Raw genomic sequence first — 288358 nt, 5'->3', positions numbered from 1 at the left:
CAGATGATGAGATGGCGTCATCCTCCGGTGTACAGACCCCTGGTGGACCTGTCAACAATGGAAGACAGACACATCATTATCACCTATAGACTTGATCGTGCCACAATCTAAGACCTGTGTGCCCAACTGGAGCCAGACCTGATGTCAGCTATTTGCCATCCCACAGGAATCCCCCCTCTAGTGCAGATCCTGTCAGTGCTCCATTACCTGGCAAGTGGCTGCTTCAAACTGCAGTGGCCATGGCATCAGGGATGTCTCAGCCAATGTTTTCTAACGTGTTGACCAGAGTGTTGTCTGCCCTGCTGAAACACATGTCCAGCTATGTCATGTTTCCACAGGTGGAGGATTTGGCCACAGTGAAAGCTGGCTTTTATGCCCGAGACATATCCCCAACATCATTGGTGCCATTGATGGTACACATGTGGCATTTGTCCCCCCCCCCACAGAAATGAACAAGTGTACAGAAATCGAAAAAGCTATCATTCGAAGAATGTGCAGATGATGTGTTTGGCAGACCAGTACATCTCTCATGTGAATGCCAAGTATCCTGGCTCTGTGCATGACGCCTACATTTTGAGGAATAGCAGTATCCCTTTTGTGATGGGCCAACTCCAGCGGCACCGGGTGTGGCTAATAGGTGAGCCCAAGGTCCCAACACAGTATGAGTAGGTGTCTAGGTATGGGGTAGTCCCTAAGGGTTAGTGTGTGTCTAACAGGTATCCCTCAACATTTGCAGGTAACTCTGGTTACCCCAGCCTCTCATGGCTACTGACCCCAGTGAAGAATGCCAGGACAAGGGCAAAGGAATGCTCCAAAGAGGCACATGGGTGAACTAGGCGTATTATTGAGAGGACGTTCGGCCTCCTGAAAGCCAGATTCTGGTGCCTCCATCTAACAGGTGGCTCCCTATACTACTCACTGAAGAAGGTGTGCCAGGTAATCGTGGCATGTTGCGTGTTGCACAACCTGGCATTGCGACGCCAAGTGCCTTTTTTGCAGGAGGATGGGCCTGATGATGGTCTTGTGGCAGCAGTGGAGCCCGTGGACATTGAGGAAGAGGAGGCAGAGGAAGAAGATATTAACAACCGAATGAACATCATCATGCAGTACTTCCAGTGACACACAGGTAAGAGACTGTCACTGCTCCTCACATTTATGAATACTGTAGGACATTGTATAGATCAGCCTCTTCATCTCTGTCTATGGACACTGACAGTTCACTTTGGATTTCCATTTTACAGATCTTGGTGTCTCATTCTGCCTTCTGCTATATGTACTGCTGCCCAACAACTGTCATACATTGGTATGAGCAAATGAACATTTACATTGATATTTGTCAGTGATGTGGTAATAATACATTTGTGAAAGAACAGACTCCAGATTGGTTTATGATTCAAAGGTGTTTATTTAGGGGCTAATGTGTATAGTGGTATGTGCAAGGGGCTGGGTTGATGGTGGAGGAAGGTCCATAGTAGAGTCCAGTCTCTTGGTATCACAGGTGCATTGTCCAATGGGGCATAGGAAGGGGAGTAATGGCAGTTCAAGGTGGACAAGGTGACATAGTGGGACAGAAGGGTGACAATCAGGAGGGTCCTATTTCCTGGCGGGGTCTTGGCAATGTTCTCTGTTTTCTGCCTGGATCGCAGAAACTGTTTGCAGGGTGGTTCTCCTTCTGCAGGGGGTGGGGTGCTGGTGGGCTGTTGTTCCTGTGGCAGGGCCTCCTGTCCACGAGCGCAGGCGGAGGTGGAGGGCTCTTCCTCGATTTGGCTAGTGTCAGGGGCCCTTTGTTGTGCCACTGCCTCCCTCATGGTCTTGCCTATGTCAGCCAGCACCCCTGCAATGGTGGCCAGGATGGTGTATATGTTGGTGAGGTCCTCCCTGATCCCCATGCATTGTCCCTCCTTCAGCTGCTGGGTCTCCTGAAACTTGGCCAGTACCGTGCCCATGGTCTCCTGGGAATGGTGGCATGCTCCCATGATGTTTGATAGTGCCTTGTTGTGGGTCGGTTCCCTGGGCCTGTCCTCCCCCTGTCACACAGCAGTCCTCCCAGCTTCCATGTTGTCTTGTACCTCCGTCCCCTGAACCGTGTGCCCACTGCTACTGACCCCAGGTCCCTGATCATCCTGGGTTAGTGGGTTTGCCTGGGGTCCCTGTAGTGGTGGACACACTGCTGATTGACGTACCCTGGGGACAGTGGCATGGACCCGCTGGGTGGGTGCTGTGGTGGTGTTTCCTCAGGGGGGAGGTTCTGTGGTGGCTTGGGACTGTGGCAGGGGAACTGACTATCCAGAGGTCCCTGATGAGCCAGGCAGGTCATCTTGATCCAGGCGTGCAGAGCTGCTGTTGTCACTATGGGCCTCTTCTGGGGGGGAACTGGATATGGCTGGTACCTCCTGTCCGGTGACGTTGGGTAGGGGTCCTGTTGGGGTGTAATGCATTGTTATTTTATCTGTGTGTGCCATCTTGTGCAATGGGTGTGTTTCCCTCTGTTATTGTGCTTGCACTATCGCCTTGGCCCTTGTGTGAGTGGTGATTATGTGCCCTGGGTGAGTCTCTATATTGGACATGCTTTGGTGATGGGTGTCCATGCATTCCTGTTATGGGTGTCCATGCATTGTTGTTGCATGCAGGGGTTGGTTGTGGGAGTGGTGGGGCATTATGGAGGGGTCTGTGGGAGATGGTGGAGTCATGGGAGTGAGGGTGGGGGGATATAGGAGTTCAGATTTGACTTACCAGAGTCCAGTCCTTCTGCAACTCCTGCAAGGCCCTCAGGATGCATTATTGCCAAGACTTGATCCTCCCATGTTGTTAGTTGTGGGGGAGGAAATGGGGATCAACCGCTAGTCCTCTGTATGGCTACCTGGTGTCTGGATATCACGGAACACACCTTCCCCGTAGGTCGTTCCACCTCTTCCTGATGTCATCCCTTGTTCTTAGATGCTGTGCCAATGCATTGAACCTTTTGACAAATCTCTGCAATAGCTCTATCTTCCTAGCAATGGATGTCTGCTGCACCTGTGATCCGAATAGCTGTGGCTCTACCCGGATGATTTCCTCCACCATGCCCTGAGCTCTTCCTCAGAAAACCTGGGGTGTCTTTGAGGTGCCATGATGTGGTGTGAGTGATGTGTGAGGTGATCGTTGATGTGATGTGTGGGGTGATGTGTTTGGGTGTGTGGTGTGTTGTGCATGGATGATGTATGAGTGATGGTGTTGTGTGCCTCTAGATACTGATGTGGTCTTTGCTTTTCTTTCTCTCTGCTTCTTCAAAAATGTTCGGTGTAAGGGGTTGTGGGTATTGTGGGTGTTTGCTTTATATTGGATTGGGTGTGTGGTGTGTGTATGTGTGTCAGGAGTGTGTAGTTTGAATTGTCCAATGTGGTGTAGTTTTGATTGTGTGTGTGTATTTTGAGCGCAGCGGTGTATACCGCCAATGGTTTACTGCACTTGAAAGACTGCTGCGTTGAATCGTGGGTTGTGATACTGTGGGCGTATTCCTGTTGGTGTAACGGTGTGGGTTTTGCTATCACCAGTTTATCACTGACTTTTGGTGTGGCGGACTTGTGTGGGTGTCTATGTAGTGGCAGAATTCTCAGTGTGGGTCATAATACCCGTAGCGGATTTCCGCCGTGGACACGGTATGTTGCTGGCCGTCGGTACAGCGGTCAGCGGGATTTACTGCCAGGGTTGCAATGAGGGCCATAATCTCCTCTCTTGCTGTGGATAACAGTCAAAACACTGACCTGCCTTTATTAGGTCACAAGCCTTTCCTGCCTTTGTAAGATCAAAGTTCTTCCCCAAATATCCCTTCTTCTTGAAAGAGGCATGGATCGGGGTCCCTCCCTCCTGTGCAGTTTTATTGGGAATTGTGAGGACTTGTTCAGTTTTTTATCTTCTTTCCCCTGGGTTTTCCCCTGGGAGGGGACCTGTCTTCCTTTCGTTTGGTTTCATTTGGCCACCTCCCTGGTGTTGATTAGAAACCTGGGTTCTCATCCACTCTTCAGCTGTCTACCACAGTTCCCTGGGACTAAACAACATTGAGTCTACTAGATTCTGATGTAACGTCTCTTGTACAAAATGAGCCAGAATGTGGTCTTTAAGAATTAAATTATACCGCCCCTCAGAAGTACTCACTTGGTTACTCTTAATCCAGACCTCTAGTGCCTTAACTGAGACATCTACAAAATCCACTCAGGAATGTGTACTCATCTTCTGGGAGTCCCTGAACTTCACCCTGTACTGTTTTGTGGTAAGACTATATTTCTTGACTAAACGTTGCTTCATGTGGATGTAAGATTTTGCCTCATCTCCCTGTAGAGTCAGGAGCCTATCCCTCCAAGCTTTCAGATCAGTTCCCACAGGAGTGAACCCGACACTTAGAGTGAACCTCTCTCATCTCAAGGGCCCTCTCAAATGCAGGTAATCCTTTGTCAATATCATCCCCCTCAATGTACAAAGGAACTATTCCCTTGGGAATCTTGGCATTATGCCTACCCTCCTTCTGCATCCATCTCAACACCCTTCTTCATTTTTGTTGTCACCATTTCTCTTCTTCTTTATTACTGCCCACTTCTTGTTCCCCAGCTCTAGCTTTTCCTTATCTAAAGTTAGGGCTTCCAACTTAGTCCAAAGCTTTCTCTCTTCAAGGACAGTTTTAGACCATGTGGAGGAGCCTTCCCTCTCTCCCCTTCCCTTGGCTGGGAAGGTGAATCTATTACTGGAAGTGGTGGACAGGGTCTCATCCTCCTCCTCCTGGTGGAGGTTGTTCGAGTTGTTACCCTCCCCCTCCCTTTAATTTTCTAGAGAAGTCTGAGCCCAGGCCTTAAGGAACCTAATCAACCATGCCTTCCTGAACTTGTTGCTATTAGCTAACTTCCTGTACTTACACTGAACCCTAAGCTCAGCCACTTTGAGTTTGTTCAGTTTAACTAGATCCAGCTCCATGGTATCCCTAGCTTTGGATCACACAAACTTTACAATCAGAAATAGAACACATTTGGAAAAAACAAAATAATGCACTAAAATAATATTTAGTCATAATTTCAAAAATTCATAATAGAAAGTTTGTTTTCAATAAATTTAGCATATTTTTACTGACCTTAACTCACTTTACTGTATGGTGCAATTCAAACACAAGCCCACATTCACACCGCTGAATACCAAATGTTGGAAGGCAGATTATTAGTAGGGGTAAGTACACACCTACAACTAGCAGTAAGGTCTCCAATTCAATGTTTGGTTCAGTCAAGGTCTCAAGACATCAGCCACTGGCTCAATCCCTGGTAGCTTGGCAATGAGCAGGCAGGCTTAACCTCTCAGCTGCTGGGCCTTTCCTCCCAGTGCTGAGCCCTTTATTGGCTATTTGGGGTAATTCACTGTAGGAAAGAACCATCTTTCCTGGCATGTTACCCATATTTTTACCTGTATGTCAGTATTTTATTGACTTTCTCACTGGGATCATACTGGTCAGGACCTCAGAGCTCATAGTTTATGGCCTAATGTGTATGTCTGTATAGTGCTTAACTGTGTCACTGAGTCTCTGCTAATCAGAACCGCAGTGCATATGCTCTCTCTACTTTTACATTTGTCACTATAGGCTAGTGACTTCATTTACCAATTTCAATTGGGACACTGGACCCCCCCTTACAAGTCCCTAGTATATGGTACCTAGGTACCCAGGGCATTGGGGTTCCAGGAGATCCTTATGGGCTGCAGCATTTCTTTTGCCACCCATAAGGAGCTCAGACTAACCTTTTCACAGGACTGCCACTACAGCCTACGTGAAATAACGCACACGTTATTTCACAGCCATTTTCACTGCACTTAAGTAACTTACAAGTCACTTATATGTCTTACCTTCACTTGCTGAAGGTTAGGTGCAAAGTTACTAAGTGTGAGGGCACCCTTGCACTAGCAAAGGTGCCCCCACATAGTTCAGGGCCATTTCCCGGGACCTTGTGAGTGCGGGGAAGCCATTACACGTGTGCACTACATATAGGTCAATACCTATATGTAGCTTCACAATGGTAGCTCCGAATATGGCCATGTAAGGTGTCTAAGATCATGGAATTGTCCCCCCATTCCAAATCTGGCATTGGGGAGCCAATTCCATGCATCCTGGGGGCTCCACTATGGACCCCCAGTACTGCCAAACCAGTTCTCTGAGGCTTGCACTGCAGCTGCTGACACCTCACAGACAGGGTTCTGCCCTCCTGGGGTCTGAGCAGCTCAGTCCCAGGAAGGCAGAACAAAGCATTTCCTTTGGGAGCAGGGTGTTACAGGCTGGGGAGGGGTAGCCTCCCCCAACTTCTGGAAATACTTTGAAGGGCATAGATGGTGACCCCCTTGTAAAAGCCAGTCTACACCGGTTAAGGGACCCCTTGGCTCCCGCTCTGGCGTGAAACTGGACAAAGGAAAGGGGAGTGACTACTCCCCTGTCCATCTCCACCCTAGGGGTGGTGCCCAGAGCTCCTCCAGTGTGTTCCTGGCTTCAGCCATCTTGCTTTGCAAGGTGTGGGGGCACTCTGGAGGGCTCTGAGTGTCCAGTACCAACAGGTGATGTCAGAGACACCTCCTGATTGGTCCTTACCTGATAAGATAGCCAATCCCCCTCTCTGGGCTAATTAGGGTCTCTCCTGTGGGTTCTCTTCAGATTCTACTTGCATATTTCCATCAGGAATCCTCTGCAACTACTACTTCATCCTCTAACCTCGGATCAACCGCAGCCTGCTCCAGGACCGCTGTAACAGCAACAAAGTATCCACAAGGGATACTTTTTTTCTGCAACTTCAGCTTCAGCCAGCAACTGCAACAGTTTCCACGGTGTGCACGCTCTGAGGACTCCCTGTCTTCACCCTGCACCAGAAAGACCGAAGAAATCTCCCGTGGGGTGACGGAGTCACTCCCCGGCTCACACAGGCAACTTCTAAGTCGATGACCGGTTCTCTTGGACTCCTAACCTGGCAACAAGCGTGCTCCTTGGAACACAAAGGGTGGCCCCATCGACACAGACTGTCCTGAGGTCCCGCTGTCGCAATTTGGAGGGGGTAGGGCCTTGCCTTCCCCCAGAACGACAGTACCCCTGTGCACCACGTCTTTCTCACCTCCTGTGGCCTCTGTGCACTATTTGCAAAATTCCTGCATGCACAGCCTGGCCCAGGTCCCCAGCACTCTATCCTGCGAAGCTCAACTTGCTGAGTTGATCACCGGTGGGTGGGTCCTTCCTTTGTAGTACAGCACCAACCGCATTTTGCACCTCCTTTGTCCCCATGTCCTGGGACACCAGTGGGTGCTATCTGGTGCTCTGAGGGCTCTCCGAAGTACTGAGAGACCCCTCTTCCTCCTCACACAGAGTTGAGGCCCCCAGGAACCTCCTGGGTCTAGATAGCGCCTAGTTGACACAAAATGCAACTTTGCCAAAACCAAGGCTTGTTGGAGGAATCCAGCACCAAAACTCGCCTGCATCCAACTTCATGATGTTGGACATCCTTTGCATCATACAGGAACCCGCTGGTTTCTTCTTAGGGTGCATTTCTGTAGTCTTCGTCCAGCTAGGGACTCTTCTTTTGCACCCTCTTCTGGGTTGGCAGGGGCTCCTGTCCTTCCTGGAACTTCTTTCGACTTCTGGACTTGTTCCCCTTCTTTTGCAGGTATTCAGGTCCAGGAATCCACTGTTTGTTGTTTGCAGACTTGGTTGGTTCTTGCGATAATTCCACTCATGATTTGAAGTGTGTGTTAAGGAAACCTGCAGTACTTTACTCCTGCTTTTCTGGGATCTGGGGTGGGATAATTTATTTACCTTTGCTGTATTCTTACTCTCCCAGCGATTCTGCACACACTACACTTGTCGAGGGGGGAATTTGTGATTCACATTTCACTTTCTAAGTATATGGTCTGTGTTGCCCCTAAACCTATTTTCTCCCACTGCATTCTATAGCATTTCCTATTGTTTGCACTATCCTATGTCTAATCACTTGCCTTATTTTGGTGTCTAATGTATATATTGTGTATAATACTTACCTCCAGAAGGATTATTGTCTCTAAGATATTTTTGGTACTGTGTCACCCAAATAAATACCTTTATTTTTTATAACACTGAGTATTGTCTTTACTTGTGTATAAGTACTGTGTAACTATAAGTGGTGTTGCATGAGCTTTGCATGTGTCCTAGTTCAGCCTAAGATGCTCTGCTATAGCTACCTCTATCAGCCTAAGCTGCTAGAACACTACTACATTTCACTAATAAGGGATAACTGGACCTGGTATAAGGTGTAAGTACCTAAGTTACCCACTACAAACCAGGCCAGCCTCCTACATTCACGCTTAGGGCTCTATAACTTTTTTTACATGTAAGGTATCCTTGCAATATTTGTGTCTTTTTTTACAACATTGAGGGGTTTGTAAAGGTTCTCAGGGTTTGTGGATTCCCCTGGAGGAGACCGAGAAAATAGTCAAAATATAGCAACATTTTGAGATTTTTTTAGAAAAACATGCCCAAGTTAAAAAGTGGCTGTTTTTCCCCGAAATACGACATCCACAAACAGTTTGCTGTACTAAAGTCACCATCTTCCCAGCTTTCAGGAACATGCAGAGCTGAATCCAAACACTTAATTTTGTACCACAGTTTTGGTATTTTTGTAGGAGGTAGCCTAGTTTGCCTATTTTTGGGCTCTCAAACTAATTCTAGTTTGTGGTAGGAACCAGTGTGAAACCCATGGGTGATCCAGAAAAGATTTTGGAAAAGTAGACAAAATTCTGAATTCAGCAGAGGGTCATATGTGTAGATCCCTCAAGGTTTTACCAAGGAAAATAGCTGTTGAAGTAAAGCAATATTAAAAATGAGTAGGAAAAAATGGGCCTTGTGGAAACATTTGCATCTGTAACGTTTTGTCACAATGGCCGACTGACAAAAGCAATATGCCATTACATCCGCTAGACCCCTCTGATTGCAAGGATATATAAGGTTTGTAGGTTCTCCAAGAACGCAAGGTACCCATAGCCAACAACTGAGGTGCATGGTACAATGGTTTATCATTGAGTTCCGAGAATAGGCCAGTTCTTACAATAAAATAGACAGAGTGAGAAATGGATATCAAGGAAACTTATATGTTTCTCAAACAGGCACAAAATATAGAGTTTAGGAGAATTTGTGGCTACCGATACTGGGATATGATTTAAAGAGTATGCTTCAAAATGACATCTTTCTTATTCATTGGCTTACATTTGAAAAGCACAAATGCAGCAAAATCCAATAGGTTATAACAAATGCTATACTATTATATGCTCCCACAAGTCTCTCTATCCAAATGGTACTTCATTTGTGTCATTTGTGTCAGTAGTCCTAGTGCCTTCGACAGGAAAAGATTAAAAGCGCAACATGGATGCTTTCCACAGAAAACTGGCAACTTTTCCAATGTAAGTAGCACAAGGTTTTGTACCCTAGCTCAGCTGGAACCTTGGGAAACCTAGATAAGTTGTACATTTCTCAAAACTAGAGACAGCAGGGCATGTAGGATGAGCTGACTTGCATGGCTTTCACCATGGTTTTTACCCAGAATCCCTTGCAAACCTCACACTTTAACAAAAAAAAAACACTTTTCTCACATTTGATGAACATTTCTGGCATCTGCAGGACGGCACAAACTTCCTTCCACCCGGCATTTCCCCAGGTTTCCCAATAACCTTTTTTCCCAAAGCGGGTAGCTCGAGATTTTGGACCTTAGTTCAGCTGGCACCAAGGAAAACCTAGCCAATCTGTACATTTTTTTAAACTAGACACATAGGGGTATGCAGGGCGGGCTGACATGTGTGGCTTTCACAATGTGTTTTTACCCAGAATCCGTTACAGACCTTAAACTCTGACTAAACAAATAAGTTTTCTTCAAATTTCTGTGATGGAAAGTTCGGGAATCTGAAGGGAGCCACAACTTTTATCCACCAGGAATTTCCCCAAGTCTCTTGATAAAAATGGCACATCACTTTTGTGGGTAGGCCAGTGCCTGCTACAGGAAATGGCCCAAAATGTATTGTGTCAATAATGGTAACTAAGGTGTGTGTATTAATCAGCCCTGGGATTTGGAACCATTTAGGGAAACCTATCAAAAAGTAGACATCAAGGGGAGTCCACAGAGGTATAGCTTGTGTGGATTCCCCATTTCTTTTACCCGGTAAACCCTGCAAATGTAAAACATTGAATAAAAACACTATTTTTCCTTGCATTTCTGTGGCGCAACTTACATGAATTTGCAGGGACCCACAAACTAACATTGGGTGTGGATTCCTGTAGTTTATGTGACAGAAATGCAAGGAAAAATTGTGAGTTTTATTCACCAGTTCGCATTGACAGGGTATACTGGGTAAGACATTTTCGGGGAATTCACATTATCCACACCTCCATGAACTCCCCTGGGTGTCTAGTTTTCAGAAATGTCTAGGTTTGGTGGGGTTTCCCTATTTTGGAGCTGAGTCCAGGACAAAAACACAAGTGCCCTCCTTACAAAATGTGGTTGTGTTGCAAGAGAAAATGTTGGTGTCTCCACAATACATTTTGGGCCCTTCCCTGTCACAGCCACTTGCCCACCCACACAATTGAGGAAATGTTTCCCTGGAGACTTAGGGGAAAGCTGAGTGGTAGGAAATGTGTGCCTGCCTGCAGATTCCCGAACTTTCCCTCACTGAAATGCATGGAAAGTGTGTATTTTAAGCAAAGTGTGTTATTTGCAGGACACACTGGTTGGTTTTAGCACCTCCAGTAATTCTGGTTTCAAAGCATAAATACTTATATATTGAAACAAAGCCTTCTGAAGGTGAGCCATAAAGCCTCTGCATGGCACCAACCACTTTATGATCCATTCACACGCCATTCATGCACAACACACAACACTTCCACACTGCTAGCCACGGGCCCAATCCAACCAATCATTGCACTCACATCAACTTTCCGCCACCAGACAAGGGCCCATCACATTCATATGCCACACGACGGAATATGTTTGACTACATTTTACCACCTGTCAAGTAACCACCTCCTTTTTCCTGAACATGACCACATTTTTGTGAAGATACCTAAAGAGAACATCATAAACTATGAAGAAGGGTATTTTTGGCACACAGGAAAGCCCTTAAGAACGTAGCCTACATCCTATCCACCATTATGTGCAGTGCTGTGACTGTAATGCACTTACCATGCAGCAAACTGAACATCTGCTAAGTTCTGACAGAAGATGAACATGGCAAGCAGGTCAAACCTTGACCCATACCTGATATAGTAATTAAGGATGAGAGCAGCACCAATGTGTTTGAATCCACAGGTGTAGATGATGTTGTGGCATGCGTATCTGTACTATCATTACTATCTGCATCTAACTATGCAATATCCCTGGGTAAGCTTTTCTTACTTGTTCATGTCCCTGTTTGCATCAGAGTCCTGACTAATCCTGTATAATTGCCAAGTGAACCTAAGCTAATGCCTTCTGTCCCTAGCTACTTAAAGCTCAAGAAAAAGTGTCCTTCATGCACCATCAGGGCACTTCCTGTTCTCAATCCAATTCCTTCCAGTTTGTGGATGCCAGTTGGGAGTGTCCGAGTATGCCTTGCAAGGCATATTCCTTGAAGTGAGCAAGTGTGTCTACCACTGAAACTAAGGCAGACATGCCGCCTAATACTGCCTAAATTCTCTAAAGTAAAAAGCCAAACCAATATCCTGTGCGACTCATTTGCTGACACTTCTACTTTTGCTTTGAAAGTAAAGCTACAAATGGAGTTTGCACACTTTCAAAGCAAGAAGAAATGTTGGTGAAAATTTCATACAGGATATTTGTTTGACTTATTACACTTACTATGGTTCTCATTGGCAATCAGGCTGGTCCTTGTGTAGCATACATAAGTTTCCTAACAAGCACTTTAAAATTCAGTCACACCTTTAACAGTTTTCCACAGAGAGCACTCTATGACAAAGTGACACATGTTCTGTCCACTAGTATGTGCAGTATGGGGTCTATAATGCAGGTTAATTGTTGAACAGAACACCTACCAGAATCTGATGGTGGATAAAGGTGTCGAGCAGGCCATAAGAAATTCCATGATTTCCTTAAGTAGATGAACTAAAATTCTGTGGCTGCTTGCCTAACGATGTAGTGGCCCATGGACATTAGGTATCCATGCACATGCACACCTATACAGTAAATACAAAAGGCACAACACACAATAAAAATCCCACACCAATTTATAAAAATAGGAAATATTTTTATGTGTAAAATGACACCAAAATGACAAAAACCAAATATAGAGATATGATTTTTTTCAAGATTAATTAAAAAAAGTGTGGTGATTTTGGTGCTTAGAATTCAATAGCGACAACTAGGGCATCTGGTCACACTAGACCGGGACCAAGTCACAATTTGAGGCTGATAGCGATGGAGTCCTGCTCGGATACATTGAGCGTGAGGCCTTGGTCTAAATTCTACCTTTGTACTTAGAAACGTTTCTGGAGCAGTTCTCTCTCAATGTTGTGCGTTTCTCTCCAGCTAGCCAATTCCCATGCTACATCACTGGATTGCTTTTCAGTGAGGCCTCGGTCAAATCCTGGAAGTCTGGAGCTTCGGAGTTCTGTGGAAGAAACCTACAATTAAGGTTGGGTTGCGGTTCACGGTAGTCAGCTTGACTCACGACATAGGGTTGTCTAATTATGAAGCTTTTTCCCAAAGCTGCTCCAAACATCCCCAAATTTCTGGAACTTCTTCCTGAAGTTCCTCATGACGGTTCAAGTGTCAAAAATACAAATCAAAGGGACTATAAGCTAGATCTGAGATGGTCCTTGTAAATTTAGGACTACAATTCCTCCCATGACACCTGGCCAAATCCTTAAATATCCACTAAATGTACTCAAGGCTGGGGACTTTTGTGGCAGTTGGTGCAGGCAAGCTCTGTTAACCTGTTGCTTTCAGGAAGTCCACTCCTTAGTCCTTTCTGAAGCAAGGCAAAGACCTTAGGGCTGTTGGTCCAGTGTGCAACAGGTGCAGTCCTTCAGAGTGCAGTCCTTTAGGTTGCAGGCCAGAGTTCCGGCAGGGCAGTCCTTCTTCTTCTTGTAGTTTCAGGCAGCAGATCTGAGTTGCAATGCAGCTCCTAAATATTTATTCAATCATTTTGGGGAACAAGAGGGGGCACCCCTGTCTAATAAGATACAGAGTGCCACCCAAAAGCCTGACAGCTTCCTACAAAGTGTGGCATTTTCTTGTCACTCAAAGCAGTGCGCTTTAAAATCCAAGATGGATGATTTCTTTCCAGAGGAGCAAGACCTAGCTAGACTAACCTACTGGTGTGGCTCATTTCCATTAACACTCCCCCTCCAGACCATCTGCAAATTCCATTCCTGGGCCTGCTATCTATCTGTGGAGTACAGGGTGAGAGGTTAGACCCGACTGGCATTCTTTCTGTCCTGTTCCTTTTGAAGTCCAGGTGGATTTACCTACCCCCCTCTCCTGGCCTGGCCTCTGCAGCTGCAGACCTCCCCCTCAGATAACCTCTGTTCAGTGTAGGCCAGATATCACCCAATCAAAGCAGCCTGGCTAATCCTGTTAAGGCTAACCAATCAGGAAAGGCCACTAGCAGGCTGGATTTAGGGTTGCAGAAAAGAAAGTCCTATAACTTAATTTCTATATTAGTAATGATAAATTCAACAGTGGCAAGTTGTTGCATTGATCATTATCAATCTTTTGAGTCTTTTCTTGATACATTTAGCTCGTTCTTAGCAATATTTATGCTTATATGAAATATTACAATGTTATCCTATGGAGCTAAATATCCACAATGGGGAAAATGAAATAAGTGGTTTTGTCATCACCAGGGTATATAAAACACCATTTATAATGTTCCTGCTTATAGCTACATGGTACCCCACTCCTGGGGCACCTAAAGGGGACCTTGGGGTTACTTATATGTTAAATAAGGTAGATTATCACTTTGGAAGTACCTTGAATTCCAAAGTCAAATTTGCACACATTTTACTTGTTGAAGACAGTCTGCAAGGCAGGGCTGCTCTTAAAAATGACAGCAGGCAACACAGCACTGCACACTCCAGTGCACATAATCTACTGGCCCTTTAAACCTCCCTGACATATTATATACTAGGGACTTATAGGTGGTTTGAATACCTCTTGCCCTCTTATTTACTAGGGACTTACAGGAGCTTGTCATTGGCAATTGTAACTGCACCACATTACCACATACATTTTAGTCAGAGCACTGGCCCTGGTTAGCAGAGCCTAGGGCACAGTGAGGGTCGGTTACCACCAGTATCAGTCAGACAAAATGATGGTGAACATGTGAAAAGGATGACTTTCTCACACAGTCCTAACAATAGTCGCTAACACATTGGGATGTCTGGGCCATGGGTTGCAGCTACCTCGCAGATTTGTGTTCCACCAGGAGGGTCACCTTGATATACAGCCCCAAGAAGAGGCACTGCTTTGTTTAGAGTCCGTTGAGGTGCACTATGACTATGGGTCCTGCTGGCCACTTACCAAGAAGATGCCATGTCGGCATGCATCGATTTCCTCAACCTGGTTTTAGTGTGCAGGAGGTAACTGATGAACAACCGATTATCCAAGAGCCTCTGAGATCGTCTTTGCTATTCGGTTAAAGTTAGAGTGGAGCTTCAAAACAAGGATCTATTACCCATGGTGGTACTGACAACAGGACAGGAGCAAAACGTGTCTGTAATTCCACTGTATCTATGGTCAAGGGCTCATCAACTTTGCCGAGCCGGTTAGGATAGAGCTGAGAAAAGGGTTTATCCAACCCTAGGTGCATCAGTACCTTTTCTTCAAAGAATCTGATGAGGGAATAGCACCCGTGATACAGGCCCTAATTACCAAGGGGTCCTCCACGTGGGGGTCACCCCTGCAATACGCCAATATTATCCATCAAGCAGCATAAGGGAGGGACCCTCATTAATGCCCTGATCCTGCCTAGGCCTGTGGCCATGATAAAATGTGGAGCCAAAACAGAGGGAAAGGATTTTGTGTCCCAGGGAAATGCTTTAGGTGGCAGGTGGTGAAAAATATCTCACATTGTATGGTTGAGAACCCTCTCAAGACAAGCCCTGTATGGAAATGCCAGGATTGTACTTCAGGGGTTGCATGAAACTGCAGTACCAGAGAAAAAGGAGTGATGGGTAGCCAGGGACTGCACACAGACAGCACACAACCTCATATACAGAATCACACCCACATAGAAACCCCTTATGCCACAGAGCTTACTCTACATATTTCTGCCCTACCAACACACACAGCCAAGGACAACATGATGGCACTACTTCAAAGCAACTGGTTAATTCCCAACTTCTCTGAAATAGTAACAATGTGAATGAATGTTCCATCTGTCAACTGTACTCCCCCAAACCTACTCTCAAGGTCATGTCTTTGGCTATTCACAGATCAACGGGGTCTTTCAGGGCATTACACATTGACTTTATCGACATGATTGATTGATATGCTTAGTATCGTACCTGCTTGTAGTGGTCTGTCATATCCTAGGTTGATCGAATCCGGTCCTTGTGTGCACTGCGACACCAATACAGCAGCAACATTACTTATCAAGGAGGTAATACCTAGATGGGGGTGCCAGACATCTTCCGGTCGGACAACGGAAAGCATTTTGTTTACTCTGTGTTTGACCATGTCAGTACCCTACTGGGGATTACCCATAAATTAGATTCAGTATACTACCCCCCAAAGCAATGGTATTGTTGAGAGACTCAACAGCCTTATAAAAAACAAAATAAGTACAACTTGTGCCAGCTACAACAATAAGTAGCTCCCCTGCTTGCCCCTAGCCTTGTTCACACTGAGACACACACCAAGCAGCCATCACCATCGCACACCACACCAGATAGTAACAGGTAGACTGATGAGGACATTCATACCCAGTACTCTGATGAAATTAAGTGCTGAGAGTACTTCTCAAGCATTGGGGGATGAATTGCATGTGTATCTCTCAGAGCTAACCAAAACCACTAAGTTCTTATGTAAACAGGTTATCCTTCGGAGCTTCAAATGCACCACTGCCAAGCTACCATTTCAACTACCTCAACTTGGTCAAGAAGGTTACATTCAGAACTTTGTAAGAACGTGGAAGCAAACCAAATTTGAAGGACCCTACCAAGTAAATTTTGCCAGGCCTGATGCCCTCAAGGTGGAGGGAAGAGATGCATAGGTCCCACTTTCCGGCGTCTGGCTAAAACCTTCATAGCAACCTCCTCATGAATTGCACAGTAAACGTTCCTTTAACTGTCGAAGCCATCAAGCTGAAACTACCAAAGGGCTACAGACACCCTCCCCCCCACCTTTGGATGCATCCTAAGATGTTCAAAAGATATGTTTTATCACACTTTTACATTCTCTGGTTGCTGGGGATGATACCACATTGATCTATTTCCAAAGAAAAGTCTGATCTAGTGGAGTCCATTCATGAACGGTCACGCTTGAGTAGGGACCTCACTCACATTACCTTTAATTACACTGCACCCAACACTAGCATTTCACTTGCACTACACAGTGCTCTTTTAGACAACCCGTGGTATTAGCACATGACCATTGTGGGCTCTAAGACGTCAGCCGGATCACGTTATGTCTGTTTGCTGATACAACATGAAGTAGGTGCAAATAGATTGGACTTATCCCAGGTAGCCCCTGAAAATGCAAAATGTCTCCTCTCTCTGTACCTGAGTAGAATTAGGGCTACAACCTACTATAGAATAGTAGTAAATATGACCCATTATGAGACCAACCCTACAGCACTATACCTTCTCACCGAGCCTAACAACATCCAAATTGAGCAAGATAAGATGTGCAGGAAAATGGCAATGGTGGAGGACACCATTTGGTCCCGGGATTTTACAGAGAAGAGATTCTTGGAGATAGCTTAAACTCCTAACTGGTGCACAAACATGTCCGCTCCTGCTTCCATCTGTTGTACCAGGGTTACCCTTAGAATGTCTGGGGATGTCTTCATTAATAAAAAGTTGACCCCAGACATGGAGTTTCAGTGCAGGGCCATCCACCTCGATGACAGAAAGGGAAATGTGTCTATAGGGGAGGTTTAAACGATAGCGTAGATGCCTCATGGCAGAAGACCTGTAACACAGAGGTAAACAGGTACACGTGGATGGAAGAGAAGGGGCAACACCCAATTTTACGGAAACTCACAATGCAAATGTTGTAGGAAATGTAAAAAAAACTTCTATAAAGCAAACTAAAATAGGAGATCAACAATTTTCAGGTCAATTAGAGGCACAGTTCATACTGCATGTAAACCCTACTTTTCCCCAAATGAGAAGAGCAAAGAGCAGAGTTCTGGGGAGCGATGACCAATAGCATATTTCATCAGCAACATAACAGTTTCTCATTGACTTAAACAGCACAAGGGGTACGTGGAGAATGCCTAACCCAATTGATGCAAGTGGAAGAGAGCAATATGTGATCCCTAGAAGCAAGAAATCCGTGCTATAGAGCTTGAGCGGTTACAAGTCCAAAGCATGCATGGCCAGCCTAACCCTGGACTGGGATCAAGCGAGGTTAGGGGACGGATAAATCTCCACAACAGACCTGCCCAGAAAATGAGTGCCCAAGCAAATATGCACAGCACAGGCCTCACCCCCAGTAAGACAGTCTCTGAAGGAGACGATATCTGGCATTTCATTGTGCCATTTGTAAAAAACTTAGCAGACTAGACTGAGCAATTAGCTCCACAAATGAGCCCATGGCCACAAGAGGGATCCTTTGACCCACAAGACATGGCAAATACTGAAGACTGCATTCTGTATGGTGAGGTTGATCCAGATTGAGATTACCCAAATCAAAAAAGAGTACACTGTTCCTATAAAAAGGTGTACAGGTTCAAAGAGAGACATTTCTTTGGTTAGAAGCAAAAGCCCTCACACATCCAGTGGATGTCATGCTTCATCATAGGGCCAACTCCTCATCAGGCCAGTGCTGCAATGCCTGATGGGTCCCACAGGGGGGCACTTTGCAGGAGATCTTTTAGTCAAGAGTGTGTGCCGTTGCAGCAGTAGGAATCTATTCTAACCTACCATTGAGGAAAAAAAGCAGGAGAAGAAGAAAATTAAAATTGGCTCTAGGGCCTCCGGACTACTAATTTTAATTTCTGTGGAAGCAGTAGGTCAATATTAAAAACAGTGGGTAGCGGAGCAAGAATGAGGTTCCACCACTCTATAAACAACACCAGACTAAACAAGGAAATCTTCCCTTTAGCTTCAAAATGTGGTCAACATGTTTTGCACCCTAAATGTCTTACCAATGAGACTTCAGAAGGTGTCACTCTTTCTGCATGCATGTAAGTGGTCTCAGGCTGGATGACCCAGAGCAAATTGCAACTAAATGAGGAGAAGATGGAAGTGGTGATTTTGGGTCCAGAACCAAGGCCTGGAATCCTTCGTACATGTCCTTGGGCACTTAGGCGGTCATTCTGACCGCCGCCCGCCATGCGGTTACCGCCGAATGACCGCACCGCGGTCAAAAGACCGCAGCGGTCATTCCAACTTTCCCGCTGGGCCGGCGGGCGACCGCCAAAAGGCCGTCCGCCGGCCCAGCGGGAAAGCCCCTGCAACGAGGAAGCCGGCTCCGAATGGAGCCGGCGGAGTTGCAGGGGTGCGACAGATGCAGTGGCACCCATTGCGATTTTCACTGTCTGCAAAGCAGACAGTAAAAATCTTTGTTGGGCCCTGTTAGGGGGCCCCTGCACTGCCCATGCCAGTGGCATGGGCAGTGCAGGGGCCCCCAGGGGCCCCACGGCACCCGTTCCCGCCATCCTGGTTCTGGCGGTGTCCAGGCTGGCGGGAAGGGGGTCGGAATCCCCATGGCGGTGCTGCAAGCAGCGCCGCCATGGCGGATTCCCTGGGCCAGGGGAAAACCGGCGGGAAACCGCTGGTTCCCCTTTTCTGACCGCGGCTTTACCGCCGCGGTCAGAATAGCCCAGGAAGCACCGCCAGCCTGTTGGCGGTGCTTCCGCCGCCCTCCGCCATGGCGGTCATGGACCGCCAGGGTCAGAATGACCCCCTTAGTGAGTTTCCACCTCCCAAAAAGCAAGTTCAGAGTTTGGGGGTCAGTCTGGACCCCCTTTTGAAGTTAGACCTTCATGCTAGGCATATATCTACAACTTGCTTTGCCCTACTGAGACTTCTCAGGTAGGTCTTTGTTATCCTTCCGGCATTGGCTATAAGAATTATTGTGCTGCCCGTTATTCTCTCAAGACTAGACTATGGGAATGGCCTCCTCTTAGGTTCCCCAGTCTATGTGAAAAAGAAATTACAAAGAGTTCAAAATGCAGCAGCTCGGCTACTACTCAATATTCCGAGAAGGTTATATGTGCAAGCTGGGCTAGCGTCCTTGCACTGGTTACCGGTTGAACAACGGATTAAATTTAAGGCCCTATGTCACATCCACAGGGCTTTGCATGACAGAGAACCTCCGTTCCTTAAGAATTTGGCTACTTTTTATAAGCCGAACAGAGATTTGAGATCCGGTACAGTAGCTTTAGCAACCGTAGAGAAAATAAAGAAAGCCAGATGGGGTGGGTCCTCTTTGACATTTTTAGGTGCCAAACTTTGGAACTCGTTGCCGCTCAAAATTCGGCTGATGGGTCAAGAAATGGAGTTCCGAAAGGCCCTGAAAACATAGTTATTTTAGGTCTCTTTCTCACTTTATCTTCTTCATCCCTTTATGTGGTTATGGTCCATTAGCGCTGGGAAACCCGAGGCTATCCATGCGTTCTATAGACTGTGTAACATAACATGACATAACATAACATAGCATAGTATGCTCCACTATCTTACAGTCTACATAGATGAACCCTCCCATATTAGAGATCAGGTTCCTCGGGACTGAATGGCCCTTTTGACTAACGTTGCATGTACTAACGTTGTCCCGCACCGAAGACCTACCCGGCAGCCGATGTCCCAGATTGAGATTACCCTTACTAGGAAATGTCTGCATATATGGTAGAAGTACCCCAGACAGCACATCCTCTGCACATACCAGTCCTTTACATCAGATGCCCCTGATATGTAAGGACCCAGGGGCACCACATTCTGTTCCTTGGCCACAAATGAACAAGGAAAACCTCAGAAAACAGTTGCCACTGCTTACAGAGGGAGCAAGGGAGTGGATCAGAGCATTTGAGAAGCAAACTGCAGGCAGGTATCACCACGGCAGAAGGGTATGTAAAAAGCCAGCTTAGTTCCCTCATGGGTGACAAAACAGACATTGCATTTCAAAAGGCTGAAGTTAGAAATATGACCCTCATTGAGACCAGGTGTGATGGATTGCCATTTAATCTGGTCACATCCGGAGTGTGGGATCAGCTGAAGAAAATATACCTCAATAGACCAGACATCGGACCTCTCATGACTCTTTCTATGCATCCAAATGAAGATCCTGCACAATACGTCAATAAAATGAATTCAAAATGGACCCAGGAAGTGGGTCAAAGCTGGGAAGTGACAGTAGGTAATGCTGTATTGTTCTATAACATAGTAAACAAAGTATTTACTCCTGATGTACATGACAGCTTAAATAATATAGTGGCACTGTAAGCCAAGCCATGGACTGAAATTCAGGCACACGTCATCTATTTCGCAAAAAGAAGCTGGAAACGGAGAAGAGTAAACAGGAAGTAGCAGCGAATGTATCAGCCAAGTTGATGCAGCAGAAGTAATCATAGAAGGGAGCAATGGAAGGTGGTGTAGTGGCAGCTGCCACTCACATGACTGCAATATCTGGAGGGACGGTCTCAAGGGGTCACCCAATGACAGTACCAACAGCAGCAGGACAATATAAGGACACAAAGAAATAGTAGAGAGGGACAAGGAGGAGTAGGAAAAGTAACAATGGGTCCTCTAAGAAGGGATCAGGCATGTTATTATAGTCAGAGGTTTGGGTATCTTATTAGAGAGTGTAGAGGTGGGATGAGCTGTCACTTTGAATGCCTCAAGCGCAGCAAGGACTGCCTCAGCAGAACTATCAAGTATCCTCCACAGAAATCCAACCCAAAAATGGACAAGAAGGGGTAGTTGTGGGGGGGATTCTTTCCAGGTGCACCCTGCAGTAGGATACACATAATGAGTTTGCCCACAGAGTATTTCTATGTCCAGTCTTGTCAGTGACGCACAGGCCAGATGAGGAACCCACTGTTATGGGGTCCATCAATGACAACAGATATACCTTCCCCACAGATACAGGAGCAACAAAATCCTATATTAAAGAGTGAGGCCTTCTGATTTCCAACAGATCCATGAACATGCAGGGATTCTCTGGGTAAATATAAGGGTTCCTTTTACCAAGCCAGTAGAGATACAAGTAGGGAGGAGACATATTGACAGTTGCTTACTGTTCCCACCAGTTGCCCTAGCAGACACACGGGGCAGCGGTAGTCAGGCCACAGTGACATGGTTCCTTGTATACACTACAGGTAATAGAACAATTGACATTGTCCGCACATTACTCGACACAGCCAACAGAGCTCAAAGCATTATTAGCGGCCCTCAAGGTAGGAACAAGAGAGATGATTACAATATACTGAGATTCAGCATATGTAACAACCACTGTGCACTCCAGTATCATGAGATGGCGAAGGCAAGGGTGGTGGTCCAGTGATGCATAGAAAGCTCTTAGAGGCTCTAATAGAGGCACTTGCACTACCACTCACAGTGGTGGTTGTGAAATAGTCAGTGCACAAAAATGGACAGGTTTTTCTGGCCTGGGGTAATGCACTGGCAGGTCAAGCAGCTAAGGATGCAGCCAGACATACACCCCCTAAGGGACCCATCCCAAGGGACCTATCAGACCCACAACCTGCCCCGGTCCTGGTGGCTCAGACTGCCTCACCAACAGCAAAGATTACCATAGACAAGAACACACCTAATTACACTGAGACAACAAGGTTACCCCTGAGGGAACTACAGGAAGCTGCTTCATTACAAAAAAAACAGATATGGGAAAATAGAGGATGCATCCAGTCAGGACATTTCCTAGTCTATAGACAGCTATCTACAGGAAAGCCAGTAATACCACACACTTTGCTTGCAATAGCCCTGGTTCAGGTTCATTTACCAGCTCACATTTCCAGGGATCCTTTGGCAACACAAATCTTGCAAGACCGGTTCGTCCCCTATTTGCATGACACAGTAACACAATAACCATGTCTCTACATTGCTGCATGATTTGTCAGCAGTATTCCCCTATTCCCACTCTAAAAGTGATAAGCCCCACCATTCTATGACCACAAGGTAGCTATAAAGCCCTTCATTTGGACTTTGTGGATATGATTGGCAGGTGCAACAACTACAGGTACTGCATAGTGGTGGTCTGCCAATTCTCTGGATGGAGCGAGGCAGTGCCATGCATCCATTGTGATGTCAAGTCAGCAGCCACATTCCTAGTTTGGGAAGTGATTCCCCAAATTGTGTCCATAGTCCATGGATAAGAGTACGAGGGTAAGTATTTGCTCAAAGTCAGCAGCATTCCCACATTGAATTTTCTTGTAGGGCTATGTCTTTATGGAATGGCACTGATGTTAACCAGGATGCAATAAGGAATGTGTACCCATCTGGAATGAAAATATTGCACTCTATAACTGAGTAGGTAGCATTGTAAGTCCTCAGACTGTTATGAAACTGACTTCTGTCTCCTTATGTTTCAGGAGAAATGGGACAATTGACGTAGGTTGGAATATTGGTTGCAAGGCCACAGTCTTCCATGCTGGCATGCAGGGGGGCACCTCAAGTCTTATAGATTTCTTCTGGCAGTATGGACAGCTGCTGTATGATCAGCTACAAGCTAACTGGAGAGGAATTTGTTCCATAGTAACTTTGACCACTCCAGTTTTAGTAATACCTGGAATAAACATTTCTGCTTTGCATAAGCACACCATGAGCTGTCAATGACTTTGCTACATCACAGCTGAGCTGAAGGAAGAGAATTCCAAAATACTATGGCATAAGCACCTGGAATGAAATCCTTCAAGAGTTTTGCTTGTTCATTGATGCTGAACTTTTCTTTGGGAGCATCTTGCCATTTGTCCAAGCGAAGGCAACAGCTCTTTGGTTCCAGATCATAAGGTGGGAACTCTTTAAGGTTATTACCACCACAAATGAGAGCTTAAATGCTATAAAGGAAGACCTGTGAGCCCTAAGCCTAATGGTGCTGCAAAACCGTTGTGTACTAGACCTTCAATGGCCATGCAAGGTGGTGCTTGTAAGAAGATAGGTACTGCGTGCTGCGTGTTTAATCCAGCAAATGACGCAGAGCATGGAACTTTGTCGTAAGCAATAGAAACACTCCATAATTTACAAACTAAAGTTATAGATGAAGAAGTTGCCCCAGATAGCTGGTTCAGTGGTTGTGATCTTACTACTTATATACTGTGTAATGCAGACAATACTAGCATGCATTAGGAGAATAGGCACTGAGGTGGGAGGGATGTTTTCAACTCAAGTAGTGGATTCCCAAGGCAACATGTGTCAGTCGGTACCAAAGGCAGACCAAATTCTAGGTAACGTAGTTGAAATATTGACAAGGGGGGGATGTTGTTGGAAATAAAAAAAAATAAGTGTACTACTGTAAATATGAAAGGTGAAAACATCATGCAACATCAACCACAAGTAGGAACTACACTGTTGTGCACAATCCAAAACCAGTTTAGGCCTAACCCTCAAACTTACACACGCAAGATGACAGGTTTATTTAAGGATGTGGTGGAATAAGGTACATAAAAAGGTCATCTGTTAAAGGCCACATCATGGCTAACCAACCTGCAAGTATTTACAACATCGGCACACAAGTACCCGGCTCACTGTCCATACTTACAAACAGACTGCAGACTGATTAGACAATGGGTACATAATTGAATTAGCCTAAAGCTCACAGGTGCATGACCTACAGTGGGTGCAGGGAATAACCCAAATGCTGAACGCTCAGAAGTCCAGGACACACAGTGCTGTCAGCAAACACTTCAGATAAATTGCACTTACAAAAGAGCACATATGCATTCATTGGTCACAGAATGCTCAGTCATAAACCTTTATTGAACATATAATAAGGAGTGAGTAATGACTAAGAATTTGGGGTTATGGGGTCACATGTTTTCGAGTGTTTTACCATTTTAATCTGTAAACTTGTAAGTTATCTATTATTGATAATTTGTAATAAAGTATTGTACTGGTGTGTATAAAAAGGCCTGTCTGGGAACACCATAGAGGCAGGTCATGCAGCGCTGAGGTGCAGTCCACAGTGTTTTTCTCTCTGTGGTGACAGTTAGTTAATACTGTCTTTGGATTGCCAAGAAGAGTCTGCATGCTAATCTTTCAGTCTCAAGAGCGTTTTCGTTCACCCCTAACATATTCCCTATGTTTCATAGGTGAGGAAGCCATTCCACTGTGCAAGAATGAAAATTGTGGCATGACATTGCACATTCAGGATTTGCAATGGTACACCTCATTGCTGAAGGACACCTAATGGCAAGTTCGCTTATACCCAGCTTGTCCCTGGATGGTGGGGGTTCCGCTCCCTCATCACCGTACACACCCCAGGCAAGGTAGTCCCCGAAGATCTGTCCGAACTGTACCAATATCCACTGAGGAAAGGAACAACACTGTTGCTTCAGGCTCGAAGGAGAAGAGCTGGTGATTATTTTGGTTGGGCTCAGTACAAGGACATTCCTGAGGAGTTTAGACAGGTCATTGATACTCAAGTATCGGTGGGAGGGTTTATACCCTTCTTCACCTTGCAGACAAAAGCAAATGCCTGCTGGCTGAAGCAATGCGGTGAGAGATGCTCAAAATGATGAACAGTACTGAGCTCCACCTCAATGCCATTAAAGAAGAACTAAAAGCCATTTTCCTCATGGTGATGAAACATTGGTCTGTTTTGGACTTGATAACCATAATGAGGGGTGGGGTGTGTGCCGGATTGGTGCATCCTGCTGCACCTACAAACCTGGCAATGATACAGACAATGGAACTTAGACACTTGCCATTCAAGAATTACGACTGCAGACAGATGTGCCTGAGGAGGGAGGTCACACTGAGCAGGAGTGGTTTACAAACTGGTTCTTCTGGCTCCCACAGGGGTTGACCAGTTTGTGTATGTCATTGTTGCCCATTTTTGTCATGTTACTGTTTTTGTGTTGTTTCCTACAATTGGGGGTTACCTGCTGTAAATAATTAGTCCTCAAATTGGGTAGAGTACAGGTAGCAAGAGAGGTGGAACAAGAAAGTGTCAACACTGTGACTGACGAGCTTGATGGTGTCATTGAAAATTCAACTAGATGGAGGAATGTTAACAACTATGTTGAGATCAGACCAATCAATGCAGATGACAAAAAAACACCTTTATACACAAAGATAAATTTTCATACAAGAACAAAGTCACATCACCCCTGTTGGATTTCCCCCTTCATGAACTCTCCATCAACCCCAGCATGTAGGTACGTGGTCAGGCAGGCTCTGCGCCCCTTGCCTGAAGGTTAATGATTGACAGACCACAGGTGGGGTAACGCTTAGTTGACACCCAAACACACAAGCTTAGATCAGATCCCACAGATAGGCAGCAACACTATAATGGTCCCGGGAGATTAGCCCCAATAGAGCACAAATGGCCACAGGGACACATGCATTACCAAAACACTATAAAGTCAGAAGCCACATGTAGTTAGGTACACTCAGCCATTCAGGACACATCACACCTGACATACTCACTGGCTCACATAGTGTCCACACCAGGTCAAGGCGCACCTGCATTCCCTATCTGGAAACTGTATCTTTGGTTCCCTTTCAACTGTTCGCATATTTCACCAGAGAAAGAATGTTTTATGTGTTTATTGTCCCCCAAGAAATGCATGAAACATGGATCATTTCAAAGTACTATTGAGAGATAATCCTCAGGCATGGTGCTATAACTGCTCTTCTGGCCGTAATATTTAATTAAATGAACCATTTTCTGTTTTGCCAGACACCTCTTTTGTTTTTTAAGATAAATTCTCATTCAAAAAATAACCCCATTGGAAATAAAATAAATGTAATTTAATGGTAAATAATTGATAATAAAACATATTTAATATTTAATTGTAAAATATTTGAACAACCCCGATTATGTAACTTGAATTAACAGGATTTTTGTAGTAAAATTTTATTAAAATATTTAAATGAATGATATCCATCACTTTTAAAAATGCATTAAGTCATAATAAAGTTTTTTGACTTTACATTGAATTTCATTTTTAAATTCAAGCTTCTGTAAAACAATTTGAATCATTTTAAAATGTAAACATGGATCATTTCAAAGTACTATTGAGAGATAATCCTCAGGCCCTGGTGCTATAACTGCTCTTCTGGCCGTAATATTTAATTAAATGAACCATTTTCTGTTTTGCCAGACACCTCTTTTGTTTTTTAAGATAAATTCTCATTCAAAAAATAACCCCATTGGAAATAAAATAAATGTAATTTAATGGTAAATAATTGATAATAAAACATATTTAATATTTAATTGTAAAATATTTGAACAACCCCGATTATGTAACTTGAATTAACAGGATTTTTGTAGTAAAATGTTATTAAATTATTTAAATGAATTATATCCATCACTTTTAAAAATGCATTAAGTCATAATAAAGTTTTTTGACTTTACATTGAATTTCATTTTTAAATTCAAGCTTCTGTAAAACAATTTGAATCATTTTAAAATGTAAATTAATTAAAGCTTTATTCCAAAATGAACTTAACGGTGCCTTAGTGTGTTGTTTTTCTTTGTTTTACATTAAAAATAAATGCATACAATTAACTTGCAATACAAATTAACATAGAGACAAAAATATGTGTACACTTTTCTTATTACTTTTTTTTTAAAATTTTCCCTATAAGCAATAATATCTCGGGTCATTTTTGATTTTTTTTCATTATTTTTGATTCTCAAATATTGCACCTTAAGTCTAAGAAAACATGGAGTTGGCTCTTTGACTAGTTTATAGTACTGGAGATGAAGGCCCTTTCTAGAGAAAGAAAGCTGAAGATGTGCCTGAATGGCAGGAAGTAAGACTACAGAAAGCCCAAGTACAGATCCCCTCAGAAGAGATTGATGAAGGGATTAAGGAAACCTAAAGCAAGGAGAAGACAGATGATGTTCTGTCTTAAGGAAGCTTCTCATGTGCACCTTCTAGGGCAGGAGGTGAAGCCACCCATAGCCATGTGCACCTTCTAGGGCAGAAGGTGAAGCCACCCATAGCCTGGACAACTCACAGGGTGCAGCCCAACAGATGGAGTTCCATGAAAAACAGTCAGATAGGGATCATCTGGTGAAGCTGACTACTCTAGGCTTGGGGGAGAAAGGGGATTGAACTAGAAGAGAAGAACTGACCCTATAAGAGAAGGAGACCAGACTATGATTGATGTTTATTGAGGATGATGGCAGCAAAAGTGAGATATCGACAGGAAGGTCATACACCCTTCACTTGCCTGAAAAGTGGTGCCTGTCTTTGAGATAGAAAGAGTCCCAACCCAACCCTGAAAAGCAAGAAAGTGGGAAAGAAGTAGGTACCTTGACTTCCTGGGCAACGAGAAAAGTTAGCACTAGTGGATACTTCACAGGGGTGACTACTGTAGCTGTGGCAGAGGATTACCCAGAGGAAACCCTCTCTAGCTGGAATGTGGACCCAGAAAGCAAGCTGAAAGTTCTAAGATGTACTTCACAGGGTAACGATGAATGAGGTATCTGTCACTGCCCTGCTATTTCCTGCATGCGTACCTATGCCAGCTGCACCATTATAATAAAAAGGTTGGTTTTCCCAGACAAGTATCTGACTAGACAGGTCTGTGGAGTCAAGAATGTCCATTGATGGGAATTGGTCTATCCCTTGGGAATAGTTGTAGAATGGGAGAGTGTCTTTGCTCAAAGAGGGTAATTGTACACCCCCCTACCCCCATGTTCATAGACTATATACTAGGCAGTCAGCTCCGACAGGAGAGAAAAGAGCCAGAGGGGATGGCCTCCCAGAGTGCCCCAATGATACATATTTTAGGGGGGAATGTCCCTAAGTATAGAGTGTAGATGCCATGGAGAAGGGTTGGGAGAAGGGGCTTGATTCCATCCATAGTGGGAAGACCAGAGAGCCAAGGGCTACCTGATCTCACAGGAAAAGTACCCAAGACTGACACTGATAAGGCCACTTCTGGCCTGGAAGTACTGCCTAAGTGTCACAGAGACAGAAGACAGGGGACCTAGGCCAGATAGACTCCTACAAAACACAGATATATTATGTCACCTTTGAGGGGGACTGTGTGTGAAACCGTGGAAGTACTGGACTGGCAGGTACATGCTCAATCTCAGGGTATAGACCCTGAGATGGCTGGAGTGGCAGTGGAAGGAAGATGTCAGCAACCTGAGGTTGTTGCTCCTTACCCTGAAAAAGCTAAGAGGACAAAAGGATTTCAAGAGCATTTAGGTGACTCCTTGCCTGCACAACGGCAGGAAGTGAGGCCTACTCAGGCAGATTATAGCATCCACCTGTCATTGGATCGCTAACGACATGCTTCTTAAAACTGATAGTTGTTAGTGGCCTCCGTTAGTTGCTTGCCTTTGTGGCGGAGCTGGCCCTCACTTGAGGGCAGAAGCTTGGACTAGGAGGCAGAATAAACCACAACACCTTGTGTGGCATTTTGGTCCTATTCACTTGCTGGGAGGCCTCTGTAAGTAGGCAAGGGTTAACCCTAACCCAGGTGGGGCATGCAAATGGATGGGAATTGCCCGTAGACCACCTTAGTTGTTGGTGCTGAACTTAACAGTGTAGCAGTACTGTCAAAGGTAGAGGTTGAGGGTAGTCCCAAAACTGTTGAGGTAGTTCAACTCTTCACAGTAGGTGGATGTGGCAGCAAGATGGAACACACACTTCAACATAAATTGCTTTTCTACACCATTTCTCCTTGCCCTTTAATCTGGGAAGTGCCTGTGTCAGAAAATGCCCCTTTTGCAGTGTCACCCCCACTTTCTTGTTGAACGTTCTTGCTGTTTTTAGACTCCACACACTATGTGCTCTTGCCCTCTTAGAAATGTAGAAAATGGTGAATCCCGGATTGGCATTTTTTGGCTCCTATAAGGCCATTGTATACACCTTTTAAACTGCACACAGCATGGAAATTTAAATATCACCTGTGGACTGCAACACATTTTATCATCCACTAGAGTGACAAGGAAAACATGACTTTTGGCCTACCATTGTAGACTGACTGCTATAGTTCAAACCTGCGACCTGTTAAAAGTACCCTTTTTTACAGACAAACAATATCCCTTTTAAAAACTAGTGTCACTCTTATGTAGGTCTTGTAGCCCACAAGAAAGGGTGCATGGTGTTTAAAGGGGGGGAAATGTGAACATGTTCCTACAGTGACAGTCCTAAAAAGCTATTTTTACCATGACAGGCTTAGCAGTCCTATGTATAAAATCAGTGTGTTGACTACAATACTCAGGGGCTGATTCTTACACTGCACTTAGTCGTATATTGTGTAGCACTAAAAATGAACTGTAAACTGCAATTCACAAAATACATACAGAGTTTTATGGCTCCCCACTGTGGAGTTCTGCTTCACAACTTTGAAGTCTTCATATATTCAAGCATAGATTTTAGTAGTAAATGTGGGAGGGACTAGAAAGAGTGGGTGGGAAAAGGAGAAGACTTACTACCAAAGGGTATGGGATTCAGGAGTGTTGAGATGGGTTTAAGGAGGGCCAGGGAGGGATTTAAGGAGGGGTGTCACTAACCCACAGAAGAGTAATACAATTGCATTGCATGTAACTTACACTTTTATTATAAGTTTATACTTTGTGTTGTGAATACCAAAAATAGTAAACTTACTACGAAATGGACACTGACTCAAAAGTGTAACTTTTGTGAATGAGGCCCTCGTACTGGAATGGAACCAACTAAAAAATATTTAAACCACTTTCTTTTAAAGTTATTAAAAATCCAATTCAATTGCACAGTTTGATTTGTTTAATAAAAAATAAGGGAAAGTAACATTTTAAAAGTGACCTTTTCCCTGCTTAACATTCTTGGAGGCTAGTTTGCACTAACTCTCCTGCATTTCCCAGACTGAAATTCTCCTGAATAATCTGTGAGTGAAGAGGGAAAGTCCTCCTAGGAGCTACACAATATGTTAATGTGTTTGTCTTGTTTACCTGAATGCGCATGAATGACTTCTTTGAGAAAACAGTGGAACCACAATGTCAAATACCTGACATGTCTGTTTGAGCCACATCTATTGTTTGGCACACTTGTAAGGGAGTAAGTGGGATGCTGTAACAGTTCTTGTGCATACCCTGTCCAGTTGCTGAAGTACCGTACCAGACTTCTTTCTCCTGGTTTGTTATTGGTACAGGACCTGCATCAAACTGGAATTTAGTGTTAGTTGTAGGGGACACACTATTTCCATATCCTGCTCCCCTTCAAACCTTCAGCCCTCAGAACTGACATTTAGAGAAGCTGAAGACTTTCACCATTGCAAAAATGCTGTGGCCCTGGCACAACGCATTTTTGGTCTTTTTGTAGTAAAGTAAACATGACAACTAAACTACTAAAAAAGTGGGTAGGGTTACTGCTGGGAACCTTTACCCCATTAGTTAGGGAGTGCCCAGATGTTCCTACCACCCACTAACTTTGCAAACTATATATATGGCACCACAAGGTACCATCCTTAGAACACTGCTAGACATGTGAAAGGATGCTAGAGGCATTGAACCTGCTGCACTTGGCATCTGTGACCTTTGAAAAGGAACTGAGGAGATTGAACGCCCTTCCACTAAAAATCGAAGGACAGAAAGATCTCCAGAGAGCATAAGGCTGGTGCAGTGGAGGGCTTCAGGAACATAACAAAGCTGAAGACAAAGCTGAAGATTACATTCCAGTGAAGAATTCCAGATGTTGCTTTCTACCGGAGACTCTGAGAGTGTTTAAGTACTCCCATAGAGGTCACGGAGGCCTTGGAATTATACTCTTTTTGTTGTTCAGGCACCAGAAGAAGTTTGGGAAGCTTTTAATTTTTTTGCTCCATAGCTTCAAGAGGACTGAAAGCAAAAAGTATCCAACTGGCAGTTCCACATCATCAGACTGAATTTCAGGTGTGTTCCACGTGGAAAACAGTTTCCCCTCCACAAAAATGAAAAATGCTCTTTTCAGATGAAGGATTAGAAATGTTTATTAACTTCCCAACTTCCAGTCCATAGTGGGACCAATATACTTGTTGTATATGACCTGCACTTCATTATCGTAGGCCTCAAATCGCTCCTAGGTCCTGACCTATGGTGACCATTGTCCACAATTGTGCTTTGAGTTTCTTGGTGGTATTTTCACTTCAGTCTTTTAAAAAATCACATTTCCAGTTCCCCTTATTTGATTTTTGACCATTTGATGTCATTTTGTTTTTCAAATGTTAGTTTGTTTTTCTAAACTTTAGTGACATGTTTATTGTGCTGACATTTAATGCTTCACACATTTTCCTCAAGTTAAACCTGTCTTCTCTGTGCAAAAGCTACCATGGGTTGAACTTAGATTTAAATTACTAAAACCTTCAACCAGATTAAACAAGATAGTGACCTGATTAGTTGGTGTGGGCACCATTCTCACATGCTGCATATAATTGGTCTGTGCAGTTTGAAACTGTGCTCATAAATTTTACAAACCTAGAAATTAAAAACAATCAGTGCTGCTTAAAACACAGAGAAATAGCTCATGGATTGTTCCTTATGCTAATTAAGACACATTTGGTGAATAAGATGCTTTCTTTTGATTTTGACAGCAGGACAAATGCAAAGGATATTTGCAAATGATTCTTTCTGATTGGAGCAAAAACAACAGGCTGTATGTACTTTCTTAAATTACTATCTTTGTGCTACCTCTCCTACGTCATAGAGTACAACATGTCACCAAAAATGCTGGACTTTTGTTTTCTGTGACTGTTTACAGTGTGCTTCCAACTTTTAAGGGATCCACAAAAATTCGAATAAATGAGCATCAAACTCTCTGCCTATTGTAAATGTCTATTTATTCTCTTGCTGCACCTCACTTACCCTACATAACCCCTTTCATAACCCTGCCATGGGTTGTTGCTCAGGGTTTATTGCACCAGAAATACTGAGTGGTGATTGTTATGAACAATGCACAATACTACAGTGCACAATTCTGATGTTTTGAGTCTGTTTGTCAGTGTTATTTTCTCTTGATGGCCTCAGTACAGAGAAGAAATAAAGGAGTGTTCTTCAAGCAGCAGAAGACTTTCCCTAAACATGCTGTGTGTAGTACTCTCTTGAATCTGTAGTTGGTTGATTGGATTCTTAATGCTTATTCCATCTAGTTCCATAGTAGAGGTCCATAGATTCATAGAAGTCTTCCACCATGTTTTGTATGACACATTTTATGTTAGTGGGCTGTGAAAGATAGGCTACTTCATTGTGCTTTAACCCAGTGTAGTGCAACCTTCTCTATGTAGGTTGTCCATTTATCTGAGAGGGCCATGTGCTTGTGTATTTTATTTTACAAAGGGATACTACATTCATTTCTGAATAAATTAAATCTACAACAACCATCTTTCTGTAAGTTTATAAGATGGGACTTGGTTGCTCACTGCAATATTTCTACCTCTTGTTTTCACTGTGGTCTGAAGACAATGGGATCTGTTTAGCGCATGGCAGATAGTCAAGCAGTCATCCCATAGGCAAAATAGACTAGACTTCTAGGAGATTCATGCATTAAGTGCTGTCTGGTCAAACCAAATATCAATATTAACCTAATCAGGGTCGGAGTGGGATGGAAAATAGGACCAGGCACCAAAGTAAAAGTGGTCCAATTAGTAAATTAGATAGATAAAAAGTGTCCCATTTTTGTGAAGTGCCCAGTTTTTAACTTTGAATGATATGATGTATTGTTATTTTGCAGGATATGGAAGACTGTGTCGTTTTGAGACTGTGCTGCAGGCAATGTTTGTTTCAGTATTAGGAAAATCGACAATAAACACACACCTAGAGGCCTCAAAGACCATAAAACAGGCCCACAAACAGCCAAATAACACACTGACCTGTCACATAAGCCCTCCAAGCACTATCTGAATGCCCTACAGTCCAGCCCTAGCCTGAATCCAATATTAAAACTGATTTACAATTCTTCTACATGAAAAGGTACTGTTTCTTAGCTGGTCATTGTAATCTGAGATTACTTTCTTATTCTCTGGAAAACATATTTGCATTCCATGTCCCCATACTGCCAGCTACTTTTCTCCTCACTCACCTGTTTATAATTTCAACAATGTACATTCATCCGTCCTTCTGCACACATCCATTAACACCTGTGCTTGCAGCCACCCTCATCCAAGAACAAGAACATCTGTGTATAACCAACCAGTCATCCATCAATCCACAACCGAGCATTACAATTCCATTTGCATTCACGTAACTATACACCATATGCTCCATGCACCTGTAGACATCCAGCCATTTATTCATCCTTGTACGCAGCCACACAGCTATCAATCCATCAGGCAACCAATCAACATCCACCTGCATTTGCATGTATCCCTATGTATTTCTTCCTGCAAACATGTCTGTATGTGTAATAATGTGTGAATGTGTCTGTGTGAGACAAACCCCACATGATAGATATTATATGGAATACAAACTCCTAAAACAAGACAGATCTAATACCTTTGCCCATGCTTGTTTAGTATGCAAACTATAGCTTTGTATACCACCTTTAGCTTCGGTAAAAGTCCCCTCCGTTTTCTTGAATTAATCTGATCCTGTCAGAAATAGGGTCTTCGGTTGGCAGTCAGGTTACCCCCTGTTCAATCAAGGGCCTTCACCCTAGTCAGGGTAAGTCACACACAATCCAAATTTTCCTATGCCCACCCTCTGGTAGCTTGGCACTGAGCAGTCAGGCATAAATTAGAAGGCAATGTGTAAAGTATTTGGGTAATAAAACATATAATAACACAATATAGCACCACAAAAATATACCATACAGTGATTAGAAAAATATATAATTTGTATCTGGATAAATGCAGGGAAAAACGATTAAAGATGAAATAAGCAAATGTAGGAATATGACTGAAAAGCAATTTCTTAGAATTGAAATATGCAAAAATGTCTTAAGTGCTCTTAGAAACAACAAGTGTCTTTTGCGGGGCAAAGTACCTGGCTTGCGCTGAGAAATCCGCACAAGGGACCACAGAGGAGGAGGTGCGTGGAAAACGGTAGGTGTGCGTCGGTTTCGGCTCTTCACACACAGACTTTCTTTGTTATTTTTCACATGGGGAAGCCGTTGCATAATTTTCTGGCGTGCGGACATGGATCCTCTTCGGGTTGCGGAGTTTTCAGATGCCCTGGGGATGATGCATGGAATCCTGGGCTTGTGGAGCGAGGTCACAGGTACTGCGTCGATTCCGGTAGGTGATGCGTGGAATTTTTCTCCCACACGGTAGGCGCTGCGTCAATTCCTCTCAGGGAGTCGGGCTGCGTCATTCTGAGTCGGCATGCGTCGATCCAGTAGGGCTGTACGTCAAACTTCCAGTTGCGTCACTGCCGCTGCGTCGATCTTCTGTCGCAAAGTCGGGCTGCGTCGTTCCGATCTCGGCGTGCAGTGAATTTTTCACCGCAGGCAGGCTGTGCATCATTTTTGGCAGACAGTGCGTCAAATGTTCACCGCACGGGGATTTCAGCTGCAGGAGAAAAGTCTTTTTGGTCCTGAGACTTCAGGGAACAGGAAGCAAGCTCTATCCAAGCCCTACTGCAGCACAGCAAGAGAGCAGCAAGACAGCAGGGCAACAGAAAGGCAGCAGTCCTTCTCAGAAAACAGTCAGGTGAGTCCTCTGGGCAGCCAGGCAGTTCTTCTTGACAGGATGCAGGTTCAGGTTCAGGTTCGGGTTTCTTCTCCAGCAAGTGTCTGAGTTGGTAGGGGCAGAGGCCCTGTTTTTATACCCAAATGTGCCTTTGAAGTGGGGAAGACCTCACAGAGTGGCTTAGAAGTGCACCAGGTCCCCTTTCAGTTCAATCATGTCTGCCAGGGTCCCAGTAGGGGGTGTGGCAGTCCTTTGTGTGAGGGCAGGCCCTCCACCCTCCCAGCCGAGGAAGACCCATTCAAAATGCAGATGTATGCAAGTGAGACTGAGTATCCTGTGTTTGGGGTGTGTCTGAGTGAATGTACAAGGAGCTGTCAACTAAACCCAGCCACACGTGGATTGTAAGGCACAGAAAGATTTAAGTGCAGAGAAATGCTCACTTTCTAAAAGTGGCATTTCTAAGATAGTAATATTAAATCCAACTTCACCAGTCAGCAGGATTTTATATCACCATTCTGGCCATTCTAAATATGATCTTCCTACTCCTTTCAGATCACCAGCTACCACTCAAACAATGTATGAGGGCAGCCCTAATGTTAGCTTATGAAGGAAGCAGGCCTCACAGCAGTGTAAAAACGAATTTAGGAGGTTTACACTACCAGGACATGTAAAGTACACAGGTACATGTTCTGCCTTTTACCTACACAGCACCCTGCCCTAGGGGTTACCTAGGGCACACCTTAGGGGCAAATTATATGTAGAAAAAGGGGAGTTTTAGGCTTGGCAAGTACTTTTAAATGCCAAGTTGAATTGGCAGTGAAACTGCACACACAGGCCTTGCAATGGCAGGCTTGAGACAAGGTTAAGGGGCTACTTAAGTGGGTGGCACGATCAGTGCTGCAGGCCCACTAGTAGCTTTTAATCTACAGGCCCTGGGCACATATAGTGCACTCTACTAGGGACTTATAAGTAAATTAAATAGCCCAATTGGGTATGATCCAAGGTTACCATGTTTAAAGGGAGAGAGCATATGCACTTTAGCACTGATTAGCAGTGGTAAAGTGCGCAGAGTTTAAAAACCAGCAAAAACAATATCTCAAAAGTGGAGGGAGGCAGGCAAAAAGTTTGGGGTGACCACCCTAAGGCTGTCAGGTCTAACAGATCCTAATTACTCATTGTTGTTGAAAGTGGTGAAAGTTACCTTTTTTTTCAAATGCATAGTTAATAACATACATATGAAGCAAGCATTTACAGATCTCACAGTACATTGGGCTTCCTTTGTTCACTTTGCCTGACATAAAGAGGGCTAGTAACAAAGGTAACTTACATTTCTGAGTAATTTAAATGTCAAATTTACTCTGACACTTTTAAGTAATTTTACTACTTTTGATTATTCACAAATTCCAAGTGTAAAGTAACTCAGTAATTTAGACATATGTCTCCACCACCCTCGGTTTAGGAGGTGGAGTCAGAATAATTTTATTTTGCAACCTTATAGTTACTACATGTAACTTATGACCGTATTTTACATTTGGGGGAGCATCTGCACTCAGGGCAGACACTCTGCATGATAGTGAATAGGACACTCCCATACATGAGGCGGAATCTCCATACATAGGGTGGAGACCTCTGTACGGCAGTGAATTGGAGACCTCTGTATAAGAGACATTCCCTTCTAACCACATAAATACTGTCCACATCATAGGATCTGTTTCTTTTCTTTTCAGCTTTTGAGTCCTATAGCCACCACTGCCTGTTTCAGCCTCAAGTATGCTGCCGGCAGGAAGAGAAATTTCAATGAGGAGGATCAGCTTTTGTAATAAAATTTGTGGTTAAATACTACAAGTCAATGGGGGTCCGTAGTTGCGTCAGGAAGGGGATTAGCAGGTGGGCCACACATGCACACATACACACATACACATTACCCCAGTCAGACCCATTCATTCATAGACACACACATACACACTCCAATTCACAACACTCACAACAAATTCATACATTTATACATACATGCATGCAAGCACCAAAAGAATGCTGCCTTCCCTCATTCATCACAGAGCAGGATTGTGTCAATGAGACTGCTGACCCCATCCCACTTTGTGACGAGGTGTCACTGATTGACACTCAGCTCTAGGCACTTCAGGGCTTTGGAACTGAAACAACCAGGTCTGGGGGGAAATCAGAGACCTTCCTCCTCATCATGAGGGGGAGAGGGCCTTAAGATGCTTTGTCAGTCTGAAGAGGTCATGCTCACAGGAGCTGTGACTTCTTCATCCTGGCAAAGCTCAGCTTAGGCAGCCAGGGGCCTTAGCATTTAGCGCATGTCTAACTGCATGCTGCCTGACCTGAATAAAAGGGTCTGTCAGGCTGACATTTCCTCAGCATGGCAGACACCCTTCTTCTCTGAAAAAGGTGTGGGGGCAAGGCCCCTTCGCTCATATGGATGGGCTGCTGCTGATACAAGTAAGTAAATGGGCTGCCTCTATTGTCCCTTTCAGAATCTGCAAGGGCAGTCTTGTGGCAAGAAACCACAGACTCTGTGAATGCATTGGGGCTGAGGTCTGGGCCATGGGGTGCATTAAGGAAAAATGGCAAGATGAGAGGAGGAGGGTGAAAGGAGAAGTTCTCCAGGATTCACCTCGCTGAAATCCTTCTTCGTGCCAACTAGAGCCCATTTTAGTCTCAACCCCTTCTCCCCTTGACAAGGCTGTCCTCTCCACAATGCAACCCCACCTGCTATATGGGCCATCACTTCGGAACATGCTAATGTGGTGCCAGGTAAGATCATAAACTTCCCTCCCCACCCCTCCCCCAATCTCTATAGCTGCCACGTTTTCCATATCCATGCAAGACTCAGTAACCCAGTCCAAATTTGTCTTTGAAATCCTTGACTTGTAGACCTGGTTTTAGTCCCAAACGTTTAAGGAAAAAGACTGGCACGGGCCTAGCTAGTCACACATGGACTGGAAAACTTGGTAGTTATGTCTCTATCTCCATAAAACCAAATATACAAGCACTTATCCATATCCATCCTTTGCTCAGACCTGCATTGTTAGTCACATCACATATATACCCGTAATAAACACCCAGTAACACAAGTCCTAAAACTATATTCATATAGTGTTAAAGTATATTATACTACTCTTCATACGGCTCGATTTTTTCCTTCAACTCGGGCAGAAGTCATTGCAGCTACAGCAAGGCAACACATAGGACAGCTACACATATGTGTATGTCCCTATCCTAGCAAGCTAGCACACTATAGAGGGTTGTTCTAACTTGCTTTTTATCCAAAACAGAGATGTCAATATGTGTTTAGCCATGTCTTTTAAATGTACTCCAATCTAATCCTGTCATGCATACTGGTACATTAAAATTTACTAATTCAGTGTTATTTTATGATTAGCACATCCCCTTTCATTCAGAAGGAATAAGTGACTTTGTGCAAAGTGCTATTGTTAGAAATGGGGTCTTTGGTTGACAGTCAGGTTACCCCCTGTTCAAGCAAGGACCCTCACTCTAGTCAGGGTAAAAGAGAATCACCCTCAGCTAACCCCTGCTTACTCCTTTGGTAGCTTGGCAGAGCAGTAGGCTTAACTTCAGAGTGCTAGGTGTAAAGTATTTGTACCAACACACACAGTAACTTAATGAAAACACTACAAAATGACACAACACCAGTCTAGAAAAATAGGAAATATTAATCTAAACAAAACAAGACCAAAACGACAAAAGTCCGACATACACAAGTCAAGTAATACATTTGTAAAGATTAAACTAAAAAATAGCGCTTAGAAACACAAAATGCTTCGATGAGGTGTTAACACGGCGTCCTGACGGAGTCGTTCCCAACAAGGCGACAACAGCGGCGCTGGACATGGAGTCACGTAGACCCCCAAGTACAGTACCTTTGGTGAAGAATGAAAACAAATCGATGCCGAAGTCTGTGCAAAACGTTGAATCCGCATACTTCGAGCGGCTTCGGTCACGACGTAGTGCAGCGACTTCCACGGAGTCGCAGACTTCAACGGGGCTGCAGCGGCGTCGGGCCTGCGAAGATTGTCGTGTTCCAGCGAAGGTCACGGCGTCGGGTGCAGGCGGCGTCACCGGATTCAGCAGCGGCGTCGGTCCGAAGTCGTCCAAAGTCAATTTCCCTGGATATCCACCAGCTTTCCCTTCAAGGGCCCAGGGACTGGATAGGGCACCACTTGTCAGAGCAGGAGCCTCTCTAAAGATTCCAGGTGCTGGCAGAGAGAAGTCTTTTGCTGTCCCTGAGACTTCCAACAACAGGAGGAAAGCTCTAAATCAAGCCCCTGGAGATTTCTTCCCAAGATGGAAGGCACACAAATCCAGTCTTTGCCCTCTTACTCTGGCAGAAGCAGCAACTGCAGGATAGCTCCACAAAGCACAGTCACGGGCAGGGCAGCACTTCTCAGCTCTTCAGCTCTTCTCCAGGCAGAGATTCCTCTTGTTTCCAGAAGTGTTCTAAAGTCTGTGGTTTTGGTTGCCCTTATACCCAATTTCTCCTTTGAAGTAGGCCTACTTCAAAGCAAAGTCTCTAGTGAATGTGAAATCCTGCCTTGCCCAGGCCAGGCTCCAGACACTCACCAGGGGGGTCGGAGACTGCATTGTGTGAGGACAGGCACAGCCCTTACAGGTGTAAGTGACCTCTCCTCCCCTCCCTCCTAACACATCAGGAAATGCAGACTACACCCCAGCTCCTTTTGTGTCACTGTCTAGTGTGAGGTGCAACCAGCCCAACTGTCAAACTGATCCAGACAGGGAATCCACAAACAAGCAGAGTCACAGAAATGGTATAAGCAAGAAAATGCTCACTTTCTGAAAGTGGCATTTTCAAACACACAATCTTAAAATCAACTTTACTAAAAGATGTATTTTTAAATTGTGAGCTCATAGACCCCAAACTCCACATGTCCATCCACTCCCAAAGGGAATCTACACTTTAATCAGATTTAAAGGTAGCCCCCATGTTAACCTATGAGAGGGACAGGCCTTGCAACAGTGAAAAATGAATTTAGCAATATTTCACTGTCAGGACATATAAAACACATTACTATATGTCCTACCTTAACCATACACTGCACCCTGCCCTTGGGGCTACCTAGGGCCTTCCTTAGGGGTGTCTGACATGTAGGAAAAGGGAAGGTTTAGGCCAGGTAAGTGGGTACACTTACCAAGTGGAATTTACAGTTAACACTGCACACACAGACACTGCAGTGGCAGGTCTGAGACATGATTACAGAGCTACTTATGTGGGTGGCACAACCAGTGCTGCAGGTCCACTAGTAGCATTTGATTTACAGGCCCTGGCACCTCTAGTGCACATTACTAGGGACGCACTAGTAAATCAAATATGCCAATCATGGATAAACCAATTACATACAATTTTACACATAGAGCATATGTACTTTAGCACTGGTTAGCAGTGGTAAAGTGGTCAGAGATCAAAAGCCAACAGGAACAGGTCAGACAAAAATAGGAGGCAGGAGGCAAAAGGATTAGGGATAAGCCTGCATACGCAAAAAAGTCCAACACGACCCCCTACCAGCCTAAAGCCAGGGAGGAACAATCAATACCTTGATGTACTTCCCTGATTGGGGCGATAGAACAGGGACCCAGGCCCACAACAGCAGGGGCATTTTCCAGTTCTATGCCTTTCTGGCTCCAGTTGGATCCCTCTGTCCATACTCTCAGGGCCATCTAAGCTAACCCATCAGGAACCCTTCTCCACATCTGCAGATACCATCTGTGCAGCACCTAACTTTACTTTACTCACAAAGGTATCCCAGGGAGTAGATAGCACCACCAAGGCCAACATAGTGGTGTTGCCCACTCCATCCCCGAGGTGTGACTCTCGTCCTCCCTCAAGTGGCGTCTCTGTCCACAAGGACAGCAAGCCACAGTGACCCCTGACGACTGTCAGGGGTGAGAACCTGACCTCAGGCCTCCCCGACCACTGTGACTGTAGAGAGTTGGGGGCGGTAGCCCCAGGAGCCTGACACCTTTTGACCACTCTCTCTTCCACCAGGTCAGGGATGACAACCTGACCGTGGTCCTCCCCTCTGGGACTCTGTACCCTCCCTGCAGGAGTGGCACCCCCTGAGTCCACAATTTTCAGGGTGCTTGTAGAAGCAGTCCTGCACAATTCTCCCACCAGTGCAGGGATGTTAACCTGTAGCTGGTCCTCCAACCTGGGGTCTGTACCTTCCGGTTGGATTAGGGTCAGGGGTGAGGCTTCTCTCCCCCTGCCCTCCCTTCTGGGGCCAGGCACCCCCCAACTAGGAGTGGCCCCCCCAGAAGACAACATGGAAGGGGCACTGTTAGCTGTAGCCCCTTCCTCCAGGTCAGGGAGGACACCCTGAACCTGGCCTTCCCATCCAGGGTCTGTAGCCACAGACTGGACCACTGTCTGACAACCCAGGGCTTCCTGGGAGGCATACCTACCCCCACCAGGTCAGGGTTTACCCTTTGAACCTGGTCATCCAACCCAGAGTCACCCCCCTGCGGTTGAACCACTGCCTGGCGCACCAGGACTTCCTTGGGAGCACTCCTACCCCCCATCAGGTCAGAGTTTACCCCCTGAACCTGATCATTCAACTCAGAGTCACCACCCGGCGGTTGAACCATTGCTGGCACATCAGGACTTCCAGGGGGGCACACTTACCCCCTCAGGGGACACACCGTCCCCAAGGGCCACACAAGAGTCTAACTGGTGCAGGTCTCTTGACCTCTGCCCATCTGACAGAGTCTGGATTCCCCCCAACCCAGAAATGGTCTCACCAAGGTCATTTCTGGGGGGCTCTGCTCTCAGAGCTGACCCCTGACCCTCAGGTTCTCCACTGGGGTCCGCAACCCCCTCTCAACCCTCTGTCTGGACTTCTGCACCCCCTCACTAGGAGTGGTACTGCCAGACACTAGAACTGGTGGGACGCTGGCTACAGCCGCCCCCCCAAGTTCTCCTGGCACTGTGGGGTCTCCCTCAACAGATGGCCCTACGGTTCAGGCTAGGCTTCCCTCCTGGTGTTCATTCATGGAACCCTCCAGGACCTGGGACCGGATTTGGGGCACCTTGGGCCTCAGCCCATCCCCATTCCCTCTCCTCTGAGACTGGGCATGGGGCCCCTCACCCATCCCACTACACTGGGACCTACCTGGGACACTACAATCCTTCCCGACCTCACCTGGTTGGGAAATACCTAGACCACTCCTCTCAGGAGCACCCCCAAATGCCTCTTCAGACTCTCTGGTACTCACCCAGAGGTCTGCCACCCGTGTAAGTTCACTGGGGTCCGAGAACTCACACTCTACCTGGTGTTGGCGTAGCTCTGGAAAATAAGGACTAGACATATGCTCTCCAGCAATTAAGATCACTCAGCCCCTCACATGAATTAACCAAAGTACCCTTCACCCAACCATCCAGTGACTCTGCTTTGAAAAAGCACATTACATCACGCTCCTGAGACTGGTGAGACAGTACCTGACTGTCCCTGACACTCAACCCACAGTCTTCTGGGATGTCTTCACACTCCATAACCATGACTTCTACCTGGGGGGAACCCCTCTCTCTGTCACTCTCACCTAGAGTCAGTAGAGTGTCTCTCCCACCAGTAGGAATATGACTCCCCATGCCAGTTCCCCAATCCACCTCAGGGACCCTGTGCATCACTGGAGCTACTTCATACCCCTGAACCTCCTGGCATGTGTTAACTCCCTCCTTAAAGTAGGGCACCAGATCTCTGGGCATGTGCACTTCTTCAGCAGCACTGGATATAAAATTGTTGCTGCCACCATTCCAGCTGGACTCAGCCCTTATAACTTCCAGCTCCTTTATTTTGAGATTTTGAGCTCATGAGCCCAAAACCTCTTTTTGATCTCTAAGTCCCTCCTCCATTCTTCCTACTCCTTCTCCCTTTGCATCCTCAACTCCTTGAACGTCAACCTGTAAGCCCTCTCTGCTTGTCTGTCCTGTAACTCTTCAGGAGTCAGACCCTTAGATAACACCCTGCTACCCCTGCTGGGGACCCTCCCCCCAGGCGTAACAGGTACCTCCACTACACCACTGTGTATCCTCTGCACTTCCCCACCCACATTCTCTTCTTCTGTGTGCCTTCCAGCCTCCTTGACTATCACCCAGGCCCTCTGTGCCTTTTGCAGCTCCCCCTCCCTGGTGGACCTCTCAGTGGGACAGTCAAGATCTTTAAGGAACTGTTTCAATTGAGAAACTGAGTACTCCTTCAGGTTCTCTATTTCAAAAACAGCTGTTGCATCTCCAGATTGAGACATGATGGTCACAAGTGCAAAGTTCCAAAGGCAGAAAATAAGTTCCCAATGAAGTAAAAAGAATCAGTCAAGGGATCAGCAAAATTATGGAAGTAGAATAAAAACAGTCCTTAAGAGAAAACATCAAAGATCACCAAACAAGTAGTATGTGGTCACGTAGTGGTCTGAACTCAAACAGTAGTGTACACTTAATCACTGTATGTCAAGTACAAATACAAGTCCAAATCCCAACTGCTGATCACCAATGTTAGAAATGGGGTCTTTGGTTGACAGTCTGGTTACCCCCTGTTCCAGTAAGGACCCTCACTCTAGTCAGGGTAAAAGAGAACCAGCACTCAGCTAACCCCTGCTTACCCTCTTGATAGCTTGGCAGAGCAGTAGGCTTAACTTCAGAGTGCTAGGTGTAAAGTATTTGTACCAACACACACAGTAACTTAATGAAAACACTACAAAATGACACAACTCCAGTTTAGAACAATAGGAAATATTTATCTAAACAAAACAAGACCAAAATGACAAATATCCGACATACACAAGTCAAGTTATACATTTTTAAATATTAAACAAAAAAATAGTGCTTAGGAACACAAAATGCTTCGACGAGGTGTTAACACGGCGTCATGACGAAGTCGTTCCCAACAAGCCGACACCAGCGGCACCGGACACGGAGTCGCGTAGACCCCCAAGTACAGTACCTTTGGTGAAGAGTGAAAACAAGTTGATGCCAAATTCGGGGATCGTGGCGTCTGTGCGAAACGTTGAATCCGCACACTTCGAGTGGCTTCGGTCACGATGTGGTGCAGCGACTTCCACGGAGTCGCAGACTTCAGCGGGGCTGCAGCGGCGTCGGGCCTGCAAAGATTGTTGCGTTCCAGCGAAGGTCACGGCGTCGGGTGCAGGCAGCATCACCGGATTCAGCAGCGGCATCGGTCCGAAGTCGTCCGAAGTCAATTTCCATGGATATCCACCAGCTTTCCTTTCAAGGGCCCAGGGACTGGATAGGGCACCACTTGTCAGAGCAGGAGCCTCTCCAAACACTCCAGGTGCTGGCAGAGAGAAGTCTTTGCTGTCCCTGAGACTTCAAACAACAGGAGGCAAGCTCTAAATCAAGCCCTTGGAGATTTCTTCACAAGATGGAAGGCACACAAAGTCCAGTCTTTGCCCTCTTACTCTGGCAGAAGCAGCAACTGCAGGATAGCTCCACAAAGCACAGTCACAGGCAGGGCAGCACTTCTCCTCAGCTCTTCTGCTTTTCTCCAGGCAGAGGTTCCTCTTGTTTCCAGAAGTGTTCTAAAGTCTGTGGCTTTGGGTGCCCTTCTTATACCCAATTTCTCCTTTGAAGTAGGCCTACTTCAAAGCAAAGTCTCTAGTGAATGTGAAATCCTGCCTTGCCCAGGCCAGGCCCCAGACACTCACCAGGGGGTCGGAGACTGCATTGTGTGAGATCAGGCACCGCCCTTTCAGGTTTAAGTGACCATTCCTCCCCTACCTCCTAGCACAGATGGCTCATCGGGAAATGCAGACTACACCCCAGCTCCTTTTGTGTCACTGTCTAGTGTGACGTGCAACCAGCCCAACTGTCAAACTGACCCAGACAGGGAATCAACAAACAGGCAGAGTCACAGAAATGGTATAAGCAAGAAAATGCTCACTTTCTAAAAGTGGCATTTTCAAACACACAATCTTAAAATCAACTTTACTAAAAGATGTATTTTTAAATTGTGAGCTCAGAGACCCCAAACTCCACATGTCCATCCGCTCCCAAAGGGAATCTACACTTTAATCAGATTTAAAGGTAGCCCCCATGTTAACCTATGAGAGGGACAGGCCTTGCAACAGTGAAAAACGAATTTAGCAATATTTCACTGTCAGGACATATAAAACACATTACTATATGTCCTACCTTAACCATAAACTGCACCCTGCCCTTGGGGCTACCTAGGGCCTACCTTAGGGGTGTCTGATATGTAGGAAAAGGGAAGGTTTAGGCCTGGCAAGTGGGTACACTTGCCGAGTCGAATTTACAGTTATCACTGCACACACAGACAAGACACTGCAGTGGCAGGTCTGAGACATGATTACAGAGCTACTTATGTGGGTGACACAACCAGTGCTGCAGGCCCACTAGTAGCATTTGATTTACAGGCCTTGGCACCTCTAGTGCACATTACTACGGACGTACTAGTAAATCAAATATGCCAATCATGGATAAACCAATTACATACAATTTTACACAGAGAGCATATGCACTTTAGCACTGGTTAGCAGTGGTAAAGTGCTCAGAGTTTAAAAGCCAACAGGAACAGGTCAGACAAAAATAGGAGGCAGGAGGCAAAAGGATTAGGGATGAGCCTGCATAAGCAAAAAAGTTCAACAGCTATCATAAATTCAACATACATACTGTCAATAAAAGAATGCCGAGCATGTCATCAGTACAAGTTTAAAAAACATTGAAAAAAATGTAAAACTTTTGCAATAAGCATTAACATGACTCATATACTAATTGCAAATTATAATTAAGGTACAATAAACTAGAAGTGAAAGGGCTAGTACAAGAAGAAGTAAGAGACAGTCACCAAATTAGGATCACAAATACATATACATAGAAAGTGCATACATCACAGAGTCTCTCTACTGTAAGGAAAAGTGACAATCGTGGAAAAAAAGCAATCATGTATTCCAACCTACAGAATTACACTGAACAATATCAACCAATCATCAGTAAAAAGTTAAGGAAAGTTTTTAAAAATAAAATTGAAAATGTTTTAAGCACATACCATTTCATTAGGGGGGAAACAAACATTGGCGTGCCGCTTGTGCTGATTGTACATTATGGGGCATATTTATACTCTGTTTGCGCTGAATGTGCGCCACAAATTTTTATGCACATTCGGCGCAAACCGTGCACCATATTTAAACTTTGACGCCCACGGACGTAAAAATTCCTCTGTGTGCGTCATTTTCTGGATGCGGGAAACTGCCCTGCGTTAATGACATGCAAGGTAGGCGTTCCCACCCAAAAAATTACTTTAAGGCCTGTGCGTCTTACTTATACTCCTGCGTAATTTTGATGCACAGGAGGGGGCGGGCTTTGAAAAACGGTGCACAGCCTGATGTGCGCCGTTTTTTAACGCCTGGGTCACGGCAGGCTTTAAGGGATCTGTGTTCTCACTTCCATGGTCTCTGACCATGAAGGAAGTCACGAGGTGCCCTTCCCTGCCCCGAGGGACACCCCGTGCACCCTTGCCCACCCCTGGAGGACACCCATGGATGGGGGGACCCATCCCAGGTAAGTACAGGTAAGTTGAGGTAAGTATTTTTTTTTTAAAAATTCAAGTGGCATAGGGGGCCTAATTTGGACCCCCCTACATGCTACTGTACCCAATGACCATGCCCAGGAGACAGAAGTCCCCTGGGCATGGCCATTGGGCAAGGGGGCATAACTCCTGTCTTTGCTAAGACAGGAGTCATTACAATGGAGGATGTGCGTCAAACAATGGCACAAGTCTGGTTTGAGGCATGATTTTTGCCTCAAACCTGGCTTGCACCATTTTTTGACGCACAACCCCCATTTTCCCATACGCCGGCGCTGCCTGCTGTGAGTCATTTTTTTTTACTCTGACCAGTCCGCAGCACCAGCTAACGTCATTCCTTAAATAAGGCGCCTGCATGGAGCGTAGGAACGGCGTTAGCCTGCGGTCAAATTTTTTAGGCAAGCCAGCGCTGGTTTGCGTCAAAAAGTATAAATATGGGCCTATATTTTTAAAACATTGGCCTTAAAATGTACCGACATGCAGAGTGCAAGGGAGTGCAAAAATTACATGATTTAAATCTTGTACATTACATAAAACTCAAAGTTATTCACACTTAGTAACAGTGTCCCAGATGTCTATTACAATCTGCTTAGGTAACATATTTAATCTCAGCAATAATATTGTCTTCCATATCGGTAGTCGAAGTAAGATAAGGTTAAGGTTTTACCAAAGACATCTTTCTTGTATAACCACATTTCTATCTTGGTGCTGACATGATAACATATCCAAATTCAAACGTACTTTAAAGAAAGTTTGTTTAAATTACTTTCAAAAAAAGATTTAGACATAGGGAAACTGTCCCTTTCCCTAGCTTTTAAAAATGAACAAAAGAATGCACTTTTTTTCTTTTCGCAAGGTAAAGATTTCATGCCTCAAAGTGACACTTCCCCACTAAGCAGGCAGTTCCCCCACCTCATAGGGAACTGCCATGGAGTTCAGATTACAGATGTGATGCAAAATTGGTCCTTCGATAACATCGAAGAAAATCCAATACCTCATGTCCATTACCTTACAATCATATCTTAAGGAAGGAGGAACTTTTACCCTAAAGAAAGATAATACATAGGCAAAGTTTATTTTTCTCACAAACTTTAGCACTAGCTTTCGACTATCCTTATTACTCTAACAATGTTTTGTTGGATCATGTTCTCCACAGTTACTAGAAAAAAAGTTTACCTACATAGAGCTGGACTTTCTATATCTTTTCATGTCCCAAAGAGCAATTACATCGCAGTAAATAAGAGACCTTCTTCTAGAAAATCAAAATCTTACTCTTCGAAATATAAATTTTTAGATAATGTTCCTCTGCATAATGTTCTAATGCGCCAAGGCTTCTTAGGACCCCAACAGGGGTTAAATCTATCAAAACAATGTTGTATGCATACAGCAGACAACATGCATTCATATTACCAACTTTCTGAGCATGCCCATTTATCATTCCTACCCTGCGTGGGAGTTCATTAATATATAAAGAAAGCAACAAAGACATCAACAGGCAGCCTTCTTTTAGCCCATTATGCGTCAGAACCTTTTGTGATAAACCATAATTCCCACCCATCAACACTTGACTCCAGGGTGAAGTATGAAGTACTATTGCTAGCTTCAACAAATGTGAGGGCATGCCCAACTGAAACAACTTTCTCCACAGTGTCTAATGGTCAACTCTATCAAACGCCATAGAGAAATCAATAAAGGTCGCGTACACAGACATTTCCTGTGACTGGGGGCACTTATCTATGATTGCCTGTAGTACCACAATTGTATCTGTAATACAACAACTCCTGAATCTGGCCTGTTCTAGGGAAATAAAATGATTTTGATTTACCCAGTGTTGGAAGTGTCCTAATATACTTTTGGCAAAACGTTTTTCTACTGCATCTAATAATGATATTGGCCTGTAACTGGCAGGAGAAAATGTTAGACCCTTTTTGTATAACAGGACAAAAATGTTACCTTTCCAAGACAGGGGGATATTCCCTGAAAGATAGCAGTAATCAAAGGATGGGCACAAAAAAGATGCCAAGACTGTTAAAGTCTGTTTAATGATTGAGATCAGGCTTTCATCGGGCCCACTGCACCCTATGCTCTGTCACTCTTGATAAACCCCTCAATCTCCTGGGCTGAAGTAGGGCTATTTAATTCATACAGTTCTGCATCTACTCTTAGGTCTAAAGGGTCACTGACACTATGGTTACCTTTATAAAGATTGGAGACATTATTTGTCTAGTCAGTATCAGTGAGGGGAATTGCTTGAGCAATGACTCTGGAATCACAATACAGTGCTACTAGACACCAGCACTTTCTAAGATCGCTTGACGCTGTAGCTTCTCAAAAATAAATCCATTTACTATCGGTTTCTCTTCTCTGATCTAGCACTTTGAATCTAGATCTCTATTGTTTAAGTTGACAAATTTCACTTTGTCTGGAGATTGAAAAAAGAGTAAATTGTTTCCGTACCAGCTGATTTATTTCATGATTAACTGGCTTTACATTCTGATTAACTTTTTTAAGTAACATACATTTTATATGCCTTTCGTACCAAATTATTGGATCCCTACAAGCTATCACCTTTATACCTCTATCAGTAACTTCCAAAACTTGAGAACCTAAAGCCTTTATATTGCTGAAGGCCATGAAGGTGTGCCCATTCAATTTATTAAACACTGCATCGCCCCTAAAGCAATTCCATGGCTCTGAGACCTGCATTGTTAAATCAGCATTCATACTCATAATGCACAGATCACTCAGAGCAGATAACTGCACATTTAAATTAGAACACGTCAAAATATCTTATGCCAAGCAATCATGTAATTGATCAGAGACTGGTCATGAGGAGAAAGAAAAATAAATGATGCAGGCATATCATTTGGGCTTTGCTCAGTCAAAACACAAATTTACACATTCTGAGATAGTCCAGCAATAAAACCCTGCTTGTCTGTCCTATTTGTAGAAGGAAACACTAGCTAGGAGATTGCCAAGGCTTCCTCTTTTTTCAACTTTGCAAAGGGCAAACATAGCGAGTTGGAAATTTTTACATTTAAGTCACTTACAATTACCACCTTAGGGCAGTGAAATACTATTATCATGCATAAACATGAAGATAGAGCTTACAAGATGTTCATATGCTTTTCCCGGTGGGATATATATGGTGGCTAATAGCACAAAAGAGGAACTCAATGAACTTTCATTTGTAGCCAGTTTTAGTTTTAGACACAGGCGTAAATTGGAGGAGTGAATGAGGAATTGGTGCCCCCACTAGCATGCCCTTTAGAGTCAGGATGTGCATTCACAAGCAAAAACGTAATAATTGTCATGCATGAACTTAAAACAGGCTCAGGTTTCCTGAAGACATAGAATGACTGGATTAAAGGACTCTAGCGAATTCAATTTTACATTATGTTTGCCAAAACCTGCCAGATTCCAAGATATGATTCTTTCAAGGAAGATACCTCCATGACTCCAACAGTTCAGGGTGATTGTTGTTCAAAGGTCCCGCCACCCAACTCCATTTAGCTTGCTCACCCCCCTGCTCTAATGTCTGAATTCTGTGTTGACCTGGTCAAGATTTTTATAACTCTACCCCCAGTCCCCAACCCATGGCCTATTGATAGAACAACATCCTTGGGGTTATTTTGTAGTAGGGCCTTATCTGGCTCTGGAGGCAACAGGTCCCTATTCTTATTCTGACCTGACACCTTAGACTTGTTAAAATCTAAGGGCCAGATGTATCAACCGATTTTGCATTCGCAAACGGTGCGAATTGCAAAATTCAGCCGTTTGCGAATGCAAAAATGCCTTTCAGAATGTATGAAAGGCATTTGCAGTGCAATTTTAAGGAATCGCTAAAATAGTGATAAGGAATCCTTATTTGCGATTTCTTAAGCACATGTATCAAGCATTTCCTAAATGCGAATTGGGCATTTAGGAAATGCAATTACCACCAACAAAAGTTTGGTGGTAACCATGTACAAATTTTAAAAATGCATTTTAAATGCATTTTTAAAATTGACATGTAGAGCACACGTGCCCCTAAGGCATGTGTGTGCTTCACATGTCCGTAAAGATATTTTTGGGGTGCAGCAGAGGGGGCCTTAGGCCCCCAGCACCCTGGGATTTGCATTTCCCAAATTGCTAATTCCTAACTGGAATTCGCAATTTAGGAAATGCAACACCATTTGCAGCAGGCCCATTGGTGCAAATGGAGTTGGATTCTCTATTTGCGATTCGGTAATAGCATTTGCGAATTTTAAGAAATCGCTATTACCGAATCGCAAAAATCATACATACCATTTTGCATTTCTTAAATAGCGATTTCTTAAAATTCGCTATTTAAGAAATGCAATTTGGTTTTTTGATACATCTGGCCCTCTTGAGGAAATAATCACAGTGCTGCAATACAATAATCATTGACTGAAAGGTAATTCTTATGCTGGGTACAGGGCCTGATTAATTTGTATATACATTTTCAGTATCACTACTTTTCACTAATTTCAGTGCCTCACTTTTGGAGAGAGAATGCTAAACTTCACTTCTATTAAAAGAATACATTTTGTGATCGAGGAATAAAACAAAGTCCAACTGATTCAACTTGAGATTGAAACATAGATAATCACTTGAGATACATGAAACATTTCCAGAAACTGGTCAATGCACTTTCGGGACAAACATTTTTGCCCCATGATTGAGCTGGCTGCAATGTTGTGGTGTGTAGGGTGCACCAGCACCCGTCGTGCTTTTCACTGACTGCAAAGCAGACAGTGAAAAGCACAACAGGGCTGGCCAGGGGGGCTCCTGCACTGCCCATGTCAAGGGCACAGGCCCCCATGGGGCCCCCGCACCCTGTCTCCACCAGCCTTTACATGTTGGGGAAACCATGATGTAAATACTGACGGAGAGGGCGGGTTGTAATTCCCAGGGCAATGTTGCTTGCAGCCCTGCATTCACGGATTGGGAACGCCAGCACTGCCAGGCCGTCTGGGGGCCAAAAAGTGGTGGTGCTGGCAGTCTGACCAATGGCGCAACTGCCACGGTCACAGTGTGGCTTCCAGACTGACACATTGGCGGCGGTCCGACCGCCACCGCAGCCCCACCAGGGTCGTAATGACTGGTAATATGTTCAATACATTGTCTAAATTTGCACTGATTTTTCCAAGAGTGATAAAATGGAGGATAAAACATTCTCAGTACAAAATAATGGCTCTAATGGCATCCCTTCCCCACTAGTACTAAGGGGCTTTGGCTTCCACTATACACTGGACCAGATGAAGGCTTTACAATCCATACAGTTCTTAATGGTAGGAGTGCTGCTGTATAAAATAGGCAAAGATGACCGAATTTTTCAACTTTGATGGAGAAGCCCTAGCCCTCATCTTGGAACATGTCAGAGAACTTTAGGCTAACTTCCAACTCCAATGGATTTTTCCTAGCCAGCTTTATATATCCAATAATGTAAAATCCTCTATCTTACTAAGATCAGAGGGAATCAACTTGTGATGAAAAGAGGAACTTATTGAAGCATTCACACAGGAGCGTCCCTCTAAGACTTCCCCTAGGCCGCTATCCTGAGCCAGCACCAGTGATTCCAAAGCAGGGCCAGATTCCTTCAATCCCCCCTCGTTTCCAGAAGATATTAGTTGAGAAGCAGAAAGGGGGCATCCTCACCCCATTCTTCATCATTAGCTATCGATGACATAGTCATGTCCATGCTCAAATTCAAGGGAGGATTTAACTGGCCTTAAAGACTAGCCCAAACTAAGGAGGAACCAGTAACTTCTGCAACTTCCGTGACTTCTTAATTGGACTTAGCAAGGAAATCCGAAATTGGTGGAAAATATTTAAAATGTAGCAATTGGGATCTTTTATTGCAAGTAATTGAATTTGTTTTACCGTCTGAGAATGATTTGACACAATGATACCCACAGAATGCAATTTTTCAGTATCTTCTTATCCAAAGCATAATAGGAAAGCAATTGGGACCTGGCACACGAGGGGGGCAAAACCAGAGGAGGCAACCTTGTGGTAGAAATGCATATTCCCAACTAATGAGCAACTGAGGAGCAGCTAAAGACACCCAACAGTTTCTACCAAAATGTACCTGCCCTTGATGGATCTTTTATTTGCTGTTCCTTCATACTGAACAAGATTGACTGATGAGGTCAGCTAAGAACTTCAGGTGTTTACTAGTGTGAAATTACTGACCGCTAGCGCAAGGCTGCTGTTACCAAAATCACTGCAGCTCGAGTCAAGGAGCAGAAAATCAATGCCCTTTCAGCAGCAACGTTGGGCTCCCCTCCTCTCCAACCATAATAAGGGTCTTGTCCCCAGATTGCCATGTGTCACACTGCAGTCACACTGCTATCTCTTCTGCCTCATTGATCCCACCTACTGGGTCATTGTATTGTTGTTATGTCTTTGCACACCAGACACAGCAGGGTATGAAGGGGGGAGAAGGAAGAGAGGCCGGGGGTACTGTGAAGCACAAGCCGCACTGGGACATAGCGCGGTAGTGAGTCTGGTACTCAGCTCCTTCCAGGAAACTAATACATTTAAGGCTGAGGCTTATCCACCCCAGTGCGTTCAGGTCCTGTCTAGTGCTTTCTGGTCCTCTAACTGTGGACAGGTGGCTGCTGTCCACTGCCCATGATGCCCCTCAGAGTCTGAAATAGAGAATGTGAGTGTAAGAAATTGGGTCTCTAGTTGGCAGTGATTTGCATCCAGTACAAATAGGATCCTCAAAATTTGAAGGAAAATTACACTGTGAACTCTGTCAAATGTAATAGGCAGACATTTTATATTAGGAATGCCATGACAAACACAATAGGTAAAGGCTTTACACTTTGAACTATGTAACAAATACAGAAAGATGAGTTTTATGTTGTGAACTCTCTGTAATAAGGGATTTTATCTTATAAAAGGCATGACAAGCATCACTGTAAGGGGTTTTACATTTTGAAGTATGTGATAAATCCTATATATGAAGGCTACTGTGAATTCACAGAGGTCTCTTTTTAAATCTGGTCAGTGTAAATGCTTGATGTTTGAGGTGAAGGATTTCATGTTCATATCACTGTATTCTTTGGGTCTGCCTATAATGTGTGACAGGTCTTTTTAGAATTGGGGTCTCTAGTGGGCAGTGGTTTGCACCCTGTCCAAGTACAGACCCTCACTCTAGTCAGGGGAAGAGAGACACACATCTAAGACAACCCCTGCTCACCCCTTTGGTAGCCTGGTACGAGCAGTCAGGCTTATCTCAGAGGCAATGTGCAAAATATGTGAACACCCACACACAGTAACACAGTGAAAACATCATAAAAGTATTCCACACCAGTTCAGAAACAAAGCCAATATGTATATGAGTAAAACAAGACCAAAACAACAAAAATCCAACATACACAAGTGAAGATACAACTATTAAAGGACAAACTCTCAGTAAAGTGCTTAGAAATACAATAGCGCCAACTGAGGCTATCACAATGTCTTGATGGAGTCATTCACAACAGTCTGACACCAATCGCAAGGGAGTGTGGGACGGTCAAGGAGTTGCACTGACCCCAAGTACAGTACCTTTGGAAAACGAGGAAACAGATGCTGCATGGAGTTGGGGAGGTGAGACATCGCTGAAGCCAGTGTAGTGTCATTTTCTTACTGCTCCCGGGTAGGTGAGATGTCGGTTTCTTACTGCTAGGCAGGGGAGGAGAAGCATCGGTACCTTACAATTGCAGGGGAGGTAATGCGGTGTCGGTGACGATGCAGCGGTTCCTTAAGATACAGCGGGTTTGATGAATCCAGCAGGTCAAGACTCCAGGCATTGACTTTGTGGTGTCGCAAACACACCACAGGGCCACAGGTGCTGCGACGGAGTCGGGTGTCCTGGACGTCAGAGACACAGCACTCAGGACTCAAGCTGTGGTGGGACTTAGGCGGCACTGTGGAAACATTGGGCCTGCAACGTCGGTCGGAGTTGTTGCACTCAGCAGGGACCACAGCTCCGGTGCAGGCAGCAGCAAGGAGTTGGACAATGGCCCCAGTTCCAAAGTCCCTATGGACTCAATGTACTTGGTTTCTTCTTGGTTACACCAGAACTCACTCCCAAGGGCCCAAGGACTGGATTTGGCACCACTTGGCAGGTCAGAACTCCCAGCAAGAAAGCCCAGGTGCTAGGAGATGATGTCTTAGAGTTCCCTGACACTCCTAACAGGAGGCAAGCTCAGTCCAAGCCCTTGGGGAACCTTTGGAAGCAGGTCCTAGAAAGCAAAGTCCAGTCCTTTCACTCCCAGGTCAGAAGCAGCAAAACAACAGGAAGAGTGGCATTCCCTCCTAAAGCCTCTAACTCTTCTTCTTAGCAGAATGTCCTCAGTCCAGAAGGATTCTAAAGTTCCGGTCTCAAAGGTCCAGTACATATACTATTTTCTGCCTTTGAAGTAGGCATACTTCAAAGGAAAGTCTTTGTAGTCCACAAGACCCTGCCTTTCCTGCCCTGACCCCAGACACACCTCAGGGGGTTGGAGACTGCTTTAAGTAAGGACAGGCACAGTCCTATCGATTCACATGCAAGTGTCAGCTCCTCCTACCACTCTAGCCCAGGAAGACCCATCAGGATATGCAGGGCACACCTAAGTTCCCTTTGTGTGACTGTCTAGAGTGAATTTACAAAATACCCAACTGTCATCCTGACCTAGACGCATTCCACAGCCAGGCAGAGGGACAGAAGGGTTCGGCAAGAAAATGCCCACTTTCTAAAAGTGGGATTTTCAAACTTACATTTTAAAAAACAACTTCACCAAAAGATGGATTTTTAAATCGTGAGTTCAGAGACACCAAACTCCAAATCTCTATCTGCTCCCAATGGGAAATTACACTTAAAAGATACTTCAAGGAAATCCCTGTGTTAACCTATGGGAGAGATAGTCCTTGCAATAGCGAAACCCAAATTGAGCAGTATTTCACTATCAGGACCTGTAAAACACACCAACAAATGTCCTACCTTTTAAGTACACTGCACCCTGCCCATGGGGCTGCCTCGGGCCTGTCTTAGGGGTGACTTACATCTAGTAAAAGAGAAGGTTTGGGTCCGACAAGTGGGGGCACTTGCCAGATCAAAATGGCAGTTTAAAACTGCACACACAGGCGCTGCAAAGGCAAACCTTAGACATGTTTACAGAGCTACTATTGTGGGTGGCAGAATCAGAGCTGCAGGCCCACAAGTATTATTTGATTTACAGGCCCTGGGAATAAATGGTGCATTATACTAGGGACTTACTAGTAAATCAAAAATACCACTCATGGATAAACCAATTACCAACACCATTTAGACAGAGAGCACTTGCACTTTAGCATTGGTCAGCAGTGGTAAAGTGCCCAGAATCCTGAAGCCAGCAAAAATGAAATTCAGCATAGGATCAAAAACAAGAGGCCAGAAGCCAAAAAGATAAGGGAAACCCTATAAAAAGGGCCATTTCCAACAGTGAGCTACCAGTCTTCCACGTATTCTGTGTTTTCTGCGTTTCTGCTGTTTAAAGTCCAGACCTCTGTCGCAGGTAAAGCTTAAAGTACCAAGTGCCAGGTGTTCGGCGTATCGGGGTGTAACTGGGCAGCGGCTCCTAGCAATGTGCCCCAGCAAAACAGTAATGTGCTCAAAGCGATCTCAGCTCCATCAGTGGCCGTGAGCCATACAGCAGGGTGTGGCACACCTCTATCCCTGCTAAACTGCGCAGCCAAGGTGCCGAACTGCTAAGCAACTGAACAGCGTGCCCTTGCGACCTTGCATCCTTCCGTCCTCATGCAGCATCTCAAGGCATCTTGTGTCACGTCTGAAAAAAAAGTCTATGCATTGTTGGAATGTACTAGTACTTTTATTTTTAACATTTATGATCCTTTGTTGCTGTCCAATCAACCACCTACCACAACATCAACTCTGTTCCTATCAATGCAACCTGGACTGGCACCACACAGCAGATGGATGCTACACATTGGTAAGTTCAATATCTGCTCTATTGACTAAGGATCTGATACCTTTTTTTTGTTACTGGCAGGATATCTGTATGTCTTTTCTCACACATCTATGCTGGCACCATGCTCAATATATCAGCATATACAATTACTTATTTTTATCAACTTTAAAATTGGCCCTAAATTTTGGCAATGTAACAGTAGCACTATAAGATCATGATATCAGTTTTAAGCCTCTCAAATTGAGTAGTGAAACCATGTACCTAGCATCTTCTTTGACTAGAACTTACTTATTTCGCCATATACGTCTCACTCTCTCTCTGACGGCTTCTGGATGTAACATCCCCTGGTGCCAATCTTCAAAACATCCAGAACTTGTATATCTGGGGACATCCTGCAGTAACAATTATCCCTCTAACATTTCTCCAGGAGGTAAGTATGGGAATCTATGATCTTAACTTTTACATGTTGTCCTTAACCCTTTCACTAACTCTTTTTTCTCTTTTCTGATAGTATATAAAATGTTTAAAGATTTCATTGTGGTGTATAGGGACATATATGTGTCTCTTATATAGATCCATTTGTGGTGATGGATACTTATGCAAATTGACATTATCCATTTAACCTACACCTTATCTTTGTTGCTGTGGTATCTAGATATGCTTTGGTAAAAACCACAAGGACTCAGGTTCAGCAGCTGACCTCACAGGGGATCTCCGACACAGTCATCTCTGTGGCTGGAGCTCATGAGTTCACTTTGTTAATACTTAATAATATAATCAATGGATCAACCCATAATACCATATGTTGATTTAGGCAATGTTTAACAATGTTTATTAAAGTATTGTGTTGAAAATTTGACAAAAAACTGGATGTGGTTTACTTCATCTGTTGAAATCTCCTTCCTCTCCTTTCGGAGACTGGGGAAATCCTGACCCTTTCCATGGCAGTCCTTCACGGTACTGATTCTTCCATTGGCACCACACCATGGCATACTCAATGGAGAAGGAGCTTTCTTTGCCGGTGCCAAATCTGCCATAAGCAGGTCTCAATATTGGGCAGCCAGACTCCCATATACGTGGACAGACGATCATTTCTTTTTTACGCAAGTTCTCTATTACCACTCTCCCAAAAACTACACAATTGTCTCCTGCTACCTATTTTTCACCTCACATTAAACGGGCTGAACCATGTACAAGCAAATGACAGTTGGCAAGTGGGGCAAATAATTAAATCCTCCTCCAACCAACATATCTGGCGAGCACTGCTCAAGAAGAGGATGAGGAGCAAGAGCTGGTGGTGGAGGAGGACCTGGATGAAGAGCTGTGCTGATGTGATGTTCACACTGAAAGACGGCTCCTGGTGCTTCTGTTCTTACTATTTTTTACCTGAAGTACTAATAGCCTTATTGTGCTTACCTCACTGGGGCAATAATAGCTGCTAATTACCCACGCATTTGCTCTGGAACCTTCTCAGCCACAAGGGGCTATATTCGCTGGTTGGCTGGTTGTTAATTAAACAGCTATTTTACCCACAGATGTGGGCAATAATGTTTAATAACACCAGTAGTTTCCATGATTATCTCTACCTACTGCATTAATATTTATATCCCATATACTTTCAGCATGCACGTGCCCCAGTGCAGAGTTAAGCAGCTTGAATTTAGTTTCTGACCCCTTCGACTTTGACTAAGTTCGAATTCTGATCTGTTATTAAGGGTGTTCGTAGCCCCGACAATTAAGAAGACAAATTTGAATAGCCTTTTGAGACTTTTTGTTTCATTTTGGCCCCAAAATCACACCGAAATGTGTGACATTTTTTGTAATAAGAATGCAAATTGTAGATCATTTCAACGAAAAAATAACACGTTTGTCATTTTAAGAAAGATCGCTGGCTCACTGCCTCAAAACATTAGTTACCCATTTATTATAACTAACCCGAGTGACAACGTTTGGAATTTTATCATGAAGATAAAAGGCAGCATTCCTGATGGATTCTGGACAAATGACCTCTTATGTTTACTTTTCTATATCGCTGAGCCTGCCTGACCAGAGATGCGATTCTTTTGTATTTGCCTTCTCATACCAGATTTTACTCCTGTCAGGCCTCAGTAATTTGTTATTAAATTTGTAAGTCTTTGATTTTTTTTTTTTTCATGCAGCGCTGAGATTATTGTTTCTTCCTCTTCTGCAATCTCAATGTGGTTCCACTCCAGCTCTTTGTTCCAGCTGAGGGAACTTGTGGCGTGGGACTGTTAGTTTCCCCCGTGGTATGCGCGGCATGCAGAGGGCCTTCATTAATAAGTTACCTATCCCGGTGGAGTAGATTTGGGCCTTGTGGAGTGTGACTCAGGGGCGGTAGTGGCCAGCAAACTTCAGAGCCGCGGATGAGTCACAGCGGACGAGAAACTCCCTGGGAAGCGTGTGAGCAGGTGAGCTGCTTGCGCCCCCTTCCCTGAGGTGAAACGCATTCGCACCATTAATCCCGGAAGAAGGAAAGGGAAGAACAACATCCTTGTGGCCGGAAGGTCCGCTTTTTTTTCTTAGTGTAACATTATCACCAACTCCATTAGGTATCACGTGCCAGTACAAGTTAAAGAACTACGCGAAATGATGTAAACAGCGTTTAAGGGCAACGTGGGCGCTTGATGTATGAAACACCTCTTACTGCATACAAACTTCAACGTTACCAGTACAATCGTGTTTTATTTCATATTTGCGCTACACATGTATTTTTCCAGACTGAAGTGCAGGGATGTTAGCTGTCTACTGGACACAATGTGTTATTTGGGGCTGTTGATTAAGATGGCTGCAAGGACCAGGGATAGTGCCAGCATTTACAGTGTTACTTCTAGACGCATCAATACAATTTTGTTTAACACAAGGAACTAACCGGAGGGGTTCGGAAGTTTGGCTGAAGCTTTATGAGATCCTGCATGTATGAGTTCTTGTTTCCCGAGAGAGACTCCTCATGAGGGATTGAAAAAGGGGTAACCTGGGAAAGATAAACTGCAGTTTTTTTACTGTCTCTCCTGCAATTGAAAAAATGCATTTTATTGCCCTTCACTCAATTCTCCCTATGATAAGTAGGGATATGTTATCAGGGATGAGTAGATAGTAGTAGAGGACTACATAGAGACAGAGGAGACATTTGGAACACATCATGTTACATGCAGCTTTGGTAAAACCGGATGACCCTCCCCACACACATCTTGTCAACATGTTTTTAGGGTCGAGCCTGCGTTGCATGCGCTCGCGCATGCGTTTCGCAGGGAGACCCTTATGTATTTATAAAAGGGCTCGGAGCCCTGTCAACTTCACATCAGTGTTTTTTATTGGTTGGTGGGCTTCCCTAATAAAATCTGCTTGCTTTCATTAGTTGAAGGCACGCATATGGCATGCCTTTTCTGGTGGCTAGCCCTCCTCCAGCGCAGCGACCAAGTACAGAAAACATGCGAGGCTCGCTGTTTTCCATCGGGCTCGTGGACTTTTTTTTCTCTAATTTACGAGCCCGATCTCGCTTGGCAGAAGTCGAGCGCTTTACGTACTTGATTTCACTTTTTCGGGTTATGTGCATAAATGCACTTTTGCCCAATAGGTGAAAAGTTGGGTTAGGAGTTTACAACGCGATCAGCTCTAACATGAGCAAACGCGAGACCCGATGCATTGTAAATGCTTGTATATCTTGTACCCAAATACATGGAGAAATGTGTATAGGTGAAAACGAAGGGTTTCAATGCAAATTGCTCCGAATTCAAAGAGACAAATTCACGAAACAATCATTGACAAAGCCAATAAATCTCGCCTGTGAGCTTTGTCAATGTGTTGAGCCATGTTGTACAGCTGCACTGCTGATGCACAACATAACTGCAAAAAAAAAAAAAAAGCTATGATGCGGCCAGCGTTTGCCCCGTCTGAGTGCATTTTTATTGCTGGTGGGACAGTGCAAGGCATTACAGAGGGAGAGAGGGCATGCAATACAGAGGGTGTGGGGAAAAAGCTCTTTGGCACAGCCAGCAATACTTGAGTCATAGCACTTGTTTCTATTATAGCAGGTGGGTGGGGGCAAGCAACGACAATTGGAGGGCGAGTTCATGTCTGGAAGTTTTTTTTTTTTTTTTAAAAAGCTCTGTAACATGGCCAGCACTGGCTTCATTGTAGCACTTTTGAGGGTCGAGCCTGCGTCGCATGCGCTCGCGCATGCGTATTGCTAGCGAGACGCTTTAGGTATTAGAAAATGGTTCAGAGCCCCGTCTAGGGTCGAGCCTGCCTCGCATGCGCTCGTGCATGCGTTTGGCTGGCGAGACGCTTTAGGTGTTAGAAAAGGGCTCAGAGCCCCATCGACGTCACGTCAGTGTCTTTCATTGGCAAGTTGGCTTGCCTGTTAGAATCCGCTTCTTTTGATTAGTGGAAGCCACGCATACGTCATGCCTTTTCCATGGTTAGCCCTCCTCGAGTGCAGCGACCAAGTACGGAAAACATGCGAGGCTCGCTGGGGTTGTGGACTACTTTTTCTCTATTTTTCTTCTTTGTCTCTCCTTCCCGCTCATGCGAATGGCAATTAAATAGTAAAGGTGAGCGGAAGAGATCGAATCCGTGCAGCACAATAGTTATCGTAACATACAAATGCTCCTGCAGGTCATTAAAATAACCTTTTAGTGGAAATGTGTTGCGAATGAAAGGTGAATGGGGTTTGTTTACGATACTGTAGGTCTGGTTATCATCTGTAGACAAGCAGTGTAAGTGGTGTCTCACCCTTTGTGGATATGCTGCTGTGCCTTACAGTGGGAGTCCCTGGGAGAATCACATTTCTGTTGTGCTGCCTTGTTTGCAATGCCTGCAGTCCACCTTGATCTGATTTTCTAATGCACCAGCTGATTACATCATCTTCCTGTGCAATGTGTGCCCTGATGCACGCACCAAGCCCAATGTATCTTCCATAAACAGTGAAGTAACCAGAGAAAGTGTAAACAGGAGCAATGGTGCACAGCGCTGTATGTGTCACCATATGTGCCCAGGTGCATGCACCGAGCCTGCCACGTTTATAGACAGTATAATAATGCACAGACAGTGTGAACAGGAGCAGTGGTGCGTAGCACTGCATGGGCGTCATGTGTGCCGAGGTGAATGCACCGAGTCTGCCACGTTTATAGACAGTATAATAATGCACAGACAGTGTGAACAGGAGCAGTGGTGCGTAGCACTGCATGGGCGTCATGTGTGCCGAGGTGAATGCACCGAGTCTGCCCCGTTTATAGACAGTATAATAATGCACAGACAGCGTGAACAGAAGCAGTGGTGTGCAGCACTGCATGTGCCGCCATGTGTGCCCAGGTGAATGCACCAAGCCCACCCCGTCGATAGACAGTATAATAATGCACAGACAGTGTGAACAGAAGCAGTGGTGCGCAGCACTGTATGTGCTGCCATGTGTGCCCTTGTGCATGCACCGAGCTTGTCCCTTCATCCACAAACAGTAATCCAGTGCCTTGTTCAGCTCTCACACAGGTTGTCTGTAGGTCGGGCGGGCCTTGCCTTGGTGGCGCTTCTGACAGCGGAGTTTATGGCTGATGCTGGTGCACCCCCAGTGAGAGGAGGGAGTGTGCAAAGAAGATATCTTCTTTACCCAGTCTGACACTGTGGGCACCGTTTACAACCAATCAACAATGACACAGCTAAACAGCATGCCAACAAGTGTATCCTGTACATAGAACACGTGGCTTGTGTATGTAAAGGTAGTATGGTGTAATTGACTTGAATATTCACAGACATATGGATGTATACAATAGCTCGTAAAATCTTCATGTTTAGAAAAACATCACACAACATGCTTTATTTGACATGTTACACACCTCTGATCGGAATTTAGATATTTTGGGAGGTTTATAATAAAGTAGTTAATGAAATAAAATGTGGCCATGTCTCACGTTCTCTAGCAAGATTTGACACTTTTAATATGAGGTGCTAAATGCACGTGTTGTGCAGTGGGTTGGAGAGGGCAGCTTGCATGGCAGTCTGGTCATAGGAATTTCAAGCATCAGAAATTCATCTACAGTAATGCACTCATTTAATATTATCCCATTGTGGCCCAGCTTTCATTTTTTGATGCTATTATACGTTTAAGGCCATGCAAATAACACACAAATTAAAGCTAATTTGCAGAATTTAATGGCACCCACTAACTACTTCTCAAGTCTAGTTTTCCAAATCGAATGCACGCAGTAGTATGCACGTATTAGCATTTCATTTAGTGTACACGGAATGAAAAGTATTTTCGTAGTTACCGACGGTAAAGCCACTGCACACTGCATGTGTGTGTGCTTGCTTCATTATCAGTGCCTAGAAGTGAGCGAGGGAGGCGCAAACTGCTTTGTTAATGTCAATAGATCAGGATGGGGTGTAGATGCGAGGATGTGGCTCAATGGCCTGAGCTACCGACCTTGGAGCTGCTGTCTATTTTGAGGGGGGATCCTCTCTTGTGTCTTTTTATAGGGGGTATTGTATTAGCAAGCCAGCAACTCTGATGGTGGGGTGGTGAAAGTAGTATTCTATTGGAATTAGCATGGCAGATTTAAATTAAGATGCTAAATGGCAACATTTGCATTTTTGGCTGCATATACAGGAAGAAGATAAATGGAAGCGCTTTAGCTATATGGAGGGCACTGGAATTATTTGTAGGAAAAGACCAAATTAGGAGGCAGGTATGAACAATTTATGTGGCAAGAAAAGTCCAGTTATGAATTTACAAAGCCAATAGTTCTAATTTACGCCAATGCAAGACCCATTGCATTGCAAATGCTTGTTTTTGTTATAGTGGGTGGGAGGCAACATGGGCTGTAGAAGGGAGTAATAACAACACGAAGGGTGGAAAGGAGGGGCAAGCAACAACACAGAGGGTGAGAGAGGGAGGAATGGAGCAAGCAACATCAAGGGCAGGATATCAAGGGGGCAAGCAACAGCATGACAGACAGGAGGGGGCAAATGACAACACTGAAATTAAGGTGGAGCAAGCAACAACGGGAAGGGCAGGTGGGTGCAAGCAGCAACACAGTCAGTGGGAGAGGGCAAGCAACAACATGGACAAGGGCAAAAACACACTGATAAACAATCAGCATGGAGGAGGGAGAAACTCATGAGGGAGACTTCCGGCAAACACAAGCACTCGTATGGCATGTTTCAACAAAAATGAAAATATAATTCATTAAATGCAAGGAGCGAAAGGGCATAGGTACTTTGACCATGCTCCAGCAGAGGGCCAAACAGAAGAAGAGGAAGTGAATGAGGCAGGCACCGACCAAAGAGAAGCAAGCAAAAGAGACTGACTATGAAGCCAACCAATGGTAAGTAATGGGCGGTATTAGAAGCGGGATCTAATGGTAAGTGTTAGACCTGACATGCCTTAGGGTGGTCACCCCTAACTTTTTTTGCCTGCCTCCCTCCACTTTTTGGACACTGTTTTTGCTGGCTTTTAGACTCTGCGCACTTTATCAGTGCTAAAGTGCATATGCTCTCTCCCTTTAAACATGGTAACCTTGGATCATACCTGATTGGACTATTTAATTTACTTATAAGTCCCTAGTAATGTGCACTCTATGTTCCTAGGGCCTGTAGATTAAATGCTACTAGTGGGCCTGCAGCACTGGTTGTGCCACCCACTCAAGTAGCCCCTTTACCTTGTCTCAGGTCTGCCATTGCAGGGCCTGTGTGTGCAGTTTCACTGTCACCTCGACTTGGCATTTAAAAGTACTTGCCAAGCCTAAACCTCCCCTTATCCACATATAAGTCACCCCTAATGTGCGCCCTAGGTAACCCCTAGAACAGGGTGCTGTGTGGGTGAAAGGCAGGACATGTACTGGTGTAGTTTACATGTCCCGGTAGTGTAAAACTCCTAAATTCGTTTTGCACTACTGTGAGGCCTGCTCCCTTCATAGGCTAACATTGGGGCTGCCCTCATACAGTATTGAAGCGGTAGCTGCTGATCTGAAAGGAGTAGGAAGGTCATATTTAGTATGGCCAGAATGGTAATACCAAATCCTGCTGACTGGTGAAGTTGGATTTAATATTACTATTCTAGAAATGCCACTTTTAGAAAGTGAGCATTTCTTTGCACTTAAATCTTTCTGTGCCTTACAATCCACGTCTGGCTGGGCTTAGTTGACAGCTCCTTGTGCATTCACTCAGACACACCCAAAACACAGGGTACTCAGCCTCACTTGCATACATCTGCATTTTGAAGGGGTCTTCCTAGGCTGGGAGGGTGGAGGGCCTGCTCTCACACAAAGGACTGCCACACCCCCTACTGGGACCCTGGCAGACAGGATTGAACTGAAAGGGGACCTGGTGCACTTCTTAGCCACTCTTTGAAGTCTCCCCCACTTCAAAGGCACATTTGGGTATAAAACAGGGCCTCTGCCCTACCTCATCAGACACTTGCTGGAGAAGAAACCTGAACCAGAACCTGCATCCTGCCAAGAACTGCCTGGCTGCCTAAAGGACTCACCTGACTGCTTTCTACAAAGGACTGCTGCCTTGCTGTTGCCCTGATGCCTTGCTGAACTATTGTCTGGCTGTAACAGTGCTCTCCAAGGGCTTGGATAGAGCTTCCCTCCTGTTCCCTGAAGTCTCAGGACCAAAAAGACTTCTCTTTTTCATTTGGACTCTTTGTGCGCCGAAAATTTTGATGCACAGCTTGCTCCGCGGCGAGAAAATCGCTGCACACCGACGCTGATCGACGCGACGTCTTCGGGCGACTGAAACTTCGACGCACAGCCTCGCAAGGACAACGCTGCCCGACTTCCATAGGGGAAATTGACGCAACGCCTGCTGTGAGAGCGAAACTTCGATGCACAGCCCCGCGGAACGAAGCGCAGCTGGAAAACAAGCAGGAGAATCCACGCACAGACCCCGGGACATCTGGTAATCCCACGACCAACAGAAAGAGACTGTCCGCGCGCCGGAAAACGACGCACGACTTCCCCCATGAAAAATAACGACGCAAGTCCGTGTGTGCTGGGGAGAAATCGATGCACACACCATTTTTCCACGTATCTCTTCTTCTGCGGCCCTTTGCGGAGATTTTCCACTCCAAACCAGATACTTTGTGCTTGAAAGAGAGCTTGTTTGCTTTTTAAAGACTTAAGACACTTTATATCACTTTTTAGTGATATCTCTACAATTTCACATTGCATCTTTATTCGTTTTGACCTGCAATTATCCAGATAAATATTATATATTTTTCTAAACACTGTGTGGTGTATTTTTGTGGTGTTATATGGTGTTATTGTATGATTTATTGCACAAATACTTTACACATTGCCCTCTAAGTAAAGCCTGACTGCTTGTGCCAAGCTACCAGAGGGTAGGCACAGGATAATTTTGGATTGTGTGTGACTTACCCTGACTAGAGTGAGGGTTCTTGCTTGGAAAGAGGGTAACCTAATCTAACATTGGTGATCAGCCGTGAGGATAGGACTTGTATTTGTGCAGTGACATACAGTAGCTAAGTATTTCACTACCTACCCACAGTTGAAGGTCAACTTGATTTTTATCTCTTGTTTTGCAAATTTGTTTTCCTGACAATTTTCAAAAACTAAATCCTCACTCAACATGTCTCTGACTGGGTCTCAAGTAGGAGACTTTGACCTAGCCCTGTTGGATACAGATACGGTCAAACAGCTAAGAGGGTTCTGCAGGGTGATGAGTGTACCTACCCAAGGGGCCTCCAAAATGAAGGACTTTCAAGTGGCGCTGAGGGCCTGGGCAGAAGCCCATTTAGAGGAGGATGATGAGGAAGAGGAGCCAGAAAATGACCCCTCAGAGGATTTGTTGCTATCAGTGGATGATGTTACCACTGCAATTGTGCCCCCTTCCAGACCAGGGAGCAGTGTCTCTGTGCAAAACCTGACCGCAGAGGAAAGGAGAGAAGAAAGGGAGTTCCAATTGCAAATGGCAAAACTGAAAATTGAGGCCCAAAGACAAGAGGGCAGAGACAGAAGCCAAACAAGCTGAGGCTGAGAGAGAAGCCAAACAAGATGAAGCTGAAAGAGCAGCCAAACAGGTGGAAGCTGAAAGAGCTTTGGCTGAAAAGAAACTATTGTTGGCTCATGAACTGAGTCTCAAGGGAGCTGGAGATCAAGGAGAGACAGTCTGAATCCAGCAATAATGGTGGCAGCATACAGACAGGACCTGCTGGAGAAAAGAAGGTTTGTATACCCAAAAATGTGGTGCCCAGTTTTGTGGTGGGAGATGACATAGATAAATGGTTAGCTGTTTATGAAGTTGCACTAAGGGCTCATGAGGTTCCTGAAGGGCAATGGGGGCTAGCTATGTGGGGTTAATGGAGGGGTTCTAAGCCCACTGTAATCTCACAAAATGTCTTGCAAGCGGCATCACATGCTCTGTCTCAGGAGAGACCAAATACTGGTGCAACGAAGTACAACAACCAGAATTGTGCTGTGTTGCATTACGGGGGAGAGCAGGACAGTGCCATCTCTACTAAGATATGCTCCCTACCCCAGCACTGGAGCATAAACTGATTGTATAATGTCATGCACACGTCCATGCACCGTAGTGTAAAGATGTGTCTGTGATATCTAACATTGGCTTTGTACTGGAAGGATACCTTTTCCAGTACAAAGTCCTATGCGTAGACACATGTTTAAACTTTTGTGCATTTGGTGTATACTGCACAGTGAAGCACACATGTAATTTGTGAAATGTTAGGAGAAATTAAAAAATCTCTCCCACTTAAAGCCTGACTCATACATATGTTATTTTTTGGCACAAACCCCTGCCTAACAATTTCAGTAGATAGGGCTTTGCATCAAAATCCATGGGTGGTAGTGTAGGAACACCTCATTCATGCAAACTAGCACAAAGTGCTAAGTGCTAATGGAGTTTCTGTAAGGGCTACTTTCAAGTACAAAGTTTTGCACTGGAAAGGAAATACTTTGTCATTCCGTTGCACCGCTTTGTCTTCCTTCCAGTGACTTTGCAGCAGTACAAAGTGTTGCTAAATGTACCACAGAATGTTAAATCAGACACTTTATTTCAGATTTCACATGAATACAACTTGGAATGACCCCGTACAAATGTTGCTGGTGGAATTTGCGTTTGAGCCCTCTGACACACTGGTAGTAAAAAAACAACTGCATTGGCTCTGCCATGGCTGAGGTTCCTCCATCTAAGTACATGTTTCTGCCATCGGGAAAACTGTTGATGGAAGTTCCACTAATGCAAAATAGGATGGTAGCACTTCCATCACCTCTTGTGGTGAGGAGAGTAATATTATCACTGACCACATATATTATTTGCCTAATAATCTATAAGGTTTGTTTTCCGGTGTGTTGGCACGAAACTAACTTTTTTATTATATCCTGACCCTTTCCATGGCGGTCCTTCCCGGTACTGATTCTTCCATTGGCACACCCTGGCATACTCAATGGAGAAGGAGCTTTTTTTGCCGGTGCCACATCTGCCATAAGCAAGTCTCAAAATCGGGCAGCCAGACTCCCATATACGTGGACAGGCGATAATTTGTTTTTTTTCGCTCGTTTTTCGTTACTACTCTCCCTTAAACTAAGCACACTGCCTCCAGCTACCTATTTTTCGCCTCATTTGAAATGTGCAAACTTCTCCCTCTCACATATCCACACGCTCAAGAAAAAAACAGCTAAATATATTGTAGAAAAGTTTAGGGAGTTTCTAAAAGTCACAAAACTACGTTCCTCAAACATCGTTTCTTTCCACGTTAGACGCTCCAGCACGGCCTCTTGGCGCTTCGTGGATGGCTACACTTGTGAACGCCGCACTTGTATGTGATTTGCCTTACCTACATTGTTTACAAGAGAGAGCTCGCGGGGTCGCATAATCATATTAGCCTGGTTCTCTATGTTGAACACCCCTCCCTGACACTCCCTTTCATTCCCCCCTAAAGTACCTTTCTGGGTGGCAACTAGGCAGCTCTTAAACGCCAGTTAAGGCATCAAACAAAACAGCTCCTTTCACTGCTGCGGAGCCCCGGCTTGGCTGAAAGGTTAGAAGGAATGTCAATAAAAGCCCGATCACAATAGAGGGTTTTGCTGCTGCTGCTTAAGGCGCTTCCCGTGAGCTTGGAGTTGGGCAGGACTCCAAGAAAGCAGAAGTTTCGAGCCCCTGCGCAGGCTGCTGCTCCCAGTCACTGCGGCAGGGGTTGCTCAACTGCCCACTTCTCAGCACAGCTCCCTCACGCCGCCTCAGGGAGCACGGTCTGCGGTACTTCGTCCGCGTCCCGGGACACGCGGAGAGGTAGCCAGGGCCACGGATGCCGCTGTCGTGAGCGCGCTACCCCACCGCCATGTCCCCTTTTGGGAGGAATACGTCAAAGGCACGTCGTAAACAGAGGTAAGAGACCCGCGGACGTCTTCTGTTGCACCCTGCGCCGGTTTTAAGCAGCTGGGACCAGGGGGCGCATCCCTGAGCCCACTGACACCTTGTCCACTAACTACTTTTTTCTGCCTGCCTGAGTCACACTTTTTGCTCAGTTTAATAGTTTCGAATAAATAATAATGGAGGAAAATTCTAAAAACCGCCTTACAGGTGAATAGAAAGTTTCCACCTCGCGCTGTCCCGTTACCCACTGCTTCACCCCAGCTCCTCTCGTTTCCCATAAATGTATTTTTTTTTTCTTCACGCTCCATCAAAATGCTCATGAGGCTGTGTTGGCGAACAGGAAAGAGGGTGTTAGTTTTAACGGCACGTTCCCCATCCCGAGCGTCTCACTCTAAAGGTGGTGTCTGTCGGTGTGTGAGTGGGTCGTCTTTGACACAGACAGGTTCTTTAGGGGCACAAATCTCCCACAGATGCGGTGAATGCATGCATAATTAAATACAATTACAATGCTGAAAAGTACCCGATTTTAGTTATTTTTTAAAAACGTGTGTTTGGGAGGGAAGTTAGCGAGCAGCAGTGATGCTTCCTGCGTGACGTGCACTAGAACACGGCACACTTAGATTTAGGGCAGAGGTCTTCAAACTGGGTGGCGGCCACCCGTAGGGGGGCCTCAAGTGATTGGGGGGGGGGGGGGGGTCAGGCTCTGGCCAAAAGAAACATTTTACAGATAACAGGGCTTTGTTTTAAGCAGAAGCATGTTATTGTATTGTTAAAAAGGTAACTACTTAACTGCAATGTTTAAATAGGTCTAGATATATTTAAACATTACAATCTTTATAAAATAATTGTGAAGAATTCTGAGGGGGGGGCCAAGGATTTGTATTTATCAACTGGGGGGGGCGTCATTAAAACGTTTGGAGACCTTTGATTTAGGGGTTCTTGAAGAGCTGCAGCACTCCAGACTCTCTGAGCTGAAGCGCCATTCGTGCTGATTTTCGGTTTGGGTCAAAAATCTTAATTTCACCGCCCCGATTTAAACATGGCAGTAGGGGTGTTTACATTAGATGGTTTCACATTTTGGAGACAAACAACAGTGCTCGTGTACGCTTAACGTGGTGCCCTCACTCCCTACATAACCTACGAGTCAATTTAAAAGCCACGTGTTTTACTTGCTTGAGTCCTTCTTTAGTGCTCAAGCCTTCAGAAGGCCGCGTCCAAGCACTGGTATCATGCGGGAATGTACGAGTATTGGGTCGGAGTATAATGGACAGAAACGCGCTTTACTTCATACACACATTGTTTAGTTGTTGGTCTTTAATCTAACAACTTCTATTTACTTTTCACAATAAAGGGGGTTTCACCGACCCTCCCATTATGGTCGCATAGAAACAATGAAGAAATACATTTTTAGACACCATTAAACACAAGTGGGTGCATACAGCCCATTTTTTGGGTTGGATATTTTTCTTGTGCTTTCCAGCCAACCGGTGTATTTCCTACGTATGCAGGCGTTAGCTCTGGCAGTCACATATTTCCTTCCTGAGTTTTTTAGTTTTCCTGAAGTTTCAACACTGTTTTTCATGGCACAATCAGTTTCGCGACCAGTGTGTCTCTCCTGCCTTCAGCTGTAATAGTGCGACACTAGCCAAAGAGACCGCTGTTCCTCCGTTCTAGAGTGAATAATTCATTATAATATTCCGTACAAGATTTAGGGTTGTACCTGCGTGGCTGTCTATAAGAAAGGTGTTTTTCCCATCTGAGTTCGGAGATCAACACTTTTTGTGTGTGACTTTTGTGACGTGATAACAGGCTACTTTTCACTTTTTTGGCATCAGGGCACTGAATAGCCGCACTCTGAAAAGTTGTGGTCGATAACGACCAATAATGGCACTAATAGACGTCATGTGCATTAGAGTGATTTGGGGACATTCCAACAAGTATCCCCCATAGTAGAAAATAAACCGACCAATTAAAGTAAATTTTTTAAAGTAATGCAGATCATGTGCTCAAGGCAGAACACAATCTGTGAGCTTCTGTGGTGCTGCTGAAGCTTGTATTTGTGAGTGCTGAAGTCACCGAATACCATCTAGGCATGTCATCAAACCTGGGTCAGGCACGTGATGGAGCAGGTGGCTCTGTTACTTAGGTGACCCTCTGTTCCTTTTCCTGTCATGGCGTGCTGGAAATGCAGTCCTGCTTTGCAGATGCCCCGGCAACGTTAAGGGCTTCCAACCTTCCATCCTTGCGCTGATGGCATGTTTGCGTGGGCCTCAGATTTGTCATCTTCCTACCACCCTTAGATTGAGTTGTGACTTGGACAGGGTCATTTGTTGTAACTGGGAGAAAACAAAGAGGAGCGAAACAAGAGTAATCAATCAGTCAATCAGGAATTTGTGAAGCGCACTACTCACCGGTGAGGGTCCAAAAGCGCCGGGGTTGTGGGGGGGGGGGAGTGTAGGTGGGGGGTCTGGAGGGAGGGGTGGTGCTGCTACAGTCAGGTCTGTGAGTAACGTGAAGTTACCAAAATTACCCTAACTTGGGCCAGGCCTAGATTGATAAAGTGCACTGACACCTTTGGGCCTCCTGGCACTAAATAACAAAGCCTTGCATGTACATACATACCATTAAATATAGGAAGAGTATATCGTTTTTATTTTCCTCTTGAATAAAAGATAGAGAGAAGCTATAGCTGTTGAGGAAGTTTGTTCCAAAATATATGTGTGTATACCGAAAAACGTCTGCCACCTAAGTGGACTTTGTGGAATTTAGTAGCTTGTAAAACAAGTATCTTGATGGCAGCAGTGTCCTTTCAGGAGTATATTGATTGATTCTTCGAAGCAGTAAGCTTGGAGTTGTACCATACAAGGTTCGATGGACAGTGCGGTGTGCAGTTACAGGTTATACATATGTGTACTAGAAGACCAAGAAGTGCTACCAGGTGGCAGTTTATGAAAAAGCTTGGGTCCTACGACTACAAACCTGTCTGGTCACTTTAAGCTGCATTACAGGTAATGAAAAGGAATGTTTTTATATTTAGGTAAAAACTGTCACAGTAGTCTAGTCTTGAACCAATAATTGTAGCAATATGCTTTATTTTGCCCTCTGAGGTTTAATAAAACAGAACCAGATGGAGGTGGCATGTCTAAAAAGCACAGGATGAAACAACTGCTGACAATTGAGCATCCATTACTAGGGCAGAATCTATCTTAATTTCTAAACTCTTTAGGGCTCTAGATAATGGAGGTCGTGTGACACAAGCAGTTAGTCAGAGGCAGTGGAGTAGTACATAATTGCAGGGCCAACCAACAGAATATCTGTTTTGTCTATATTTAGCTTGAGCAAATTTTGGCTCATCCAAGTATGGACCAAGGTCAAACAGTTCTGCATACACGCAGAATCTGAGGGCAATAACTTGAATTTAAATATTAGCTCGTTAACATCATCATTATCATCATATGCATGTAAATGCAGGCTGCAAGATCGAACTAGAGCTTCTAATGGCAACTAGTATTACACATTACAGAGATAAGAAGAACCCCTGGGGACATCACAGCTGAGATGTTTAGAGGATGACAGATTCTGATCAAATATTACTTGTTGGCCTCTGCCAAAAAGGTAGGAGAAAGCCATTGTAGTACTGCACTGTTAATGCCAATATTTAGAAGATTTATTTAGGATGGCATGATCAGTGGTGTTAAAGGCAGCCAAAAAGGCTAACATTATGAAGTCTAGGGATTTTTATCATCTGCTGGCAGCCGTAAAGCATCCACCACAGCCAGAAGGGCGAGTTTTCTGTGGCTGCCAGGGTGACCCATTACTAGGGAGTCATCTAAGATGTTTAGATATTCCAGAAATGAGCGAACCTAAGGTCAGAGGTTAATGGTGAAGTGCCATCCCTTAGTTCTGGTGCCATTGCGGTCTGGTAACAAATACTGTATGAGGATCTTGGGGATGGTATACGCTAATCACCAGTCTGTAGGGGCACAGCAGTGGGACGAGAGTCTAAGAGCCCAAGCACAGTTTACTGCCAGCCACTAACCAAACTGACTTGAGTTATGAGGTACACTCTGATAGGGGGCTTTTCTCCCTGCCAGTCTCCTCTGCTTGTTTCAATAATTATACGGCCTAGATATTTTATATACAAGCTAACATGTAAGCTTACTTTGTTGCCAGAATAATCACCTTTTTGCATTATCTCGATATAACATACAATGTCATGGCAACAGGGGTGGACATCCAAAGAAGTAGCCCACCCCGGCTACCACAATTACATATTCCAGCTATGGATGAACTGTGGCTGCCCCCGATCTTTCAGAATGTGGGACTGCTGTAGTACACCAGCAACCCTTATTCCACCTTTTACAGCCAATTTATATAATACTCCCTCTTTTAGGGAATGTTAATGAAAGTTTCAGAAACTCTAATTGGTTAGGCAGCTGCTGCTCTTGACCTTTGTACTTCACATCCGTTTCACATAGGAAGGTCAATGTTCAAAACTTTGTGTGAGTTTCTCTTGCTGCCCTTAAAGAAAAGGAAACAGGGTTGAAATGAAAACACCCCTCAAAGTGAAGCAATGTTTGCTCTTTCTTCTCTTTTAGGCCGCGGAATGTTAATCACACAAACTCTACAACAGCTACCGTGAGCTTAAGTATGAGTGGCAGGAGGGTAATTGTGCCGCTGCAGGTGGCACAGACAATGGTATGAGGAAACGCAGGCTGAGGCAAGTACTACAAAACAGGTGCTGTTGCCCTTTCACAAGCTTTTTCATATCAAATACTTTCTGAGTGGGCCAGGGGTGAGTGCCCATGACGAGCAGCTGTAGGGCCTGCAAGGTGCGTAGATTATAGGTCAGAAAGAATGCGTGTATTGTGTATGCTTAAGAAATGTTTCATAACATAGTCGGTGGTGCAACCGTTAGTGGCTGACTGGCGTAAACAAATGCTGTATCACAGGCTACTTCACCGAGCCTCCTCAACAAAACAGACAACAAGCAGACTTACAAAACAAGGGCCACTACCTGTCGATACAAGCCATGTTGGTGTGGGGGCTGCCAGGATTGCTTTCAGGGTGGGGGAAAAGGATGGGTGGCAACAGCTCTGCTCCCTGCAGGCTGCAACACTGAGCTGGACACTGCTTCTGGAAGAATCCAAACCTGGGAGAGGGGTGTGACATAGCGCCGGTACCCCACTGCCAACAGGCATTTACTGTCTGAAGGAAATCACATACATGCAAAGTAATAAAACGTATAAGTTTAGCCATGGAGAGGAGAAAACCAGTGTATGAAAGCCTATGCGCACTCAGTAGTGGTATGGAGGGAGGAAATTGCCTATCCTCCGTACCCCAGACATCCGGAGTCTCTCACCTGTGTATGGGGATCTGGGGGAAGAAAGGCTTGCAACCTCTCATGGTAAAACAACGATAAGCTGCTGCTCGCTAAATTGTTGTCCTGCGTGTGATGTAGGCAAATACAGATGTCTCTCTTAATTCCCTCTCTCATCATGCAGACTAGATCTAAATAATCACTCTGTACCTGCACTTTGTAAATAAACACAGCTGGATTTCAAATGAACAAAGTGATTTCGAGCTACGCAAGAGCAAAACAATTATAGAACAAGCTTTTGCAATGCAATAGGTCTTGAATATTTCAAACAAGTTAATTGTCATCGTTTGACAACAGAGCCCTCGAGCAAAAACAAAAAGAAAACATGAGAAGAAACTGGGAAAAGACTACTTGGCAAAATAAAGTTAGCTTTAAAAAATAAAGCTTTGCAATTTTGTGTCTGCTGGGCACATTTGTGCCAGTTACAAGCCTTCTGTTTGCAGGGCACTTGAAGTTAAAAACAACAAACTGTACCTCGATCACATCTGGAACAGCGGATGGGCACTAATTAGTGCTTGATCCCTGCACCACGCAAAACGGAAGTGATGCCAGGCGTGTCTTGACGAACTATAAGACGGTAAAGAAGAGTGCCAGAAAAACCAACAATTCCAGCACATATAATGAAAGCAAGCATCCAGGTAGCAAGTTTCAGCTACCTGGCCCTTTTAAAAAATAAGTAAAAAAAGATTATTTGAAACAGTGTGGGTGATGTTGAAAGGATGCAGAGTATTGGGTATTGTGGGAGGCAATCAGAAACTAAGGCCCATACTAATACTATTTTAGTGCCACATTTGCGCCATTTTTTGACTCAAAAGTGGCTCAAACTTGCAAAATACAATTGTATTTTGTAAGTTTGCATTACTTTTGCGTCAAAAAGCGACACAAATGCGGTGCAAAAAAAGTATAAATATGGGCCTAAGTGTGCCAGGGAATAGGAACACGTTGGGAGGCAGGAGAGAAAACAAGGAAAAGAATAATAAGTAAAAAAAGAGGTCCTTTACATTAGCAGTCGAAATACACTACTCATCCAATCAGAACATTGTAAAGCCAAAATGTTCCGAGGTGGAACAAACACAAGAATGGGGAGAAAAAACATTAAATCAAGAGCAGACCACTGAGACAGGAAAGGACAGGAAAGAAAGCCAACCAATCATGAGCAATGAGCTTGCTCAAAGCCCTCTCTAACCATGCATATATCTTTAGAAGTATGGGTAGTGTTACACAACGCAGTGGTGCTTAGTGTGTCTCTCTCAGAGGATGAATGCCTCAATGTACCTTCCATTATTCAAACCTGTGATGTTACAGACAGGTTTCTCCACTGATAGCATCATTCTTTTAGATAATAAGTAAGCTCTGCCCCAATCTCCATTTGTAATGTTCTATATCCAGCCTGAGTAGAGCAAAACCCCTGGCAATACCAGTACATTCCACATTGTCTTTGGTGCATCAAATCAAGGTACTGACTCGATATTCTAGTTATTATTTTGTTATTAGACAGGTGTGTTTCTTTTTCTTGGAATATAAATATTCCTGAAATATAGCAGTCTCTGCGTCATCTATGGTTTGTTATTGAAATGTCTTTTGAAAAAAGAAAATGATGCTCGATTTGCGGCTAGTTGAAATACAACAACTAAGATGATAAACTATAGCCGTCCAAAGGTTCATGTACCTCAGCTCAGTTCCACCCTCATTAGCAGCTACAAAGATAAATAATCCACATCAATTGCGCCTCCATAACCCAACATGTAGAAAGATGCATGAATACATTATAAAACTGTCAAAAGCTGCACCTGCATTTTCCACCATGGAACCAAAGGCTCAAAGACAAAGGGTCTGATTTAGATATTGGCAGACAAGTTACGCTGTCACAAACGTGATGGTTATTCCGTCCGCCATATTACAAATTCCATAGGGTATAAGGGAACTGTAATACAGCAGATAGGATATCCGTCACATTTGCGGCAGAGTAACCCCGTACTCCAAGGTCTAAATCAGATTCAAAATTTCATTGAATATATTACAATGGGGAGATCTTCGGGTTGTGACAAATCTTTTTTCATAAATCTGCAAAACTGTGGAATGAAATGCTAGTTGCTTCTCATGAGTATCTTTCGGCTTTCCAGAGATGATTAAAATGTTACTGGTTGTTAGTCTTCTACTTCCTCCACCATTCTACACTGCCCAGCACAGGGCACTGCACAAAGTGTTTCATCACCAATCAATACAAATACAAATGTTTCAGCAGCATCCTTTCGCTTTCATATTGACTATACAGAAATCCATTCACATGGAGAGGCATTGTAAAAACCATTGTGGGGCCCCTTCCTTCAAGATTAGTCAATACCCATTCTCTTTACCCAAAGGCCGACCCCAGTGTAGTTCCCAAATGATGATCCCCTCCTTTGTCACTGCACTGACATTAATCAATCAACCAATCAAATAGGATTTATAAAGTGAGGCTAATCATCTGCAAGGGTATCCAGGCACATCTTGAGGACCCTATAGAATTTTGGAAGTGAGGTGATGGTCCAGAGATGTGTGAGGATGCTGTTCCAGGTTTTGCTGCTATGCGGGAAAAGGATTGTCCTATGCCTCTGCTCAGGTGGATGCGGGAAGTGTGAGCAAGTGTAAAAGAGGCAGAGTGTAGTCTCGAGGGTTTGTGGAATTTCAGGCGGTGGTTAAGTAGACACGTCCTTGGCTGTGTAGAGCATGGTGCGCAAGGGTCAGAAGCTTGCTTTCAACCAATAGGTATTTCTAAAGCGCAGCTACTCACCCATGAGGGTATCCAGGTGTTGGGTCGTGTTTTGGCTCCTTCAAAAAGCCCGGTCTTAAGTCCCTTTCTGAAGTGCATGAGAGAGGGTGAAGTTTGAAGGGGAATGTCGTTCCAGGCTTTGGGGGCAAGGTAGGAGAAGGAACGGTCTCCACTCTGCCTTCAGCGGATGCGAGGCATGTGTGCAAGGGTGAGGCAGGTGGAGCGCAGGTGCTTGAAGGTTGGTGGAAGTTCAGGTGGTGGTTCATGTATGCTGGTACTTGGTCATGGACTGCTTTGTAGGTGTGTGTCAGTATCTTGAAACAACATCTTTTCTGGATGGGGAGCCAGTGGATGTTCCTGAGGTGGGGGGTGATATGGGTCCACTTCGGGGGGGAGACAGGAGGGGGATTGGTCAGGTCACTGAGTTCTGTATCATCTGAAGTCGCTTCAGGAGTTTGGTGGTGATACCAGCATAGAGTGTGTTTCTGTAGTCCAGGCGACTGGTGACAAGGGCTTGAGTGATGGTTTTCGTGGTGCGGATGGGGCTTCATCTAAAAATCTTTCAGAGTATGTAGAGTATGTGGAAACAGGCAGATGAGACATCATTGATCTAGTGTTTTAGAATGAGTTTGCTGTTCAGGATGATGCTGAGGTTGTGGGAGTGGTCTGTAGGAGAGGGAGTGGCTCTGAGTTCCATGGGCCACCAGGTGCTGTCCAAAGAGCGGGTGTTGTGCTAAAAAATCAGATCTCTGTCTTATCCATTTTGAGTTTCGGCAAGTTAGTCTTCATCCAGTCTGTGACATTCGTCATGACTTTGTGGAAGTTGGTTCTTGTGGTGGGAGTGATTTCCATGAGCAAGAGGATGAGTTGGGTGTCATCTGCATAGGATATGATGTTGTGGCCATGGGTTCTGCCAAATTCAGCCAGGGGTGTCATGTAGGTGTGAATAGGGGTGGGCTGAGGGATGAACTTTGAGAGACACTGCATATAATGTTCTTGGGCTCCGAGATGAACGGTGGTAGCCAGATTTTCTGGGTGCATCCTGAGAGGAAAGATATGATCTATTTGAAGGTCCCAATGTTGAAGAGAGTGTGGTGGGATATGGTGTCGGACGCAGCTGTGGTTGAAGAGGCTCAAGGTCGCTGTTTACCTTAAGTCGAGGAGGGTTCTGAGGTCATTGGTGGCAGCGATCAGGGCAGTTTCAGTGCTGTGGTTGGTGCGGAAGCCGGACTGAGAGGTGTCCAGCAGGTTGTTTCTTTCTAGATGTTCGGTGAGCTGGAGGATGATGGCCTTCTCAAGGACCTTGGCGGGTAAGGAGAGCAGAGAGATGGGGCTCCAGTTCATGCGTTCACTGTGGTCGGCAGAGGGTTTGTTGAGGAGAAACCTGACTTCTACATGTTTCCATTTGTTGGGGAAGGCTCCTGTGGCGATGGGTGTGAGTGCCCCGCTGATTTCTTTGCTCCTTAGGTTGAAGAGACAGTGTGGGCAGTGACCCGAGTGTGCCCCCAAGTGGATGGAGTTCATGATGGTTGTAGTTTCCTGTGCGGTGAGCTGTTTCCATGCAGTGAGTGGGAGGGCCGTGGATATCTTGTTGTGGAAGTAGCTTGCCTGTGTGTCACAGAGTTTCTCAGAAGGGGGTATTGGGTTTTTGGTTGCAGACAGGCAGAAACATTCTCTGATGATACTGAAGAGTTCCTTGATGTGGTTGGAGCTTGCTTCGATGCGGTCTGCCAGGATGTGTCTTCTTGTGTCCTTGGGGTGTTGGCGGTATATGTTGAGTGGATTGGTCTGTGTGGGTCTTCGCTGGTGAGCAATCTTCTTTCCGGTTGTTTGCAGTTGCATTTTCCGGTCCAGAGTTCCAGTGTGTATCAATTGGCTTACTTGGTGTCTCTGGTGGTCTTGCATTGATCACCAATTGTGCCGAGAACTCTGTCGGCGCAATTGGTGATCCAGGCAGAGAAGTTCAGGGAGGCTTGTTCCAGGTTGGTTGGGGAGTAAGGCTGGGTGGTGTTGAGGCCATCAGTGCATTGGGTCTCAGTTACTTTGTTCTAGCTGTGGTGGGCAGAGCTGGGGGGCTTAGTGGTGGCGTCAGAGAATCCTGTGATGGTGAAGTGGACAATGACATGGTCAGGTCCAGGTGAGTTCGGTGACATGACTGTGCTTGACTATGTCACTGGCGGTGAAGATCCGGTCCAGCATGTGTCCTGTTCTGTGTGTGGGGTTGGGGGCAAGCTGGATTAGACCGATTTTGCTCATGTTTTCCAGTAGGTTGGTGGCGGTGGTGTCTTTGGCGTCGTCAAGGTGGAAGTTTAGGTTTCCTAGGAAGATGTAGTGTCTAGAGTCAATTTCTAGGGGCCGATGAGATTGGAGATGGCATTGCAGAAGCAGGGGCCTGGTCCTGGGCATCTCTTCTGCACTGAGAGCCAGAGTAGTTGCATGAGGTGTGGTGTGATATGGCATTGTAGGGGAACATCGAGGATGAGTCTGGCTGTGGTGTTCTGTGTGGTCTGAAGTCCTTGTAGAATGTGTGCAGTGATTCCTACTGAGAGTGCATTGCACAGTCCAGTTAACTGGTGATTAGGGCCTGTGTCATTGTACATTTTGTGTGCAGGTATAGACACTTGAAGATTTTGCGTAGCATGTGGAGTGAAGAAGCAGTTGGAGGAGAAATCGTTGATCTGCGATTTTATGTTGAGCTTATTGTCAGTGATGATTCAGAGGTTTCTGGCATATTCGGAAGTAGTGAGTGCGGGGTCCTACTTCTGAAGGCCACCAGGAGTTGTTCCATGTGTTGCTCCTCTTGCCGAAGATTATAATTGAAGTCTTGTCTGTGTTCAGCTGAAGGCAGTTGCCTTAAATACAGTTGGCAACACTTGTCAGGGATGTTTGGAAGTTGGTTTTGGTGGTGGTGTGGTCGTCAGTGAGTGAGAGGATGAGTTGGGTGCCTTCTGCATACGTGATAATGTTGAGACCATGGGATCTGACGATGTAGGGTCATAATAATATATATTTTGTAGGAGAATTATTCTAAACATAATCCATGGACGTTAGCACAAATAGTTCTATGTCAAAGAGCCAGATAAATCTCTTTGTGGGTTTTTCCCTTAGACATTATTTTTGAGAGGCTATTTCCTTCTACGGGAAGAGCCAGCCTTCAGACCTAGAGGAGATTCATTACATTTACTAATTACATTATCAAATAAAGAACATGAATGTGGGAATATGTTGAGGATAACTTATAGCTTTTCTCTTTATTTGAGTCCTTCGATGAATTTGTATATTGAATATAACTACCATGTAAAAAAGAGGCACGGACAAGTAGCTGTTAAAAGGCAAAATACCCAGGAATGTGGAGTCAATAACTAAATTTAAGTAGTATTCCCTTAGAAACATGAACACTTTATGTTATTGAACATTTACAGGTAGTCTAACATTTATTTAAGCAAAGAATGTGACCAAACTCTGTGAAATAGACAATCTCATCATTAACAAGCAAAATATCTATAGATTCAAGTGGTCACTCTTCTTCTCATCTATTAAGACCGTTTCTCATAACATCCTCAATACTTTCTTCTAGTTCATAGAATTGATTAGTACAATACAATTTTACAAATGTTTACATGAGCTTTCATGCCATTTATCTTTTGGTCTGGCAGTGACTGTGGTTGTTGAATTATGTATGTACAAGCTCCAGAAGCAAAGGAAAGCCTTTGAGTTCAGACTGCATTTAGTTTTCCAGATAATATTCACTAGTACCTTCTACCACACCTATTTTTGTAAACCCCCTCTTATAGGCAGTGTGGGACCTCAATTATAGGGTGTTGAACTAGTACTCACTTTCCCACTGGTAAACTCCTCAACAAATTTTCCTGTTGAACCCGGCAGAAGCTACTTTGAGATGTTGGAAAACTTGCAATTTTCAATCACTCCAGAGTGAGTTTGGCATAGATGATATTTGTAGTGGACTCTGTGCATTAGATCTGTTCACTGGAAGTCACTGGTAAAGGAGGCTTGAAGTGAAGAATTTGTTCTGGTGGGAGCAGGCACAAAAATGAAACTCTAATAGGACATGGCCACTCAATCCACATAAAGGATTTTTTTGTGCTCACTTCACAGATATTTCACAGATTTATTAATTCCCCAACTTACTTTTAGCTTTATATTTTAGGAAGATCCTGACATAAGATTGCACATTTTGTCGGAAAGTATGTTTTTTTTAAATTTCTCACACAAATAGTCTCACCTGCCATTGAGTTATGAGGCTGCACATTTTAAAGAAGGCAAAATGTTTTATCATGGCCGGCAGATATAGGGCCTGATTTAGAGCTTTGTGGAGGAAATATTCCGTCACAAACGTGACAGATGCCCCGTCCGCAGTATTACGGTACCCATAGGATATAATGAGATTGTAAAATGGCGGACAGGATATCTGTCACATTTATGATGGAGTATTCCCCTCCCCCAAGATTTAAATCAGGCCCCTAGTGTTACTTCTTTGATGTTGCCACACAGTAGAAGGCCACACTATAACATTTGAAAATGTCCATGCACCTTCAGTATACCTTTAAAAGTGACATTCTTTACTGAAAAATGCGGTTCCGGCAAGCAAAGAATGCTTGAGTACCAAGGTGACTCTTGACAGAGCGAGTCACTCCAACAGGCTGGTTCAACTGCTTGTGAAGAAGAGTCACTCATCAAGCTCAGCCAGCCATTCTGTGACAAACAATCACATTTTATTGTTGACTACCTTCTCCTTTCTAGTCAATAAAAAAATATTTTACTAAGAAGAGCATTGGAGGAGGTACATGATACACCTGTTGAGCTATTGTTCATCTCGGCATGTAGTTTGTAGTTTGATTCTCTCAAGAGCCTCATGGGAAGCATGTGCCATATTATAAACTTTACATAACATGAAGTGATATAACACATTTAGTTTGCCCTATTTTTTCCAGAGCAAAGGAGACTTTTACACTGATATGATGAGGAGCAGATTGAGGAACGTGAACAACAGAAAACTACTCATCATAGGTTTATCCCTGTGATTTGAATAATGAGGATTCAGAAAAATCCCCAGGGGTAGTTACAGAACACTGTGCAGGTTATTGATTTCCATACGAAATTCTCATTAATAAAATAAAAATAATTAGAACATTGGAATGTGGGGACCTCCATTGAAGACAGTGGAGTGCCCCGGGCTTCTAATGGCTGGTAAAAGCCTGGAGCTCCAACAAAAGCTGTGAACAAAGGCTTCACTGAGCCTGAGGGGATTTTAATCCTGCCCTCTAGTGGTGGAATGTTCTAATAGCCATATAGCTTATCATAGCTGGGCTATAGCAAGGGGCCTGCTCCCTTGTTCAAGGCCTGAGCAGACGCTGGAGTGGGCCTTTAATGGCCAGTATAGCCCACTACGGCAGGCTACAAGGCTGTAATCATTGTTTTTTTTTTTTTTTCATTTTAATATTAATTTAATTATATTTATGATAATAAAAATGATTGAGAAATCCATCAAACTGATCCCATGGAATATTGTCCACGTTTCGGTGTTTTTCTCATCTAATTGGACACGCAGGACCTCATTACGAGTGTGGCGGTCTCAAGAACGCCACACTCACGATGGCAACCGGGCCGCTGCAGACAGGGAGGTGCGAACGCGCTACTATGGCCATGGCATACAGCCAACGGTCCAACCCCTGGCACCGCCAGGTTGCCTCCTGTCGACAGCCTGGCTGTCTCGATGGCCGCAATCCACCAGGACAGCAGTGCAAGCAGCACTGCCCTGTGGATTACGAGTTCCCTTTCTGCCAGCCTTTGCATGGTAGTCTGACTGCCATGCCTAGGCTGGCAGAAAGTGGATGCCGGGGGCCCCACAGGGACTCCTGCACTGCCCATGCACTTGGAATGGGCAGTGCAGGGGCCCCCATGGATAGCCCAGTCACACATTTCACTGCCTGAATTACGGGCAGTGAAAGGAGCGATGGGTGCTGTCACACCTGACGCACCACAACATTGCCACCAGCTCGATTATGAGCCGGCGTCAGTGTTGTGGTGAGTGTTCCAATGGCCAGCAGGTGGAAACGCTGTTTTTGTCAGCTGGCCCAGCTGAAAACTCCTAATAGGGAGGCCAGCATACTGCCAGCACTGGCGGTATGCTGGCTGCAGCGGCTTCGGGAGCCTTGACAAAAGACCGTTGAAGCCGCAATAAGGGCCTTAGACTGGTGTTTTACTGCTAATTGCTGAGGCACCATTCCAATGTGAAAACCACAAGGAAGTTTTGTGCTTGTTCACCCACTTCTTAATATCTACCATTTAAGGCTCTCCCAGTGCTAGCACACATATGCCACCACAAAACCTAAACATAGTACTTTTGAAAATTTGACATAAAGTATCATAGAAATGACTATGATGAAACTTTTTTTCTTAAGACTAAACTTGAAATTGATATATTTGCAGATATTCTATGGTACAAATTTTCATCTGTGTCAGTAAATGTTTGCAGATCTTAAACATGTGATTCAGCTGACATCATTTGTAACTCAAGACATATCCTGAGCTATTTTGTTAATAAAAGTTTAATTACAACATCCTGGATGCCACTCAGCAGAAAGCCACTAAGCTGTCCTTCTTTTCCTGTCACTTTCATCTTACGAAATGGTTCGCTTCTGGTTTTTTAAACTTGGAAGTTGAGTGCAGTTTGACAGTTTTTCATTTATATAACAGGGTGTTAGTCAGATGCCAAGATCGTCAACTGAATACTATACTGATGACTGTGTGTAAATAATGAGGTGACATTTCTGACACTGAAAGCACAGCACTTGTCAAGCAGAGGTAAAGTTCTGGCACTTCAAGCTGCCAGTGAGCACCCTTAGATGTGATCACTACAATCCGCCTGACAGCAGACCTTCATTAGGTTCTGGGCATTCCGACGGCAATCTGGTTTCCTGTGCTGACACATCACACTTGTAAACAAGGGGCATACATTATTTAATGTTTTATACTAGCAAGCATCTGTTCTAGTTTGTGGTCATGCCCTCCCTTTGACAGAATCCATATGTCAGTGATGGTCGCACTGCCACGTGACAATTGTTCAAAGTGATTAATGTTCTTACCAGGACTTGATCCAATTGCACCCTGCCGCTCAAAAATGAAAAATTTATAGGTCTGTGTTTACAAAGGAGTCGTTTTTCTGATAATATGTGCCTCGTGTATTGCTATTGATGTAGCATTAGTGCCAACTTTGGTCTAGGAGTGCAGGATCGATGCCACATTTTTGGTATATTAACTCCAGGTATGATTCCCCTTCAGATCACTTTTATGTAACTATATTTTATGTGGATACCTTAAAAATTTGGCTTGCATCTGACAGTCTTTGGTCATTGCTGGACACCACAATCTCTGTTTCCGTATTGGGGAATGCTTGCGATAATTGCACATTTGCACATTGGCAAGTTCATTACAGATAATGCAATATTGTGAAATCGCTTTTTACTCACTATACCATAATCAAATTGAGTTCACTGCTGGAGATGTCTGTACTGCACACAATTAGTGCTGTACACAATGTAAATCACCACACATTCCTGTTAGGGCACAACATTCCGGGGCGGCTCCTCTGTTAGGGTGGAGGACTGTCACCCTCCGGCAAGCAGCTCCAACCCTTAGAAACAAAATGACATTAAACACTGTTTATTTGCTTTTTGTTTCTAATGGGGTGACGAGCATGGAGGAGAGTGCACAGAGCAATCCCCTCAGTGTGCATTTATGTTTGGCCGGCAGTCTCGGCTGGCCAAACACACATGCGCACAAGGGCTCTCTCCAACCCGGCACTGTGGTGCCGGAGTGGAGCGAGCCTGCACAGGCTCCCAGTCTGTGCTGGAGTGCGGAGCCAGGGCGTTCCAGCCAATCATAACGCTGCTCTGAGCAGCATCATGATTGAGGCAGGGCAGACTGGGATCCTGTGCCTGGAGCGTGACGGCGGCAAAGCGGGAGCAGCGCGGCTACGAGTTAAGTAGATGTAAAATGTTTTTAATATACATGTGTATATATATATATTTGTTTGGCCTCCCCCACCCCACCACCATGCCGAGTGGCCAGCCGCTCCTGACATGTACTGACTTCTGCAAAAAAGTGCCATGCATGCATTGCTGATCCATCATATAAGACTGAATTAATCAATATAGAGAATTTTTCTAATTAGTCATAATTTTCACAGATGTATTATTTTTGTTATTAGGAATAATCATAATAGCAAATAATAAAACTATAAATAATGATAGTTATCAATAGTACTACTAATAATAACAATGTTTATTATGATTATTATGATTATTATTATTATTATTATTATTATTATTGTTATTAGTATTATTATTATTATTAGTAATATCACTACTCAAGCAGAACATTTACAATAGAAGTGTTAACTAATGATGTCTGACTACATTTTTCACTCCTGTCTTGTGAATGAACCCATAATAGAGGAAGGGGTAGTTACTGTTCCATTCTTATTTTTAACTTCAGTGGGAATGTTGGTGTTATAAGAATTCAACAATGTATTTGGGCATACCATTAGCAGCAAAAGAAAGAATAAGAAATGTAACAGTCACTTTGCTCATAGACACAATGGGTTGCTAGGAGTTGTGAGTATCATCTAGGAACTATCCTGTCTCGCTGCTCTTGGGGCCCTCAGTAAAATTTTAAGTTGAGAGGCACCGCTTGTGCCTTACTTATTGTACTAGCATTCCCGCACTTTTATTTGACCAGCATGACACTGTTTAAGATTTGCACAAGGCACCTTTGATCATGTATCAAATGTTTTAAGTCAGCATTTTTTTAAATCAAGCATTCTGTGGCACCTGCCAGCTACCACAGGGTAGGGAGGTATCTTAGATCTCCAACTATGATAGGTGCCTAGAAGCATGGGTTCATGATAATGGATGTAATAAATAGGGAACATTGGTCGTTTATTCATCATCATGTTTTAAATTGTTGAATGCATGTGTATACATTGATTTTATTAGCAGCATGTTTACGCATCCTATGTAATACTTTATGGTTTTACTTGACTAATAAACTAAACTTTGACTGACTGACTGTAAACAGTCACTTTGCTTTGGTTGGAAAGGGACCATCAACATTATTTAAATGGCAAATGAAATAGGTAGACATTTAGTGGGTCGGAGTGAAAATGAAGTAAGGTTGAGAACAAGAAGAGTTTAAATTGAAGAAGGTATAGAGGAGAGGTGGACAGAATGTGACCGGTTGAGGATTGAGGTGAAAAACATATATAGAGAGTAATATATTTTTTATTTCTATATTTCATGTATTGTGCCTTTGTTGCTTTTTCATGCAGAAAGCTTGCAATTCATAGTCCATAGAATTAAGTAATTTCTACAACCTGTGTGATTCGCCTGCTGAGTTGCGCTTTGGGCATTGGATACCGCAGTAACTTTAAATATATATTTAATTATAGTCTTATTATACTCAAAGAGACTTGATAAAGCAGTACTATAAAGAAGAGACTCCATAGACTCTTGAACAAGGAAACTCACTTTCAAGATGTAATTCCTTGTTTACAAGACAATTCACAGTCAAGCCCATTCTTCCCATACCAACCAAATGGTGCCATATCTGTCACTGAGACACCTAAACTCATCTACCAAAAGCAGACTCTCTACACAGCGTGATTTGCGGGGAAGACACTACATGTACAAGCAAATAGCTCTAGAAATTTCTTGGAAGCAATTTTATGACAGTCATGAAAATCATTGAAAAATATCCATTGCAACAGGTCTTCCAACCTCATAATACTGGTCATGGCACGTTATCACAGTGCTAACTCTCAATCTCACCTTGTTGGAGGCAGCACACCCTGGTTGGTTGAGGCGAGGCCCTAGCTAGACAGAACCTACCACTCCCATCAGGGGTAGGTGATTACACTCACTGCATAACCTGGCACTGAGCAGCCAAGCTTATCACAAGAGGCAATGTGCAAAGCCTTGGCATAGCACATTCACAAAACAAATACACTGAGCGTCACAAAAGGGACTTCACACAAGCTGTATGTAAATAAAGTTTGTATTCAACACACATTAGTTAACACAACATGAACATCATGTATCTCTGGGCATGAATCGTACTTGGAAATATCACTAGCAGTACTAGACTCAACCGAGTTAAAATGGCATCAGTAACATGTTTACTTTTTGGAAAGGTCCTTCTTTACCCCCAGTACCCTCATGCGGTGCAAAACATTGGTAGCATAAGATCCACCCGAACAATTATTCTAATTCAATCCCACACAGTTATAGGGTGAACCCCGGTTCACAACAATCGCAGTAATGTGTACACATAGGCAGTTATTACAATTTTAAATAGCCCCGTGGCCGCGCCATACGGATAAAACTACTGTCAAATGTAATACACTCTTGGCAAGAATCAACATTAAGGGCAACACTGCTGTACAGTGCTGTTCATTACAGGCAGTCACTCCCACGCATTCACTCAGCACCAATACCCGGTGCTACAGATATGAGACAGGTTTGTATGTCATGTACTCCCACACACACAAACACTCAGCACCCTAATGCAGTGCCCTGAAATCTGGCAGGTCAGGAGATATTGTTCTTGCAGACCCTGTGGCCCAAAAAGCCTCCTCCACCCTTCAGCCAGCTCTGACCCCCCATGGACTAGCGTTGAAGGAAGCCGCCCCACCCCCTGGACACTGAGCCGACTGTAGTCTTAGGGTACCAGGGAAACGGTGGAGGGGGGTAGCGAAAAGGTGATTTCAGGTGGCAGTTGACAAATGGAGGCTTGGCCACCCCTTTGGAAATTCAATCAAAGCTCTCCCCACTGTGCTGTCAGGCACTTGCCTAGTTCTACAAGGCACAAGGGGAGGGGGGAACCAGGTCTTGTGATCCACTTCTAATCACTTTCAGAAGAGTTCTGTAGCCCACTCACTTCCTCTCACCACCCAGGCCGTTCTGTCAATACGACCAGGTAAGAAGGTGTTGTTGGACCGGGTGAGAAGCTGGCAGATGTCCATGAGAACTCCACCAGAGAACAGAAGACAAGCCAACAAGCACTTGGAGAGCACACTTCGGTCTGACACACAGCAGCAGGCAATCAGCACAGGCCAGACACTATTCAGGAACAGTGCACAGTCCCTTGCACTGGCAAATGTCCCTGAGAGCTCCACCAGAGAACAGGGGGGAAGCCAACAAGCCTTTGGAGAGCACACTTTGGGGAGCCACACAGCAGGAGGCAATCAGCCCAGGCCAGCAACTATTCAGGCACAGTGCATGTCCCTTTCACTGGCACTAATTCCTCCATGTACACAACAGATTCTTCTGGCAGTGTGCACCACGCAGTCCACTATCTCCGGGTTCTGCCTCCCCACAAGTGTATCTCTACTTTGCTGCAGTGTGGCACCAGTAGTTATACTGTAGTGTGCCTTTGAAGTCGGGGTGGTTCAAAGGGTTCCCCCTAAATTTTCATCCCCCTGAACATTATTCCTGTCTGCTATGGGGCCATGGAATGCAGATCTTTATCTCAAGTGGGGTCATGATCTGGCCCCGAGAGGCCAAGTGTCAAAACCTCTCCCTCCAATCTATCCAGCCAGGCACTTAAATGGCAGAGGTCTGTCATTCCAGCTGCATGCCCAAGGTTTATAGCTGTTGCTTGAGAATGCACAGATGTGCTCCACCAGCCACCAGTGTGGACTAGGGTCAAATTAAAAGGCACACAAGGTATTTTAAAGCTTAGAAATGCTCACTTTCTAGAAGTGGCATTTCTAAGTTATTATTGACAAAGCCACCTTTACCACAGGAAGGGGTTCGTCAGGGCAAATCCAATGATAGGAAACACTATGAGGCTGCGCCCCTGCGATCCACTATGGCAGCTAGGAGTAATGGTAACTCCCTCCCCCTGCAGGTTAATGTATGGGTAGAGCAACTATCATAGGTAGTGAAAACACACACGAGTGTTCTTCACTCCCAGGGCATGTGTGTCCTTGTGCAGAACCAAGCCTGCAATGCCAGGTGGGACACATGATTCAGAACACCATAGGTGCAAGAGCACACACACACACACACACAGGTAAGCACCACTTCCTAACATATGTATGAAAAGCGCACACACTTTCACACTGTACTTACAGTGGGAAAGTGTCTGGAGCCGTAAGGCCACTAAGAGAGACTCAGCATAAACTATGAGAAAAAGCAAATAGGTTTGGGGAAACACTACATTTTCATGTCAGATCTAACATACCCCAAGAGCCACTCTAATCCACCCTTCCCTATGAAATAATCTTTAGGTCACTGTTCATGTTAAAAGAAACTAACATAAGGTAAAATAAATAATATCAGGTTCAATCATTTTCCCATCAATCTCATAGACTGATATGAAGTCAAGAGTGGCAGAATGTTCTTGAGAGTGCTACTTGTCACAGAGTGGCATGCATCGCTAGTGGCATAATGATTTGGGATTGCTATATGTCACATGTTGGGCAGCCAGTGGGAATAAAATGATATAAGAATTGCACCATGTCACAATGTTGCATGCAGTCAAGTATGGCAGAATGGAATCTCTCCATCTCACAATATGGTTTGAAACAGATGTGGGATGAATGCATTTACGTATGTTTTAGAGTAAGGCACAAACCTAGCTGGCTATAAAGGGATTGCTATTTGGGGGCAGGTTTCAGTGGTAATACAAAAGGTGGAGGTGACAGAGGGAGGAGGTAGAAGTAAAGAAAGGACTGTGAAGACAGTCTATTTGAGAAAACGTTCCATGAAGAGGTGAGCTTTCAGTTTTTTCTTGAATTGTGGGTGGGTTGCTGCTGTTCTGATGTTGGAGGTGATGTTCTAAATCTCATGGGTGCAGGCTGAGAAGACTTGTTTTCTTCTTTTTTTCTTCATGTACAGTTTGGTCTCTAATCTGGCAATGCTGGATATCCTCGCTTGGTGTTGAGATCCAAATATTGTTATATTGTTGTCTAGGTAGACAACAGTCTTGGTGTAGAGGACTTTGTAAGTGATGCAGCTGAGCTTGAAGATGAGCTGGGCTTGCAGGGAAAGTTGATTTATATCCTTTAGTGCATGTGTGAGGTGGCTGTTTTTTTCAGCTGCTTGACGAGCCATGGTGTTGTGTAAAGGGTGCCTTTCTGTCCTAAACACCAATTGAGGATGGGGGGGCCCATAATAGTTGTATAAGGTACAGGAGTATACTACTTCACATGACATATCTAGAAGCACAATAAAGTACAAAGCAAGCTATTTGACTTAAGATAAATTGCAAGTGCTTCATTGGCGTAGTTCTGTTCATCCAGAGAGGGCTTTGATGTATCTGGGTCAAGTGCTGGGGTGCCAAACGGCTATTCTCTGTCCCAGTCGTTGGTCCAGTGTTGCTCTCTGTGTCAGGGACATCGTAAAGATTTTGGGGTCAATCATATTTCTGGGGCCACTGTTCCGAAAAGCTTTGAATTTATGATACATTTTCAGCTCCTTCATACTCTCTTTGGCTAGATCACTGACAGTGCACAGATACACTCCTCCAAACTTTTAATGTATTTACATCTAATCTTCAGGGATAGGCACTTGTGTTTTTAATATTGTGGCACAGCAGGGGCTCACTAAGAATACTGCATATAGTCTCTGTGATGCCCTCCCATATCTCAAATGTAAGATCCTGTTTTGATCTAAAAGAAACTTTTTTTTATGGATGCTGTATGAAACATAAACACAACATGTCTCTGCAAAATGTCTGTAATAGATGCTAAAAAATCATCCACATTAGAAATAAATGTAAAACGCATTTAAAACAATATGTTCCACAATTATTCATATTTTGCCAGGTCAAGAGTCTCTGCAGAACAGAGCTGGCTCTGTAAGGGGGTCCGTGAAAGGCTAGGGCCCTGGACCAGAGCCCATTTTGCACATGCCTTAAAATGTCTCTGTTCTGTCTGAAGTAGATTCATCCTTGCTACCACATAAACCATGCACCTTTTTTGTGTCCTGTCTTCCACGTCTTTCAACTTGTGTGTTTTTAGAGAACTACATTTCACCCTATTTGTTTTGTCAAAATAAAACTAATAGTAGGATAAGAACAAAGCTCATCTGCTTACTATTTGCAAAGTGCAGGAGACATGTCAACATTGTAATGGAAGCACACAATGAATTACCTCACAATGTCTGCTTAAATTGGCCTGCCAATGTGCAGTTTTCCAGCAAGACAGAATGTATTTATTTTGTAATGAAATCATAAGTGTAAGAAATTGGGTTACTAGTTGAGAGGGTTGAGAGCTCCATCCATATAATAAACACAATCATTGTCAGGGTAAACCACAAAAGTCACAAAATAAACCTCTGCTTAAACCTCTGCTAGCATAAAGAACTTAGAGGCAATCTGTAAATAATTTATGCTGCACCCAAACAGTATTAAAGTGAAAACACAACACAAGAACAATCCCAAATCAATTTAGAACAATAGAGTTGATTTTTTAAAACTAAAATGACACCCAAAATACAAAAATCAAATCAGTAGAACCAGAGTTATGAGTCTTCAAATTTGAAGGAAAAAATGGCACCAAAAGGTTTGAACCATTAACTGAGTGCATCTGGTTGCGCTGAACCAGGTCAAAATCCCAAGTTCAGACTGACCATGATGGAGCTTGGGACATGTAGAGGACCAAGTATGGCTAGCTGGGAGTTGTACCTTCTGTCCTTGATGAGAAGTCTGCCTGATGCTGCTTTGGAAGGTTGTGCATCACTTGCCATCTGATCCGATTAAGCTTTCAGCTTTGCGGCAAGGCTTGCAGGGCTATGCATTGCCTGGCATTGGATCCAATAGAGCATTTGGGTATATGTTGCCTGCCTCTGCGGGGCTCAGCATTGCTATGCGGTGGATCCAGTGAAGCTTTCAGATGGGATTTACACAATTTGGCTCTTTCCTTGCCTGGAGCCAGTTCTAGAGGAGCCTTCGATTTGGAGCTGCAAGACTTTGTTGGGCCCTGCGTTGCTTTGTGACAGTTCCTATGGAGCCTTCATTTAGGCAGGAAGAAGTACACTCTGACTCCAGAATGGACCCTGAGAAGGGCACTTGGGGGGATGGTCAGTACTCACTGCCACAGAGGTCTGCAGAGGGGACCAGGTCAGGTCCAGTAGGTACTGATAAACCGGTCAACCGACAAACAGGAAATACCTCTGGAAGCTTGTTGCATTCCTGTTCCTCAAACAGGAGGTCAGCCAACTGATGCCTGGAGTCATTTCTAGGCTCTTTGGTTCAAGGCAAGCAGGTCAAGACTTCCTTTTTCAGACAACAGGGCATTCCTTCTTCTGGGCCTTCTCAGGTCCATGATTTGCCTGATGAGAGACTCTGAGGGGGTCACTTTTATACCCAGTGCCAGCCTGTGTGTGCAGAACATCTCCTTAGTCTAACTCTAATCTGGTTCTAGTTAGTTCTTCCCTTTTCCCTGGATTTGGCTCTCCACCTAAGGAAACAAAGGCCAAACAGGCACAGATGTGAGCTGCATTTGCCAGCAACAGGGCAGGCATCTGCAGAGGTCAGTAAGGGCCAGGATTCAGCCCTCAGGCTACCATTTAAAGTTCAAGAAGGGGGCGGGTACAACCCCATCACAGGGCTATTCTACTCAGGAGAGGAAAACCCTCTCCACACACAAGGCCCTATTGTTCCCTCTGTTGAATGAATACATATCACACTACATTAACAGTCACTTGACCCTGGACATTAGCAAAATGATATATTCGATTTGGGAAGAAAAGTGGCATTTTTGAAATAGCAATTTAAAATCCAACTTTACCATTAAAGTTGCAATTCAAATGAGTGGAATATGTATTTCTTTGGATGTTCCCAAATTGAAATTATCACTTAATAAATGTAACCATGAAACCAAGAGTTAATCTATGGAAATAATAGCTTTGCTGCAGTGAAAAAAAACGGTGGGGGGTTTTCACTCCCAGGACATGTAAAATTTAAATACACGTCTTACTTTGGAAATACCATGTACCCTGCCCTATGAGCCTTTAGGACCTACCTTAGGGGTGACTTATAAGTATTACAAATGAAGGCTTAAACTTTGAAAAAGGTTTATTTAACCAGTTTGAAACAACAGTTTACAACTGCACTACAGGCTGCAGAGGGAGGCCTGAGACATGCTTTACAGTGCTATGTTAGTGGCACCAGGAATGCTGAATCCCACTTGCTGCAATTACTTATAGGCCCGATACACGCAGGACTATTTACCAGGGGCTTATAAGTAAATTAAATGTGAAATCAGGTGTAGACCAATTTTGCCATGTTTGGAAGGGAAAGTATAAACACTTTACCATTGGTTACCAGGAGTAAAGTGTGCAGAGTTCTAATGCACCAAAAACGCGTTCATCAAAAATTAGGGCTGTCTAAGCAAATGTCTGGAGAAATACAATTCAAAGATGATAATTTCCAACAATAATCCTTTCACATATTCACAGTTTACTGTTAAGTATGTAAAACACATTTTTATCTCACAAAAATATTGTTCCTTATTTGGAGTGCCATCTTTAGAGTTAAGGTGAACCCTGTACTGTAATGAAGCATGCCTCAAAGTAGGAGTGCCTAATTTCTTGCTGCATTGAGACAATAGTGACAGATTACCCTTTATGGAACTTAGAATACAGCGTAAAGCTATCACTCCCTCTGAGTGCACCCCTGCCCAGCTACAGCCTGCAGTGAGTGCCTGTTTCTTTTATTCTTTGCATGCTGTCTCTTGGGCTGATCAAAAATGTAAATTATGTCTCAAGGGGGAATCACACTACAGAAAGACATTTAAAAAAAGAGTTTGTCTGAAGACCCTTTTCAGGTGAATTCACACAACTGTAGACCAGTCTCAGCTGCTGTAAACAGACCAAAATATATACATCAAGGCTTTCGCCACTGAATGTCTCCCTGTGGAATGCTCCAAAGTGTGATGAACAGACTATGACACGGCTGAAGTGTGCTTGCCAAATGACTCTCTCTGTACATTTAATGTTTTTATTTATTATTTTTAATCTGATTTGTTTACAAAGGCCCTGGAAGAAGGCATACACTGCCTGTAATCAGTCCTAAAAACATTCCTTTGAAGGCTTTTCTTCTGGGTTTCCTTTATAAAATTAAAAGGTAGGCAACATTAAAGATAACATGAGCGAACAACAAATTGACTGTGAGACGGAGGAATGAAGGATAACAAGCATTTTCAATGCAATGGGTCTGGAGTTTGCTTGATTTAGAGATATTGGCGTTGTAAATTCCTAAATGGACTTTTCTTGCCGCATAAATTGGAAATGAAAAGTAAAACAGCTGACATAAGCAAGTCGATTCAAAGCACCACGGCCGCCATGAGCATGAGCGTGAGAGTTATTGGCTCCCTGCGTGAACGTCTAAAAAGGATTGTGGCTGAGATGAAAGGCAAACTGAAACCGGAGGAGGGGCAATCACACGCTCTAACAGGAGGAAGCGTGATGTAGTGTGAAGGCCAACAAAAATGTTCATTTAGTGAATTTGCCTTGGAGGGAACTCAGCACACAAAGAAGGGACATTTCTTAAATACACCATTAAAATGAAGCATTTAAGACAAGCACAACAAAGAATGAACAGCAAGAGTCGGTGTGATTAAAAGCCCACAGAGAGATTACAACACACCAGAGCGTTTGCATGCTTGACCTTACAAAGTAGAAGTTCAGGACTTAAGGCAGCCTAAATTTAATTTAAAATGGACAACCATGCTTACACACTTGAAGGGAGCATTCTTGGCGTACTGCAGTCTTGTCATCCAAAGAGACTTTAGGGAGTAACCAGAAAAGCAGTTCAGATGCTTTGCAATTCCCTTCTGAAATCTATGTCTAATGTGCAAGTCGTTGGTTTTGTTCATTGTAGTCCAGGCTCAAGTGTTCATCCTTCTGAGGGCAACATGATAAGAAGCAATCTGCTTTACATTATCAGAGTGATATTAGCCCTCTTGCTTACATTTTTATATGCATAGTGGGTAAGGACCACTTTCCTGTTATTCTGCTAATCTCCCAAATTACGTAAATCTATGAAAATATGTGTCATAAATCTATGATACATAGTTTTAGAGACTTTCATGGATTGTCATAATTAAATTGGCCTGCAAACATTGATTTTGTGGGCTCCGTGTATATCACTTAAAATAGTACATTTAATGGAGTTGCCACAGACAGAACTGATATATTTTTTCTCCGAATTTAGTCATAGTATTTGGAAAAAGGCAACCCCCTACAGCAAAAAAGGAAAGCTTTCTAAACTAATGTCCTCATTGCTTCCAGTAGTGTACCTAAGCACCACTTCAACACACCTCAATTGGAAATGTATGATGTGTTAGCTCAAAGGAAAATAAAAAATAACTCGAATACAATGGCATATTATTACGTCTCCACAGTCATCAAAGCTTTAAGGCAGACAGGAAGCGTGCCCGGGGACATGCGTAAAATTACACCACTGACTGGAAGGCTTGGCTAAACATATTTTCAGTGTTCTATTACATAGGTCTGCAACATAATTTTATTTTTCAGTTTCCAAGGTTTACCCATATTATGTATCTAAACCGTGTTTAATGTTTAGGTTTTGTTTTGCAAAGCAGATTTGTATAAAGTGGGAATGAAAATATGCACATTAATTTTGAATTCTGGTTAGGGTCGTGTTCAACACATGGACGTTTCTCACTAAAGGGTGTCGCACTAGCGTTTCCACCTTTCCCAGACACAAATACAGGCCATTGTTCAAATCTGGGACAACATACTTAAACAGAACTCTAAACAGAGTAGTAAAGCGCTTTGCATGACTTCGACTCTGTTACATGGATAATTGCACTTTTGCCAGTTACATGGATAATTGCACCTTTGCCCATACATTTGACTGTGAGCAAACTTCTATTTCCTTTTGTATGTCTCCTTCATGATCATGGTGGTCATTGGCTCGCTTATGTGAAACTGTTTTACTTTTCATTTTCAGTTTATGTGGAAAGAAAAGTCTGGTTAGGAGTTTACAAGGCTAATAGCTCTAACTCAAACAAATGTGAGACCCATTGCATTGCAAATGCTTGTTATACCTGCTGGGACATTAAAATACTGGGTCACCAGTCTGTCTGTTTCTCAGTAGGAGAAAGTGGACATTGCCAAAGATTGCTTTCACTGCTATGATAGCACACCTACAGAGAACAACTTCTCTCCAGCAGAAAAAATGTTACAATTAGGAGCTATGACAATTGTGGCCTTTCCTACAGATTGCTATATTGACGTAGCCATACAGGATATATTTGTTTTTTCCACACCTTTTCAGTATGCTTGCCAAGTATTGGTGTGAGCATGGTTTTGGTTTAATTGAGTATCTGTGTATAAGTTACCATAAAACTGTTGGTTATGATATCACACCCTCTGGACCTGCCTTGAAAACTTCTGATCCAAACCGTGAACTGTATAGATCAAAACATCTTTATAAAACGTATACGTTTCTACCCAATGTGGTGCTACTTACACCTGGCAGAGGAAGGCCTTTGGCAAATCAAATAGTCAATATGGGCCTTTAACTGTGACAATGCAGTCTTTACATTAAAATCAGCTTGTTTTTAAGAAAAGCTGTTCTGAGTATAGTATCTTCTAGTAATTACAATACGATTGTGAGATTTTCTGTCAATATCATTAGAGATAACTACTAACAGAAGGATGAGGTGTTCTCTATCTAGTTTGCAACAATCTTCAAATGTTACCTATTTCTGATTGGCTTTATGAAATGTGTACAAACAACTTTACTGGTATCTTGTGCCGGAAAGTGAGAAAATGCCTTCATAACTTTAACTGGAGCACTTATTTATAACAAAACGTTATGGCATGTTGACTTCCTTGAGGGCAACAGATGATCTGCAAGGACAAAAATAACATTAACAACATAAAAACAGTAGAAGAAAAAAAAGCTTTAAGAGTTCTGTATAGTATCTGTTTTGTCCAAATTGTTATTAAATCAATTTCATATAGATACTCTAGAAACCAGGCTTGGATTCCAATAATTCTTCATAAGTGGTAAATTAATCTGTTGCTAGGCTACGCCACAATTTCAATTTAATGCCACCTATTGAGTTTAATCAAATTGCATTGTAGTTTAGATAAAAACAAAAACCTCCTTGAAAGAAGAATTAATTTCAAGACAGTTGGATTCTTTTTTTCCGGTCCTCTAGCGACCAAGGCACTGCTTTAAAAAAACATTGACAGTGCCAATTGTTCTGATTTTAGTATGCTGCATTCCATACTCTCACAGATGTATTAGTCACTTTGCATTGACAAGGATGAGTCATTTACCTCTGGTTTATCGGATTTGGAGGAAGAACCAACAAAGAGTGTCTGCCTGCTCTCATTTGATGAACCATTAGTGGATGAGAAGTGGTATGAATGAAGCAAGTGAGAGATCATGTACGGCTTAAGCCGAAAGCTTTTCACAACAATTGCCAGCAAGTGCATCAACACCACACAGTGTCCTAAACAAGATCTGATAATTCACTGTACCCTGTTGAGGAAGTCCAACCAGGATTTAATAGAGGTTTGCAGAGGTAAATCAAGTAAAAGATGTGAAAGTTGCATTTTGCACAATCTGAAGGTGACAGATGACATTCTTAAGTAAGCCCAGCAAGATTACACTATTACCTTCTCCCTTCAACTCACAGGCAAGGAAGAATTATCCATAAGCTCTTTGGATGTTTGTAACGTGAACCAGTGATCTTTTTAATATGTAGGCAGAAGGATAGATGAGTGTTATTAGTAACACAACATTTTTGGGGGCAGTAGCAAGGACTAAGGATGGGCCAATAGCTAGTGAGGACAAAAAAGGAGACACAGATCTAAGGATAGTGCTCTTGAACCAGCACATCTATTTTATCTTCATTCAACTTCAAAAGGTTACTATCGCTTTCTTGTATCAGAAATTGAATAGATACATGAGGTTCAAAATAATCAAAAACAAAAGAATTAGTTCAATCAGTTAAAGGGGTTAAATACAGATGAAAGGACTCTATCGCAAGTACTCAATAACAAATACAAAATAACTGGCCATAATTTTTATTTTTAAAAAGAAAGGATACATAACTCATGTGCAACTAAATACTAAACATAGAATTAAACTCACTTCCTGTTGCACTAGTCAGAGTTAAGAATGCAATATTCATTTCTATTGTAAGGGATTCCACAATGTAAAAACAATTTCTATTGATGTTGCCAGAGGATTCACATTGAAAAAAACACTTTCTGTTATATTTCCCACAGATGTCACATTATAAAACACATACCTATGATGTTTAGCAAGGAGTTTACTGTGTGCAATATATTCCTTTTGTATTTATCAGAGAGTAGACAATGCATACATCCTTCCAATTGGACTTGGGATGTCCAAGGGCAGTCAGTTATTACTAGGCACCAGTTATGTAAATGGGCGTTTCTCTCAATTCGTGTCCTGTAACGTTTGTACCTCGGTTCCTTAAACTGGGGACCAAGTATCCCTTTTAGTATTTGAATCTCAACGTAATGAAGCAATGTAGTCACACAAATAATAATACATCTCCCAACCCAGTGCTTCTTTATATAGGAAAAGTACACACAACCAAATATACACAGACATTGTAAACATTACCACGATTACAAGTGCCATTAAAAATATAAACCCCTCCTAAAAGGGTGCAAACCAAATACTCCAATTTTTTTTTTTTTTTTTGGGGGGGGGGGGTCAGCTAACCCAGTACACTTTGTCTGTTTACATTTTGTGCACACCAGCAGGCTCTATACTTGTAAACCAACAGTGCCTCTATTTCACCTCCTGCCCGATAATGGCAATTTTGTGAATTTGACTAGCTTTTTCAGCTTTCTGATATTGCGCATGTTTTGTATATTCTGCATCTTTAAAAAGAGGAGTGTTCTGCAATAGGTAGAGTTTGTTGAAAGTCTCATGGCAGAAGGTGCGAAAAGGCACTCTTGAAAATGCTGCTGTCATGTGAGACTCTTGGAAGGAGTCCTACACACTCAGTAGAGTAAGGGAGTAGAAGGGTACATTTGAATGTCAGAAGTGACCAATATTTGATCTATGTGCCAGTCAAGGTTTACTGGTACACGCTTATGACCTACACTGATAGCTGTGTATTAGATGATATTGTATCTGTAAGACGTATCACAGTATAAAAAATCTATTGTATTAAGAAATCCAGTTCAAGACGTCTAAGGGCAATTTGACATTGCTTGTCCACATTGTGTCAATCTGGGTCTTTCACCTCTGGTATCCTTGGGTCTCTGTACCCCAGACCTTTAAACTGGGGGGGGTACTTCCTTTTTTAAACCTGTTTCTAAGGTATGTAGTCAGAATAGTCCAAGGCTGACTCTGAGAAGTGCTGTGGGCTACAATCTTGGAACAAAGCAACACACAACCTAACACATAATAAATCAATGTCCAACAAATGTTTTTTCTTGAAGCGGTAATGCACACACAACTAAATACTGTAATCAAAATGACACATATTTATAAGATTTCAGGTGAAATTGTAATTTGAAATCCCCTCCTATAGTGGGAGGTTGTGCAGATTAACCATGGAGCAAATTACATACAGAAAGAAGTACCACTGAGGGCAACCACCCTCTAACTAGGCTCTAGTAGTAAAAACCAGCAGTGGTCCTATAGGGGCCTATTGGAAATCATGTTTTTTTTAACAATCCATATAAACATGACCATGTGGTTTTTACCTATAGAGACCTGTTGAACCTGGCCCTTTTTGCAGGGTTAACCCTAATCTTCTTGCTATTTTCTCTGACCTAGTTTTGTTGGCTTTAGGACTCTGGGCACTTTATCACTGCTAACTAGTGTTAAAGTGTATATGCTCCCTACTTAAACTGTATTGGTGATCAGCTAAGATAGGACTTATATTTGTACTTCACATACAGTGAGTGGTGTACACTATTTCCATATAGCAGACAATTACACCCCCATATACTTGTTTGATTTTTCTCTGTTTCCAACTTTTGAGTTTTACTAACAATCATGTCTCAGTCTGTTGGAGCTGCAGATTTGGTGTTTGAGCAGGAGAGGTTGGAGACCAATTTGGTACCTCAGCTCAAAAAGTTCTGCAAGGAGCTTAAGTGTCCTAGTAAAGACCTCAGTAGGAAGGAGGGACTTAAAAAGGTGCTGAGGGCCTGGCAGGCAGCAAAGGAGGCTTGTGAGCACACAGAGGAGGAGAATGGTATTTTGGATATAGATTTTGTGATTCAGAATCTGCCTCGGTGGAAGGCATCTTACAGGGTAAGCAGCAGTGGTTCTTTGAGAGGTCTGTCCCCAAAGAACTGGAGGACAGGCGGGAGGCCAAGGAGCTCCAGGTGGAACTAGTCAGCCTCAAAAGAGAGGCTGAGAAAGAAACAATTACCATAGAGGAGAAGATTTTAGCCCACAATGTGAACTTGATGGAGCTGGACTTGAAGAGCAGGTCCAGTATAGATGGTGGCAGCAGTGAAGGAAAGGTACATATACCTAAGGACGTATTGAAGGATTTATTGTGGGGGATGACATAGAGCAGTGGTTTAGGGGTTATGAAGTGGCTTTGAGAATGAACAGGGTCCCTGAAAGAGATTGGGAGCAGGCCTGTGGAAGTACCTCTCAGTAGAGGGGAGGGGCACCATTTTGGCTTTAGAGCAAGGAGATCAGATGAGGTACACTGCCATATACCAGGGGATATGGTCTCACCCAAGAAAGTTACAGGGTAACTATTAGGGAGAGTAGTAAACTTGGTTCTCAGTTTTGGGCTGAGTGTGTTCATTTGTTTTGCAGAGCACTGGATGGTTGGTCGAAGGGCAGATAGGTAACAGACTATCAGGGGCTGTACAGTTTGATTGCATAGGTGCACTTGTCTAGTCGTTGTTGTCCAGAGCTGCACCAGCACCTGATTGACAGCAAGCTTCCTGACCCCCGAAGCTTGCCAGGGAAGCGGACAGCTGGCTCAGCACCAGGGTCTAAAAGAAGTTAAATGTAGGAGGCTAAGCCAAGGGTGTGCAGGGTCCCCAACAGAAGAAGAAGAGGGAGATAAAGGGAAACAAAGACAGGTTCCAGGATAAGGGGGAAGAAAAAGGTTCCCATGTCCCTTCTGAGAGGAAGGAGGAAGGTTCTGGTGAGCGGTGGCCCACGGCACCCCATTTTGAACCCGTTTTGCTTTGAGTGTTCCCAGTTAAGACACAAAAAAGGGGACTCTGTCTGTCCTAAGAAAACCCTCACTGATGGCCCCTCTACAGTGGTGGCCAATGTGGCCTTAGGGGAAGTAATCCCCAGGGGCAGGTTGCAGACCATGCCCTAATCACCCTTAGTTAAGAGGTGAACTCAGTGGGTGAGTTGGTGATCCCAGATGGTAGGAGGTGTCACTTCCACCAGGTGAAAATGGAGGTGGTCCAAGTCACTGTTCCGAGTGCTAATCAGAACCATGGTTGTGGAAAGGCTAGTTTCCCCAGAGTAGTACACCAGCCAGATGTGTAGAGTCACTCCAGCCTATGGCCAGGACTTTTTCTGCCCTATGGCTCTGGTGTCCCTAAAGTGGGGTGGGGACGTGACCCAGAGAAGGCTCATAGTTAGTACCCAGATGCCCAGAGACTACATTCTGGGGAATGAGTTGCCCCTGGTGTCAAGGGAACTGACAAGGACAGCTGCCAAAGGCGCTCTAACAGTTCTGTTTTCTGGGCTTACCACTCCAAAGCGGAAGGTGCAGGACCCCAGCAAGAGGGTCAGACTGCCCTCTCCTCAGTCTGAGGGTACAGACCCTACGTTGAGTGAAAAGTCTCAGGATACCACTACTGAACTGGTGGGAGGTGAAGTGGAAAAAGGGTACAAGGCCCCCATGTTTTGAAAGCACAGAGCCTAGAGAGCTTGGAATGGCCTGGGACCTGAATCTTGACACTGATAGCTGTCTGTGGCATCTGTTGGTTGTTGTCCTGGTGGTCAGAGTTTTCCCTGAGTTGGGGACCTAAGTTAGACCCAAGGGTTGGAATGGGCCACATCACACTGTTGGCCATGGTGGTACTGTCTGCCTACTGGGGTGTATCTGTGAGTAAGGTAAAGTTAAGTGCTGCACAGATGGATTCGACAGATGAGGAGAGGGGTTCCCCTGGGTTAGTTTAGTTGGGCCTGAGTGTGTAGACAGAGGGATCTAACTGGGTTCAGAGAGGGATAGAACTGGCAAGTGCCGCTGCAGTAGTGGGCCATTGTCTAGGTTCTATCACCCTAAGCAGGGAAGTCCAGCAAGGTATTGATTGGTGTATCCGGGCTATAGACTGAGAAGGGGGTTGTGTTGGAATTGGCCCTTTTTGCAAGGTTATCCCCAAACATTTTGCCTCTGACCTCTTGTTTTTTTACTCTGTACTGCATTTCATTTTTGCTGGTTTTAAATACTATGGGCACTTTCGCACTGCTGAGTGCTCCCAAGTGTTTCCTGTGTAAATTGTATTGGCGATTGGTTTTTCCGTGATCTGCATATTTGATTTACTAGTAAGTCCTTAGTACAGTACACAGCGTATGAGCATCGCCTGTACATAAAATACTACTAGTGGGCCTGTAGCACTGATTGTCCTACCCACAGGAGTAGACCTGCAAACATGTGTCAGACCTGCCACTGCACTGTCTATATGTGCAGTTTTAAACTGCCATTTCACCCTGGCAAGAGCACTCAAATGCCAGGTCCAAACCTGTAGGACCAAGGCAGCCCCATTGGCAGGGTGCAGTGTATTTAAAAGGTAGGAGCTATGCTGGTGTGCTTTACATGTCCTGATAGTGAAATACTGTAAAATTCAGTTTTCACTATTGCAGGGCCTATCTCTGCTGTAGGGTAACATGGGGTTTGCCTTGAAATATCTTTTAAGTGTATTTTCCCATTGGGAACCGATAGACATATAGAGTTTGGGGGCTCTGAACTCACAATTTAAAAATACATCTTTTGGTGAAGTTGGTTTTTGAACTGTGAGTTTGAGAATGCACTTTTAGAAAGTTGTCATTTTCTTGCTTAATTATTCTGTGCCTCTGCTTTGGGCTGTTTGTGCATTCACTCGAGACAGACACACAATGGGAGCTGAGGTGTGCCCTGCATTTCCTGATGGGTCTTCCAGAACTAGAGTGGTTGGAGGAGCTGAAACTTTCACCTAAATAGGGCTGTGCCTGTCCTCACTCAAAACAGCTCCAACCCCCTGGAGTGTGTCTGGCGCCAGGACAGGGAAAGGTGGAAAGGTAGGGTATTGTGCTCTACAAAGACTTTTCTTTAAATTTTTCTTACTTCAGAGACAGAAATGGGTATAAGTACTGGACCTCTGACACCACATAGTTAGAAACCTCCTGGACTGAGGAAGTTCTGCCAAGAAAAAGAGCTGGATGCTGTAGGAGGGACTTCCACTCTGCGTGTTGCTTTGTTGTGCTGTACTGTTGCATGCTGCTTCTGTCCTGGGAGTGAAAGGACAGGTCTTGGCTTTCAACATCCTGCTTCCAAAGGTTCTCCGAGGGCTTGGATTGAGAGTGCATCCTGTTAAGAAAGTCTCAGATACATCAAATACTTCATCTGACAGTGCATTGGCTCTTTTGCTTAGTCCTGTCCTGCGAAGTGGAGCCAAATCCAGTTCCTGGACCTTTGGGAGTGAGTTCTGGTGCAACAAGGAAGAAACTAGTGCATAGACTCCAAAACAACTTCAGAACCGGTGACACTCTCTGACCCCACGTTGCTACATGCCCTGGAGCCATGTTTCCTACTGAGTGCAAAGACAGCGACCTACAATGCAGGCCCGATGCCACCTCAACACCTTTGACGTCCTGTCACAGCATGAGTCCAGAGTGCTGTGTCACCGACATCCATGGCACATGCCTTGAATCTTGACCTGCTGTGTTCATCACCCTGCCGTGTCATAAGGAACTAATGTCTCACTGCCAATGCCGCATCATCTCTTCTGCAACCATGAGGAACCAATGCCTCACCTCCCCTGTCTAGCAGTAAGGAACTGACGCCTCAACCTCCTTAGTGGCAGTAAAGAACCAACACAGCACTGGCTCTAGCAATGCCTCACCTCCCCGACTCCATGCCACGTCTTTGTTTCTTCATAGTTTTCCAAGGTACTGTAATTAGGGTCTATACAACTCCGTAGCCATCCGAGCTCCATCACAGTTGGTTCCAGACTGTCGGAAGCAACTCCATTAAGCCATTTTGATAGACCCAGTTGGAGCTATTGTGTTTCTAAGTGCTATACCACATTATGAGGGTCATTTTGAGAAAAGACCGCTGAGGGACCGCCGTGCGGAAGACCACCAGTGGTGGCGGTTTGCCGCTCGGCGTATTATGACTGTTGGCAGCTCTCTGTCCTTTTTCAGACGGAGAGCTGCCAACAGCCATACTGGCGGGCGGCGGAGAAGTGGAGGCAAGCCCGTCCGCGCCCATCCGCGCCTGGACCGCGCCCAGCGCCACGACCCCTGGCCCCCAGCACTCCCAAACCCCGCAGCACCGCTACGACCCCAATACCCTCCACGCCCTCAACCCAGGGCGCTCCAGCACCTGCTTCCAAGCCAACCTGAAACGTACCCACGGACCCTTCGCTTGCCACACCTGCAAACTCACCTTCCACCGCGAATCCACCTTGTACGCGAGCCCACGCTCCAACAACCACCTCAAATGCATCCTGATCAACGCACGCTCCGTCCACAAGCACGCCATTGAACTTTGGGACCTCCTGGACTCCACTGCACCGGACGTCGCCTTCATCACTGAGACCTGGATGAACGCCTCTTCGGCCCCCGACATCGCCATAGCCATCCCTGACGGCTACAAGATCTCCGGGAGAGACCGCACCAACCAAGTCGGTGGAGGAATCGCCATCGTCTTCAAGGACTCCATCAAAGTCACCACCTACACCGAAGACACCCCCCTCGCCGCCGAACACCTGCACTTCCAGATCCACACCGACCGCAGGACCACCCTCAGAGGAACTCTCATCTACAGACCCCCTGGACCACGCGCCCTCTTCAGCGACTCTATCACTGACTTCATCTCCCCGCACGCCCTTGCCTCGCCGGACTACATCCTCCTCAGTGACCTCAACTTCCACCTGGAACAGAACAACGACTCCAACACCACCGCCCTGCTCGCCAACCTCGCCAACCTCGGTCTCAAGCAACTGGTGAACACCCCCACCCACATCGCCGGACACACGCTCTACCCCATCTTCTCCGCCAGCATCCACGTATCCTTCAGCCACTCCTCCGTAATACACTGGACCAACCACAGATGTGTTCACTTCACCTTCCGACGCGAGACTCGCCACCTCCGCACACAATCCATCCCACGCCGACATTGGAACAAAATCCCCACGGAACAGCTTCTCTCCACTCTCAGCGACAACCAACCCACCTTCTCCACCGACCCCAACGACGCAGCCCTGAGCCTCATGCATTGGATCACCAACTGCGCAGACACCCTCGCTCCCCTCAGACGCCTCCCAAGACAGACCAACACCAAAAAACCTCTTGGTTCACAGACACCCTCAAGGAATCTAAAAAACCTGCCCCACCCTCGAGAAAGCCTGGCGCAAGGACCACACCGCAGATAACGTGGCCGCCCTCAAGAACGCTACCCGCGAACACCACCAACTGATCCGCACCACCAAAAGAAATTCCTTCACAGACAGACTGGACAAGAACACTCACAACAGCAAAGAACTCTTCAACATTGTCAAAGAGCTCTCCAACCCTAACGCCAACGCCATCACGCCCTCACAAGACCTCTGCAACTCCATCGCCACCTTCTTCCATCGTAAGATCACCGACCTACACAACAGCTTCGGACACCAGACCCAGCCAACCACCACAGAACCTACAACCCCAGCCATCACCCTCAACGCCTGGACTCACATCAACACGGAAGAGACCAAAGCCACCATGAACTCCATCCACTCCGGTGCCCCCTCGAACCCCTGCCCACACTTCATCTTCAACAAAGCCGATGAAATCATCCCCCCGCATCTCCAGACCATCATCAACAGCTCGTTTGCTTCTGCCACCTTCCCCGACAGCTGGAAACACGCAGAAGTCAACGCCCTACTGAAGAAACCTACGGCGGACCCCAGCGACCTGAAGAACTTCCGCCCCATCTCGCTCCTCCCCTTCCCTGCCAAAGTCATAGAGAAGACCGTCAACAAGCAACTTACCATCTTCCTTGAAGACAACAACCTACTTGACCCCTCTCAGTCCGGATTCCGAGCCAATCACAGCACAGAAACCGCCCTCATCTCAGTCACAGACCGACATCAGAACTCTGATGGACAACAGAGAAACAGTCGCCCTCATCCTCCTCGACCTCTCGGCTGCCTTCGACACCGTCTGCCACCGAACCCTAATATCCCGCCTCCGCTCCACCAGGATCCAAGGACAGGCCCTGGACTGGATCACCTCCTTCCTCTCCAACCGCTCCCAAAGAGACTACCTCCCACCTTTCAGCTCAGACCCCACCGAGATCATCTGCGGCATCCCACAAGGCTCCTCGCTCAGCCCGACTCTCTTCAATATCTACGTGAGCCCCCTCGCCGACATCGTACACAAACACAACATCAACATCACCTCCTACGCCGACCACACTCAGCTGATACTTTCCCTCACCAAGGACCCCACCAGCGTCAAGACCAACCTGCAAGATGGAATGAAAGACGTTGCAGAATGGATGAAACTCAGCCGACTGAAACTGAACTCAGACAAAACGGAAGTCCTCATCCTCGGAAACACGCCGTCCGCCTGGGACGACTCCTGGTGGCCCACGGCCCTTGGCACCGCACCAACCCCCTCAGACCACGCACGCAACTTCCGACTCATCCTGGACCCACTTCTCACCATGACCAAACAAGTCAACGCCGTATCATCCTCCTGCTTCCTCACCCTCCGCATGCTCCGAAAGATCTTCTGTTGGATCCCCATCGACACCAGAAAGACCGTGACCCATGCCCTCGTCACGAGCCGCCTGGCCTACGGCAACACCCTATACGCAGGAACCACCGCTAAACTCCAGAAACGTCTGCAGCGAATTCAAAACGCCTCCGCCTGCCTCGTCCTCGACCCCGCAAAAGCCACATCTCTGCCCACCTGAGACACCTGCACTGGCTTCCCGTCAACAAAAGGATCACCTTCCGACTCCTCACCCACGCACACAAAGCCCTCCACAACAAGGGACCCGAATACCTCAACCGTCGCCTCAGTTTCTACACTCCCACCCGTCAACTTCGCTCCGCCAACCTCGCTCTCGCCGCCGTCCCCCGCATTCGCCGCACCACGGCAGGTGGGAAATCCTTCTCCTACCTGGCGGCCAAGACATGGAATTCCCTCCCCACCAACCTCAGGACCACCCAGGACCACCTCGCATTCCGGAGGCAACTCAAGACCTGGCTCTTCGAGCAGCAGTAACCCCATCCCCCTAGCGCCTTGAGACCCTCACAGGTGAGTAGTGCGCTTTATAAATGTTTATGATTTGATTTGCTCCACCTCCACTGCCACATCAACAGAACATCGCCCATCGAATCACGTCCTGTGATTCGGCGTGGCGGTGTTCTGTTGACGGTGTGGTGTCAGCAGAGCAGCCCCCATGGCTCCTGTGCCCTCCTGGAGGATCGTCGGACCAGGTAAGTCGATCGTCCGTGAGGGGAGGGGGTTGGGGGGTGTTGTATGTTGTGTGCGTGCATGGGGCTGTGGGTGTGTGAATGTAGTGGGGATGTCTGAGTGCCTGTATGCTTGCGTGGGTGTCGTGAGTATGGGAATGAGTGCGTGTATGTCTGTAGATATGTCTGCATGGTTGTGTGCGTGTATGTTTGAATGTGGGTGTACGTGTCTGACTGTGTGTGTGGATGTTTGCATGTATGTCGGTGTGTTGGTGGTGCCTGCGTGCGTGTTGTGTGTGCATGAGTGAAGTGATGTTGAGGGTCGGGGTGGGGAGGGGGGTCCTGCCACCTTTGGAGGGTGGTGGGGGGTGTTGGGGTGGGGGTGGGGAGCGATGGTGCCCCCTATCAGTGCCAGGGAAGGAATTCCCTGGCACTGAAATAGCTTACCGCCATGGATTTCATGGCGGTTCAAACCGCAGGAAATCCATGGCGGTAAGCCAGGTCCAAATACCGCCGGCGGTATAGTGACGACTGCCGGGCGGGCGGAACGGAGAAGTGGCGGATGACCATCGCGGTAACCGCCATGGTCATAGTTTGAAAAAAAAGACCGCCAGCCTGTTGGCGTTCTTACCGCCGCTTCACCGCCTTCCGGCAGGGTCATAATGACCCCCCTAATCTTTTAAATTCGTATCTTTATTTGTGTATGTTGATTTTTTGTTGTTTTGGTCTTGTTTCACTTAGATAAATATTGACTATTTTTCGAAACGGGTGTGAAGTATTTTTGTGGTGTTTTTACTCTGGTACTCTGTGTTTGTGTGTACAGATACTTTACACGTTGCCTCTGAGATAAACCTAACTGTTTGAGCCAAGCTACCAAGAGGGTGAGCTAGATGTTTTTAGCTGTATGACTCCCTTACCTTGACTAGAGTTAGAGTCCCTACTTGGACAGGGTTCAAATCACTGCCAACTAGAGACCCGGATGATAGCAAGACCGATCACACATTTTAGGCAGACCCAAAGTATACAGTGACATGAACATGAAATCTTTCACTTCAAAAATCAAGCATTTACTGTGACCAGACCTAAAAAGAGACCTCTGTGAGTTCACAATAGCCTTCATATAGTATTTATCACATACTTTATAATGTAAAACTTCTTAAATGGTGTTTTTTATGGCTTTCATAACGTGAAATCCCTTATGGCATTTGCCATAAAATTCACAATGTAAAAACTCACCTTTCTGTATTTGTTACATAGTTTAGAGTGTAAAGCCTTTTCCTATTGCGCTTGTCATGGCATTCATAATATAAAATGCCTTCCTATTATAATTTCCCTTCTAATTGCATTTTCAGAGTTCACTTTGTAAAGTCTTTTCCTATGGTCTTTGTCATGTTCACAATGTAAAACCCCTTCCTACAGTATTTTTCAAAGAATTTGCAGTGTGAAGCTTCTCCATATTATTTTTGGCATGCTGTTCAGTGTAAAACCCCGTTAGTAATAGCAGCGAGTTCCACCATGAAAAGTGTCTCCTTTCTGTTATTTACCTGTGGTCTACACTAAAGATGTCCCTAAATATATTGCAGAGAAGAAGCCCCAGCCCCTCTTACTGAACAACTTCCTACAGCTCTTTGTGTGGTGATCGAATAGGCCATGACAGAAGCACAATTTTTCAGTGGAAGAACACGGCACCTGTCCAAATAAATCCAGTGGGGCAGAAGTTCAACATATGGGTGGAGCCAAAGCACTCCATTCAGTAATGATCATTAAAGATCTTTTTCTGTTTATCACATAAGAGTTGGTGACAGCTGTGCTGTTATGTCAGGCCAAAAAAGTGAGATCAACTTTCTGTCCAAACCTGCACGATGTTTTGTTATATATACTGGTTTTGCATGGATCCTTGCTAGGCAAAAATTGTATTGCGGTAGGAACCTGATGAATTAAAACATTCAGAAGATTCAGCTCATTTAGAACCAAATTCACAGAGGCACTGTCGAGAAAATCCGATATTTGCTTCTTTGAATTACTCTTATTTTTGGATCAAGTCTCTGACTTTTTTTGTTATTCAGGAAGATTTTAGTAGCCCGGAAAGCCGACACAGTTTCAGATCAGAAGTGCTCAAATGCTGTTCCTATTTCCACGTAGGAAAATGTATCAAATCCTTATTTCCCTATATGAGTTTTCCTGCAGTATATTTGCATTTTTTACATTTTTTTTATTTCTCTGCAGGAACAATATTTGTCCCTATGAAAAATCATCTTCTGCTCTCCTCCAATCCTGTGAGTAGGTGTTGGAACTTCTAACACAAAAGCTGACATGTTAGGAATCTATTTCACTTGGACCAAACTATTTCAAGAAGAATAGGTTATGGGAAAACAGTAATTCTGAAACGCATCCACCCCCACCATTCCCAGGTTTTTCCTAGCCTACTTCTTGATGCTTTCTTGTAACGCTTAAATACACTTTGGAATTTGTATTGCTCACAGCTCATCATCCCCTCTTTCAGTGTTGGACATGCAGAATCTAGCTCACTAATAAGTTACTCATTGTACATCCTTGCTGGAGGACTAGGAGCATGTTGAATACAGACATTTGTTTTGACCATTGTCTTCTGAATAGCTTTGCCCTTCGGTTTGAACCGCAGAAGGTGATGACTCAGATGCCTCTCCTCATTTAACTATTATGAAAAGGTGTAATCTTGCTATTCAGCTGCAGGCTTCAATCTTTTCTCACCTTATGTGTAAGGGAAAGGCAGTAAATAAACATTCGTTGATTGTCAAACATTTAAGCCAAACAGCTACTTTGTGCTGGTGACAACGTATTCATTTGGGATTTAATCACACATAACACTTAGAACTATACTTTTAATTTTAAAGTTAATCTGACAATATGCAACTGTAACATGAGTTGTGGCCTTGGAATTTTTAATCGACTCATAAAATGAGTCAGATATTCTGTTAGTTAAATGGTTTTGATGTCCATTCCACCTAAACAGAGAGGTTGTGGTACCGGGGCCAAAAAATCAGAACAAATCATGTAGTTCTTAAATAAAGCAAACCATTTTTGAGATGCAACAGGAATACTTAGTTTTTTACAATACATGTTCTTGTAGTCAGTTTTCGAAAGGGCTCGTTTAAAATAAATTTTAGTAGAAAGTTGGAAACGTATTCTTTTCATGCACTGAAAGGTTCCCTTATGAACTTTTAAGTCTCTCCAAAACGCATGTTGCTTTAGAGTTGTTTTCAGATGGTAAGCCCTGACTGTTAGGTCCCGAATTCTGAATATTTTTCCAGTTGACTGCAGAAAAGATTCTACCAGTAATATTTCGATTAAGAAGCATGCCATTTTCAAGGAGCCAAACTGCAGTCCTATCCACTTTCTTTGTAGCATTCTAATGTTGTGTAGTAGAAACAGTGGATCGTGTCCCTTTGATGTAGAGAACAATATATACTATACTGGGCTACAGTGGTAGCTGGAGTCATGTTTGTTTTGTCATACTAGTGGATAGCACAGTAATGGTGAAGTGCATAGGTGACATTTACCTTTCCATGCCAGGAGTGTATTTTGGGGCGCCACATACTATGACCTTGTAGAAAAGTTATAAAGGCCAATTAGGAGCAAGTCAATTTCAACATGTTTTAAGGATTAAAGCGCATACACTGGGGCTTGGTTATCATTGTCCCAGTACACAGAGTCAAAAACATCAAACACATCAACATCAGTCCACAAAAAGTCAATTTGTTTGGACTGATGCTGCATTGTTTTGGGCCTTTGCACAGGCACTATGATAACTAACCCCTGGTGCATTGGCTCTCACCCCTAATAAAATTCGAAATTGACTATACTCCTAATTGGCATATTTAACTTACAGATAAGTGCCTAATATATGGTATAAAGTGTACCAAGGACCTGTAAGTTAAATGTCACCTGTAGACTTTAGCACATATTTTGCCACCACTAAAGCGACCATGCAAAACATGACTGTAGGCTGCCACCTTTAACCTGGTTGTGCAGGTTTAAACTGTGAACTTGACCTGTCAAAATACCCCCTTTTGAAAGATCTAAATCCTTCTTTTAAATGTAGGCCTTTAATGTCCACAAAGCAGGGCGCATAGTATTTAAAAGCAGGACATATAAAAGCTTAAAGTTACACATGCCTTTACAGTGACAATGCCCTTAAGAGCTATGTTCAATGTTGCATGGTTACCTGTTCCATAGGAAAGCATTAGCATGCACTAATAAAGTTAATAGTATTATGTCCACCTATGAACCAGATACAAAGTTCATTCTTGAACTTTTTAAAATATTTATTACAAATCTAATTCATTTTTAAAGTCAGATTTGAAAAATAAAATGTATATTTTTTTTAAATACCTTTAGTCTACCTAAAGCCTCTCAATGTCCATATGCCTGAGCTTTCAACTGTCACCCAGGAGTTAAATAGCTCTACGATTAGGTGTGAATTGGCTCTTAGTGCTGAGACAAGGAGCTTAGGGAGGTGTTCTGTTCCTTTGAGAGGATGACCATTTGGACAGTGCTGAGGAACTAGCTTTTAAGGGGCCTGCCCTATCACAGGCAGATGTAACTCACACTTGGCCGTGCCCCTTCTATTCTCTTTCTAGCCAGGCAGACTCTAATCCCAGTGAGAAAGGAGATGCCCAAGAACTGATTTTGAGTGACCACAAGGGAGGTGTTAGAAATTGGGTCTCTAGTTGGCAGAGTTAAGCACCCTGTCCCAGTAGGAACCCCAATTTTAGTCAGGATGAGTCACAACACAACACAACCTGAATTATCCTGTGCTCACCCTCCAGTTGCATGGCACGAAGTAGGCAAACGTTACTTAGAAGGCAATGTGTAAAGTGTCTGTGCAATAACTTGTACAGTAACACAGTGAAAACACCACAAAAAGTACTTCATACCAGTTTAGAAAAATAGATGAATAAATCCAGACCAAAATGACAAAAATATAATATGCCCACTCAAGATATCACTTTTTAGAGGTTTAAGTAAGTGTTAATCAATAGGAATCAATGAATGTATCTCTTTAGCACAGAGTACCTGGGATGCATCAAAAATAAGGATGCTCTGGGCCGCAGAGGAGTTGAGGTGCCAGAAGGCAAAGCGGTGTGTTCATTTTTCTGGTGCGTTGGAAGTAATGTGTCTATTCTTTCCTCACAGGAAGGCAAAATGCCTCGATTTTCAGACACTTAGCCTTGGTTCTGTACTGCAAATTGATGTTCAGGGACAATGCATGGAAAATTCAGACACGCTGTGATGTTGGAACCATGTTGAAAATGGTGCTGCAGTGATTCTACAGGCACTGCATCAATTTTTCAGGTGCTGGATAAGCATTGAATCCATTTTTCAGCCGTGGCATGTTGAGGCATGGATTTTCTCTTTTAGACAAAGGGGCATATTTATACTCTGTTTGCGCCGAATGTGCGTCAAAACTTTTGACGCACATTCAGTGCCAACCTTGCCCCATATTTAAACTATGACGCCCGACCCGCGGACATCAAAATTCCTCCGTGTGCGTCACTTTTTGGATGCGGGAAACTGCCTTGCGTTAATGACATGCAAGGTAGGCGTTCCCGTCCAAAAAATGACTTTAAGGCCTGTGCTCCTTATTTATACTCCTGCGTCATTTTGACGCACAGGAGGGAGCGGGCCTTAAAAAATGGTGCACAGCCTGATGTGCGCTGTTTTTTAACACCTGGGTGAGGGCAGGTGTTAAGGGACATGTGGGCTCACTTCCATGGTCTCAGACCATGGAAGCAGTCCAGAGGTGCCCTTCCCTGCCCCCAGGGACACCCCCTGTCACCCTCGCCCACCCCAGGAGGACACCCATGGATGGGGGGACCCATCCCAGGTAAGTACAGATAAGTTGTGGTAAGTATTATTTTTTAATTTTTTTAAGTGGCATAGGGGGGCCTAATTTGGGCCCCCCTACATGCCACTGTGTCCAATGGCCATGCCCAGGGGACATGAGTCCTCTGGGCATGGCCACTGGGCAAGGGGGCATGACTCCTGTCTTTGCTAAGACAGGAGTAATTTATATGGGGGGTTGTGCATCAAAAAATGGCTCAAGTCCGGTTTGAGCCATGATTTTTGACTCAAACCTGACTTGCACCATTTTTTGACGCACAACCCCCATTTTCCCCTATTGCCTGGTTTGAGTCATTTTTTTTTGTCATTTTTTTTTACTCTGACCAGCCTGCAGCACCTGCTAACGTCAATCCTTAAATAAGGCGCCCGCATGGTGTGTAGGAATGGCTTTAGCCAGCTGTAAATTTTTTTACGCAAACCAGCGCCGGCGCTGGTTTGCATCAAAAAGTATAATTATGGGCCAAAGTCTTTGATGGCCCTCAGACTTCTTAACAGGAGGCAAGCTGACAATCCTTTGGAGATCCCTTTTTGTGAGAAGGCAAAGTCGTTCCAGCAGCAGGGCAACAGGCAGTCCTTCCAGAAAAGCAGTCCAGATGAGTCCTTTGGGCAGCACTACAGTCCTTCTGACAGAGTCCAGTTATAGGTCCAGAAGTGTCTGATTTTTAGGGGGGTGACGGATCTAGTATATATGTTCGATGGCATGTGTAGCTGCAGATACACATGCTGTGCATTATCCTGCCATCTAGTGTTAGGCTCGGAGTGTTACAAGTTGTTTTTCTTCGAAGAAGTCTTTTCGAGTCACGAGATCGAGGGACTCCTCCCTTTCGGCTCCATTGCGCATGGGCGTCGACTCCATCTTAGATAGTTTTTTTTCCGCCATCGGGTTCGGACGTGTTCCTCTTCGCTCCGTGTTTCGGTTCGGAAAAGTTAGTTAACAATCGGAAAATTCAACGGTATTGTTTGCGCTCGGTATCGGGTTAGTGATAGCACATCAACACCGAAGAAAAGAAGAGCTCTGGCAGCCCTTCGGGGCTTCCACTCCTCGGCGGAGCCTGGTCGGCCCGACCGCGTGCGTCTTCAAGGCTCATGGAACTGATCCCATTCCGCTTCTGCCCTAAATGCCACGCTAAGTATCCTTATACAGATCAACATTTGGTCTGTAATTTGTGTTTGTCCCCCGATCACAAAGAGGATACGTGCGAGGCCTGTCGGGCATTTCGGTCGAAGAAGACGCTGCGGGACCGGAGAGCTCGAAGGCTTCAAATGGCGTCGACACCGGCCGGACAACCCGACATCGAAGAAGAGGAGACATTCTCCATTCCAGATTTGGACTCGGACGAGCCCGAGAGTGAGCAGCCGATGAGGCAACAAACCGTGAGTAAACCAGCCCCGCCAAAAACTCACTCGAAAATAATGAAAGCCAAGGGGACGCCACCGCGGACAGGCCATGGCTTTACCCGAAAGCACGGTGACCAAGCATCAGCACCGAAAAAGGCTTCACAGCAGCCGAAGACATCCGACTCCGGTCGAGATACCGGCTCCGAATATACTCGGCACTGAGATACCGGCTCCGACCAGATCCGGCACCGAGAAATCGGTACCCCGAAAGCCAAAAAGGTTTCTTCAGAGCCGAAAAAGACTACAGAAAAGGTTTCGGTGCCGAAACACCCAGCCTCGGAGCCGAAACAGTGCTCCTATACGGAGGAACAGGGCCTTTCTTCACAATTGCAAGGCCACAGGTTTGAACAAGAACTGGGGATGGGAGAGCCAGACCATACACAGAGGAGGCTCCATATACAGAAGGACACGGGGAAGGAAAATAAGTACACTTCCCCCCATTAAAATGAAGCGGAAGCTCGCATTCCATGAGGCAGAAATGCAGCCAAAAGCAAAAGTAGCTAAAGAAAAACCAACACCACAGTTGTCTCCACAGCCGTCGCCACTGGCCTCACCACATCTGTCCCCAATAGCAACACCACCAATGGTGCAGTCACCAACACACACAGGAATGAGCCAAGATGACCCAGATGCATGGGATCTGTACGATGCACCAGTCTCTGATAATAGTCCGGATTGCTACCCGGCAAGGCCTTCACCACCGGAAGATAGTACTGCTTACATGCAGGTGGTTTCCAGGGCGGCTACTTTTCATAACGTAGCATTGCATTCAGAACCTATAGAAGATGACTTCTTGTTCAATACCCTGTCATCAACACATAACCAATACCAAAGTTTGCCAATGTTACCAGGTATGTTAAAACATGCCAAACAGGTGTTTCAAGACCCAGTCAAGAGCAGAGCCATAACACCTAGGGTGGAAAATAAATATAAACCTCCCCCTACGGACCCTGTATACATTACGCAACAGCTGACTCCTGATTCAGCGGTAGTGGGAGCAGCCCGAAAGGGCAAACTCACAAACTTCTGGGGACGCACCACCACCCGACAAAGAAAGTCGGAAATTCGATGCTGCAGGCAAAAGGGTGGCAGCACAGGCAGCCAATCAATGGCGAATTGCCAATTCACAGGCCCAATTGGCAAGATACGACCGGGCACATTGGGATGAAATACAACATTTCATTGAACACCTTCCCAAAGAATTCCAGAAGCGTGCCCAACAGGTTGTAGAGGAGGGCCAAACCATCTCCAACAATCAAATAAGGTGGGCTATGGATGCAGCAGACACGGCGGCCAGAACAGTCAACACAGCGGAGACACGCGTGGCTATGTACCTCCGGATTTAAGCCAGAGATCCAGCAGGCTGTGCTGAATATGCCATTCAACGGACAACAATTGTTTGGGCCGGAGGTGGATGCAGCAATAGACAAACTAAAGAAGGACACTGACATGGCCAAAGCCATGGGCGCGCTCTACTCCCCACAGAGCAGAGGCACTTTTAGGAAGCCACACTTTAGAGGGGGGTTTCGGGCCCAAAGCACAGAACCCTCTACCTCACAGGCCAGACCCACATACCAGGGCCAATACCAAAGAGGAGGCTTCCGGGGACAACATAGGGGTGGACAGTTCCCTAAAACAAGAGGGAAATTACAAAGCCCAAAAACCCTACAAACTAAACAGTGACTCCAACGTCACAAACCCCCAACACACAGCACCAGTGGGGGGGAGGCTCACAAATTATTACCAAAATTGGAAAGACATAACTACAGACTCGTGGATCCAACATGGTTATTGCATAGAGTTCATACAAATACCACCAAATGTGCCTCGAAGAGCACACAACATGTCCAAACAGCACTTAGATCTGTTACAACTAGAAGTCCAAGCGCTGTTACAAAAAGAAGCAATAGAACTAGTACCCAATCATCAAAAAGGAACAGGTGTTTACTCCCTGTATTTCCTAATTCCAAAAAAGGACAAAACACTGAGACCTATACTAGACCTCAGAACACTAAGGGGGTCATTCTGACCCTGGCGGTAAAAACCGTCAGGGCCAACGACCGCGGGAGCACCGCCAACAGGCTGGCGGTGCTCCCATGGGCATTCTGACCGCGGCGGTACAGCCGCGGTCAGAAACGGAAAACCGGCGGTGGACCGCCGGTTTTTCGCTGCCCTGGGGAATCCTCCATGGCGGCGCAGCTTGCTGCGCCGCCATGGGGATTCCGACCCCATTACCGCCGGAACAGGATGGCGGTAAGGGGTGTCGTGGGGCCCCTGCAGTGCCGATGCCACTGGCATGGGCACTGCAGGGGCCCCCGTAACAGGGCCCCACTAAGATTTTCAGTAGCTGCTCATATCAGGAGGCAGCACATGCACGTATTCCCTTACTTAGACGATTGGTTAATAAAAACCAGCACTCAACAACAGTGTCTTCAACACACAAAATATGTCATAGAAAGCCTTCACAAGCTAGGGTTCTCTATAAACTACCAGAAATCACATCTACAACCGTGTCAAATACAACAATACTTAGGAGCAACAATCAACACACAAAAAGGGATTGCCACTCCAAGTCCACAAAGAGTGCAAGCATCCCAAAATGTAATGCTAAACATGCACCCAAACCAACACTATCAAGTGAGGTTTGTGATGAAACTTCTAGGCATAATGTCTTTTTGCATAGCCATTGTCCCAAACGCAAGACTACACATGCGGCCCTTACAACAGTGCATAGCAACACAATGGACACAAGCACAGGGTCAACTTCAAGATCTAGTGTTGATAGACTGCCAAACACACTCCTCGCTTCAATGGTGGAATCCTATAAACTTAAACCAAGGGCGGCCATTCCAAGACCCTGTGCCTCAATACGTGATCACAACAGATGCTTCCATGGTAGGGTGGGGAGCACACCTCAACCAGCACAGCATTCAGGGACAATGGGACGCCCAACAGAGCCAACTTCATACAAATCATTTGGAACTGCTAGCAGTATTTCTAGCATTGAAAGCATTTCAACCGATGATAGCCCACAAACACATTCTTGTCAAAACAGACAACATGACAACAATGTATTACCTAAACAAACAGGGAGGGACACACTCATCACAGCTGTGTCTCTTAGCACAAAGAATTTGGCATTGTGCGATTGACAATCACATTTGCCTAATAGCACACTACATCCCAGGAATTCAAAACCAGTTAGCCGACAATCTCAGTCGAGATCACCAACAAACCCACGAATGGGAAATTCATCCCCAGATACTACAAACTTACTTTCAAAGCTGGGGAACACCACAAATAGACCTATTCGCAACAAAAGAAAACGCAAAATGCCAAAACTTCGCGTCCAGGTATCCGCACCCTCACTCCAAGGGCAATGCGTTATGGATGAGTTGGTCAGTGATATTTGCTTACGCTTTTCCCCCTTTCCAACTCCTTCCGTATGTAGTAAACAAATTGAATCAAAACAAACTCAAACTAATACTAATAGCACCAACTTGGGCACGCCAGCCATGGTACACAACACTACTAGATCTGTCAGTAGTACCTCATATCAAACTACCAAACAGACCAGATCTGTTAACTCAACACAAACAACAGATCAGACACCCAAATCCAGCATCTCTCAATCTAGCAATCTGGCTCCTGAAATCTTAGAATTTGGACATCTAGACCTTACACAAGAATGTATGGAGGTCATTAAACAAGCAAGAAAACCTACTACAAGACATTGTTACGCAAATAAATGGAAAAGATTTGTTTATTACTGCCATAATAATCAAATTCAACCACTACATGCGTCCGCAAAAGACATTGTAAGCTACCCATTACACTTACAAAAATCAAATCTTGCTTTTTCGTTCATTAAAATACATCTCACAGCAATATCTGCTTATCTGCAGAATACACATTCCACATCACTCTTTAGAATGCTAGTCATCAAAGCATTTATGGAGGGTCTAAAGAGAATCATACCCCCAAGAACACCACCAGTTCCCGCATGGAACCTTAATAGTGTATTAACACGACTCATGGGTCCACCATTTGAACCCATGCACTCTTGTGAAATTCAGTACTTAACCTGGAAAGTTGCCTTCCTAATAGCAATCACATCTCTTAGAAGAGTAAGTGAAATACAAGCATTTACTATACAAGAACCCTTTATACAAATACACAAACATAAAGTGGTTCTACACACAAATCCAACATTTTTACCAAAAGTTATTTCACCGTTCCACCTAAACCAAACAGTGGAACTCCCAGTTTTTTTTCCACAGCCAGACTCAGTAGCCGAAAGAGCCTTACATACATTAGACATTAAAAGAGCACTAATGTATTACATTGATAGAACAAAACAATTTCGCAAGACAAAACAATTGTTTGTAGCCTTCCAAAAACCTCATGCAGGAAATCCAATATCCAAACAAGGCATTGCCAGATGGATAGTGAAATGTATTCAAGCCTGCTATATTAAAGCAAAGAGAGAACTGCCTATTACCCCAAAGGCACACTCCACTAGGAAAAAAGGCGCCACAATGGCCTTTCTAGGAAATATACCTATGACAGAAATATGTAAGGCAGCCACATGGTCTACGCCTCATACATTCACAAAACACTACTGTGTAGATGTGTTAACAACACAACAAGCCACAGTAGGACAGGCAGTATTACAAACATTATTTCAAACAACTTCAACTCCTACAGGCTAAGCCACCGCTTTTGGGGAGTAACTGCTTACTAGTCTATGCACTGCATGTGTATCTGCAGCTACACATGCCATTGAACGGAAAATGTCACTTACCCAGTGTACATCTGTTCGTGGCATGAGATGCTGCAGATTCACATGCGCCTCCCCGGGAGCCTGTAGCTGTTTTAAGTTGATAAAAACTATATATTATATGTTGATAAAACTTGTAAATTTGTAAATACATATCACTTATAATCACATTATGTACATACATACTTACTCCATTGCATGGGCACCTTTACTATATACACAACTCCTACCTCACCCTCTGCGGGAAAAACAATCTAAGATGGAGTCGACGCCCATGCGCAATGGAGCCGAAAGGGAGGAGTCCCTCGGTCTCATGACTCAAAAAGACTTCTTCGAAGAAAAACAACTTGTAACACTCCGAGCCCAACACTAGATGGCAGGATAATGCACAGCATGTGAATCTGCAGCGTTTCATGCCACAAACAGATGTACACTGGGTAAGTGACATTTTCCATATATATATATATATATATATATATATATACCCAAATGTGCATTTGAAGTGGAGAAGACTTCAAAGAGTGATTTTGAAGTGCCCAGTTCCCCCCTTTCAGCCCAGTCCCATCTGCTTGAAGACCTATGGGGGTTACCAGTCCTTTGTGTGGGGTCAGGTAACTAGCCTTTGAAGTGAAGCTGAGTGTACTGTGTTTATGGCTATCTGGGTGGAATGCACAAGGGAAGCTGTCAACCAGAAACAACCAGAAGTGGATTGGAGACAGGCTGTAAGGCACAGAGAGCACTAAGTGCAGAGAAACACCTACTTTCTAAAAGTTAATAGTAATGTTAAACCTAACTTCCCTAGTAAGCAGGATTTCTCTCTCTCTACCATCCCAACCATACCAAACATGACAATGCTGCTCCTTTCAGATCAGAAATTACTACTTAAAAGAATATAATGGAATTTCCAATGCTGGCCTATGTGAAGTGCAGGCTTCACATTAGTGAAAAACATCTTTGTGTGGTTTTCACTACCTGGACATGTAAAACTTACAAGTATATATCCTGCCTTTTACTTGCATAACACCCTGCCCTATGGGCTATCTAAGGCCTAACTTAGGGGTGACATAGGCAATAAAAGGGGAGTTTAGGGCTTGGCAATTAGTTTTAAATGCCAAGGCGAAGTGGCAGGGAAACAGCATAAACAGGCATTGCAATGGCAGGCCTGAGACATGGTCAAAGGGTTACTTATGTGGGTGGTAGAATCAGTGCTGCGGGCCCACTAGTAACATTTAATTTACAAACCCTGTGCACATCTAGTAGGGACATATAAATAAATGTGAAATGTTACCATGTTTAGGGGAGAGAGCACAAGCACTTTAGCAATGGTCAGCAGTGGCAAAGTGTGCAGAGTCCTAAAACCAGCAAAAACGAGATCAGGAAAATAGAAGGAGGCAAGCACAAAGTTGGTGGAAGACCCTATGACTGTCAGGTCTAACAGAAGGGTTATTTAATTTCCTTGGCCACGCCTGTAGGGAAGAAAGGTTCTGCCATCCTTGATTCAGGTAGAGAGGGGAACTGTGAAACTGTTTGCAGTAGAGCACACAGAAATTGCTGCAAAAGTGTGCCAGTTACGTCTAGAAACATTTTTCTCATTACTCAGGGAGGGGCTAGGAGTCACACTACCAATAAATAGTACCAGACAAATGAGATGTGACTCAAAGTACATATTAGTCGTGAAGAATAATTGATGTATCCCATCCATCACTTTTTGTATACTTCAGTTTGTTGCCCAGAGTGGGACAGATATGCCCACACATGTATTCTTGTGCACACTGTATCACTGCATTCACGCTATTATTGCCTGAGGAGTACTAACTAAGGTGAACTAGTTCTGGTTTGTTTGTATGCTAGTTCAGTAAGGACTTAAGTTGGCAGTTCAGGCTGTAGCAAAACTGATTTGCATATCCCTGGGTCGAATTACGGTGGCATGGTGTTCACAATAGTGATGGACTGGTATGCGGCCCAAGTAGTTACCAGTGGCTAAGATGAATTCATGAATTCCATCATCACTTTTTTGTATACTTTAGGCATCAATGTGGTACCCCAGGACACCCTCTTCAGAGCACCACTAGGCCATTGGAAACAAGAAGAAGGGCTGCACCTGCTACTGTAGCCTGTTAGAAGAACCCTAAGAGCTGGACCTGTGCCTATTTGTACCCTGGACTAAGAATTGGACTCCAAACGTTAGTTATCTGATCTCCTTTTAAGCTATAGGGATATGAAAGCTGCAAGAAGACTTTCCTGATGATCCCAGCAGACCACATTCAACTGAACCTACCCTGGACCCTGGTAGAGGCTTCTGTTGGACTGAGTCCTGACCCTCAACTCCTGCCCGACACCCCCATTCCACCAGCCTTTCCATGGCAGTCCAAACACCATGAAAACGCTGGTGGATTGGGGAGTCGTAATCCCTAGGGCGCATTACAACCGCTGAGACCGCTAAGCTGTCGACTGGTGACAACCTGGTGGTGTCGGCAGTTGGACTGGGGCGGCTCCGCCACGGTCATATTGTGGCGGTTGGACTGCCACGACTGCGGCGGTTCGACCAACACCACAAGTCTGGCAGTCTTAAGACTGCCAGACTCGTAATGAGGGCCTAAGTCAGAAGCTAAAATTTCAACTGTGATAAACCTAATCGTTGTATCCGCCACTCTCAATTGTGCTCAGCCTTAATTCGCTCTAAGGACTGGTCAAGTACAACCAAAGGACTGCAGTTGATGCTTAATTTTGTGAAAAATTTAAAAAATACATAGCTCCGGTTCTCTTTTTTGAATTCTTGTCATTTTGTTGTCATTGTTTTTATTGGATTTTTTTTTGTTGAGATGTGTGTTTCACTTTTTAGCCATTTTGGTACTTCTAAATGATTTACACATTTTCTTAACTTATGCCTGTCTGCTCTGTGTCATAGCACCAGGGGTTGAGCTTCGGTTTAAATTACTGAAACCTTTCCTGGATTTAACAAGAATAATGACATTATTACTTGTGGAAGACTACCATCCACCCCAAATAATAATACACTTTCTCGGAAATATCTTTCAAGGTGACACTGACACACGAATACACTGGATGGGACCTTGAGTACTCATCTCTTCATATCATCGTGGTAAATGAAGACAATTTGAACTCAATCAGATTTTATCACATTTCCAACATATTTCATCAAAGAAGTTTGTGACAAGTAAGCACCATGCGTTTTGGAGAATCCAAATAGAACAATATCTCAGTGTCACACATAGTAGCCTTAGAAGAGAAACCCAAGGAAGCCTCTTTTTTCTACTTGTATTCTTTTAATTTACCTTTCATATTTTGTACAGAATGTGTGTGTATTTTATGGTGGGTGTGTCAGAGGGTGAATGCAAGAATGAGTCAGTGGGTGGATGAATGGATGCATGGCTGCAAGGATGAGTGACAGAGTGCATGTATGATGATATATTGAGTGCTTAAGCCCATCAGTGTAATAAAAGGCACTCACATGTATAGGCACTTAGTATTGGCATTGCCAGTGCTTGTTGACAGCGGCCATACCGATTACAGTTCCCAGAACAAACAGGTTCCATTTTTCTTCTTTGTCACCCTTAAAATATTTAAATATCTATTCTGCACAATACATTTCATATTAGTTTTTTGTACAGTTCTGTTTGTGTTGACCCTTAAAAACAAATGTCCAGCTTCTTTTATACATCCCATCAAAGCTGATAACGTCTTATGTACCATTTTACCAAAGCATATACCATCTCTACTTTTGCACACCACTTTTCATTCCCCCACCCATGCAGAGCAATACAGAGTCGCACGATCTTTGCTGTTCTTGACATTGTGAGTTGAACATAAGTCATAGCTTTGCTAATGAACACTAAGATTTAAAATCAGCCAGAATATGTCAGATCTCCAAATACTGTGAAAAACTATTTGCCAAAGGATCATTATGCAATTTTAACAATTTATTGGGTAAAGTACAATGCAATTATATTGATCAAATTTAAATGGAAAGACATTTATATCTGCACCTTTGCCCAAAAACAATATATGTACATTCTCATTCAAATGGCACTAAGGGTCTGATTACAATCTGGGTGGACGGGGTTTCTCCGCCACAAACAGGACACATATCCTGTTCGCCAAACTACAATTCCATTATATCCAATGGAAATCGTAATATGGCAGACGGAAAATCCGTCACATTTGTGACGGTGTATTATATCTGCGTAGGTTGTAATCAGGTCTTAATGTTTTCTCCATACCATTTTACCTGTATATTTAGCTGAATTTGAGTGGAATTACATTAACATATTTTCGAAAACAGACTTTTTTGTGAATTGTTGTGTTTCTTTGATTATTTATCAACAGCAGTTTATCTTCTATTACTGTGGTTGTTTATTAAAGCACCAATTGTAAATACTGTGCATGACAATCATTGATGCAATTGTTGCCAAACTGGAAACACTGATACCTCTAGGTGCTGCTCTCCTGAGGTTCAGAACCCATAGAACGAGATAAAAAATAATTACAATTATTTGAACAGATTTATATTATGCACATTGTAGCAAGGTGTTTTTTCTTTTTTTGTTGTTCGCTGAGTTGGGTGTTTAAGGCAGCAGTCTTGTACTAGGGCAGCCCACGGCAAATGGAAAATGTGATGGCTTTGCAGCAGACCAGCATTTTGAAGCTTCACTTTGTGCAAATCTAATGGTTTGCTCAAGACCATTTATGGTTGATCATGAACAAATATGCAAAGAGCCATCCAGTTGCCTTTTTACCCATCACCTTCGGCACAAGCCATACTGCAAATACAATGCGTGAACTTAAAAAAGTAAATCTGGCCCTATGTTCTAAAATATATTGATCAATGAATTCAGCAAATAATAACAAGGATAACATCCTACTGTAGGTACTCAAAACGTACATTTAAATGTGACAGAGCCATTATGTGTTGAATGTTTTGTTTCCTGAATTCTTCTATCTGTGATGTTCTATTATGAATGCAGACTGCTTTTGTCTTGTGAGAAAGATTGCTTTATCACCAATAAATCTATGAAAAGGTAGCATGCAACCCATCCAAGCAAACCTCAACCGAACACACTATCAGCCTTTTAGTGTTAATACTACAAACTAAAGAATGTACCCCAATGCATTAAGAGACATAGGGTCTTATTACGAGTGTGTCAGCACAAGGACCACCACACTTGCAGTGAAGGCCGGACCTCCACAACTTTGGCGGTCCGACCACCACATTATGACCTTGGTGGTGGGACTGTCAGGGGACCGCCAACTCCACTGGGACATGGTTCCCGATGGCATGACAGCCGTCTGAGTTGTACTCAGCCAGGGTGGCACTGAACTCCGTGCCTCCTGGCTGATTACAACTCCCCTTACTGTCAGCCTTTCCATGGCAGTCTGACTGCCATGGAAAGGCTGGTGGTAAGGGTGTGCTGGGGACTACAGGATGGGCCCTGCACTGTCCATGCCATTGCATGGGCAGTGCAGGGGCCCTCCTGCCCAGCACCATCGCAATGCCCACTGTCTGCTTTTCAGTCAGTGTGCATTCCCAGGGGTCTAGTCAGCCCCTCTGTGCTAGGGCAGGGGGGGTATCACCGGTATGACAGTGGCATCCTCTCAGCGGCAATGGCGGTTGGCTGGTTCAACCACCAATGTCATAATGAAACCCATAGTCTCATAATCTTCTTATAGATTTTCTCCCTTACACAAACATTACATTTTAGGTCAAGTCTACAGACAGCTTTTGCTGACTCACCATCCAAATGCAATGAATGGAATTTATAATCAAAATGCATACCTATAGAGACACTTAAAAAGGCTTTGTGGCAGCCTCTTGTTCTATTGGTCTAGCCAGCTGTCATTACCATTTTTCATTCGCCCATCACACCATAAGCATGGGCTAATGGGTCAGTTCACCTCAGCTATTTGGTGTCCTGCACTGTCAGTGATACATTTGCCTGATCACATGTACACATATGCCTGAAAAGGAGAGCAGTTTAGTGTCAGGGCTGGAATGCCAGTCCTTTATGCCTATTACATTTTGTAAGTAAGTTGTGTCTGATTTTAAGGCCACCAGCAATCATACTTCTTTTGTTTTTACCTATTTTTCTCCTCAAAGGTGCATGCCATCTTTGGATAGTAAATGCAAACACAACAAGGTGATAGATGGAATTCTTGAATTAATTTCAGCTACTGGCAGTCGATCAGGCCCGCATTCCAATCCATAGGTTTTTTGCCTGCCATGCCACCCCAGTTTGGAACCAGCCCTATGCAAATCTGTCTAAACCCACTCCCCATGGGAACCATCCAGCCCGACTTGCCAGCCCAGGTCCTCCTTGGACCAGAAACAAGCCTCTTGGTGACAGTTTTGGGATACCACCCCATATCAGCCAGGCTAGCTTTAATGCAGTGACACAGTGAACCCTGGACCCATGTCTGGGCATAACTGCACACATAGGATGGTAAAACCAAACACAAAAAGGTGATGGATGGAATGATTAAATTAATCTCAGCCACTGGCAATCACTTGGGCAGCATCCCAATCCATTGTTTATTTGCTCACCATGCCACCTCAGTTTGGAATATGCAAATCATTCTTGATCCTGACCCCATGGGGAACAGCCCAGCCCGAATTGTTGTGTCAAGTCCTTCCTGGACCAGAAACAAGCATCCTGGTATCAGCAACACTAATTCTGCCCCCAGCAAGCGGGAGCTGTTGCACTGCTAATTGCCCCACATATTACATCACACATAACATCTTCTGTGACATCATTGATAATATGACTGCAATATTTGCAGCAAATTATTGATGAGAAAACTGTGCACGGCGGGGGTGCGAGTTATAGGTACCTTAAGTCATGGTTTATAGTTATTTGAGATAACCATAACTGCTGAATTTCTATGGTTTGTGCGACTAAAACATGAACCTAACAATTAGGTACCTGTAACCTTTGGTTTTTTAAGTAGATAGATAGATAGATAGATATTGTGCTCAAAAGGACTGCCAGTTTAATGGCTTTTTACTGGTGGTTGCTGCAGATTAATAATCACATATACTATTACCTCTTTCACAGTAAGGGAGGGAAAAAAACACATTACGAAGAATGTAACTGCAAACTGCTGGTGAAGTTTTGCCATTAATAGAAAATGGGTCAGGAGGAGAGGCACACACTAAATGAAAGATCCCATTGTTTATAAGCACCTGAAACACCTGAAGCTAAGTGTTTTACGGCCGACATGGGATTAACAATTAGAATTGCAGCAGCAATAATTTATCTTTGAGTAATATTCAGAGTGGTACATAAACTGCCATAGAAAAGGCAGAATAACTAAATGTCTGGTTCACACAGATATCTTCTGTGTATTTTACTCCTGGAAGTTTAAGCTTACATCACGCCCACATCATGTATAAGGAACAACTACTCTCAGGAAAAAAAGTGTGCTGAATCAGGCCCTAATTGAGGGATTTGATCAGGGGCAGCTCGTCTCAGACTACAGATACTTAAGTAGCAAGTATCCTGTTACCGAATGAACATCGATGAAGAACACAGACTTTCATTATTCCAGTCGACCTCAAAGGCAATAACCAAAGACCATTTGTAGAAAGAGACGAGTGCTTTTTGCCCAGTGCCTATGAAGTTGACTGTTTAAAAGAACTAGTTCACGAAATTACGTGCCACATACCTGCATCTATTCTAAGGCATATGTTTTTGCTCTTTTTTTCATGTTATATTAAAATTCTGTGTTCACATATTAAAATATAAAGTTCCCTACTTTACAATCTAAAATTGAGGATGCATTTTGCCAGTGAAAAATAGCATAAAATGCCAGAGGACACCAACAGCAGTAGCAAGCAGGTTTATGAGTTCATTGTTCCTGTGCCCCTATGGTAGGAGTTTTACCCCAAATTACTCAAACTGGTGTGATCCAGTAACTAGTAATTTCACATCACAAGAGTAATGCGTGATTACTAAAATGACTTCTCTTTCTCCAGCATAGTTAAAATTTCCACCAACCTTAATGTTGTATTGGCTCGTTTTTTGTACACACCTGTAATGAATAGCGTAGACACCAGTACAAAACTGCCCAGTCACTGGTGCATTGCATATAATACTTCCCTTGTCATCTAATACTTGAGTACAATGTTACCAGCAATTTTTCTGGTTTAACATGAATGGTTTTTGGCGAACTAGCTTGTAGTTTGCACTATATTAAAGAACTGAAAACTTTAATGAAAACCCTTAGTACCACATGTTCCTTGAAATTCGGGGTTACAATCTCGTTTAAGGGCCATTCTGCATCACTTTTGCGGTTGTCTTCCTTAATTTATTTAAAGGGAAGCATGACACATACATAAATGACCATCAAATGCCTCCTGTGGATAATTTTTACTTTAAAATAATTGGGTCTTTGCTGAGTTGCAGAACGTCTTCGTAGATGGACCTGGGCTGCTCCCTTTGACTAAGCTGTTGCTGTTTAGTATTGCAACAACACAATAATTCACTTAAAGGAGGTGAGAGTTGTTTAATTCAGTGGTGTAACAAAACGCGAGGGGGTCCCCCAAGAGTGAGATTCAATACTTCAATAAACCTACCTAGTGTTTTATTTTCATTTTACCACAGTATCTCCTCACACAACCTCGCATCACACCTCCTCCTCAAACTAGGTGTGAAAGCAATTCCAATTTTACATAAGTCTCCATGTGTCGTTTCTTTCTAGAAATGAAATTAATTTAGGATACAGCCTCCTTTTCAGAACTGTCATGAGCAGAGGTGACACAGACATTCAAAAATAAAATATGCATTTCCCTTCTAATTATGCCTTAACTTATGTCATGTCATATAAACCAATTTCCCCCCTGTCTCCCAACCTCCCTTTTGCTCTCTTCCTCATGTGCTGCTTTCTCTCGTCTGATCACCCCCGTGGGTCCCTGCTCTGTTGTGCTCTTTCCTTTGTGTGCTGCTTTGCCCTTCCTAACCTCACTGGTTTTATTTTTATTTTAAACCCACTCCCCACGCTTCTCTCCAACTTTTCATTTTGCAGATGTAGAACACCATCAGCAAACATCACTGAGAAAGCCAATAGGTCCAAAAGGCCTATTGGCTTTGCCGATCCATCTTCATTACTGTGGCACTACGCAGCCTGCAGGGAATGGGTCTATAATATGAATTACAGCTGTAGAGAAGAACTTCTGCCTCCCCCCCCCACCCCAAAAAAACCTTTGTATCTCAAGGAGCACCTTGTTTTGGGCTGCAGTGAATAGAAGTTCTTCATTTATTTTTCTTCATTTTGCCCTCGCTGCTGCCCTTGTCCTCGGGCTACATCAGCTACATAAATGCTCTCTACCTCACCCAGCTGCATACAACCGGGGCACAGGCCCAAAAGGAAACATTCAAAATGTTAATAAAAGGCTGCGGACCAGCCAAATGAGCGCGTGCCGAATGCCTTAATTGCCATTACTCAACATCCTCTTCCTGTCTGCAATGAAACAACGAAACCCTCTAGCAGACATTGAAGAAAACTGAGACACTGCAACTTAACAGGCTTGCCAACATGGACCAAAGAAACGTGCTGCTCGCACTGACAAAACACCTGCCGCAGGTGCTGGGAGAAACAAATTCCACATCCCTCATGTGGGAAAGTGTGTAACTGGAGCAGGACATTGAGAACAAGCACAATGTAATGAAAAGACATGAAGTAGGGCAGTACTGGAGGATGGCAGAAAGATGGCTTAGTCAGAGCATTGAGACTGTGTAACAATGATGCAACTGTGCACTTGCAGAACACAGCTGTACTTGTAAGTGAACCGAATATAAGGAAGGGGAAATTACTAAAGGAGGAAGTCTATCTGGACTTGGAACTACCCTGTGCATTAAAAGAACAACTTTCTTTATGTCCAGTACTACCTATTCTAGTTCAGGTAACAGATTAACAGGGCCTTGCCAGCCATGTTGACAAGAATGATCTGAAATTATGCAAACATTAGCCAGTCTTCTTTTTGAAGAGCAGTGAAATTTTATCCTGGACAGATAACCTTTTATGAATATAGGTAAATACAAATGTAATGTGAGTTGTCACCATTTCTGTGATGTCATATTTTGGAAAACATGTTTCCAGAAAATTAGATTCACATCCATTTTCTTCTGTGATTCATGCTTTTAAGTACTCATGCAGTTAATTTCTATCACTGATCAATTGCCCATGACCTTGTCTTGTGGTTGCCATGCATTCCTGTTATTTAGTTTTCACCAGTTTCAGCTATGTGCATAAACCATGCAACAATGCCCATTGGATCCCTTATCATCTTTCTACTCACCAGTAGTACGTCAACAACAATCTCTATGCCTGTGTTTGGCCGAGAACTTTGGTCATGTGATGCATGAAAAGAAAGCAGTGCTGGAAGTATGCACCTGTCACATGGGCAATGCATGTCTTCTGATGCACACTTCTGGCACGACCTCCACTATATAATGGATGCCTCATGTTAAGTGTGTGTCAAAGATCACAAGTAAATTCAACGTGCAACGAGTGGAAGTCTCATCTTCTGCTCGGTGATCGTATGACCTTCGTGAACTTGGTTGCCTTGAGTATTCCATTTTACTTGAGCTCAGTAATTGAGAGTACTGGCAGCGAGCTTTCTTCCAATTGAATAGATGCTATGGTCTCAGGTCCCCTGGCAGAGGATTGTTCACCATATTGTGACATTTCGCTGAATGCACTGGTGCCAGTAGTGATTTGAAGGCAGAACAATTGAAGAAGAGCCTCATTGTTTTAAATTGATGTGTATTGGCATGTGCAGTAACCTCTTTTTATTTCGAAAAAACAGGTACAGGTATGTTTCTGATAGCCAAAAAACATATGTCCCTGATGTGCTTGGAGGTTTATTCCAGTGTGTGGAGGCAATTTGTAGCCTCTTCTGGACTGTGTATGCACACCAATAATTTGCGATCATGCTGGTTTAATACTAGGGATAATATTGGTATACCTCTTTTACTTCTATTCTTTTTTACTGTCCACCATACATTTCTCTGAATGTATTTGTTTTCAAAAGAATATTACTTAATTTCCAGACAATGTTTTACTCCTTATGGATACTGCCTCCAGTCAATTGTAGTAGGAAATATTGAAAGCAGAATACTGAAGGGTCACAATATCGTGACCTGAGTATTGAGGGACAAAGTACCTGAGTTAGAGTTTTGACAGGGATTACTCCGTCACAAATGTGATGGAAATCTCGTCCGCCATATTGCACATTCCCTAGGCTGTAATGGAATTGTAAAACGGTGGGCAGGATATCCGGCACATTGGTGACAGTGTAACCCCCCTTCCAAACTTTAAATCAGGCCCAAATAGTTAAAGAGGTAAGTGCAAAGAGTGAGGTATTGATTTACTCTTGTTAACTGAACATCTACATATCTTGTCACAAAGCTACGTACATATGGAGTTAAGTATAGAGAATCTATTAACTTACCTTTCAATATTTTCTCCTATGATATTCAGGTCACGATATTGTAATCCTTCAATTTTCTGTCTTTGATATTCCAGACTCACACCTCTCCTGCCAAAGAGACATTTGAACAGTTTTCTAGAGTTCCCTGTCTGTTAGAAGTATCGGATAATCCTTGCTTTCAAATTTCCAGAAATATAGATTTCATTCTAGGTTTTCCTTAGGGGTCCTGAAAATAGGAATCAGGAACTTGAGAAGATCAAAAAGTGTCTATACGTAAGCAGCATTCACCCAGTCTCCTGTTTTCTATCTCCCTTCTTCCCCTAGTCCTTAATAATCTGTCCACTCTCTCTTAAACTGAAGTTCTTGGTACCTGACTTGCCCAAAGAGAAGAAATTGTGTCTTTAAGTAAGTATAATTTATCCAATCTCCAGCTTTCTACTTTATAGTCAACTTTTTACATACTTTTATTTAGGTAATAGGTATCTGGATACAGGGCTAGGTTAGTCAGCTGAAAGATTTACCATCTCAAAGTCTTGCATGAAGAGTTCTTTTCGCAGAGGAGGATGCCACAAGGAACATAGAGAGCATCGCTATACCCCAAAGAGCAGGTTAGGCAGTGCAAACTGTTGTTACAGTACTGGGAAGAGCCGGTCGGGCGCCACAGAGAGCCGTTGCTGGAGCTTCGCGTTAGCAGTCACCATGGGTTGTTTATGCTGTAGTGCGAACTGCAGATCTCACGTTGCCAGTCATCACTGATGGTGTCACTATAGTGTGAATAGTTGGGTTCACCGGAGCATTGCATTGGTGGTTTTCCTGGGTGGCAAAATCTTGGCATGAACTGGCACTTTCTTGGTTGTGAAGATCTCACCTTTCTACTCAGGAGGAGCTCAACTCTTGCAAGCCTAGGGTCTAGGATCTGGGAAGGCTCCTCTTTCAGTTCAGATACCCACTACAGCAGAGGCCAGCAGTGCTCAGACAGGTCCAGTTGCAGGTCCTGGCAGGTCAGCTGGGCAGTTGCAGGGATGCCTCTGGAGCATGTTGTGTCCCTATAGCAAAAACACAAGTCCTACTTTTTAAATACAGTGCACCCTGGCCTATGTGTTGTTTAGGTTCTACCTTAGGGAGGTTATATGCATTAGAAAGGAAGGTTTAGCCTGGCAAAAGGTTTATTATGCTAGGTTGAATTGGTTTTCTATAACTGAACTACAGGTTGCAGTGATAGACCTGAGACACGTTTTGAAGGGCTACTTTAGTGGGTAGCACAACGAGTGCTACAGGCTCTTTAATAGCATTTTCATTACAGGCCCTAGGTACATGCACTACCACTTTACTTGGGACTCAAGGAGATTAAATGTGCCAATCAGCCAACTGTACCATGCTTTAGACGGATAGCGCAAGCACTTTAGCACTGGTTAGTAGTAGTAGAGTGCATGGAGTCCTAAAAACTTACAAAAATAGCTGCAGCAAAGGAAGGAGTGAAGGCAAAACGTTTGGGAGGAGTCTGCAAAGAGGACCAAGTCCAAAACGCTTCTAAACATTGCACTGGTTACCTCACCTCCTGACAACCTGCAATTAAATCAACCACAGGAGCTCGCAAGGTGTATAACACAGACTGCAGTTTGAATTTCCAGCTTGTCACACCTATGGAATGTCAGGTACTTTTTCGGACCCTGTTTGAATTGTTGCACCACACTTGGGAAAGACTTGGAGTTAGTCTCCTTACAGGGGCCAGCAGGGTTAGGATGTACATTGTTTGAGCCCTGTGGCACAACACTCAGGTCAGCAATGCTTTTCATTGACAAAGCGATCTGAGGCTCTGCTGCTGAAAACCTGGCTCTTTGCCCACCTGTAAACAAGGTGGTAATACTGTGAGTTTGGTGGGACAAAAGGCTGCCAATTTATGGTGGAGCTTCTGCTCTGCAAAACTGTAAACGAGGCCTTGTGTAAATTGTTTATGTTGGGCATCTGCTGTGATTGAGCCCCTAGATTCAATTAGATGTTTCATTCTCAACAGAGCCTCACTTAGTTCTCGTGCTCAAGTTCCAAGTTTTTATTAACTGCCAAGTGCACTGAACCCACTAGGACAAGTACAGAACCCAAAAACAACTATAAATCCGAAACAAGTAAATATTACATTCTAACTCTGTATTTTGCTGTAAGCATTCAATTTGAATGTCTGTGTGTGTGTGTGTGTGCCTATACATGTGTTTATTTATGTGCATACCTTGCTAGTGAGCAACAAAGTACCATGTTATTACCCAGGATATGCAATGTTGTCATGTGTTCAAGAAGATAGCTTTCTTTATGTGTTTTAGTGTTTCTAAAGTGGAAATGGTGACCTACAACATCAATTGATCATCTCTGGGTTGATATATTCCCTACCTCAGGGGGTGGGAGTGGTGTGGGTTTGAGTGGGGCCAGAGAGTGAGCTGTATCCCTGGCAGCGGGAGAGGAACGGGTTCTTTGTGCACAGCATGGTCCAAGAAGCACTGTGTCATTGTGCACTGGTGCTCCTACACATCTGGGTTTTTCCAAGAGTGGTTGTGGACTCCCTCCTTTCAAGGGTGTGGACTATGGTCCATACAGTTTTCAGGCCACCAAGCCCCACACTGACAAAATAGCAGTTAATGCTGCCAAGCTTTGACAGGCCACCATCCCTGTGAGTGCCGCGAGTCTCAAGGGGGTCGCAAATTGCGACCCACCTCATGACTATTCATAAGGTGGGCATTTGCGACCCCCTTGCGAGTCGCAAACAGTGTCAGGGACACTGTTGTGCATAAGGTTTTGCTACTCGCAAATTGCGAGTCGCTATGACTCGCAATTTGCGAGTCGCAAAACCCAACGTACCTACATCTGACCCTTTATTCTTAGACGACTCCAGGTGATTCTACAGTTCCATATTAAATTCAACTTGTTACTATGACAGCCAAAACAAAATGCAGTGTTATGGGTCTTTGGCTGAAATATGTTTGAAATAGATAGATTTTAAAGTAGGAAAGGTATGCCGGAATAATAGCAAAAAATTATACATTACTTCTTATTTCTTAACCATGGCCATCTTCAGACAATATCTAACTTAGGACCTGATTTTGGTGGAAGAAATAGAAGATAATTGGATCGTAATACAGCAGACGGGATATCCGTCACGTTTGTGATTGAGTGTTTTCCTCCACCAAGACCTAAACCAAGCCCTAGATTCTTGACTTGATGCTAAATTCACTAAAAACTTGTAGATTCATTTGTAATTGTAGGAATATACAACATGCCATCTCATTGACTTTCTATTTAATTACTGTTTGAGGAAACATTAAAATAATAGTTTATTTCAATTTGTAAACGTTTCTGGCACAACCCTTGTAATGGATGTTTTTGTGACTATTAGTTGAACTTTGGCATTGTGATTAAGGATCATGCCTAGCGGTCCACGGAGTGATAATTTTCACTGCCTGTCCATATATATATATTGTATTGTTTATTTTTCAGATTAATGGTACATTCACCAGGCTTTGAATACAGTAGAATCAAACCATACATGGATGTCCAAGAGAGACCTTTGGTACTTCAGGAAGTTCAAAATACATCTTCCCTCCCTACTGCATTGAAGGAGCAAAATAAAGATTTCTTGATCTGTAGGTCATATACTCATTGTTTACCCATTGGATTAAATATCCTAGTCTCTGCTGTTATATTTCTTTCTATAATTTGATTCTGTTTTTCACCATGCCATCTTTTTGACATGTACTGAGGAAAGAGACACGCTTTTTTTGTTCAGTCACTGTGTCTTCCTGTTTCTATAGATTAGCGCTTCAATACAGCACCCCCATGCTATTATCATAAGTGATGCAGTGTTTGCAAGTAATCAGGGTATGAAGTGGGCTGTACATTTAAATTTCATTTAAAAAGTGCTACTTGGATGACACAAAATACCCACAACTGGCTTCAACAATATATATATATATTAAATGGACACTTAAAACCTAATTTAACATGTTTCATTATCACCTCTTTACTAGTAGAGTAATGCACAGCACAATACAACAAGTAGTGGAGGTGGCAATGATATAATTTAATTTCTTAAACAACTTACAATTACATACTTCATCTAAAAAAGGGCGTCTACACACATATACTTTTATTTAGAACACTGAGAGCTCTGTATGACACCCCCACAATGTTATTAGGAAGATTGAAATCTGTTTTGAAAATTGAGTTAAAGTCCTGGATTATTATTTGTTTTTGACAGGAATGGCATTAAAGATAATATTTGTAGAAAAGGAGACAACAAATCTCATGTAAATGTGTGATCTAACAACATGGCAATCTCCCACATTAGCTAGTTTCTTAAAGTGGCTCAGTTAACCAGACTGCTGTAGATATTGTTCTATGGAGAAGCAACCTTAGACCAATGACATTTACACAGGAAGTGTATCAATTTCTTGATCCTTCATTCCCAGGTGTCTGATCTATTCTAAATAAAGTAGAACAGAAGGATTTTCACAATAAGTTAGTTTGGAGCCATGCTGTGTTCTACAGGAAGTGTGCCGTGAAACCTGGGCTCTCAAAATGCAAGTATTGTTAACATTTCTTCTGCCACATTATTGTAAAGCTGCATAGGTGTTAAGGAAAAATCATGAACTGGAAAATTTGCAGGACTGTAAGTCCCACAATGTCAAACATATTTCTTGCCAATAATATGCCAAGACTTGGGACTATTTTGCACTTTTGTGTCCAGGTCCCTGGAAGTTGTGGAAGCAACATCTGGGAAGATGTTCTACTTATCTCATAACATGTTTCTCCAGTGTCCTTAGAGCTATAAATTACAACCATATGGAATTGACACCAAAAAAGTAATGGTAAAAATGTCCAAGAAATTCAAGATGCAAAACAGGATGAATATGAAAAATTACTTATTAATTAAAATAATTATTCAATTAACTGACAAAAAAATAACAATCCAAACATGCTGGAAATGCACCACAATGAGAGATCTTATCTTGTGTGTTAGTTATTTGTCATGTGCAAGTGACCATGTAATCCATATTTAATATGATGCATTGTTGTCCGTTCCATAAGAATGTTCCAAGCGATCCATTACGGGACTTTAAGACCTTCTTATGGAACAGACGAAAAGCATGCACATCATTAATTTGATTATGTAATCCTAAAGAATTGGGCGTGGTTAATTGCCCCAATTTTTTGCAATATCATTCCTCGTTTGTATTTAAACAAATTCTGCCCCATTTGGCTGTGGATACTAATACATCCTCCACTGTATGGCGTAAATAGGAAGATTCAATGGTATCGCCTTTCTCTTTTCATTCTTTAGCTCATATATCGCACCCCTCACGGTCTTTCTCTTATCCCACTATTAAACATTCTATATCATTGGCATTTCCTGTCCTTACTCAGTGACTGACACCACTACAGGAGTTTCTAGAATCTTCCATCTGGCATAACAAACATATTAAATTATCTTATTGCATGATTTTTTGGTAGGATTTGGTGGCTAAAGGCATTATTTAGTAAACAGTTATTGCAGCACTCATTTCCCCTCTCCTCATTTGAACCTAAAATAAATATGGCTTTCCCTCTGCTTCTATTCTTAAATATGAATCTCTAAGGAATGTTCTTAGACAATCCATATCTACATTTACACAAGCACATTCTACCACTCCTCGAACAACTTAACCTTTCTTTAGCTGTTAAAGCATCTTACATATACAAATATCTTCATTACACACTCCTACACTCTAAAACTGAGTTACTGTGGGAATTAGAACTCCAAAAACCATTCCCCTTACACATCTGGAATTTAGTTTGGTCTAAAATACATCACAACCCTTTCACTGCCAGCATTATTCACAGCCTATATTACTTCTAGAATATACTGTTTTAAACCCCAACTCTCTTCACAATCACAACCCAATCATTCCAAATACATGTTGGACCTGCAAAATAACACCTGGCGAATACATGCATATTTTTTTTCACTGCTCATCAATTCAAACTTTTTAGTATAGGGGTGTTACACAATTTCAAAAAGTTGTTCAATCACTTTTTCTTTATATATTCAACTCATTTTTGGGAAGCTCTTCTCATTTTTGGACTGGCACTCACAAACTGGGTAAATTTGTTGACTTACTTATTGCCATTGCTTTCCAAAGAATTAAGTCTAACTGGAAGAATGCTACTATAGTTACTTCTGCCAAGTGGTGGAAACTTCTCTGTTATCATCACAGACTCGACAGAGCATCTGCTACCTCCATGCAACATCAAAGAGATTTATTTTTGCCACCTCGCACCACTTATTTAAACAGAAAGTCTGGTCAGATCCAGGACAGTACTAAAGCATTCCAGCTTCCATGAACTTCACTTCCACTGTGTTCACAATTCAGTTCTGTTCTTTGTATTGACTATTGGACAACCCCAATAATAATTATTTACAAGTAAGGTTGCATTATTTTATTGCTTTATTTTCTTTTGTTTCTTCATTCATTTTTCTCCATTCTTTCTTCTCTTTTTTCCTTTTTTCCTTTTTTTCCTTCACCCTCACAAAATGTAAAAAAATAAAATACTACTTCTTTAAGGTACTGCTTTATATTTTTTACTATCTGTCTACAGTTTTAGAATGCATTGTTTTTCTTGTTCATCATGCTCTTTGATATATTTTGGTCTGTTGCCCTTAATTTCAATATAATATTGTCCAAATCAATAGATATGTTTACTATGTACTTTTTGTTAAAATATTAAAATGAAGCTTTCTTAAACAAAATAAATATGATGCAATGGAAAAAGAAAGTCATGCTTCCAGAGGTTTGCTACTCTCCTACAGCGGGGGGGAGGGGGAGTAAGAGGCAAGTAACTCAAATGTACTCTCTCCTGCTTTGCAATATTAAGAAAATGTCCTTTATAGAAAGGTACTTTCTCAATCTATGATGCAAGCGCAGGTCATTTTAATGTTGTTTCAAAAGAAAGACTTAGGGCCTGATTAGGAGGCTGGCGGTCGAACCGCTGCACTCCATGTGGTCCAACTGCCACATTACGACCCTGGCAGATGGACGGCCAGGGGATCGCCGTGCCCACAAGGAACATGGTTCTGACGGGCTGGCGGCGGCCAGAGTCATGGTCAGCCATGGCTACGCTGACTTCAACGCCGCTGCACTGATCAGAAGTCCAGTTTCTTCCAGCCTTTTCATGGCGGACACCACATGGCATGGACAGGCAAGGTGCACCCCTGCCCACCACCCTCAGAATGCACACTGTTCACTTTGCAGCCAGTCCACATTCCGAGGGTGCTGGTGTGCCATGGTATTGGCCTTGGCTCCCTTAAGAGAGTCGAGGCAAATACCGTAGCACTGTAATACAATGTTCCTGCCGGTCAGCCCGGAGGGAACATCATAATATGGCAGGTAGTGAGGCAGCCTCATCCCTGCGAGTTTGGCGGTCGCCTCGTCCAACTGCCAAACTCGTAATGAGCTCCTTAGTGTATATCACCTACAGGCATCAAGCAATATTCACCTCTTACTTTCTTTGGCTTTGAAGATGGTGGGTTTTTGAGTTGTGGATGAATTTAGTCAACAATCACTTGATTTCAGTTCTGGATGCACTTACAGTTGAAGGATGCTGTATTCTGTAGTCAGGGATACCCTGAATTGTGTTCTGTCCACCTGGTGCTTGTGTGCATTACATATTTGGGGGATCCTTTGCGACTGCCACATTTTACTGCTTGTCTGTAACCAAGTCACTTTTTTCCTAGTACTAGAAGTGGAATCTGGATTCCAGAGCAATATTTACTCTCGTACTGATTGCCGATTTTCCATTTGTTGCACAATGATTGCTTTTGTTGACCGTTCCAACTGTTATCCACAAAATGCTGATCTTGCAGCATTATCGGTAGTGTTATCGGTCTTTGCATTTTTTAGATGCCTTCGACAATTTTGTAATATTTAGATTAGAATATGAAAGCTTATTTCGTTTTCTTGTGTACTGTACATTAATAAGTAGCAATGGTGTTCTCCTGCTTCTCATTTTGAAATAACACCAACATGGCATTTTTCCTAAACAGATTTTTTTCATATACCATATATTTTTAATTCAAAAATATCTAAAAGCAATGTGCATTTGTTTGGGAATATGGCCCAGTACACGTGACTACATTATTTTATTACCATCAGGCAAATTACAATAAGTTTTTTGGGCTGGCTTGATAGCACATCTCTCTGCTTTGTCTTCCAGTGCCTTTGTCATGAAAATACATGAATACGGCAAGGTTTAAAAGCGTAGACATCTGTTCCTTCATGCTATTGCCTGTTTGTAGCATTAGTTCACCTCATATAGTGTGCTCACATTTCAATATTTCAGTGCACGAGGTGCATTGTTCTCAGGAGCTGGCGTGAACCATTTAATGAATGAGACGCCATCTTTGAGCAAAGGCTTTTCCTACTCAAAGTAACTCATTTTGCATTATAATCTAATGCATACCTAAAGTTTTAGGTAGATAAGTATTTTGTGGTATATTGTTTGACAGTTTTAATTTTCTAAGAAATGTATTTTGTGTGTAAACATGCTACTTCAAAAATAAATGTTTTTTGCCTTTAAAATGAAGACCTTAACTACATCTCCACACTTTTCTTTATGATCTGCTAAGTGACTATTGATTTTCTTACTGATGCTACTTTGAGGGTTCCCAGGTTTAGGAATTGGCCCTCTTAGTAGGGTAATCCCCAAACATTTTGCCTTCACCCTCCTATCCTCAGAACCTGTTTTGTTGGCTTTTAGGTCTCTGTGCACTTTACCACTGCTAACCAGTGCTATAGCGCCTGTGCTCTTTCCTCTAAACAGGGTGGAATTAGCTTATACCCATTTGGTAGAATTTAATTTACTTGTAAGTCCCTAGTAAAGTACCCAGGGCCTGTAAATTAAACACTACTAGTAGACCTCATTATTTATTGTGCCACTTGCTTAAGTTGCCCTGCAAACATGTCTCACGCCTACCACTGCAGTCTGTGTGTGCAGTTTTAAAGTGCCAATTCGACCTGGCATAATAAACCTTTTGCCGGGCCCAAACTTTCCTTTTGAATACATATCAGTCACCTTTAGGAGAGGCTCTGAACAGCCCAAAGGACAGGGTGTAATGTATCTAAAAAGTAGGACAGGTACTTTTAAGTTGTACATGTCCTGGTAGTGAAAAATTCTTACATTTATTTTCACTACCTCAAGGCCTACCTCTCTCATGTGATAACAATTTAAAAGCTGTAACTTCCAATTGGGAGCAGGTAGAGGTTGAGTTTGGTGTCTATAGAAAAGTATGCAAAAGCCTTATTTAATGGTAAAGTAGGATTTATAATTACAGTCCTGGACCCTTGGAACTGGGCCTAAAGGTTCTCTGCAAGCCTATCTGTTGATCCAGCAGAACTAAGGCACCTCCTTTGCTGTGCAGCAGAAGTCCAGGAAGAACAGATACATCACCTCTGTTGCAAGGACTCTTCCAGCACAAGCACTTCGCATCAGCATGCAGCTTGCAGCCTCATCAGAACGGCACTATGAGATGCATCCTTGATGCAAGCCCTCACATTGCAAGCCCATCATCAATGCCATCCTCAATGACTGTGCAGGACATCACACTGGAAGCCCCGCAGCTTCTTTGGAACCAGCTGGTGCACAACACATCTGGCACAGGACTTTGCATTGCACCTCTCTCATCGACTGCCTCCTCACAACAGTACAGGACCTCGCAACACAGCCTCATAGCTCCCTGAAACTGATGCTGTGTGACCAGCCCAACCCAGACCTAGCATCGCCTTGGTTGTGCAACGTATCCTCAACACGGGACCTCGCAATGCTCCACATCCAGGATTTAAGGTGCTGTTTTTAGGGACCTTCTCTCTTCGAAACTGGCCATAACAACTAAGCCCTCTCAAGTACTTTGTAATGATTTAGCCTTGATCTTTGAGGGCAAAATTTAGAAGATTCTAGTGGACAGTGAAAATACTACCCCAATGACAGATAATCATTCTAAAGATGGCCTATCAGACAAGGACAATACCATTTGAATGATAGATCAGTAAGCATTTAATGTCTTCAGAGTGGCTGATATTTCTATTACATGCCCCAACAAGCAAGGGACTTTTAAACTAATGACAGAAGAAAGCTTTAGATCTATAGCGATGTCTGCTTTATCAGGCTCTCTATTAGATCCACTACCACCTAGAATGTGGAAATGCCTAAATGAGAAGGTATATTCACCCTCATTACAGACCTGTAATCAATCACTGGAATTGGGCCAGGTTCCTTGGATCTGGAAAAAGGCAATAGTAACTACCCTACTAAAAAAGCCCACAGCTGACCCATCAGTGCTTAGTAATTATAGACTGATATCTTAATTGCCTTTCCCTGTGAAAATCCTGGAACGATATGTAAGCAACAGATTGTTAACTCATTTGGAAGATCAAAATCTCTTAGAAAAGGAGCGATTTGGCTTCCAGCATTGGTATTGGCGATGGATGATCTACAGATGACAGTGGACAAAGATCAAATGGCAGATCTAATATTACTTGACATGTCAGCCGCATTTGACATGATTAATCACAAGGTATTATTGTCAAGACTATAAAAGAGTGGAATCCATGGCACAGTACTGAAATGGATAAGATCATATCTGACAGACAGATGTAAAGCTATCTCTTTACCCCCATATAATTCTGAATTCAAAACAGTTGAGTACATAGTTCCCCAGGGATCGGCACTAAGCCTGATCTTTTTTATCATCTATATGTGAACTTTAATAACTCTTATCATATCGCACAATATTGGTCTGGTCAATTATGCAGATGATACATAATTGATGCTGCCTATAGCAGTGTTTAATTTGAGTGAGTGGTTTCCAGTGCTCGGCACGGGCACTTAACGTCAACACCGGCACTTATGATTGTGTGCATTATGGTGGAAATGTATGTCTAATTTAGATATGCTCACAAGAAGAGTTGTTTGTTCTACTTCAAAAATGACTAATACCTGTCTCCCAAACCATTCTTACAGCTTTGGGGGACTAGAATAGTCTGAATTGTCACACTTGTGGGAGTGTGATGGATAGTAGTTTTGTTGGCACTGGCATTGGCAGTGCTGGCAGGAGCAATCAGTAGAGAAAGCTGCAGTGGCCTCATGACAATTAGCCAGGCTTTTTTTTCTTCATAAATGTAGCACTGGTAGGGAACAATACACCAGAATGATTGGACTCCTTCAAAATTTGTCTGAAAGACATTATGAAATGGCTAAGCAACAACTCCTTAAAATTCAGTGGAGATAAAACAGAAATTATTTTCTGCTCAGTCAATAAAGCCCCAATGGAACTCCCAGCTAAATTTTGGCATTTGACAAAGGACGATAAATTAAAAGTCTCACAGATGGTCCGCAATCTTGGGGTAATTTTTGAGGAGTTATCCATGGGGAGCAATCTCAACCAGATGGCAGCTAATTACTTTGCACTGCTTTCCAACCTGATGAAACTCTTACCTACAGATGCTAGAACAGTGATAGTGAAAAGTACCATCCTAAGCAGGCTTGACTACTGCAATATGCTGTTGGTAGGAGTACCAGATTATCTAATGAAAGGACTGTACAGAGTACAAGCAGTAGCCTCAACACAAGCACAGAACAGACCAAGAATTTCACCTTCCTCCACAGCTATGAAAGAACTCCATTGACTCCCAATAAAGTAAGGGGCATATTTATACTTGTTTTGCACTGAATTTGCATCATTTCTTTACGCAAATTCAGTGCAAAACTAACTCCATATTTATACTTTGGCGCTAGACCTGTCTAGCACCAAAGTTATGGCGTTAAAGTCATTTTTTGGACGTGGAAATCTACCTCGTGTCAATAAGATGCAAGGTGGGTGTTCCCATGCAAAAAATGACTCTATGGCCTTAGCGCAATATTTATCCCCCATGCTAAAATCACGCGTGGGGGGAGGAGGGGGTCAAATAATGGTGCAAAGCTTGCTTTGCACCATTATTTAATGCCTGAGTCAGGGCAGGCGTTAGGAGACCTGTGGGCCCACAGGTCAGAGGATGGGGTACCCTATCCCAGGTAACTATAGGTAAGTACAGGGAAGTATTTTATTTTATTTTATAAAGTGCCATTGGAGGCCCTGAAATGGGCCCCACTATGTGGCACTGCATGCAATGGCCATGCCCAGGGGACCCTGCACCCCTGTGCTGGCCATTGGGGTGGTGGGCATGATTCCTGCCTTTTCTAAGACAGGAGTCATGTGGTATGGATGGTTTTGCATCAGAAAATTACGCTAGGCTGGTTAGAGTCATTTTTTTTACTTTAACCTGCCTAATGTCATTTTTTTGGTGCAAAAACCCCTTCTATATACCGCCAACCCCACCAGGCTAACATTTTTTTTTACGCTAGCCTACCTTTTGCGCCGGCTTGCAATATTCCATAAATATAGTACCCGGCTGGCGCTCAAGAATGGTGCAAGCCGGTGCAAAACTTGTTGATGCAAAACTGCGTTAGTGCAGTTTTGTACCAAAAAGTCCAAATATGCCCCTCAGTAAGTAAGTAAAAAATTGTATTGTTTAGTTACTTAAAGCCATACCAATGAGGAAAATATTATACAATACATTCACAACCTTAGTATTTCAGCATTTGCAGCCTTGGTGATTTAAAGACCTATTACTTATTTATATAATCCTTCTTAATACATAAAAACAGAATATGGCAACTCAGTTAAGCTGTCCAGTAATTCACAAAATTCATTCATTACTTATGCGCATTACACATCCTAGTTACACATATTGAACATCTCTAAATACCTTTAAATATGTAAAAACACTTAGACTAAAAAATATCTTCTTAAGATCATTCCACCCAATCTTTCCAGTGAGCTACCACTTTAACACATCATTTTGTACAATGAACCGCACAAACACCACTAACAGTCCTCCTTATTGGACCGGAGATCCCTTTGTTTTTTCACTACCCTGAGATGTTACTAAAACACAAATGTCTGAATAGTGCTGAGTGCATAAGTTTTAGATACTTAGACAGTGTCACGAGGTCCTGTTTGGACATTATTTTTGGATGTTATCAAAATCTCCTGTTGGTCCTGCATGGTTCTGTTTGGATGTTATTAAAATACAAATGTCTGAAAAGTGCTGAGTGCATAAAATTTAGATACATATACAGTATACTGAGGTCCTGTTTGGGGCCTTGTCTTCTTCTTTCTAATGTTTCCAAAATATTACAGGAAGCTAGGTATATGGCCCACTTGGGCATGTGAGAGCTATACCCTGACCTTTTCCTAATCCTTAGCATTACAGGCAAAGGAGCCAGCCAGTGGGGGCCCAGTCACTATCAACCAATGCCCAGAGATAATAATGAGGTGCAAACCTCTAAGTGGTGTGGAGTGTATAAAAATCTGATATTTGGAAGGTTGTGAATTTATTGTATAATATTTTTGTAATTGTTATGGTTTTAAGTCACTAAGCATTAATTTTCTTACTTATTTACTTACTCCACTGGCCCCCAATAAAAGAAAGGATAACATTTAAATCACTTTGCATAGTTTTCAAAGTGATTCAAGAAAAAGACCCTAAATCATTGCAAAGGAAATTCATCTGATATGTACCATCAAGGAACCCACGTTCATCACCCACAAATCTCCTCTGTATGCCCAAATTTTGGAAAATAAGACAGGAAGGATGAGCTTTCTCAGTTAAGGCAGCACACCTTTGGAACACGCTACCAGTATCACTGAGAAACAGTACTGATGTCTTGCAATTTAGGAAAACACTAAAAACCCGGCTATAACCATGCAATGAAGGTTAAGGTCCACTCAATCAATAGTAGTCTTACTTGAGAAGCAGGAACCAGGATACTTTAGAGATGACAGTGTGCTCTATAAATATTATGGATAAATAAATATACTGGATCATGAAGACATCCACAGCAAGGAGAAGTAATGGGATCCAATAGGCACTTTGGATACAGCTCGACGAGCAGGACTTTGCAGATGACCTTACCCTACTCTCCCATACCCATCTGCAGATGTAGAAGACAGCCACATCAGCACAACCTGGCTTCAACACTCACAGGGTAAAAACCAAGATCCCGAAGGCTAGCATGGTCAGCACAACTGCAGTCACCCTTGCAGGTGATGCACTGGAAGAGATTGAGTCCTTCAGCTACCTGGGCAGAATCATAGACAAAAGGGTGGAAGGCAAAAAGTTGGGGGAAAACTAAGCCATGGATATCAGGTCCAACAACTCCCTTTTTTCTTCCTTCCCCAGACTCCTGTATAGAGCTACTGTTTCCTTACCTGCCTCCACCACGCTGAGCATATTGCCTAGGTATTTTGATGTTCCTACTTTAGGCTTTAAGGAAGTCCAAAGATACATAGGATTTTGTAAACACTCTAGAGAGTTTAACAGTAGGGATTCACTGCAAGTCCTGAGCAAGAGATTTTATGATGCCTTTCTAGTGACTCCATGGCCTCCTACCTCGAAAGCCAATGAACCTACCTAGAAAGGTGCCATGGACCCCTACTGTGCAACAGACAAAATAATTGTTTACCCATGATCACAGGTTCCCAAAATATCGGATTCTGAAGTTTCATCGGCACCCCCACCAGTAGCAACTGGCTAACTAGGACTGCTAGACTCCAAGATTAGTAAAATATTTTAACCAACCCAGACACTTTCAACATGAATACATTGATTTACCAGTACTGCCACCCACCACTTTCAAACTACTCACTTTAATTTCCAACTGGTGTAAAATACCGATGCAAGTCAATGTTAAATATGCCTTTCACACAGACTTCAAATAAAGGGGCAAGATTATCTGCAAAAGTTACACTGTTTTTATGTAACAAACATGAAGCTCATTGTATGCAGCACTCTAGCAATCTATCAAATAATTTAAGAAAAACGTGAGTACATGTCTGTCAAGAGCCAAGCTGCCCTAATCTTCAAGAACTGGACTAGAGTGAACAACATCTTCCATTTTCCTATTTCAATAGGACCCTGGGCAACCTAGCCAGTCTAACATCAGACTAGGATCTTGGAGTTGGGCATCCATTCAGTCCAGAGAAGAGATCACTGTCCAGGCACAAATACTTCTGCATCGAATATAAGAGAGGACAATTTCCTAGCTCAGCACCTAGCATTTGAACAGGGTATGGTGGTAGCAGGGCTGGGCAACAGAGAAAATGTCCCATTTGTATTTTCTGCATTTATTAAAGTTTGCCTAAGTACACAGCTAGATCCTGTCAATGGTGTGCATCATTTTGCGACTTGTGACCTTACATTGTCCGCTTTGTCATCTAGAACTTGTTTTTAAAAACAGTGTTAAAAAATACCAAATTCAATCACTGAAAGCCAATCATGGAAAATAGGACCGAAGAGGCACAATACCCTGCTTCGTGTGTATACATGCTACTGTCTGCCATGTGACTGTAACATTGCATTGTGCCACTTTGTGAAAGCAGCACTGTGTAATGTGCTTGGCTTATACAATTGTAAGGCATTAGTTTAATATTCATCTGGTCATTGTAGTATGCTCTAGTGTGCCAAGGGTTTTTTGTCAGCTTATAGTTCTATGCAGTTAGTAATGATACTAGAAATGTTACTTATTTTCCAAATGCTTAACTACTTCCCATACGTCATCCCCAACCCATACCATGGCCCAAGCAACCCTCTGTCTTTTCTAAACTACATTACTCCGCTTGTTGGAAAATCTCAATGTCACAACCCCTTATACTATTGACAAAGATACATCCCTGGAATGTACCATCGGTACCAGGATATGTACGGTGGTAAATCAGCCTGCAGCCCCATTTGACCATAAGAGAAGGGTACCTACTTTGAATAATGCAGCTGGCTTGAGACCTGATGTGTTTGTTATTATGCTATACTTTGGACTTTCCTGACAGCCGAACCCTTATCAGTGCTAGGAAAGCACAGAATTGAAATTCACCTGAATGTATTGTGGAGACTTACAACTTAATGGTTTCTTGGAATTGGAAATTTGTGGTTGTGAGCATCTAAAGCAAGATTTTGCTTCAGGCAGGAGGCTACAAGATGTGGGCATTAGAATAGTTGAAGGTTAGTGCAGTAGACCGTGGTGCAAAAAAGTTTAAAGGACAGATGCAACAGGCACCGAACAGTGAGGCTGGTAGTAAAATTGTTGAGTGGATACATTTTTCTATGACAGAGGTCTGTGAGCACCCTGCAAACAACATCCTGGAATCAAGGGAGAGAGTTAGTCTATCAACCCATCCTTCTAAAATAGTAAAAGAAAGATTGTTCATTTTGGTAAATCTGAATCTGAAACAGGGTGTGTTAAAAAGGGGATGAAGTAGCATGTAGAGATATTGGGAGATTTTGCCAAAGGTCCGTTCCTCTGTCTAACTTGCAGCTTGCTCTGCCTATGGTCCAAACTTGTAAAATGCATCAATCTCCTAGGAAAGTATTCTATTTTCCCCACAGCCTGCCCTCCTCCGATTTCCTAAACCAACAGTGTCTAAGAAAGTTAGGTAAGGCTGGAGTGGAGTCATACATGACCAGGGCACAACTAGCCATTCAAACACTTTGGCAGGTCTCAGTAGGTTGCATCTTAGAGAGCTGCTTTTAGAGCAGAACGTGCTGCTTTGACCCAGTCATACCCTGTGGTAGAATTCTAGTTGTGGTCTCCTGGATTTTGCCATTAGTTTTTGGCAGGGCAGATTTTGGATTCCAGTCTGGCTGGGTCTGCACATAGGTGAGGCTGCATGATTCTGCCTTTCATTCTGCTGAAATAGAATAAATACTTCAGATATGTGATTGACCATCCTATCAGCCTGCTGAGACATTTGCCTGTTGAGAAAACTCCCCATATCCAACCAGTTTGTGCCAATGAAATGCAGGTAATGCTTATTTTACACGTGCTGGCTTGTGGAGCAAGGCCTTTAAATGAATATTTGGTTTACAGCTGTAATCTTACCAACTCATCAAATCGCAAGTACCCACTCTTAATGAAGCTAGGTCGACAGACCTTTGTTGTAGAGGAGAGTAACCAGGAGCTCCAAGTAAAATCAGCTTATTCGTCACTGTTTTCAATTTCAATCTTTTGGGAGTCAATGGTGAGAGTTGGTGTGAGTTTCAAAGCTTTTTCCAAAATATTTTAATAAGTAAATATTGTTCAGCATCAGAAATAGTCAATCAGTTAATAACCAGTATATTCAATAATCATTGGAGCAAGTACATGAGGTGCTTTCCATAAAGGGAAAATCCCTATTCTAAGTTATGGAGAATGAGATAAAAACATCAGTTAGAACCCATAAAGAGCTCTAAAATTGAGAGTTGAAAGTATGAATCGTTTAGTATCAAATCTCAAATATTAATTGATGCAGAACTTCCCATAAAGAGAGGTTCAAGAAACTCAGTAGAGTCTCAGAGAAGCATAGATTCAGGCATGGAAAATGAAACGGTCTCTCAGAATGAATCTGAGAAGTGTCTGCAAAGGGATCTGCAGAGAAGTCTAGAAGGAGTCTAAGCAGATTCTCTAAAGAAAGTGTCTAGCGAGTCTTCTAGCCTATAACAGGAATTCACATTTTTATAAAATTTCAAATCAATAATAGAAACAAGGTGTTACAATCTTCAGTCAGATCATCCAATCACCTTGTGTTGCCTTCATGGGAACAGGGAAGCTTCTATCGTCTAAGCAATTAGAGGACAATGGCTTACAGATATTAACAATAGAATGAAACATTATCTGAAACATTTGTATAGAAACCCAGGAGAGTTACCACCATTAATTTACCAAAATACAACTACAGTTCATGGTTGGGCCTTTACATTACTCTATTAGCTCATAGGTTTCTCATCTACCTAAACTAACGGTATGATTGTTAATGTTGAATCATTCTGCGAAAATTAGACTAAGCATTTTAATACATGATTAAATTCTGTGAAAAATATGCTCATGGGAAGGTCAAAATCTAACATTTTCTATTAAGTCATTCACTATCTTCTCAGCACATTTGTGTCATTGAAAGTTTAACTCTTCACATTCCTAACCTAGGTCAGGTTTGGTAAAAAGAAAAATGCATTGTATAGCTTTTCAAACTTCATAAATGTAAATTTGAAATGCTAGTGCTCTCACTTCCTTTTAAAATATAGCTTTTTCTCTGAGGCCAACATGTTATATCTGCATGGTGATTGCTTTCATTGTTATTATTTAAAATGCCCTAGCACTGCCCTCCTGACTTTGTTTGCAAAATTGTTATGCTTATTATTATAAGTGCAAGGAACTTCAAACTACATTGCATTTGTCACCACTTCTTGTCCTAATAAGGTAATTTAGTGTATTAAGGTACTAACTTACAAATTCTGTGTGTAGGTTTCAGGACATTCGGTTCTAAGCAAGTTACAATTCTAGGTGGTCTGAGTGTTTGTGGCAAACAGTTCACAATATACAATCACAGACACAAACACATATCTATATGTAGCTCAGATGGTTCATGTTCCTACTGTCGCACAGATGTGTGTAATTCTCAGGTCACATGTTAAAATAAAGGCTGTAAATATTCATCTTTAAAACCTTCAGAAACCATATTTAGAAAGTACCACTTACTTGGGTCAATTTAAAATGATGGGGTTGGACCTGCAGTTGGACTAGCCTGTAGGGATGTTGAAATATTAATCTATTGTCCGTGCCTGACTGGGAACTGACCCTTCCTCATCCTTCTCTCCCTTTTCAAGCCACACAGGACCCATTCTTCTCAGTGTTCCTAAAGACTAGACATCACAAAATCACTGACTTTTCTATTGCCTAGACCATCTCTGATTTCATCATCAGCTCTTGCTTGTGAAAGGCATATAGAACTTCGAAAGAATTGTCACATGTGAAGCATGTCTGACTCAGGCTTTTTTTGCTGATATGATTAGAACTACATTGCTCAAGTCACAATAGCCCTTTGAGTCAATGGCCTGTCAAGCTATGCACCCTGAATATTGAACCCACAATATCGGCGGGACAGAATATCAAGGACAACATATAAAAAAATAATACAGACAGGTAAATTGGTCTAGATTTTCTACAGAGCCCCACATATATGTATCTACCTGGTGGAGTTAGGAATAGTAAATTCATACATCCCTATATGCACTTACTTTTCAATACTTTGCCCCTATATATTTTGTCCTTGATAGTCTTGTACCATGATATTGTTGGTGTTGTTATTCAATAGTACAACCATTGTCAAGAAATCTGCCCAACAGGGCATTACTATGAAAAACAGCTGGAGACAAAAAACACAAACACACACACACACACACACACAATCTCTCTCTCCTTCCTGCCCCTCCTCCACTTGCTCCCCCTCCGTAGCCCCTCAGGCCAGGACCCAAGGGATCAACTGAAAAAGACTGCATGTAACCTATGAAATATAACCTTCAGACACTATAGGCTTGTGAATTGGCTATCTGCTGCAAAGATATTGGTACGTAGCCAGCAAGTGACATTTTGCAGTCATATTATTTATTTATTTACGTTAATTTTATTTGCATTTGTATATCATACATACAAAACACAACGTGCATCAGAGTGTCTTACATATCAGTCGAATTTAAGTGTTCAAAATTGAGATTAGAAAAACCGTGTCTCAATTCCATAATACATTTGTATAACAGAGTTAAGTATAACAAAGAGAAATAACATGAGTTCTGTACAATAAAGTTACAGAAATAACAATGAAATAGACAAGCATCATAATATGAACATGATATAGCATGCTCTGTAATTAAGAAGATATTTAACAGATTTCACCTCTAGGGTTCCAGGGTTGGAGAAAGTTCACAAGTTATTAAGATAGTTCACTAAGTCAATGCAGCTACTACAGAGATCTATGAGCAAACTTCAGATCCGCATTAAAATCCAGGCTTTTGAGCACCATTGAGGTGGGCAATGTTGACCACTAATTTGAACTCAATGGCCTCATTCTGGCTGCACTGTATTTATCCTCGATAACTCCGACCCTCCCAGAGTTACCTGTACCCGGGTACTTGACATTTTGAGATTTTTGAAAGGGAGGGAGTCACTGGCAGTGGCGCAACAAAGGCCCTCGTAACCCCCGTGCTGCAGGGGTTCTCCGAGCTCCAGGGGGGCCACATCTGTGCAGTACCCGGGCCTGAGAACTCCTGAGTAAGTCCGGGGGGGGGGGGAGGAAACCATGTACTTTGCAGGAGGCCCCCCTCAATTTCGTTACGCCACTGGCCACTGGGGGTTACAAATCGAACTGTGAGGTTCCACTGAGAAAGAATAACTTGCCAGGCGAGGCGGGAATAACGTGCCTGATTCTGCTAGTGATTCATGGTGGTTGCTATCAAAATTTCAGGCAACTGTGCTTGCTGGAATGAATCTACGCTGGCCTCATTGTACTGCCCCTCAGGCCATAACCCATCCTTTCCCCCCTCCCTCCCATACTGCAGCTGCCAGGTTCACGGCAGGTAAGGTCATGCTGACCTAGACCGAGAGGAAGGAGTCAGGAACGTATCCTGTATACTCTCTGCTGAAATCTCAAAAGCGGATACAGATTTTTAAGCCTATTTCCTTTAGTATGTAAGATTGTCCAGTCGTGCCTTCTGAGAATTTACAGTGCATCCACCTGTGCTCACTGCCTCTGTAGACTCTCCGAAACCAAATATTATCAGACAGACAAGTGTCCTAAATCTCATTTAAAAAATATGGCCCCTTTGGAGTTAATATTAAAACGTCTACACCCAATAGGACGACATTTAGGACACGTTATTTCTGACAAACAGATTTTTGTTAACAATGGTCTAAATACAGAGAATCACGTTTATGCTCAATTTGTTTTCAGACAACATTTTCTGAGCAGAATTTCTTTTAGGGAATTTGCTCTGAATGATTATTAAACTGATACAAATTATGTCTCACACAGAAATGAGGCAACCCGCATTCCTGATAAGATTAAGACGTCTTTAAGCATGAGCTTGTACTTGCTGTACGTGGAGCCAATGTGCACGACATTCAGCATGATCACTGAAGCATAACGCGTGCGCGCACCTGTTGTATTTTAATACTTTTTGATGGTGAAAAGAAAGTACATCTACTCAACATGCATAAAGTGTAGCTGCTAAAGAAGTCAAAATTAAAATCATAATTGATGGTTTTTATGCCTAATTTCATGAGGAAAAGCAATTACTGTTAACAGCCATCATTCATTTCACCTAATTATACTCAACAGTGATTTAATGAGATAGGCCAACGTGATAAATCTCATATGTCAAAAATATGCAAACAATATTGTTTAATACACAGCTAGGTGTAACCGTTTTATGAACAGTCTGCAGAGTTTCCCGGAGGGACGGAACCAATCAATTTATATTTATTGAAGCTATTTAGATATTCAACGCTAGTACCAGCAACCGAGGAGTAACTGAGCAGGGTGAACTATTGAAGGAAACGATGAGCTGCACCCACTCTTGCAGAGACAGAAACATAATCTAAATTAGAATATTACGTCCCATAAGGGCTGAATGCTCTCCTTATAGGCGTAGCAGGCTATACCGGCCATTAAAGGCCCGCTCCCTTGTTATAGGCCCTCGCATTCGGCTCAGTCATGTACAACTTAAGCAGACCTTTAATGGTCGGTATAGCCCAATGCAGCGACCTATAAATCTATAGTATAGTAATCCAAATGGATATAGTTCTTGTCTAAACTGGCAGTGTGAGTTTGTCTCCACCCTCGAGTAGGCCTTAAGAACCCTTTTAACTTGTATAGAGCGCCTTACGAAGTGACAAGGAGCTGTAAAAGACAGTCACTAATCACTCATGTACAACCACGTGTAAATCGCGGGAGCTGTATCAAGAATGCCATCCCAGTCACAGAGCGGAGCTCACTTTTATTTTTAGAGAAATTAGAATGAATGCGTCACTGTGAGTGCACTAATTTGATAACAGTACAGGTTAATGCATGAGTGGCAGAGAGCACAGATCAGAAGCACAAATCTGTTAATTGCCCTTTCGGCTTATTTTGTTTCACTGTAGTGGGCATTATATCACACTCACAACTAATGATACTAGTAATCTTGTGATGCAGAATTGCATTCATATTCAAGTTTTTCTCTGTGGAATGGGGAATTACTAATAAATTAGTTTCTCCTCACTGATTTCTGCAGGTAGTTTCCAGTTTTTGGGTCGTTTTCAGGGACAAGTTTTACCGAGTTTGTTCTACCAAATACGTCCCTGGCAAATACTATCGATACGCGAACGCTGCAGGTGGCAATTCTGCTCCATCCAGAATCCAGTTTAGCCGATTGGCATTAATGGTAAACTAGGATTCACCCACAACTGAGAAAAGAGTGCTCTTGTGTTTTTGGCCTGCGTTGTGTGCATTAGCTCACGGACTTACTTAAAGTTTTTAAGTTAGTGTATGTATTGTAGACAGCACGATTTTATACATACAAATTCGTTCAGCTCAGCCTCTGTCAGCACATATGTTCATGATGCGTCCCCAGCAGTGAAATAGCATTATTACATTTGACTCATGATACTCCAATACATTTTGTTCTTGAAGAATGTGGCTTTCATGAACGTGGTGAAAATATTGCCATCTTTTGATGTCTGAAAACCGATTACTAGTCTTACTGAGTGCAAAACACAATTCCAAACACTGTGTATGTTTCACTTTAACATATATTTCTATTTTAGCATTTATAAAGTGTTTTTATAGATGCACCTGTATACATTGTTAAAATCAAATCAGTCACATAACAGTCGCATTAAAATATATGACAACTATCTCAAATTAACTAGCAGAGAGGCCAGGGCCACAGAAATAACTAAATACATATTTGTGAATTAATGAACTCTTTTTTTAGGTCGTTTGCATTTTAATCAATACACGCCAAGGTATTAATCAAACTGATGGAGGCAAAAAACAGTGGTCTAATTTTTTACTTAGAGTTCAAATGACAGCTGTGCTTAAAGACTTTTTTGAGGCCCTGGGAGACTAAACACCACACAAGTGAAAACACCACACAAGAAAAACCCCAATTAATTGAAAAAATAGATAAAATAATAATAAATAAAGTTAAACCAAAATGAATTAAATCCAATTAGTTGAACCAGAGTTATAAAAGTAAAAAGATTTTAGTGTAAAATAGTGGGTAAAAGATCAAGGTGCCAACTGCAGGTATCTTGTTGAGCGAGACCTGGGCAAAGTCAAATTAATTAAAGTCAACTGCGATAGAGCATGGGTAGGATAGAAGGGGCGGATCAGGCCTAGTCTCGGCTTACCTTCAGACTTAAAACATTTCTTGAAGAAAATTCCAGGAGAAGGTAGAATTCAGTGGTGTTAGGCAGCAGGTTGTGTCAGAGGAAGAATCGTCATCTACAAGGAGCTGCTCAATGAAGTCTCAGTAAAGCCAATGGCGGGAAAAAGCTCAGAGTGGGAAAACCTGGATTTCAAGGACGAGGGGGTCTATAGGGAGGAGGTAGTCAACCCAGATGAAGATTTTTATCTTCAGACTTAGACAATTTTTTGGAAGTTGAAAACCTCCAGCAGGATGAAGTGGCAAGCTGTGGCAAAAGAGGCTCCACAAGGATGGATACTGTCACCCAGTGGCCCTGCTGAACAGGATTGGCTGCAGCGAGGAAGAAAGAAGGAGGAGCTACTGTGAAATCAGGCCGACCGAAGACACACCTTGGGCAGTTTGGCTGGCAGGTAATTCCTGGTCTTCTGTTGGTCCTCCAGGAAGTTTTTGTTGAAACTCTTTCCAAGTCCCAAGTTTTAGGGTTGGGCAGGATCAACACTTCTAACACCATTTCCAAGGGTCCAGGACCTGGTGGAGACTCGACTTAGGGGGTTGACGCACTCCAGCAGAGACAAAGTGCAGGTTTCAAGGCCTCAGGAGCTTGTGTTTGTCCCTGTAGCTCACACAGGAGGCCAGCCAACTAGCCATAGGATCCGGAGGCTTCCAAACGGCCCACACTCCCCCCGCCAGGAATACAAAGAGCGACAAGTTTTTATCGTTGGAAGAGGTTTAATTTTATTTTTAAAGACATATTTCAAAAACATCTCATAACTCAACAAGCCAAAATATTTATAGCAAGTATAGCAAAGGTTAATCATTTAAGCAAACATTTTTATTTACATGTTAACGAGAATTTCTTGTGACCATAAATCAATCTGTCAGGATCTCTTCCTGTCCTGAACCACCATTGGACCATACAGGTGACCCATGTCTCACCTGTATCCGTAGGAGGGGCGGTTACCCTGACTACATCGTACCTTGTCCTCATGTTTCGGGTTCCGCCCCCCCCCCCTCCAAACACCAATCAGCCTTGGGGTGTAATGGGGGAAGCCAAGAGCTGGAGCCCCATGTTCCCCCCAGCGATCTGAGGTTTCTTACCCCCTGATCTGGTGTGTACATCCGCTGGTTGGCTCAGAACTTCAGGATCCTATCCCAGATGTCCTCCCAGGGGACCAACCTTGGGGACCCCCTCCTATTGTTTCTAGTCACATTTATATCTCAATTTCCGCCACAATGGTGACCAGGGCCCAAAAGGTCCTTCGCCCTCCCCCCCAAAAAGAGGCTGCGGGCAAAACTCCACATGTCACGGATAAATTGATCAGTTCCTTCATCAGATAAATGCACCTGGTCCTTGTGAAACATGTGGGTGCCCTTCAACAGTTTGTGGGGGATGTTCCAAAGGCGCCCCGGGCCCGGGCAGAGTTTTGCCATCTCGGCGCTAAGCCGGCGAACTGACACATTGATGGTCCTAGATCTTATCCCTGCCCCCCACTTCCGATGCGGTACCATGTGTGGCCAGGCGAATGCTGCCCCTGGGAATTGCTTTGCCACTTTCGTGATTTCTAGGAATACTGTCTCCCTCAGAGCCTTCCGGCCTAAACGCACTAAATCGTTGCCCCCCAAGTGAATAATGATTAGATCCGGAGACTGCAGTCCCCCACATCCTTTCGCCATATCGACCAGATGCTGTAGTTGCGTGATGCCTCCTCCACCAATGCCGCACCAGCAAAATGCCACGCCTTGTATGTCTGCCGGATTCAACCCACGGAGCTGTTGCACCCGGTATGCCGCCCTACGAACAAATGAATGCCCCAAAACCCAGACCACACGTTGAGACATTTGACTGAAAGAAAAGAAACAGGAGCATGAGACATCACCACCAAGCATCCGAGCTACCATTACACCAAATCTGGCCTGATGTATCGCATGTAACATTCTGAGGACCATCGACCTATGTTTTTCACCGCGGTCCCTGGAAGGCCTGCTGCCGCCGCTACCGTGGCTGCCCCTATTCTAAATGAATGGGATGAGTACCCTTTGTGATCCACCCCAATTGCTTATAGGGACAACTTGAAGACTTCCGAGAACTGGTAGCGCGATAGGCAGTCTCCGCTGGGGTGTATGAACAAGGCCGAAGAGCCTGCCGTAGGGCGGACTGCAAGATAACTGTTTGTAAGTGCCACAGGGCATAAGGGGGAACCAGGCGCAGCACACAGCGTGATGCATGTTTCTTTTTTAAGCTGGTCCGTCTTTGATTTGCGCAACATTATGGATATTGACCCAGCGCATACCAGCACGTCTCTCTGCTGTAATCCCCCTGAATTGTCACCCCTGGAAGAGCCCACCAACTCGCTGATGCGGAAAGCCCCGTAAAAAGCCAAAGCGAATGCTGCGGCGAATAGTGCTGCCTCGGCCGGTGAAGAGCACATGTCATGGAGTGCCCTTAAAATTCTTTCCAACAGAGGGGTAGTGACGGTACGCCTGGTATCTGTGTTACCTGGGGATCCCTTGGCCCAACCCACTATGGCCTGTCTTATAATAAATGTATTCAGTGGCCTCTCTAAATTACGTATTTTTGCAAATAAGCGTATCGCCGCCAAGTAGGCCTTTGCGCATGACACAGGGCGTCCTACATTTTGTAAATGTTGCAGAAACACCCCAACCGCTGACTCAGAGAATGTGTCCGCAATATGTTGCGACCGCAAAAACCACCTGTAAAGGAAAAAACTGTTCTCATAAGCTGCTTTTGTGCGTGGAGCCAGAGACGTCGCTACTAAGTCTGGGAGGGTGGGGCACCAATCTTCCACAGAGATTCTGGGAACTCCATAATCTTCTCCATCGCCTGAGGGTGATACCGCAGAAAATCCTGCATTAATGAGCGAGACAGTGCGTCAGCTGCGTTGTTATGGACCCCAGGCACATGTTTTGCCTTAAACGTAATGTTGTGCTGAAGACAAGCCAGAATCAGGTGTTTTAACAGGCGCAAGACCAAAGGGCATGAAGCCCCTTGGCGGTTAATAACTTATACTACCGCCATGTTATCGGACCAGAAAATTACAACCCTGTTCTTTAATTCCTTTGCCCAGATGTTTACAGCGACCACAATTGGGAATAATTCTAAGAAGGCTATATTCTTGGTCCACCCCCATCCGACCCAATCTTCTGGCCAGTCTGCCCTACACCATAATGTGCCCAGAATTGCGCCGAAACCTATGCTACTCGCGGAATCAGTGTATAGGCCCAGCGTGGGGTTGGATATCGCTTTTTGTGGCCAAATGACAGACCCATTGAACGTCCTTAGAAACTGGTCCCATAACCGTAGGTCCTCCCTAACTTCTCTAGACAAACGAGTGTGGTGATGTTTTTTCTTCAGCCCCGCCATTGAGCGAGCTATTGACCTGGAAAAGGGGCGGCCCATGGGGATGATTCTCAGAGCAAAATTCAGCTGGCCCACTAATACGTGTAGCTGGTGCAGGGTCACCTTTTCTTGGGACAACATAGCACGAATGGTCTCTTTAAAGGCCAGCAACTTATCCAAAGGCAAGTGACACTCCCCCGCCATTGAGTCAATTTCAATCCCCAGGAAAGTTTGCAGGTAGAAGGGCCGACCGTTTTTTCTGGCTCCAAAGGTACCCTGAATTCTTAAAACAAAGTGATCAATGCTCGTAGGGCCCACCTGCACCTGTCAGAACTAGGGGGGCCCAGAATCAGGAAGTCATCCAAGTAATGGATGACCTCGCGGTGCCCAGTACGCATAGAAAAAAACCCACTAAAGAAAGGAGCTGAATTGTTCAAAATAACTGCATGATATACTACAACCCATGGGCATGCATTGGTCATAAAAATATTCACCTCGGAATTGAAAACCCAATAGGTGGTAGTCGTCGGGGTGGACGGGAAGCAGACGGAAGGCTGACTCAATGTCGGTTTTTGCCAACAAAGCCCCTCGGCCCAACACCCTCACTTTATCTACCGCATTGTCCACTGATGCATAGCGGACTGAGCAAAGCTGAGGATCAATGGCATCGTTGACTGATGACCCCCGAGGGGCCGACAAATTGTGAATCAGTCTGAAATGACCTGGATCTTTTTTAGCAACCACTCCCAACGGGGAACACACAAAACCAGCTAACAGTGGGCATTTGAAAGGGCCGGCAAGCCTGCCCAGGGCCCTCTCCTTCTCCAATTTCTTGGCTACCACTTCAATCTGGGAAGCGGATATTAGGTTCTTACAGTGATTTAAAGGAGAAACATTGGGGGCGGGTATCCGGAAACCAAAGGAAAAACCGTGAAGAAGTACCAATGCTGAGTCCAATGAAGGGTAAGCCTGCAACCAAGGGCGTAACAAGTCTAACCTAATTGGGGATGGCAGGGGGTGTTCAATTTGATGGTTTACTAGGGTCCTTACCCCGCTCTTTTGATTTCTTGATACACTTTGATTCAGGGTGGGAGGGGTGTCTGCAAAAGGAACAATTATGTCTGAATTTGCAGGTTCCTGTGGGACGTGTACACATCTTTCTGTTGAATGCCCAGCACGACCCTTTCTTCTCACCTGACAACTGAGGCTGAAAGGGCTGCCTCCCTGGGACCTTGTTGTTAACGCATTCGAGCCATACATTAACCTCAGTCTGATCCGACCTAATGGATGGATCCTCAACTTTTGCCCAACGAAAATCTCTATCGTATTCTAACCAGGCCAATCCCCCATAGGTGTGTTGGGCTTTCAATATTTTATTAGTGTAATAAATCAAAGAGGTGCCCAACTCTGTTTGTTTCTCCAACAAGATGGACATAAAAACGTTAAAACCAAACAGCCAATTTGTGAAGTTCTCCTCAACTTTGGGCTTCCTTTCGACATAGGAGGATGACTTAGTTTCTTTCTCCTTTACTTCTACTTCCCTCCTTTTTGCCCTTATCAATGAAAAAATGTCCACAGATTCCCCTTTCCATATCTTCTCCTTAACTTCAGCACTAACGTGAGCTGCCAGCTTACCTGGTCTGGATAGTAACGAATCTGCAGGGTTAGTAGGGTTGACCTGATCTGGAACCTTGCTGGCGCTGGGCCAGACGTTTTGCACCCCAGGGGGAGAGGAGAGACAAGTGCTCGGAGCCGGGGCGGCGCTCGAGATACTGTTTGAAGCCTGTAAAGGGTTTGAAGTATGCGCTGCCACCAGTGAATCTACTTGACGCTTTAGGTCTGTTACAGCATTCTGCCACGAGTCATTTAACCCCCACGGTGCTGTAAGTGGTGGTGCGGTGGTAGCAGGAGCGTTAATACCAGCCAATAACTTAGATACCTCTAATAGCGCCAACCTGGAAGGATTCTGGTCCTGTGCCTGGTGTTCGGGCACGCGCACTGGCGGGGAACCTGATGACGCGGGAGCAGCTAACCCTGGGAAAGGAGTGGGTGATGCCCCGGACTGAGCTGTAGGCGCCAAGGCCGCAAAGGATTTCCGCATATCTGCTAGGAACACCTCCACACCCATGCCCGGTGGTGCCGTGATGTCCGTGATAAATGCGGGAGGCACAGGGGGTGGCACTGCAGACGGGGCCGGGGTATCATGCAAGATAAGCTGTGCTGGCAGATTAACTGTTGTGGGAGGCGTCAGGTTGATGGAGGCCGGCACCAGCGCTTTCCCATTCTTCCTGCGCTTAACCGGGGGTAAAGCAGCGCTGGGGGCCACATGGAACCGTTTTGGGAGAGTACCCCTATCTCTACCCACCTCCTTCTCAGGGGACTCGATGACCTCACTTGTGTCCTCACTCCCCAGTTTCTCTAAGACCAATCTTAGAAGCTGGGATAACTCGGGGTCTCAACCTTTCCCTTTTTGTGTGCTAGCCTTCTTTGGTGGCATGCTGGCCTGTAAGGATGGGAATTATTCTGAGGCAAAATGAAAAAGATTACCTATAATTATTATTTTTGGAGGACCTGTAAAATTAAGAAAAATACAACACAGTCAAACACAAGGATTAATAGGATAACCCTTCCCAAATGCTTAACTTTCCGACAACCAGTTTACAATTTTTGGACACCCTACAGCTCCCCGAGCCCTGTGGCTAAGTCTGAGTGAGCCTCTTGGAGAACACCGCATCAAAAATTTGCAGCTAGGCAGCTGCTCAGCCACTTACGAAACCCTGCCCCGGAGTCAGATTAACTGTGCCTAACCCCACGACCCATTTGTTTACAGGCACCCCGGTGACTGTTTATAATTTAAACAAATAAATCCACCCCACGTGCATCAATACTCGCCCTGTTCGTACCAGCACAGAGGCCAACCCCGTTGTTGCCCACGTAGAATAAACAGATCAGCTGCAACAAACTCCGCTGTATAATTAAACTAACTACCTTATGTTACCGGCGTGAGGTTTCAGCCCCACAGACCCCCGGGACCCAGCTGCCTTAAATCGCTAACCAGGCGGGGGGGGGGCAAACGCGCTGCATGTACACGGCGTACAAACAAACAGCGCTCTCCTGAAAGAGCTATCCTTTTTTTTTTTTTTTGCAACTCGCGTAAATAAAACATGCAGCCAGATATGAACAACAACGCTCTCCTGAAAGAGCTATTTTCTAGCGACGCGCGTAGATAAAAAAATGAATTAGCAGCGCTTGAGGATACTCCACGGCCCAACCCTGCCCGAAAGTCTTAACCAAAATTCTCCAGCTCTCGTGCTAAAACCAACAACGTACACTCAGCAGTCTAGATTGCCACTCACCTCAACTAGACGCCGAGTCGGTTAAAAATGTCCATGCTGCTCAGGACGCAGCATTACCTGTGCAACTCAGCCCTTCCTTTGACGAATTCCGCACGAACGCCAGATGCCGGTTCCAAGAAGAGGAAAATGAAGAAAAAGGATCCCAGCTCTTCGGATCCACAATCGCGGGCTCCCGCACTGGTCCGGCCACCGCAACACAGGTAAAGAAGGACTAGCCTTCTTGGGGGGGCCCTTAAATAGCCCCCCACCGGTTTGCGGCGGCCGGATCCGGCCAACAGCGAACGTTGGCCCCACGACATGCTCCCCGCTGTACTTCCGCCCCAACGCCTCGTGAGGCGCGAGGGCGGAAGCCCGGCCGACACCATGCACCCCTGGCGAGTTCAAAGGGAAAAAAGAGGGGGAGTGCCCCAGGGCCTCAGAGGCCCGACCCCTAACGGGCCGTGCCCCCCCACTTCGGTGCGGGCTCTTTTCCCTTGTATGCATTGGAGTCACATTTGGGAGTCCTGGTTCCAATGATGTGGTCAGTTATCCTTCACGCAACACGGCAGTCGTTTAAGTATCAGGGCAGGCCTTTCGTAGCAGTAGGGCACTCCTCAGGGGGTCAAAGAGACCTTCTGAGGTCTTTCACAGGTCCAGAAGTGCACTGAAAAGTTGTTCTGAGGGTTCAATATTTATACCTGTGGCCAGCCTTTGAAGTAGGGATTTCCCATTCAGGAGAGAGTAAAAGGAGGGTGATGAAGAGGAAAGAGATGAGATGCAAGATATGCAGATGGACACTATGTAGAGAGAAACAAAGCATACAGGTATAGCATAGAGTGAACATAATGGGAGTGATGACAGCACTCTGAAGGCCACTACTACTTCCATCAGCCTCAGGAATGTTTAATTCACAGTCTCGCAGTTTCAGAGTTGAAGCATTTTCAATATTATTGTCAACAAAATCATTTCTGTTACTCTGGTAACTGAAACAGCTGACACTCATTGACAAAACCAGTAGTCCTGGCTAGTTTTAGATGTATGTCAGCTTTGTTATATATCTGGATGCAATAACAGAAAGCCCAGAAGAACCAAAATACTGACCAGGTGGCACTCTATGGAAATCAGAGAAATTTAGGCCCATATTTATGAAAAATGGCGCACAACTACACTAACGCAGTTGTGCGTCATTTTTTTAACGCTGGCTAATGCCATCCTTGCGCCATATTTATAAAATGGCGCACAATGGTGCGAAGGAATGGCGAGCATCACACAAAAAGATTTTAGCTGGTGAGGGATGGCATTAGGGGAAATGGCGCTAGTGTGTCAGTAATTACGTTAGGCTGGTTAGCGGCAATATCCGCCACTAGTCATCCTAACATCATTATTTGATGCACAAGCAGCCAAAAAAGACTACTGTTTAAGTTTAGACAGGATTTATTACCCCGACTTCAGTGCCCACCACAGGGGACCAGTGTCCCCTGGGCAAGCCCTACATACCCAGTGCCAGGCAGGGGGCCCCATGTAAGGGGCCCCCAATGGGACACCACAGACATACACAAACACTTACCTGCAACTTACCTGGGATGGGCTCCCTCCTCCTGTGGTGCCCTTGTGGTGTGGGTGGTGGTGTTGCTGGTGCTTGAGGTGGGCATCTTTGTGCCCATTCCATATTTATTTTCCATGGAAATGGGCCTACCTGCACTCTAACGCCTGATCTGCCTAGGCGTCAAATAATGGCGCTAAACAGGCTTAGCACCATTATTTAGGCCTGCATCCCAGTTGCGCATTGTTTCTGCATTGGGAGTTAAATATGGCGCTGGGGGGCTAGCATCATTTTTAGGAAGGGAGTGCCTACCTTGCATCTCATTGACCCAAGGTGGGTTGGCGCATCCTTAAAATGGTGCTAACTCCAAAATGTTGATGCTAGACGGGTCTAGCATCAAAATATGAACATGGAGTTAAGTTAGAGCCACTTTAGCGCCAAAATAAATGGCTCTAAGGTGACGCTAACATTCCATAAATATGGGCCTTAGTTTACATGTTTAATCCACGTCCTTAATTACATAAGCCAAGTCCCTCTCACAGGCTCCCCACTTTTTCATCCATCTTAAAGCCCTGATCTGTGTATCAAAAAAAAGACTTTAAAGTGTAAACAGTTACTGAGATCACACTCACACCTCCTTCCACTAATAAACACTAAAAAAGCCAAAGGACATGCAGTATAAACATTTTTGAAACTACTGCTCATGGGTTACTATTTACAAGATCAAGGTGTACAATGGTTAACATTTCTACATAAAATATGAACATTTTGCAGAAGGGTTAGAGTAAATAGGTTTCTTACACCACTGTTCAGTTCCTCTTAGTTACGTGCCTGAGTACCTGGATAGTATTTCGGTTTAATTTGTACAACAATAATCAGCATTCAGTGGGACTCTCAGAACTCTGGGGTCCTGTGTCACTGAGCACCAATAGAAGTTACTCCCCTGACTTATTTACTATGTCATTGTTTATTAATGTAAATATTGTCGAAGAACTCCTAACACTTCACTCTTATACATTATTTCCCGATACTAATCCATCACCAATTCTTGTTGGGTTCCAGAGTAGCGCGCTTCTCACCGAAAAGCGCTTCGACGCCTCGTCAGGGGTAGTAAGTGCTATATAAATACGATAACAATAACAATAACAACAATAACAATACAGTTGTTTATGTTCTATGAAGCGACAACTCAAAGAAGCCTTCTGGCTCTCCTTTAGCTGGTGTGAATAGACTGAGCTGGCACAAATGCAAAACAACGTTTGCACCACTTGACAAGTGCTAAAAACATTTGCACTGATTGAATAGTGCAGTGAGCATTATCTTTCGCCAATAGATTTGTCTAAATAGTGGTGCAAATGTTAGATCAAAATTGAGCTGACACCAGAGTTATTTCTATAGTGCGAAAATGTTGGTGTAGAAATGCTGTCTATGTACATCAGGGTTATTTGTAATAAAGATGATTTTCAACATGTCACATACATTAAAGTTGATTTGAAATTATGACAGTAACAAAAGTGCGTCCTTCATTATTAACTATGACAATTCCAAACAAGTTCAATTTTAAAAGTTGTTTTTATTAATTCGTTACATGCTTTTTATTTTTCTAACTGTACCCTGTGAAGGAAGGTGGCTTTCTTCTAGCATGGTTACCCCCATTTTTGGCCTGTTTGTCAGTGTGTTTTTATTGTCTCACAGATCCTACTAGTCAGGACCCCAGTGCTCATAGTTTGTGGTCTATATGGCAGTGTGTTTTACTGTGTTGTCAGTATGTTTTGCTTTGTCACTGGAGTTCTGCTAACCAGAACTCCAGTGCTTATGCTCTCTCTATTTCCCAAATTTGCCACTATAGTCTGGTGACTCCGTATTCCAATCCAGATTGGCACACTGGACCCCCTTTATAAGTCCCTAGTATATGGTACCTAGGTACCCAGGGCATCGGGGTTCCAGGAGATACTGATGGGCTGCAGCATTTCTTTTGCCACCCATGAGGAGCTCATACAAACACTCCTTCAGGACCGGCACTGCAGCCTGAGTGACATAGTGCACACACTATCTCACAGCCATTTTCACTGCACCAGGTAACATATAAGTCACCTCTATGTCTAACCTTCAGTTACTGCAAAGTACTTTGTGTGAGAGCACCCTTGCACTAGCAAAGGTGTCCCCGCATTGTCCAGGACCAATTTCTCAGACTTCGTGAGTGCGAGGACACCATTATAAGCATGCACTACATATATGTCAGTACATATATGTAGCTTCACAATGGTAACCTCGAATATGGCCATGTGAGGTGTCTAAGAGTGAGAAATTGTACCCCCAATCCAATTCTGGTATTGGGGGCAATTACATGCACCCTGGGGCCTCCACCATGTAACCACCTCACAGACAGTTTTCTGCCCCGCTGGGGATTGAGCAGCTCAATCCCAGGAAGGCAGAACAATGCATTTCCTTTAGGAGAGGGGTGTTACACCATCTCCCATTGGAAATAGGTGTTACAGGCATGGGGGAGTTATCCTCCCAGAGCCCCTGGAAATGCTTTGAAGGGCACAAACGGTGCCCCCCTTGTATAATCCAGTCTATACCAGTTCAGGGACCCCGAATCCCTGCTCTGGCGCAAAACTGGACATCACCGCCCCAGGGGTGGTGCCCAGAGCTCCTCCAGAGTGTCCCTAGCTTTAGCCATCTTGGATTCCAAGGTGTAGGGACCCTCTGGGAGCATCTGAGTGGCCAGTGCCAGCAGGTGATGTCAGAGACCCCTCCTGATAGGTGCATACCTGGTTAGGTAGCCAATCCACCTCTCAGGGCTATTTAGGGTCTCTCCTCTGGGTGTTTCCTCAGATTCGGTTTGCAAGACTCCACCAGGACTCCTCTGCATCCTCTGCTTCAGCTTCTGACTGTCAGATCAACCACAGACTGCTCCAGGAACACTGTAACTGCAACAAAGTATCCAAGAAAGCTACTGTGACTCTGCAACTTCAGTTCCAGCCAGCAACTGCAACAGTTTCCAGGTTGTACCCACTCTGAGGACTGACTGTCTTCATTCTGCACCAGAAGGACTTAAGGAATCTCCCGTGGAGGGATAGAGTCACTTCCCTGCTTCAGCAGGCACCTCTCTGCAATGACAACTGGTACTCTGGGACTCCTCTCCTTTTGACGAGCATGATCCCTGGAACACAGGTGGCGGACCAAAGTGATCCTGACTGGCCAAAGGTCCAGCTGTCCAAAATTGGTGGAGGTAAGGGGTTGTCTCTCTGTGCCAGACAGTACCCCTGTGCATCATGTTTTCTACAGCTCCTTGGGCTTCTGTGCACTTCTTCCAGAAATCCTTCATGCACAGAGTAGCCCAGATCCCCAGAACTCTATCCTGTGATGCTCAGCTCCCTGAGTTGTTCTCCGTCGGCTTGGGATCCTTTTGTGTAGTGCTGTAACAACAGCATTCTGCAACTCCTTTGTCCTCGTGTTCTGGGACTTCTGTGGGTGCTGCCTGGTCTTCTGAGGGCTCTCTAAATTGTTGAGAGCCCCCTCTGTTTCGTCAGTCTGAGTTGAGGCACCCAGGTCCCTCCTGGGCCCAGGTAGAGCCTTTTCCCGCCAACCGCGACATTTGCGTGAGCCAAAGATTGTTGGCGGAATCCAATGACGAAAATCAGCCTGCATCCAATGACTCGACGTGGGATATCTCTTGCACCAAGCAGGAACCCGCAGCTTTCTTCTTTGGTGCATTTCTGACTTCTTCTTCCAACCAGAGAATCCACTTTTGCACCTTCAGGTGGGTTAGAAGGGGCTCCTGATCTTCCTTGACTCTTCATTGACTTCTGGACTTGGTCTCCTCTCTCCACAGGTCGTCAGGTCCACAAATCCATCATTGGTTTCTTGCAGTTTTGCTTGGTTTTTCCATTATCCTTTACCACGACTTCTAGTGTGTGCTGAGGAAACTTGCTGTACTTTACTCCTGCTTTCCGGGGCTCTGGGGTGGGGTAATTTACTTACCTTTGACATTTTCCTACACTCCCAGTACCCCTCTACACACTATACGTGCCTAGGGGGGAAACAGGCATTCACATTCCACTAGTTTAGTATATGGTTTGTGTTGCCCGAGGCCCATTGCAACCTATTGTGTTTGTCACTGTTTGCACTATTTTATGACTGTTTACTTACCGGATTTTGATTCCTAGTGTATATATTGTGTATAATACTTACCTCCAGAAGGAGTGTTGCCCCTAAGATATTTTTGGCCTTGTGTCACTAAAATAAAGTACCTTTACTTTTGGTAACAATGAGTATTGTCTTTCTTGTGTATAAGTACTGTGTGACTGTAGTGGTACTGCAAGAGATTTGCATGTCTACTAGTTCAGCCTTGGCTGCTCTGCTACAGTTACCACTAGACAGCCTAGGCTGATAGACACTGCCTATATTTCACTAAGGTGGATCCCTGGACTTGGTATAAGGTGTAAGTACCTCTGGTACCCACTACAAACCAGGCCAGATTCTCACAACCCTAATCAACTCTTAGTACCTCATAATGCTTTCCACCCTTCAAACCTTCAAACCCCAAACTGTTCCTTAATGACACCCTCCCTAAACCCTTAAAAACCCTTACTACCCTTTACTGCCGGTCTTCCCTGAGCCTTAAAAGCCCCTAACTTCCCTTAAACAATACCAATCCCTGAACCTGATCAACCCTTTACTATCCCTTAATGATATGCTTCCATGACCCCCAAACACCCTATTAACCTCTAATGCTATCCTTACATTAACCCTAAATAAATATTTACTATCCCTTAACGCTACTCTCCCCATAACACTAAAAACCCTTACTGCCCTATATTGATGCCCTTCCTAATGCCCTAAATCCCCTCACTATCTCTTAATGCTGCCCTTCCCTTAACCTAAAAACCCCTTACTTCATCTTATTGCTACCCTTCCATGAGCCATAAAAATCACTTACCACTCCATTATACCACTCTTCCCTGAACCCTCAAAAAACCCTTAAAACCTTTATATGCTACTCATTCCTAGATCCTAAAAACCATGACACACCCCTTAAAAGTACCCTACCCTGAACCCTAAAAGCCCCTAAATATGCTTTAACCCTACAGTCCCTGAACCCTATGATCTCCTGAATGCTTTTAACACTACCCTACCTTGAACTCTAAAGCCGCTAACCACCCCTTAATGTTACCCTTCCCTGAATCCCAAAAAACCCTAAATAGACACCCTTCCCCATCTTACTGTAAATGTCCCTCTGTACTATAGTGGAAGGATGCCCACTTGGCCTTTCTCTCAGTGCACTTATTTTTGCCCTGTAAGGCATGGCATTTAAAAAAACCTTTTTTGTAGCCACAAATTGTTTCATTCTATTTTTTCAGTCCACAAGTTTTTCAACACAAATCTTTTCCATATACTTTTTTCCCCATAATATTTTACTACACTGATAATCCAATCATTAGCCTGTATCATGAGAAAACAAACATAAACAGTATTACACCTACCAGTGCATATCCCAAATAATGTACAACCTGTGTGCTCCCAACTATAAAATTCATATGGACTGTGCAACGCATTCAGGTGCTCAAACGTTAATTGAAACTATTGATTGAATAAAATATTTTCCAAGCGAAAATTCAAGCGTTAGTGCTGGACAATCTGGATCCTGAATCTCAAAGGCAGTATCTGTCACTTTTTGGATGTGAAAATATCCCCAATCATTGTAGAAAATTCACAGCACAGCAGGTGAAACTTTATTTACAATTGTGACACCTAGGAGTGGAAAAGTGTTTTTTTCCTGGGACATGACCAGTGCAATTAGCATGAACCCCACAAAGTTGTTGGGATTCACAAAAGCAAGGATTTTTCAACACTTGCAAACTCAACTTTAGCTACACTGAAATCATGGGATAGGAATTGTAAAACTGCCAGTTTTGAGGGAAGGGACGCCTTTATACAATCAATTGTCATGCATGAAAAGAAAAATATTATTAGATAATGTCATGTTTCCACCTATTCCCTACTTACGGATTTTGCACAATGTACTGAATCAACAGCCGTAATGGTTGAGGTACGCAAATATATTGTAATTGAAAATGTTCCTGCTTTTACCTTGAGATTTTGTGAAGGAAACAGTTGAAAATATCTACTTTGTATATTCATAGCTGTTGGAAAGTGGATTCTTGGTAAGGGCAGGTAAGTACCTACACTTAGAAATAGGCCACTGACCCCCAGTAGGTCTAGTCAGTCTCAATAATTTAATCCCAGAGTAACCTTTGGTAGCTTGGCAATGAGCAGTTAAGCTTGATTTAGGAGACAGGTGTGTAGAGCATTTAAAAATCACAAAACCGTAAATAAGTAAAACAATTAAAATCCAACTCCAATTTATAAAAATGGATTATATTTTAATCTTTAAAATGACAAAAAAACAATAAGGGAACCATTAATTGTTTTCTATTGCTCAAAACCAATCTGGACATCTGACTGGGGCAAAGTCAAAATTTGAGGCCGACCACAATGGAGCCTTACTTGGCTACAGTGAGCAGGAGGACTCGGTCAAAGTTTTTATCTTTGGAGTTTGTCTTTTTCTTGAAGATTTTCTTCACCGGAACTAAGTTACAATTTGGATCCAACCTCCCTGAAACTCTCTTCAGGTCCATGCCGCAGGAGACCTTGATGGAGAATTCTACCTTCGGACTTAGACAGTTTTTCGTGATGGAAATATTCATCCAGGCCGAACTTGAAATTGGAACAGACCTCCCTGGAGCACTCCTCGGATACGCTGCGTGGGAAGCCTCACTCAACTTTCTACGTTCTGAACTTTTTCTCTCTGACATTGGACGACCCTACACGGCAAGCCAATTTCAAGTCGACATTGTCAGATTGCCTTTCCAGGAGCCCCCCAGTGAATTCCTTGGGCTCTTGAGCTTTTCAGTGGGACGAACCTGCAAGTCAGGCTGGGTCGCGGTCGATGTAAGCCGGCTTGACTCACAACATCGGGTCAGTTCACCTATGGAGCTTTTTTCCCAAAAGTTCTCCAATATTGTCTAAACTTCTAGATCTTCTTCCAGAAGGTCTTAGAAGGTCCTGTAGGAGTCTGCAACTTTCCCCAAGGTCCCAGAAGCTCTGAGTTGCTCCTTGAGGTTTAGGACTCACAGAATTAACCTGGTTCAAATCCATAAATGTCCACTAGCTACTGGTCAGCTGATCAGTTTCTTCAGGGATTGGTGCTGGGGACTCTGGTCAGCTATTTTCTATTTTAAGTGCCTTCTTGACACAGTTGAAGACAGGCAAAGTCCTTTTTTGTGGTGAAGCCCAAGTGTGCAGCTGGTGCAGTCCTTCAGAGTGAGTGTCCAGGTGCAGGTCAGGTGTCCAGCAGGGCAGTACTTCTTCTTCTTCTTGTTCCTTTTAAGGATCTGGGTTTGGGGTGCAGCTCTGCCAAATGTATGCTTGCTCCTGGGGTGGGAAGTGGGGGGGCATCTTCACCAATCACATGCAGGCCACTGCCCTATTGAGTGACCATTTCCTGGGAAGTTTGGCAAAAAATAAATCTCAGAGGTTACATCTGGCTGAGCCCACCCATTGGAGTGGCTAAGTTTCCTTAACACGCCCATTTCCTGTCCTCTCCGAATCAAATCAGGGGGGCACCTGGCTGTCTGGTTTTGCAGGAAATGGGGTAGTCTACTTGCAGGACCAAATGTCCTTCCCTTCTTTGAAGTACTGTTTGGGTGCTCCACCCCCTTCCTGTTTCACCATCAGCTGAGGTAGGTTTCCTTCCCCAGGCACTTTCTTTATGTTCAGCCCAGGCCACTTCACACCTCATCAAAGCCTTGCCAATCAGAGAAGGGCAGTACAGAGCTGAAACTGGGAACTTTTAGGAAGAGTTCTAAAACTCTTTCTAGGTTCAAGTTATATTAAATTCAACAATGGCAAGTTGTTGGATGTATAATAACAATAAATGTGGTAACATACTTGAAATATCTGGCTCCTTTTGAGACTATATTAATTAAAAATAAAGTATCCCCATGTTAGCCTGTGGTGCCAATTCACTACAACAGGGAAACAAATTTAGCGCTATGTTTCCCTCACCAGGGCTTATAAAGCATCTTTTATAAAGTCCCTACTTATAGTTACACTGCACCCAACCTTGGGGGCACCTAGGGCACACCTTAGAGGTGACATATGTAAAAATCAGGTAGGTTAAGACTTTGGAAGTACTTTTAATTCCAAAGTCGAATTTGGGTGTAACTTTAACTTAAAAGCAGCTAGCAAGGCAGGCCTGCCTTTAAAATGACCCTGGGCACCACAGCAGTGCACCCATGGGTGCACTACCTATGCTGGGGTCCCTAAACCTACATGCCCTACCATATACAAGGGACTTATAGGTAGGTTGGTGCAGCAAATTATAATTAGCCTAATTTGCATAATTGTTTTATTCAGAGCACAGGCCTGGGACTGTTTAGCAGTGTTCAGGGCACCATCAGAGTCAGGAAAACACCAGCATAAGTGAAAAATGGGGGCAAAAAGTAGGGGGCTTCTGCAGTCAGCCCAGTTTTCCCACAATAGGTGATGGATGACTTTCTTTTATTATAAGGTCATATATTAAAACGCTTCAGCTGAGGAGTCCAGCTTGCATTCCTAATGTGAGCGCACAAGAGATTAATAACAACTCTGCTCTCAATTTGCCTGTATAAACCTCACATGAGCCGGGACTAAATGCTCTTGGTCCGGAGGGGTTACAGTTATTCATAAATGAGACCGTACCTTTGATATACAGCATCACAAATGGCAAGCTCCACCTATAACCTCTAAAAGTGTAGGAGAGCATGCCGTCTGTGGGTTGGGGAAAAATAAAGATTGGTATGGGGTCACCTGCAATTCACTCAGGACACTTTATATTCCACTACAATAGATTGCTTGCATTCCTAAATTTAGGGAAATGTTGAACTAAAATGTACATCTATTTACCTTAAAATTAAGGTTATGCACAATTTTAATTCCAGTTGCAAAGTTTTGCGAGGTGCAACTGAATGAAGAATCGTATGCTAGTTCCTGCTTGAGAAATATCCATAATTTTATTATATAATAAAAGGGTTTGAAGGAGCGTTTCCTTCAGGGGCTTTATTGCCCCTAAAAATATCAATTTTGGAGATTTTTGCTGCTGCAAAACAGATCTGTGGGAATATTTAATTTTTTATTTCGCTATTGGGAAATTAAAAAAATATATAAAGATGAAGTCCAACTTTTCTGACTTTGCACGTGCTACTTAAAGTGTGAGAAAAGATTACATTTATATGGAAACCTTGTTGGCAGGCTTCAAGTTAAAACCTAAACTAAACTAAGCTCTCAGCAGTGTAAACATGAAGTTTAATTTTGTTATCCAAGTAAAACTTTAAAGTTGACTGTATTTTAACGGTTACACTGAAGGTACTCTAAGGCCTACACTTATACTTTTTTAGCGCCCCATTTGCGCCGCTTTTTGAGGCAAAAGCCGCGCGAACTTTTAAAGTACAATGGTATTTTGTAACTTTGCGCCGCTAATGCGTCAAAAAATGACGCAAATGCGGCGCTAGAAAAGTATAAATATGGGCCTAAAGGGCGGGGATAGGCGCCCAATTCACAAAGCCAGTTAACATGTTTTGAATGTTACTGGTGTAAGCAATTTACCTAATGTCAGCCAGTACTAGTCCCATTTACCAAATATGCAATGGACCTGCAATGCGTTATTATTTAATAACGTAGTTAGTGCCAGCAAATATTTGTTGTAACACATATCCAGTAAATCCTACATGGACTCAGCTCTGTCTTGAGCAGGACAAAATCAAGAAAACTGTGTCTGAGTTATGCATCCACCTTATCCCCCATATTTTACCAAACTGTAGCTTGAGTCTCTTAGAGCTTGAACATTTAGTTGGACATTTTAATTTGTTCGTCAACCATGGCCTATCCTGTTTCTAAATAAACAATTAAATAATGCGAATTCATCAAGAAATGTTTGTTCTCTTCTCAGATACTGTCCTAAAGTATGGATTATGCTTCCTACTCCTGTTTGGTGATACACCAGCACTTCCGGCACCTAGAATTCACTCACAGAGTCTCCCTCTGACATTGCATGGAGGTAGCTGCAAGAGGTGGTTCAAATTTAGTGGTTCAGAGGCTAATAGGCTATTTGGAGAGCGCCGCGCGACAAAAGAGGCCGAGTGATTACTGACGAGGGGACCCAATAATCACACCCAAATGGTGCTCAGTGAGTTGCAAAATGGGAGCCCAGTGAGAAATAGCAAATACAGCAGGATCGGATATTAGCTTTGAAATCCAAGCCCAGCTGAATAGCTTCCGCATCATTCTACACTCTGTAGTGAACTGTGACCAATATTTAGACATACTGCTCGATGCAATGGAGCAAATGTCAATCCGCTTGGGCATTGCAAATGCTAATTATTTCTATGCTCTGAATGGGAAACTGGTTTTAACCAGTTACCAACGTATTTCCATTCTGTATGGATTGTAATTTCTACATTTTCTATTCAATACAGAAGCACTGCTTATTTCCACCTCTGTCTGGTAGCTAAGCGATTCTCGTCATGTCCATACACACCTCCATGCCAATCTTAAGCGATACTGAGTTTGTGTGACTCGGATTCACGACTTACTCTTCCACAAGAGGAATAAGGCAGTTTAAGGCGTATGATCGCTTATATAAACCCATAAGGCACTTTTTCTTTCCAAATGTTAAGAGATTAAATAAAGAGAGTCTATACGTAAACGCCAATTCACCAAAATGCTAGCGGTAGCGGAAGTGACATCACACACCCTTTGACCTTCGCGCGCACACACACATGCTTACATATACACAGATTCGCACTCACACTCTCTCACATAAATACATACTCACCCCCAAGTACGTGCACACATGCATGTGTTTTTTTTCTTACCTCAGCTACCAGGTAGGGTCATAGTCCAGCTAATTGTACTCCATTTTGTTATTGCACTAATACAGAATAATGATGAGGGGAAGATGAGGGACCAAGGAAGAAAAGTAGCACCAGACAAGCCAGTACAGAGGTGTAGGTGCGGGCCATAAGTGAATTAATTATTGCGTGTGAAAAAAAACAGGTTGTGGGTTTCAAAGTGGAGCAAAATCATCTCCTCTCTACAGGCAACCAGCAGCCTCCGACAGAAAGGAGGCTAGCCAACTACCAATTGCAACAATATGGAAAATAACGAATTTTGTCACAAGAAGGGTGCAGTAGGCATGCACGTAATATTAATGCCGCCCTCTGGTCTTCCTGGGGTAACCATCTGCATCAACCTTGCATTAGTCAGAAAACAGATCTGAAGACTGCACCCGAGCACTCCAGTTGATTGAGCCTTCAATCTCTTACTGCTGTGCACAATAGCTGTGCTTTCCCACTGAGAAACACTATTTATTGCAGAGATTTCAAGTGCCCTCAGGCCCTTGCTTTCGTTTCTGATTTATGAAGCGGTTGTTGCCTTTAAAACAAGATTAATTCCTTTCACTAAAAATCCAGAGTCTTTAAAAACATACAAGCTATCAGCGGGGGCGAAGCTTCGGGGAATGGGCGTGTTACACCCCCTAATAAATGTATCTTGTGATAAATAGTTTGGTGCAGGTGCTTTCAATCTGTTATGGTGAAGAGTCTGTCGGATTTCACCAGGAGTTTTTACACACACAAACAAAAACGAACACACACGCTCTCCCTTTCTCTCTTGAGAACGACTACAAAACGTTGGTTATTTCACAAAATAATTGCTTTCTCTCCATCAGTACACCCGCCAATTCGTCATTCTTCACTTTTGTGAAGTGGTCTTGGATATTGTGCAGTCGAGATCTACCAAACTTTAAACGTAGAAACATCTCCAATGTGCTTTCTAGGATAAATTATGCTGTTTCGAGTTTTACATGCACTTTGGTATTGGGCAAAATGAACTGGTTTTAAGTTCCAGAAATTGCAGGGACGAAACCCATGGTTGGGTATATTTTGTAAGCCATTTGTAATCCGGTTTTGGGCACAAATTGTTGGCGTTCCAACAAGGTTATCGCATATATTTCGAAGAAGGCCTACATGTGCCATTTCCTGTTTCATTCTTTAAAACATTTTCTTGAGTACAAGTGTTACCAGATAATAATGTCTGTTGGTGTCTGCTGTTAACATTCCAATTAGTCTACAAACTGCACTCTTGCCTTAAAAAATATATAAAGGGCGCATCTTGGTGTTATACATTGTCGTTTACCTAAACATTTTTCTTAAATCTACAGATGGAAACCTGTTCGTATTTATGGAACCTCATGTATCCGTAAATAATGTTAACTCTCTGACCGCGTTCAACTCTCAGAGTCTATAATGTACAAATGTTCAACACTAGGGATTAATGCATGTGGCTGCTCGAGTAATAGATATTTGCCCTTCTTTTCCACAACTTTATTTTTGCAAGAAACCGCTCTGAAGTAGGCCCTGAAAGCAATAATCTCAAAGCACGCTGGTTAAAGGCACTTTAACAAATCCCAGAGTATCAGTCAAGGAAAACCAAGTCCTGTTTTTGAGAAAAACATTACAAATAAAATCAGTGCCACACGACATCATGCCATGGGCTTGAGCATATCCTTCTGAAACACTCTATCCTAACTATACTTACAGTGGTGAAGATCCAAATACGGGCAATAACGCCTTGGAGGCAAAGAGCCGGTAAAATGTTCAGGTCACATGTTTGGGTCAGACGGGCAATCGGTCCTTATGAGTGAAATAATCACAACACTCCTTGAAGGGGTAAAAGGACGCTTTAATAGAACAGGTCTGGTAAAAATACAACCTTGGCATGAAGCCTCACAAAACTACCCAAACCTCACTAATACAAATTCATCACCTAAAACCCCTCCCCCTCCCTCTAAAATGACCCCACCTCACTACCCCTTGTCCCATCCCCACCTTGACCCGATCAACCCATTAACCAATCTGTCCTGCATTGACGTTCTCCATTTACCCTTGTCTGTGAAAACCCCCTGCCCTGTCTTCTTTTCTGATCTACCCCTTCCCCCCCGAAAGGCACATAAAACCCCGAAACCAGACCTGACTACCAGCGGCGGAAACAAAATAGCTAGCCCAAAACCCCCCTCCCCCTGAACAAATTGCCATACCCATGTAATTAATCAACCACAATTAAAGACCTGCCCTGTTAAAACCAACCTTCCACCTTGCAACTAGATGAAAACAAAAACGCTATGTAAGACAACCAATTCGCCCCCCCTAAATGAATTATTAATCAAACTAAATTTATTCGGGTGGGCGGGAGGGCACGAAGACAAAAACGCCCACTGGGAGTGACAAACGGCCAAAGAGGCCGCCCACACCCAGCCCTCGTCTTTTATCCCCTGCCCTAAAACACCGCCCCTTCCTGAAGCCCTGCCCAATCACACAAGCGTGCCGTGGAGCATTCCACTCCGGCCCGATAAACCCGGGGGGAGACAGGGCAAGCCCTTTGCTCCCCCCAAGTCCCCATCGGTCCTTATGAGTGAAATAATCACAACACTCCTTGAAGGGGTAAAAGGCCGCTTTAATAGAACAGGTCTGGTAAAAATACAACCTTGGCATGAAGCCTCACAAAACTACCCAAACCTCACTAATACAAATTCATCACCTAAAACCCCTCCCCCTCCCTCTAAAATGACCCCACCTCACTACCCCTTGTCCCATCCCCACCTTGACCCGATCAACCCATTAACCAATCTGTCCTGCATTGACTTTCTCCATTTACCCTTGCCTGTGAAAACCCCCTGCCCTGTCCTCTTTTCTGATCTACCCCTTCCCCCCCGAAAGGCCACCCAGGAAAACCCGAGCAGGTGTTTTCCTGCCCCACCAAAAACCTATCTACCTATCCCATAGATTTTCTCCCAGTAAATCTGCAATACACTGTCTAAGCTCCAACAAATAATGCTCATTTCCCAAGAACGACAAATGCACACCATCCTGTCGAAATAACTCTACATCCGCAACCTTAATGTTCTCATATGAAAGAACTGAAATGCCCTGAGCCTTACAAAAATTTTTCATCTCCCTGTTGATCTTCCTGCGCTGCTTCTCAATCCCTCTAATTGAATGAGCACCCCTCCACACTCTTCTCGGCACCAAACTCGTCCAAACGATATGCGTCCCTGACCAACGTTCTTTAATCCTAACTAAATCTGACTTCATAACCTTCAATAAACCAATGCCAGACAAGGCAACTATGTCATTTTCTCCCAAATGTAAAATCAATAAATCAGGACAAACCCCTTGCTCCATTCGTTTTGCCAGCACATAAAGTAACTCTCCCCATCTCATTCCACTCTTTCCTACCCAACTAATCTTAATCTTAGCCCCATCCAGCCCAAGATGTCTCCCAAAAGGCCGCGATGAAGCTTGTTTCTCCGCCCAGCGAATGAAAGAGTGTCCTACAATCCAAACGGAGCACACCTTGTCGGGACCCCCAACACAACCTACAAGAAAAATATATGTTAATTGAACCGCAATATTGCGATATAAAACAAAACCTTACAGAGCTAAGAGAAAAAGCAAAAAGCAAAAAGCAAAAAAGAAATATTAAAGAGAGTGGGTGAGGAAGGAGAAAGAAGCAATGAGGAAAAATTAAAGAGCAAGAAAAGAAAAATAACAGATCAGAAAAAACTCCTCAAAAGAAAACTACTGTTTAAAGGAACGCACATACCTCTGAAAACATCTGGATTTCCATCTTCCCAATTGTTTAATTAATTGATCTGATTTACCTACTCTCCTCGCCTCGGTTGCAGCCCCAATCCGAAAAGAATGAGTGCCATAGCTACTAGGATCCAAACCCAAACTTTTAACCGACATTCTCAACACCGATAAAAACTGAGCTGCCGACAGATGAGAACCATCTTCGTGAATGAATACAAATTTTAATGATTGAGGTAATATTGAAGTAAAAGCAAACCAACAAAGAACTGGGCAATCAATAGAATGTTTAGCTTCTAAATTCACTTCCTGGCCCCTCCCCAACTGATCGCCTTTTGAAAAAGGCAACCATATCCCAATAGCCACATCGCCTACTCTCACATGTTCATACAGAAGACCATCCCTCCCTCTTACCCCCAACAATTCAGAAATGCGAAAAGCACCATGATAAAGCCAAGACATGCAAAGAGAAAATAAACGAGCCTCCCAAACGGAAGAACAAATGCCATCCAAACTATCCAACAAAGACCTCAACATAGTAGACGAAATAGGCCGCCGCCGATCACACCTGACCCCACCCGACCTGGCCCATCCAGCTAAAATCCTCCTACATAACTCGCCTTCCATTGGATCATAACCCCAAAAATACTTACCATAAAAAGAAACCCCCGACAACTTACCCGATATCGTAACTGCCGCCAGACCGGCCTCAATCTGCTGCATAACAAAGTGAACCGCATCGTCCTGTCTCCTAGAAATCACATCACAGCCACCCAACCGACATATTGCACCGGAATTCAAAAATTCCAACCAAGCCTGAAAATATGTCCTCCTCGTCGACGGAGCAACAGACTGCTGAACGAGCTCCAACATTTTTAACCTCCTAGATCCCACAACTCCCCCGGTATGGCCGTCTTCTGGACATCCGCTCCCGGCGCCAAACCACGGAATCTCTGCCACTGAAAACGAGACAAGGCATCAGCGATGTCATTATTGATACCAGGAACATGACGAGCCTTAAACAGTATATTGAATTTTAAACAACAAAGCAAGAAAACCCTCAACAGCTTAAGTACCTTCTCATCTTTTGCTTTTTGAGAGTTGACCAAATGCACCACAGTTTGATTGTCCACATTAAATATGACATTACGATTGGCCAAGAACCGGCCCCAAACTGACAATGCAACCACTAAAGGAAAAAATTCTAAAAATGCAATGCTAAACTTAGAACGCTTCCAACTCTCAGGCCAAGCCTCCGCTGCCCAATGACCGTCCCAAAACACACCAAAACCATGAGCTCCGGACGCATCTGAGAATATCTGAATATGCCAAAACCAATCCTCCTCCTCCACAAGCATCGTCACTCCATTAAAATCCTTCAAAAACACAATCCACATCCGTAAATCATCCTTAACACATGCTTGAAGACGAATGTGATGATGCGGCAAAAATGCACCGCGCATAGCAAATCCAAGTCTGCGGCAAAACGCCCTGCCAACCCTCACCACTTTACATGCAAAATTCAAATGACCCAATAAAGATTGTGCCTGGCGCAATACCAACTTGGGTTTCCTCACTGCTTCCTCCAACATAGCAATCAACTGTTGTACCTTGTTACTGGGCAGCCTCACTTCCATCCGCACAGAATCCAATTCGATGCCCAAAAAATTTATGCAAGTATCTGGGCCTTCCGTTTTCTCTCTAGCCAGTGGGACCCCAAAACTTGACATCAAGCTCTGATATTCGTGCAAAGCCCTACTGCAGTCACCTGAATTAGCTCTGCCAACAAAGAAAAAATCATCCAAATAGTGAGTCACTGATCTGCCACCACCCTGAAACTTAAAACACCATTCCAAAAATGAACTAAACATCTCAAATAGTGAACACGAAACCGAACACCCCATTGGCAACATCCTATCAACATATATAGAACCTTCAAACTGCATTCCCAGGAGAGAAAAATCATCCGGGTGAACAGGCAACAGTCTAAAAGCGGACTCCACATCTGACTTTGCCATTTCAGCACCTTTCTAGCACTTTCGAACCAGCGCAATAGCTTCGTCAACCGACGCGTAATGAACCAAAGAGTCTTCCGCTGCAATAAAGTCATTTACTGAAGCTCCCGCAGGCCAAGACAAATGGTGGATAAGCCTGAACTCACCAGCCTGCTTCTTAGGGACCACTCCCAAGGGAGAGATAGTCAAATTAGACAAAGGCCACTGCGAAAAGGGGCCAACAATCCTGCCTAAACTCAATTCTTTTTGCAGCTTAGATCTAACTATTTCAGGGTGTTCCCTCGCTGACTTCAAATTATTAGCCCATCTTCTCAACCTTGGGCCTTGATAACATAACCTGAAACCACCAGAAAAACCACTAAAAAGGACCTTAGCCTCCTCAAAAAGTGGATAAAACTGTAACCAATAAGCAATTGCTTCAAATCTAATGGGCGTAGGGCCCTTTACCTGCAAGTGGTTGAATATATCCCCTGCCTCGGTCCCCACCTCTTCCTGCTGTACCATGTCCAGCCCACTGCAACCCCCCAAAACATTGATAAACCGGGTGTCTCCCACCACAATTGGAGCAATCGTGTCTAAATCTACACTGCTGTCTATTGCATTGCCCGCTGTTGAAGGACCAACATGCCCCGTTAGATTGAAATTGACCTCTGGGACCGAAACCCACCCCGACATGGGTGGGCCGCCCCTGAAAGGGCTTATATTGAACAGGCAACCCGCTTGCCGTATGAGTTGTAGGCGCATTCCTTGCAGTACGCAACCACTGCATCCATAGTTCATTATCAATTTCACCCCACATTTTTGTAGAATCCATTGCTTTACGAGCCCTAAATTCTTCATCGTACCGAAACCACCCAAATCCTCCAAAATCCATCTGAGCTCGCCTCACAACGTCCATATATTTTAGCAGAGCCACGCAAGAGTCTTGATACTTTTCGCAATAAACGCTTGCATAAATCAAAAAGGCAGATGTCCAGTTTTCAATTGTGGTAGGTACTCTAGGCCGTCTAGCCAACTCCCATTCCTCTTCTTTTGACCCTTCTTTAGCCTGAACCTCTCTGTGAAGTAGTTTAAAAACATCAATAAGCTCCCCTTTCCAAATTTTTTCCTTCAAAATTAGAGTGAGATGCGCCCCCAAAGGCATCGACACTCCCATGTAAGGCAACTTTTTACCTTTAACATTACCCCCCGCTGTCTCACCCCCCGCTACGGGGCTTGTAGTCTTATTATTGCCATCACCTGATTCAACTTTTTTCTCAGACCATCCACATTGGCTCCACTTACCTCCAAATTACCATTCCCTTCCGTGATCGAACTCACCTGAATGCATGCATCCGCCTTAGACCTGTGCTCCTTTGAACCATCCAGTGCCCCAAAAACCCTTGCCCCACCACTACCTCCCCCACTTTTCCGAAATTCTCTAGCCCTCACCGATCCCACCAACCCAAGCTCACCTCTCGGAAAACCGCCAACTGTTATGTCCTGTACGTGCGCCTTAGAGAGGCCGCCCTGAACCTCTCCAGACACCTCACCAGATCGACACACCCGGTGACGTGATGAGACTGTTTCCTCAAATTCTTCGTCGTAATCTAGTAATTCTTCTTCCATGGAAGCCAAACCACCACCAGCGCCCCGGCTAGTGGATGGCTCTGATTCATTGACGCCAAACGTCTCCCCCGAAGTCGGGTAAACCGCTCCAGGTTTAACCCTCCCTTCTAACCGGTGTAATGAAGGCGCCCTGACCTTCACCGGCAAGCTCTGCTCTCCAACGATCCGCCCAGACCGCTGGTGAATCGCCTGTAACCCATGTTCGCCCGAAACATGGGACGTGTCACACCCAGAGGGGCCCACACCCACTACCATTATACTCAAATCCAAGCTAACATATGCTCTGTCTATGGCACCAGAGCTACACCTCTCCCCACACACCGTACCTTTAAAAACATTCCCATCCTGATCCACTAGCTCAATCTGCTCACCCAATTGTAGATTGGCCTGATTACTTATCCCCCATGATTGCACTCTTTGCAACATAGGGCTAACTACTCTAGGAATTAACTGTATACAACTGCCACCCTTCCTTCCACTTAAATCTGAATCATCTCTCTTTTCCTTAGATAACAAACTAACCTGGCTCACCTGAACCTCCTCCTCGTCGTCAGAAATAACCACAACCTCCTCTTCAAAACTTAAAACACTTGCGTCACATCTCGGGTTCGAAACCGACCTTTTATCTACCGAAAAAGCCGGCTGCTGCTGAAATTCAATGGGCGCCGCCATCTTGGACGTGCCTGCTAACGTCCCTTCCTCTAAATCCTGCATCTCGCGCTCGGCGCTTGTTTTATAAGGCGCGCGAGCTTGATTTCTCACTCCGATTCGCGCATGCGCGAATCGAATCTGAGCCCCCATGCGGCCTCGCTTCGCCACCGCCGCATTCACAAAGCTTCTGCTACCCGCCGCAACACGCGACCGCAACGAGGATCCCTGCCTCCTAGGCAGCCTACAATTACCCCGCCTCTTCGACACGGCTAACGGGGGCCCTGGTAACACCACATCAGAAGTGTCATCACTAACGGGTAAGCGTGCCACTTTCCTACCGGTGGCACTCTTGACTCGAAATTTCCTCCCTACACTGACCGGTGATGAACAGGCTGCCACCGCAGCAGATACCCCTTCAGCAGAAAGCCTTTTAGGGCTTCGTAAACCCACCCAAGCCTCCTCGAGCACCCCTTCCCTCAATAAATCCTCCCGACCTTCGTCTTGTAAAACCTTTAGTGCTTTAACCACTTTGCTGGGTTCCATGGCAACCCAACAAATATATATACTATCACTAATAGAAGGCTAAACTCCGCCTACTAATGAAAATAACGCCTCAAATCCCCTACAAACTCCTGACAGAAACCCAACTCACGAAGACAAAAACGCCCACTGGGAGTGACAAACGGCCAAAGAGGCCGCCCACACCCAGCCCTCGTCTTTTATCCCCTGCCCTAAAACACCGCCCCTTCCTGAAGCCCTGCCCAATCACACAAGCGTGCCGTGGAGCATTCCACTCCGGCCCGATAAACCCGGGGGGAGACAGGGCAAGCCCTTTGCTCCCCCCAAGTCCCCATTCTGCATGTCGCTCTTCCAATGCACACGTATTATTATTATTATTATTATTATTATTTCAATTAAGTTGATGCCTGTTTTTATAGCTGTTAGAAATTGCCTCACTGTGGTACAGGCACTCATAAGACAATTTATAACAACAATGCATAAAACACACGGCAAAAGAGAAGGACTTACAATAAGAAGAGTGGTCGTCCTTCTGAACACGCCCACACATACAATACACCCAAATAAATGAGACAGTGACAGGGGCAGACCTAAACTAGTTGATAGCACCCTGGACCCAAAGTGAACCATAGACCAACAACCCACAAACTGTGATCTTATTTAAATTTTTTTAAATAGAATTATCCACGAATTTGTTGTCCTGCAAAACTTAGCACCCTAGAGGCATTCAGCAACAATACAGCGCATAGAAAAAGGTTGGTGTAAAATGTATCTTGTGGCATTCATAAAAGAGAACATTTAAATAGTCTAGTATAGTAAGAAAAATCACAACTTTCATAGCTTATACATGCCCCGTACCAAATAATTATGTCTCACTACACCTGCAATGGGCAAAATCAATATTTCGAATCCCAGATCTGAGGATGGCACATTTCTGGCATGCTTTCAATGGCCCTGAGATAACACTCCCCATCGAATATAAAAATAAACGCTCGTTGTGAGTGTTTTATGGACATGGCCTGAAGATTACAGCAAGCAATATGTACATAAATTATCAACAGATGTCAGTGGGTAGTAGGTACTCATATGGCAGGAGCTAAGCACAATGGCCGGTCACCATCATGAGATGAACAAACATTGGCATTGCCAATAGGTCTGGATTATGAGTGAAAGTGCTTTTATGCCACTGATGTGTGTTCAAAAGCATCTCCACAAATTAACCTTCAGGTATACTGTAATATATTTGCAAATATGTGCAAAAACAGTTGTCAAAACATTTAGAAATCCCAAATAATAGAACTTAATAAGGATTACTATTACCATAGTGCAAATCACCTACCCCACCACCCCTGCCGTTTGTTCAGGTTGGTCACCAGTACAACAAAGCGTTGGCTATTGTAGGAAGCTGGCCTGGTGTATGTTAGGTACACAAGGTGAAGTGTAGACAGTGTCTAGAAACCAGGTTCTCTAGAGGTAGCTGTGGATGAGCAGCCAAGGCGTATCTAGGAGACATGCAATGCTCATGCAAAACCACTGTAGTCACACAACACTTAAACACATGAAAGAAAACACTCAGTTGTACAAAAATAAAGGTCCTTTATTTTTGGTCACACAATACCACAAAACACTAGAAGGGCAACCCTCCAATAGGAGGTAAGTAATCCACTAATTATATACACTAGTAAACAGTAATAGGCATAGAAAAGGTTAGAAAACATTGCAAATGTAGTTAGGCAATAGTAATCCTAGGTGGAGCCCAAACCATATACTAAAAAAATGAAATACAAACACAGGACCCCCACCTAGGTAAGGCGAAACTGCCAACCATCATGCATACAGTTATGTTACAAATATGTAGGAAAATACAGCTTGCAAGAAACCCTCCTGGGATTTGTCAGAGTGGGTGGCCGACATCAAAGTCCTTGCCTACTACGGTAACATGAGATTCAGTGCAACAAAATACCTTTTTGTATGGTTTGATACTGAGTAATATCACTCCACACCTAAATGCTTATTGACTTTAGCATAGACTTTTCAAAATAAATACATCAGGCTTAGTGCCTTTATCATAACATTTCATAATAACCAGATCAGGCCTATAGCCATGGTCATTGGCTTGCCACCCTAACCAACTCAGTCCTGCAGTATCAAGTATAACGTTTCCAACAGGCCAAAAAGTGTAATACATGCTGTCTTTTTAGTGGAAGCCCTCAAATTCAGCCTAATCAAATCCTGTACTCAGGGGGACTAACATGTAGGTGTGGCTTAAACCCCTAGGCTCTGTAGAATTCTTAAAACTCTTTTTGTTGGTTGCATAAGAACTGGGGACAGTTTCACTGTCAAGCCAGACTAAAAATCTATACAGGTTATTGACCTCCCTCCTCCCATAAATGCTGCTGCAGAGCAACACATTACAACAGTTCGAAATGTTAGTTTTATCATCAAATAATACATAGTTAAAACATTAAAAATAGAACAATTTACAAATTAAAAACAACTTAGAAGAGAAGTAAAAATCTTAAAAACCACATACAACAATTCATCAATAGTTGTGGAGATAGGGGGGAGAATGCTGCAAGGGGATAGCAAGAGCATCCATGCAAAGGCACTCTATGGTACTGAGAAGCAATGGAGGGTTATCTGGACATGAGCTGGCTGATGGATCAAGAGCTCCAGGGGTAGACCCTAGCTTGTGGTCTAAAAGCTCAGGGCCATTTTCAGCTAGGCTAGAATTAAGACTGGGGCGAGATGTTCCATTGCTACTATGACCCGTCTGGTTACTATAAAGTCAATCAACCTCAGTTAATGGAGAGGGATTTTCTGTTAAGACAGGGGTGTCCCGCTGGCCAACACTTGCTCCCCGTATCCAAGTTTGCTGTCCTTCTGGAAAAGGTTGAAGGGCAGGCCTGATCCTGTCTCTCAAATGGCCGATAGAAAAACCCAGTGGTAGGAGAGCGATATTAGATCCTGACAGTTTTTGAACTATTTTTTTAACTATTTAGAAGGTTGTGGACAGTAGTTGAGTCCCTAAATTTACAATGATACAGTCACCCCTAAAAAGCTTAGGCAAAGGCCTTACCCAATCCACCCTCCTAACTATCTATATATGCTCAGTGGCTGAATAGGACAGGCCAGCATAGGAACAAAGCCAGTGCAGGTTTTCATTTTGTAGTTGAGAAAAGGATTCCTCAGAACCAATTGCTAAGCAAGGCACATTAGACAATATGACAACATGCGGACACGCTTCTGGTGGCAAGTTCAATTATGTTGATTTGCCCCCTTCTGCTAGATCCTTGTTTAGGCATGGCACCTCTCTCGCCCATCCACCATCCCTTGGTGCCCCTTCTAATGGCCCCAGGTGGGTGGCATTCTACTCCTTGTGGCTCACTAGAAGGGAGATTATTTCTACTGGCAGGGACTCCAGTTGTGGGATTCAGGACTTTTTGGCCAATCTCTACTTAAATGTATTACATTTATTTATCCAATATTTCAATCCTTACTTACCTTTTTTGCAGACATATCCATGGTAACCTTATATGGCAGCGGTTTTGTTTTACATAACGTTTAAACTTTTAATTGTTTAATTGTTTATTGATATCTTTGCAAAAAAGTGTATTAAAAAATTGTGTCAAACTTACTCAAGTGAGGTTTGACATAAATATAGTCCACTCATGCCTATAGTACCTTGCCCCTCCATATATGGCTAGACATTGGTACAAGGAAGAAAGAGCTCCCAATTCGCTGGTACTTCTCAATGCTACGCACAGATGTGGCAAGTGATGTGGAAGTCATCATCTTTCAGCCAAGCAAAGAAGGCCATTGCTCAGATCTCCCCCCCTCACTCCGCATGTTTTCTTTAATTGTCTGCCAATAAGAAAAGTAGCAGGAAGACGAGAGTGTGCAAAATTAAGGAGTGTCATGAAGAGAGAGACAAAACGCAGTAATGAGTGTGGTAACGCGTCCCTTTATGATAATTTATTACACATCAGGACTCGTTTTAGGCCAATGAATCTTTTGACCCAGTTGAGAGATACCTTAGGACGAGATAGCTAATCAATATATCAATCAATACGACAATAATGTCATCAATATTTATCGCAACAATACTCTTCACTTTAGTCAAAGTCATTAATCAATTCAAGATTCTACCATGACCTTGCAGCCATGAATAACCACACCAGTTTAGTAAAATTTTATAAGTTTTATTCCCTATTAATTACAATCTAAAAGCAGATGCGTTAATCTCAACGCCAAGAAACATAATAGCATAGTCACGATATGGCAACTTTGGTAAGATTTCATTAAAGCGAGAATCACAAACATCAAAACATAACACGGCGTGAACATAGATCTAATTTGGCAGAGTGTCAATAACGCGTCAGTTCAACAAAGCATAGTCTCGGTCGTTTGTCTATTTGCGTCAGTTTAGTGAAGACCTGTCCTAACCACTGATTAGCATTAGCATGTTGGGCTTCATGCAAAACAATTTAGAACACCAATTTGGAAAACACCTAACTAAGGTCTCTGTCAAAAGTAAGTAGTTGGTACCTAGAAAGGAAAAGCAAACAGACAAATCACAATTGCATTGTCATAATTACCCTCCAAAGTTTAGGTCAGCGCACAGGTTCAGTCTTTGTCTTCAGGACATCAGTCAATTCGCAATCAGTTAGAACTCAGCTCCGGGGAAAAGGGCACTTCCCTCATAAGGAGGTAAAGTGTAAAATGGACAAATCTAAGGGCGAGGATGGTTTTAAGTAAACCAACAAATCACCAAACAGAGTGACAGAGTTTCTGGATAAAATCAATAGCATTCCCTAACCCACCTAAATGACTCCCCGTGACATGGGTTTTTATCCCTTTTCGTTGTACATTCTCCCGAAATTTTATTGGACATTTGTTATACCCCACTATCTTTAACCTAACAGAAAACACATTAGGTCACCTAACTCTTCACCCCATATTATTTTACAAGTCTTTGATTGGTGTCCATAATTGACGTCTTCAGAGGTGGCACGTCCGGTATGATTTCATCTTTCTGTAATTCTTTGCACATCTTTTGGTCAGCAGCTCCATTGTCTTCACCGGTTTGAATGACCTTGTACATTACATTAATCCACATTGCTTCATTTAGTTTTTAACATTTATTCTGCAAGCAAGGAAAGGCTATGAGAACGGATCTAACATGGTTACATTCATCTTCTAGTTTGAAGAAAAAGAACATACGGGGTCATGTCCTTTTATGAGTCAGCACACTGCAAAATAGAAAAACACATTTAATATGAGAGCCAAGCAACTAAGCTTGGCTCATGCTAACTTAAGGCCTATGAGGATTTCAGCACAGATTCAATAACGCAATCATTAGTACAAACTTATTTAAACATAATATAAACATTTTAGTCATCATTACTAGTCTACGTATACATTGATGGCCACTCCCCGTGGTCACATTTCAGGTGCACGTTTTAAGCAAAATTATTATTATAGTTTCTATGCAGCATTATCACACATTAATTCATAAACATCTCATGCTAATATAGATTATATAAGCTACGCTCTCTCAGGTGCCAGTACTCTTCAGTTTTGTTTGGACCCAGGTCAGAGGGAGGCTTCTGCAGGCAGTTCCCGCACCCCACTGAATGTGGATGCCATGGGCACAGGTCCAGTTCACACATTCGAAGGACGGGCCCTTCAGCAAGGCTATCTTTATTCTTAGTTGCTTGAATTGCCATGCCATTAAGCGTTTTACAAGGGAACTATAAATTAAATGAGTGGTTTGAGCACATGAAATAAAAGCATTCGAAGACCGCAAATCATATTGCCCACTTCTAACAGGCTTTACACCACCACCTGAGCACTGGCTGTTAAATAAATCATTTAAAATGTCCATACCTTACTATTTTGCAGCACCTACCTTGTACGTTATGTACGTGCAGGCATCTTGTATATACGAGCAGGAGATTAGATCAAAGGGAAAATGTCTCTTGTCTGCATTTTTTAACAAGGCAGTTTCTGCAAAAAAACATTATCCCGTAGGCGAAAGTCCCACACAGTTTCGTGCTTGAAATCCTGAGAAATTTCAGAAAATTCACATATTTGCGAAAGTTGCGGGATGATGCATGTTTGCAAACATTCACCCTGATCTGCTCTACATCAATATGTGAAAGAAACTGCATCTCAGTGAGGAAGGTAACAGAAAGAACAAGCATTTGCAATACAATAGGGTCTCGCATTTCTCCGAGTTGCAGCTATTAGTAGTTGTAAACTCCCAACCGGATTTTTCTTGCCACATTGAATGGAACAAAACAGCGCAATCGCGCTGCTACAGTTCACTCGTAGTGAAACCTATTGGCAAAAATGCAATTATCTACGTAACCGGCAAAAGTGCAATTAACTATGTAACAGGGTCGATGTTATGCAAAGCGCTCGACTTCTGCCAAGCAAGATCACGCTGCGAACAAAAGATAAAATGTAGTCCACGAACCTGACGGGAAACAGCGAGCCTAGCATGCTTTCAGTACTTGGTTGCTGAGCTTGAGGAGGGCTAACCACCGGAAAAGGCATGACGTATGCATGCCTTACACTAATGAAAGCAAGCATATTTTAACAGGTAAGCCCTCGAACCAATGAAAGACATTGACGTGACATGGATGGGGCTCCAAGCCCTTTTCTAACTCTTAAAGCGTCTCGCAAGCAAAATGCATGCGCAAGCACATGCAACGCAGTCTCGACCCTAAAAATGAATTCGATCTAGAAAGAGCTTTGTGAAGTTTTGTGTGAATGGAAACGTATCATTTTTCTCACAATTGGGGGGATTATTTGTCAGGTTCAAAGCCATATTTTATTGTTTTTTATATATGCATCATAATCCAGGTTGATGTCTTATGATGCGATACTGTGTGGGTAAGTGTGGGTTATCTTTGTGACTGTTTTATCAGCGTGTTTCTATTGGCTATGTTTTGTGATATCTAACAGTGCTGTTGATTTGGGAGCACTTTGTCAACTATATGGCTGTTATTCAATGCTGTGTGGTGAATAGCGAAAGGATACTGTTTGTCACGAATTCTAAGTTAGGTTTTAGTGATGGTATGTGGTTTTATCGATGGGTTTATAATGCTGTTGGATGTGTTATGAAAGTCCAAATATTGGCTATGAATGTTGAATTGATTGCATGTGATAAGGATTGTGTGTACTATATTGATTGCACATTTGTATGTAGGTTTAGGCTTTTTACTTTCAGTTCAGTCAGAGAAAAACTAAGGCCCAGATATATCTTAAAGTGGTGCAGCACAGTGCTGCACCACTTCAGAAAACACAGAGCTGTGCCATATTTAGAGGAATACAGGGCACCCCTGTGTTTCCCCCTGCGCTGGTGCTGAATTAAGCTGCCTAGCGCTAGCGCAGGCATTCTTGCACTATAGTGCAAGGGTGTGTGCTCTGAGGGAATGGATTGTTTATCTGCAGGAAGGTGTCCCTTCCTGCACGTAAACAATCATCCATGGCATTTTTCTTCTTCTATGTGTGCTGCAGAATGCAGCACGCATAGAAAAAGCAAAAAATGAGGAGAAATAAAATAATTCCTCCTCGGTTTGCCATGCTAACACCACCCCTCGGGTGGCGTTTGTTTTTGGCGCAGCCTCAGGTTTACAACAACTCGTAAATCTGAGGTAGCATCAAAAGCAATGGGTGTTGTGGTGGAACGCCCACTGCAACACCTCTTGGACGCACCTCTGATGCAGAAAACTGTGTCGGAGGGGAATATACTTACAAGGAGGTGTAACGCAACAAAAAAGTGGTGTTACACCTCCTTATAAATATGGAGCAGTGGTTAGCGCCACTGGGGTGTTACGAAAAGTGACAAGCAGGTGGCGCTAGGTGCTTTTAATTATGCCCCTAATTGTTCCCCAAAGTCAGAGTCATTTTATACACAGGTGTGATATTGATTGGCGCCTTCTGAGTGTAAGTATCCAACCCTGGTTATCCTGTAGGAGAAAAGCACAAGGGGAACCATCACAACTTGCACGGCCACAAATACTCAAATTCTAGAGGAGTCATATAGTTAGGGTCAGGACATTAATACTGTGGGTATGCAGAATATGCATAGTCTGCACACCCATGATTATACAACAATTTTGGCGAAAAATGATGTATAATAAAGCAAAACGGTTGGGAAAGAAAAAACTGTGGTGAACAACTGTTCACATTCTAGTTGTTCATGCTGTTTTCATTCTCCTGCCTCATGATTTGGCCAAAATTACGTGGATTTTGGTGTCATAATTAAAATTTTGGCTAGGTCTACTTAAAACACACCAAAGAAATAGACATCAATGCTTTGCGTGATCTTTTTTTGTAAATAGTTAGAAAACACAGGATGCCTTATCAAAATGCTAGAAGGGTGGTATTTGCAGAAATAGATTCGGAAACAAATACCATGGATAAAGCAGATTAAGGAAAACATGCTTGAATGAGAGCAGAGACAAAAATATGGTATCAAACACAATATTTGAGCATAGTGCTCCAAGAGTTGGGTACTTTACCCCTGAATAATTTAGTAAGTGATAAGCACATCTTGGAAGAACTTTCAGGGATTTCACCAAACAGGCAAAACGAGATGCCTCTCTGCTTTATTAACTAAAATGATTTTTTACCTGGAAGATACTAGTTTACTTTTACAAAATGAAGAAAAGATGATTGAAAGAAAATATTATTTCGGATAAAAAAGGGCTGAATGGTAAAAGACTGCCATTACCCAGACAAGGCTTAAATCCATCCCTCAAGATTGTAACCTCGTCATCTTTGATTTTACTCTTGAATATTGAGCACATGAATAACATGCACAATAATATTGTGTGCAAAATGATGAGGGACAAAATATTGAAAGGTAAGCGCAAAGAGGGAAGTATAGATTTAGTATTCTTAACCCCACACGTATGTACCCTGAAGATATAAATGCATCTTCAAGGGTGTGCACCCTGAAAATCGAACCCACATTATCGGTGGAACAGAACATTGAAAAGAAAATACCAAGACAATATTGACAAGTAAGTCTAGATTTTCTATACCTGACTCCAAATATATTTACCTAATTGGTACATTTAAGATACATAGATGTTAAGTTAGGTATAGTAAACGAATACATCCCCAGATGCACTTACGTTTTTCTGTTTTATTCCTTGGTGTTCTGTCCTCAATATTATACTATCTCTTTATTGTTGGTGTCGATATTTAGTAGAACAACCATCTTCAGGTACATAATGTGGAGGAAGGTATAGAAAATCTATACATACTTTTAAATATTTTGTTCCTCAATACTTTGTCAATGATGTTAGTGTCCCACAATATCCTGGACTCAATATTCAGGAGCTACATTACCTCCCGTCCCTCCCTCGCCTTCCTTTTAAACCAATGAGGCCTCCCGCCTCCCCCCTAGACCCTCCCTTCCCCTTTTAAAACTCCCCCCCACCCTTACCTCCTCCTGTTTTCTTTCGTCTAGCCCACGCTAGACGTCTTTTTCTTTCCCTTACCTGCACGGCGGGGCCTGGAGGTCTTCGTTGAAGGTGCTCCTCGGGGTGCGGAGCTCCACGAGGAGTACAGCAGCTGATCGCAAAGGAAGGCGAGCAGCCGGGCTGCTCGGAACTACGCGGAATGAGGGCCGGCCGACGGGGTCGACCGGCCCTTTGTGGCTGGGGCTTTCATTTCCGGGTTACCACGCTGCTGAGCTGTGAGGAGCTGCGGATTGGAGATTTTTGGGCTGAGATGCCTGGTATCGACTGGTAGGACGGGCGTTCTGCCCGCAGTTCTATTGTTTGGCCAGGAATGTTTGACCTTTTTGGGGATTGGTGTATTTCTAGGGGGCAGGTCCTAGTCACTATGGGCCAGATGTCGAAAGATTCCAAATTGCGATTTGCAATTTGCGAGTCCCTGCGACTCGCAAATTGCAAGTTGCAATTTGGAATGCAGAAAGGTGTCTCAGACACCTTCTGCAACTCGCTATGGGGTCGCAAAGACCCACCTCATAAATATTTATGAGGTGGGTCGCAGTTTGCGACCCCATAGCGAGTCTAGGCACTCACGGGGATGGTGGCCTGCTGGAGACAGCAGACCACCATCTCCGTGACTGCTTTTAAATAAAGCAGTTTTTTTTTTCTCTTTGCAGCCCGTTTTCCTTAAAGGAAAACGAGCTGCAAATAGAAACAAATACCGAAACCTTTTGTTTCGGCTTTTTTTCAGAGTAGGCAGTGGTCCATAGGACCACTGCCTGCTCTGAAAAAATAATTTTGTGAGCATTCACAAAGGGGAAGGGGTCCCGTGGGGACCCCTTCCCCTTTGCGAATGAGTTACCATCCACTTCAAGTGGATGGTAACTGCGAGTTGATTTGCGACCGCTTTCGCGGTCACAAACCAACTTAAATTGCGGTGCGAGTCGCAAATAGGAAGGGAACACCCCTTCCTATTTGCGAGTCGGAAACACATTTTGCGAGTCGGTTCCGACTCGCAAAATGTGTTTCTGCATCGCTTGAGGGCTTTTGCACCTCGCAAACGGCGTTTTTCGCCGTTTGCGAGGTGCAAAAGCCTACCTACATCTGGTCCTATATATGGGGAGTGAATTGGGATGTAAGACAGTGTTTATTGGATAGTCATGCTGAAGGTTCAGGCAAAGAGGCGTAGGATTGTCTCATCTTCCTCCTCTGAGGAGGAGGGTGCTGCTGGTGTTTCCACTCCTGGGGGCTCACAGTTGCAGGATAGGGGCACTCCCCTCATGTCCAGAGAGGAGGTACAGGAGATGATTGAAGTGGCAGTTACCAGGGCTCTTCAGGCAGGGGTGACCAGGACTGGTCACTCTAAGAGTTCTCATTCATCGGCTGCTACAAGGAAGTCCTCGTCAGACAGTGAGGGTGATGAGGCCCCATCTACGTCTTCTGGGGGTAAATATGTATCCAGAGAGGAAATGTGGGAGGTGATGGCACATGTTCGGGACAATTTGGGTTTCCCAGTATTTCATTCTTCAAGCTCGGATTCTCACTTATTTCCTCAATATCAGACCCCTTCCAAGTTTGCCATGCCTTTTCAGGGACCTGTGAAGGAGATGGTGTTTCGTGAATGGAGAGATGTGGATAAAGCTCAGGTTCCACGGTTCCTGCAGAAACTGTATTTGCTTGAGGGTGAGGAGGTATTACCTCCTTCGGTCCGCCTGGATTCAATTTTGGCTACCCTGATTGGCAAAACGGCAGTAAATCCGGAGGATTGTGTGCCTACGGATGCCACGGATCGTAAAGTTGATTCAGGTCTTAAAAGGGCATTTGCAGGGGAGAATCTGGCGCTAAGGGCAGGTATATATTCTGCTTATGCGGCCCAGTCGTTGGTGCAAGACTTTGATAAGCTGGCGGTGGCTGTTCAGGAAGGTGCAGAATGTTCGGAGCTCCTGGCTGTTATGGAGCAACAGGCCAGATTGTTGGCGGATGTTTCTTCGGATGTGGTCCGTACTTCGGCGCTGGCCTCGGGGGCTTTGATTGGGGCTCGTAGGTCCCTCTGGTTACGTTCCTGGAAGGCTGACCCAGGGGAGAAGGCGGCCTTGCTGAGACTGCCGTTTGAAGGTCGTAACCTGTTTGGAGAGCAATTGCCATCCATGCTTTCCAAGGCGTTTAAGGAACGGAAACATGCCTTACCTTATAAAGGGGGTTCTACTTCTAGTAAAGGGTGGAAGAAGCATTCCCGATCTTCTCCGAATAGGGAGGCCAAATCCTTTTCATTTAGGAAACGGCGTTTTCAGACGCGTTTTTCCCCTAAGAAGGCTGCTCCTGCGAACCGGGGTGGTTTTAAGAAGGGGTCCTGACAATCACTGTGGGCCTGGCATAGGGCCGGTTGGGGGAAGGCTGAGTCACTTTCTTTCAGCTTGGGAGGAAAGTATCAACGATCGTTGGGTGCTAGACATTGTGGCCAATGGTTATGTCATCGACTTTGTGAGAGTTCCTCCGGATTCAGGGGTGCGTCCCACCCCTCTGCCTTCAGGGGGGTCAAGGAGAAGGGCATTATTGGACGGAGTAAGGGACTTGTTGGTCAAGGGGGCCATTTCCCGCGTTCCACTGGAAGAGAGGGGTCAGGGAACTTATTTGGTCCTGTTTCTTGTGCAGAAAGTTTCAGGGGGTTTTCGACCAGTGCGCAATCTGAAGGAGGTGAATACTTGGATCAGGACGGTGCATTTCCGCATGCTGTCTGTTCAGACTATCTTTCCATTGGTCAGGCAAGGGGACTTTCTTGTGTCGCTGGACCTGCAGGATGCTTACCTGCACGTGCCTGTGGCAAGATCTTCTCAGAGGTTCCTGAGGTTTGCCGTGGATCAAGAACACTACCAGTTTTGCGTTCTTCCTTTCGGTCTGAAATCTTCTCCTCGAATTTTCACAAAGGTGCTGGCCCCCCTGATGGCTTTGCTACATTCAGAAGGGGTGTTTATTCATCCATATCTGGACGACATTTTGATTCATGCCCAGTCACGGGTCCTGTTGCAGAGCCAGGTGGACCAAGTTCTGGGGGTCCTGCAAAACCACGGGTTTTTTATCAATTGGGAGAAATCAGATTTAGTTCCATCTCAGGATCTGGTTTTTCTGGGGGCTCGGTTTCAGACTCTTCTAGGCTTGGTGTCGGTATCAGAGAAGAGGTTGGGTGTACTCCAGGCCTTGGTCAAGAAGGTTGGATTACTGACTGCGCCACGAGCTCTTCTTTGGTTGCGGCTGCAGGGTCATTTGGCATCTGTGATATTTCTGGTTCCTTGGGCGCGTTTCCATCTCCTGTGCTTAATGACGTGGTTCCTGAAGAGGTGGACTCCGGGGTCCGGGTCTCTGAAGGACAGGGTTCCGGGGTCCAGATTGATTTGCAGGGAGTTGCAATGGTGGTTGGATGCAGATCATCTTCTGGTAGGGGTTTCTTTGTCTCCTCTGAGGCCCGTGGTGGTGACTACGGATGCCAGCCTCTCCGGTTGGGGTGCGTGGATGGTGTCGGCTCAGGTTCAGGGGTTTTGGTCCCCTCGGGAGGCGAGTCGGTCATCGAATTGGCGCAAATTAAGAGCAGTCTTTCTGGCTCTGGTCCATTTCCAGGGGTCCCTGAGGGGGACGGCGGTTCTTACTTAGTGGCCAAAGCTTATGTCAACCGACAAGGAGGGACCAGGTCAAGGGCTCTGTTCAGTCTAGCCAGGGAGATTTTTGTGTGGGCTCAGGAGTGGGTTCCTTCTCTCAGGGCTACGTACATTCGGGGGGTGGTCAATGTTCGGGCGGATCTTCTGAGCAGGGTGATTCCTTCGTCTCAACTTTTCTCCCTCCGGAAATCTCTGTTTCTGCATCTGGTTCGGCTTTGGGGGCTTCCAGTGTTGGATGTGTTTGCGTCCGCAGAAAATGCGAAGTTGGATCGCTTCTGCTCCCGGTTTCGGTGTCCCCAGGCCTGGGAGGTGGACGGGATGTCATGTCCTTGGCCGAGGGGTCTGTTGTATGCATTCCCTCCGTTTCAACTTCTCAAGGCGTTTCTGTTGAGGGTGAGGGATCTGGGCTCCAGGGTTATCCTGATTGCACCTCTTTGGCCGCGAGCGAATTGGTTCCCGTTGTTACGGCTGATGGCAGAAGGGAGGATGTGGCCTCTGCCTCTTTGTCCATCCCCCCTGGAATTTCCCTGTCTCTCAAGGGTGTCGTTGAGAAGGTTGCACTTGACGGCCTGGAAGTTGAACGAAGGGGCTTGACGGGTCTGGGGGTACCTGTTGAGTTTTGAGTTCTACATTGTTGGCTTCCAGGCTGCGTTCCACTTTACTTTCCTATGGTAGACAGTGGAGGGTTTTTTCTTCTTGGTGTTTGAATCATGAATTGGATCCTACCTGCGCGTCTATCTTTGAAGTGATGCAGTTCCTGCAGGACGGCGCACATCTAGGTTTGTCGGTAGCATCTCTGAGGGTACAGTGGGCGGCGATTCAGGCATTCAGAGGTCCGTGGCGTAATCTTCAGGATGAGGGGCACCTGATGCCTAGATTCTTTCAGGGTCTGGTTAATTTGTTTCCTCGCCCAGTACGTTCCTTTCCTTCCTGGGATCTTTCTTTAGTTTTGGATGTTTTGACAGAGGCCCCATTTGAGCCATTGGGGGACTGTGATTTACGCCATTTGTCTTTGAAGACGTTCTTTTTGGTAGCCATTACTTTGGCTCGTCGGTTAGGGGAGTTGGGGGCATTGGCCTGTTCCTTTCCTTTTTGTAAGGTTTTTCCCGATCGGGTAGTTCTGGTTCCGGTTCCTTCCTTTATTCCGAAGGTCAATTCTTCATTCCATTCCCGTCAGGAGGTTATCCTTCCTTCATTTTGTCCAGATCCCTCCTCAAGGGAAGAGGTCCGTTTACATTCGTTGGATGTACGTAGGGCTTTATTGGAGTACCTGCGGGTGGTGGCGTCTTTTCGTAAGGGGGATTCGCTTTTTGTGAATTTCGGTCCGGCGCGTAAAGGTGAAAAACCTTCCACGGCTTCCTTGAGTCGGTGGGTGAGATCTTTGATTCTGTTGGCCTATTCCTTGAAAGGGGTAGTTCCTCCTCAAGGGATTCAGGGTCGGTCTACCAGAGGTATGGCGGCTACAGTGGCAGAACTACAAGGGACCTCCGTGGTGGAAATTTGCAGGGCCGCCACTTGGGCCTCACCTTTGACGTTTGTGCGTCATTATCGGCTATCGGACTTGGGTAGTTTGGAGTCGGTATTAGGTCACCGGGTCTTATCCTCTATGAGGTAATAGGGGTAGGGTGTTTTGGTGTCCTTGGGGCAGGATATGGATAAAAGGTCTTGCAACTCAGTGTCCGTCTCCTGTGTTTTTCTTGCTATGTCTCATTGGTTTAAAAGGAAGGCGAGGGAGGGACGGGAGGTAATGCGTCCATTTTCTTACGATAATGGCATTACTCCTAGTCCTACTCCCTCGCCTTCCTTTTCCGTTCCCTCCCGCCCTCCCGGTACGGACTGTCCGAGTTGCTGCTTGGGCTTGGTTTTTGTACAGGAGGAGGTAAGGGTGGGGGGGAGTTTTAAAAGGGGAAGGGAGGGTGTAGGGGGGAGGCGGGAGGCCTCATTGGTTTAAAAGGAAGGCGAGGGAGTAGGACTAGGAGTAATGCCATTATCGTAAGAAAATGGACGCATTATCACCTTCCAAATGTGTTGCATTATCTATGTCAATCGTTTCCAATCGAGATGTGGGAGAGTTGAGTCTTTTTCTGGATAAATATTGACTTTGTAAATGCTTGCAGTTTAAATTCTCCCAGTGTAAATTTATGTTGCATAGAAAGTAACATCTTGGAAATCTGGTGTGGATCTGGCTGTCTTGGACCTACTCTGGACACCACTGCTCTTGTTCAACATATAGTGCCTGCCTCTTAAAAGGAATTTCAGTCAGGCACTAGCATCTCTTGCTTCTTCTTTATGTAAGGTTTTCTCATATGGAGTCTAATTTGCAATGATTCCCTAGGTATAATTTGTTTGTATGAAGCTTAGTGTTGGTGATCACTGAGATGAGGTTGTAACCCTTGTCATACAATTGAGCACTTTGCATGCAGAGCATTGGGGGATGCTTTAGAATGTACAGGTTACCAGCGAATGCCTATGGAATTTTAACAGTTTAGAGAGCCAGAATTCTCCCATCTATTGTCTTCGGATGCTCTTCATGGCATGAAAGGAAAATGGACCGAGAAAAGCTTCTAGGGTGTTCCTGAGCCCACATGGTATTAAAGAGGATTGCTTTCCTGGTCCACAATAGAGAGAAATTATGACAATGAACTGAAACTTCGCCGCCCTCTGACAAACAGGCTCTTCTTCCTATTTCTTGTAACGTACATTTTACTGGAGTGTGCAGTGTTGAAGTATTTCCTGAGTAATCTGTGATTTTGGTTTCACAAACGAATCAATAGAATTTAATTTGGTTAGGCACAAGTGTTGAATATCATTTTAGAAACGAAACGAATTTTAATACAATTTGTAGAGAGTATAACACTGCACCTCGAAGTGTCATAACGCAAAGAAATTTTCATCTTTTCGTTAGAGATGAAAAGACATGGAACGTCATTTCTATAAACTTCATGAAGTTGTTGAAAAACCCTGCAAACTTCATGAAGTTTATGAAATGTGTAGGGATGCATATTATTAAAATTACGCTGGAGGAACTATGCAAAATTCACACATTTTTCACTTCGTGAACATGTGCAGTTTGTGAAATATCCACATCATCACTTGCCAACTTTTCTTTATATGCAGAGGAATTTGATACACTGGTGATGGTGGCAGATTGGGGCAAAACTCATAATGGTATGCATCACCTCACCATCAGCACTAGTCTTTATTTACACCGTACTGTTTTTTGCTCCGCTTCGAGTATTGGGAATTTCAGATGTTTGTTGTATAATATTTAAGAGTACTAATTTAAATTTACGTATCTGTGGTGAATGAATCATACTTTCCTTATAAAGATGAAGACAATAATCCCACTAAAAATCGGGTGTATGGTTTGTTGTTACAGAATCTACTTTTAGCAGATTTTCACATGTACGTGTAGACAGAAAGTCACAATAATTTTCACATTCGTACACATTAGCATAGTTTTTCTTTAAGAAAATATGGTAGAAGATGTGCACAAAATAGTTATAGCGGGATGAAACTAGAGGGATTCGACTTTTACTGGTGAATTTTCTTGCTAAAAAGTTTTTTGTGGGAAAACCTTGTTGCTAAACTTCAGGAAGCGCGGAAATTATTCAATAAATAGGTCATCAATAACTATTTTTATGAACTTCTGTAAAAAAAAAACTCTAATCCGTCAAATGACTGAATATTATAAATTCATACTTTATAATGTGAATGTGAAAGTTTATCACTATTCACTTTTGTTTTTGGTACTTTATTATCCTACCTTGTATAAATATTTTACACATATTTTTCCCTTTCCAAACATTTATAGAGTCTTTTATGCGTGTGTGTTAACTTCTATGGAGATCCATAATTTATTCAGCATATTTATTCTCTTCTAGATCAGAAAGTTCAAAAATGGAATCTGATCAAGAGCAAATTGTAGTGTGGGTCTGCCAGGAAGAGAAAATTGTGTGTGGATTGACAAAACACACAACCTGCTCTGATGTGGTGGAAGCTCTTCTTGAGGAACATCAGACAACAAACCGAAACAAAAGTTTTCTCCTGGGAGACCCAGGTGAATATTGTATTGTGGAAAAATGGAAGAGCTACGAACGAATTCTGCCACCAGTGACAAAAATGCTGAAACTCTGGAAAGCATGGGGGAAAGAGCAACTCAACGTGCATTTTGTTTTGGTGAAGTCAAATACTTCTCCTCCAGTTCCACTGTGGAGGACAGGTGAAGCGAAGGTGATCAGCAATGTAGAATGGCAGAGGGAGAACAGTCCAGTGCATTACATCAAGACATTACCTGTAGAGAAGCAGAAAAGGATTGTTCGAAAAGCTTTCAGAAAGTTGGCCAAGATTAGGCATGAAGTCCCTCAAGACAGAGATTGCATGGAAACACTCATGCATCTAATCCTCTCTCAGGACCACACCATACACCAGCAGATGAAAAGAATCAATGAACTTGATGCAGAAATTGAGGCCTATGAAGCAAGCCTGTATTTAGACAGGGAGGAACATTATGGGGAAGATTATGTGCAAAATGCTTACCTTTTGACTGGTTTGAATACCACTGAGACAGAACTTCATAACCTACATCAACAGAAACAGGTCCATGACACACCCATAAGTAATACTGATGCCATCCTATCTATGGAGGAAGAACTGAAATATCACAAACTTCTCATTGAAAATTTATCTGCAGAGATAGAAAAAGAGATACAAACTGCATGTCTTGAAACAACAGGTGAAAGCACTTCTGGAGCAGGCACAGATGAACTAGAAAATGACAATTTAGAAGGCATTAAAAATGACTTGGAAAAAAGCATGAAGTCTGGTCTGAAAATCCATTCTCACCTGAAATGCATTAAGAATGAGCTGTCATACAGTGACTCTTTACTTCAAAAGAAGGTGGAGGAATTTGACAGCCTTACCAAAGAACTGAGCTCACTTGATATTGGTGACATTAAAGAGTACAGGATTTGTCCCTCTGGTGAAAAACTCGCAAAGGCCATTGGAGTAACTGGCTGTAGTGGAGGGGAGCATTATCTTCCATCTAGACTCACTAATCTGGACATAAATGATACTGACTCGGACACTGGTATCAGCTCTACGCACAGCCAGGATTCTGAATCCACTGCAAGGGAAGTGATACTCCTATCAACTTAGTTTCATGTAGAAACTGACTGCCTTACTTCAATGGACTTAGCCATGCTTGCCTTGATTAGACAATGGTCCTCATTATGAGTGTGTCGGTACGAGGACCGCCACACTCACGTTGACGGTCAGACCACCGTACTCCGAGCAGTCAAACTGCGCAATTACAACCTTGGTGAGCGGACCCGCTAGGGGACCACCGTTCCCGCCGAGAACATGGTTCCCAATGGCATGATGGCAGTCAGAGTTGTACTCAGCCAGGGCGGCACTGAGCTCAGTGCCGTCTGGCTGAATACAACTCCCCTCACCGCCAGGCTTTCCATGGTGGTTTCAATGACATGGAAAAGTTAGCAGTGAGGGTGTGGCGGGGGCCACAGGGGGGGCCTGCACTGCCCATGCCAATGGCATGGGCATTGCTGCCCCCGCCCAGCACTGTCAGAATGCTCACTATCTGCTTTGCAGACAATGCGTATTCCGAGGGTGCTGGTCTGTCCCCTTTGTGCTGCGAGATAGCGCTCGGCTCCTTTAAGCGAGCCGAATGTTATCTCGTAGCACGGTTCCTGCCAGATTGATCGACGCAAACTCTCTATTACAATGATCCGGCTGGTCAGACCAGTGGGAATATTGTAATAGGGCAGGGGGGATGCCACCACCATAGCAGTGGTGTCCTACCCGCAAGTTTTACGCTCCTGCAGTTGGACCACCAAACTCATAATGAGGCTGAATGTCTCATTTCAGGACAACCACTTTTTTTATAAAGCAGACAACGGGCTCGGCATCATGGAGCTGCTGTTTGTAAAAATAATGTGTGGTTCTGTGCAATTTTCATCCATGTGTTATCAATATTTTTAAAGACAGGCTGTGAGGCCAATGACATTGTTCTCAATACTTTACACGGATAAACAGCCATATGAAATAATAATCCATTGTAAGAATGTACTAAACCACAGTTCACTTTTAACCTGCACTTAACATTTATGCAAAAATATGCTATAAATTATGAAACAAAATGAATATGTTTCCATTCTATTTATTGCTTTTCCCCTGTACCAATTTACGGTCACTAAATGTTAATTGAGTTGTAAAATGTGAACACCTGTGTTGACCTATTGCATTTAATATGGAGAAAGTCCCCTTATATGGTAATCAATTTCATAATGTATGGTGCCTAGAGAAGTCCCTTTGTTTGATAATTTAAAATAATTCCACTGCAGAATATTAATATAAAGTGTACTTCATTGCTGTGTGTTCTGACTGCATCACAGATCTAGACTTTGTGGCCAATGTAGAATTATAGCCTCTTTTTTTTAGATGCATTGAATGCCAGTACATTTATTTATCATTTGTGTTGAGAAAGTGACATTCTCATCAGCTAGTGAAGCTTACATTAAAGGAATTCCAAGTGGGGTTTTAAAAGCTCATTATACTATTAATAAGTATTATAATAAAGACTTGAGACTGTGGATTGCTCTGATCAGGAAAGAACATGTAGTCAAGAGAAAGGCCTGTAAATGTTTAGGTGTGTCCCCTATGTTGCATCAACATTGTTTCAATTTATTTGCTATAGATAGTTCATTTTCTCAGAGAAACCAATGTTAGACAAGCCACGTTGGCTCCATTCATAATGAAGTATGTTTAGGTTACTGCTACGCAATGAAGAGATTTGCATCTGATTCTCCTTCAGGAATATAACTAGATGTGCAGATAAATATGGGAAATGCAATGCAGATTCTCCTTTAAAGTAATAGTACTCTATGGGTGTACGCCTCATAAGCATTACATTTTTCTGGAAGTTCCATCTGGTAAACATCCATGCTTAACTTTGCAGACGTAAGTTATGTTCCCATTTTCCAAAACGTCACTTGTTCTGGCTTTCCGATGTGTAGTGGGAATTACAAGTTTTTCTCTGCACAAGGCACGCTGAAATATCGATTTACAGCTGCTGGGTTCACAGCTACTGTTGGAAAGTGGATTTTGCTAGTAGACTCGAGATGAAAGAGCATAACCTGACGTTTGTTGGTTTCCTTTGCCACGATTTAATTGTAATGGCTTTATTAAAAATAAAATCATTTTAATGTTGTGAATATGTTAGTAAGTATGCAACTTATATATATATATATATATATATATATATATATATGTGTGTGTGTGTGTTTGTGTATATATATATATATATATATATATATATATATATATCTTGTCTTCAATCCCGCGCCACTAGCATCATGTTGCAAAATGTGATCATAGTCTCAGCTGAAGCCAACTTGAATATAAAAAATATTATGAGAATATTAACATTCTGCACACCATCAGCAGGTTTCATAAGGGGTCAATAAAGGCTTAACATTTAAGGGATAAATGTTTTTTTACCCACATCTTGGCTTTCTTCCCAGTATCCCATCCTTCAAGAGCACCCTCACAAATAATCTGGACGGGTTATCCTTCCAGAACAAGTAGAAGGTATATGGATCCTCATCAACCTTTCAGACACAATTCACTGCAGGCAGAGAATTAACTGGACCTGATGCCACTTGTACCCCATGAGGAAATCCTGAGCCAATATCACCTTTGGGGACAAGGTGCCTTAGTACGTCTTGCTAAACTCAGGGCCTCATTTACAATACCCTAGCGGCGCACTGCGATACTGGAGCATCATTTTTTTTATTGTCTGGTGGTGCAGTGTGCCAGCCCATATTTACAAGGCCACACAAAGCCACCTTGCATGGCTTTTCATGGCCTTATAAATATGGACCACTTTCATGCATAACACTGTGTGAAAGGGGCATTCCATTGGTGTTGCTTGGGGTGTTCCTGCGCAACACCAATGCAACCTGAAGGAGAGTGATACATTTCCAGATTTACAAGTCTGGGAATGTGTTACATTCCTATGCCACCTTTGGGGTGGCATAAGACTGACGCAACGGGGAGAAATATCATTATTTCCCTTCCTGTTTTTATCTCTTTCTATGTGTGCTGCATTCTGCAGGACACGTTGAAAGAGGAAAACACCCCTTGTTATTGTTTTTGTACAGGAAGGTGTCTCTTCCTGCACAAAAACAATCATCCCCACAATGCAGGCAACCTAGCACAATGGTGCAAGGATGTCTGTATTGGCGCATGACAGCAATTTGTGCGCCAGTGCAACGGGGGGAGGACAGAAAATTACTGTGTCTTGTAGATACAGCACATTTCTGCCCTTTCTCCATTGCGCAGGGAGGCTCAGTAGGGCACTTGCTGTGCCACCCTGCACCTCAGACCTTGTAAATGGGGCCCTGGGTGTTACAAAGTGGCCATAAAGTGAATTAAAGGTAGAGGTAAGCTGAAAAGCACTTTGATTAATCCATAAAGTGCTATTTCCAAGGACATGACTCAAAAGGTACCCCCTGTGACCTGAAGAAACTACCAAGAAAAAGCTATCTGGCAGAATTTGGCAATGATTTAGAGGGCTAGGTGTAAAGGTTACGAATTGATTGTCTGATCCACTTCCTGAACTAGGCGCTCTTTCTGGACCTAAACTTCTTCCTAATGCATGAATCATTACTCCTGTATTCAAGAGTGATTCTGTTGTCTGCCTTGAATGATCTTTAACTTAAGTTCTACTTGTAATGCACAAGCTCTGATTAACGGTTGAACAGTAGCCAACAATTCTCGCATTTCTAGAGGAAGCACTAAATCTGGATAAAAACCCATTGGTTGAATTTTCTACACCATAGGCATCGTATAAATGCCTCTGGTGAATTGTCCTCCAGATTTAGCATTTTCTTCAAAATTCTGTAAATCGTCTGTTACCACCAACTCTAAAACAGCCCCCTTCATACTTTTGTTCAGGGCAAAACATAAACATGATTCAGTGCAACACTAGTGAGTTAAATGTGATGTGAACGAACAGGTGTAGGTGTATTAAATGACTTTGTTATCTAAATACAGATGTAGAGTTCAGCATAATCATTTTTCCTAAAAGTTTTTTGTATTGGCAAATCCAAACAGGGATATTAAGAATTGTTACTTTTCATGACCCCAGTGTATTTGCTCTGTGAGAGGTTAGGCATATTTTTGCTCATAATGAAAATAGAATTTTACTATTCTTGTTTATCTTGAATAAGTCGAGCTGATAAAACTTTATATTTTTATATATATATATATGCATATATATATAAATATATATATATATATATATATATATATATATATATATATATATATATATATATATATATATATATATATATATATTTTAGTAATTCAAATATTGTTGCTGTCCATGACAAAATATGTTCTGTGGCTTTTATATTCTTTTTGTAATGTTTTACTGAAAGTTTAATCACATTCTAAAACAATCATTTGCAATGCAGAGATGTGCCTTGACTTCATCTGTATTACATTATCATCTCAGTTCTTGACTGGTTGCTTTAATTAACCTACAATGACACCAATAAACACTTTCATAATGTTCTTCATGCCGAGGCGCATATGAAATGATTAAGTGTTTAATATCTTTGTTTCTTAGAGCTGTTTTGCTTGTCCACATATGTGGTTTGGTAAGAAATGTCAAGAATACATAATGTTTTCATTTGAACATTTTCTTCAGGCTGTTGACTTTATGTGTTGTGCCGCACAATACACATGGGCCATTGCGTATTACCGACAATACAGCCTTGAACGTTTACATATACATTAAGGCTAATTTCACACACATATCTGTGAGATTGTGCAGTCGCCTTTGTCCACAGACTGCACTTATTCTGATATATAACATACCTTAAATTGTAATAAATATTTGCCAACCCAAAACTTTTAAACTGTAGTAAATGGTATTTGTTTGTTATTATGTCAGCAGTTATACTTCAGAGTATATAACGAATCTATCTATCTATCTATCTATCTATCTATCTATCTATCTATCTATTGTTTCCTTCTGCTACCCATCGATCAAACTGTCTGTTTAAAGAAGCCTATGTGTCTATATGAAAGCGACATGGAAGATTAAATGACAAAATGCACTTAGCTCTTCTTCACATTAAAGAGTCATAGGAACATTCGCTACTTGTGCGTTGCACTAACAAATTTACCATGACAAATGCAAATTAATACTGAGCAAAAAAGCTTGCAAGGAGTGACCATCCATCCCCATTGCTTTTATCAATGACTCAAATGCAGAAGTGCTCTAAATATGTGTTAATCATTTTATGAAAAATGCTCTGGCTTTTTGTGAAGTTTTGTATCTAGTTTAGATGAAGATAAGATTACTACAGAGCACTACAATAGCACACAATCCAGTTTATCCTGACTGCTTGAGTTACAAGGTGTTGGAGCGAAAATAGAACACTGGGAATCAGAGTATTTCGTTTATTTCAGCTTGGTTTTGAAGACTCCCTCATACAACATGGGTTCTGGAAGCTTGTTGCAAGGTGTGACTCAAGCGAGCAAGTCTGGAACATAACTCACTATCACTGTGGCTTGCAGCCGAAAAGATATTCGAAAAACAAGATTCTCCTTGACGCTGAAGAGTTTTGAATGTTTTGTATGCCGAGACGTTGTTTCATAGGTAGAGTAGGACAACCATTTGTCTATAGATCAATATAGAAAGTACTGCCACTGTTAGAGCATCTGACCTTAATAAGTAAACTTACAAGGGGACGCAAATAAGTTGATGAACCTTTTGGCCTGCAATTAAGATGTTCTTACTATAGCTCCAGTACATGCAAATCAATAATCAATAACCAATAGACAATATCAAGAGTCAAAAACAATCAATAACAGTATTAATCAATGGAGTCAGTAGTTGTCACGCACCATGACCTTTCAGTCATGAATGACCAAACCTTTTATTAAAAGTTAGAATATTTATTTCCCTGTATTAACAATGCTAAGGTCATGTAGATTAATCTCAAAATCAAATGGAACACATACAGAAACAATACTTGCTGTCCAAAGCGGAGGAAAAAACATAGGGGGTCATTTTGACCCTGGCGGTCATTGACCGCCAGGGTCAACGACCGCGGGAGCAACGCCAACAGGCTGGCGGTGCTCCCAAGGGCATTCTGACCGTGGCGGTATGGCCGCGGTCAGAAACGGAAAACCGCTGCGCCGCCATGGGGATTCCGACCTCCTCACCGCCATCCTGTTCCTGGCGGTTTTGACCGCCAGGAACAGGATGGCGGTGAGGGGTGTCGTGGGGCCCCTGGCATGGGCACTGCAGGGGCCCCCGTAAGAGGGTCCCAAAAAGATTTTCAGTGTCTGCCATGCAGACACTGAAAATCGCGACAGGTGCAACTGCACCCGTCGCACCCTTCCCACTCCGCCGGCTCCATTCGGAGCCGGCTTCCTCGTGGGAAGGGGTTTCCCGCTGGGCTGGCGGGCGGCCTTCTGGCGGTCGCCCGCCAGCCCAGCGGGAAACACAGAATAACCGCGGCGGTCTTCTGACCGCGTAGCGGTATTCTGTTGGGGGAACTTTGGCGGGCGGCCTCCGCCGCCCGTCAAAGTTGGAATCACCTCCATAATCTAATCAAAGCTTGAACTACAACACATTCTAAGGTTAGAGTGCAAATCAATAAAAAAGTCAACTGCGTCAAAATGATTACATACATTCAAATTCAGCAGAGAAATTCATCAAGCATTATTCCCTATTAGCATAATTTCATAGTGAGGATCCTAAACTAACCTCGGATTAGCATCATCATGCTGGGCTTCATGCAAAAGAATTTAGTAACATCAATTTGGAAAAACATCTAACTATGGCTCTATCCATACAGTGCAGTTGGTACCTAGAAAAGAAAAGCAAATAGACATGCATGACCGTCAACAGTCTAATTTATAATACCTATCCTCAGTTTGGATCAGCATGCAGAGTCAGTCTTCATTCTCAGGACATCAGTCGATCGGCAAGGCATCAGGATTCAGCATCAAAGTTCAGAAAATGCAAAGTCTTTAAGCATTAAATTAAGCATGTCTCTTGTCAGGATGCACAAGAAAATATGGACCTTTCGGCCAGCAAGAAAATGGGCATTGATGGTGTCTTCTCTCCGAGCAATGTTGTTAAATCAAAACTAGTAAAACTACTTCCCAAATCCCAATTAGTCAGTTAATCGCATGTTCACATTTTGTCCAAAAACACTAAAACTCAAAATCTACGAATTCTACCTTTACTCCGTAAACATGTCGTTGATTGGTTTGTCCTGCAATGTCCTCATCATCCGGCTTGTCAGGTAACAATATTGTTGCAGCTTCTACTCCAGTCAGTATTTCCATTTTTCTCCTGCTGAGAAAGTCAGTCTCACACGCATTACACACAAAATGTAACATTAGCAGGAACAGCATCTTCTAGCAGTCGGTTCTCATGAGAACCTTCCTTTGTGAGCACATTTTAAACAATGCAAAATGAAAATCACCATTTAACTCTCTAGGACAGCCATTAATTAAACGTTAAGAAATACAGCTTTGACATGAGGCCTGGCAACTAGGCCAAGACACTTGCTGAATTAAGGCCTACGATTAATAAAGCTAAAACATAATGCATAACCCTTAATATGATGTATTAGTACATTAGTCAAACATATATTAAACATTTCACAATATTAATCTACTAATAAGTACACTTGGTGAACTTTAGACGCCACTCATCATAATCACATTTTCAAATGCGTGCATTATTTTTCTATGTTATTACGTTTTCTACACAAACCCTTTATTCAGAATACATGAACACTCATTAATAATTTTTGTTAATACACCTGCGCTAACACCACTTACATGTATGCTGACTGTAACAAAGAGCCATCACAGGTCTGTTGAATATTTGCTGAAAGTTTGTTTTTTTAATCTGCTGGCACTCTGAGACCAGTGTCTTGCTCCCTTTGAAGTGTGGTGAGGCTTTTCCTGGCAGTGCTCAGATAAAATCATTGATACCATAACCTAGCCAAGTTCACAATAACCTCAATAAATATTGGCAGCCTGCAAACAACATGCCCTCATCCATTTGTGTAGGGTCCCTTCTCATAGTAATGATTTCAAATAAAAATATGTTTATCAAGAAAATAGTTCTAATTTCTATATGTGCATCTTCTTACCGGGAACAAGTAGTTTGTCAAAACATTCAGAACTTCCTGCCAGTTGTGTTCTAAAGTGCCCAATATATGTCATGTTTCACAGACTTGTCAAGGCTCAATTTTTATGCAGTGCTTTGCCCATAATGGACATTCCCAGTTTCACTGCATGTTAGAACTGAGGCACAAGGACAGAACAAGCACTGGCAATGCCATAGGTCTAACTTATGAAGGGGCGTGCCTTTTGTTCCACTCGTGGATTTCGGCACTTAATAATTAAACAAACATGCACCCTGGCCATCATCTTTGGACTCGTGCATTCATTCAACCATCCACAGATTCATTCGTGCATTCATCCTCTGACACAACCACAATAACAAATACCCAAGGTCAAGAAAATATGCTCTCTAAACACAGCAGGTATATGCTTGCAATAGCAAAACTAAACATAGCATCAATTGTCCATTTTGTAGTAGCATTGTACATAGTCTATTGTTCTTTTAAAGTTTGAGCTTGGACACCAAATTTAGAAACAATGTTTTGATCATCTTAAAATGGTAAAAAAATGTATACCATGGACAGCAGGGTTCAATAATAGACACCTGGTTTAAAGGAAGTGACCAAGCCGGATGCAGCACACTGCTGATGAAATGAGTGGCAATCAAGCAGCCTGTTAGCACTATCTGGAGAGATGTAATGTCTTCTTAAGAAATATTAAAATTAAAAACATCTATGAAATGAGGAAATCAAAACTAAATAACTGGGCAAGTAACCCTGACACAAAAGCACCCATATTTTCAGGTGAATGCGCACATGTGATCAGAAAATGATGTAATTCACTGGGCAACAAGCCATTGACTGAAGAGAACTGAACTATTAGCCCATGCAGTACACTGTCATGGGTTGAAGCAGAGTGTAAATATGATATATATATCAGAAGGACAGAAATTATGCTCCTCTTGGATACGTTCTCTGAGGTTTTGTTACTTCATACAGGATCCCTCAGAGGGTGTTATCTGAATAGTATTGTTTATCTTGTACTATGTTGAACGTGGGACGAATTAAAATCCCCAGCGATCATTCATGATAGGTCAATAACAGTGAGTGCCAGTTCAGTGAAAATGGTACTCACTGTCTTTCTTGGTTTTGTTCTTCTCTTTTGGTCTTGGATTGATGTAAACAGTAATTTATAGTCAGAGTGTGTGACCAAAACCCTTGATATAATTTAAGCAAACCACAACAATGATACTACAGTGAGTGACACACACATACTTCCAAAATTCACAATATACAGACACACTAACTCGGTTGTGACATACATGACACAATGTAAAAGTGTGCCACCTCCCAAATTGTGGCCCAAGTCTAGGATTCCAAGTTTCAATGACATGGGCCACTGACTTGCAGAGAGTAGCTAGTCCTTCAAGGGGTCGGGGGGCTGCAAGTCTGTTCCTTCAGGGTATAGTGTCCTTTCATGAGAAGGGCTTCTGTATTATGGCCTTGTACCTACATCACTTTTCTCAGAGGTACAAAGACCACCTCTATACACACACGTAGCTGTTAAATGACCCATGCTATATGGGCCACCTTCAGACAGTCCTAGCTTCTCATTACATTATTTATTCTTGAACCTAAACCTTTGTTTTTACATAGGTTTGGTTTAGAAATCCCTTTTCCATGGTGCTTTTGGTTGTTGCATGAAGTTTATCTGTTCTATGTGTGAACAAAGTGTGTTGTACTTGCTTTGCATGAGAAAGGTTTCAGTACATCTCTGTGGGCTATTTCTGTTCTGAATGTATGAACTTTGCACTGGTGATCCCAGTGATGTACCTATTTTTATGAGAGGCAATAATGCAACCCCAAAACATGCTGTTTCAATTATCATATTTTGAATGATTCAATTTTATAACCTACATTTTCATGGCCTAATAACTTGAAAATGGACAACAATGGGCACACACTATCAGACACTGCATTTCTTGCTGCACAAATATTTGTCTTTTGTACATCAAGGCCCGTATTTATACTTTTTTTAGCGCCGCATTTGCGCCTCTTTTTGATGCAAAGGCGACGTAAACTTACAAAATACTATTGAATTTTGCGAGTTTGCGCCGCTTTTGCTTAAAAAAATGACGCAAACGCAGCACTAAAAAAGTATAAATACGGGCCGAAGTGTATCAGGCCTCATAATATTGTAGACGGCACAAGAAAGTTTTGCTTATTAAGAAACAAATAACCTTTTTCACAGACCCTCAAGAACCTTGTTGTAAAAAACAATTCTGTGCAATTTTCTCCAGATTTCAATGAACGTCGAGCAATCTCTGCCCCACCCACCCCCAGAAAGATTTTCAACGAAGTTCATTGCAATATTTGTAGTCTATTTTTCACACAACTTCAACTTGAATCACCTCTAGGCACTTCAAATTCTGGCTATTGTGGGAGTTTGAGTGGCTTGGTTAAGATCACACAATTTAATGAATACAAGTGCATGGATACAAAGTGAGGTGCTTTGTGCATTGTAGCTACTAGGCAACCTTCACAACACATCATCCAATTGAGACAGGATTTCGTTACCATTGGCACAGGGGTGCAAAACATCAGCAGTGCTACTTTTCCATATAAAAAGGAGAATTGTTTACCAGAACAAAAACAATTTTTAATTGAAGGATGAAATAGTGATGGCGACAGTTTAGTCAACATTTCTTTTTCAGTGGATTTAGGCCCTCATTATAACATTGGTGGTAAAAACCACCTATTGCCGCGGCAACGGCTGCCAAAAGACCATTGCCGCGGCTAACAGCTTTCCACTGGATAATGACCACAGCCGGACTTCTGCCAGAAGGATGGTGGAAATCTGGCTCTGGCCATGCCATCGGATGGCGCTAAGGTGGCGCTGCTGCTAGCCATGCCAGTAGACTGCCACCTGCCATATTATGACAATAAGGCCAGGCGGTGTTCTGCTGGCAGACGCTGTTGCTGGCAGCAGCGCCTCCCCCGTCTCCTGCCAGAGGACCCCATGACGACAGGTAAGTTGGGTACTCTGACAGGGGAGAGGGTGGGGGTTGTTGAGTGTGTGTTTGGGGGTGTGTGTGTATGTCTGTGCGTGCGTGTATGCGGAAGTGTGTTGCATGTTGTGTGTGTCCAGGTATGGATGTGTGAGTACGCATATGTTGAGTTGTGTGAATGCATGTGTGCGTGTATGTTTGTAAGTGTGTGCGGGTGTGAGTGTGAATGGATGTATGTTGGAATGGGTGTGTGTATGCATGTGTGCGTGTATGAAGGGAGGGTTGTGTAGATGGTGGGTGGGTCTGGAATGGAAGGAGGTGGGGGGAAGCCAGGGGAGGGGGTCGCGGAAGTACCCCTATCAATGACAGAGATGGAATTCCACAAAAGGATGGCATGAAAACCATGGAGGTAGACAGGGTAATAATCCCACAGGCAGCCAAGTGACGGCCGCTGGGCTGGAGAGTGAAGTCTCTAGCCCAGCGGTCATTACCACCATGGGGGTAACCGCCAATGTCTTTATATGGAGAAAAGTACCGCCAGCCAGTTGGCAGTACTTTCCTCCATATTTACACCAACCGCCTGGGTCATAATGACCCCCTTAATATTGATCAGCATATTTCTCTGAAAGTAACTCGATGACCTTTTTCTTAAGGGCTGTATTGATTTAGGTTTTTGTGAGGCCAGGTACAATCACTCATATTGTAAGTTGTGAGGTTTACCTGCTATCCCCACGACAGCAAAGCATGTTTATATTTTTGAAGCTAATTCCATCAATGAAACTCCTGCTGGGTTTGCCTGGTGAGGAACCTCAACACGCTAGGTGGCAGAGTAATTATATGTGAAGGCCCCTTACTCTACTTTATAGTGGGACAGTCCAAGGTTTTATTATGCCACAGTTCACATTTACATATCAGAAGTAGTTGTTGGAACCAAACATTGATTTTTGCTCTGAAATTGAGATCCACTTTGGAAACAATAGTTCAACTGCTGAGATGCACAGGTCTAAGAATTTTTCCCAAGTTGTTTACTTCAAATCTTTTTATTGAGACCTTTGTTTGAAACAATGAGCCATCATACAACTGTGGCATGTCAAAGGAGAAACAAACTATTAAAGCCCCAGTAACACCATACTTCATAAACCGACACCAACCTCCACCCTACTCCTTAAACAGCTCACCATAATAAACAAGACAGCAGTACCTAATCCGAGAAACATGGGCATGTGGGAGTCGGAGGTCCAGGGACTCGCTCTGGAAAGCATTGAGTAAAGTTATCCATTTTCTAGTGGGCATAAAGCTGAGAAATGTAGCCTTGTCTTATATTCATGAGTGAATGCCAGATAGCTAAAAATGTCTTCTCTATAAGTGGAAGAATCTGTGAAGTCTGATCCATGGCCATTATGTGCTACAGAGAATTGAATCATAGAGCAGTTGTCGGGGTTCAATATTTTTCAAAAATAGGCCTATGAGCTGCTTGGCTGCTCCTGTCATATGGCACATGTAGGAAAGTACCCTCTTTTTGGCATGTTATCTTCAATTTCTGCCCAATGTCTGTGTGTTTGACTGTGTCATTGTGATCCTGCTAACCAGGACCCCAGTGCTTATGCTCCCTCGCCTCTCAAATTTGTCACTATTTACTGGTAACCCAATATTTCATCCCAAATTGGCACACTGGTCTCCCCTTATAAGTCCCTAGTACATGGTACTTAGGTACCCAGGGCATTGTGGTTCTAGGGGATCCCTATGGGCTGCAGCATTACTTTTGCCACCCTTAGGGAGCCCATGCAAAGGCTTCTGCAGGACTGCCATTATAGCCTGTGTGAAATGGTGCATGCACCCTTTCACAGCCATTTTCGTTGTACCAGGTCACTTATAAGTCATCTATATATCAGGCCTTCCAACCCTGAAGGTTGGCTGCAAAGTACCTGTGTGTGAGGGCACCCCTGCAGTAGCAGAGGTGCCCTCGTCATCCAGGACCATTTTCCCAGACTTCTGGAGTGCGGGGAGGCCATTTTACATGTGCACTGGACATTGGTTAATACCTATGTCCAGCTTCACAATGGTAACTCCGAATATGGCCATGTAAGGTGTCTAACACCTGAGAATTGTACCCCAATACTGATTTTAGTGTTAGTTGTACAATTCCATGCACTCTGAGGGCTCCACAGTGGAGCCCCAGTACTGCCATACCAGCCTTCTGAGGTTTTCCAGGCAGCTGCTGCCACTTTACAGACACGTTTCTGCCCTCCTGTTGCTCAAGTAGCTCGAGCCCAGGAAGGCAGAACACAGCATTTACTTTGGGAGAGGGGTGTTACACCCTCTCCCTTTGGAAATAGGTGTTACAGGCATGGGAGGGGTAGCCTCCCACAGCCTCTGGAAATGCCTTAAAGGGCATATATGGTGCACTCCTTGCATAATCCAGTCTACACCGGTTCAAGGACCCCCAGTCCCTGCTCTGGCAAGAAACTGGACAAAGGGAAGGGGAGTGACCACTCCCCTGTCCATCACCACCCCAGGGTTGGTGCCCCGAGCTCCTCCAGAGTGTCCCTGGGTTTTGTCATCTTGGATTCCAAGGTGATGGGGAACTCTGGGAGCATCTGAGTGGCCAGTGCCAGCAGGTAACGTCAGAGCCCTCCCCTTATAGGTGCTTACCTGTGTAGCTAGCCAATCCCCCTTTCAGGGCTATTTAGGGTCTCTCCTGTGGGTGTTTCCTCAGATTCAGATTGCAAGACTGCAGCAGGAATCCTATGCATCCTTTACTTCACCTTCTACCGACAAAACTTCATCTGGACACTCCAGGAACTCTACAAACTGCAACAAAGAACCAAAGATTACTTTTGCAACATTGTATCTTCAGCTTATGCCAGCAACAGCGACTGTTTCCAGGTCGTGCATCCTCTGAGGACTGCCTGTCTTCAGTCTGCACCAGAAGAACTAAGGAATCTCCCTTGAAGTGAAGGAGTCACTTCCCTGCTTCAGCAGGCACCCCTCAGCAGTGACGACTGGTGGCGTGGCTCCCCTCTCCTGATGAAGTGCGTGGATCCAGCAACAAAGGTGGTGGACTGAAGTTGTCCTGAGGGTCCTAAGGTCCAGCTGTCCAACTTTGGTGGAGGTAAGAGCTTGCCTCCTCACGCAAGACAGTACTCCCATGCACCACGTGATTTGCAGTTTCCAAGGATTGAAGAAATTTACCTAGATGTATATGAAAATAGTTTGACTCAAGAGCCGGGCAACCACCATTTTTTTTTTTTAAATTTTCTCAATTGCATTTCAGACAAAATCAAAGATAGATACATATCTGAGAGCACTGAGGAAAGAAAATACGAAAGAAAAAAAAACACTCCCTCCCTCCCTCCCTCTTCCCTTTGGTACCTTTCCTTGTCAGCCCTCAGCACTCCTCTCCTGCGATGCACAGCTACCTGAGAGGTTCTCAAGTGGTGTGGGATGCCTTTGTGTCTCGCTGTATGAGCCTCCATTTGCACCTTTTTAGTCCCCATGCTGTGGGACTCCTGTGCGTGTTGCCTGGCCTTCTGAGAGCTCTCTGAGTTGCTGAGAGCCTCACTGTCTCCCCCTCCTGGGTAGAGGCCACCAGGTCCCTCATGGTCCTGGGCAGTGCCATTTTCCGCTAACCACAAGCTTTGCATGCACCAAGGCTTGTTGGAGGAATCCTGCAATGCAAACCAGACTACAATCATCCATCTGGCATGGGACATCATCTGCACCAACCAGTAACCCTCATCTATCTTCTTGGGTGCAGTACTGACTGTTCTTCTTCACCGGTGGTTCTTCTTTTGCACCTTCATCTGGGTTAGCAGGGGCTCCTGTTCTTCCTGGACACTTTAGTGCTTCTTGGACTTGGTCCTCTTCTTCCACAGGCCTTCAGGTCCAGGAATCCATAGTTGGTGTCTTGCAGTCTCTTCTGGTTCTTGCATTATCTTCTATCATGTGTTCTTGTGTGTTCTAGGAAACTTACAGTGATTTACTCCTGCTTTCCTGGTCTCTGGGGTGGGTTCTATTACTTACCTTCGGTGTTTTCTTAGACTCCCAGCACCCCTCTACACATTACACTTGCCTAGGTGGGAAACTAACTTTCCCATTCCACTATTTTAGTATATGGTTTATGTTCCCCCCTGGGCCCATTACTGTCTATTGTGATTTTCACTATTTGCGCTGTTTTCTAACTGTTTTTACAGCTATTACTGCATCCTAGTGTATATACCATATATATTACTTACCTCCTAAGGGGATCTAGTCTCTAAGGTATTTTTGGCATTGTGTCACTAAAAATAAAGTACCTTTATTTTTGTAACACTGAGTATTTTCTTTCATGTGTGTAAGTACTGGGTGACTACAGTGGTATTGCATGAGCTTTGCATGTCTCCTAGATAAGCCTTGGCTGCTCAGCTACAGCAAGCCCTAGACTGCCTGGCTTCTAGACACTGACTACATTTCACTAATACAGGATAACTGGACCTGGTATAAGGTGTAAGTACTTTTGGTACCCAGTACAAACCAGGCCAGCCTTCCACCGCACAGCAGTTTCCAGTCCCTGTGTGTCATACCAACAGGAGTGTTTGGTCACAGTCCTAGGAACAGGTGGGAGGGTTCAGCTGTGATGGGATATCCTTCACAAGTGCTTTAGTTTATATTTCTACAGTCTGAGACGGAGCAAAGAGAAATTTACCCAGATGAATATGAAAATAGTTTGACTCAAGAGCCGGATAACCACCAGTCTTTTTTTAATTCATTTTTATCAACTGCACTTCAAACACAATCAAAGTTACATACATATCTGAGAGCACTGAGGAAAGAAAACACGAAAGAAAACAAAAACCCCACTCCCTCCCTCTTCCCTTTGGTACCTTTCCTTGTCAGAGCATTGTCATACCTATGAGGGTCTAGCGCTATGAACATTCAGTTTTGTACACTTTACTTCTACAGGCCCTTCAGTATCCCTTGAGTGTCCCATTAGCCAAGATCTAGAATTCATCTGGGGTTTCACTATTTTACCTATCCCACCGTCCGTCGACCCCATATTTTCTCATACTTCTTTTCCTTACCTATGCCCCAATATAGTTCTCTTTCCAGGATTCGGCATCTGTCCATACCCTCCCACCATTCATTATATCCTTGTGGTGCCCCTAATCCCCACTTACTGGCTATGTCTCTTTATGCCACCATGAAACCAAGATTAATCAGTAGCTTTTGATATCAGTTATGATTAGTTATTCCCCATACTACCAGAAGTACTGTTTCCGGTATCAGTTCCAGTGGGTTCCCTGTGGCATCCTCCAGGCCCTGTCCAACTTCCTTCAGGAACCCTGCAATCTTAGAGCAGCTCCATAGGGTGTGATAAAAAGTGCCAGTGTCCCCACATCCCCACAGACAATTCACATTTGTTGCCATCCCTATCTTGTATAGCAAAGATCTTGTATAGTATACACTGTGCATTATATTATATTATATTGTATTAGCCTCCTCCAGCTCCCAACAATCTCCTCTCCACCTCTCCCATAATGTGTTTAGTGAGGGTTGCATAGTTCTCATTATGGTGTTGTTAGCACATATGACATTAATAAGAAAACTTACCACGGGACACGAATAGGTTGATGAACCTTTTGACTCGCAATTATTCCATAATTCCAGTACATGCAGATCAATAACCAATACACAATATCAACAATCAACCATAATCAATAACAGTAATAATTAATAGTCAGTTTGTCACACAACATGACCTTTCAGCCATGAATAACCACACCTTTTAGTAAAATTTAAAATATGTATTTCCCTATATTAACAATGCTAAAGTCATGTGAATTAACCTCAAAATAAAATGATACGCACACAGAAACAACACTGGCTGTTCAAATTGATGGAAAAACATAATCTAATCAAAGCTTGGTCTATTACACATTCTAAGGTTACAGTGCAACTTAATAACAAGAACAATTTTGCTACGGGATCATATAAAGTATATTCAGCAAAGAAACTTATCAAGCATCATTCCTTATTAGTAGATTTTCATTAGTGAGGATCCTTAACTAACATCAGATTAGCATCGGCATGTTGGGCTTCATGCAAAACAATTTAGTAACACGAATTTGGAAAAACATCTATCTATGGCTCTCGCAAAACAGTGCAATTGGTACCTAGAAAGAAAGCAAATATGCATAACAGACACGTAGATACGATTTATACCTCTTCTCAATTGGGTCAGCAACACAAGATAGTCTTCATCATCAGGACATCAGTCGATCAGCAAGGCATCAGGATTCAGCATCAATGTTCAAAAAACGCAAAGGGGGTCATTACAACCCTGGCGGACAGTGTTAAAGCTGCGGAAATACCGCAAACAGGCCGGCGGACCAAAAAAGGGAATTATGACCCTGGCGGAAACCGCCAACAAAGACAGCCACCTTAACACACCGCCCGCCACAGCGGTGCAAACAAGTAGCGTGGCGGTAACCGCCAACAGACAGGCAGAAGACAATGTACCGCCCACAGTATTACAACCCGCCAATCCGCCACCTTTTCCGGGGCGGATTCACAGTGGATAAAAAACACGGCGGAAACAGCTTTTGCTATGGGAAAACGCTCACCTGAACACATCCCACGAGGAACAAGGACTCCATGCAGCCGGAACTCCAAATACTCCCTGCCCTTGTGTTTCTGCTCCTCTACGACCAACAGCTACGTAGGCGCCGCAGACAACGGTGAGTACTGCACCTACGATAAGGGGGAGGGGGGGAGGCAAAAGTTAGGGGGACACCCACCAAACACCCCCACCCCCACCCTCGCATATTACAACACACACACCAATGCATTCACAAAAATCAAAGTAACAACCCACAATCCCCCCCGGAAGAATGAAAAGACAAAGCGATATTCGGTCAAACATTGTAATGTGGCAATATACATGTCATACAAAAATATACCGATATATATTAGAAAATCAGTCATAATTATATACAATACGAGAAGTAGTGCAGATATGTACATAATAATGTCCGTGCACCAACAGTCCAAAATGTCATGGGCGAGGCCCACAAACGATACCTGACCACAATCGGAGAGAACACTGCCGGGGCATCAGATAGAAATACTACAGGCACCTCAGGGGGAAGGAAAGAGGGGGCACCTCAGCCGGATGTCTGCAAAGCCAGGTCCACGACAGGGCTCCATGCCCATTGATGTATCCTGGGGAGTGCAAAGCCACAGTCTCTCAAGTCTCTACAGTGGGTGGCTTGCCCACTGTGCCATCCTGGGGAGTGCAAAGCCACAGTCTCTCAAGTCTCTACAGTGGGTGGCTTGCACACTGAGCCATCCTGGGGAGTGCAAAGCCACAGTCTCTCAAGTCTCTACAGTGGGTGGCTTGCCCACTGTGCCATCCTGGGTAGTGCAAAGCCACAATCTCTCAAGTCTCTACAGTGGGTGGCTTGCCCACTGAGCCATGCTGGGGAGTGCAAAGCCACAGTCTCTCAAGTCTTTACAGTGGGTGGCTTGCCCACTGTGTCATCCTGGGGAGTGCAAAGCCACAGTCTCTCAAGTCTCTACAGTGGGTGGCTTGCCCACTGAGCCATCCTGGGGAGTGCAAAGCCACAGTCTCTCAAGTAGATGCAGGTCGCTACTGGTACTGGGGGGGACTGATGCCCAGACTGGATGAGTCTCCCCGTGAAAGTTCGGGTCCTGTTACTGTCCTAGCTGCACATGGGATAAGGATGCCTGATGTGGTGGTCCATTCATTCCTACCCGGTGCTTGCCCTGTTCAGCGGTGCTTTGCCATGGCGGTCTCTGCCCTGTTCAGCGGTGCTTTGACATTGAGGTTCAGGACTGTTAAGCGGTGCTTTGCCATGGCGGTCTCTGCCTTGTTCAGCGGTGCTTTGCCATGGCGGTCTCTGCCCTGTTCAGCGGTGCTTTGACATGGCGGTCTCTGCCCTGTTCAGCGGTGCTTTGACATTGAGGTTCAGGACTGTTCAGCGGTGCTTTGACATGGTGGTCTCTGCCTTGTTCAGCTGTGCTTTGCCATGGCGGTCTCTGTCCTGTTCAGCGGTGCTTTGACATGGCGGTCTCTGCCCTGTTCAGCGGTGCTTTGACATTGAGGTTCAGGACTGTTCAGCGGTGCTTTGACATGGCGGTCATTGCCTTGTTCAGCGGTGCTTTGCCATCGCGGTTCTGATACGGACATTGGTGTGTGGCATGCCGTTCTCTACACTGGGCATTGGTGTGTGGCATGACATTCTCTACACTGGGCATTGGTGTGTTGCATGACGTTCTCTACACTGGGCATTGGTGTGTGGGATGACGTTCTCTACACTGGGCATTGGTGTGTGGCATGACGCTCCATCATTGCCCAGCGGGGCTGTGGCATCCAGGGCCCACCTGGGCACTGACTCCGGCGGTGGTCTCCTGACCAGTGACAATACTTGGGCCCTCCTGGGCTGTGACTCTGGCGGTGGTCTCCGGACCAGTGACGATACTTGTGCCCTCCTGGGCTGTGACTCTGGCGGTGGTCTCCTGACCAGTGACGATACTTGGGCCCTCCTGGGCTGTGACTCTGGCGGTGGTCTCCTGACCTGTGACGATACTTGGGCCCTCCTGGGCTGTGACTCTGGCGGTGGTCTCCGGACCAGTGACGATACTTCGGCCATCCTGGGCTGTGACTCTGGCGGTGGTCTCCTGACCAGTGACGATACTTCGGCCCTCCTGGGCTGTGACTCTGGCGGTGGTCTCCTGACCAGTGATGATACTTGGGCCCTCCTGGGCTGTGACCCTGGCGGTGGTGTCTAGACCAGTGACGACGGTGCTGGCGGTTGTGTGTCGACCGCCGGAAATAATGGCGCACTTCTCTGCCGGGACACTCACAACAGGCTGGGCAGACGTCCTCTGGCACTTGCCCACCTTTGGTGGAGTCAGAGCTGACTCTCCAATCCCCTTCGAACCCATGTCATTTGTTTTTCCACCAGGAGTCTTAACACGGTCCCGTTGTCCATTCTCCAATTTTAGAGCATTTACAGCGGGTGGGCTGCCAGTGCCTTGGCTCCGGGTCCTACTGCCTGCCCTGGTGGCTGGTGCACTCCACACACCTTGAACAGGCACCACTGGTATTGGTGGCTTTTTGGCTGAGGCGCTACGACGGGACTGATGAATTGGAGGAGGGGTGGGGGCAAAAAGGTCAACTTTACAGAGGGACAGTTTCTGACAAACACTGGGATGGGTAGCTGGAGGGGGTCTGGGAGTGGAGGAAGAGGAGGTGGCTGTAGGAGGTGTCACTTTAGCTGTTTTGGGTGCAGGTGCAGGTACTGGAGGCTGTCGTGAGGTGGATGGATGTTGGTGAGTGATTGCCAGCGTTTGTGTACTTTGGGAGGGGGCATCACAGACACACTGGGAGAGGACACAGAGGACGTGTAAATGGCAGTGGAGGTGGTAAGTGCAGGTGAGCGGCTTGGGGTGCTGGGTGTCCTTGTGCGACTCATGGTGCCTGTAGATGTGGTGCATGCAGGTGTGTGTGTAGACGAGACTGGGAGGGAGGAGGGAGAAGAGGAGGAGGGGGACACAGTGGAGGCAGTGGATGTTGCTGTGTCTGTGTGTGTTTGAGGCTTGCGTGAGTGCCTGTGGTGTGTGTGGGGCCTATGTTTGCTTGAGCTACTTGTGTGTGTTGAATGTGTGCATGCTGGTCTGTAGGTGTGCTTGGGATGGGCTGGGGTACAGGAGATTGGGTCTGGGTGGAGGAAGTTGGAGGGGGGAGGCTAGACACAGGGACAATGGCTGCCATCAGTGCTGAGGCCAGAGATTGCGGGGTTCGCTGAAGGACAGCCTGACCAGAATGAATGACCTCCAGGAATGCATTACCATGTTGCAACTCTCGTTCTACACCCTGGATGGCATTCACAATGGTAGACTGCCCAACAGTGAGTGACCTGAGGAGGTCAATGGCCTCCTCACTGAGGGCAGCAGGGGTGACTGGGGCAGGGCCTGAGGTGCCTGGGGCAAAGGTGATGCCCACCCTCCTGGGTGAGCGGGCACGGGGCGAACGCTGAGGGGCTGCTGGGAGGGCGGGGCTGGTAGGGGAGGTGGTGGCTGTACCTGTTGAGGTGGGGGGCACAGATGGTGCCCCCACCACAAGGGAGCCCCCATCGGCGAACGAGTCTGTGTCGCTGCTTGGTGATCCGGTGGCCGACGTGAAGCTCCCCTCGCCCTCCGTCCCACTGGTGCATTCAGAGTCCGTGGTGTGGCCCTCCATGGCCATGTGGGATGCAGCTCCCTTGTGCTCCGGTGCCACTGTACCTCCGCCTGATGATGCTGATGTACAAAAGTACAGGGAGAGCAGAAAAAGGGGGGGAGACAGAGGAAAGAGAGTTTTAGTGCATGGATTACCGCTACTGTTGGCGGTCAAGACAGACATAGCAGCCCCCTGCATTACGCCGTGCTCCTGCCCTCTGCACATGCAATTTCTGGGATATGGCCTACATGGCAATGGTGGACATCTGCACACATGGATGCCACAGGGACAACTGTACCTCGACTTGGCACTCTGCTGAGGTGTGGAAGAGTGCCACATGGCCTACATTACGGAGGGTCCTTGCCTACCTAACTCTCCCTGGCCTAGGGACACCCACAGCCCACCTCCCCCACCCAGACACCCCCCACTGCATGCAAAGTCAGTAGAATGCGGTTGTACTCACCCCCTTGTGTCTGCTGTGATGCCCTCAAGCGCCCATCCAACACCGGGTAGGCCACCGCCAGGATCCGCAACGTCAGGGGGGTCATGGTGCGACGGGCACCCCTCCCACGTTGGGAGGCCATCCCCAGCTGAGCCCTTGCCATCTTCCTGTTGCAGTGGCGAAAGTCCTCCCATCTCTTACGGCAGTGGGTGCCCCGTCTCTGGTGGGCCCCCAGGGTCCGGACCTCCTTGGCGATGGCACGCCAAATGTCCTTCTTCTTGTGGGCGCTGACCTACATGACATGCACGAGGGAAGAGGAACAATCATTACCAACTGCACCGTTGTTGTGAGTGGCCCCCTCCCTACTCTGACCATGTGGCCCATTCATTCCCATGCATTGTTGTTCTATGAACTCTGCCCCCTTCCCTCTTCCAACCAGCCCTCTCCACCCAGGCCTAGCCCATACAACGTGCTCCCTGTGTACTAACCTGTTGGTCTGGAGGACTGTAGAGTAGCGTGTACTGGGGGAGGACCCCGTCTACCAGTTTCTCCAACTCCTGTGCAGTGAAGGCAGGGGCCCTTTCCCCAGACGCAGCAGCCATTGTCGCTTCCAGACTGAGGTCACAGCAGCACTTAAAGTGTAGGTCCTCTCCTTTCGAAGGTCAGGTATCTAGTGATTGAACAGATAGAAAATGGCGGTGAGGTCCGCGGCGGTGACGTCCGCGGCGGTGCGCATCATCACCGCCGGCGCACCTGTTCATTGGCTCTTGGGACCCATAGGGTCCAATGTTAACCAATGCAGGATTGCGCCGCGGTCTACGACCGCCTACCGCGACGGTGTGCAACGCCAGCGCAGTTACCCCACAATCCCATTGTCCCAGTTTAGCGGTCAGGCAGCTGCCATTTCAGGGGCCCACATGGCTTCATTTACTACTGCGTCACACATAGCTAGGCCTACTCTCAACACACATACAGGACGGGTTTTGTGAGTGGTGTAGTCTTGTGTGTAACTGTAGGTACATACCTGGAGGAATAATGACTGGTTCTTTGCTGTTGTCCTTCGTAGGCACCGTCAGCTGGGACATATGAGAAGATGGCGGAATCCTCCGGTGTACCGACCGCTGGTGGACCTGTTGACAATGGAAGAGAGACATGTCATCCTCACCTACCGATTTGACCGTGCCACAATCCAGGAACTGTGTACCCAGTTGGAGCCAGACCTGATGTCACCAATCCGCCATCTGACTGGAATCCCCCCTGACGTTCAGGTGCTGTCAGTGCTCCATTTCCTTGCAAGTGGGTCTTTTCAGACAACTCTGGCCATGGCATCAGGGATGTCCCAGCCTATGTTTTCCAACGTGTTGTCCAGAGTGTTGTCTGCCCTGCTGAAACACGTAAGGAGATACATCATTTTCCCTGAGGTGGAGGATTTGGCTACAGTGAAAGGTGACTTCTATGCCCTTGGACATATCCCCAACGTCATAGTTGCTATTGATGGGATCCATGTAGCTCTGGTCCTCCCCCACAGGAGTGAACAGGTGTACAGGAACTGGAAGAGTTATCATTCCATGAATGTACAGATGGTCTGTTTGGCAGACCAGTACATCTCCCAGGTAAATGCTATGTTCCCTGGCTCAGTGCATGACGCCTACATCCTGCGGAATAGCAGCATCCCTGATATGATGGGTCAAATCTGCCTGCTCCATAATTTAGCTTTGCGAAGCCAGGTGCTTTTTCTGCAGGAGGATCATCCAGATGACGGTGTTGTAGCAGCTGTGGAGCCTGTGGAGCCTGTGGACAGTGATGAGGATGAAGCTGAGGAAGAAGAAAACGACAACAGGGAGTCAGTCATACAGCAATATTTCCAGTGACACACAGGTGAGAACATTTTCCGGTTTAACATTACATTAACTTTCACACGTCTACCTCTATCCTGTTTCTCGATTTTAATCTCTATTTTGTAACTGAGTTGTACCCTTCCATTACGGTTTCACAGGTGTGGTTACCTACGTGTCAACTGCTTGCATCCTTCAAGGGCTTGTGATGTGTGACATAGGTATGTTAGCCTTACAATGGTAAAGCCATTATGACACTGTCATTGATAATACATATTTAGTAAATCACAGACTGACTCCAGATTGTTTTGTGGTTCAAGGGTGTTTATTGAAGTGCTAAATATTGGAGGGGGGTGGTGAAATGGTGATGGGTGATGGTGGAGGAATGTCCATGGCAGAGTCCAGTCTATTAGTCTCACAGGTGCACTGCCCATCTGGGCATAGGAAGTGGAGCTGGTGCAGTTCAAGTATGGACAGGGTAACAAAGTGGGACAGTGGGAGGACAATCAGGGTGGTCTCATTTCCTGGCGGGGGTCTCGCCATCTTGCTCTGTCCTGTTCCTGGATCCCAGGGACCGCTTGCGGGGTGGTTGTCCGTCTGCAGGGGGTGGGGTGCTGGTGTGGTGGTCCTGTGGCGGGACGTCCTGTCCACTAGCACCGGCGGAGGTGGTGGGCAGTTCGTCGTCCTGGCTAGTGTCAGGGGCCCCTTGGAGTGCCACGGTGTCCCTCAAGGTCTGCTGTATGTCCTTCAGCACCCCTACGATGGTGCCCAGGGCGGAGCCTATGGTCCTGAGTTCCTCCCTGAACCCCAAATAGTGTTCCTCCTGCAGGCGCAGGGTCACCTGCAACTTGTCCAGGACCGTCGCCATCGTCTTCTGGGAGTGGTGGTATGCTCCCATGATGGAGGATAGGGCCTCGTGGAGAGTGGGTTCTCTTGGCCTGTCCGCCCCCTGTCGCACAGCAGCCCTCCCAGTTCCCCTGTGTTCCTGGGCCTCCGTCCCCTGGACCGTGTGCCCACTACCACTGCCCCCAGGTCCCTGTTGTTGTTGGGGTGGCGGGTTAGCCTGGGTTCCCTGTAGTGGTGGACACACCGCTGATTGACCTGTCCTGGGTAGGGAGGTTTGGGCCCGCCGGGTGGGTGCTGTGCTGGTGTTACCAGAGGGTGGAAGGTCGGTGTTGGGCTGTGCCTGTGCAAGGGGAACCGACTGTCCCGAGGCCCACAATGGTCCGGGCTGGTCATCAGGATCCAGTAGGGCAGAGCTGCTCTCGTCACTGTGGGCCTCTTCTGGGGGTGGAGTGGTGTTGTCTGGACCCTCTGGTGTGGTGACGGTCCTTCAGGTTCCTGCAGGGGCATAAGAGCATGGTTATTGCATGTGTGTGTGTCATGGTGTGCAATGGGTGGGTGAGCCTGTACCCTGGTGCTAGCATTCCTGTGTGGGGGCTTGTGTGATGATGGTTGGGGAGGTGTTGTGGGTATGTGCAGTGGGCATGCTTTAGTGCTGGGTGACCATGCTTCGTTGTGTCATGCAGGGCTTGATGTTGGGATGGGTGGTTTGTTTTATTAGTAAATTAGTGAAGAGTTGGAGTGATGGGGGAGGGGATGAGGGTGGGGGTGTGTGATAGCATGCAGGTAGGGTGGGGGATATGATAGTTAAGATTTGACTTACCAGTGTCCCATCCTCCACCGACTCCTCCGAGGCCCTCAGGATGCAAGATGGTCAAGACTTGCTCCTCCCATGTTGTTAGTTGTGGGGGAGGAGGTGGGGGTCCGCCGCCAGTCCGCTGAACCGCGATGTTGTGTCTGGAGACCGTTGAACGCACCTTCCCCGTAGGTCGTTCCACCTCTTCCTGATGTCCTCCCTATTTCTTGGGTGCTGTCCTACAGCGTTGACCCTGTCCACTATTCTGCGCCATAGCTCCATCTTCCTGGCTATTGATGTGTGCTGTACCTTTGAGCCAAATAGCTGTGGCTCTACCCGGACGATTTCCTCCACCATGACCCTGAGCTCCTCCTCAGAGAAGCGGGGGTGTCTTTGGCGTGACATGGAGAGGTGTGGGTGAAGTGTGAGGTGGTGTATGTGCGGATGAGTGTGGTGAGTGTAGTGGTGTGTGGTGTTTTGTGCGTGGATGTTGTGTGGGTGATGGTGTTGTGTGCCTCTGTGTGATGGGGTTGTCTATTCTGTGCTGTCTCTCTGGCCTTCGTGAATAATTTTTGTTCATAGGGGTTTGTGGGTGATGTGGGTGTGTGTTTTATATTGTATTGGGTGTGTGGGAGTGGTGTTTGTATGTGTATCAGGTGTGTGTGTTTTGAATTGTCCAATGTGGCGGTGTTTTGGAGATGTGTGTGTATTTTGAGCGTGACGGTGTGTACCGCCAATGGAATACCGCGGTTGTAAGACCGCCGCTTGGATTCGTGGGTCGTAATAGCATGGGCGTGTTTCTGTTGGCGTGGAGGTGGAGGTTTTGTTTCCACCAGTTTCTCACTGACCTTTGGTATGGCAGTGTTGTGTGGGTGTCTGAATTTCGGCGGATTCCGAGATGTGTGTCATAATAGCTGTGGCGGAATAACGCCGCCGCCGCCGCGGTGTGTTGGTGGTCTTCTGCACGGCGATAAGCGCCTTTTACCGCCAATGTTGTAATGACCCCCTGTAGTGCTTTCCTCTTATTTAGTTTCTAAGCACTAACATAACACAACAGAAATGCACTTCTGAGGTCAAAGAAGACTTTTATTGTTGTTAATTCTTCCCCAACCACAATATTTATGAATGACGAATTAGTAGCTTTCAAGTCCGCGTTAATCAAACAAAATATATCAGTTTGCAATATACACAGCAGGTTATATTTATAAGATATTGAATGCAAAGCAAAACAAATACTTCACTGTGTGGGAACTATCTACAGCTTCATCTTTCTAAGGTCTGCAAGCTGATGACCCCTGTCAGCCGCGGGAAAGAGATTCATCTACCCACACGGGATTGCTGCCAGCTGGCGCCAAGCTCCAGCACGAGGTCCGGCAGATTCGAATCTGACCCTCTGCAGCCTGTTACATTCGTTACAAAGGTGTGCCCCCTCCTCTCAGACCTGGGAAACTGAGCAAGCCTTTTGGAGACTGGCCAGGTCTCCAAGACTACTCCTGTTCCCAAGCTCAAGCGAAGAAAAAACAACACCCATGTACTCTCTCTTATCATGTCTAGTCTACTGTGAGAAAAACATCTTGGTTCTCTGGTGCAAAAACACAGCTTGGAAAAATACAGCTTGGATTCTCAACTGCAATGTCTAACTCCACGTTAAAGGCAATAGGCAGCTAACCTAGATATCAAATGCAATGTCATGTTAAAGGCAATAGGCAGCTAACCTAAATATCAAATGCAATGTCTAGTGTCATGTCAAAGCCAATAAGCATCTAAGCTGAATACAAAATGCAATGTCTTATATCATGTCAAAGCCCATAGGCAGCTGAGCTGAATACAAAATGCAATGTCAATATATAATATCATGTCAAAGCCAATAGGCAGAATATCTAATAGCATGTCAAAGTCAATAGTCAGCTAAACTGAATACATCATGTCAAAGCCAATAGGAATGCAATGTCAAAGCCAATAGGCGGCTAGACTGGATACAGCATGTCAAAGCCAATAGGCAGAATACAGAATGTAATGGCTAATGCAATGTCAAAGTCCATAGGCGGCTAAACTGAATACAGAAAGTAATGGCTAATGCCATGTCAAAGCCAATAGGCAGAATACAGAATGTAATGACTAATGCAATGTCAAAGCCCATAGGCGGCTAAACTGAATACAGAAAGTAATGGCTAATGCCATGTCAAAGCCCATAGGCGGCTCAACTGAACAAAACATACCATGTGCTACTGGTGAACATTGAGCAACTAATATGCGCAGTGGTGAAACACAAAGTCATTGGTCAAAACAAAACTTATCAAATGGCAGTACATTCCGCCCTTTGACCAGTTTGCGCAAAATGGATCCATGGTGCTGGCACTTTACTCAGCCAGGTTCAGGTTGGGGATTCGGTCCCTTCCCCGACCCCACACACACACCGGAAGGGGGACCACACAGCACACTCAGGAACAGTTGCGAAACGTGGTAGGATCTGCAAAAGAAACAAGTATGACTTTTCTTGCAAATAACATTTTTCATTTAAACTGTACCCTTCCTCTTTCTTTCCCTGTTTTATAATCAGCAGGACGTTTTTGGTGCCCTTTGTTATATTTTCTGCAGGTTCTGGAGGGTCACTTGGGGCTTCAGCCCACACATCAGCACTGAGGTTTTTATCTGCTGCACCACAGCTTCCCTTTTCTTGCACTGTCAGAAGGGCTGGGGCAGACTCCTTCTTTACCAAACCTCCATTCACTGCACTTTTGTCAATTTGGGCCATTCTGTCTCCAATTTGTTTGAATGAATCAGATTCTTTTCTAGGTATCAGCATAATTTCGATTTTTCCTTGGTAATCTGCAGCAATCACTCTCCCTAAAACCTGATCACTTTGCCATTCCTGTCCTGGTAACGTTCCTCTCCCCAACTGCTCTGTGACTGCTTGCATGACAGATTGCTTTTGTGCGTGCTGCACAGTTTTTATCAAAACTAGGGGAATGTGCATCTCTCTCATCTCTGCCCACCTGTAAGTGGCTTTTTCTCTCAGCTGTTCACATTTCTGGGGCACCCACTTAGCCATCCCCACTAAGGCAGAATTCTGGGTGTGCACTTCTCTCTCTGAATTTTTCTCATTAACATCTGCAAGATAATTGAACCAGTTAGGTGCTAAAACATTAGCAATGAACCAAAAATCAGCGTAAAAATGACACATCTCACGTAGCTCTTGCTTTAAAATCTGACACACATTATACAACTCCATTCCTTCTCCTGTGCCAGAAAGCAACATTTCAGTCAATGAATCATTAGTAAAACAAACATGCTTTTTATCTTCAGTGGACACGAATTCAAATGGTGCACACAATTTCACTGGTAATTCTTTTACCTGTGGTACTCTAGCCCTGTCTTGCAAGTACCAGATCCATTGTATGATTCTAGCTAGGGGCACTATTTTCTTTCCTTGTTCTTGATTTACATGTACATAAGTATTTCCTTCTTGCACTGCGCAGAAACCTAAAGTCTGCATTATTTAATTTGCCAAATCACAAGCGCGCAGCTGCATATTATTTTTCACAGTGACCATATACAAAAGTGTTAGGATTTCTCTCAAATGAGGGCTATTCTTTTTCCAAAAATCAAACAAGCTAATGAAACTCAGGGTGTCTTGCTCTAAAATCCTTCGTTTTACTTGTGAATCACATTCTGGTCTCTCTCCTCCGTGTTATCAGTTAAGGAATGCATTTTGTCTGCCAAAAACCCTGGCTCACACGAAAACTCAGTGCAGCTCGGAGCTGTCTTAACCCCCTCATTACTGGAATGGGACAAGAAAGATTCTTCAAAAACAGCCCTTTTATAACTTTCAGTCGGGCTAATTTGCTCACGTAAATTCCTATTTTCATGTTCCAACTTCCTACATTTCTCCTGCATTTCTCTGTAAGCAGATAAAGGTATCCAGACCTTTCTGTCATCATTACTTCCAAAAGACACTTTTTCTACATATGTACAACGGAAATTATTTCTCAAAACACCATCAGGCATTTTAGCTACACATGCATTTTCTTCTGTAATTCCCCAAACAGAAACAATTCACAGTTTTTCGTAGCACCATCAGGCAGTTTACCAATACATGCATTCCCAGACATGGTCTGCCGTGCTACTGTGATTCTCCAAAAAAAACAATTTCTGTATTTCTCCAAACAACAAAAACAATTACACTTTTAAAGTGTGCACTTAGAAATCTACCAACTCGTCAACACCCTCTTAATCACCTCTTAATGACCGACGCCCCACTTCTGGTACCAATTGTAGTGCTTTCCTCTTATTTAGTTTCTAAGCACTAACATAACACAACAGAAATGCACTTCTGAGGTCAAAGAAGACTTTTATTGTTGTTAATTCTTCCCCAACCACAATATTTATGAATGACGAATTAGTAGCTTTCAAGTCCGCGTTAATCAAACAAAATATATCAGTTTGCAATATACACAGCAGGTTATATTTATAAGATATTGAATGCAAAGCAAAACAAATACTTCACCGTGTGGGAACTATCTACAGCTTCATCTTTCTAAGGTCTGCAAGCTGATGACCCCTGTCAGCCGCGGGAAAGAGATTCATCTACCCACACGGGATTGCTGCCAGCTGGCGCCAAGCTCCAGCACGAGGTCCGGCAGATTCGAATCTGACCCTCTGCAGCCTGTTACATTCGTTACAAAGGTGTGCCCCCTCCTCTCAGACCTGGGAAACTGAGCAAGCCTTTTGGAGACTGGCCAGGTCTCCAAGACTACTCCTGTTCCCAAGCTCAAGCGAAGAAAAAACAACACCCATGTACTCTCTCTTATCATGTCTAGTCTACTGTGAGAAAAACATCTTGGTTCTCTGGTGCAAAAACACAGCTTGGAAAAATACAGCTTGGATTCTCAACTGCAATGTCTAACTCCACGTTAAAGGCAATAGGCAGCTAACCTAGATATCAAATGCAATGTCATGTTAAAGGCAATAGGCAGCTAACCTAAATATCAAATGCAATGTCTAGTGTCATGTCAAAGCCAATAAGCATCTAAGCTGAATACAAAATGCAATGTCTTATATCATGTCAAAGCCCATAGGCAGCTGAGCTGAATACAAAATGCAATGTCAATATATAATATCATGTCAAAGCCAATAGGCAGAATATCTAATAGCATGTCAAAGTCAATAGGCAGCTAAACTGAATACATCATGTCAAAGCCAATAGGAATGCAATGTCAAAGCCAATAGGCGGCTAGACTGGATACAGCATGTCAAAGCCAATAGGCAGAATACAGAATGTAATGGCTAATGCAATGTCAAAGCCCATAGGCGGCTAAACTGAATACAGAAAGTAATGGCTAATGCCATGTCAAAGCCAATAGGCAGAATACAGAATGTAATGACTAATGCAATGTCAAAGCCCATAGGCGGCTAAACTGAATACAGAAAGTAATGGCTAATGCCATGTCAAAGCCCATAGGCGGCTCAACTGAACAAAACATACCATGTGCTACTGGTGAACATTGAGCAACTAATATGCGCAGTGGTGAAACACAAAGTCATTGGTCAAAACAAAACTTATCAAATGGCAGTACACCCCCAAAATCTTTTAGCAATAAAGTTAAGCACGTCTCCTGTCAAGACACACTAGAAAATAATCACCTTCCGGCCAGCAAGAAAATGACAGTGGGCTGTCTTCCCTCGGTGCAGTCTCGTTAAGTTGAATTCACTAAAACTAAATCTAATAACTCCAAATCTATTAATTCTACCATTATTCTGTTCACTTGTCGCTGATTGGTTTCCTTTCAATGTCCTCAACGTCCGGATTGTCAGGTAACAATATTGTTGCAGCTTCTACTCCAGTCAGTGTCTACATTGTTCTCCTCCTGAGAAAGTCAGTCTTACACACAATTATTTACATAATGTTACATTTAGCAAGAACAGCATCTTCTAGCAGTCAGTTCTCATGAGAAAAGATTCTCAGCAGTGAGCACATTTACACAATCCAATGGAAAATCGCACTTTAACTCTTTAGGACAGCCATTTATTAAATGTTAAGAAATACAGCTTGGCCTGAGGCCTGGCAAGTAGGCCAAGACCTAAATGAAGGCCTACAACTAATAAAGCTAATACATAATGCATAACCTTTAATATGACATATTACTACATTAGTCAAACATATGCTCAACATTTCATATTAATAATATTAATTAGTACACTTTGTGAAGATTGGCTGCCACTCATCGTAATCACATTTTCAAATGTGTGCATTATTTTTCTACGTTATTATACTTTTTACTGAAATCCATTATTCAGAATACATGAATACTCATTAATAATTGTTATTAAAACACCTGTGTTAGCAGTGCTGTATGTCAGAGAAGTTAGTTTCCTTGATATCTCACCCTTCAAGAGTCTTAGTGGAGAATCCCCCTGTGTTTCCGACTCTACAGGAAACCACCTGTTTTTGCGTCTTATGAACAAATACTGTACTGAGCCCCTCCACTCATCAATATGCTTTTGGAGTACAGTGAGAAGTACTTAATTTGTGCCATTTATTGCAGGTGGTGGACATCTGCAATCATTTTTGGGGCAGAAACTTACTTTTCATCGTCATATGTTGACCTAGAGCAAGAAGAGCAAAGGAACAATAGGTAAAGAGTGAGAAGCAGAAACAAAGCAGCGATGGAAAATAACTCACAAAATGAGATACAGGAAAAGCAGCTTGATGAAATAATGAGGCATCAGGTGTAATTAATTTGGGGAAGTTGCACCATCGTTGGGCTCTTGAGTACAAATGTAGAACCTTGCACTTAGGGTTGCACAAATCAAGCAACCAGATAGACTATGTGCTGGGTGGGAAATACAATAATTGATTTCATAAAACAATGACCTACTGTTAGGAAGCATGAAGCTTAGTAGAAATTGCTTTTGTCATGATGTCACCAAACCTTCCTACACATCACCACGAGCTTTAACGTGTATTTAATACCTACCTTTCTTTGAAGAGCCAAAGAAGAAACTCAATCAGTTGTGTCATTTTGGCCGAACTTGACAAACTCAAGGTACAAAAAATCATTAATAGATGGGTAATTGTTTTAACATCCTGGTAGCTACACGAGTATTAGTTTCGTTTTCAACTTCCATTTCTTTAGAAAAAGAACTCTCACTGAAATACATTCAGGGTCAATTAATACCGACAAATACTTACCGCCATCATAGGCTAGGAAAAATTACTGCCTCTCTGCACGCGCCGTTCAGTACAGCAGAGCTCACTATCTGGGAGATGAAAGATCTCATTTAGAACATCACCAGCTCTGTCTAAATGCTCCAATGGTTTCTACAACAAGTATTTCACGAGATAGATCATCTCATTAAACAGAAAGAAAACACCAGAGGCATGCTGTCATTGCTGCATCCCATCTCGTGCTGATTGATGTACTTCCTTTTAGAATTTACAGGAAGTGAGTCAAGCGCCTGTTGGTATAAGCTCCAATTTTTGACAGAAGTATCTAAAGTATTTTCCCCTGTGTATTGCTAAATCAATACATATTCCCTACCATTTGATGGTACAGCTGTATGTGAAACAAAGGGCTTATTTACAAAGGCATTTTGGAGTATATAAAGTTGGTCTTCTGATGCACTTTTTATGTACTTGGGCTTGACTTTGGAATTTGGCTCCAAAACATCTAGCAAGGGAATAAAATAAGTATATTCAGGTAATGTATGCATACATCTGGTACAAAAGGAATGGGCTTTCCCTACTCTGAACTTTTACTAAAAGGAAGTTTCACAAAAAACATAAAATGTAGGTAAAAGAGTATTCCTGCAGTACTACTTCAATTACTTGTTAATGCTTTTGTAAATTGACTCCATAATCAGCGGTTTAATAGTTCGTGTTGATGTGCGTGGGGCCAAGGCACCGCCCATGAAATCTTGCATCGAGCTTTGGGCGCTCTTTCCAAATTTCTGCTGCCTTAACATTCATCACTTGTAATTTCACCAATGTCCCTTCCCACCTCTATTATTTATATGACGGTTCATTGCCAGAACAGAGCCCTTAAAAGCTTAGATTGCTGTGCTTGCTTTCCTTCTTGGTAATACCCTTCGCACTTTATCCCCCTGCATTTCGTTTCCTAAGGGTAGGTTTCACCAGTTAGGAAAAACACTTTGTTGCCAACGCACTCCATGCACTAAGGCCCCGGGGTGTTGCTTTTTAATTTTTGCTGTACCACCATTTATTACTCGTTGCTATATTATAGTTTTTCTCCTGCTTTACCATGTGATCCATAGCCTACTGGCAGGTCAGGGCCTTCAGATGCCTGTGGTTCCCAACCTTTTGATTTATGTAGACCCCCATTTTAACATTAATGGAACCCAGAGACCCCCACTGAATCACCATTGGAATCCGGGGACCCCCGCCTGAGTCATTGCTGGAAGCCGGGGACCTAATTTGTTAATATTTGTTAATATTTTTTAATTTTCTAAGCAGTCGCGGACCCCCTCAGAAGGCTTTGCGGACCCCCAAGGGTCCCCAGACCACAGGTTGGGAACCACTGGCCTAGATTGTTGAACCTGCATGTTCCTTGGCAATATCCTTTGCACTTTATTCAAATTGCTCTTGGACTCATCTCTTTTATTTGATGGAATTTCAATGAGATTAATTGTATTTTACTTATTGTTCACACATTCAAGTTTTTATTGATTTTAACACACAGTAGTCAGCCAGATCTACTCGGCATGCCATAGTTATTTACACCCCAGTGGGTAAACTATCCATACCTTTCTACCCGGGGCTAGCTTTCACCCAATTCTGTAGCCTAGGAGTCATGTTTGTTTCATGCATACGTGCCTCTTTTTAGCATATTTATTTTGTACTGTACTGCATTGCAATGGTTTTGGTTAGTCCTCAGTAAAGTGGTACTATATGTACCCAGGGCCTGTAAATTAAATGCCACGCTTTCTCACTCATTGTGCCACCCACTTACGTAAACAAGTCTTAGGCCTGCCTATGCAGCCTGTGTGTGCAGTTTTAAGCTGCCATTTTATTCTGGCAAGATCAATTTCTTCCCAGGGCCGCTCCTTCCTTTTCATACTTATGTCACCTCTTTGGTAGGGCCTACACAGCCCAGAGGGCAAGGTTCACTGTACTTAAAGGCTGGACAGTTTTACATGCCCTGGTAATGTAAAACTCCTAAATTTGTTCTTCACTACGGCAAGGCCTACCTCTCCCAATGGATAACTTTGGAGGTACCCTATTACATTTAATAAACTGTAATTTTTTATTGGTGTCAGGTAGACAGCTTGAGTTTGGTGCCTAAAGCATTGTAATTAAAAGCCCTTTTTAATGGTGAAGTGGGATTTTCAGTCACCACTCTGAAAATGCCACTTTTAAAAAGATTACACTTTCTTGTCCTAACCATTTGAGTCTGTGGCTTCTATCCTAGGTCACGTGACTAGGTATAGTTGGCAGTTGATCTTTGTGTATTGCTCCCTGGCAGTGAGACAAAAGGAAGCTAAGTGTTGCAGAAAGAGGCACTTTCAGTCAATGAGGTGAGAGCTGTCAACTACCACACTCGCATTTCACAATGGCCCTGCCTGAGCACTTCCACAAAGGGGTTTGACACTAGTCCATTTTGACAGCACACAATCTGGCGCCAGAGCAGGAAAGTGGGAAATTTTAAGCACCTCTCGGGGTGGAATCCTCTGGAGGTTTTTACACTGCAAAATGGACACCAGATATAAAAATTGCACCTCAGGCACCAACTATGCATACACTTCTGGAATTGCGGAGTCCACCAGGAAGAAGGACTAATGTGCTGATGAAAGGGCTGCCACTCCACTGGACAGATGCTCTGAAGGGCTCCTGTCTTGATGTGCTGACTTGCATCTCTCTCGCCTGGGTGCAAAGGACTGGACCTTCATCCAGGAACCCAGGATCCTAGAGTGACTCCATGGGCTAGTTGGCTGACCTCCTGATTAGAAGCCTCAGAGACATAACAGGCTTTCAACAATCTTGAATCCAGCACCTGGACTCTTCAATCTGTGAGTCCTACACTGCCAAATGGTGCCAGCTCATTTCTAGAACCTTGGAAGTGGGCACCATGATGCTCTGGCAATCCCTAGCAGAACTGCCACATCACCTCTACTTTCTCAGCACCAGTACTTTGCATCACCCTTGCAGCCCTCAGTCTCATTGGAACCGCCACAGTGTGATGCATCCCTGCAAAGGTCCTCACATCGCAAACCTCTTGTCAACAGCAGCCTTGACAACGACAAAGGGCTCTGCATCGCAAGCTCTGCAGATTCATCAGATCCAGCCGGTTTGCGATGCATCCTTGAAGTAGTACTTTGCACTGCAAGTCCCTACATTGAAGGCATCCTAGATGACTCTGCAGGACCTTGCATAGCAGACTCACAACTCCTCAAATCCAACGCTGCATGACACATCTATTACCAGAACCTTGTATCACCTCGACTGTGCAGCGCATCCTCGACAAGCGACTTTGCAACTATTCGCAACCAGGATTTAAGGTACTCTTGTTCAGAGGGCCTCACTGGGTCCCTATAGCCATCCCATGCTCCATTCGGATCAGCCTGAACTTGTGAATTTGTCCCAGTTTAGCGTGACCAAATATCCAGAGTTGGCGCATTGTGCTTTTTGGCACTATTTTCACCAAAATCTTTACAATTGCATATTTCCAGTTCTACTGATTGGATTTTTGTCATTTTGGTATTCAGTTATTATTAATCATAGTTGAGCATGCTGAGAGAGGATTGCCTCATTTGTTAGAGACCCTCATGATAATTCATTGACCCTTCATATGTGTCCCAACTCCCTAGATGGAGATTAAAGGGGCACATTTTCAACTTTAATGCCCCCACCATGCACAGTTTTCTCATCAATATTTTCATTGCAAATAACGCAGTGTTTATTTTTTCATGACATCATTGAAGATGTCATGAGTGATGTAATATGGGAGGGTGGTCATCAGTGTCTGGCGAGGGCACAAGTTATAGGTACCTTACGGCATGAGGTATAGTTACCAGAGCTAAGCACAAATGGTGAATTTCAGTGGTTTTGTATTTTTAAAACATTATGCTGTCACTGAAATTGTCACATACTATAACATTACTTTAACCTTTGGGTTTTTCAGTGAATTTCCAAGGTTTTTAAAAGTAAAGTAATATTTTGTTACAATGAGTAAATCCAACCCACATGGCTTTAAGCCCACTACAGGCAGCCGACCCCATGCTGAGCAAGGCCTATGGCCATGCGTGGTGAAATATTGGCAACAGGACTTGGCCTGCAGCCAGGCCCTCTGGCCATCCACCCTGCAGTGAGACATCCCCATTCTGCACAATGCCTTTGGCCGTGCACAGCAGGGGGTTAGCCACACCCACTAGAAGGCAGCCAAGGCCCCCACATGCTGCCAACCCCACACTGTACACAGCCTTTGGTGTGCACAGAGTAGAGTTGGCCCTTGGGCCCCTGAAATCACATACCCGTAGTCAAAAATATATATTAAGGGTAAATGGGACTGCAGCCCCCCACCCCTAGACTTAATTTGCCTCAGGTACCCCATCTCCAATGGCTAATTCCATTAAAAAGGTGAAAGGGGCTGAATGGCTTCCCGAGCGTATTGTAGACCCCATCCACTGGGAGATTTCTAAATTATAGATTAGTGCCAGGGTGCCCATCTGGGGCACCCACACGACAAACAAATCAGGAGGATGCACACAGCCCACCCCCCCCGGGACTTATTAGGCCCAGGAACTCCATCCCTAAGGCCTTAGGGGTAAAGGGGACTCACCCGCTTCCCTAACCCTTCTCTTGCCTAGGGAACACCATCTGCTCTGCCAAAGGTGTACCCTTTGTGACCCACAAACCACACACTAGTGGCTACAGCCACAGCTGTCTCCCTGCATGCTGCTGGAGCTGGGATTGTTCCTGCCTGGAGGAAGCAGCATTGTTTTGCATGCTCCCCTCTCTGGGCAGGAGCAATATCTGTTCTGCTTCCCTGCCTGCAGGAGTGTGGGCAGGAAAATAGAACACAAGTCCATTCACACCTGGCAGAAGTATGTTTAAATCTCCCACTGGCAGACATGCCTACCCTGCTCGTGCTGCTGCAGATAGGGAGGCATGTTGCTCCTGCTTGGCAGGAGATTTAAAAATGCTCCAGCTGGGCAGCAGCAAGTGTATGTTTCCATACCCACACTAATGTGGAAAGGGAAACTACTGTGTCCTTGTCCCAGGAAATGGGGGTCCTTGGGGTCTATAAAGGCTCAGGGAGTGTGGGACACTTGACTCCTGCCATTTTAATTTCTGTTATGGCCCTAGTGGATGAGGTCCCTAGGGCCTATCTAAAACTTAGGGAGGAGGGCTCACTGGGGGCAATTAGACTCCGGCGGGGGACATGCACCCACTTCCTCCTTTTTTTACCACAGCCCTGGGGGGTGGGGCCACTGGGCCTCTCAGAGGTTTGGGAGGGGGACATGCACCCTACTCTCCAAAGTAAAAACCTACCATAACCACCCCCTTACTTTGGCCCACCTTGAAAGGGGGACTAAAAAGAAGCACAGGAACCTCTATTGTTTTTTGCAATTTTGCAGCAGATTCATGGATCCTCTGTGAATTTACAGCAAAACGTTTTTCAAAAGGTTTTTGGCCACAGGCAGGGTACCTCTGGGATTCTACCTGGAGTTTTAGGGTGTCACTGTATTCCTACCCTGCCCTTATGTCTTTTTTTATTATTTTTGTTAGCACTCAGAATTAAGCCCCGAAACCTAGGATCACTGCTGACACATCATTGCTGATGTGTTGGCAGCCAATCAGATCTCAGCATGAGATCTGTCGCCTCAGGGATCCTCACTTCCATGATATAGACACATTTTTTTTAACCTTAATTGCTCAACAACTACTGAACATATTTACCCTAAATTACAAAAATCCCTTATTTTGGGCGATTATCTAATTTTTTGGCAAATTTGGTGCAAATCCGTTTATTGATTTGGGCTGTAGCTGTGTCTAAAGTTCCTATGGAAAAGTGAATGGGGAAACACGTTTTGGGATCCCCCTTTTTTCTCAGCCCCTTTGACAGATCACCGAAACCTTCACATGTGCAAACTAGCCAGAAAGCAGCCCTTTTTGCAAAGTTTTGTAGCGATTCGTCAATGGCACCAAAGATCTAAGTAAACCAAAACTGCATTTCCTATGGAAACTATATAAACCTAGCGGTGACTGCCACTAGGTAATACAGGCCAGTGCGTTACCATGGAACGTTCAAGGGGCATCAGAATTTCCGTGCTGGAGGGCCCTCTTTTCAAAATGAACTATGTACATGAAGCATCTACCAGGATAGTATCGAGAAAGACCTTACAGTGTGGGAAGTAAGGAACCTGAGGCAGGTGAAAAAACAACACTTCACCTTCTGTTTGAGGATGAAAGGCAGTCGCGAGACGGCGAGTGCTTTGAAGCCGAACGTGCTTATTAGAACACTATCTGGGTTAGAGCCACGCTCAAAAAAAGACTCCTGCGATGTCCGTTTCGTGTTGATTTTTTCTTGCTCACTTCTTTCTGTTTGCTGTCTTACTTGTTCAGAAAGGATATAAAACACCTACACACATAAGCCGTAGCTTTGTTTCTGAGGTGATATTTTACATGAAAGCTTGAAGGCTAGATGATAAATTCCTCTGCAGCTTAACTGCTATAGAAACAGGAAGCACACCAATGAACCCAAACAAAGCAAACCACACAGCGAACACATTTCCTTCTACCTACACCCATCACATCACGCTGTTTACAGTAACAATTTTTCACGGTTTATTTTAAATTGCGTCAACGAACCCAAGGTAATCATGAAAATAGACTGTAACGCGACAGTAAACAATTAGAAACTTCCTTACAGCATGGACTTGTTTCCCCCTTTGACCTTTGAACGCGGGATGTCTACCACTTCTTGACTGTGAGTATTTTAGGCTATTAGATTTGTATTTCACCTTTTGTAACGTTCTAGTGAAGTGATGCGGGCTGATAAGATCAGCTTTAATGCATTGACTCGATTTTACTAAATAGGAAACCTTAGTTCTTTATTTGAATTATGCGTCTTCAATATGTCCCCAGAGTACACAGTTCTATAGTTACCACTTTCGTCACAAAAGCAAGAAGACCTCCCTTTCTGAGAATGGCCAATAAAGAGAAGAGATACTTTATAGCAGAGTTCTGACGTTCCCAGGCGCCATGCATGCGCATCTCATCAGGTCTAGATTTTTTTGTTTGCATTTTGGCACCTGTGTTTCTATTTCTTAGAGGTGAGTAGAACTGCAGTATGCATCCTTAGCTCTTGCCAAAAACTATACAAACCACATCCCATACCCATAGGTGGATATGAGGTGCTTCTGCAATCATTTTGTACATGAGTGATATTTGTGGTGAGTCGCTGGTAAGGAAAGTTCATGTTAGTTACTGTAACTTTGGGTTATTGGCTGAGGCTGGGGTGGAAGCTCACACAGGCAGCAAACACAGTCCTTGTCAGGGTGATCTGCAAAAGTCATTAAATCAAGCTGTGCTTAACCCTCTGGTAGCTTGGCACAAAAGCAGTCAGGCTTAATTTAGAGAAATATGTAAAGTATTTATGCAGCATATAAATAGTAATAAGGTAAAAATGCAATACAAAACAATCCCAAGCCAATTTAGAAAAATAGAATATGTTTTAGTAAATAATATTGAGTACATTTTAATAAATAAAGTGATACACGAACAACATAAATCCAATCAGTAGAACAGGAGAATTTGGCCCTCATTACAAACCTGGCGGTCGGTGTTAAAGCAGGCCAGCGGTAAAAAAAATGGGATCATGCCCACGGCGGGAACCGCCAAAACATACAGCCACTTTAACACTCCGACTGCCACGGCGGTAGCAACAAACACCGCGGCGGTAACCGCCAACAGACAGGCGGAAGACAATGTACTGCCCACCCCAGTACAACACACCCATTCGCCAGCTTTTCCGGGGCGGTATCAACGCCATTAAAAACACGGCGGAAACAGTACTTGGAAGGGGAATCACTCACCTCTTGACACTCAACGAAGAACCAGGACGCCGTGGAGCCCGAGCTGCACGTTCTCTCCATGCTGGTGCATCTTCTCATATATCAGGAGCACCAACGGCGGCGACGACGACCATGGTGAGTACAGCACCTAGTAGACAGGGAAGGGGAGGGGGGAAAAGAGTGACACACATGCAACACACAACATCCCCACCCCCACCCACACCCTCAACACCATACACACAAAAACATGCAACAACATTACATATACACCACGTAACCCTCTGGAATAACGCAAGGACAATAGGAATTGAGTCAAATTAGTGTAATATTAGAATTCTGGAGAAATATGTTGATAAATAAATAAATAGTATGTACAATATATACAATATATACAAAATGAGGGACAATGTCCACACAAAAATAGTCCGTGGCCCACTATGCCATAACACATAGGCCAAGCCCACACTTGACTCCTGCCTCAAAATGGAGAGAATACTGCAGGGGCATCAGGTCGAAAACACACAGGCACCTCAGGGGGAGAGGGAAGGGGGGTACCTCAGCCGGAAAATGGTACAATGCCACTGCTCCTGGAGGGGGCTCCTTGGCCACAGCGATGTCCTGGGGAGTGTAAGACCACAGTCTCTCAAGTCTCTCCAGTGGGTGGTTTGCCTACTGCTTGGTCCTGGGGAGTGCAAGGCCACAGTCTCTCAAGTGGGTGGTTCGCCCACTGCCTGGTCCTGGGGAGTGCAAGGCCACAGTCTCTCAAGTGGATGGCTTCTTCCACTGGTTCTGGAGGGGGCATTGTGCCCAGTGTGCTTCATCCTGCCAAGGATAGGGTGAATGGATGCATTTCTCCACTGGTTCTGGAGGGGGCTTTGTGCCCAGTGTGCTTCATCCTGCCAAGGATGCAGTGAGTGGATGCCTTTCTCCACTGGTTCTGGAGGGGACTTTGTGCCCAGTGTGCTTCATCCTGCCAAGGATAGGGTGAGTGGATGCCTTTCTCCACTGGTTCTGGAGGAGGCTTTGTGCCCAGTCTGCTTCATCCTGCCAGGGATAGGGTGAGTGGATGCATTTCTCCACTGGTTCTGGAGGGGGCTTTTTGCCCAGTGATGCAGCACGTGGGGTTTGCCAGGTCACAGTCCCTCAAGTGGGTGGTTTGCCCAATGCTTGGTCTTGGAGAGTGCAAGGCCACAGTCTCTCAAGTGGGTGGTGTGCCCACTGCCTGGTCCTGGGGAGTGCAAGGCCACAGTCTCTCAAGTGGGTGGTTTGGCCACTGCCTGGTCCTGGGGAGTGCAAGGCCACAATCTCTCAACTGGATGGCTTCTTCCACTGGTTCTGGAGGGGGCTTTGTGCCCAGTGTGCTTCATCCTGCCAAGGATAGGGTGAGTGGATGCCTTTCTCCACTGGTTCTGGAGGGGGCATTGTGCCCAGTGTTCTTCTTCCTGGGAAGGATGCGGTGAGTGGATGCCTTTCTCCACTGGTTCTGGAGGGGACATTGTGGCCAGTGTGCTTTATCCTGCCAAGGGTAGGGTGAGTGGATGCATTTCTCCACTGGTTCTGGAGGGGGCTTTGTGCTCAGTGTGCTTCATCCTGCCAAGGATAGGGTGAGTGGATGCATTTCTCCACTGGTTCTGGAGGGGGCTTTGTGCCCAGTGATTCAGCACGTGGGGGGTGCCAGGGCACAGTCACTCACCTGTGTGTCAGAGCCACGAGATTTGCAGTGGTCAGGATGCATGATAGTCCATGGAGGCAGGGCTACAGTTCATCTGCCGGCGGCTACGGCTGCACAGTGGCGGTAGTGGCGGTGCTGGCGTGGGTTGTGCTAGTGGTGGGGGGAGGCTCCAGCCCTTCACCTGCAGCCTCGGACGGCTGCCCACTGGGGCTGCTGCTGCAGGCAGTGGTGCCACTTTCAGCCGGTGCTGCCAGTGGTGGGGAGAGGCTCGAGCCCTTCTCCTGCAGCCTCGGAGAGCTGCCCACTGGGGCTGCTGCTGCTGACAGTCATGGTGCTTGCAGTGGTGCATGTGGCAGTGCTTGCTGCAGTGCTTGTGGCGTTGCTGGCGTTGCTGGTTGTGGTGCAGGTGGCGGTGCTGGCGGTTGTGCTGGTAGCCACCAGGCCTTCACCTGCAGGCTTGGATGGCTGAAGTGCCTTGCCTGGTGGTTTGTGCCCCTTCCTGCCCTTGGCAGATGGTGGTGTCACCTTGGGACAGGCAGGTGGAGTATTTGAGGTGGCCTTGCTGGGTTGTTGTGGCTCCTTCCCCTTACTGGATGCTGTCCCCTTCTTCACCTTGCCAGGGTCAGAATGTTCTTTGCCTTGGCAGGGGTTGGTCACACACTGGCTGGCCCGATGGGTGCCCCCTTTGAGCCTCTGACAGCTGCAGGAACCACAGCGGACATGGACTAGGTGGCCGAGGTGCTGGGCTAGGATACGGGGGTAAGGGAAAGGAACAGGTCGATTTTGGCTAGGAAAAGCTTCTTAGGGACATTGGGGCGGGAAGAAGGTAAAGGTTTGGGAGTGGAGGAATAGGGAGTGGTTGTAGGAGGTGTCAATCTGCTGTGTTTGGGTGCAGGTGCATGAGCTGGATGCTGTTGTGAGGTGGATGGCTGGTGGGTGGGTGTGCTTGCGTTTGTGTACTTTGGGAGGAGGGGTCACAGACACAGTGGGTGAGGACACAGGGGACATGTGCATGGATGTGGGGGTGGTGACTGCCAGTGAGGGGTGTGTAGTATTGGGCCTGCTGGTGTTGGAGGTAGTGGATGAGGATGTAGTGCATGCAGATGTGAGTGGAGACACTACTGGGAGGGAGGTGGAGGACGAAGAGGAGGGGGACACAGTGGAGGCAGTGGCTGTTGGTGTGTCTGCATGGGGATAGTGCTTGTGTGAGTGGCTGTGAGATGAAGTGTGGTGCTCGTGTTTGCCTGAGCCACTTTTGTGTGTTGGTTTGGGTGAATGCTGGTCTGAAGGTGTGCTTGGGATAGCCTGGGGTTGAGGGGATTGTGACTGCGTAGAGGAAGTTGGAGGGGGAGGCTAGAGACAGGGACAATGGCTGCCATCTGGCGGAGGCCAGAGCCTGAAATGCTCTCTGTTGGGCGGCCACGCCAGAGTGAATGCCCTCCAGGTATGCATTTGTTTGTTGCAAATGCCTCTCGACACCCTGGATGACACTGAGAATGGTTGACTGCCCAATAGTGAGGGATCTCAGGAGGTCAATAGCCTCCTCACTGAAGGCAGCAGGGCTGACTGGGGCAGGGCCTGAGGTGCCTGGGGCGAAGGAGATGCCCACCCTCCTGAGTGAGCGGGCACGGAAAACACGCTGAGGGGCTGCTGGGAGCGTGGTGCTGGTAGGGGGGGTGGTGGCTGTACCTGTTGTTGGGGTGGGCAGAGAAGTATCTGCCACTGCCAGTTAGCTTCCATCGGAGGAGGAGTCGCTGTCTGTAGTGTCCCCTCCTGTCTCCATCGTGGTGCTCGCCTTCTGTCCCACTGGTGCCCTCACCCTCGTTGGATTCGGCCTCTAGGCCCATGTGGGATGCAGCTCCCTCCGTCGCCAGTGCCTCTGCTCCTCCACCAGATGATGCTAATGCACACAAGGACAGGGTGACAAAACAAAAAGGGGGAGAGAGAGACAGAGGATACACTTGGTCAATGCTAGCAACAACACTACAGTTGGCGTACACAACACACACTGAGCTGCCTTATGCACTAGGCCATGCACTACCAGTTACAATGCTAGTCACCAACCCATGGGGGACATGGCATAATGCCATCAGCTGCACACCTGAAACTCACAGGACCCTGCCCAGTAGTGAATGCCCACTAACACCATTGGGTTTGGAGTGCTTCAGAGCCTGCCCAACAAGGGACCTACCCTGCCATGTTCACCCCAGCCTAGGGGTACCAACAGTCCACATCCCCCACCCAGGTAAAACCTTAACATACACCAACTCATGAATCTAAATTTGTACTCACCCCCTTGTGGCTGATGTGATGCCCTCAAGTGCCCATCCAACTCCGGATAGGCCACTGCCAAGATGCGGAACATCAGGCGGGTCAGGGTAAAACGGGCACCCCTTCCTCGTTGGGAGGCCAGCCCCAGCTGGGCCTCCGTCATCTTCCTTACCCAGCGGTGCAGGTCCTCCCACCGTTTGCGGCAGTGGGTGCTTGACCTGTCAAAGAACCCCAGGAAAAATACAGCAGAAAAGGGATTAGTAATACCGTCCAAACCGTCACACTCATGGCCCACCATATCCCTCCCATCCACTAAGGCACATACATTGACCACCAGACATGCAGCACTCTGTCCAGGACACCTCAGCCTCCCCCTACATGTGGCTTACACACACAGCACTCCATACATTCATGCTCACAGTGTACTCACCTGTTTGTCTGGAGGATCCATAAAGTAAAGTTTATTGGGGTAGGACACCATCCACCAGTCTCTCCAACTCCTCTGCAGTGAAGGCAGGGGCCCTTTCCCCAGGCACATGAGCCATTGTCGCTTTTAGACACAGGTCACAGCAGCACTTACAGTGTAGGTCCTCTCCTGTTGAAGGTCAGGTAGCAAGTGAGTGAACAGATAGAAAATGGCTGTCACGTCCGCGGCGGTACGTACCTTCACTGCTGGCGTACATCGCCATTGGCTCCTGGAACCCATAGGGCCCAATGATAACCAATGCAAAGTTGCGCGGAGGTCATCGAACGCCTACCGCAATGGCGCACTATGCCAGTGGAATTACCTCATTTCCACTTGTCCGTCCTCACAGGTCACGCAGCCGCCATTTCAGGGGGGCACAGGCGATAGCATCTAACTGCGTCACAGCAGGCATTGGCACATCAACTGACTCTCTGTTTCACATACTGGTTCTGTAAATGAAGAGATGCATCATTATTGCAATTGATGTGTGAATCTGACCCTCTGCTCACCGTTTTCCTCCCTAGGCTTCAACCGCTGAGGATGAATATGAGATGGAGACATCCTCCAGTATACAGACCCCTGGTGGACCTTGCGGCAATGAAAGATAGACACATTATACGAACATACAGACTTGATCAGGCCACAATCCAAGAACTGTGTGACCAATTGGAGCCAGACCTGATGTCAACTATCCGCCAGCCCACAGGTATCCCCCCTCTAGTGCAGGTCCTGTCAGTGCTCCATTTCCTGGCAAGTGGTTTCTTCCAAACAACAGTAGCCATGGCATCAGGGATGTCTCAGCCAATGTTCTCCAACGTGTTGACCAGAGTGTTGTCTGCCCTGCTGAAACACATGCACAGCTACATCTTATTCCCCCTGGTGGAGGATTTGGCCACAGTGAAAGCTAACTTTTATGCCCTGGGACGTATCCCCAACATCATTTGTGCCATTGATGATACACATGTAGCATTTGTAACCCTCCCCCCACAGGAGAAATTAACAGGTGTTCAGGAATAGAAAAACCTATCACTCTATGAATGTGCAGATGGTGTGTTTGGCTGACCAGTACATATCTCATGTGAATGGCAAGTATCCTGGCTCTGTGCATGATACCTTTATCTTGAGGAATAGCATCATCCCATATATGATGGCTCACCTCCAGAGGCACCTGGTGTGGCTAATAGGTAATCCCAAGGTCCCCACTCAGTATATGTTGGTGTCTGGGTATGGGGTTGTCCCTAAGGGTTAGTGTGTGTCTAACAGTTTTCCCTCGATATTTGCAGGTGACTCTGATTACCCCAACCTCTCATGACTGCTGACCCCAGTGAGGAATCCCAGGACAAGGGCAGAGGAACGTTACAATGAGTCCCATGGGTGAACAAGGAGGATTATTGAGAGAACCTTTGGCCTCCTGAAGGCCAGGTTCCAGTGTCTCCATCTGACAGGTGGAGATGGTCTTGTGGTAGCGGTAGAGCCTGTGGACAGTGAGGAAGAGGAGGCAAAGGAAGAATATGTGGACAACAAAAGTAATATCATACAACAATACTTCCAGTGACACACAGGTAAGACACTGTAACTTCACTACTTTTCAGTTTTCTGTTGGACATTGTACATGGCAGCATGATTTCCCTATGTCTATGGCCACTTACTGTACCCTTTGGCATCTCTGTTTTCAAATAATAATACATATTTCAATCAATTGACAGACTCCAGAATTGTATTTGTTCCAAGGGTGTTTATTTAAGTGCTAATAAGTAGAGGGGGATGTGCAATGGGCTGGGGTGGATGGTGGAGGAATGTCCAGTCTCTTGTCCCAGGTGCATTGTCCAAGTGGACATAGGAAGTGGAGCAATGGCAGTTCAAGGTGGACAGGGTGACAGAGTGGAACAGAAGGGTGACAATCAGGACAGTCTTATTTCCTAATGGGGGTCTTGGCAATTGTTGGAAAATGGATTATTGGTAAGGGCAGGTAGGTATCTACAATTAGCAATAGGGCACTAACCTCCACTTAGGTCCAATTAGGTCTCAATAAATTAAACCCAGCTCAACCCTTGGTAGCTTGGCAAAGAGCGACAAGGCTTAACTTAGGAGACAGAGTGTAAAGCATTCATATATCTCAAAACAGTACTTAAATAAAACACAGTAAACAGTGTAAAAATCCAAAATAAATTTATAAAAATAGATTATATTTTATCTTTAAAATGACACCAAAACGAATAAAATCGGATAAGGGGAACCGGAGATATGAATTTTTAAAGAATTATTGCTTTCTAGCGCATAGAAACAAAAAGCGCCAATCTGGTTGCACCTCTACCGGGGCAAAGTCAAAGTTTAAGGCCGATTGCGATAGAGCCCGGCTCGGCTACAGGCCACGGGAGGCCTCGGTCAAAAGTTTACCTTAGGACTTCATAGTTTTTCTGAAGATTTTCTTCAGCAGGACGAACCTGCCAGTCCAATCCGACCTCCTGGAACTCTTCTTTGGATATGCATCACAGGAGCCCTCGTGGAGATTTTTACCTTCGGACTTAGTTGGTTTTTCGAGGTGAAAATCCTTCGACTGGGGCAAACTTGGATCTTGATCCGACGTCCTTAGAGCCCTCCTAGGATACGCTGGCTGGGAGGTCCCGGTCAACTTCCTACGTTCGGACTTAGTCTATTTTTTGGAGATTTTCTTCACTGGGACGAACCTGCAAGTCGGGCCGGGTCGCGGTTGAGGCAAGCTGACTAGAGTTGCTGCGGCGGGTCGGTCCCTCTATGGAGCTTTTTTCCAAAAGTTCTCCAAAGTTCTCCAAACTTCTGGCTCTTCTTCCAGATGTTCTTTTAAGGTCCCTTTGGGGTCCACAGCTCACTCCAAGGTTCCAGAAGCTCTGAGATGCTCCTTGGGGGTGTGGATTACAACTCCCAGAATGCACCTGGCGCAAACTCCTTTTTGGCCACTGGACAGTGGTCAGCTGGTTGGTTTCTTCAGGAGTTGGTGCAGGGGACTCTGGTTAGCACATTTTCACCTGTAGCAAACAGGGAGTCCCTCTTTGAACCAGTTGAAGCCAGGCAAAGTCCTTCTTGTGGTGATGCCCAAGTGTGCAGCTGGTGCAGTCCTTCAGAGAGCAGGGTCCAGGTGCAGGCCAGGGATCCAGCAGGGCAGTCCTTCTTCTCCTGTAGTTCTTCCTTGTTGGAATCTGATGGGGATCCGAGGTGTGGGTGCAGGTCTGCCAGTTTTATCCTTGCTCCTGGGTGAAAAACAGGGGGGTCCTGGTTCTCTAATCAGGTGCAGGGTCCTTCCCCCTGTGATGACCACTTCCTGGGAAGTGTGGCAAAAATCAATCCCAGGGACCAACATACATTCCTCAAAACTCCATCATGGCTGAAAGTGATTTTTGGAGGTTACATCTGGCTGAGCCCACCCACTGGTGTGGCTAAAAATCCTAAACACACCCCTCTCCTGCCCTCTCCTAATCTAATCAAGGGGGCACCTAATTGTCTGGGTATGCAGGATGTGAGGGTGTTGGTGGGTTGCTCCAAATGTCCTTCTCTGCCTTTGAAGACCAGTTTGGCAGCCCTCTTCCTTCCTGCTTCACTTTCTGCTGAGGGGAAATCTCCTCCCACAGGCACATCTCTTTGTGTGGAGGCAGGCCACTTCACACCTCATCAAGGCAGCCTGGCCATGCTGCCAGAAGCTGGCCAATCAGAGCACAGTGGCAAAAACACTACAGGGCTGAAGTTGGCAACTTTTCAGGTAAAGTTTAAAACTCTTTACCTGAACAAGTTATATTAAATCCCACAACTGGAAGTTGTGGGATTTATTATAACAATTAATGTGATACCAAACTTCTGGTATCTGTTACTTGAGGGGACTTTAAAAACTAAAATAAAGTCTCCCCATTCTAGCCTATGGAGGCCATTCACTACAATGAGGGAAAAACAAATTTGGCTGTTTCACCTCACCAGGGCTTATAAAACTATTTTTTATAAAGTCCCTGCTTATAGTTACATGGTACCCAGCCCTAGGGGCACATAGGGCACACCTTAGGGGTGACTTATATGTAAAAATAAGGTAGTTTAAGACTTGGAACTACTTTTGATTCCAAAGTCAAATTTGCATATAACTTTAATTTAAAAGCAGCCAGCAAGGCTTGCCTGCCTTTAAAATGACACTGGGCACCTCAGCAGTGCACCTATGGGTGCACTACCTATGCTGGGGTCCCTAAACCTACATGCCCTACCAAATACTAGGAACTTATAGGTAGGTTGACTTAGCCAATTATAATTAACCTAATTTGCATACTGATTTTACTCAGAGCACAGGACCTGGGACTGGTTAGCAGTACCCAGGGCACCATCAGAGTCAGGAAAACACCAGCAAAAAGTGAAAAATGGGGGCCTCTGCAATCAGCCCTGTTCTCTCAAAGCAATGTTTTCTGGCTTCTGCCTGGATCACAGGGACCGTTTGCAGAGTGGTTCTCCTTCTGCAGGGGGTCGGGTGCTGGTGGCCTGTTGTTCCAGTGGTGGGGCCTCCTGTCCACTAGCGCTGGCGGAGATGGAGGGCTGTTCATCAGTGTGGCTAGTGTCAGGGGCCCGTTGTTGTGCCACTGCCTCCCACATGGTGTTGGCCATGTCAGACAGCACCCCTGCAATAGTGACCAGATTGGTGTGGATGTCCTTGAGGTCCTCCCTGATCCCCAGTTACTGTCCCTCCTGCAACTATTGGGTCTCCTGCAACTTGGCCAGTATCTAGCCAAAGGTCTCCTGGGAATGTTGGTATGCTCCCAGGATTCCTACAAGTGCCTCATGGAGAGTGAGTTCCCTGGGCCTGTCCTCCCCCTGTCACACAGCAGTTCTCCCAACTTCCCTGTTGTCCTGTGCCTCTGCCCCCTGAACCGTGTGCCCACTGCCACTGACCACAGGTGCCTGATTTTCTTGGGTTTGTGGGGTTGCCTGGGGTCCCTGTAGTGGTGGATACATTGCTGATTGACGTGTCCTGCGACAGTAGTATGGGCCTGCTGGGTGGGTGCTGTGGTGGTGTTTCCTGAGAGGGGAGGCTCTGTGGTGGTATGAGACTGTGGCAGGTTAACCGACTGTTCAGAGGTCCCTGATGGGCCAGGTTGGTCATCGTGATCCAGGTGTGCAGAGCTGCTGTCATCACTGTGGGCCTCTTCTGTGGTGGGGGCTGGATGTTGGTGGCACCTCCTCTCCGGTGACGTTGAGTGGGGGTCCTGTGGGTATGAAAATGCAGTGTTATTGTATCTGTGTGTGCCATCTTGTGCATGGGTGTGTTTCGGTGTATGGTTGTGATAGCCCTGTCAGCTTTGCCTTGTGTGCGTGGTGATGTTTTGGGCTAGGTGATTCTCTCTAATGGGCATGCTTTAGTGATGGGTGTCCATGCAGGTCTGTGATGGGTGTCCATGCATCGGTGTTGCATGCAGGGCTTAGTATTGGGATGGGTGGGTTGTGATAGTGGTGCATTTGTGAGGTGGTGGAGTGATGAGGGTGAGGGTAGGGGTAGGAGTTTGTGATGGCATGCAGGTAGGGTGGGGGATACAGTAGTAAAGATTTGACTTACCCGAGTCCAGTCCTCCTGCTACTCCTGCGAGACCCTCAGGATGCATTATTGCCAAGACTTTCTCCTCCCATGTTGTTAGTTATGGGGGAGGAGGTGGTGGTCCACTGCGAGGCCTCTGTACGGCTACCTCGTGTCTTGCAACTACAGGAAGCACCTTTCCCCGTAGGTCGTTCTTTCTGATGTCATCCCTCGTTCTTGGGTGCTTTCCCACGGCATTGACCCTGTCCACTATTCTCCGCCATAGCTCCATCTTCCTTGCAATGGACGTCTGCTGCAGCTGTGATCTGAATAGCTGGGGCTCTACCCGGATGATTTCCTCCACCATGACCCTTAGCTGCTCCTCTGAAAAACTGGGGTGTCTTTGGGCTGCCATGGATGTGGTGTGAGTGGTATGTGTGAGGATGTGTGGAGTGATGTGTTGCGGTGTGTGCTGTGAGGTGCGTGGATGGTGTATGGGTGATGGTGTTCTGTGGCTCAGATTGAGTGGGTGCTCCTGGCTTGTCTCTCTCTCTGTTCGCAATCTTCTTTTTTATTGAAATGGTTGTGGGTAATGTGGGTGTGTGTTTTATAGTGGTCTGAGTGTGAGGGTGTGGTGGGTGTATGTGTGTCAGGCGTGTGTAGTTTGAATTTTCCAATGTGGTGTAGTTTTGTAAGTGTGTGTGTATTTTGAGCGCAGCGGTGTGTACAGCCAATGGTTTACAGTGGTTGAAGACCGCCACGGTGATTCGTGGGTCCTGATACTGTGGGCGTATTCCTGTTGGTGTAACGGTGTGGGTTTTGGTACCGCCATTTTATCACTGACCTTTGGTCTGGCGGACTTGTGTGGTTGTCTGTATAGTGGCGGATTTCTCTGCGTGGTTCATAATACCCATAGCGGTATACCACCTGCTATTGAGTGGGGATGTAATAGAGAATGCATGAAACAAACTGGTTTCCCCATCAGCATCTCAAGAGGTATAACCAGACATGTTAGTCAGCAGCCATAGTTGATGGACATGCCACTGGTGAAGATACTCCCTGCTGTCTTATCAGTCCACCAGAGACTGGAGGTGACTGTGTCAAACATGATGTCACTAACTTTTTGTAATCTAGGGCGACTGGTCACCAACCATCTTGAGTGAAGTTAACTACCTGAAAGTACGTGGGGCACTTAAGGTGTACTCCCAGTTTGAGGGTATTTCCAGTGCCTACATTTTCCATCTGAATTTCATTTCTGCTACACTGACAGTCATTTAGACTACACAAAACGTGAGTAGTGGATTGCGTGAATTAAAATCAGTTAATTGTTTTTAGATTGACTATGCTACTTCAGACTAGAACCACCCATATACAAATTTCGACTCAACATCACCTCGAAAGGGGCTATGCTCAGTTGCCACTTAATAGGAACACAAACAACTCCTTGCAGATTACAACCTTATTTCAACGCATTAGTGAGCTGTAGCTTAAGGCCTGTGCACAGCAAGCTTGCAGCCCATACCAAGGCATACACCACCTAATTAGGTAAACTCACTTACCCAAAAAATGGGTGAACTATTTGAATTAATCTTGGCCATTTATAGATATTTAGCCCATTACAGTCCAACCTTTTTCTTTCTCAATAGTGGTACTACAGGATCATCCATTTACAAAGCAGCTTTGGCCTGGCTCAAAGGGTACATTCCAGCCGAATCAGTGAGGCCAGGTCCCTTCTGAACAATAACACACACACACCCAATCATTTTTTTGTGTTTTCTCTGTAGTTCACCTTAAAAGACAGTGGCAATTTTCTCTCACAAATGTTTATTGATCAGAGTGGCTCCTCCCATTGCAGGCAAAGTTACGTTTGTGGTGAAACCTAGGGTGATTCAATAGACAACGCTAAATGTTGTGTCATTTCAACCAACAGCTTTGCATAGAGTGTATGCTCCCCATATTCTGCAAATGGAAAATCTGTAAACCAAACTCTAAATCATGTGTCATGTATCTGATTCTGTCACTGTATCTCATGGAGTCCCAGAGGAGTTCACCCTAGGTAATCTAGAAACCACTCCCACACCAATAATGCACATGTCCATGTGCATGTCACAGGGCAAAAGGAAGAGTTTGCTAACATGTCAAGACAGTTATGGGCATAGGAAAAATGGAAGTGTCATGACAAGCTTTGACTAAACCACGAAAAAACAGAAATCTTTGTACCTGAAACCTTCCACTTACTACAACAAATATGTAGAATGTTTGAGGAATGTCAGATGCCATTCTCAGTTTGAACCTCAATTTTTGCCGTGGTGGTAAAACATACAAATGTCAATCCCAACAGTCTAAAGGCAATTGTGCCACTTTGGCCTTAAGAATCTCTTTTCTTTGTATTTAGATCATTAACACATCCTAGGTAAAATTACGATATTAGCCTGCTATAGCCTATCTCTTTTTTCAATTAAAATCCTGCATAGGGTGCAGGATGCTATGTTATCCTCACTGCAAACTGTTAAAAGGACAAATTAGTGTTGTTTTAAAAAAAAACCTTCATTCGTAGATTTGCAACTGCATGAAACGCATTATAAACTCCTGACATACTGGAATGAGACCCCAGAAAAAGTGGTATGTGGAACACGACGAATCCACCCAACTGCCGGGGGGCGGGGGTTGTGGAGTACCCGAAACATTGCTACACCTACTCTGGCAGTGTCCCAAGCTCCATAAATACCGGGAAGGGGAACTCATGACGTTGACATGGTTGACATGAAGGTCCTAAGGGACCCTGCAGTAATCCTTCTAGGTAAGCTATGGACTCTCCAGCAATTCTTGAAATCAACTGGCGGAAGCAGGTGGCTATATCCTTTGTTGCAGCACTACATTTATGACTGGACAATCCGCCTCTAGGAGACATTGGCAATGGAATAAATAGTGATGGCAAAAAACACCTACCTTATAAGAGGTAACTTAGGACCCCTTCATACGAATACTATCTCAAGACTTTCGCGAATCTAATGTTCCTGGTATTGAAAGTGATATGACTCATACTTGGGAACTTGTCCCACCTTCTTTCTACACATTATTAGTGACTTCCTTTATTACCCTGTTAACTATACACACTGGTCCCACAACTCCTAGACACGAGAACTTTAGCTGATTAATTAATTACTTTATTTGCACGATTAATAAAAACCATTGCAGTGAGCTACAGACAAAAAATAAAAAACACAGGCAATTCGTTAAGTACAGTTTAGACAGTAATACTAAAAAGAGATAACACAAGAAAAAGCCAAATAAAAAGTTAAAAAACCCCAAGGTAGACTAAAACAGTAGGACTGCCAGAGAATTTAAGTACAGCAATATTTTGTTTTCGCAAGGGAGAGTATGTCGGGGATAGGGGCTGCCACGATCCCCACCAGCTCTGTTTATTTTGTATATTCTACATTCTAAGGTCGACCAGGGTTTGTTATGTTAGGTCAAAAGCATGGCGACCGAAGAACTGTGGGTTCGTTGGAAAGTTAAAGTGCAGAGAAAATTATCCTATTGCGTGATGTTGGGCCATTAGGAAAGAAATGGCAAAGACACGAGAAGATTAATTCCAGATTTAGAAGGCACACCAGGAGAGGGGAATGAGGTGAGGAATTTGGGGCTAATAGTTTGTTCTGTGGTTGTGCTTGACGATTAGTTTCTGACTATCTCACCGAGCTACCAGTCAGGTTGTATGGGATGCTAGTTGTAAACACCAAAACTCAATAACAATGAAAAATAAAAACTTTACATTGTCTACCGACACAGGTAGGAATACAATTTAACTGGTGTTGCACGTTTTTAAGCCCCCACTTGGATAATGCAACACCTCAAGAACAGTATTAATAAATATAACTAGTCAAACTTTCTAATCGGTGAGTGAAACGTCATTGTTACTGTCTTAGTCTTAATTTATGGGATTTTACAGGAGTTTCTGATATTTGTAATACTTGCCACAGTTACAATAAAGACCCCCATTTATAGAGAAAGAACCCACTGAGTACAAAACGTGTAACTCCTCGCGTATTAGGCATACTTGTTCAATTTGCATAGGTTCGGATTTCTTCGGGATGTTACAGAATCACAAAAAGTACTCCATGCAAAATCGAGCAGATTCTCTGTGTGACCGAGAGTGCTTTTCTGCCGTTCAGCTCAATTTCCCCCAAAACGCTGGAGAAATGAACAACGTGTATGCTTGCGGTGTAATCTAAATTATCCCACTATCAATTTCAAAATCTAGATGAATCTTTCTGTTATATCTGTCAGTTCAGATGGATGCTGCAAGCCCAGACAGTACTGCTATAACTCGGTTTCTAGACACATTGAACACTCAAACAACCGAATATCTTTTGGGTTTGCAAATATTACAGGTTCAAGCCTCAGGCATCTGTTATTTATGTGTGTTATATATATACATAATAATAAATTCTGTTCGTAAAGAGGGGAATGTCACATTTTTGCTGCCTCTTTGTTGGGAGTGCCAAGATGGCAGCATAGTTAAATGCAGAGATTCAGCTACAACACAAGCATCACAGTGCTGATGCGGAAACACAGACTGCATCATTGGAGTCACGGGTGAGATAGAGGAGAATTATGAGAGGAGGTTAAATGCCATGATCCAATTGACTATTGAGACCAGAGTGATGGAAGTGGCTTTTCGGTGTTTAGAGCACTTTACAACCACAATCTGAGCAGGCAACTGTAATGCATTCTAAAGATTGTATAGTTTAACTCAATTCCTGATAGGTGGTCCAAAAGAGATCCTCTATGGGACCACAACTGTCCGAAGTCCTGAACAACACCAAAGCCATTCTGACTATCAGCGAAAAATTTCACCTTCAGCTGTTCAGAAACACAGCATGCTCTTGTAAGGGCAACTAAGGGCCTGATTTACAAAGGTAAACTTAGACTTTTGGTCTAAACGTAGACCAAATATTCATGTTTGTGACTGGGAATTCACAAAGGACATTTACAAGTAGTATCTTTGTGTCCTCACTCGAGGCAAATTCTCTGTACTCGGGGCAGGAACTCTGTACTCGAGGCAGAGACTTCACACTCGGGACGAATTCTCTGCACTCGGGGCAGAGACTCCACACTTGGAGCAGAGTGATTGTCATTCCACATCACTTGCAGACTATCAATAGCCCCTGCAACCATGTACAAAAAATCATATAAAAACAGCATACATCCAAGGCTCTGATCTTTCCACACCAACACTGCACCTGCCCGCCCTGTGATTGGAAAAACTGAAGACATTCAACCCCCGAGGAGGACCAAAAATTATACTGAGGAGGAGTCCACCATGATACTTAAGTTCATATTGGAGCATTACAAAGACTGCATGGTCTCCCCCCTTCAGCAGCAGTGCCATGCAGAAGGCAGCCATGTAGCAGTCACTGAATTGGGGGAGGATGTCCATACAGTGACAGACCTCAAGAAAAATTGACAGGATGAGAAGAGGAGGGTAAAGGAGAGGTACAGCAGGATAGTGGTGGCCCGCTTTCATCTCACCCCACTTGACAGGGACGTCCTCTCAACCATAGACCTTTAGCTGCTCCATGGGCTGCCTGTTAGTTATGACCTCAATGTGGTGCCAGGTAACATGTGATGAATCTCACAGTGACACCAAATGATAAATAACTGTGATACACTACATATGTGACTATGGATTTTGTACCAAAAGTGTGTAAATTTAATGGTTAGTCAGACTCTCAAGTGGCTCATTTAGACCCTTGCACTACAAGTCCCAGGATCCTCTGCAATGGAAATGGCAATGTGAGATTCCTCAGTCCAAAACAGTGGCCTATCACTGCTCGGGTATTTGACTGGTAAATGTCAATATATGATGGGTCTAGTTCACTCACCTTTGATGTTGGCATATAGATGCAAGAGTGTAAATATGTGACAAGTTGCACATATACAACATGCTTGGGTTACATCTGCTGACCTTTCTTTTTTATTGCCACACACAGCAAAGCACATTCACCCACTGCAGCAGAGGTCCATACACCTGCAGGGATGCAACATTATGGGGCACCACCATCACAAACTGCTTCATAAATGTTGCCAGGAGAGGCCCCAAACCCCAACATTGTGACCAGACAGCCCATAGAATTATTGCCTAGAATCCATCAACGTTCTCAAACCTATGCAATGAACTAGGCTATGTTGTGCATCACATGTCAACTAGCATGTAAATTGAAACTATGAATATCAATGTAGGCCCTGTGATGTTGTCCAGAATTCCACAGCCCACAGCGATCTCTGCTACATGTACAAATGTGACATCTGGTCAGGCACCACACACTGGGCAAATACAGGACTCTGGTAAGTATGAATAGTAATGACTTTACAAAATGTTCATGTTCTTAAAAGTGGTCAAAATGTCAGCTGTACGTGTTGTGTGTCTAACCTACTTTTGTCTCTCATCTCCATATGCAAACATATGGCTAATAACAGTATACTACTTCATAGCATGTTGCCTAATGATAGGATGACTCAAAATGGACAGTACTTGAGTAAAGTGCTTACCCATTTGCTCACATTGTATCCTATGAAGAGGAGTTGAAATAACTGATTTGAAAAGGCCATTCAATAGGTACTTGTTAACAAACTCAAAGTGCCCAAAATGTATGCTAATCGTTGTGTGTGAATACTGCACTGATGCCAGCAGAGTTGCATTTCAGGAGAAAGGTTGTGGCTGGTAAGGTGGGTGAAGAGGAAGTGAAACATATTATTTTGGTGTTGGAACTGGTGGCGGAACTGCACAATGTGAAACCAGGAAATGTGTGGATCATCCTAGCTTCTCCACTTTGACCAAAGGGTGTGATCCAAGCTTTGCTCCCTCTACCTTCCTTATCACTTATAAGTGAAGTTTGAAATACATGACTTCAGGATGTGTGCTGTCCACATCCTTAACCAGTGTCATGTAAAATAGACTATGATGTCATTCATGTGTAAGGGGAAAACACAACAGGAAAAGAGGTACACAGCACAAATGTCTGGGAATGTTTCCCAAATATGGCTGAAAAGTAAACCTATGATTTGTAGGCTGCAAAGCACTGACAATATCTTATGTGTAAAGGTGATACAGGTCTGCATGTTAAGGAAAGCTCACTTAGAACTTTAAAGGGCAAAGCAGAACCAAGCAGAAGAACTCAAACACATATGCCATACGCCATGAAACTAGGGGAAGGGTGGCAGGTGCGAGCAACAAGAGGATGGCAGGCAGAGAAGCAAGGTGAGGCGAGGCTAGGTGAGGCAGGGGCTGCTGGCCGAGGTTCATTGTTGGTGGACATGCATGCAATTGAAGGCAGGGCAAGGTTTTCAGCAGTTCGGCAGTTGCCATTCACCGGATGCTGAGATGCTGTTCACCGGCCTCAGAGTGACTCACTTGGCCCATCTACCCATCCACACTGTAGCTGTTCCCTCCAGGAGCACCTGGATGCAGCAGAAGCTGCCTGACCACACAGTTGTGTGATAGGACAGGGGAGTTTCTGTAAGGCCTAGAGCCTCATGCCCTGCCACGCAGCACAGGGGTGTCCGGCATTAGGCCAGTGCAGCTTGTGCCCTTGGTGGGCCTGTTTGTTGTTTGCCTGCGAAACCTTGCAATACCTTCCTGCCTCAGGCCCTTGTTTTAGGCCCTGTTTCCTTCTTGGCCACAGAAACTAGTTATCTTGTGCTTGCCAAAGCCCGTACCGTAGCCTGGAGCTACAGAGCGGTGTCCATGAGCACACCCTTACTGATTCTTGGATTTTCAGGGTATGGCTAGGCCTCGTTCAAGTTGTTTCCCAGTTGACTGATCAGTGGACTTAGCATCTTACCTACTCTGGGCCATTGGCACAAAGATACGTCTGGAAGAAGTACAGCATATCTAAAACTGCTTTTCAAGGCACAGGCTTCAGGACTCCAGTCAAGCAAGGTGTGTGGGACATTGGGGGTTGGCGACCTTGTTGGGGCCCACATATTGAAGTCTATCATCTTCTGACACCCAACCTGCTTTCATTTAAAACGTGCACAGTCGTGCCCCCCATCTTTGATAAACATTTTAACAGGCTGGGGTGTGGCGCCGTGGCACCGTGGTCCAACGTTTATTAACAATTTGCAACTGCCTACAGGGCGTCATAATGCCCCCCACCTGGGTGCCGCCACCCAACATCAACAAGCTGTAACTGACATTATTTGTGCAACTGAAACCAGCTGGCTAGTATTAAGTGAAATATGCATACACCCTCCATTAAACCTCAAAAGAGCAGGCCAGCCAAAGGGGTGGGACATTGGTCCCTCTTTTAAGATGTGTATGCTCGTGCCCCCTACCTGGTCAACTACACAAAATAGGGTAGGGTGTGGCGGCGCTGTCCAACGCTGTATAAATTTCAGGCATAACAAGTAAGTCCCTACCAGAAGTACCAGTTGATTATTATTGTGCGTCTTCTTTGGTGTCCACTAGTTGCTCCATCACAGTGAGATCCGGCAAGGTTTGTGGTGTAATAAAATCTGCCAGAGAGGTGGGGCTAAGATTAAAGTCATGGCAGCAGCCTCTGACAGAAACAGTGAGCTTATCTCCGTTACTCCAGACCCTGCTCTAAAGATACTAAGGAAGGCAAAAATTACTGATTCTTAAAAATCTCCAATTGCGTCTGACCAAGGCTTTGCCCCTGATAACACTCGTCTCAATTTGGCTCCAACTGATGAGGAGATTATTTGCTCTAGTAAACAAAACCAAGTTCAGGTCAAAGCTCAAGTGCATGCAAGTGATCATGAACCATGGTCAGGAGAGTTGAACTCCAGCTACATCTTGGAAAACAATTTAGCTTCCAAAAGATTCACTCCAAGGAAGACTCTTCCTTCTCAGTTCTACACAAGCCAGGTCAATTCTCCACTTGAAAGACCTTTGGAAACCTCATTATTATGGCAAGACGTTCTATTGAGCCCTTTTGAAGACAATTGTGATGGTGCCATAGAGCAGCATAACATCACAATCAACTCTGGTCCCAAACATGGTTACAACGTCTTGCTTTCTCCAATTAAGATCCAGTTGAGTAATAGCACAATCCAAACTAAACCCAGGATGCTGGTAAAGTCTAGTAACATGGAGCGACTAGGAGACAATTTTGTTCACCTCATCATAATTGCACTGGCATTAAAGAGCACGCCCCAGTGCCCAATAGCGACATGGGAAACAATAAACATGTTCCAGCTACTTTATGGGCTCCAGTGGCGTAGCGTGGATTGTCAGCACCCGGGGCAAGGCAAGTAATTTGCACCCCCTAACCCGGGGCAAGGCAAGTAATTTGCGCCCCCTAACCCGTGGATTTTAGCACTCGAGTCTCTTCCAAGATGTTGCGCCCGGTGCGGCCGGCCCCCCCTGCAGCCCCCACGCTACGCCACTGATGGGCTCCACTTCTGTGCACAATGGAGATGATTTCCTCTGCCCTGTCACTCCAGTCTGAAAAGCTTGAAATCCAAGTTGACTTACTGAACTCCTTGGCAGTCCATGTTGTTGGTATAGATCAAAAACTACAAAACTTAAATACTCTAATTAGGTGGATGCAGAAGGACCCTGATGCTGCTTATCATTCATGCCAAAGTTCCTTGTTTTTGGATCACCTAAAACCATGCCCAATATTCTTGCAAAAATTCCAGCGAAAGTCAAAAATTTAAATCGATCACTGGCACTTATCTCATACAGAACACTGTGATGAGACCAACTCCTCCCCGTCTTGGTGGGCTAATTGGGAAGATAACTAGTTACCACTAGTGCAGGAGGTGCACGAGCAGACATCTTTACTTCAATGCGGCCCCAAGGTACAGTCGGTCATTGTAAAAGATGCTGAGCTGAGATCTAAGAATTGGCATGTAGAGGAATTATCCGAGACACAGACATATGGGAAGCTTAGCCTATTACATGGCCTCCCTACTTTGCTGCAGTGTGGATTGCCTCGGAAGCTGAAGTCGGCCATGACTTAAAGAGATTGTAAATGCCTCAGGAAAGCCAGGAACAACAGGCTGAATAGAGAAGTAATGTTAACTCAAAATCTTCATGGGAGGTCACAGCTTCTCAAGGTAGGCAAAGAGCAGCAGGGGCCTCTGCCCCTGTATCCACTTTTCCAACCAAAAGAGGGCTCTTGCAACCAATTAATGTCAACAGAGTCCCCTCTCATGAAAAGAGGGACCTTGCTCAAATGGCTCCAAACAATGCTTCAAGGTCACCAGTTACAGTGTCCTAGGCAAGGCAGCAGTCCTTCTCCAAAAAGCAGTCCAGGTGAGTCCTTAGGGCAGCCAGGCAGTTCTTCTTGTCAGGTTGCAGGTTCTGGTTCAGGGTTTTTTCTCCAGGAAGTGTCTGAGTTGGTAAGGTCAGAGACCCTGCTTAGATACCCAAATGTGCCTTTGAAGTGGGGGAGATTTCAAAGAGTGGTTTAGAAGTTCACCATGTCCCCTTTCAGTTCCATCCTGTCTGCCAGGGTCCCAGTAGGGGATGTGGCAGTCCTTTGTGTGAGGGCAGGCTACTGTCCTTTGACATGTAAGTGTCAGGCCCTCCACCCTTCCAGCCCAGGAAGACCGATTTAATATGCATTTGCATGCAAGTGTGACTGAGCATCCTGTATTTGGGGTTGTCTGAGTGAATGCACAAGGGAGCTGTCACTACCTAGCCAGACATGGGGGGTCATTACAACCCTGGCGGACGGTGTTAAAGCTGCGGTAATACCGCAAACAGTCCGGCGGACAAAAAAAGGGAATTATGACCCTGGTGGAAACCGCCAACAAAGACAGCCACTTTAACACACCGACCGCCACGGCGGTGCAAACAAGCAGCACGGCAGTCACCGCCAACAGACAGGCGGAAGACAATGTACCGCCCACAGTATTACAACCCGCCAATCCGCCACCTTTTCCGGGGCGGATTCACCGTGGATAAAAACACGGCGGAAACAGCTTTTGCTATGGGAAAACGCTCACCTGAACACATCCCACGAGGAACGACGACTCCATGGAGCCGGAACTCCAAACACTCCCTGCCCTTGTGTTTCTGCTCCTCTACGACCAACAGCTACGTAGGCGCTGAAGACAACGGTGAGTACTGCACCTACGACACGGGGGAGGGAGGAGGCAAAAGTTAGGGGGACACCCACCAAACACCCCCACCCCCACCCTCGCATATTACAACATACACAACAATGCATTCACAAAAATCACAGTAACAACCCACAATCCCCCCGGAAGAATGAAAAGACAATGCAAAATTTGGTCAAACCTTGTAATGTGGCAATAATCATGTCATACAAAAATATTCAGATATATCTTTGAAAATCAGTCATAAATATATACAATACGAGAAGTGGTGCAGATATGTAAATTACAATATCCGTGCACCAACAGTGCAAAAATGCATGGTCGAGGCCCACAAAGGATACCTGACCAAAATCGGAGAGAACACTGCCGGGGCATCAGATTGAAATACTACAGGCACCTCAGGGGGAAGGGAAGGGTGGGGCACCTCAGCCGGATGATTGCAAAGCCAGATCCACGACGGGGCTCCATGCCCATTGATGTATCCTGGGGAGTGCAAAGCCACATTCTCTCAAGTCTCTACACTGGGTGGCTTGCCCACTGTGCCATTCTGGAGAGTGCAAAGCCACAGTCTCACAAGTCTCTACAGTGGGTGGCTTGCCCACTGTGCCATCCTGGGGAGTGCAAAGTCACAGTCTCACAAGTCTCTACAGTGGGTGGCTTGCCCACTGTGCCATCCTGGGGAGTGCAAAGCCACAGTCTCACAAGTCTCTACAGTGGGTGGCTTGCCCACTGTGCCATCCTGGGGAGTGCAAAGCCACAGTCTCACAAGTCTCTACAGTGGGTGGCTTGCCCACTGTGCCATCCTGGGGAGTGCAAAGCCACAGTCTCACGAGTCTCTACAGTGGGTGGCTTGCCCACTGTTCAATCCTGGGGAGTGCAAAGCCACAGTCTCTCAAGTAGATGCAGGTCTCTACTGGTACTGGGGGGACTGGTGCCCAGACTGGATGAGTCTCCCCGTGAAAGTTCCTGTCCTGTCACTGTCCCAGCTGCACATGGGATAAGGATGCCTGATGTGGTGGGCCATTCATTCCTACCCGGTGCCTGCCCTGTTCAGCGGTACTTTGCCATTGCGGTCTTTGCCCTGTTCAGCGGTGCCTTGACATGGCGGTTCTGGACTGTTCAGCGGTGCCTTGCCATGGCGGTCTTTGCCCTGTTCAGCGGTGCTTTGCCATGGCGGTCTTTGCCCTGTTCAGCGGTGCCTTGACATGGCGGTCTTTGCCCTGTTCAGTGGTGCCTTGACATGGCGGTCTTTGCCCTGTTCAGCGGTGCCTTGCCATGGCGGTCTTTGCCCTGTTCAGCGGTGCTTTGACATGGCGGTCTTTGCCCTGTTCAGCAGTGCCTTGACATGGCGGTCTTTGCCCTGTTCAGCTGTGCTTTGCCATGGCGGTCTTTGCCCTGTTCAGCGGTGCCTTGACATGGCGGTCTTTGCCCTGTTTAGCGGTGCCTTGCCATGGCGGTCTTTGCCCTGTTCAGCGGTGCTTTGACATGGCGGTTCTGATACGGACATTGGTGTGTGGCATGACGTTCTCTACACTGGGCATTGGTGTGTGGCATGACGTTCCATCATTGCCAAGCGGGGCTGTGGCAGCCGGGGCCCTCCAGGGCACTGACTCCGGCGGTGGCGGTGGTCTCCTGACCAGTGACGATACTTGGGCCCTCCTGGGCACTGACTCCGGCGTTGGCGGTGGTCTCCTGACCAGTGACGATACTCGGGCCCTCCTGTGCTGTGACTCCGGCGGTGGTCTCCTGACCAGTGACGATACTCGGGCCCTCCTGGGCTGTGACTCCGGCGGTGGTCTCTGGACCAGTAACGATACTTGGGCCCTCCTGGGCTGTGACTCTGGCGGTGGTCTCTGGACCAGTGACGATACTTGCGCCCTCCTGGGCTGTGACTCCGGCGGTGGTCTCTGGACCAGTGACGACAGTGCTGGTGGTTGTGTGTCGACAGCCGGAAATAATGGCGCACTTCTCCGCCGTGACACTCACAACAGGCTGGGCAGACTTCCTCAGGCCCTTCCCCACCTTTGGTGGAGTCACAGCTGACTCTCCAATCCCCTTGGAACCCATGTCAGTTGTTTTCCCACCAGGAGTCTTAACACAGTCCCGTCGTCCACTCTCCAATTTCAGAGCCTTTACAGAGGGTGGGCTGCCAGTGCCTTGGCTCCGGTTCCTACTGCCTGCCCTGGTGGCCGGTGCACTCCACAAACCTTGAACAGGCACCACTGGTATTGGAGGCTTTTTGGCTGAGGCGCTACGACGGGACCGATGAATTGGAGGGGGTGGGGTGGGGGCAAAAAGGTCAACGTTACAGAGGGACAGTTTCTGATGAACACTGGGATGGGTAGCTGGAGGGGGTCTGGGAGTGGAGGAAGAGGAGGTGGTTGTAGGAGGTGTCACTTTAGGTGTTTTGGGTGCAGGTGCAGGTACTGGAGGCTGTCGTGAGGTGGATGGATGTTGGGTGAGTGATTGCCGGTGTTTGTGTACTTTGGGAGGGGGCGTCACAGACACACTGGGAGAGGACACAGGGGACGTGTAAATGGCAGTGGGGGTGGTGAGTGCAGGTGAGCGGCGTGTGGTGCTGGGTGTCCTTGTGCGATTCATGGTGCCTGTAGATGTGGTGCATGCAGGTGTGTGTGTAGAAGAGACTGGGAGGGAGGAGGGAGAAGAGGAGGAGGGGGACACAGTGGAGGCTGTGGATGTTGCTGTGTCTGTACGTGGGTGAGGCTTGCGTGAGTGCCTGTGGTGTGTGTGGTGCCTATGTTTGCTTTAGCTACTTGTGTGTGTTGACTTGTGTGCATGCTGGTCTGTAGGTGTGCTTGGGATGGGCTGGGCTACAGGAGATTGGGTCTGGGTGGAGGAAGTTGGAGGAGGGAGGCTAGACACAGGGACAATGGCTGCCATCAGTGCTGAGGCCAGAGATTGCAGGGTTCGCTGAAGGACAGCCTGACCAGAATGAATGCCCTCCAGGAATGCATTACCGTGTTGCAACTCTCGTTCTACACCCTGGATGGCATTCACAATGGTAGACTGCCCAACAGTGAGTGACCTGAGGAGGTCAATGGCCTCCTCACTGAGGGCAGCAGGGGTGAATGGGGCAGGGCCTGAGGTGCCTGGGGCGAAGGTGATGCTCACCCTCCTGGGTGAGCGGGCACGGGGCGAACGCTGAGGGGCTGCTGGGAGGGCAGTGCTGGTAGGGGAGGTGGCGGCTGTACCTGTAGAGGTGGGGGGCACAGATGGTGCCGCCACCACAAGGGAGCTCCCATCGGCGGACGAGTCCGTGTTGCTGCTTGGTGATCCGGTGGCTGACGTGAAGCTCCCCTCGCCCTCCGTCCCACTGGTGCATTCAGAGTCCGTGGTGTGGCCCTCCATGGCCATGTGGGATGCAGCTCCCTCATGCTCCAGTGCCACTGTACCTCCGCCTGTTGATGCTGATGTACAAAAGGACAGGGAGAGCAGAAAAAGGGGGGGAGACAGAAGAAAGAGAGTTTTAGTGCATGGATTACTGCTATCCTGCATTACGCCGTGCTCCTGCCCTCTGCACATGCAATTTCTGGGATATGGCCTACATGGCAATGGTGGACATCTGCGCACATGTATGCCACAGGGACAACTGTACCTCGACTTGCCACTCTGCTGAGGTGGGGTAGAGTGCCAAATGGCCTACATTACGGAGGGGCCTTGCCTACCGAACTCGCCCTGGCCTAGGGACACCCACAGCCCACCTCCCCCACCCAGACACCTCCACTGCATGCAAAGTCAACAGAATGATGTTGTACTCACCCCCTTGTGTCTGCTGTGATGCCCTCAAGCTCCCATCCAACTCCGGGTAGGCCACCGCCAGGATCCGGAACATCAGGGGGGTCATGGTGCGACGGGGACCCCTCCCACATTGGGAGGCCATCCCCAGCTGAGCCTCCGCCGTCTTCTTGCTGCAGCAGCGAATGTCCTCCCATCTCTTACGGCAGTGGGTGCCCATCTCTGGTGGGCCCCCATGGTCCGGACCTCCTTGGCGATGGCACGCCATATGTCCCTCTTCTGGTGAGCGCTGACCTACATGACATGCACAAGGGAAGAGGAACAGTCATTACCAACTGCACCGTCGTTGTGAGTGGCCCCCTCCCTACTCTGGCCATGTGGCCCTTTCATTCCCATGCATTGTTGTTCTATGAACTCTGCCCCCTTCCCTCTTCCAACCAGCCCTCTCCACCCAGGCCTAGCCCATACAACGTGCTCCCTGTGTACTAACCTGTTGGTCTGGAGGACCGTAGAGTAGCGTGTACTGGGGAGGACCCCGTCTTCCAGTTTCTCCAACTCCTGTGCAGTGAAGGCAGGGGCCCTTCCCCAGACGCAGCAGCCATCGTCGCTTCCAGACCGAGGTCACAACAGCACTAGCAGTGTAGGTCCTCTCCCGTCGAAGGTCAGGTATCTAGTGATTGAACAGATAGAAAATGGCGGTCACGTCCACGGCGGTGCGCATCATCACCACCAGCGCACCTGTTCATTGGCTCCTGGGACCCTTAGGGTCCAATGTTAACCAATGCAGAATTGCGTCGCGGTCTACGACTGCCTACCGCGACGGTGTGCAACGCCAGCGCAGTTACCCCACAATCCCATTGTCCCAGTTTAGAGGTCAGGCAGCTGCCATTTCAGGGCCCCACATGGCTTCAGTTACCTCTGCGTCACACATAGCTAGGCCTACACTCAACATACATACAGGAAGGGTTTTGTGAGTGGTGTAGTCTTGTGTGTAACTGTGGGTACATACCTGGAGGAATAATGACTGGTTCTTCGCTGTTGTCCTTCGTAGACACCGTCAGCTGGGACATCTGAGAAGATGGCGGAATCCTCCAGTGTACCGACCACTGGTGGACCTGTTGACAATGGAAGAGAGACATGTCATCATCACCTACCGGTTTGACCGTGCCACAATCCAGAAACTATGTACCCAGTTGGAGCCTGACCTGATGTCACCAATCCGCCATCCGACTGGAATCCCCCCTGACGTGCATGTGCTGTCAGTGCTCCATTTCCTTGCAAGTGGGTCTTTTCAGACAACAGTGGCCATGGCATCAGGGATGTCCCAGCCTATGTTTTCCAACGTGTTGTCCAGAGTGTTGTCTGCCCTGCTGAAACACGTAAGGAGATACATCATTTTCCCGGAGGTGGAGGATTTGCCTACAGTGAAAGGTGACTTCTATGCCCTTGGATATATCCCCAACGTCATGGGTGCCATTGATGGGACCCATGTAGCTCTGGTCCCCCCCTACAGGAGTGAACAGGTGTACAGGAACAGGAAGAGTTATCATTCAATGAATGTCCAGATGGTCTGTTTGGCAGACCAGTACATCTCGCAGGTAAATGCTATGTTCCCTGGCTCAGTGCATGACGCCTACATCCTGCGGAATAGCAGCATCCCTGATATGATGGGTCAACTCCAGAGGCACAGTGTATGGCTATTGGGGGACTCTGGTTACCCCAACCTTTCCTGGCTATTGACCCCAGTGAGGAATCCAAGGACCAGGGCAGCGGAACGCTACAATGAGGCCCATGGGCGGACTAGGAGGGTGATCGAACGCACCTTCGGCCTCCTGAAGGCCAGGTTCAGGTGCCTCCATATGACAGGTGGATCCCTATTCTACTCACTGAAGAAGGTGTGCGAGATCATCATCGCCTGCTCCATGCTCCATAATTTGGCTTTGCGACGCCAGGTGCCTTTTCTGCAGGAGGATGATCCAGATGACGGTGTTGTAGCAGCTGTGGAGTCTGTGGAGCCTGTGGACTGTGATGAGGATGAAGCTGAGGAAGAAGACAACGACAACAGGGAGTCAGTCATACAGCAATATTTCCAGTGAGACACAGGTGAGAAAGTTTTCATTTTTAGCATTACCTTAACTTTCACACGTCTACCTCTGTCCTGTTTCTCGATTTAAATCACTATTTGATAACTGAGTTGTACCCTTCCATTACTGTTTCACAGGTGTGGTTACCTACGTGTCAACTGCTTGCATCCTTCAAGGGCTTGTGATGTGTGACATAGGTATGTTAGCCTTACAATGATAAACCCATTATGACACTGTCATTGATAATACATATTTTCTAAATCACAGACTGACTCCAGATTGTTTTGTGTTTCAAGGGTGTTTATTGAGGTGCTCTGAAATGTGAGGGGTTTGTAAAATGGTGAGGGGTGATGGCGGAGGAATGTCCATGGCAGAGTCCAGTCTATTAGTCTCACAGGTGCACTGCCCATCTGGGCATAGGAAGTGGAGCTGGGGCAGTTTAAGTATGGACAGGGTAACAAAGTGGGACGGTGGGGGGACAATCAGGGTGGTCTCATTTCCTGGTGGGGTCTTGCCATCTTGCTCTGTCCTGTTCCTGGATCTCAGGGACCGCTTGCGTGGTGGTTCTCCGTCTGCAGGGGGTGGAGTGAGGGTGTGGTGGTCCTGTGGCGGGGCGTCCTGCCCACTAGCGCCGGCGGAGGTGGTGGGCATTTCATCGTCCATGCTAGTGTCAGGGGCCCCTTGGAGTGCCACAGTGTCCCTCAAGGTCTGCTGTATGTCCTTCAGCACCCCTACGATGGTGCCCAGGACGGAGCTGATGGTCATGAGCTCCTCCCTGAACCCCAAATACAGTTCGCCCTGCAGGCGCAGGGTCTCCTGCAACTTGTCCAGGACCGTCGCCATCATCTCCTGGGAGTGGTGGTATGCTCCCATGATGGAGGATAGGGCCTCGTGGAGAGTGGGTTCCCTTGGCCTGTCCACCCCCTGTCGCACTGCAGCCCTCCCAGTTCCCCTGTGTTCCTGTGCCTCCGTCCCCTGGACCGTGTGCCCACTACCACTGCCCCCAGGTCCCTGTTGTTGTTGGGGTGGTGGGTTATCCTGGGTTCCCTGTAGTGGTGGACACACCGCTGATTGACCTGTCCTGGGTAGGGAGGTTTGGGCCCACTGGGTGGGTGCTGTACTGGTGTTACCAGAGGGTGGAAGGTCGGTGTTGGGCTGTGCCTGTGCAAGGGGAACCGACTGTCCCGAGGCCCATGATGGTCTGGGCTGGTCATCAGGATCCAGTAGGGCAGAGCTGCTCTCGTCACTGTGGGCCTCTTCTGGGGGTGGAGTGGTGTTGTCTGGTCCCTCTAGTGTGGTGACGGTCCTTTGTGTTCCCTCAGGGGCATAAGAGCATGATTATTGCAGGTGTGTGTGTAATGGTGTGCAATGAGTGGGTGTTTGTGCACCCCAGTGCAAGCATTCCTGTGTGTGGGTTTGTGTGATGATGGTTGGGGGGTGTTCTGGGTATGTGCAGTGGGCATGCTTTAGTGAGGGGTGTCCATGCTTAGTTGTGTCATGCAGGGCTTGGTGTTGGGATGTGTGGTTTGTGTTATGGGTAGATTAGTGAGGATTTGGAGTGATAGGGGAGGGTGTGAGGGTGGGGGGGTGTGATAGCATGCAGGTAGGGTGGGGGATATGATAGTTATGATGTGACTTACCAGTGTCCCATCCTCCGAGGCCCTCTGGATGCATGATGGTCAAGACTTGCTCCTCCCGCCGCCAGTCCGCTGTACCGCGATGTTGTGCCTGGTGACCGTTGAACGCACCTTCCCCCGTAGGTCGTTCCACCTCTTCCTGATGTCCTCCCTATGTCTTGGGTGCTGTCCCACAACGTTAACCCTGTCCACTATTCTGCGCCATAGCTCCATCTTCCTGGCTATTGATGTGTGCTGTACCTGTGAGCCAAATAGCTGTGGCTCTACCCGTACGATTTCCTCCACCATGACCCTCAGCTCCTCCTCGGAGAAGCGGGGGTGTCTTTGGCGTGACATGGGGTGGTGTAGGTGATGTGTGGGGTGGTATATGTGGTGATGAGTGTGGTGAGTGTAGTGGTGTATGGTGTTTTGTGCGTGGATGTTGTGTGGGTGATGGTGTTGTGTGCCTCTGTGTGATGGAGTTGTCTATTCTGTGCTTGCTCTCTGGCCTTCTTTCTGAATTTTTTGTCATAGGGGTTTGTGGGTGATGTAGGTGTGTGTTTTATATTGTGTTGGGTGTGTGGGAGTGGTGTTTGTATGTGTATCAGGTGTGTGTATTTTGAATTGTCCAATGTGGCGGTGTTTTGGAGATGTGTGTGTATTTTGAGCGCGGCGGTGTGTACCGCCAATGGAATACCATGGTTGAAAGACCGCCGCGTGGATTCGTGGGTCGTAATAGCATGGGCGTGTTTCTGTTGGCGTGGAGGTGGAGGATTTATTTCCGCCAGTTTATCACTGACCTTTGGTGTGGCGGTGTTGTGTGGGTGTCTGAATTTCGGCGGATTCCAAGATGTGGGTCATAATAGCTGTGGCGGAATACCGCCGCTGCGGCGGTGTATTGGCGGTCTTCTGCACGGCGTTAAGCGCCTTTTACCGCCAATGTTGTATTGACCCCCATGGATTGTAAGACACAGAAGGATTTAAATGCAGAGAAATGCTCACTTTCTAAAAGTGGCATTTCTAAAATAGTAATATTAAATCCAACTTCACCAGTCAGCAGGATTTTTTATTACCATTCTGGCCATACTAAATATGACCTTGTTACTCCTTTCAGAGCAGAAGCTACCACCCAAACAGTATATGAGGGTAGCCCTAATGTTAGCCCATGAAAGAAGCAGGCCTCACAGCAGTGTAAAATGAATTTAGGAGTTTTACACTGCCAGGACATGTAAACTACACAGGTACATGTCCTGCCTTTTGTCTACACAGCACCCTGCCTTAGGGGTCTCCGAGGGCCCATTTTAGGGGTGACTTATATGTAGAAAAAGTGGAGTTTTAGGCTTGGCAAGTACTTTTAAATGCCAAGTCGAACTGGCAGTGAAACTGCACACAAAGGCCTTGCAGTGGCAGGCCTGAGACATGGTTAAGGGGCTACTTAAGTGGGTGGCACAATTAGTGTTGTAGGCCCACTAGTAGCATTTAATCTACAGGCCCTGGGCGCATATAGTGCACTTTTCTAGGGACTTAAAAGTAAAGTAAATGAGCCATTTGGGTATGAGCCAGTGTCACCATGTTTTAAGGGAGAGAGCATATGCACTTTAGCACTGGTTAGCAGTGGTAAAGTGCGCAGAGTCCTAAAAACAGCAAAAACAGTGTCCAAAAAATGGAGGGAGGCAGGCACAAAATTAGGGGTGACAACCTTAAGGCTGTCAGGTGTAACATCTGTCCCCCAGATGAAAGTGGGGAGAGCTACCCAACCTCCTGAGAGCTCTCATCACTAAGGTGGAAGTATCAGGAGAGACCATCAGCATTGGCGTGGTCAATCCAAGGGCGGTGCTCGACCGTAAAGTCCATCCCCTGTAGAGAAATGGACCATCTCAAGAGTTAAGGATTCTCACCCCTCATCTGCATGAGCCATCTGGGGGGCCTGTGGTCTCTCTGAACCCGAAAGTGAGTCCCAAACAGGTATGGTCTCAGCTTCTTCAGTGCCCAAACCACAGCAAATGCTTCTCTCTCAATAGCACTCCACTTCTGTTCTCATTATAATAGTCTTCTGCTAATAAAGACTACTGGTTGGTCTAGGCCCTCCTCATTTAGCTGTGCTACAACTGCCCCTATGCCATTTTCTGAAATGTCTGTCTGCACAATAAATTCCTGGGAGTAGTCAGGGGCCTTGAGCACAGGGGTCGTGCACATGGCTTCCTTTAGAGAGTCAAAGGCTTTCTGACAAGCCTCTGTCCAATTCACCAACCTAGGTTGCTTTTTGGAAGTAAGCTCTGTCAAGGGTAACTCAGTGGTTCCATAGCCCTTGACAAATCTACGGTAATAACCAGTGAGGCCCAAGAAGGCCCTCACCACGGTTTGGGTTCTAGGTGGTTGCCAGGCCTTAATAGTTTCAATCTTGACCTAGAGGGTCTGCACCTTGCCACCACCTACTAGGTGTCCCAAGTATACCACAGAACCCTGCCCAATCTGGCACTTACTTGCCTTAATGGTCAGGCCTGCCTGTTGTAAGGCCTGAAGCACCTTCTCGAGGTGGAGCAGGTGTTCCTCCCAGCTGTAAATGTAGACGTCTGTGTTGTCTAGGTAGGCTGCGCAGAAGGCATCCTTGCCAGCTAGGACCCCGTTAACCAACCGTCGGAAGGTAGTGGGGTGTTTTTCAATCCAAAGGGCATTACTCTGAACTGGTAATGGCCCCCAGGAGTGGAGAAAGCAGATCTCTCTTGAGCCCCTTTAGTCAAGGTGATCTGCCCGTACCCTGACGTGAGGCCAAAGGTACTAAGGAACTTGGCAGCGCCGAGCTTGTCTACAAGATCATCAGCTCTGGGGATGGGGTGAGCATCTGTCTTTGTGACAGAGTTGAGACCCCGCTAGTCCACGCAGAACCTTTTCTGGCTTGGCACCAGGACCAGCAGCCTTTGGAACCAATACCACTGGACTGGACCAGGGACTGCAGGACTTCTCTATCACCCCAAGAGACAGCATCTTGGAAACTTCATCCTTGATACTGGACCTCACTTTGTCTGACACCCTGAACATTTTATTCTTTGCAGGTGGACTGTCTCCTGTTTCAATGTCATGGGCACACAAGTGTGTGAGTCCAGGAGTGAGGGATGACAGGGAAGATAACTGCTCCAACAACTCGTAGCAGCCTCCTTTCTGATATAGAGACAGGAAGTCAGAGAGATTGACACCCTCCACTGACCCATCACCTTCTTTGGCAGAGAGGAGGTCGGGAAGAGGCTCACTCTTCTCTTCCTAACCTCATCTGTCACAAGCAGCATACTGACCTCAGAGCTCTCAAAATGAGGCTTCAGTTGGTTGTGGTGGAGAACCCTTAGGGGATGTCTAGGGGTCTTGAGGTCCACTAGGTAAGTGGCCTCCCCTTCCAATCCTTAATTTCAAAGTGGCCAGTCCAGTGGTCCTGGAGAGCTCTAGGGTCTACTGGCTCCATCACCAAAACCTTGTCGCCAGGTGAGAATTTAACCAGAGTGGCCTTCGGGTCATACCACTCCTTCATCATCTCTTGACTGGACTCGAGGTTGCTCTTGGCCTGCTTCCAGAAATGCTCTCTCTGGTTGCGGAGGGCCAGCATGTAACTGACTACATCCTGGGGAGGTTTCTTGGGAACTCTCTCCCATCCCTCTTTTACTATGCTTAGTGGTCCCCTGACAGGGTGCTGATAGGGAAGTTCAAAGGGGCTGAACCCCACTCCTTTCTGGGGCACCTCCCTATAATCAAAGAGGAGGCATGGCAAGAGGATGTCCCACCTCATGGCCTCAGGTAGGCCAGTGATCATGCCTTTTAGGGTCTTGTTAAATCTCTCAACAAGCCCATTGGATTGAGGATGGTAAGGGGTGGTAAAACGGTAGGTTACCGCACACTCATCCCGCATGGACTTCATGTACGCGGACTTGAAGTTTGTGCCATACGGGTAAATATTCCACTAAGGATCTCTTGTCACCACCGGTGCAGTCACTGTCCTTAGAGGTATTGCCTCTGGATAGCAGGTGGCATGGTCCACCAAAACCAGGATAGACCTGTTGCCTAATGTGGTTTTGGGGTCCAAGGGACCAATGACGTCAATGCCCACCCTTTTAAGAAGGGTGCCAATGATGGGGAGTGGGATCAGGGGGGCTTTAATCCTTTTCCCTGTCTTCCCACTAGCCTGGCAGGTGAGGCAGACCCTACAGAAGCTATTTGAGGCTACCCGCATTCTACGCCAATGGAAGTGAGTGACAAGCCTGGCAAAGGTCTGGTCTTTGCCCAAATGTCCTGCCAGGGGGACGTCGTGAGCCAGGCCCAGTAGGAAGGCCCTGTAACACTGGGAGACCACCAGCACACGTGTTGCCCCAGTGGCCGTTACCTTAGGCTCACTGTATAGGAGATAATTCTCCCAATATATGTGGTAATTGCCAGAGGATTCACCTGCTGCTTGGGCTGCAGCCTGTTGCCTCAGACCCTCAAGAAAGGGGCACTCCTTCTGTGCTTTGCAGAATTCCTCCATGGTTGGCCCACCCTCTACTTGCCAGCCAGGAAGTTTAGGCAGGTTACCCAGGTTGGCAATATTCTTCCCAGTTGGCTCAGGGGCCTCTTCCTCTGGATCCCCGGGCACCACCGTGGGAATAGCTGGGGCTGGTTTCCCGCACTCCTTGCCATTCCTCTGTGCAGCTGTCTGGGCCAGTGTTTCAGGCTCCAGATGCCCTTGACTCCCTTCGCGGACAGCCATGGACCTTGTGGTCATGCAGACCCATTCAGGCAAACCTAACATCTCCAGGTGGGATCTGAGCTCTACCTCCTTCCAGGCAGTATTTACATAAATCCCAGGGATACTAGGGACACCTCTATCTGCCTCCCAAAGCTAACTGGGACTGTCTCACCGCCAAGCGCTACTCTAGCCAACCTGAATGTCTGCCCTACAGTGGGGGACTGTGCCCTCTTGGGACACTGGGAGTCGCTCTTAAAGTGTTCATGCTTGAAGCACTCTAAGCATTTGGGGATAAATTGCCCTTGCTTTTTATAAAAGTATCCTGGCTTTTTCTCAAATGCAGGTTGGGTCTGGGTACCACCACCCACCCTAGGAATTGTTTTGGGGACCTTTAGAGAACTCCTTATGTTTAAGTTTTACTCCTCCCTTTTTCTTCTGTTGGGAACTCTGACCACCTTTGTGGGTGTCCTCCCCTGGTACCTTTTTGGCACTCTGGTGCTAACTTAGGAGTCTGCCTCCTCGGCAAGCTTCCTAGGATCCGTCAGCCTACTGTCTACTAAGTGCTGGTGCAACTCTGTATAACAAATACTGAGCATATGCTCCCTCAGATTCAAATCATATAATCCTGTGTAATCATTTTCTTTGCTACCCCACACTCATCCATTCATTGTTGGGGAAATCAAACCAGTCCACCCAAGTTTGTGTGGAGAGTTTGGTGCTGTCCCAGAACCTCTGACGGTATTTCTCAGGAGTCAGACCAAACTGTAGTGTAAGAAGTGTGTCCCTCCCCACTACTGGTACATAAAACCACAAGGCTGCCCCCCATTGCTCTTCAGAGACCCCATGAGCCCTTATAATAACTTCATAAGCAGCCAACCACTTATCAATGCCATCTCCCACCACAGAACCTGGCACTACACTTTTGGGTATACAAACCTTTCTTTCCCCAGCAGGTCCTGCATGTATGATACCACCATCACTGCTTAACTCAGACTGCTTTGCCTTTAGATCCAGCTCCTTGAGACTGAGTTCATGAGCCAACAAAAGTTTCTTTTCAGCCAAGGCTCTCTCAGCTGCAGCCTCAGCTCTTCTTTCCTCTGCCGCTCTTTGAGCTTTCCTTTCCTGTGCCTCCATGTTTAACTTTGCCATTTGCAATTGAAATTATCTCTCCTCCCTCCTTTCCTCTGTGGCCCGGCCATGGCTAGAGACACCGCTACCTGGTTTAGCAGGAGGCACAATTCCAGGGGTAACATTCCCCACTAGTGTCAAGAAATCCTCTGAGGGGCCCTCCTCATGCTCCTCCTCCTCAACATCCTCCTCTGAATGGGCTTCTGCCCAGGCCCTCAGCGCCATTTGGAATTCCTCCTTTTTGGAGGCACCTTGGGTAGGTACTCCTATATCCTTGCAGAACCTCCTTAGCTGTTTAACAGTAAATGTCTCCAGCATGGCTAGGTCAACATTTTAATCTCCTGCTTGAGACCCAGCCAGAGACATGTTGAGTGTGGATTTAGTTAAAAATGTCAGGTAGAAAACGAAATTGCAGAAAAAGATAGAAAATCAAGTTGACCTTCAACTCTGGGTAGGTAGTGAACACTTAGCTATTGTATATCAATGCACAAATACAAGTCCTATCCTCACAGCTGATCACCAATGTTAGAAATGGGGTCCTTGGTTGGCAGTCACGTTACCCCCTGTGCAAACAAGGACCCTCACTCTAGTCAGGATAAGTCGCACACAATCCAAATTATCCTGCGCCCATCCTCTGGTAGCTTGGCACTGAGCAGTCAAGCTCAACTTAGAAGACAATGTGTAAAGTATTTGTGCAATGAAGCATGCAATAACACAGTAAGACACCATAAAATACACCACACAGTGTTTGATGCAGGTCAAAATGATCAAGATGGAATATGTATACGGTGAAATAGCACTGTAAAAATTATATCAAGTGTCTTTAATCTCTTAAAAAAGCAACAAGTGCCTAGTTCGCGCTCAAATTCTCCGCAAGGGACCGCAGAGGAGGATATGCATGGAAAATGGGGAGGTGTGCAACGATTTTTCCGGTGCACACAGACAATATGTTGTTGAGTTTTCACTCAGGGCAGGCTTTGCGCCAATTTCCAGCGCGTAGACTGGGATCCTTTTTGGGTTGCAGGACTTTTGGATGCCCTGGGGACGATGTGTTGAAATCCTGGGCATGCAGGACGAAGACACAGGGGCTACCTCTATCCGGTGGGCATTGCATGGAAATTTCTACCGCACGGCAGGCGCTGCATCGATTCCTTTCAGGAAGTCAGGCTGCGCCGTTCCGGTGCGGCTTTGTGTCTATACAGTGGGCCATGTGTCGAATGTCTGGCTGCAATGCTGGCGCTGCGTTGATCTTCTCGGTGTGAAGTCAGGCTGCGTCTTTACGGTTCGGCATGCAGTAATTGTCTCTCCACAATGCAGGCTGTGCATCATTTCTTGCAGGCTGTGCATCTATTTCCGCCGCACAAGGAGTTATTTTGCAGGAATGAAGTCTTTTTGGTCCTGAGACTTCAGGGACCAGGAGGCAAGCTCTATCCAAGCCCTTGGAGAGCAATTCTCAGCCCAGCCAGAGAGCAGCAAGGCAGCAGGGCAACAGCAAGGCAGCAGTCCCTCTCAGAAAAGCAATCCAGTTGAGTACTTTGGGCAGCGTGGCAGTTCTTCTTGGCAGGTTACAGGTTCTGGTTCAGGGTTTCTTCTCCAGGAAGTGTCTGCATTGGTAGGGTCAGAGACCCTGTTTAAATACCCAAATGTGCCTTTGAAGTGGGGGAGACTTCAAAGAGTGGTTTAGAAGTGCACCAGGTCCCCTTTCAGTTCAATCGTATCTGCCAGGGTCCCAGTAGGGGGTGTGGCAGTCCTTTGTGTGACGGCAGGCTACTGTCTTTTGACATGTAAGTGTCAGGCCCTCCACCCTTCTAGCCCAGGAAGACCCATTCAATATGCAGATGTATGAAAGTGTGACTGAGCATCCTTTCAATTCCATCCTTTCTGCCAGGGTCCCAGTAGGGGGTGTGGCAGTCCTTTGTGTGAGGGCAGGCTACTGTCTTTTGACATGTAAGTGTCAGGCCCTCCACCCTTCTAGCCCAGGAAGACCCATTCAATATGCAGATGTATGAAAGTGTGACTGAGCATCCTGTGTTTGGGGCTGTCTGTGTGAATGCACAAGGGAGCTGTCATTACCTAACCAGACGTGGTTTGTAAGGCACAGAAGGATTTAAGTTCAGAGAAATGCTCACTTTCTAAAAGAGGCATTTCTAAAATAGAAATATTAAATCCAAATTCACCAGCCAGCAGGATTTTGTATTACCATTCTGGCCATAGTAAATATGACCTTGTTACTCCTTTCAGATCAGAAGCTACCACTCAAACAGTATATGAGGGTAGCCCTGATGTTAGCCTATGAAACGAGCAGGCCTCAGAGCATTGTAAAATGAATTTAGAAGTTTCACACTATCAGGACATGTACACCACAAAGGTATATGTCCTGCCTTTTGTCTACACAGCACCCTGCCTTAGGGGTTACCTAGGGCCACCTTTAGGGGTAACTTATATGTAGAAAAAGGGAAGTTTTAGGCTTGGCAAGTACTTTAAATGCCAAGTCGAACTGGCAGTGAAACTGTACACACAGGCCCTTCAATGGCAGACCTGAGACATGGTTAGGGGCTACTTAAGAGGGTGGCACAATCAGTGCTGCAGGCCCACTAGTAGCATTTAATCTAAAGGCCCTGGGCACATATAGTGCACTTTACTAGGGACTTAGAAGTACATTAAATAAGCCAATTGGGTATGATCCAGAGTCACCATGTTTTAAGGGAGAGAGCATATGCACTTTAGCACTGGTTAACAGCGTCCTAAAACCAGGAAAAACAGTGTCCAAAAAGTGGAGGGAGGCAGGCAAAACGTTAGGGGTGACCTCCCCGTGGCCTTCTTACAGTCTTCCTAATAGCTTATTGTTAGAACTAGCATCCTTGGCCTGGTCTCCCCTAACTTTTTGCCTCCACTTCCCAGGTTTTTGCTGTGTGCTGGACACTGTTTTTGCTGTTTGTGTTACTCTGTGCACCTTACCACTGCTGACCAGTGCTAAAGTGCAAGTGCTCCCTATGTGAAATTGTATGTGTAATTGGCTTTTCCATAATTGACATGTTTTATTTACCAGTAAGTCCCTAGTATAGTGCAATGGAACTGGCTAGGGTCTGTAAATCAAATGCTACTTGTAGGTGTTAGACCTGGCATTCTTGGCGTAGTCTCCCCTATCTTTTTGCATCTGCTTCCCATGTTTTGACTGTGTGCTGGACTCTGTTTGTGCTGTTTGTGGTACTCTGGATACTTTACCACTGTTGACCAGTGCAAAAGTGCAAGTGCTCCTGTGTAAAACGTATTATCGATTGGTGTATCCATGATTGGCCTATTTTATTTAATAGTAGGTCCCAAGTAAAGTGCACTAGAGGTGCCCAGGGCCTGTAAATCAAATGCTTCAAGTGGGCCTGCAGCACTGATTGTGCCATCCACATGAGTAGCCCTGTAAACATGTCTCCATCCTGTCACTGCAGTGTCTGTGTGTGCAGTCTTAAACTGCCAATTTGACTTGACAAGTGTACCCACTTGCCAGGCCTAAACCTTTCCTTTTTATACATGTAAGACACCCCTAAGAGAGGCCCTAGGTAGCCCCATGTGCCGGGTACAGTGTATGTTAAAGGTGGGACATGTACTAATGTGCTTTTCATGTCCTAACAGTGAAATACTGCCAAATTTGATTTTCACTCTTGCAAGGCCTAGCTCTCTCATAGGTTGACATGGGGGCTCCTTTTACATATCCTTAAAGTGAAGTTTCCCTTTGAGAGCAGATAGAAATTTGGAGTTTGGGGTCTCTGAACTCACAATTTAAAAATACATCTCTTAGTGAAATTGGTTTTTAGTTAGTTTGAAAATACCACTTTTAGAAAGTAGTCATTTTCTTGCTTTAACCATTCTGTGACTCTGCCTTTTTTGTGGATTCTCTATCTGGGGCAGACTGGCAGTTGGGCTGTTTGTGAATCTCCTCTAGACAGTGACACAAAGGGAGCTGGGGTATAGCCTGCATATCCTGGTGAGCCAATTAGGCTAGAGTGGAGGGAGGAGTGGTTACCTAAAACGGCATTGGATGTGCCTGCCCTCTCACAATGCAGTCTCCAACCCTCAGGTGTGTGTCTGGGGCCTGGCCTGGGCAAGGCAGGATCCTGTAAACAACTGAGATTTTCCTTTGAAGGTGTATAAGTATTGGGTCCAAAACCCCTGCAAATCAGATTACTTCATGGATTCAAGATGAACCTCTGCCTGGAGAAGAGCTGATGAGCTGAGGAGAAGTGCTGCACTGGACTATGACTGTGCTGTGTTGGGCTATCATGCAGTTGCTGCTTCTGCCTGTGCAAAGGGACAGAAACTAGACTTTGCTTTGCATTCCTGCTTGCCTCCTGTTTTGAAGTCTCAGGGACAGCAAAGGCTTCACCACCGAGTTCTGAGTCTGGGTACAAGTTAAAATAAGCAATGGTGACAGAACCACTCGGGAGATCAACAAGCGTACTAGGCTAAAGCAGGGGTGCATTTTTGTGCCAACTTCATGTAACATCGATATGGTGGACTTAGATTCTTGACTAGTGGAAGTATTAAGCGATCCTCCCAAATTGGCAAATGAACCAATGCGATGCTTACTATATGCTGATGATCTCATGCTGCTTAGCCAGACGTCAATGGGTCTCCAGCACCAAATATCCAAGCTGGTTGAATACATTGAAACGCTGGGCCTGGAACTAAATCATAAAAAAACAAAAGTGATCTTTTTGTTCAACAAAACCAAGTGCTATTCATACTAAGTTCAAATGGAAAGTGCCCGACAAGCAGGTAGAGGTGGCCAAATCCTATAAATATCTAGGAGTTACGCTGGATGAAAGATTACCATATAAAGAGCATCTATTGCAAAGGAGAGGTCTGGCTCATAAATTACTATTTGCTTTTAATTTGTTACAAAAAAGGAGGTACATCTCAGCTTTACTTATTGCAGGTCATCGGGGCTAAGTTTCTTCCTTCACTCACCTATGGTTCTGAATTATTAAAAGAGGGTGAGATGCTCTCTTGCTTAACCAGCTCCAATCAGTCCTGTTCAAATGCAAACCTGTTATTTCGTAATCACAGGTGAGATTAGAGTTTGGTTTATGTCATCAAGCACCGGTGAGGTGGGGTGCATTAATAAAATTGTGTTGGAAGATGAGAGCAGCTCCAGCTGGCATGCTGGCTGCCCAATGCTGGTTGGAAATGGGGTCTCAGCCTAATGAGAGGTTTGCCTGGCCAACTGTTCTCAAACAAGCTTTGACCAACCTGAATGGAGTTCAGCCATTGATTTTATGGTGTTTAAAAAAATCACCAGTAAGGCACTGGTCCTGGTTACTAGACAAAGCAGAGTTGGCCAGACAGAGTCACGGATGGCTTGTTCTCCAATCCAACACCTCTTGAAGTCCTCAACCATACTTAATGACTCACATCTCAGGCACTGCTCAAAATTCTCTTCTATTTTGTATGGGGGCCTTTCCATCTAAAGACCTGGTTACAATTTAGAAGCAAACCTGGCCAGATCCCCATTGTCGCCTACGTGGTTTGTTCAAAGAGTGTTCTACATTTTTTGTGTATCTGCCCGGCAGTTACTCCTACGAGACAGAAATTGATTTGTCTCTCTTTGAGATCCTTACAGATTAGATCCCGTCCCTGGCTGTGATGGTGCTCTTAAATGGGTATGACATACAGCTAGCCTATGGAGCCACAAAATGCTTTGCAAGTCAGAGGGTTGTTAATTTAATAAACATTGTACTGTTGTGTGATTTTAACTTTTGGCTACACAGGGCACTTTTTGATTTTGGCATGTGTTGATAAGTCATTTAAGGCGTATGGACCATGGAACAGGAGTTGTACTACTTTGCATTTTAGCGACTGGTTAATACTGTATTTATTGCAAATTGCGATTTTAAGGTTTCAAACTTTTGTTTCCCTACTATACTTTACCTTGTACTGTAGCTCCATTTATTTTCTGTATGGGCATAATGTTCAGGGATTTTTGAGACATTATGGCCCTCCCTATGACATTGGCAGTGACTGTAAAAGTGGCGGTAATACCGCCAACAGGCTGGCAGTAATTACTGCCAAATTATGACCATGGCGGTGAGAATTCCCATAGACAGCCAATTCACCACACCAACTTCAAGGGCGTTAACAACTCTAACCACGGCGGTGGCCTTCAACAGCCATGTGGAAGACAAAGTACTGCCCACCATATCATGACACAGGAAACCGCCATGATTTACGGGGCAGTACCAACGCCATCAAAAGCCTGGCGGAAACAGAACACAGAAGATGAAAGACTCACCATCGGAGACACAGAGAAGGACAAAGCCGCCATGGAATCAGAACTGCAAGTCTTCCTCATGGAGACTTCTACGCCATGCTCCACTTGGAACACCAACACCGACGAAGACGACGACGGTGAGTACAGCCTCCTAGCACACAAGGGAAGGAGGGAGGAAAAGGAGAGTGACACACACATGCACGACACACACGTGACACACACACACACACACACCATACACACAACCTGTTGCAGACGAAAAACAATGGCACAAGATATACAGCATAATAATGCAAGGACAACAAGAATGCAGTAATGAGAATTTATTGAATGTGAACAGCCACCAAATGCCCATTCCAAAGTACTAAGGGCCCACATGGCAACAGGGCACAGTCCAAGGCCCAACTCAACTCCTGACATCATCCGGATAGAACTCTGCAGGGGTATCAGTTTGCAAGTGGGCAGGCACCTCAGGGGGATGAGGGGTGGAGGGCAGCTCAGCCGAAGTCAGGAACTTGCCCACTGCTTTTGGAGGGGGGTCCATGCCCATATTTCTGTGCTGGGGAGTGCAAGGTCACAGTCTCTCATGTGAGTGACTTGCCCACTGGTTCTTGAGGGGCTTCCATGCCCATTTCTCTGTGCTGGGGAGTGCAAGGTCACAGTCTCTCAGGTGGGTGACTTGCCCACTGGTTCTGGAGGGGGCTCCATGCCCATTTCCCTGTGGTGGGGAGTACAAGGTCACAGCCTCTCAGGTGGGGACTTGCCCAATTGTTCTGGATGGTCCTCCATGCCCATTTCTCTGTGCCTGTGCTGGGGAGTGCAAGGTCACAGTCTCTCATGTGGGTGACTTGTACACTGGTTCTGGAGGGGGCTCCATGCACCATTTCTTTCTGCTGGGGAGTACAAGGTCACAGTTTCTCAGGTGGGTAACTTGCTCACTGGTTCTGGAGGGGGCTCCTTGTACAGCAGTCCCAGGAGGGTGGCCTACGCGCTCTCTGCTGGAGGTGAGGGCTGCACTGTCTCATCTGGAGGTGAGGGCTGCACTGTGTCAGCAGGTGAAGGTGCCTCCTGGGCAGCCTCTGCTGAAGGTGAGGGCTGCATTGTCTCTGCTAGTGAAGGTGCAGCCTCTGTAGGAGGAGTGGGCTGCACTGCCTCAGCTGGAGGTGAGGGCTCCGTGGCCACTGGTGGTGGTGTAACCCTGCCAGCCTCTGCTGGAGGTGAGGGCTGCACTGTGTCAGCAGGTGAAGGTGCCTCCTGGGCAGCCTGTGCTGGAGATGAGGGCTGCACTGTCTCTGCAGGTGAAGGTGCATCCTCTGCAGGAGGAGTGGGCTGCACTTTCTCAGCTAGAAGTGAGGGCTCAGTGACCACTGGTGGTGGTGTCACCCTGCCAGCCTCTGCTGGAGTTGAGGGCTTCTTCCCCTTCATGGAATGAGAGGAGGCCAGATCCTGAAACAACTTCTCTGTTGGGACACCAATCCACCATGGATGCCCTCAAGGAATGCATTGCATTGCTGCATCTGGGATGCCAGCCCCTGGATGGCATTCACAATGGCTGACTGCCCTACATAGATGGATCTCAGGAGGTCAATAGCCTCCTCATTCAGGGCAGCAGGGATGACTGGGGCAGGGCCTGAGGTGCCTGAGCCGAAGGACATGCCCACCCTCCTGGGTGAGCGGGCACAGGCAACTCGCTGAGAGGCTACTGGGAGGGCGGTGCTGGTACGGGGGTAACGGCTGTACTTGCAGCTGGGACGGTCACAGAGGTGTCTACCACTACCAGGGAGCTTCCATCGGAGGAGGTATCTGAGTCTTTGTTGTCACCTCCTGTCTCCGTCGTGGTACTCCCCTCACCCTCTGTTCCACTGGTTCCCTTGGTGTCGGTGTACTCTGCCTCCTGGGTCCAGTGGGATACAGCTCCCTCTGTCGCTGATGCCCCTGCTCCTCCGCATGATGATGCCAATGCACACATGGACAGGATGACAGAAGAAAGGAGGGAGGAGAGAGAAGACAGAAGAAAGGAGGGGAAAGAGAGAAAGGAAACACTGGGTCAATTACTGCACCAACACCACAGTTGGCATACACAGCACCATCACAAACAGGGATCAGGATTTAGCATTATGCATTGCACTGCCATTGATTTGGCTGGATGCCACAGCAAGATGAGGGCCAAACACTGCCAACTGCACCCCTCCTGGACCCACAAAGCCCTGACTGACATGCAGTGCTTACAAGCTATATCACCTGCATTTGCCATACACCCATTACCCTTGAGCTGGATCACGCTGCAATGTCTGACCTGGCATTAAAGGGCACCCACTAACTCAGACCCACCACCCGGATCCCATACCACCTACCAATTATAGTTGTAACACCCACTGTACTCACCCCCTTTGGGTTGCTGTGATGCCCTCAAGCACCCATCCAGCTCTGGGTAGGCCACCACCAGTATGTGGGCCATCAGGGGGGTCAGGTTCTGACAGGCCATCCCCAGCTGGGCCTCCGCGGTCTACCTCCCTAGCATCTCAGGTCCTCCATCCGTTTCTGAAAGTGGGTGCTCTGCCTGCCAGAGACCCCCAGGGTCCTCACGTCCTTGGCGATGGCACGCAATAATCCCTTCTTTTGATGGGCGCTGACCTGCAGAGGTAATACAGACAGGAGGACCCCATTACACATACAATCCAGCCTGTCACACATATGGCCCACCAATCCCGTTTCCATCATCATTGGCACACACATCACCCAGTGCACACCATGTACACCACCACAAGACACCCCCCAATTACACGATGCTTGCACACACATCTCCATGTATCCTTCACACATGCATCATTCCCAAGGTGTACTCACCTGTTGGTCTGGAGGCCCATACAGAAGTCCCTACTGGGGTAGGACCCCATCCTCCAATCGCCCCACCCCTCCGCAGTGAAGGCAGGGGCCCTTTCCCTGGTCACACAGGCCATTGTAGGTTCCATAAACAGGACACAGCAGCACATGCAGTGTAGGTGTTCTCCTGTGGAAGGTCAGGAAACAAGTGAGGAATCTGATGGAAAATGGCGGTCACGTCCACAGCGGTGAACACCGTCACCGCCAGCGCTGATCCCTATTGCCCACTGTTCTCCATAGAGCCCCATATTATCCAATGAGGAATTGCACGGTGGTGCAAGACCGCCTTCTGCCACGATGCCCAGTGTCGACGGAGTTACCTCACTTCCACCTGTCCCCACATACAGCACAGGCGGTCACCATTTCATGGTGGTGTACAACTATCATATCAACTTTAACAGCATCACTGCCTAGATTTGCACATACCTTGCCATTCCCACTGTCCCATCACATAAATGCACTATGTACACTGAGGTGTTGGTTCCAATGTTCAAATTGTGACAGCCTACTTACTCTTGTATCCCTTAGACACCTACAGCTGCGGATGAATAGGAGGAGGAGACAACCCCCGTGTACAGACCCTTTGTGGACTTGGCTACACTGGAGAACAGGCACAATATACTCATCTATAGACTGAACAGGGCCACAATCACAGAGCTGTGTGCCCAATTGAGCCTGACCTGATCTCAGCTATCCGTCATCTGACCCGGACCCCCCCTCCTCTTGTGTAAGTGCTATCAGTGCTCCATTTTCTGGCAACTGGTTCTTTCCAAGTGACAGTGGGCTTGGCAGTAGGAATGTCACAGCCAATGTTTTCAATCATGCTGGCAAGAGTTTTGTCTGCCCTGGTGAAAGACATGTGCAGCTACATAGCTTTTTCCCAGGTGGAAGATTTGGCCACTGTGAAAGCCTGATTACATGCAATAGGACATAGCCCCAATATTGTTGGGGCGATTGACGGGACATATATAGCGTTTGTATCCCCCCGCAAGAATGAACATGTGTTCAGGAATCATAAGAGTTTCCACTCAATGAATGTGCAAATGGTGTGCCTGGCAGACAAGTACATCTCCCACATCACTGCCAAGTATCCTTCGTCAGTGCATGATGCCTTTGTCCTGAGAAATAGCAGCATCCCAAATGTGATTGTCCAACTACAGAGGCACAGGGTGTGAATAATAGGTGAGACAGGGTCCTCACCCACTGTATGTTAGTGTATGCCTTCAGGGGTCATCCCCATAGCACTGTGTGAGGCTAAATGTTGTCCCTCAATACTTGCAGGTGACTCTGGCTACCGAAACCTATCATGGCTCCTGACCCCTGTGAGGAATGCCAGGACAGGGGCTGAGAATCATTACAATGGGGTACATGGGTGAACCAGAAGGATCATCGAGAGGACCTTCGGGCTCCTGAAGGCCAGGTTCAGATGCCTCTATCTGACAGGTGGATCCCTGTGCTACTCACCCCGGAAGGTCTGCCAGATAGTAGTGGCATGCTGCATGTTGCACAACCTGGCACTCAGACACCATGTACCTTTTCTGCAGAAGGAGGAGACTGGAGATGCCCCTGTGGTAGCAGTGGACCCTGGGGACAGTGAGGATGAGGAGGCAGAGGATGAGGATGAGGACAACAGAACTTCAGTTAAACGTCAATACTTCCAGTGACACACAGGTGAGACAGTGCAACTCACCATTCCTCTGACCATTCCTCTGACTATTGATGTTTTCTGTGTGGCTGTAGTATGATGGCATTAACTTCCTTTGCATCTCAACTTACTGTGACCTATGGCTTGAAATTTTACAGATGTTGGGGATATGACAACGGTGCCCTGTTGTGATGACCACAGAGAGCTACAGATCATTATTTCTATGCTCTCACAGTGTTCAGATAATTTGCAGTAGGTGTGACTGTTTCCATAAATGCACATTTTTAACACATAAAATACTAGTAGTCAAGTTGTATCCCTCCTTGTGTTTATTGTAGGGCTATGAAATTGAGGGAAAAGAGCAATGGAACGGGGTGATGGTAGAGGTAAGTCCAGGGTATTGTTCCTGTCTGTTTGTAGCAGAGGTCCAGTGTCCAAGGGACCATAGGAAGGGGGGCAAAGGCAGTTCAAAGTGGACAAGGTGACAGGGTGGGACACAAGGTGAACAATCAGGAGAGTCTCATTTCCTGGCGGTGATCTTGGAAAGTGTCTCTGGCTTCTGTCTGGGTCGCAGGGAACGTTTGCGGGATGGTTCACCTTCAGGGGGAGGGGTGCTGGTGGCCTGTGGGTCCTGTGGCGGTGCCTCCTGCCCATTAACTGTAGCCAAAGTGGAGGGCTGGTCAATGGACTGGCAAGTGGTAGGGGCCCTCTGCTGTGCTGTTGGCCATGTCTGCCAGCACTCCTGCTATGGAGATCAAGGTGGTGTGAATGGCCTGCAAGTCCTCCCTGATCCCCTGATACTGTTCCTCCTGCAGTTGCCTGTTCTCATGCACGTTGTTCAAGATCTGGCCCATTGTGTCCTGGGAATGTTGGTAGGCTCCCAGGATCTTGGTGAGTGGCTCCTTGAGAGTCGGTTCCCTGGGCCTGTCCTCTCCATGGTGCACAGCGGTCCTCCCAGTGTCCCTGTTGCCCTGTATCTCTGTCCCCTCAGTGGTGTGCCCACTGCCAATCACCCCAGGTCCCTGATTGTCTTGGGGGCGAGGTGTAGACTGGAGTCCTTTTACAGGTGGGCACACTGCTGATTGATGTGTCCTGGGTACAGAGGTGTGGGGACGCTGGGTGGGTGCTGTGGTGTTGGATACTGAGGGGTGAGGCTCTGTGGTCGACTGTTCAGTGGTCCCTGATGGGCAAGGTTGTTGATCCAGATCCTGAAGTCCAGAGTTACTGTCATCACTGGGGGCAGCTTCTGTTGGGGGACTGGATAGTCTTGGCACCTCCTCTCCCCTGACATTGGCTGGGGCACCTGTGGGGATGTAAGTGATGTATTATGTATGATGTGACATATTGTACATCCCTGGCTTCCCCTCTATCGTTGCTGATGCCCTGCCACCTTTTATTGAGTATGGTGATGTATTGTGGGATTGTTAGTTTCCCCATGCGGTGCATGCTGTAGTGATGGGTGTTCATGCAGGGCTCGGAGGGCCATCCATGCACTGGTATGGCATGCAGGGTTTGGCATTGCGGTGTGACAGGGTCAGAGTAATGGAGGCAGATAGGTGTTACCGTGGTTTGTGATTTATTTATTTCTTTGGTATAAATATGATACCGTCTTTGTTACATAAGTGTTTCTTCTTTCTTTTCTCTCTCTCTTTCCTCTCAAACGGTCTTCACCTTCTTTATTTTCTTCTTTCTTCTTCTCCAGGTGGTGATTCAGGAGGCGCATAGGAGGAAAGAAGAACATATAAAGGTGTTTTTAGGAGAAAGGTATTAGTAGTGTGACTCTCTCTCTCTCTCTCTCTCTCCTTTCTTTCTTATCTGCCCTTTTTTTCATGTCTTTGAACCTTTCTCTTTTCTTTCTGTGGGTTTATCTTTTCCCTTTCTGTTCTTGGGTTGGTCAAGTTTCCTTCTGTTTGTTCTTTCTCTTCTCTCTCTGCTTTTCTGTCTTTCTTTCTCTCTTTCTTTGCTTCAAGAAAGTGTTGACAGCTTTCTGCCTTTTTTTCCCTCCTATATTACTAGCCTGGTCTCTCTTTTTCGTTTCTTTTGTATATGACCTGTCTTTTCTTCTGGTTCCTTTTCTATATACCTGTTCTGTGTCTCTAGTCCCTCTAGTGCCCAAATCCGTGCAAAGTAGAAGGAAAGCCCAAATGGAAAAACAAAATATAAGGAAAACTAAATTGTGGCTGTGCACAGGTTACACATTTCTCCCTCCCTCCTCCCCTTGATGTAGGTAAAACCCAATTGTCCTGTAATTCCCAGTCCCCACTTTAGGTTAGGACCGTACTTGATGGGGCCACGCTTTTCCCAGAGTGTGGCCGGACCGCTCACTCTGTCTCTCCTTCCGCACCTCTCTCCGGCTCCTCTCCCGGGTTGGTCAGCTTCTCAGCACCGCATCATCATCCTGGTGGCGCCTTCTCCTCCTCTTCATCCTTTTGGCACTCCTGCCCGTACGCATCTTCACCCTTGGGAGAAAACTGCTCTGCTCTCTGTTCCTTCTCTTCGGATTTAAAAACCCCTCCTTCTTCTGCGGTTGTCGCACGTTGATTGGCTGCCGCACTTCCGATGTCTTCCCGGTCAGTTTTGCGTACTCAGAGGTGCCCCCGGGGTACATC

The 288358-nt window shown here is 45.1% G+C and overlaps 1 protein-coding gene across 1 annotated transcript; it reads left to right on the top strand.

Moving 5' to 3' along the window:
- The first annotated feature begins 68491 nt into the window (after positions 1-68491).
- On the top strand, positions 68492-204560 carry RASSF9 (Ras association domain family member 9). The gene is made up of 2 exons (XM_069229627.1): positions 68492-68825; positions 199168-204560. The coding sequence occupies exons 1-2, from the start codon at positions 68779-68781 to the stop codon at positions 200438-200440; spliced, it is 1320 nt and encodes a 439-aa protein (XP_069085728.1). The 5' UTR covers positions 68492-68778; the 3' UTR covers positions 200441-204560.
- Positions 204561-288358: the final 83798 nt, after the last annotated feature.

This window comes from Pleurodeles waltl, chromosome 4_1 (assembly GCF_031143425.1).
Source record: "Pleurodeles waltl isolate 20211129_DDA chromosome 4_1, aPleWal1.hap1.20221129, whole genome shotgun sequence".
In the NCBI taxonomy this organism is placed as follows: Eukaryota; Metazoa; Chordata; class Amphibia; order Caudata; family Salamandridae; genus Pleurodeles; species Pleurodeles waltl.
The sequence above is the reverse complement of the archived record's forward strand: the minus strand, read 5'-3'. Positions and strand labels throughout refer to the sequence as shown.

Coding starts and splice junctions, on each gene's coding strand:
- RASSF9 (XM_069229627.1), top strand. CDS start 68,779: ATGTCCCCTTTTGGGAGGAATACGTCAAAGGCACGTCGTAAACAGAG. Junction 68,826..199,167: donor AAGGCACGTCGTAAACAGAG/GTAAGAGACCCG, acceptor ATTCTCTTCTAG/ATCAGAAAGTTCAAAAATGG.